This window comes from Cynocephalus volans, chromosome 4 (assembly GCF_027409185.1).
Source record: "Cynocephalus volans isolate mCynVol1 chromosome 4, mCynVol1.pri, whole genome shotgun sequence".
Classification (NCBI taxonomy): domain Eukaryota; kingdom Metazoa; phylum Chordata; class Mammalia; order Dermoptera; family Cynocephalidae; genus Cynocephalus; species Cynocephalus volans.
This window is the reverse complement of record NC_084463.1, coordinates 98,034,944-98,296,196: the sequence shown is the minus strand read 5'-3', so window position 1 is coordinate 98,296,196 and position 261,253 is coordinate 98,034,944. Positions and strand designations below refer to the sequence as shown.

Here is a 261,253-nt window from a genome sequence, read left to right as displayed (position 1 = left end):
TGCAACAGAAATATCAGAACCCTAACAACTGTTAGAAAGTGATAAGAAAAATCCGTTTGGTTGAAAGTAAACTTTAGTAAGTGCCTAGTACTGCAGGTGCAGTTTATGGCAAACTTAGAGAACTTTTTTTTTTTTTTTTAATGTCTTTGGGCTGGCCCTGTGGCTCACTCGGGAGAGTGCGGCGCTGGTAGCCACGAGGCCACGCTTTGGATCCTATATAGGGATAGCCGGTGTGCTCACTGGCTGAACGTGGTGCGGATGACACCAAGCCAAAGGTTGCGATACCCTTACTGGTCAACAACACACAAAAAATTAAAAAACAGCTTTATTGAGGTATTCACATGCCATACAATTTACCCATTTAAAATGTATATTTCAGTGCTTTTTAGTATATTCATAGAGCTGGGCAACCCATTACCATGATCAATTTTAGGACATTTTCACTTACCCAAAAAGAAACCTTATACCCCTACCACCACTAAATCACCACTACCCAGCCCTAGGCGACCTCTATGGATTTGCCTATTCTGGACATTTTATATAAATGGAATTGTACAATATGTGGTCTTTTGTGACTGACTTCTTTCACTTAGCAAAATATTTTCAAGGTTCATCCATGTTGTAGCATGTGTCAGTACTACATTCCTTTTAATGTTCATTCCATCACATAGGTATATCACATTCTGTTTATCCATCAAATGGTGGACATTTACTTTGTTTCCCCTTTTTCCTATTATGAATAATGCTGCTGTGAACATTCATGTACTTGTTTTACATGTTTTCAGTTCTTATGAGTATACACCTAAGAATGGAATTGCTGGGTCATACAGTAACTATGTTTAGTCTTTTGAGGAACTGCCATAATATTTTCCACAGCACCTGCATGTTTTACATTCCCACCAGCAGTATATAAGGGTTCCAATTTCTCTACATCCTTGGCAACATTTGCTATTGTCTTTTTGATTATAGACATCCTAGTGTGTGAAGTGTAAAGCGATATCTCACTGGGGTTCAGATTTACATTTCCCTAATGGCTAATGATGAGCATCATTTCATGTGCATATTGGCCATTCATATTTCTTTGGAGACATATCAATTCAGGCCCTTTGTCCATTTTCAATTATTTTCTTTTTTCAGATTTAAATTGAGAACTTCTGAAGTATAGAAAGTATTACTGCTTTTAGTAGATAAATAATCTGCTCTTTGCTAATTAATTTATCACTCTTAAAATCTTAGCTTAGGTTCTACTTCTTCCTCTCTAATGTAACAAATTGCTTAACATTCTTAAAACTGTATAGCTTTGTAGTTGAAAACTATACTTGCTTAGTTTTCCCATAATACAAAGTGAGTATTTCTTTTTTTAAAAAAAAAAAAAAGATGACCGGTAAAGGGATCTTAACCCTTGACTTGGTGTTGTCAGCACCACGCTCTCCGAAGTGAGCTAACCAGTCATCCCCACATAGGGATCTGAACCCGTGGCCTGGGTGTTTTCAGCAGCATACTCTCCCAAGTGAGCCACAGGCCGGCCCCTCAAAGTGAGCACTTCTAACCTCATGGGATTATTGTCAAAACTAGTTGAAATTGTGTATGTAAAAATGCCAGGCACAGAGTTAGGTGCTGAGTATTTTTTGAGTCCAGTAGTTACATAACTCCCACTCTATAAATAGCTGAGGGCTCAAAGAAGTTAAATGATGTACCCAAACTCACAGAAGAAATGCTAATGGCATGCTGAGCCATGAGTTACTACTTTATCTAGAAGGGAGTGTTTGAACCGCCAAACAGGACTGGCCATTGTAAAGACAGAGGAACTTGGTGTTGGACTATAACATGTCTATTCATCAGCCTTAGGCACCTTCACATAGAGGTGCTCAATTCAGGTTTGTTTTTCTGAGTTCAATTATGTGTCACAAATCCCATATAAGAAGAGGAAGTGGAGTGAAAAAACACCATATAAGCAAGACCTTTCCCAGAAAGGATAGTGAAAAACAGTCTGCTGCCTCTGCTTGCAGGTTTATAAGCTTTTAAGTAAGTGAGACTTGATGACCTATATACTGAAAAAGAATTGAAACACACTTGTACTTGTGAGAAGGCTTGTTCTGCCTTCCCTCTTCCATGCTCACGCAGACTGTAACTGAAAACATACTTGCTTTTTTAAAAATTATTTTAATTTTTTTATACAAGCCTGGGTTTGAATCCTGACAAGCCATGTGATCTTGGACAAGCTCTAAAAGGCTTAAGACAGTAGAGGATGGAATGAGTTATAGAACTACATTATCTGATTCCTTTAAAAAGACTGATAGTGTACTGACTTTTCTTTCTTTTTTTTTTGGCAGGGGGGCGATGGGTGGTGGAGGGTAGGAGAGGTGCTGCTGGCCAATATGGGGATACAAATGATTTTTCCTTGCCACAAATAGTTACTGGGTACTTTTTATGTGCAGACACTGGGGATGCGGTTGTCAGCTAGGGAGGAAAATACTCTAATTGAGCTTTCACCCTAGTAAAGGAGACATGTTAATCAAAGAATTACAACTAATTAAGTAGTAAGAGCTGAAATGGAGAAATACATAGTATGTGATAGCATATAAGTGGAGAGGTTAGTGGGAGTTTAGCTCAGGAAGGAATGCTTGAGCTGTGGTCTGAAAAAAGAGGAGTAATTAGGATTTAACTAGGCAAAGAGGAGTGGGGAAAGCTTTCCAGGCAGATGGGACAACAGATGCAAAGGCCCTGTAGTAGGAGAGTTATAGTGGGAGGGGAGCTTAGACAAGGTCGGTGTGGCTACAGCAGGGACAGCAAGGGCAGCGTGATGGGAGCAGACAGTGGAGATCGAGCTATGTATGAATCTTACAGGTTGTGATAAAGGTGTGTGTCTTTATTCTAAGAACAACGAGAAGTCATTGAAAAGTTTTAAGCCACTGGAGCTGGCAAAATGAATTAATTTACAAAATGTTTGGAGTCATGTTGGTTCATTAGAACAGAAAAATGTATTTCTTTTTTGTTGCCAGTGTCATCTGCTTGCTTATATCCTTTTCTCAAAAAATCTTTAGTGGTTTCCTAATACAGTAGTATGAATCTGGCATTTAAGGCTCTTAGCCAAAGCCTAAACCTACATTTCTAGATTCGTATCCCATTTCATAGCCCCTACCTACTGCCTACCTCCCCTACTGCATATGCACTTTATACTCTGCATTTGGCAGTCTCACTCATTCCTCACAGTAAAGCTTGAATTCCACACACTCCGTCAAGACTGCCTAGATCTCTTCAGTGAGGACTCATCCCACCCCAATGCTGGGTTCCTCTAGCATTTGGGGAGGAAACACATGCTTACTTTGCACTTATCGTTGTACCTACTGCAAATTATTTGCAGTGCATAAGGATCCTCTCTGTGAGTTAGGATTCACGTTTTAGTTTTTAAGTTATCAAATTCCTTATATAATACCTGATAGAAATTCCAGGTGTGCACCATCACACAGTATGAGGATTCCTTTGCGATCCTCCACGATATGCTTCTTAGAGAGTCCTTGAAATGTAATATTCTAGAGAGTCATCCTAAAAAATTCTTTCAGCCTTATGTGATAGGTGCTGAGCTTTCTCAGTTCTTTTTCTCTTGTGTCATTGAATTGAATGTCAGGCTCAATATTCTAGTTTGTTAGAAAAGAGTTTAGTGAAATCATTAATAGTGAGATTTACTCTCATATTCAACTCAATAGCATTCCTATTTAGTCCTCCATGGGATCAACTGCTATTTTCATGTGCGGTGGTATTCACCAGGGTCTGTTCTTAACCCATATCCCTTCTCACTCTGCAGTCTTTGTGAGGCTTTCATCTATGCTATAGCTTTGACTTCTGCCTATATGTAGGTTGATTAATCAAGTCATTGAATATATATTTATTGAGAACTTGTGTTTCAGGCATTGTTCTAGCCACTAGTGATAGAACAGTGAACAAAATAGTAAAAAGTACCTGCCCTATGTAGCTTACATTTCTAAACAGGAAATAAATACAAATAAAAAATGCAAGTGGGGCAAGGGCTAGTATCTTAATGATAACAAGAAAAAACAAATAAATAGAGCAATGAAGGGGAACGTGAAATTCCAAGGCATGTGAATGTGAAAATTTAGATAGGGTAGGCAGGGAAGGCCTCATTGAGGTGACTTGAAAAAACCTGAAAGGAGTGAGAGAGCTAACCAGGCCAATGTCTTCAGGAAGAGTGTTCCAGGTGGAGGCAACAGCAACTGCAGAGGGCCTGAGGTATGTTCCTGGTATGTTCAAAGAACAGGAAGGAGAATAACGAGATAGGATTAGAGTGAGTGGGAAGGGAGGGAGTGGTAGGATGTAAGAGGAGAGACAGAACTGGAAGCTATTCCTAGTTTTCTGTGTTTCCATCATGAAAGAGTGTTGGATTTTGTCAAATGCCCTTTTTGTATCAATTGAGATATCATGTGGGTTTCCACGTTTGTTCTAACCACCTGTATTACATTGATTTTCTTATGTTGAACCACCTTTGGATTCCTGGGATAAATCCCACTTGATGGTGTATAATCTTTTTAATATGCTGTTGGATTCACTTTGCTAGTATTTTGTTGAGGATTTTTGCATCTATATTTATAAGGGATATTTGTCTGTAACTTTCTTTTCTTGTGATTTCTTTATCTGGCTTTGGTATCAGGGTATATTGGCCCCATAGAATGAGGTAGAAAGTATTCCATCTTCTCTTATTTTCTGGAACAGTTTGAGGATTGGTGTTAATTCTTTAAATGTTTGGTAGAACTCGCCAATGAAGCCATCTGGTCCTGGACGTTTCTTCGTTGAAAGGTTTTTGATTACTGATTTAATTTCTTTACTTCTTATAGGTCTATTTCTTCTAGAGTCAGTAGATAATTGATGTGTTTCTAGGAATTTGTCCATTTCATCTATGTAATCTAATTTGTTGGTGTACAATTGTTCATAGTATTCTCATAATCCTTTTTATTTCTGTAAGGTTAGTAGTAATGTCCCTATTTTCATTTCTGATTTTAGTTATTTGTGTCTTTTTTTTGTTTGTCAGTCTAGCTAAATGGCTGTCAATTTTGTTGATCTTTTCAGAGAAATGACTTTTGGTTTCATTGATTGTATTGTTTTCTATTCTGTATTTTATTTATCTCCACTCTATTCTTTATTTCTTTCCTTTTGCTAGCTTTGCATTTAAGTTTTCTTCTTTTTTAGCTCAAGGCATAAAGTTTTATTTTGATTTGAGATATTCTTTTTTTATTTTTATTTTATTTTGGGGGTGACTGGCCAGTTTCTTCTTTTTTAACGTAAGCATTTATAGCTATAAATATCCCTTTGAGCACTGCTTTTGCTTCATTCCATAAATTTTGGTATGCTGTATTTTTTTCATTCATCTCAAGATATTTTCTAGTTTCCCTGTGATTTCTTCTGTGACCCATTGGTTGTTCAATAATGTGTTGTTTAATTTCCACATGTTTGCAAATTTTCCAGTTTTCCTTCTGTTATTGATTTTTGTCTTCTTTCCACTGTGGCCAGAGAAGATACCTTGTATGATCTCAGTCTTTTCAAATTTACTGAGTCTTGTTTTGTGGCCTAACATATAGTCTATCTGGAGAATGCTCCATGTGCATTTCAGAAGAATGTTATTCAATTATTGTAGGGTGGAGTGTTTTGTATATGTTAGGCCTAGTTGATTTATAGTGTTATTTGAATCTTCTATTTCCTAGTTGATCTTTTGCCTAGGTGTTCTATCCCTTATTGAAAATAGTGTATTAAAGTCTCCACAAGTCTCCATTATGGTGGAACTGTCTGTTTCTCCCCTTGATCCTATTAATATTTACCTCATATATTTTGGGCTCTGTTGTTTAGCGCATATGTAATTGTTGTCCTCTTGAGGAATTGACCCTCTCTTGAACAGTTTTTGACTTAAAGTTTATTTTGTCTTATATTAGTATAACCATCCCAGCTCTCTTTTGGTTACCATTTGTGTGGTATATCTTTTTCCATCGTTTCACTTACAATCTGTTTGTATCTTTGGATCTAAAGTGAGTCTTTTGTGGACAGCATATTGGATCTTGGTGTTTTAATCAAGTATGCCAGTCTCTGCTTTTGGATTGGAGAGTTAAGTCCATTTACATTTAATGTATTACTAATAAGGAAAGACTTCTGCAATTTGGTATTTGTTTTCCATATGTCTTTTACCCTTTTTATCCCCCATATTCTCCATTATTGCTTTCTTTTGTGTTTAGTTGATTTTTTGTAGTGAAATGTTTTGATTCTCTTCTTATTTCCTTTGTGTATATTTTTAAGTTATTTCCTTTCTATACCATGGGGATTATTTTGAACATCCTAAACTTATACCAATCCAGTTTGAATTGATTTCAAGTTCACTTTAAGAGCATACAAAAACTCTCCTCCTTATAGCTTTGTCCTCCCCTCTTATGTTGTTGTTCTCAAAATTACATCTTTATACATTATATGCCATAGATTCAAAATTATTTTTTATGCATTCACCTTTTAAATCATGTAAATCATTTTCTTTTAAACCCTCCCTTAAGTTTTTCTGGGGCTTTTCGTTTGGTCAGTTCATTAGTTGGTTCTTGACGGCTGTAGTAGTCCATTTGTCCAGTGACTTTTCCTAATTTTATTCTTTCATTGAAGTCTTTTCGTCTGTGGTCACTAACATCTCTGTTCCTTGACTTTTGTTTTACTAGTATTTTGACAGATTTCCTATGCCAGGAACTAAACAAACAGAAACACTTCTCCCAGTCTTTGCAAATTGTGTCTGTTCTCTGGCCCTCCTTCAACAGTTACCCAGACTTTCACTGAGCCTGGGGACCAACCTGAGGTGAAAATTTGAGCTCTTCTCAAAGGAGGCTTTCAAAATTCCCCCTTACACAGGAGTGTTTTTGAATGCCCTGTTTTCCCAAAGAAACTCTTTCCTTGGGTTTTCCTCCTAGACCCTAGGTGGTCCGTTATATGTCTCAACCAAAAGTTCTTGCCTCAGGTGTCTGCAGGTTTTTTGTCATCTTTACAATGTTTTAAAGTACTGTCTGCCACTTTTCTGCCCTGGGTAAGTTGTGAGTTAAAGTTATACAGAGATGAGTGCCATGCATCAGTCCTTCAAATAGCCCTGAGATAGGTTAGAACAGACCTACAGTAATTTGTGAATGAAGTCTGCTGTGCTTCCAGAACCAGAGACTGGGGTCCCACCATGGAACATGGACTGACATCTTCAAGACTGCTGCCAAGTCATGGAGTGGGGCAAGGGCTAGTAAAAATGCCACAAAGATTTTCTACAAATTTTTTTTCAGTCTCATTTTTTATTTTGTCAAAATATGTGTAACCTAAAATTTACCATATTAATTATTTTTAAGTGCACAGTTCAGTGACATTAAGTACATTTACGTTATTGTGCAACCATCACCACTGTCCATCTCCAGAACTTTTTCATCAACCCAAACTGAAACTCTATACCCATAAAATAATAACTTCCCATTCCCGCCTACCCTAGTCCCTGGTAACCACCCTGTAGTTTTGAAGTTGCCTTTTTTTTTTTTTTTAAATTCAGTGTTCGGTTGTTGCTGTAAACCTTTGGCTGTTTTCCAGAGTTCTGACAATGTTGGTTCTGACAATTTCTGTTTGTTCTTAGATGTTTCTGTGGAGCTGCCTACTCTGCCATTTTGCTGACATCACTCTCAACACCAAGGTTTTTGTCTTGAGCACCTTAGAAGAGTAGAATGGCCATTAACTAAGATGGGAAAGATTGGGAAGATCCAATTTTCGAGGGAGAATATCAAGGGCTCAGTTTCAGATATATTAACTTCAAGATGACTATTAGACATCAAGTGGAAAAGTCAAGTAGACAGGCAGAAGAGGAAAGAGGTCCAAGGGCTGACCCCTGGGACAGTACAGTACATAGGGGTCAGGAAGACAGGCAGAACCAGAAAAGAGACTGAAGATGGGAGGTAAAACTGGAGATTGTGGTGTCTTGGAAACAGGTAAGGAAAGAGTTTTGCTGCTGTGTAAATAAGATGAGGACCCATGGAGTTGGCTACACGGAAGTCATCGGTGACTGGGAAGAGCTGTTTCGGTGGAGTTGGAGTCAGAAACTATAGGAGAATGGGAGGAGAGAAATGGAGACAGAGTACAGATAATTCAGTGAGTCACTGTAAAGAGGAGCAGAGAAATGGAGCAGTTGCTGGAAGGGCAAGTGGAATCAAGAGGTGTTTTCTTCCTAATGTAAGGAATTGGGATTCCTGATGGGATTGATCCAATGCAGAGGAGAAAGTTTATGATGCAGGAGAGAGGAAAATTGCTCTCCTCCGTCCTCAGGAGGGGATGGTATCTAGGAGAGGTGCTGAGTTCATCCATTATGACAGAAGAGGAAGAAGGTATACAAGGACAGAAGCAGGTAGATGGGTGGATGCATTTGCTTCAGTTTTCTGATGATTCTCAAAAATATATATACAATCACTATCTCTTCCTTGAGCCAAAGCCCAGGGATGCCTTAGGACATCCCCAGCTGGATTTCCTAAAAATACTTCAGCCTCAACTTGTCCCAAGCCGCCACCAACTCTTTTCCTTCTAACTCACTCTCTCTGCTTGTTACTACCTGTTCATGGCATCCCATCCATGCTGAGGAAAGAAGGTGTCAGTTTTTTGAGTGGGGTGGAGGACTCAAAATAGGCAGCCCCAGAGCTGAGGCTGGAAGATTAGTAGACATTTACTATATGGGCAGAGTGTGGAAGAATAAAACAGGCACAGCATCCAAAAGTGGGATGGCCTGGTGTATTAGTCCATTTCTATTGCTTATAACAAAATACCTGAAACCAGGTGATTTATAAAAAAAAACAAGATTTATTGCTTACAGTTTCTGAGGCTGGGACGTCCAAAGTCAATCTGGTAGTGGCGACAGTGACCCAGGGGTCTCACTTTATGAGATGTTGGAAGCAGCAGAGAGAGAGGAAGACAGACTCTTCTCTTAAAGCCCTCAGAACCACGCCCCTGATCACTGTTATTAATCCATTCACTACTGCACAGTCCTACAATCCAATCACCTCTTCAAGGTTCCACCTTTCAAATACCATAATAAGATTTCCCACCCCCTTAACAGTCACAGTTAAATACATAAAACTAATACATAAAACTTGGGGAACACAATTCAAGCTTCAATGAGTTTTGGGGTGACATCCACTACACCTGGGCTCCCAAGCTGGGGGTGGGGGCGCTGAGGGCCTCCACACTTCCTGACACCCACATCCAGCCCAGCCACGACTGAGCTGCCACCAGAAGCCCCATGGGCTCCCCTGCCTGAATGAGGGGTGTGCCACAGGCCTCAATCATACCCCCCTCCTCTCTTCCTCATCCTTCCACCCTATCCCCTCCTCCTTCTCTCCCCCTCCACCCCAATTGCTCTGCAACAGCATCTTAGAATGTAAAAATAATAATAATAAATTTTAAAAAACAAAAAAGAAAAACAACAAAAAACAAAATGGGTGGGAAACTGGGCTTGGGTGTGGGTGGCCAAGGAGCAGTGAGGTCACAGCAGTTACCTAGAGGCTGTTACAGTCCCAGATGCCCACAAAGCATTGTCAGGATCTATGGAGTTATCCATAGTTTGTTACATGACCCAAAGAGCTACTTGTCTTGAATTTTTCTGCCATAGCATTAGATTGTTATCCTGCTGGAAGAAGAACTGGACAAGCCCTTCCCCCTCTGGGCCTTGCACAGGCTGTTCCCTCTTCATGCAGTGCACTTATCTTTGATTGTTGACCAGATCCCCTTCTCACCCTTCATTTCCAAGGTCACCTCCTGGGATACTTTCCTAGACTCTTTTCCCCTTAGCCACCTCCTCTATTCTCCTTTATGTGTATTTTCACATGTTGTCCCAATTTTTGCTCTATGAGGGTTTTTCTCTGAGAGTTGGATTCATCTTCCTGTCCTTATAACACGGCCTGGCATGGAGGAGACATCAACAAGTTTATTAATTGACTGTGCAAAAACCCCCCAAACCATCCTGGTCTTAGGTCTCTGCCCACAGGTGCACAAATGCTTACTAACTAAAATGCATAAGCAAATCACAGGAATAACATCCTATTTCAGGTTGTTTTTAGATGAGGATGTTATTGTTGTGAGATGTTTGTGTACCATCCACTCTGGACTCGAGGGACAGTGCCCATCTCTGCTGTCATTTGTTCTGTCACTTCAAAGTGCAGGAAAACCATGGGTGGTGATTTTAGAATCTTATTCAGAACCATCAGGGAGTGAGTCATTCTGCACTGACGACTTTTCCGGATTGCTGCAGTTCAAATAAATTAAGCAATGGGACATTATTGTTGTTGTTAATTTTAACCATTTCAGATGGTAAACTGCAGAAATGTTTTATCATACTTTTCTGAGCATGATTCTACCATCTCTTATTTCTTCACAATCATTATGATGAACGTAGTTATAATTTTCCAGCTCAGCAATGAGAATACACAGCCTTGTTGGAGAAGTAGGAGGAGAGGTAATTCAGCGCTGTCACTTGGGGGGTGGGCTCTGTCCTTCCCTGGAGCAGATTGGGACTAGAGCCCCCATTCTAAGGTGGAGGCAGCTGAGCTGCCCCAGAAACCAAAGGGTCAGTGAGGGAAAGAGGCAGGCCCTGTCCCCAAACAAGGCCAGTGACTCCTAGGCTTCAGTGTGTATTTGGGTCATCTGGGGATCTTGTTAAAAATGCAGATTCTGATCCAGCACCTTCAAATTCAATTCTGGGCTGGGATCTGAGTTCGGCATTTTTAACATGATCCCAGGCGGTGCTGATGCTGCTAGATCACAGATCACACTTTCAGCATCAAGTCTTTGACCTCCCAGAGATTTTCTTGTGATCTTGGGAGGATTTTATTGGGACGTTTATCTTTAGCAAATTTTCTTCTGGGGCATCTTACACATACCAGGTGGTCTCATAGTAGTTCCTCCACATGCACAGTCTTCTAAAGTTTATAAAGTGGTCTCCTATTCCCTGTTTCTCATTTTGTTCCCTGAGTCTTCATTCTCACAATAGTCCTGGGAGGTGAAATAGTACCATTTTACCAACTGGGAAACTGATTCCTGACATCATACAGCTCACAGGGGGGCGGAACCAGGGCTGTGGCTCCACGTTTAGTGCTCTTTTCACTGTTTCTTGCTGCTTCCCAGTGTATCTATGCTGCGTGCCATGGACAGACAGCCTTGTGGGACCTCAGTACTGTGGGAATGCAGTGGGGAAAATGGTTGCGTGTGCACATGTATGTGGCCAGCATTAAAATTAAAGACTAATCACCCATTGCTGAAACACATGGGGCCCATGCGGTCTCACTTGGGACATCCCAAATGAGACTGACATTTCCTCTCTGCTTAAATCTCTACCCTCAGAGGGTGCCCTTACCTCCTATAGAAAAAGTACTGTAATCACAAACTGTGATGACCACCTGCAGCATGTGCTGAGACGCAGTTGGTGCCCTGCCCATCACCCCTTTAAGCTTTTCCATTTCAGGGCAGGCTGGCTAGACTTGTCCTGCCAGCATCTGCTTCTCCGCCTGAGGGCTTTCTCTAGCCACTGGGGTCACTTTGCCCCATGCAAGGTACTAAGTGCTGGGAAATTAATGCCCCTCACTCAACCAAGGACTAATGGAAACTGATGTTAAAATAACCCAGCTCTCATAAGTTGAGTTAACTCTGAAGCATTTTCACCCACATTAAGCCTCACTTAGTTACTCACAGTGGCGACTTGCTTGATAATGTTTCTTTATTTGCTGACTTCTCCTCTCTGTCTTACTTTCCCACTCCCATAGTTGTATTTCCATGGGTCTCTTCCTAAATGAATGACTTACTCTCAACTCCTTGTCTCAGAGTCTGCTGAGGAAACTCAAATTAAGACACTTCTCTGAACCACTATTTCTACTAAGCTACTTAAATCTGAACCCACATACCTGACTTTCCTCTAGTCACAATGAAAAAGTATTCCAGTTCCTTGGTAAGGTTGCACCCTCTGCCAGGGACCTGTATTACATCTTTCCAGACTTCTCAAGGATTTCCCTCCTGAAATTGTCCCCTTTCTCTGTGGCATCATTACTATCCCTCTCCTGATCCTTCTCCCTCTCCCTGTCCCTCTTTCTCCTAGATCATCCCAACCTGCAAACATGCCTCAATATGAAGCTTCGGGCCATAGTCTTCTGATTCTGGCCAATATGGAGTAACTGTGACTGGATTTTCTCTTCTTTTTTTTTTTAAATTTATTTATTTTAATTTTTTTTTTTTTATTTTTATTTTGTCGATATACATTGTGGTTGATTATTGTTGCCCCTTACCCAAACCTCCCTCCCTCCTCCCTCTCCTCCCTCCCCCCCAACAATGTCCTTTCTGTTTGCTTGTCGTATCAGCTTCAAGTAATTGTAGTTGTTATATCTTCTTCTCCCCCCCCGCCCCCGGTTTGTGTGTGTCTGTGTGTGTGTGTGTGTGTGTGAATTTATATATTAATTTTTAGCTCCCACCAATAAGTGAGAACATGTGGTATTTCTCTTTCTGTGCCTGACTTGTTTCACTTAATATAATTCTCTCAAGGTCCATCCATGTTGTTGCAAATGGCAGTATTTCATTCGTTTTTATAGCTGAGTAGTATTCCATTGTGTAGATGTACCACATTTTCCGTATCCACTCATCTGATGATGGACATTTGGGCTGGTTCCTGGATTTTCTCTTCTGCCTAAAACAACAACAATATACGTTGCAGTGGTTTTCAAGGTACTGGACATCAAGCAACAAACACCAGTGATTCTTAAGAGATGAGAAACAAGCAAGGTGAAGCCTATGATTGCCCAGTAGAGGAGAGAGTTTTCAGGCACAAGGAGGAGAACCAGGCAGAGCCTGGTGGACTCTGAAGGGAGAAGACCCAGAGAGACCATGGTAGCTAGAATGTGCAGGGCAAAGTACCATGAAGGAGAGAGCTTCACAGAGAATTCCTGAGATCTGCAGAGGGACTCCTCAAGTATTCAGCAGAGATCCATGGCTGTGTGTGAAGAAACTGCCAAAGGCTAAGGAAAGAATCACCAGAAAGGATTAGAGAAAACAGCAGCTGGCACTCATACAGGGTCAGGAATAGTGCTCTAGTCCTGCCTAACAAATCTTAAAAGAAATACTAAAAGGATCAAACTGTTTCCAAGTAATGCAACTGCATCTCAGAACAAATTTCAAGAATATTTATAGAAATACAAAAATATCCAAGCCTCAAGGTAGTATTCACAATTGCTAGCATAGAACCAAAGCTATCAGGTTTGCAAAGAAGCAGGAAAATACAACCCACAATGAGAAAAAATCAAAACTGACCCAGGATTAAAACACATGTAAAAACTAGCAGATAAGAACATTAAAACAGTTATTATAGCTGTATTATATATGTTTAAAAGTTAAGTGTATATGTATGGGAGTGAACAGAGATTAGGTATTTCAGAAGAAAGACTAGTAAATTTAATGACATAACAATAGAAACTATCTAAAATGAAGTACAGAAAGTAAGAAGAAATTTTTAAATGAACAGAACATCAGTTAATTGTGAGAAAACTTTAAGCAGTTTAATATATGTGTAATTGGGTACCCTGCAGAAATAAAGAATAGGAGTGATACAAAAAAATACCTAGAAATAATAGCCAAAATTTCCCTGAATTTGATGGAAACCATAAACCCATATATCTAAGAGGCTAAATGAACTCCAAGCACAAGAAACATGAAAGAAACTACACCGTGATACTTCTTAATCAAATTGCTCAAAACGAGTGATAAAGAGAATTTTAAAAGCACCAAGGGGGTGGGGGAGACACATTACATACAAAGGAATAAAGATAAAGATAACAAATTTCTTTTCAGAAAAAATTCAAGCAAGGAGATAGTGGAACAACACCTATAAAGTACTGAAAGGAAAGAACAGTCAACCCAGAATTTTATGTCTCCTGAAAATAACTTTCAAAAATGAAGGTGATGATTTTGATAATACACTATGGTTATGCAGAATGTTGTCCTTAAGGGAAGCTAGGTGAGTATCCATGGGAACACAGAAGACATAGATCAAATAGCAAGCTGATAGACTTAAACCTAATCATAAAAGTAATCACATTAAATGTAAACAATTTACTACCAACTAAAAGGCATAAGTCATTAGATTAGATTTTAAAAGCAAGACCCAACTATATGCTGCCTACAAGAAACACACTTTGAAAATAGACACAGATAGGTTAAAAGTAAACTTATTAAAAAATATATACCATGTTATCAATAATACAAAGAAAGTTGGAGTGACTTTATAAATGTCAGGTAGAGTAAATTTCTGAGCAAAGAACATTATCAGAGATAAAGAACATTATTTCAATGAAAAAGGGTCAATTCATCAAGAGGACATTAATTCTAAAAGCATATGTTTCTAGTAACAATTTCAAGCTGTATAGGAAAAAATGATAGAACTGCATTGAGAAATAGTGTATTAGTCCATTTTGTGTTGCTTATAACAAAATACTTGAAACTGGGTGATTTAAAAAGAAAATGACATTTATTGCTTACAGTTTCTGAGGCTGGGAAGTCCAAAGTCCATCTAGTGGTGGTGACAGCGACCCAGGGATCGCACATTGCAAGATGGTGGAAGTAGAGAGAGTGAGAAAGACAGACTCTCCTCTTCTTTTAAAGCCCCCGGAACCACATCCCTGACCACCATTTTTAATCTATTCACTATGGCATGGTCCTGCAATCCAATCACCTCTTCAAGGTTCCACCTTTCAATTACCATAATAGGATTTCCCACCCTCTTAACAGTCACAGTGGGGGCTAAGTTTGTAATACACAAAACTTGGGAGACACAATTCAAGCTTCAGTGAATTTTGGGGGGACATAATTCAATCCACTACAAATAGAAATTGAATTTGTAGTTTATAACCTTCCACGTAGATTACTTCAGGCCCAGATGGATTCACTGGTGAATCCTACCAAACATTTGAAAAAGAAATAATGAAAATTTTATGCAAACTCTTGCAGAAAATGGAAGGAAGTGCTGTCTTCTCATTCTGTGAAGACAGCACTTCCTTGGTATCAAAACTAGACAAAAATACAAGAAAAGAAAACTACAATTTAACATCTTTAATAAACATAGATACAAAACTCTAAACAAACTTTTAGCCAACCAAATCTAACTTTAAATCATGACCAAGTGGAGTTTATCCCAAGAATGCAAGGTTAGCTTAACATTTGAATATCATTTGAATATCAATCAATGCAATTCACACATTACAAGAAAAAACATGATTATCTAAATAGATGCAGAAAAAATTTTTTTGACAAAACTCAACAAGAATTCCCAATAAAAGCTCGGCGCAAACTACAGACAGGAAGATACTTCCTACACCTGATAAGGGGCATCTACAAAAAGCCCACAGCTAGCATACTCAATGGTGAAAGACTGAATGCTTTCTGCTACAATCAGCAACAAATCAAGTATGTTTACTCTTGCCACTTCTACTGAGCATTGAACTGGAGGTTCTAGAAAGTGCAATAAGGCAAGAAAAAGATAAAATACATTCAGATTGAAAAGGAAGAAGTAAAAGTGCATTTATTTGCAAATGACATAACCGTCCATGTAGAAATTCATTGGAAACTACAAAAAAAAAAAAAAAAAAAAGAAAGAACTAATATATGAGTTTATCAAGTTTGCAGGATACAAGATCATTATACAAAAGTCAATTGTTCTTTTTAGCAAATGGTTCTGAGATAACTGGATATCTATATGCAAAAGAATTAATTTGGACTACTACCTCACACCATACACAAAAATTAACTCAAAGTGGATCAAAGACCTATATATGTAAGACAGAACTATAAAACTTTAAAAAGAAAGCATAGGTACAAATCTTTGTGAATTTGAATTAAGCAATGGTTTCTTAGCTATAACACCAAAAAGAAAATTTTTTTAAAATTTGATAAATGGGACTTCATCAAAATTTAAAAACTTTTGTGCATCAAAGGACACTATCAAGAAAGTGAAAAGACAGCCACAGAATGGGAGAAGATATTTGCAAATCATATATCTGATAAAGATATAGTATTCAAAATATATAAATAACTTAGAACTCAACAATAAAACATAACCCAACTTAAAAATGGGCAAAGGGTCTGAATATTTTTTCAGAGATTATTTAGAAATGGCCAATAAGCACATGAAAATATGCTCAACATTATTAGCCATCAGGGAAATGCAACTCAAAACCACAATGATATATAACTTCATACCTGTGAGGATAGCAATCATCATCATCATTATCATCATCATCATCATCATTATGATGTAAACTTGTTGAGGACAAGTTTCTTGTCATGTTCCCTGGGCTGTATTCACCGTTTGTATAACAGTGTCCAGCACGTTTGTTGACTGAAAAAGAGCCATCTAGTACAGAGAGAATTGCCAGAAGTATTCACTGGTGGTAGAAATAGGGCCACTGGGGAGCTAAGCAAAAAGGCTAGCAAGAGTGGGTGGAAGTCACGCCTACGTGACATCAGCATTGCCTCCAGACGCAATGAAGCTGGAAGAAGGAAGAGCTGGGTGTTCTTTTAAAGTCAGCAGGATAAGTGCCTAGAAAAAGGCTAATGAAGTAGTAATAGATGCTTCTACACTCTAATAATTTTTTAAATTTAGAAATTCATGATATATACAGAAGAGTGTATAAAACATACATGTACAGTTTAAAGAATAATTATTAATCAAGCATCCATGTAACCACCACTGAGGTTAAGAAATAAGACATTGACACTGCCCAAGTCTGTGTGACTCTCCTTGGTCACATTCCTCCTGTCTTCTCAAGACAAAACCACTCTCCTGAATTCTGTTATAATCATATTTTTTTTCTTAAGTTTACCATCTACTTGTGCATACCTAAATAATATATTGTTCAGTTTTTAAACTTGATATAAATGGAGTTATACTGAATTTATTCCTCAATGATTTGCTTTTTTTCATTCAACATTATGTTCATAAGATACTTCTGTGTTGATAAATGTGCCAGGTCATTATTTGCTGTTCTATAGCATTCCATTGAATGGGTATACCACAGTTTATTTTCCAGTCTACTGTGGGTGAATTGTTTCTAGTTTTTTACTGTTATAAAAATGATGGTAGAAATATTTTTGTACATGTGCAAATTTCTCCAGGCTCAGAATATGTATGGTCTTGAGAAAGTTCATGGAAAGATTCATATTATCTTTTAATTCTATTTTTCCATGAACTTTTTGAAGTACCTGTTTGTGTGTGTGTGTGTGTATGTGTGTGTATTTGGGTCATCCAGCTTTACTTGGTAATAGCAAATAATTTTCTTAAGTGGTTGATTAATTTACAATTCCACCAGTACTGTATGCTCCCTATGTTGATTAATAATTGATAATTTTACACTACTTATTTTTTGTAATATGAGGGATAATCATATTTTTAAAAAATAAATTTATTTTTAGAATTGTTTTAAATTTAGAGAAAAGTTGCCAAGATGGTACCGAGAAGTCCTGTATACCCTTCAGCCGGTTTCCTCCACTGTGAAGATCTTACATTACCATAGTATGTTTGTCATAACTGAGAAACCATCTTTGGTACATTACTATTACCTAGATTGCACACTTTATTTAGATTTTACTAATTATTCCACTAATGTTCTTTCTTCCGTTCCAGGATCCCATCCAGGATACCACATCCATTCAGTCATCATCCTTAGTCTTCCATTGTCTGTGACAGTTTCTCAGTCTTTCCTAGTTCTTCATGACTTTGACAGGTTTGGGGAGTATTGGTCAGGTATTTTTGAAGATTGTCCCTCAGTTTGGATTGTTTGATGTTTTTCTCATGGTTAGACTTGGATTATGGGTTTGGGGGAAGAATACTATAGAGGCAAAATGCCCTTCTCATCACATCATATGAAGGGTGCATACTCTCAGCATGACTTATTGATGATGGTGTTAATTTTGATCATCTGGCCAAACCTATAAAGTTACTCTCCACCCACTCTATCTGTACCCTGCTCTTTGGAAGAAAATTACTAAGCACACCTCATACTCAAGTTGAGAGAAGATTATGCTCCACCTTCTGGAAGGGGAGAATAAATATCTACACAAAGAATGCGAGGTTAATGCAAGGTTAAGAATACAAAGAAAGCAAGGTTAGCTTAACATTTGAATACCAATCAATGCAATTCACAAATTTAAAAAGAAAAAAAAACATATCATTATCTAAATAGATGCAGAAAAAATTATTTGGAATTCTTTTGTATGGGAGATTTGTCTCTTCTCCCCATTTATTTTTTTACTCAGTCATTTATTTATATCATTATGAATTATAAATATTTATTTTATACTTTGAGTTATAATATGATACTAAATTATTTATTTTGTTACTCAAATTGTTCCAGCTTTGAACACTGGGGACTCTTTCAGATTGGCTCCTATGTCCTTTGGCTTGTCCCTTCCTTTCATTTTTATAACACTGCCTTACTTTCTGGCACTACAAGATTCTCCAGGCTCATCTTGTATTTTTTTTTGCCCAAGCCTAGAACCAGCCATTTTTCCAAGTAGCCCTGGTCTCTTTTTCTGGAGAATGGTATTAGAAACCAAGATCTGAGTGCTGGGTGTGTTCACTGCTACTGGGATGTCACTTCTTGCAGGTTCTCTCAGTGGAAAGAGCTAGGAACATATGTGCATATACTAACCCATGAAAACACACATATCTATAATTATAGTCATGTCACTTAGCAATAGGGACACATTCTGAGAAATGCGTTGTTAGGCAATTTCATCATTGCACAAACAGCATACAGTGTACTTACACAAATCTATACGATATAGCCTATTACACACCTAGGCTATATAATATAGCCTCTTGATACTACATGAGTAATGCACTGTGATATGACATTATGATGGCTATGATGTCATTAGGTGATAGAAAATTTTCAGCCCCATTATGATCTTATGGGGCCACTGTTGTATATGTGGTCTGTCATTGACTGCAACAGTGCATGACTATTTCTGTATATGTCCATCTGTATCTGTATTGTTAATCATATTGATGTCTCTGACTCTAATCCAGTATTACTCTGTTCACTTTAGCCTCCCCCGCTTGCTCATCTGTAACATCTGTCCCCAACAGTGAGAAATCTAGCTCCAATCATCCACCATCCATTTATTTATTTGTTCAACCTCAGTATACATGCTCAGTAGATTCAGAATTGTTAACCCATATCCCTGTGAGAAATATCTTCACCAACTAGAATATAGTGTTTAATTCCTTTTGCCTTTAGTCTTAGTTTCCAGTCAAAACTTAGTTAGTTTTTCAAACTAACTTAGGTCAGCTCCTTTTTTCTCTGCCCTCTTCAAATGTTATTATCATATATTTGTAATACTGTTAGATTCTTTAGTCACAGCCTGAATTCCATCCTAGTGATACAGGAGATGCTCAGTTTCCCTGGGTTCAGGTTTCAGGACATGCCTCTGGGTTTCCAGCTACACCCTGAGGTCTCAGGCTCCCTCCTCTGAGTTCCCTCCTGGAGGAAAGTTATGTTGCCAGTTAGACCTACTTTTAGCACCAACAGGAGGAAAATGAGACCACACAGGGCTTGTTTATGCAAATCCAGTGGCTGCGCATGCTGGACAGAGAGCACAGAACATTCTTGAATATGACTGGTGCATATGATAGGGTCTGACCAATGAACATGCTCCAGGAAGAGACCGACTGAGCAAGTGCAAGACTAAATGTTACATAACTGAGAACCACCCCCTCAACTGAATATTCATCAGATAGAGAAACTATAAAAGTCAAATCCCAGCTGAAGGTGGGGTTGTTGTTTCTTTGTTTCTCACTTTCCTGAAGGCAACCTGAACTTCACTGGCTGATGTGTGTATACTTTTACTTTGTATCCAACTTACTTTCATCAAGTGGCTGCTCATTCTCTTGAGCCAGCCTGCACTTTGTACTGAACTTTAAGTATGTTTTTCTTGCTTTTGTGTTAGACTTGATGTCTGCACTGATCTTACTTTTGTGTTACACTTGGTGTGGGCCCTGCTCAGTCTCTGGAGCTATGCCTCACTCTCTCTGTGGAACCTGTATTTCCTATTATATTAAAATTGTTCTCACTTTCTCCTGTGACTCTGCCCTTGAATTCTTTCCTGTGGTGGAGTTAAGAACCTGGTATGAGGACTGGGTGTGTTGAGGCTGACTCTCAGGCCCCCTGGACCCTACCTCCAACATCACTAGGAACCCTCAAATTTGCATGCATTAAAGTTCACTTTTTGTGCTATAAAATTCTATGGGTTTTGACAATTGCATAGTGTCATGTATGCACCACTCCAGAACAATACAGAATAGTTTAGTCATCCTAAAAATTCCCGTATGTTTCCCCTTTGTAGCTAACTTCCCTCTCCCCAAACCCCTAGCAACCACTGATCTATTTTCCATCCCTATAGTTTTTCTTTTTCCAGAATGCCATACACATAAAAGCATACAATGTGTAGCCTCTTTGGTTTGGCTTCCTTCACTTAGCAAAATGTTTTTGATTCATTCATATTTTTCCACAAATTAATAGCTTGTTCCTTTTTGTTACTGAGTAGTATTTCACTGTACCACAGTGCGACGGTTAATTTTATGTGCCAGCTTGGATAAGCTATGGGCCCAGTTATTTAATCAAACGCTAATTTAGGTGTTGCTGTGAAGATATTTTGTGGATGTGGTTAAAATCTACAATCAGTTGACTTTAAGTAAAGGAGATTACCCTCGATGTGGGTGGCCTCATCTAAGCAGTTGAGTACCTTAAAAGCAAAAACTGAGGTTTCCCAGAGAAGAAGAAATATGGCCTCAAAACTACAGCATCAGCTCCTGGCTGAATGTCCAGCCTGCCAGCCTGCCCTACAGATTTTAAACTTGCCAGCCCCACAATTGTAGGAGCCAATTCCTTTCGATCCCTCTATCTGTATATAGATTAGATAGACAGACAGACAGGCAAACAGATAAGAGTGAGCCAATAGGATATAGATCTCTTTCTCTGGAGAATCCTGTTTGTTTAATTCTTCTATTGAAGGAGGAGAGCATCTTGATTGTGTCCTGTTTGAGGAAATTATTTATAGCTGCTATAAATATTCATGTGCAGAATTTGTGTTTACTTAAGTTTTCAATTCATTTAAATAAATACCTGGGAGTGTGATTGCTGGGTCATATGGTAAATCTATGTTTAACTTTATGAGAAACTGCCAAACTATCTTCCAAAGTAGCTCTACTATTTTGCATTCCCACCAGCAATGAATGAGAGTTCCTGTTCTTCTGTATCCTCATTGGCAATTGGTATTGTCAGGTTTTTGGATTTTAGCCATTCTGAGAGCATATGAGGTCAGGTGCATTCATGCTGGTATGGCCAGAGACAGGATTATAGCCATTCTAATAAGTGGGTGATGGAATCCTGTTGTTTTAATTTGCATTTCCCTAATGACAAATGATTTTGAGGGTAATCATATTTTTAATGATCATTTTTCTGATTATTAAGGTTGAGTTTATTTTCATATATTTATTGGCCATTTGATTTTTCATTTTATGAAGTGCCTGTTCAAGTTTTTGCCCATTTTTCCATTTGGTTTTTATCTTTTTCTTATTGTTTCTTTCTTTCTTTTTTTTTTTTTTTAAGCAAGCAATGCTTTATTAAAGCTAGCACCATCCCCACCCCAAGGAGAGCTGTTCAGGGTCCTTTAAAGGGAAAGGGGCAAGAGGTGCAGGCCAGGGTCATCCTGCACCTCTGGAGGTGGTCCATTCTGTTCTTCCTGGTCGCATCATGGGTGCATGTTCAGTTAGGGCTTTGGTCCTTGCACCTGCTCAGTAGGTCCAAGATGGTGATGTTCTTCGTTATCGTACCCCAGGAGGGTCATGTAGCAGTTACCTTGAAGCTTTGTGCTTGTGCAGGAACTCCTAAAGGTGTCTTAAGGTTAATCTGTAAAAGCTATTTCTAGATATATCCTGTCTTCAGAGGCATAAGCAGAGAGTACCATTTCTCCATAAATGTGGAACTATGAGAAACAGAGGCTCCTGCACCTTGAGTCCCTTGTGCTCACTAGGGAGCCCCCCGGAGGGCACTGTGTCTCTCATGCCATCGTGGCTCTTAATGTGTGCATGCCCCTTCTGAGAATAGAGACAGAGTGGGACATGGTGGCAGATGAAAGAGCTGCTGTCTAGTTGCCGAGGTCCTCGCTCCTTTTTCTTATTGTTTCTTAGAACTTCTTTATGTGTTCTTATAAGTTCTTTTCTGGTGATATGTATTGCAAATGTTTTTCCTTACTTTATGGCTTGCTTTTCACTCTTTATTATGCCTTTCGATGAACAGAAAACCTGTCTCTGAACTAGAGTATTTACTCTATTTAAACTTAATTTAAATACATGCATATTGGATTTATATCTATTTATTTTGTGCTTTCTACTTATTCTATTTTATTTATTTTTCTCCCCTTTATCACCTTCATTTGGATTGATTATTTCATATCATTTGATTTTCCCTTCTACTAGTTTGAAAGATATATACTCCATTTTTACTTCTTAGTGGTTTTATTAGAAATTAAAAGATCATCCTGAACTTACCAAAATTCAATATAGTCAATATCTTAAGCCCCTTCTTGATCTTAGAACACATTTACCTTCCACTCCTGATTTATATGTTATTGTTATAGTATATTTTAATGCTATCTTTTAAAAAAAACCAACAACTTTCTCTTACAGTATAATATACATGCTGAAAACTGCACATAGCAAAAATGTTAACAACGAATTTTCACAAACTGAATATAGTCACGTACTCAGCACTCACATGAAAAAGGGGCGTATTATCAGCCCCCCTGAGAGCCTCCTTGAACTCCTTTCCATCCCCAGCCAGAGAGTAACCACTATCCTGTCTTCTAACAACATACAGTAGTTTTGCCTGCATTTGCACCTTATAAAAAAGGAATCACACAGTAAGTATGTGTCTGTACTTGGCTTCTTTTGCTCAACATTATATCTGTGAGATTCATGCAGATGGTTGCTATCATTGTGATTTTGTTTATTGCCTTGAGCTAAAGTCTATTTTGTCTGATATAATTATGACCACTTTCTTTTGGTTAATGTTTTCTTGGTATATTCTTTGCCATTCTTTTACTTCTAACCTGTCTGTGTCTTTACATTTAAAGTGGGTTTCTTGTAGATGACATGTGGTTAAGTTTTGCTTTTTTATTCAGTCTGTTAATCTCTCTCTTTTAATTGGTGTACACAAATTATCTACATTTAATGTAAGATTATTTCTTAAATTCTATTTTAACTCCACTACTGGCTTATTAGTAATGCCTAGTTTTAAATTTCTTTCAGTGGTTTCCCTAAGGTTTAAAGAATGCATCTTTGGGCTGACCCCGTGGCTCACTCGGGAGAGTGCGGCGCTGGGAGCACAGCGATGCTGGGAGCGCCGAGCCTGCAGGTTCGGATCCTATATAGGGATGGCCGGTGCGCTCACCGGCTGAGTGCGGTGCGGGCAACACCAAGCCAAGGGTTACGACCCCCCTACCGGTCACAAAAAAACCCAAAAACCAAAAAAAACAAACAAACAAACAAAAAAAACCATGCATCTTTAATTTGTTACACTCTATCTTCAAATAATATTATATACCTTCAAATAAGGTATAAAAATTTTACAACAGTATACTTTCAATCTCTCCTGACCATTCTTTGTGTTATTGTTGTCACACATTTTGCCTTTATATATATTGTAAACCCCACAATATTTGTTACTATGTTTGCTTTAGACAGTCAATTATCTTTTAGAGCAATTAAAGTAAGAAAAATTCCTTATATTTACCTTCATTTAAAAATAATAATTTCAGAGCTACTAATGGTTTGTGTATATCTAAATTTTTGTCTGGTATCTTTCTCCCTGAACTTTTCAGATTTCTCGCAGCTCACATTTTCTGGCAATGATGTCTCTCAGCTTTTATTTGTCTCAAAAAGTCTTTATTTTGCATTTACTTTTGGAAGATATTTTTCGCCGGGAATAGAGTTTCGAGTAACAGTCTTCATTGTTGTTGTTGTTGTTTTCTCTTTCATTACTTTGAAGATGTCATGTAATTGTCTTCTGGTTTGCATAGTTACCTACTAGAAGTCTGCTGTAGTTCTTATATTTGTTCCTCCCTGATAAGGATTGAATTGTGTCCCCCAAGTTTTATGTATTAAAAGCTTGATCCCCACTGTGACTGTTGGGAGGGTAGGAAATCCTATTATGGTAATTGAAAGGTGGAGTCATGAAGAGGCAATTGGGTTGTGAGGACTATGTCTAGTGAATGGACTGATCCATTCACTGAGTAATAAGTTAATAGATGAATGGTGGTCATGGGTGTTGTTCTGATGGCTTTCAAAGGAGCCAACTAGAAGTTTAGCTCTCTCTCTGCTCTGCCATTTTCTGCCATGTGAGACCCCTGTGTTACTATAAAGCCACCACCAAAGAAGACCCTCACCAGATATGTTCCCTGGACTTTGGACTTCCCAGCCTCTGAAGTTGTAAGCAATAAATTTCAGTTTTTTACAAATTTCCCAGTTCTGGGTATTTCATTATAAGCAACAGAAACAGATTAATACACTTGCTGAGTAATGTATCTTCTTTTTTTCCTCTGGTGGCCTTCAAGGTTTTCCCTTTATATTTTGTTTCTCAATATTAAATATCTAAGTTTTTTATTTTGTTTTGCTTTTTTATTTATATTTCTTTTTCTTGGGGTTCTCTTAGCTTCTTGGATCTGTGGTTTGGTGTGTGTGTGTGTTTTTCATTATTTTTTGGAAAATTACCAGCCATCATCTCTTTATTTCTTGTGCTGCATTCTTTCTTTCTTCTCCTGGGACTCCATTTATACTTATGTAGACTATTTGATATTGTCCCATAGCTCCTGAATTCTCTGTTGTGTTTTGTTTTTACTCTTGTTTTCTTTGTATTCTAGTTTGGGTAATTTTTACTGACTTATCTGTAAGTCCACTGATTTATTCCTCAGCTGTTTTGAGTCTTTTGACAAGCCACTGATGGAATTCTTTATCTCTGGTACTGTCACTTTGTTTCTGGAATTTCAATCTGACTCAATCTTTTTTCTTTTTCCTTTTCTGGGCTGCTGACCTTGGATGACTCATTCTTATAGTTTCTGTCTCTTCGCTGAAGTCCTTCACCTGTTCTTACATATTGTTCACCTTTTTCACAGATTCTATAACGCATTACACTTAGTTGTTTTAAAGTCCCCTGCTGATAGTACCAATATCTGGAACATCTTTGATGCTGAATTTATTGATTGCCTTGTCCCTGAAAAATGGGTTGTTTGTTTCTTTCTCTTTTGGGTGTGTCTTTTATTTTTGATTGAATGTGAGACATTGTCTGCAGAACAGTAGGCACTGAGATAAATAGTATTTACACCTGGAAATAGGCAAGTCTCCTGTTCTGTCTGACCATTAATATGCGGAGTTGAGTCAATCTCATCAGGAGTTGAGTTGGGTTTGGATTTGGTTGTTACCATGGTTATCTTCAGTGTACCACAGGCTTCAAATTCCTCTAGAATTGCCTTGTGCTTAGGATTGGAAATGGGATACAGGATGGTTTTTTCTCAGAAACCCCCATGCAGGCTTCAGCCATCCCTGCACCAGAGAGGGGCTCCTCCAGTAGTAAACTATGTTGCTTATTACCCAATGCTTGCTAGGCTCATAGTTGGGGCAGGGAGGTATTCTCTTTGTTATGTTTTAGCTTCAGTTTAGGCAGGCCTTGTGTGCCCAGGGGGAGAAAGGGCTTTCTTAGCATTCCTGCCCCCATGCCCATGGAAGCCAATCTCTGCCTTGTATCTGTGGTGAGTCTTATACCAGATAGGATTTCTTGCCTTCCTCCATCAGTAAGAGATCTCTAGTGGTATTAGTTTAAGATTCTGGGCCTGGGCCAGTTTCCTTGTCTTCTATCCTTCCCTATTAGCAATGGGATTTTTCCTGTGCCGTTGGGAACAATAGTATTTGCTACCTCTCCCCAAGTAGCATAAGGTTTTTGTTTTTGTTCCATATGAGAGAAAGGTCTTGGAAGGAGGACAGGGAGACAGGGCTATGTGACTTTCCTAAACCCCTCCTGCACATGTACACTGTCCAAGGTGGTTCTTTATGATCACTCACACTTCTTCCAATCTGTCTCATGAGTACCTGGTAAAGGTCCAACGAAAAGAGCCTGAAAGTATGTTAAAAACGCTCTTTGAATCTGGGGCTCTATACTGTCATAGTGGCCAAAACTTGGCTTTTAGCTGTGTATTAAACTTTTAGCTGTTTTCTTCTTATCTGTTTAATGGTGGCCAGTGCCTCCTCCTCCTGTGCTCTGTCATTGTGCATTGTCATAGCCAACCCCTGGGTCTCAATCTCCTTGGAGGTACCTGTCCCACTTTGGATTCAGGGCACTTTATAGTCCTCTGACCTCCAAAGGGCTTAAGAAAAGTTATGATTTGTAGTCTATCTGGCTTTTTCTTGTTAGGATGAGAGCAATGATCTCTCCAGCTTTCTACATCTTGCGCAGTAGTGAAACCTCCCTCCTGTATTCTTAATGAAGTAAACAGTCTTAATCTCTTTTGCCCATTCCTTCCACTTCTTTATTGCCCTCTGATCTGGTTCCTCTCTGCCCACCCTCCTACTCAATTCTCCATTCTCAAAGTGAAAGATCCTATCTAGCCTTGCAAGACCTTTCATAAAGGGCAAAGATGAGGAAGAAACCGAAGGAAAAAGAGTCTTGCTAGTGGGCAGGAGTTAGGAAAAGCCCCTGAATACTCATATGTTAATAATTTTTGTCCTGTCACACCTTTAAAAATAGTAGCAATTGGGATGAGACACAGGTCTCTGTCAGGATTGTCCTCCCCTAGCCAAACCTATGAGGGAACCTGCAATTTTCTCTCTTTATTTTCCCTACTGCTGGGTGAGAGGCCAAACTGATGCACAAAATAGAGTACTGGCAGTGCAGTGAGAGGAGCAGGGAGAGAAGATGAGAGAGAGTTTAATAGTTTGGGGTTGGAGTTTTTTGGGGAGTTTGAGGAGAGAGGAGCTAAACCAGACATAGGATAGAAGTGGACAGGAGGAGAAAGTAGATTCTAGGAGCATTGCATGGACTGCATATTTAGATTCACTTTTCAGGAGAATCAGGTAAAGAGTGAATTATTTTATTTTATTTTACTTTTTTCAGGGCTAGAATTTTATTTTATTTTATTTTTTGTTTGTTTTTGTTCAGTTTTACTTTATTATTTTTTAAATTTTTTATGTCTTTTAAAAAACTTCTCAATATACATTGTACTTGATTTCCATGTCCCTTTACCTGTTCCTCTTTCCCCCCTCCCTCTCTGCCCTCCCTACCCCACTACATCATATCTGTTCACTTGTCTAAACAAGTTCAAGGAATTGTTGTGATTGTGAATTATTTTAATAGCTTTATCTCTTTAGGTGTGCTTCATAAGTAAATGCCACTCTGAGACTGAACCATGAGTGTCTCTGGCTTCATAAGGGTTACGTTGCAGGCTTCCTCTGTATGTGCCAGAACTGTGCTCAGTACCTTACAGATAAAAACCACTGAGGATCAGAGGTGGTGGATGACTTATAACGAATCATGCAGCTGATAAATGACAGAGCTTGGACAAAAATCCAGCCAGGTCTGACTTTCTGGCCTGAGGTCTTTCAGTTTTGTTGCTCAGACAGCTCTCCTGTGGTCAGCCACTGACCCCTAGCTCATTCCTGCCCCTCTCACGCTTCCCACCCCCCCCCAATACACAGGAGTAGGCCTTGCCTCAAGGCCTGGCTGAGTCTATAACCCATCCAACCCCCTTCCCCCATCAGTAAGAAGGAGAGAAAGTTCTTTGCTTCCTGACACTCCCCAGACAGCTAGGCCTTAGGGCTTGCAGCCAAGCAGAACCCCTCTGGGTGTCCCCCAGCCTGGGCTCTGGGTGTGCTCCTAGTCACAGCCCAGGAATGCGGGTATCTAAGCATCAGCGGCAGACACGCTCGCTGGCTGCCAGCTGAGCTAGGGCCCCTGATAACTGACAGGAGCTGACAGAACCATTAGAGAGGAAGGCTGGGTTGAGGAGGCACATTTCAGGGTCACCTGAGCTGTGCAAAGCAGTGTAAGGCAGCTGGGGCTGGCAGCCTCAGCTAAGCAACTGCCTGACAGGCCTCAGTTTCCCCATCTGCAGAATAAAGATGATATTTCTTGGCCTGCCTGCCTGCTTCACCAGGCAGCTGTGAGAAAATGAATGATTGACTGCACTACCTGATTGTATTGCCTACTCCAGCCCATCTCAAAGAACCACAGGGGAAACTGAGGCTCCAAGAGCTGGTAATAAAGCCAGGACCAGACTCCAGGCCCTCTGCTCCCTCAAGCAGGTCTCTTCTAGCACAGTTTCAGCTGCTTTCTGTGCTGAATCTAGGGAGGGAGGATGGCATTCTGCATGGGTGGCTAGGATGGGGCAGAACTAGCCCAAGGACCCCTGGGTGGACCAGGAGTCCTGGCTTCAAAGCTTAGCACTGTCACTAACTCACTAGGGAAAACCAGGCAGAGGATTTCTCCTCTTAGGGCCTTGTTTTGTTTGTTTTTTGTTTTTATTGTGAAATGGGGAATCTCCAAGAACAATGCTTCTCAACCTTTAATGTGCTTGTGAATCACGGGGGCCTTGGTAATATGCAGGTTCTGATTCAGCAGGTCTGGAGAAAGGCCTGAGAGTCTGCATTTCTTACAAGCTTCCAGGATCTGCTGATGCTGCTGGCCTTGGCATCACATTTTAAGAGTGGGGGCCTGGAGAAGCCCTAAGGGTTTCCAGGTCAGGCATTCAGTAAGTGGCTGGGGCTCCGAGATGCCTCCCTCCCCTCATCCCATCCCCACTGGGCTGTCCTGAGGTTCCCGAAACTGCTCCTTGGGAGCGCTTCCTCCCTCCTCTGGGACTCTCCTCTCCAGCTGCTCCTCCCTGTCCCTGGGACCTGCCTTCCAGAGGGCCTTCCTCCAGCTTTTAGTGGGAGACAGAGCCCCGTCTTCATTGAGGGTGAGGGGAGCTCAGCACACCGCTTCCCAGCTCCACTGAGTGGAGGTTGCAGCAGGGCTCCTAAGAGGCCTTGCTGACTCTGGGGCTGAGGGAGAGGCTTTCCTGCCCCTCCCTCTCTTTATGCCCGCCCCAACATCAGCGGCTGCTAGAGTGAGATTTATGTGTATGCCACTGGGGTTTTGTAAAGAAAAGAGGGTGTGTGTTCATAAGGAAGGAAGAAGCCAACATTTATTAAGGTCCTATTGTGTGGCAGGCACATTCGCAAACATCACTTCCAGCCAGCCCTTGGCCCTGTAGGGTACGCTTGCCTTGAAACATCACTGTGGGAATGAAATGAGATAAAGCACATGAAACTCCTGGGTGACTCAGCAGTCTGAGGAGTGGACAGAAGTTAACCTGGCTTCGGAGCACAGGAAAGAAGAGACTGGGGGTGGGGGGTCCAGCTTGGGTGAGGCCTACAGACCCTGGTGGCTTTTGGCTTCTTTCTGGGAGAGTGAAAGGCTGGTAAAGGGTTAGGTGAATCGGGACCAAATCAGATTCAAATTTGAATTCAGATGCTGGGGACAAACCAGAAGTACAGCATGACTGCTGAGTGGAGATAGGCGGAAGGGTCAGAGGGACCGCCAGTGAAGTCCCTTCCTCCTCTGGGATCTTGAGTTGGACAGGCTGAATGGCAGTCCTCTTATTTGTCTACACCCTAACTATCTCTACAGCACATTCATATCCACTATCTGATTTCCCCTGTCAAGATCCCCAGGAGAGGGGAACACAGGCCTCAGCCTCCCCTTTGGGAGATAAGGTCCAGGGAGCACTCAAGGCTTCCCCAAGACCACCCCGGGATGAGTCACTGGGCCGAGATTGGAACCCAGACTCTCCTAGGCCATGTTGCTGCCAAAACTCTGGGTCCTGGGAGAGAGAAAGGCCGGAAGGCAAGGGCTCAGTCCGGGTCAGTCAGCGTCCATCACCAGGAGCATCACCCGGCTGGCCTGGCTGAAAATAGCTTTCCAGACGCAAGGAAATATTTTATCCCACTCTGTTTTCCCACATAAAAAAATAAACATCCCCAAATCTCTATGGGGCCAGACTCCAAAGAGGAGGGGGAAAGGAACGAGATCATGGCCGGCCGCCCACAGAGCAGTCCAGTCTTGTCCTTTTAGTTCCTTTCTTGGGGTCAAGACTTTGCTTCCTGACATGAGTGTGGAGACTCCCACTGCTTTCCCAGGGGTGACAGGCTTTTTTTTTGGTGTCAGGCTGCCCTTTCTGAAGGGTCACACGCCTCAGACATTGTGATGCTGATGGGACAGCGGCAGGGACACAGCTCTGCCCTCGAGGGGCTTACAAGCCACTGGGAGGCATGGCTGGGCTGCTTCTCTCCCTGAGGAGCTCTCGAAAATGGAGGAGAGCTTAATATTTACTGAGAACGAACTATGCACCTGGCACACACCAGGCTCTTCCACAACCATCATCCCATTTGACCCTGACAACAAGACTTTGAGGTGTCTATTATCACTTCCCATTTTACAGATGGAGAAACTGAGACATGACCTGTTCAAGGTTTCGCAAGCAGTGAATGGTAGACCTAGGACTTGACTTTACATACTTGGCTCCAAGGCCATGCTCGGCATCATGCTGGCTTCGGTAGGGTACACTTGGAGGTGGTGGGTGGATTAAATGAGCCCGAGAGTCACTTGTGCACAGAGCTCCCATTCTTCCCTTGGATTGTGGTAGACCCAGCTCCTGGGACACAAGGACCTGATCAAGAAGGAAGAAATGAGGCTGGTGTTGCAGGGTTGAATTGAGTCCTCACTGAAAGTTATGTTGGAGTCCTAGCCCCCTGGCACCTGTGAATGTGACCTTATTTGGAAATAATATCTTGCAGATGTAATCAAGTTAAAATAAGGTGATTAGGGTGAGCTCTAATCCAATGTGATTGGTGTCCTTATAAAAAGAGGGAAGAATAAATTTTTGTAGGTTTAAGCCACCCAGTTTGTGGTACTTTGTCACTGTAGCCCTAGGAAATCCATACAACTGGGGTCGGCCTCCTCAGGAAGCAACCCAAACTGGAGCTGAGTAGGGAGGGGAACAAGGAGCGGAGCTCAGTTCTCAGCTCTGTGAGGGGACGAACTTTCTCCCAGTCTGAGCAGTCCTCAAGGAGGAACCTGCTGCTGGGGGAGAGAGGGCCACATCGTGGGGTGTGTATGAAGGAGTGGATGGCCACTTGATGGAGGTGGGTTGATTGTCTCCGTCTTCTTGACTTTTGGGAATCCATGAATGTATGTATAGATGTAGATACAGAAAGATGGATTGGCCTACTGGGTCATGAATTTGTTATGTATGTTGCAAATATATTTCCTAGTTTGGGGCTTGTTTTTTGTATTCTTTATGGCATCTTTTGATAAACAGAGGTTCTTCATTTAAATGCTGTCTTTTTTTCCCTGTGCTCTGCACTCTTGTTGCCTGCTTTTAAAAAAAAAAAAATGCTTTTTAATCCCTAGGTCATAAGAGAAGCTCCTATATTTTTATAAAAATTTAAAATACTACCTTTCGCAAACCTCTTTTATTCATCTGGAATTGATTATCATGTAGAATATGAAGTAGGACTCTAGTTTTGATTTCAAGATATAGATAAGCAACTGTTTCATCATCATTTATTGATCAGCTATGCCATCTCTGTCCTGTATGTGTCCCTGCATCAGTACCTCACGGTCTTAATTGCTAGAGTTTTAGTTATTCTACTATACTTAGTTTTAATAAGTCTTAATATCTGGTAGAGCAAAACTCCCCCATCCTCATCTTGTTCTTCTTCTGGAATGTCTTTGCTATATTTTTTGTATCTTTTAATCGTCATTTTAGAAATTCTTAAAACAGTTCACTTACATTAAAGTTGTCTTACAATAATACTATTATCACTATTAATTTTAATAATTTTCTTTAAAATTTGTAAAACAGAGAAAGTGAGAGCTTGGCAATTTGGTATATGTTCTTATAAAAAATTTTAGTATATATACTAACATACAAATACAATGTATTTATGTGTATATTATGATGAAATCATTCTTCATATACCATTTTGACATTTAAGTTTTTCACTTAGAAATAGGTTTTAAACATATTTTCTCGGTGGAAAAATAGAATGCCTCATTAAAAAAAAAAATACCTGAAGAATATCCCATTTTAGAGAACTACTCTAATATAGTCAACCAACTCCTCATTGAGGTTCATTGGTGTCATTTCCAATGGTTCATTTTTAAAATCAATTCTGCTTCCATTAACAAATGTACCCATTTATACTCCCACTAGCACAGTATTTCACTGCCTTTTGGATCACACAGGCACCAATACAGCGTGTTTTTAAGAAAATAACTAAACAGACATTGTAAAGATAGAGCAAAGAACGAGATAGGCATGCATGTCCACCACCTATATTTGCCACATGTTTACTATATCAGCTTTTTGTACATTTGCTTTGGAAATTTAAAGAAGTATTAAGAAAAATTCAAATATACACAAAAGTAGAGTCAATGGTATAATGAACTGCTGTGTACCCATCACCCACCTTCAACAGTTGTCAGTTCATGGCTATGGTCCATCTAGACCCACAGCCCCGAATTATTTTGAAGCAGATGCCAGACATCATATGATTTCATCTATAAATACTTTAGTCTCTCCAAAAGGTAAAGACTCTTTGACACCTTAAACAATTAATGATTTTCTAATGTAATCATATATCCAATATATCAAATTTCCCTGGTTGTCTTTAAAAAAATTTGTGGGACAGGGGAGATGTTGGTCAAAGGTCACAAATTTCAGTTAGATGGGAGGAATAAGTTGAAAAGATCTATTGTACCTCATGGTGACTAGAGTAATTACAGCATATTGCATACCTGTAAATGCTAAAAGAGTAGATTTTGAATTCTCATTGCAAAAAATGATAAGCAGGTGAGGTAATGCCTATGTTAAATAGCTTGTCTTAGCTATTTCACAATGTATATGCATAGATCAAAACATCACGTTGTACACCATAAATATATGCAATTTTTACTTGTCAATTAAAAAATAAAAAATAATTTGTTTGCTTGAATAAGGATCCAAAATAAGATCCAGCACTGCCATTGATTGGGTCTCTTAAATTTTTTAAAAAAAATTTGAAACAATCACAATCCTACAGAAAACTTGCAGGTATATTGCAATGAACTTTCCTTCCCCTGAACCTTTTGAGAGTGAATTGTAAACCTGGTTCCCCATTACCCTCCATATCTTTAACGCTTACTACACGCAAAGATGGTCTCCTCTATAACTACAACACAATCATCAAAACTAGATTAATGTGGACTCTTTTTGCTATCATCCACTCCTCAGACCCCATTCAAGTCTTGCTAATTGCCGCAATGATGTCTTCCAAAGCCAAAGGATCCAGCTTAGATGCCCCCACTGCATTCAGTCGTCATGTGTTTTTTCTCAGTGTATCTCATCAGGCGGTGTGTGATTTTAATTGGTACCATTACTGATGATGATTAAGATGTCTGCCAGTCTCCTCCACTGTGAAGTTACTCTTTTCTCCTTTGTGAGTTTATAAAGAGATACTTTGAAATTATGCTAATATTTCATTCCTCATCAAACTTTCAATTTACTTATTTTTTTATATCAGTATGGATTTATGGTTTAGCATTTCATTCAATAGATTATCATCTCTTATACTACCATTTATTTTGATGCTCAGATTGTCCCCAGTTTGGCCAGTGGGAGTCCCCACAAAGCTGAGTCCTGCCTCCTTTTGAGAAGTCCCCATCATTGTTTGAGCATGTCTTACTTTCTGTCACTACAAGATGTTCCAGGTTCATTTTGCACTTTTCCTGTTCCTCTCTTGTAATCAGGCATTCTCTAAGGAAATGCAAAATGGTGACATTCTAATTCTGTTATCCTTTATTTGTTGGCTAGAATTCCTTTATTTAAAAAAAAACAACTTCCTTTCATCAACTACACTAGTTCATTTCCTTGTGGTGCAGTTCAAATAGCAAGTCAGGATAAATGTCTTTCCCTTTATTTACCAGTTTTCATAATAATGAGTTAGTTTTCTAGTCTTCTCCTAAGGTGATCAGTAAGGCTTTTTTAGTATTTTTATAAACTTATGAATTTTTATGTATGTCAATCTATTTGTTGTTATTCTTGTTGATGTTCAAATTGTCCCATCATTGGCCAGTGGGAGCCTGTTTTGGGCCTTTACTCTTCCACATGAATCTAATCTTGAGGAAACAAACCCACACTGAGGTTTTTCCCAACAAAAAGGTCATTGGGAATTTTGCTTGGGATTGCATTGAATCTACAGGTAGGTCAATTTGGGGAAAACTGACATCTTTGGATAGTGAGCCTTCCTATTCATGAACGTGGTATACATCTCTGTTTATTTAGGTCTCCTTTAATGTCTTTCAATGAAGTTTTACTCAAGATCTTGTACATCTTTTGTTAGAATTATTCCAAGATGTTGTGTATTTTTATTGCTAGTAAAAATTGTATCCTTTTTATTTTTATTTATTTATTTATTTATTTATTTATTGACCGGTAAGGGAATCGCAACCCTCAGCACGGTATCGTCCGCACTTCGCTCAGCCAGTGAGCGCACTGGCCATCCCTAAAAATTGTATCCTTTTTAAAGTACATTTTCTAACTGAGAAAGTGATAATATATAGAAGTGCAGTTGACTTTTATATATTGGTCTTATCTCAGACAAATTGTTAAACTCTCTTAATAATTTGACTGTAGATTATTTTGCTTTTCTATATAGAAAATTACATCATCTATGAAAAATGGCAGGTTTATCTTTTTCTTTTCAATCCTTAGAATTTTATTTATCTCTTAATTTTTTTTTTTTGAGGCTTCTAATAGAATGTTGAATTGAAATGGTAATAGTAGGCATACTCTGCTTATTCCTGATTTAAAAAGGAATACTTTTAAATTTCAGAATTTAGTAAGATATTTGCTATAGAGTTTTGGGGGTTTTGTTTTTGTAGATATCAGCTTTAGAAAATTTCTTTATTTTTTCCCCCCAGGTTGGAGAAATAGAAAGTTTCTTTATATTATTTATTTGCTAAGAGTTTTATTTTTAATCATGAATGGATATTGACTTTTATCAAATGTTTTCTATGTATGTTTTGAAATAATTCTCTGGGTTTTTTTTTCTTTAATCTGTTAATAAAAAGTGATGCATTCATAGATTTTTCTAATGTTGAACTCTGTGGTCAGAGAACATTGTTTGCATGAAATTGAGTCTGGAATTTGTTGAGACTTGCTTTATGCCTAGTCCATTATCAATATGCAAAGGTGATCCATATGTGCTTTAAAATTGTGAATATTCTCCAGTCATAAGGTATGGAGTTCTATATACATACATTAGGTCACATCTTAATGGGGTTGTTAAAACCTTACTGATGATTTTTTGTTTACTTGATCTACCAAATCCTGATAGATCTTCTACTATCTGTCTGTTATTTATATATTTTTTGAAGCTATGCTATTATGTGTGCACAAATTAAATAATTATATTTCTTCCTGGTTAATTGAGTCTTTAATCATTTTGTAATGACCCACTTTGTATAAACATTTATAGTAATGTTTCTGTCTTCAAGTCTGTTTTGTCTAATGTTAATATGACTACACCAGATTTATTTTAGTTAATATTTGCCTAATATGTTTTGTTTCATCCTTTAACTTGCAACTTTTCTGAGCTCCTAGAGCTGAATTTCTCTTTTTTGGCTCACTTTGACAATCTTCATCTTGTTATTGTGATTACTGATGTATTCAATTTATTTCTAGCATATAGCACATAGTAGGCGCTCAGGAAACAAGCCACTGTCAGCCCGAGGCCACATGGAGGCCTGCTGGCAGCGGGGGCCTGGAAAGGGAAGTGAGGCCTCTTCTTGGGAGGGGGTGTATGTCACTATTACCCCCTAGTCTGGGGGACCTGCAGGACATGGTTTTTCCTGAGAAAAGCATGGCGTTTCCAGAAAGACTTGGCTGAGAAAACCCCAACCTAGTCTGAGGCCACATAACTGTTTCCTAGAAACTAGATATGAGTGAAACTCGGCCGGTGCCCGAGTCACAGCTTACATTTCCTGTTTTTCATCCACGAGCTAATAAAGTTATTTCCTTCGTATGCTGTGTGGCTGAGCAGGAAGGCCCCACTGCCTCAAGGCTCCAGGCCAGCTATTATCCACCTGGCAGAGGGAGGAAGTGGCCTGGCCTCCCCTGGGAGGAGCTTCCTCTCGTCATGGGCAGCGCTGTCAACTCTTCTCCCCTCCACATGCTTCTCCCTGGCAGCTGCAGCTGCTCTGGGCCATTGGAACCATTTCTACCCTAACACTTTCCAGGGCTCTGTCCCCCACCTGGAGAACCACTGATCTGGTCCTCTTGGAAATCTCCCTGGAAATCTGACCAGTTCCCCAAGTAGCACAAGTCCCAAGTGGATGTTATCTTGCCTCGCCCATGTTCTTCCCGGTGCTCCTGGTGTCCCCCAGCTTTGTGTGCTATCACCATCCATCCAGCTGTCCATCAGGATCAAGGGCATCATTGCGCTTCCTGGCCAGTCCCTGCGACCATTGCCAGACACCTTGGTCTGGGCCTCTGGTCCCGGCACAGGTTCCAGCAGTGAGGAGAGGGCTCTTGCCTGGCCATGGCTCTGCCTCCCACTTGTTGGGAGCTTCTCCAGGGCAGGGATAGGTCAGATTCATCACTGTGGCCCTAGTGCCCAGCTCAGGTTGTGGCCTGGAAAGACTGCTGGGGAAAATTTGTTGAGAAAACAAATACAGTGAATGAATGAATGAATGAATGAATCCATAGGCTCTCTGGAGTCTTCTTCAGGACAACACCTGTCACTCCAGCTCCCTTAACTACCCGCCCTGGCTATAGTTTCCAGACCCTTCTGCCTCCTGCCCCTTCCTCTGAACCTGCTACAGTTCCCACAATCTTCTCTGCATGTGGAACCCAGCTGCAGACACCGTCCTGGTCCCTCCTCTGAGTTCAGGGCCCTGGCTCAGCCTCTGGGCTAGCATGGTCCTGCAGTGACAGTGTTAGCTCTAGATGCCAGGGATATTTTAGTGAGTCATTCGTTCTCTCTTCACTCAAAAGCTTATGGAGCCTGGAGCATGTGTCCTGCACTGGGAGTACAGCATGACAAATGTGGACAAGGTCCCCCGCCGATGTGCTTACTCACCAGGTTCAGGAGCAGAGAACCCAGCAGCATCCAGTCACTGGTGGCGTCGGGTGGGATGGAGCCCTTGCATATGTGTGTGGCCCTCGGGGTCCGCGAAGGTCACAGATGCTGGGGTCAGGCGGCCCTGACATTGAGGACTGTGTGACCTTGAGAAAGTGAGTCTCTGAGCCCCAGTTTCCTTTGCAGTAGAATGGATGTTAATAACCCTCACCTCACCAGAGAATGAAGTGCATAGACACAAGGGAAGGCATTTAGGAAAGCCCCTGGCACGTATGAGGGGCTCAAGCTGGGTCCAGCTCAAGCTGGGGAGCTCAAAGTCAGCCTTGCAGCAGGGGGATGAGGCCAGCACTGCTGAAAGCCTACTCACCGTCCTCAACTCAGAAGGATCTCAAAGCTAAGACAGAGCTAAGGTGGAGGGGCAGGGAGTTGAATAGGCACAGGGTTAGGAGGAGAGGAGAGAGAAAGATAGAGGTCTGAGTTGGGCACATTATGTACATGAAGTCAGAATCTTCAGAAGTCTGGGGCCTAGCATAGTGTCCCCACTGCCTTACCCTGAGGAAACTGAGGCTGAGAGGAAGTGACGTGCCACAGGTGAGTGGAAGAACTATGTTCAAATCTAGATTTTCAGGACTCCTGTGCTCATGCCCCTCATCTTGCACTGAGGTTGGGGGCTTCAGCCTGGCCCTTCACCTCCTTTCTCATAGTTTTGGCCCCTGGGATTGACTGAGCTAGTCCTCCCTGCTCTGGGCATCTTATTCATCCCTGATCAGTTCATCTTGTGTTTCCAGCCCAGCCCGGAGGCCTGCAGATGTGTGGTGGACCCTATTCTGCCCCTGGCTGGGCCACTGTATGTGCTTGTTTCCCGGATCTGTAGCCAAAAGGAGCTGGAGTGGCCTCCAGCTTAGCTCCTGCAGTGAGGGCCCGGGCTGGCCTCATTCCCGTGTCTCCAGCACTCAACCAGGGCTCAGCCTGGAGCAGGAGCCAGGGAAAGTCTTGCTGAAGAAAAAAGTGGCCGAGGGTGGCCTGGGTTCCAGAATGCCCTGAGAGGGTGACAGTTTCCCCACTACACAGAAGAGGGCAAAGAATATGGAGCATGGTGGCCCAAAGTCCCAGATGTGAGTCCCACCTTGGCCCTGGGTTATTATGTGTGTGTGGCAAAATATATGTAACATAAAACTTACTGCTTCAACCCTTTTAGAGTGTCCAATTCAGTTGCATCAAGTACATTCATATAGTTGTGCAACCGTCACCGCTATCCATCTCTAAACTCTTTCATCACCTCAAACTTTTGGCCATTGTTTTGGCTGTGAGCCCTCAAGTGAATGAACTCTGTTCCTCTGAGCCTCAGTGTCTCATTCCCAACCCAGGGAGAGTGCTCCTGAAGGAGGTGGGCGTGGGCCTTGCTCAGGCTTCCAGGTCAAGGAGGTGCAGCCAGGAGTGGCTCTATTGTTCCCAAGTTGGCACAGGTTAGTCTGTCAAGGACACTTCCTACAGAGCAAGATCGTTTGTAATGATAATGATAATGAGGGGACAGTCATTGAGGAGAGGACCCTAGAAAGTCAGGGAGCCAGGAGACTGGGTCCTACACCTGCTCTGCCACTAAGTAGCTGTGTGGCCTTGGCCAAGTCCCTGCTCCTGTTGGGCCTTAGCTTCTTCCTCATACAAAGAAGTGGGGACTTTCTCAGTGCCCAAAGCCCCTCCTCTCCATTATCAAACTAACTCCTCACCTCTCCTGGGCCAGCAGGCTGGGTCACTGGTTCCTATGAGAGTGGGTGGGGAAGCAGATGTTCCCAAGGCCCTCCACTCCCTGAATACTATTGTGTACTTGTCCCCGGGTCACAAGACTTTGAGGACATGGGTCCTCGCTTTCTCTCATTCATTCATTCACTCACTCATTCATTCATTCATATACTTAATGAAACTTTGTCTGTGCTGGGCCAGGTGTGGGGGCCACAGAGATGCATTGGACCTGCCTACCTTCCAGGGGCTTCCTGTCTGGCAGGAGGTCAGAGCCAGGCCCAGGATCAGCGCTGGGCCCACAGGGGCGAGATGCAGCTCCCATGCCCTCTGCCCTGCACAGGATGGTCTGAGACACACTGCGGCAGATGCCCATCTCCTTCAGGCTCTGTTTGCAGAACAGGGATGAATAATAGCTGCTGACACGTAAGGTTGTTGTGAGGAGCAAATGAACGGGGCAGGTCGCTCAGTGAGCGTGTGCTCTGGTCACGAACACCCCCAGGCTGGTATTTGTGGACCCTGCCAGGAACTGCTGCATTTGTGCGTCCATCCATCCCTCAGCAACTTACTTCCTAGCAGCTGTTGGAACAAAGCAGATCACACACAACAAGCTGCTCAGTTCTGCAAGGGACTTCTTGAGAACCCTTAGAGATGCTTATCTCCCTGTCAGCTGTGGTTCTCAGAAGGGACCTACTGGTGGTTGAGCACAATAAACCCTGGGCCCAGGACACAGAAGCATCAGGCCCAGGCACCTCCCTGCAGATTCTCAGTCTAGGGGACAGAAGACTGGTGTAAAGCTGCGAGCAACCGTCCCATGTGTGGGTGGACAGTGTGGCCCCAGACCATGCCCCCAAGGGGGGGGTGTTAGCAGGGAGATTGACTCCATCTCTTGGATGGAAGTTATGATGGAAACTGTAGCAAAGAACCATGTTGGTCCCCTCTGATATTTATTCTCACACCACAACACACACACATATACACATACACACGCACACACACAGGATCCAGGTGTTCTATCTGTGATTTCCATTTTACAGATGTCGAAGCTGAGGTTTAGAAATGTTATGCCACTTGCCTAAGATCTCACTGCTGGTAGGTGGCAAGGCCGGGATTTGCATCCCTGTGTGTGTGACATCAGGGCTACCACATGACACTCCACTGCCTCAGAGTCTTTCTTTCTCCCTTTCTGAGTACCTGCCCTCCCCTCCTTCCCTCTTCACCATCTTGTCATCTGACCTCCTCTAGATTTCACCTTAAAACCATGGGCCAGAAATCTCCATCCCCTTTCCTGTCCCAAGCCATCAGGCAGGGACTTTCTGATACAATCCCCGGGAAAGAGGTGACTTGGTAATCCCCACGTCTCCCACAGCCACTGCCTGGGAATGGCCGTCCCTGCTCACGTACAGCTCAGGTAAGCCCAGGTGCACAGGCTCCACCTAGGGTGTGGGGCTGGGGACAAAGCCTCTTTGTCCCATTGTCTGTCCCCACCTGACCCCGACTTGGCTGTGCCAACCAAGCATGGGTTTGCTGATGAGGCAGTGGAGTCCGTGTATCCATGGACTTAGTATTCTGGCTTTCATCTCTGTGTGCATGTCAGATTCACCTGGGAGCTTATAAAAAAAAACCCCAGTGCCAGGGTCCCACCCCAGTCCAATTAAACCAGAATCTCTGGGGATGGGCCTGGGCATCGGTGTTTTATGAAAGTTCGTTATGGGATTCTATGTGCAGCCAGGTCCACCTTAATGGAACATAATGCAGTCCTAATGGTCATGGCAGGAGGACTAGCCTAGACGGTAATTTGCATTGGTCCTCAAGTCCTCTCTCCACTCCAACAGGTTTTATATTATCTCATGTTATGGGTTGAATTGTGTCCCCCCAAATTCATATATTGAAATCCTAATCCCCAATATCTCAGAATGTGACCTGATTTAGTGATAGGGTCTTTACAGAGGTAATCAAGTTAAAATGAGGCCATTAGGGTGGGCCTGAATCCAACAAGACAGTGCCCTCATAAGAAGGGGAAATGTGGAAGCAGATACACCAGGGAGAATGCCGTGTGAGGATGAAGGCAGGAATTGGGGTGATGCTTCTGCAAGCCAAGGAGCACCAAAGGTTGCCAGCAAACCACCGAAGCTAAGTCTCTCTCATAGCCTCAGCAGGAGGCCACCCTGTGACATCTTGACCTTGGACTTCCAGCCTCCAGAACTGTGAAACAATACACTTCTGTTGTTTAAGTGCCCCAGCATGTGGTACTTTGTTATAGCAGCCCTAGCAAACTAGCCCATCTCCTTTTTACAGATGAGTAAAACCACGACTGTGAAGTGACTCCCACAGGGGCATAGTGGACCTTGCTGGCTGTGCTTGCCTCACTGCCACTTCCTCACTGTGCTGCCCCCACCACATGTGCTCCGACCTGAGCCCTCAGCTCTCAAGCATCCATCCAAACGTCTGTGAGGCGGGTGGTGTTCTAAGCATAGGTGCCCTGCAAAAAGACAAACAGGCACAGTCCCCCTCGTGGGGAACAGACAAGAAGCAAGGTAAGTGAAATATGGTAAATGGTATGTCCCGTGGTATAAGTGCCATGGAGAAAATGAGGCAGGACAGGGGGATAGGAAGTGCGGAGGGGTGCAGCTGTCAACAGGGCAGTTTGGGAAGGCTCACTGGGGAGGCCACTCTCCTGACCACAGCCCCCTCCCACGCTGCAGCCACCTCCATTGAGACACCCTCCCAGACCCTCCCCAGGCCATGCTCCCTCCGAGCACCTCCTCTTGGATTTACTCTGCCAACCCCAGCTCAGCCTTCCCCCGATGTGCTCAATCACCCTGTGCTTGTCCCAGCAAATGCCACCAATGTCCATCCACGTGACCACTCACATCAGAAAACTGAATGCACACTAGATCTCTCTGGCCCTTGCCTCTACCCCAGCTGTCCCTGGGAGCTGGGGGTGCTCCTTCCACAAGTGCCAAAGACACTGGCTCAACTCCCTTTCAAGCTGGGCTAAGCACCCCCATTTGGGGAGAATGGCTGTTCCAGCAATGGTGGACACAGCACCATTTCAGATCCCCTGAGCAGACCCTGTCCTCCACCATTGGTGGCTTCAACTTCAGAGCTCATGGTTGGGTCCTGAGATTTGCAAATTCCCCTCCTCTTCTGTGCTCACCAAATGCTGTGCCCCTTCTGAGGACCTTCCCTGACTTGTCCCATGAGAGCCAGTGGGAAGCTATGGACAGATTCCCTGGACCAACACCCAGTAGTGACCAGGGAGCCAAACCCCATTCATTTCCGGACCTTGGTCTTCCCGTCTGTACAGTGCAAAAACTCCCTGCCAGGCTAATCTCTTAGGATACCTTGGCTGAGCCAGTGGATGTGAATGGTACTGTTCTGAGTGGTGTGTACGTGTGGACAGGCTGGGGTGAAGGGTGAGCCGGGGTGGGCTGCTGTATAGGTTGAGGTGAACCAGTCAGAAGGCAGAGTCGATGGCCCTGGAAAGGGTCAGAGGGACAAGTGGTCCAACCCAGTCCTCACAAGATGCTTTCTCCACCCTTGGATCCCTTTGCAGACCTCTCTCCTCCTGCTGTCTCCTGCAGGTTCTGGCCCAGGTGCCCCCTGCCTCTAGGGGGACACACTGTGCTATGGCAGATCCCTTCCTTCATCTAAATCACAAGACAGGATCGTTCCACTGATCTCTGTAATCCCAGAGTTTTTGTGGATTTTCCAGGTTGCTGTGGGAATGCCGAGGGGAGACCCAGACACACTCCTTAAACTAGAACATTCTCAAGCCTCACTATTGTCTTGCCTCTGAAACTACCCAGGACAAAGCAGCACAGGGCCTGGGGTGGATGGGAATGGAAGTGTAGTCTCTGGCCATACTGCCACACTTGGGTGTCCGCACAGGGCTCAAAGCACAGGAGGTGCTCAGGACCCAGAAACTATGTATCTGAGCTTTGAGGATGGCCAATGGGACTCTTGTTCTTATGTAATTCTTTTGCCATGTGCCTCAGTTTCTCCGTCTGCTGAATGGAGCTGCCTGCCTAGTCCCTTATTTAGGTTGGGTGGCATCCCCTGCACTGCTGTGAGTGTGTGTGTGTGTGTGTGCATGTGCCCACGTGCATGCAGGGGAGTGGGGAAGAAGAAAGGCTGCATCCTAGGTGGGCCCACCTGGTGTCACCGATTCCTGCCTTTGACAGGGCCAGAAGGAGAAGAGGGCTGTTGCTGCCCACCCACAAGTCCACACACCTCCTGGCTCCCTCACTTCCAGATGAAGGATGGGTGACTGAGGGACTCTCCGTGGCTGGCCATCTGTCACTTGTCAAGCCTGGGAGCCAGGGGGAAGATCGGTGAGTTCAGCAATCCTCTGCAGGGCTGGAGGGTCCTCCTTTGCTCATCTGTGCCCTGGGGCGGGGTGGGCTGCAACATCCTCTCAGTGCTGGGGGATAACCAAACTCCCATCCTGCTGTGTGACTTTCTGCTGGTCACTTGGCTTCTCTGAGCTGGCTCCCTCTTCTACCTAACAGGGATGATGATACCTGCTTCATGGGGTTGTTAAGAGGATTAAGTGATATATGACACTTGGTACCTAGAGCCCTCTTTTTGCCTGTGGGTCACCAGCCCAGGCACTGCCTGGCACTGAGGCTCACCCCTTCACTCCTTCTTGGGAAGCCAGCATGCTCAGATCATCCCTGAGCCTCTGTAACTGTGCTCTCCAATTTAGTAGCCCCTCGTCACATGTAGCTATTGAGCATGTGAAACGTGGCTAGTCTGAATTGAGATGGGCTGTAAAAAAATTGCGATAGGCTGTAAAATACACACCAGAAATCAAGACTTAATATGAAAAAAAAGAATGTAAACTATATCATTAATAATTTTTAATATTGATTACATATTAAAATAATATTTTTGATATATTACATTAAATAAAATATATTATTAAAATTAAGTTCACCTGTTTCTTTTTACTTTCTTAATGTGGCTACTAGAGAAACTGAATTACATATGAGGCTTGCGTTATATTTTATTGCATAACGCTGCTCTAAAACTTGGAAAGGCCATTTCCAGGGCATCTTCCTGGTGGCTCCCAGGAATAGCAGCCTTTGGGATTTCCAGCAACTGCTTAAGAATGTCTGCTCCCAGGCGGCCCTGGGTTGCAGATCCCAGTCATTGTGGCCTTACTCACTGCCCCTCCTTGCCCACACATCGTGCAGCCTCCCAGGAAGCTTATATTTAGCCAAGAGACCCCCCCCCCAGCTATAAGTGTAGCCAACAAAGCCTGCAGGCCCCTCCTCCAAACCCCAGCTTCCCAGCTGGTGAGAACCTCAAAGCTGTGTGGGAATTTCCCCGGCGTCACTTTCTCCCTCCCAGTAGACCCCAGGGAGGCAGCCGCCTTGTCCCAGGCCCTGAGTCAGTGGCAAGGAATCCCCTCTCCTCTCAAGAAGGTTCTGAGGGTGAGAGGCAGGCCCATGTGAGGCTAACTGCAGGGCACTGAGAGCCAGAGAGACCTGAACATGGAGTCAGGCTCTGCCCCACACTAGCCATGTGGCTGGGGTGAGCCCCCCCCACCATGCACCTCAGTTTTCTCATTTATGAAATGGGTATGGTCCCTGTATCTGCCTCACAGAATTGTAGAGGATTAAATGACATCATCAAGGCATGACCCTCAGCACAGCCCTTGGTTTATAGTAAATGGTAGTTGTTAAAGGACCTGAAAGAGTTAGGGATGTGGCTTTTGGCCACAGCTCCACTCAGCCAATCATGGAGAGGAGGCAGGTGCCAAGGGGGCAGGGCCAGGGATAGGAGGGTTGTGGCGGGATCGTAGTTCCCTTTTAGACCTTGGGCTACGTGTCACTCAACATGTAGTTTGGCTGGCCAATTTTCAGATGAGGACATCGAGGCGCACAGAGGTGAAGTGACTCGCCCAAGGCTAGCAGCGGAGGTTGGTTTGGGGGCTGCCTGTCTCCAAAGTCCATGCTCTCTGCCATGCTGTGTCGTGAAGTCTGAGAAGGGTTTCTGGAGGAAGTAGACTCAAGATGGTTTGAGAAGAAACTTGACCTAATTATGGCTCCTTTCTCACTGGTGGTTTTGAGCCTTTGAAAGCCAGTGTCCATAACTCCTGTCCTAAGCTGGGTTCCCCCAAAGCAGATCCTGAGCCAAGGACTTAGGTGCAGGTAGTTCATTCAGGAAGTGATGCCAGCAAACACAGCAAGGAATGGAGAAGTGAGACAGGGCAGGGAGAAAACCTAAGAAGGTGGGCTTTGATGAGTGGGTTACTGCTCTGGGCACCTGAGCTCAGTCCACTGGGCGCCATCCAAGCTGTGCCTAGAACACACATCAGAATTTCAAATGGAGGACCTAGCTCAGTGTTTGTCCAGCTTTCATCCCTCATGACTGAAGATTGTCCGTGGGGGTACTGAGTCCCTGGCACTTCCCTGCACAGGCTGAGCAAGGTCCTATGGTGCTGGAGGAAGCTCTTGGGTAGAGACAGAGAGAAGAGAAGAGAAACAGGTGTTTGTGGCTGGAAGCTGGGCTGGTATGAGCCCCACTCCTGAAGACTTCTCTTGAGAAAAACATTCAAACTACACAATGACATCCATTACAGTTTTTAAAAATATGTATATGGTCAGTTCTCCATATCCGTGGGTCCCCCACCCATGGATTCAACCAACTGTGGATTGAAAATGTTGGGAAAAAAATTGCATCTGTACTGAACATGTAGACTTTTTTTTCCTTGCAATTATTCCCTAAAAATACAGTATAACAACTATTTACATAGTATTTACATTATATTAGGTAGTAAAAGTAACTTTTAGATTATTTAAAGTTTATGGGAGGATATACAAAGCATGCAAATACTCTGCCATTGTACATCAGGGATTGAGCATCTGTGGATTTTGGAATCAGCAGGAGGTCCTGGAACCAACTCCCCTCAGATACCGAGAGATGACTGCATATAATAATGGAAATTTAGAAGTAACATAACTATCCAGGGAGAGTGGATTGTTTGAATAAATTATGGTGTATCAACAAGATAGAATATTCCGCAGCCAAAAACGAAGACTCTATTGCAACATGGGAAAGTGTTTGGGAAGGAATGTTGAGTAAAACATGGTGTGTGCACATAATTTCCATCACGGAACGCGTTGTTGTCTGAATGTTTGTGTCCCCCGCCCCATTCATATGTTGAATCTTAATCTCCAATGTGGTATTAAGAGGTGGGACCCTAGGGAGGTGACTAGGTCATGAGGGTGGAGCCCTTGTGAATAGGATTAATGTGCTCACAGAAGAGACCCCCCAGAGCTTGTTTATCTCTTCCACCATGTGGGGACACAGCAAGAAGGAGTCACCTATGAAGTATCGGCCATCACAAGACACTGAATCTGCTGACCCCATGACCTTGGACTTCCCAGTCTCCAGAACTGTGAGAAATAAATTTCTGTTGTTTATAAACTATCCAGTCTAAAGTATTTTGTTACAGCAGCCCAAATGGACTAAGACAGGAGGCATATCAGTGAGGCTGTACTAGAAGAGAGAATCAGGAAGAAATATACATTAGAGATGTACTGCCAGTAACTGGCTGACACAGTTGCTGGGCTGGCTAGGCAGGTCCCAGATCTATATGGCAGGCCATCAGGAAGGGCAGCTGGGAACTCTGGGTGAGGGCCACAGCTGCTGTTCGCAGGAGGGAATTCTTTGGGGAAGCCTCAGCTCTGCTTTTTAAGCCTTTCACCTGATTGAATCAAGTTCACCCGGGTTATCTAGGATAATATCCTCACTTGAATTAGTAGCTTTGGACTCTACATCTACAAAATACCTTCACAGCAATACCTAGATTAGTGTTGGAATAACTGAGGACTGTGTAGTTTAGCCAAATTGTCAGGGTGCTGGTGACAGGACTCAGCACGGGACCAGAGTCTGGGCTTGTACAATACCATGGAGCTGAGCTTAAGCATCCAGCTGCATCAAGCTGGTACCACTCAAGGCTGAGGATGGAGCCTTCCAGAGCCCCTCCCCCATCAGCAGAAGTCAGGCGGCCAGGGTGAGGGCCACTTTCTCTCCTACAGCCTTGGCCCCAGCGTTCATCACCTTGGGGCACAGTGCCTGGACTGGCACACCCCAGCCCCCTCCCCTTCTTCTCTCCCAGGCCTCCTGGAGCTGGATGGGGAGGGGTGTCAAAGGGTGGAGGTGACAAAGCCCGAACATATGGATCCCATCAGTGACCTCACTCTGACTGGCCATCACTAGACTTTCCCTGGCCTGGCAAAGGTCTGGCTGAGTTCGCATTGTGGGTGTGGGATTTACACAGCCTCCAGCCCCCCAGGACCAACCAAGGCAAAGTAGAAAGTGAGTCAGGCTATAATTGGCTGTGTTACCTTGGGCGAGTCCCTGCCCCTCTCTGGGCTCCCTGGCCTCCACTAACTCTGACATGGGAAATGCTTGATTATGCCAGTTGTTTTAGTCTGTTCGGGCTGCTATAACAAAATAACATAAACTAGGTGGCTTACAAACAACAGAAATTTATATCTCATAGTTTTGGAGACTGAGAAGTCCAAGATCAAGGTTTGAACAGATTTGGTGTCTGGTGAAGGACCATCCTCTGCCTCACAGATGGTGCCTCTAGCTGTGTCCTCACATGGTGGCAGGGGCTAGCTAGCTCTCTGTGATCTCTTTTATAAGCAGGGCTGTGTAGACATTGGGGCTTGGGCCAGTGGCATGAACTGGTGCAGCTTGCCTGGGGCAGGGTCATTTATGCATAGGGTCTGATCTGCCCCCACTGACCCCAGGCCTTGTGCCCCAGTCCTGGAATGAGCCCACCAGACTCAGCAACCCTGTAGGATTCACCTCTGAGGCATCAGTGCCCAGCCCAGTGTCTGGCACAAGGGAGGCACTCGGTGAGTAGGAAAGAAAGAAAGAGAGAGAGGAAAGGAGGGAGAGAGAAAAGAGTAAGACAAAGACAGAAAGACAGAGACATAGGAAGGAAGGAAGGAAGGAAGGAAGGAAGGAAGGAAGGAAGGAAGGAAGGAAGGAAGGAAGGAAATAAAGGAGGGAAGAAAGGAGGGGGGAAGGAGAGGGACTGAAGGAGTGGATGAGTGAATGAAAGCCAGTGAATAAATGACAGGCAGGGGTGGCAGAGGCCATGTTGTGAGCAGTCTCTCTCCTGTGCAGCCCAGTTTTGCTGCTGGCTCAGGATGCACAGCCAGATGGGCCCTCAGTGATCCCCAAGCCCAGCCCTTTCTACACATGAAGAAACTGAGGCTGGGGAGGAGAGAGGGGATGCATGAGATCGCACAGTGAATAGAGTCAGGGAGAGGACCAAGGCTGTCATCTGAGGCTAATGGTCCAGTGCTCTTCCCACCTTCCAAGGCCAGCCTTGGAGAAAGGGTTTCCTAGGGCCAAATGGGGAGGTGACCGGGAGATGGGCCCTGGAGAGCAGGAGACCAGGGGCCCAAAGCCCCTTGACCCAGGAGAAAGGCATGGAGGAGGGGTCTCTGAGCTGGTGTTCAGGGCAGGGGCTGTGCTCTGAGAGGAGGCAGTTGAGGCCTGGGCCAGGCCAGCAGGCAAGAGCTGACCTCTTCTGCTGTGCCCATGGCTGCCCCAGGACTGCAGGCTGTGGTGGGGACCAGCTGGGCCCGGGGCTCCGTCTGCTCCGATACTTCCCACATTCCGCCAGTCTTGCCAGCTCTTGCTGTCCTGGCACTTTCTGAGCCTGTTCTCCCTCCCTTCTGACCCTGTTCCCCCTGCCCCTTCTCTTTTCTCCCTCTCTTTTCCTCCCTTGCTGTCTCTCTGTCCTCTGTTGAGTCTCCTCTTGAGTTTGGTCTCTCTAGCTATCTCTGCCCCTCTCTCTCAGAGTTTCTCAATGCCTGTCTCTCCCTGTCTTGCTCTCTGTTGATGTCACTCAATCTGACATGCCTCCTACTGTCACTCAGCCTCAGTCCCTTCTTGCGTTAACTATCTCACTGTCTTGCTCTGCTCTGTCTTGGTGTCTCCCCCTGTCTCTCTCCATCACCTTAGGTCTCTGGTATTCTCTCTGCCTCTGTCCCACCCTCCCTCTTTTCAAGTCACCAAAGCCTGGCGGGCTGCTCTGGGCAGAGCCCCCACCCATCCCTTCCTCCTCTCCTCCCACCCCTGTCTTGCCCATCTCTGGTAACAATTACTCTGGGCTGGAATGGAATCCTCCAGGACCCAGACAGACCCACTGGTAGCACATGGGGACCAGATGGCAACAGATTCCTCAAGAAACTAACCACTATAAGCAAGGGAGCAGGGACCCCCAGGGAAGGCCAAGCCAGCCCAAGAGCAAAGACCCACAGTCCTGCTGCTGCTCTGGGGCCCTAGAGCCAAAACCCAGCCGGGAGCCTCTTGAGCTGCAGCCAGAGCTGCTCTGCCCGAGGTGAGAGGCATGGGGTGGGGCCAGGCTCTCGGGTCATAGACACCAGGAGTGGCTAAAGGCAGAAGAGAAGGCCATGGAAATCAAGTCATCCTGCCTGACTCTACAGGCTGCAAAACTCCACCATGAGTGATTTTCTCAAGATCACCAGCAGCTGGGCAATAGATCAAAAGGCCTGAGTCCAGGCTCTGCTCCCGAGAATAGGAGCCAAACAGTCTGCGTTCTAGGCCCAGCTCCACCACTTCCTGGCTGCGTGACCTTGGGCAAGTCACTAAACCTCTCAGTGTCTTCTGTAAATCCAATATAGTAGCAGCACCTACCTCAAGGTGTTATGGCAGGATTTATGAGTTAATATGCACAAAGCACAGGGGCTGGCCGGAGGGAGGTAAATAGTAAATAAATACATAAGTAATAGTAAGATAATTATTACTAATCTTCCTGATGCACAGCTCAGCTCAAGCCACTGCCTGCTCAGAAACCTACCATGGCTCCCCACCGTCTACTGAGTAAAGTCCGAGTGAGCTCCGGTGGGCAATTTCCTGTCCTCGTCTTGCTCAGTATGGCCCCGCCGGTGTCTCCCTCTTCGACACGGAGGCGCTTTGTTCACGGCCCCTGGGCCTCTGCCCATTCCAGCAGCAGCAGCTTCCACTCTCCTGCTGCCAACTTCTCATCGTCCTCCCATTTAACGTGGCTGTGCCCCAGGGCTCAGGCCTCGGCCACTTCTCTCCACCCGCCCCCGTCCCTCGCTGCCTCAGGCAGGCTCGCGGCTCCCAGCGTCCTGGGGAGACTGAGACACCCACGTGCAAATCTCCAGCCCGGCCTCTCCTTGGACTCTTCCTTGCCTCCAACTTGTTCTCGCCTTGACTTTCACACTTAACACCTCAAGCAGGGCATGTGGTTTTCTCCCCAAACCTTTTCCTCCCCTGTCTCTCCAACTTCCCACTGCTCAGGCCAAGAACCTGGCAGTCATTCTCAAGTCCTCTCTTCACACCGCACGTCCACAATGTCAGCAATTCCTGTTGGCTTGACCTTCAGAAGTACACCCAGAAGCCGCCCTAAGCCGCTCGCCTCTCACTGGGCTGCTGCAGTGGCCCCTCGCTGCTCCCTGGCTGCCTCACTGCCCGCTCCAGTCCTCTCGACTTTCAAAAGCAAAAATGGTGTTTACATGACTGTGCGCATTTGCCGAAATGCAAAGAACTGTACGCTAGAAAGGGTGTGTTTTACTCTATGTAAACTGCATGTTGATTTTAAAAATGGAACAAAAAAATGAACCAGATCATATCACTCTTCACAAACCACCTATTGGCTCCATCTCACTCTGTCATGCTCTATGAATGTTTTTTGAACTGTGAACCATGACCGCTCAGTAGATTGGGACATCAATTTATTTATTTATTTTATTTTTGTGGCTGGCCAGTACAGGGATCTGAACCCTTGGCCTCGGTGTTATAACACTGTCCTCTAACCAACTGAGCTAACTAGCCAGCCCAGAATATCAATTTAAAGATCATTCCCAGCATTATTTCTTAAAAATGAAATAGAACAAAATAAAATACATAACAGTGAGTACATATAGTTTACTTCAGTTTTATGTTTATATATGAAAGTTCGTACTGGTTTGCAATATAAAACTTATTTCTTACAGTGGGTTGTAATCAATAAAAATTAAAAGCCACTGCTCAGCATGGTCTGCCCCAGCCCCTGTCACCTGTTTGCCTCGTTTCTCACTGTCACTCCCTCACTGTGCTGCAGCCTGACTGACTTCGTCACTGCTCCTGCCTCACTCCTGGCACATGCCTACCTCAGGGCCTTTGCACTGGCGGATTCCTCTGCCTGGAACCCTCCTCCCCCAGGTATCTGTATGACTCCCTCTCTCACTTCCTTTGGGCCCTGGCTCCAGTGTCGACCTTCAGAGAGAGACTTCCCAGACGGGCTTATTTAAAATGGCCCCACACTCCCGGTTTTCCTGTAGTCCCCTGGCCTCGCCTTAGCTTTCTTCATAGTGCTTATGACTATTTGGAATATTCTATATTTGTTTGGTTGTCCTCTTTCCTCCAGTAGAATGTCAGCCCCATGTGGGCAGGATCTGTGTCAATTTTACTCACTGTTGTACCCGGGTGAGTAGAGTAGTGCTTGGTGCATAGTGGACATTTACTGAATAGACCCCATCCTTGCCCTAATGCAATGTATAGTCTGGTTTAGGGAGTCTCTTACAGTTCTCTTTAAAGCTCCTGGAAGCTGCCTCAGCTCTCTACTGAAAGGAGAGAGGAAACACCTGAAAACTCACTGGGAGTCCCTTGGCCTGGTGATGCTTGAACATCCTGTGGAATCTTTGCTGTCCCACTGGAATGCCGTCCAGAATTGTCTTCTCCAAGTTTCAGAGCATCTTTGCTGGGATTTCCTATTTTCTGCTAGGATCCCGGTAGTCTCTGCAGAACCCCTGAGCCTGGGCCCTGCTAAAGTGAATGACATGGAAATGCTGTGGTTGGGGTATTTCATTCCAGTTGACAAGACTTGTGCGCTGAGTGCTCCAGCTAAGACAAACAGAGAAACCTGAGCCAGAAGGATGGCAGCTTCCCCACCGACAGGAGAGGGAGGCCTCCTCACATGGGAGGTGGCCAGCCTTGCCACGGTGTCCCTTTCCACTGGCAGCAGTCAGAGAACCTCCCTCAGAGCCTACACCTGCCTCAGAGGAGACCGACTTTGTGGTAAAGGATGGGGGTGAAGGGAGGAGACCACACCTCTGATAGCTTGAGAGTCGGGTAGGTCAAGTTCCCTCTACCAACATGATCTTATTTCCCTAAATGGTGAATCACAGGCTTAGACCTCTAGGAGATCACAGAGATCATGAAGTACAACTTCTCCATTTCTTGGGCAGGGAAACTGAGGGCCAGATTGGGACGAGATACAGCAAAGTCATATGGCAAGCTGAGGCTACCAGTCTGGGGGTGTTTGAGCCAAGCAGAGGTCGCAAGGTGGGTGAGCCTGGACCAGGGACAGACAGCACCGAGCATGGCCACTCACCCTAAGCCCATAGCATCAGGGCCCCTTCATGGTCAAGGTGACATTCGAATGGACTCCTTACAAACTGGTTAGATTTCAACAGATAAAGGAGGTGCTCCTGGGCAAGGGGGAGGCTGGGAGGAGCATTTCAGATGTGAGAATTTTGTTTGGGAACACGATGTGGAACGGTGTGGCTGGTATCCAGACTGGGTGTGTGAGGGTTGGGAGAAGTGGCAGATGAGGCTCAAGGCCTTATTTTGGCAGTTGGCAATTACCCTTACGCACAATGGAAGAATTTGGGGCCGAGGACTTAATGCTTGGAAGGGGATCAGAGAACACAGAAGTGTGGTACTTGGGAGGTTTCTGTCCAAGCCATCATCCCTCCCCACCCTCCTCTCCCAACTCCCCCACCCTCATCCCAAGCAGCACTGTCCCTTCATACAGGTGCTGTCTCCCTTTGCCAAGTGCTGATGCTATTTTGGGATGCAGAACCTGCCAGTTGATGGGTCCCACCGCCCACAGTGATGCTGAGGGCTGGGAATCAGGAGCAGGGCCTGGGAAAACAGGCCATCAAAGCTGCCTGGGCAATTCCCTTTGGCCATGGAGAGGGGAGGACTGCAGGATCACAGCAGATGGCTAAATATAGGGACACTCGGAGGTGGAAGTGGTTCCTGCCAGCCGCAGGGGGCCATCCATCCAGTTCCTTCTCACAGGGACAGGGATGAGGCTCCTCGGGAACAGTGTGTTTGTGAGACTGAGCTCCAAGTGCTGGGCCCAGTGTGTGGCTGGATCAAGCACTTGGAGGACCTCAGTCTGGATTTGGTGTCAGATCTTCGTCTGTGGCTAGGGTCGTGGCTTGTGTTACTGCCTGTGTTATTCTTTAATTCCAACACTTATGTATTGGGTCTCTACCTTGGGCTAGGACTTAGGCTTGGAGCTCAGGCTCAGAGGTCCCTGCTGTTAGGAGCAAATGCTTCCCTGGGGAGAAAACCTGTAAATGGCCAACCACCTGTGGGTACATGGAATAAGGACTCACCCTAGAACATCAGCATCTGCCCCCCTGGAATGCAAGTTCCCAAAAGGAGGAATTTTTGTCTGATTGGTTGCTATACACCCAGCAGCCCCTAGATCAGTGCCTGGCATATAGTAGGTGCTCCATAAACATTTGTTGAATAGCCAAATAAATAACTCTACCCAGAGAATCAGAGCAGGCTTTATGGGACGGTAGCCCGGGGGTGGCTCCTAAAGAAAAGTTAGAATCTTGAGCCAGGCCACTGGGGATGGTCACATCAGACAAAAATAATTTCACTGTAAAGACACAACAATATGTGATGTACTCACAGATTTATTTGTTATAAAAACAAAATCTTTAAATTATAGAATCTTTTCAGAACTTATTGATAGAAGCAGTGGCCATGAAAATCCTTTATACCAGGCAGAGATTTGCTGGTTACCTCATAGCAAAATATTTAAGAGTCACCATCTTAAAGCTCAGTCTTTTTCTTTTACAAAAAGACAGATGATCCAAATGTGCTGGCTCTTTCTGTGACAAGAAGGGGATGCTGTCCAGCAGATATTAAAATGAAAAATACACAGCATAGGTAAAGGTGTCCTTTTAAAATTGAATAAGAAAGTAACTGCTTTTGGAAACAAACACGCTACAGAGAGAGCACTTTGCAAACTGATATTTTGGGATAGTTTTGTTGCTGAAATTTGATGTGTTTTGAACACATTTGTCGAAAATATTAGAAAGTAACACCTCTGGTTAGTTTCCAGTAACAACAATTAACATCAGTTAAACTAAATGTCAACAAAAAAACCTGTGCCCAGAATTTAAAATCACACCGTGTGATTTAGTAAGCACAACCAGGAATGCGCGTTTTCCATGTGGCACTACAGTTCTTTGTGAGGTACATTTTTCCAACTCTAACAGGTGTTAAACCAAATCAAAAGATAAATGGAATTTAGTACCAGATTCTCAAATGAGGGCTCCACATCATTAAAGCAAGATTGTATTTAAAAATGAAGAATACTTAGTCACAGTTTCTAGTAATAATATATTTAGTCAGAGCAAGAAGCTTTATCATACCATTAAATAAAATGAAAACAAAACTTTAAAAATAATATTATTTACTTAATCTTTTGTTCTTTTTCCAGTCTCTATTTTTGGTATAAATTTTATAATTTATCTAATTATTTGTGTGATGGCATATGCATATAATTTACAAATACATGCATTTACTTGGTTGATTGCATGAATTTTTTTTTTTTTTTTTTTTTTTACCAATAGGAGGATGAGATCCATCCATGGCTGGGAGTGATAGGAAGCTAGGGAGGGGTCCAGGATCCATTTGAGGCCATTTTGGAAACAGGAGGCCCGGAGTCGCGGGGAGGCTGGGCAGAGATCCAGATGGGGCTCAGGAGGGAGCCTGAGCTGGGCCCGGGGCTGAGGGCAGGGGTGGGGGTGGGGGCGCGTCAGAGGATTTTTGGAGAAGGCAGAAGTGCAGGCTGAGCGATGTGTGGGATGAGGGGTTGGGGAGAGCTTCGGTGGCACCCATGCTGCTGTCCGGGACATGGTCCCACGTGTCAGGGAGGTGGTAGTCTTCACTGAGATGGGACACGCGGTGGAGGGGGAGGGGCAGGCTTTGCGGGCAGTTCAGCATTAAGTGCGGTCCTTGTCCACATGGGGTCCCTGCTGGAGAAACTGGAAGAGCAGGGCCCCAGAGAGAGAGGAGCCGAGGACTTGACTTCCTCTCTGCTCTCCCTCCAGGGTTAAAATGTCCCCAAAGGCCCAGACAGGGCCTCTTCCTGCCTTATTCTCCTCTCATAGCCTAGCCGAGCCAGGGAGGCCAGCACGATGCTCAATGCCAGCAGCCAGTGTGGGGTGGCGGGGACCCTGGTCCCAGGCCACTGGGTCTGAGGGTCGCCCTGGTAACAGGCTCTGTTGTGGTGCCTCACAGAGCCAAGTGTTTGTTAGTCACAGCCACGCAGGAAGGGGTCATCACATACCCTCTGGCCCTGGAAGGCCTGGTGAGCCAAATCTGGAAATGCCTGGGAGTGGTCCAAGGACTGATCATTGTTTGGCCTGGCCCTGGCTGCCGGGCTAGGGGAAGAGCAACCAGTCAAAGGCGTGAGCTCGGTCCAGCAGAGACTACCAGCAGGGCTCTGGGTCCCCAAACCAACCTACTGCTCATTAACAAACTGTGGTGGGGACAAAAGGCAAATCAGACCCTACCCTTGGTGGGGAGGAGGGGTTCCTGTCTATCACATGAAATGGGACATCAGGGATGGCACCAACACAGCTGGGGCTCAGCCTTCCAAATGCACCTCACCCTTTGAAGCAGTCCCTTAGGAGGTTCCTGCACTTATGCCAGTGAAGTAGTTGGGGTTCCCACGTTTCAGGACTCCTTGTGGGGATCACTTCACAGCCACAGAGGAAAGGCAACTTCCTTCAGACCTGGGTCAGAATATTCTAGTGTACCCTGGGATAGACAATTACCTTCTTCCAGGGCTTCAGTTTCCCCATTATATGTTAGCAGATTGCCCAGGAGACCTACCCACCTCCCCACTCAGCACTCACCTCCCGCACCACACCCCTGCAGCCCCCACTCCATCCACACTGAGTCTTGCCCATGCCACATGTGCCACACTGCCGCACTTTTGTGCATGCTGTCCTGTCTGCCGAGCACACCCTCTTGCTCAGGGCTGCCGGCCTTATCCTGCTTATCTTTCACAGCCTTGCTCAAACTTCACCTGCAGGCCGACGAGTTCCCTCCTTCTGTCGTGAGAACCGTGACCAAAGGCAGCGAGAGGCTCTGGGCTTAGCTCCCCAAAGACTAGGAGAACCCACTTGATTCATGTCCCCAGGCAGTGGTCCCTTCCCTACTGTGCCCACCCCTACCCCAGCACACACAATTTATGCCCCAGATCCCCCCAGCCAAAGAGGCACAGTCTCAGAACGACTGGCCTGCCACCCGGATGCACAGTTTCAGGGGAGCCACTTCCCCTGCGGGGTCTCAGTTTCCTTATCTGTGGACAGAGGGTAATGCATGACCTCACGGGGAGCCGTACCACGGCAGGGCTAGCTCCCATGCTTCTCATTACATTTAAGGAATTGTTATTTTTATTATTAACGTGGGTGTCTCTTGTTGGCTTTTTTGAGCTGTTTGATGAATAATCCTAGGCGTGGGTTACACCCCACTTCCCTTGACCTTCCTGTGGGTTGGAGGGGCTGGGGGAGGCCCCGCCTCAGGGAACCTGCCCCTTGACATGAATGTCAGGAAGCTCAGTGTCAACAGCAGAGCAGTCCTGAATCACTGGACCCTCCCCATCCCTCGGGACCTCTGAGAATAGATCCAGGAGCCCTTCCAAGAAGCGGCCTGGTACACCAGGAAGGGCAGATGGCCGCAGCGAGAGCTCTGCCTCTCGTGCTCCCGCCTCTGCGCGTGACCAGGAGCAGGTCGCCTGAGCTCCTTGAGTGAAGTCCTCACCCCTACCTTCCTCCTGGTCTTCCCTCCGTGAATTTTACTGTCCCCAATTCCAACCATCTCTGTCAGCCCGGTGGTTTCTCACAGCCATACTCTTGTCGAAGCTGTCCTCTCTATCTGGGTGGCCTTCTCAGTTCTTCTGGGCCCAGCCACGGCCTCTAGGAAGTGTTCGCACGCACCCCACCTGGAAGGGACCTTTTCCTTAGCACCTTGCCGGCGTCACTTTAAGCGTCCCAGATAAAAGCTCCCACGCAGGGCGTGCTGCCGGGCCAGGGGCTGGGCGCTTCGCACACATCACCTCATTTTCCTCTGTTTTACAGATGAGGAAACTGAGGCTCAGAAAAGTTAAATAACTTGCCTTTGATAATTTGCAGAGCTAGGATTCAAAGCAAGGTGACACAGAAGGCCACGCGCTTTTCTACGCCCCATGCGCATTCCTACTTCCACATTCTCCTTGAGTTAAGACAAGTGAAGTTAATGTCCTGAAGGAAAGCTGAGTTTAAAAAAAATTAAAAATTAGCTAAAGTTAGCAGTGACTCTCCCAAGTTCTTTTCTCCACACTACTAGCATTATAAACCTCTTTTTCTGGTAGGAATAGACTTCCTAAAAGAGAACACTTGCAGCGAGCTCTAAGGCCTGGAAGGAATATGGAAGTCAATTGTCTTCTCCTTAGTGACCTTGGATCTGCCTTCTCACTGGGGCCCTTCAGGTCCTCTTGGCAACTCCTGTTGGGCCCAGCTAATAACTCCCCAGCACTAGGACAGTAATAGTAACTGTGTTCACATGGCAACTCCACACCCTGCAGAGGACTAAAGTCTTTGCCTCATTTCATTTTCACAACAACCCAGCAACGTGGGTACCATTATCCTTATATCACCAGGGGGAAAACTGAGGCCTAGAGAGGTTGTCGGTGACCTGGACAGATCTTCCTAACCCTAAGGTTCATGTTCTTAACCTACCAACCGGGGATGTCCCCTCTCTTCCTTTCCCAGGGCAGTCTCTCCCACTGTGGCCAGGGGACCTCTGCCTGGGGGAAGCATTAGGTCTCTTGCCAGGAGACCTGCCTCAGGGACCCTCCCTTGGGCTTCTCCCTCCCCCAGGGGCCACAGAGATTGGTTGACCCTCAACACCTCCTGCTCTGGTCCTGCCCCTATAGTCCCATGCACTGTGGTGCCCCACTAGTGTACTGGAGGTAGCTATTGAGGAAATATTCTGGACTTGGACTCAAGAGCCTAGGGTTGGAGCCTTTGCTCTTTCACTTATTTGCTATGCCATGACCTTGGGTGAGTCACTCATTCCCCAAGGGATCGTCTCCCAGGTAGAATGAGGGCATGGAGGTGACATGAGCAGGAGCATCATGGACCTCACTGGATGTGAGCCAGGTCTGAGATGGGGTGGAGGGGTGGGCAGGAGGAAGCGTGGCCCAGGAGACCAGGCCATTCCAGGTCTGGGTCAGGAAGCCCAGGAAGAAGGAAATGAGAGCAAGGATATGCTCTTCATGCATGGGAAACTTCAGGGAGCATAGCTCCTCTCCTGTGGGTAGAAGGAAGAAGGAGCTTTCCCCTTTGGAATGCACCCCTCCACTTCTCCCATGCCGCAAGACACAGACCTCCAGCATTTGGGCTGAATTAGAACGTCAGACGTCAGCTGCCTCTGAATCACGGGCTGCTATGAGTGGGGGTGCACGTAGGGATCACATCCCAGATGGTGGTTTTCATGCTGTGTCCAGCAGGCTGTGGGGGATTTTGGGGATGTCTAGTTGAAGAGGGCTCTGGGCCCCATCTTGGCCTCTCTCACAGTAGCTCCCTTCATCTGCTTTAGGGGTCTGCTCCAAATAAAGAAATGGAGAAAAACCACCCATGTATCTGATGCTCTCATTTTACAGAGTTCTGGAGAAGTCACAGCCAGACAGTGGGAGGATGGGATTAGAACCCTGTCTACTGGGCTCATTCATACACACATGTGTGCCTTTGTTCACTAATGAATTCAACATGTCTGTATTGAATGCCCTCCCTGTGCCAGGCATGGTGCTGACCAGGAGGATTCGGTGGAAGCCAAAATAGACAGAGTCCCTATCCTCACAATTTAAAGTCTAAGGAATGACACTGATTATTAAGAGCTCACACATTAGCACTTATTACCATGTGCCATACTTTACATATATCAGCTCTCACTTTCCTGTGATGTAAGTAAATTCCTAATTTACAGATGAGGAAATTGAGGCACAGACATGTAAAACAATATACCTAGGTCCAGGCAGTTAGTAAGTGGCAGAGCTGGGACTTGAACCTTGGCTATCTGGCTCCAGAGTGTCTGCTCGTTTCTACACAATTGTATAGATAAATATAGTTTATAACCTATGGTGCTGTCTATGTGTTATGTATATATACAGGGGAACTTGGCTAAACTGAGATCAGGGTGGAGAAGGGTGTCAGCATAGTGATGATTGAGTTAAAATGGAAGGACATTTACAGGCAATGGATTTTCAGCAATGGGGCCAAGACCATTTATTCACAGTGTTTTCAACAAATGGTGCTGGGACAGCTGGATATCTACATGCAAAAGAATAAAGTTGATCCCCTACCTCACATCATATACAAAAAAATTAACTCAAAATGTATGAAAGACCTAAATGTAAGAACTAAAACTATGAAACTCTTGGAGAAAACAGTTGTAAATTTTTGTGACCTTGGATTAAGCAATTTTTTCTTGTATATGACATGAAAAACACAAGCAATAAAAGAAAGATTAGATACATTGGATATCATCAAAATTAAAAACTTTTGTGCTTCAAAGAACACTGTCAAGAGAGTGAAAACAGAACCCACAGAATGGAGGTTTCTTTTCTTTCTTTTTTTTTTTTTGCAAGTTATATATCTGTTAAGGAAGTTGCATCTGGAATATATAAAGAACTCTTACAACTCAATAATAAAAAGATAAATAATCTAATTAAAAATGGGCAAAGGATTTGGGTAGACATTTCTCCGAAGAAAATATACAAGTGACCAAAAAGCACATGAAAAGATGCCTTCAGAGAAATGCAACTCAAACCACAGTGAGCTGCCACTTCACACCCATTACAGTCATCAAAGAGACAGATAATAAAAAGTGTTGATGACAATGTGGAGCAATTGGAACCCTCATACACTGGTGGGAATGTGAAATGTGCCATCACTATGGAAAATAGTCTTGCAGTTCCTCAATAGGTTAAACATAGAGTTACTATATGATCTAGCAATTCCATTCCTAGGTATATACCCAAGAGAAATAAAAACATATGCCCACACAGAAACGTGTACATAAATGTTCATAGCAGCATTATTCATAATGGCTAAGAAATGGAAACAACCCAAATGTCCATCATCTAATGAACAGATAAATAAAATGTGGTATCATCCATGCAATGGAATATTATTTGGCAATAAAAGTAATGAATACATGCTACAACACAGATGAATCTTGAAGACATTATGCTAAGTGAAAGAAGCTAGTTGCAAAAGAAAAGATGTTGCATGATTTCATTTATACAAAATTTCAAGAATAGGCAAATCTATAGAGACAGAAATTAAATTAGTATTTGCCTAATTGGGGTGGGGGCAGGGCGGTACAAATGTTCTGCAATTGATTGTGATGAATACAGTATGTACTAAAAACCATTGAGTTATACACTTTAAATAGGTGACTTGTATAAAGTAGGAATTATATATTAAATAAAGCTCTTATTAAAAAAGACAGAAGGATAAAGAAGCTTTAACTACAGATGTGGAAGGGGCTGGGGTTTGGGGAGTGCTTTCTAAACTAAGGGAACTGGGCATGCAAAGGCCCTGTGGCTGGGAGCCTGGTCTGTTTAAGAAAGCAAAGGAATCCATGTGATGGGATCTCATAAGGCAAAAGGGAAAAGAAGGGAGAGAAGAGCTGGACAGCCAGTGGGGCCAGGCCGTCAGGCCCTGAGGGCCCAGACAGGGCCTCAGGTCACACGGGGGCAGGGTGAGCAGAGTGAGGCTCTCACAAGGTGCAGGTGATGGCTTGTGGCTTGCGATGCTCGGGTTGTGCTGCCCTTACCCTCTTCCTGACCTCACGATTCTGCTTGGTGGATCCCTAGGAGAGGACGCAAGCTCTGGAGGAATTGCAGGGATCTCCTGTCAGAAGTCCCTGTGGAGGACGGACTTTGTGGCAGAGCCGAGGTTTAAGTACCAGCTCTGCACTGCTGTGTGACTTTGGGCACGATTTTCCTCTCTGAGAGCTCTAGTTTCTACTTCTGTACAGCAACACCTCCCCCTGTTCCACCCTCCCCCCAGGGCCTGGCAAGGAGGGTGCATGTGATGGTGTCCAGTGCTTTGTAGGGAAAGTTTAGTAGGTCGTTATCTCTCTGCCGCCAGCTGTCTTCTTTCTGAATTCCGGGGTCTGCGGATGGGCAGGGCTGCTGGGCTTTGCTGTGGAGCTGGCTGTAATCCTGAGATTGGAGGGAGGGCTCCCAGGCCTGTGGGCTGCTCCTCCCCAACTCCTGGGAGCTGGGCGGGGGGCAGGGAGGGTGGGGGTCAGAGAGTGGGAGAGCTGGAAGCAGACAGGCTGTGTCCACATCCTAGGATCTGACTAATTGGATGGCGAGCAGGGCTGAGTGTAGACTCCTTGGAGAGGAGCAAAGTCTGGGGTCTTGACGACTGGAGTCCGTACGCTTGTTCTTTGAGGACTTCTGTGCAACCTGAGCAACCACTTTGGCCTAATACTGGCTCTGGATTAGAAGAGGCAGCTGAAGCCCAGAGTGAGGGAAGCCTTATGTGAGGCCACATAGTCAAGAAGGGGCAGAGGAAAACAAAGAAGGCAGAAAAAATCAGAAAGAGAAGGGGATTGGGGGTGTTCTGGTTTAACCTCTACACCATGCACACAGAACAGAAGCCCACATCTTCCACTGTTATAGCGACAGGCCAGACTGCAGACAGGCGGATGGACAGAGTGACCTGAGATGCCCATGAACGTTCTGTTGTCCCAACCCCCTGAGGCCTCATCTTCAGACCCTTGAGAGGACGATGCCTTGGGCATCTTCCCAAAGTCTCATTCCTTGCCCTAGTCACCCCACCCAAGCCTCCCTTGCAACAGCCCGTCCCACCCTCTCTCCACCCCTGTCCCTCAGTCTGACACCCGACCTGGAGCCTGCATTCTCAGGGTCAGGGCCAAGCCCTGGCTTTTGCTGTCCCTGATCCCAGGCTCCTGCCTCCGTATAACTATGCTTGGTGTGTCCCAAACAGAACATGTTGCCCAGACCCAGTTCTACTGTCCACCCTCTGGTATCCGTCAGTGATGCCCAAGCCAGCTAGACACCTGGGGGTCCCCTGCCTCACCCTCCTTCCCCTGACAGCCACTGGCTTCCCAAGGCCATCCCTTCCTCTCTGAAATAGCCCCTCTCTGTCCACTATGCTCGACCAGGTTCAGGCCTCCTTGTCTCTGGCCTGCACCTCCAGACCTGCACCCCCAGGGCCTTCCAGCCTTCCCCCATCTCTCCCTCTCCAGTCCACCTTCCTCACAGTAGACAGAGACACCTTTTGGACACATGATCTGGTCACACCCCTCCTCTCCTCAAAATCCTTCCTTGGCTCCTCAGCATGCTCAGGGTAAAGCTCGAGTTCCTCAACCTGGTTTTCAAGGCCCTCTTAATATTCCACTGGCTGCTGCTGACCTGCCATGCTATAGTCATTCTCACTGAGTGCTGTTCCCCACACCAGCCAGACTTCTGGGTCCCCATCTCCAGGCCTTTTCCCCCCAGCTCCCTTGGCCCAAGGCTCTTTTCTCCTCCTCTGGTCTGCCTGGCAAACATCTACTTGTTTCTCAAGGATCATGTCCCCCAAAGATTTCTCCCACAAGGTAGCATGACCCCCCCCCCACTCTATGTCCCCCCACCCTGCACTGTCCCCTGTGCAGTCCTTGACTGAGCCCCTGGGATGCTGAACACAGAGCCCCTCCCCAGCCTGGGAGCACCTCAGCCCAGATCCGGGTCTTACTGGGCTCAGGAAAAAAGTGTGGAAGGAAGGAAGGGAGGAAGGGGAAAGAAAGAAATTTATTTTAGGTGCCTGCTGAAGCACCTCCTCCCCCAGGAAGACCTCCAGGCATCTCCTGTCACAGCTACCCAGGCCCTTTGCTTGCATCTCTATGTGACATAGTCGCAAGCTAACTCACATCAGAGTTACTCATGTTCACACAGAATCGAGAATGTTGGAGCTGAAGGCCTCGGAAGACCATTTAGGCCGCACTTCATTTCATGGATGGAGAAAGTGAGGCCCAGAGATGGGCAGATTGGAGCAGAGCTAGGATTGAAGCGTGGGTCTGTCTGACTCCACACTCTGTGCTCTTTCCCCTGCTCCTGATGCCTGATGTTGGCACCTCTGGATACTGGGGGCACATCCTGGGTAGGGCAGCCTGTGTGACATCAGAGACAGAGGTAGCCTCACCTGGACCAATAGGAACCCCAAGCTACAGGCCCCCTGGGCAGGAGAGCAAGTGGGCCCTAGGGGGTGGGCGTGGGGCTCTGGGTAGAGTGGGCAGCAGGGACCAAGCCTTTTGGGGGCACTCACTCTGTGCCCAACCCTTTCCATCCCTTGTTTCTTTAAAGCTCACTCTAGCTCAGCCAGGCAGAGACTATTCTACAACTTGCCACCCCCCACCACATCCCAGCCCTCATAGACTGTCGACAGTGCCTGCCACTCACTTGCTTTGGGAACCTGTGCACGTGTCTTAACTTCCTTATGCCTCAGTTTACCGCTCTGTAAAGTGGAAATATCAATAATGTTACTTTACGGAGTTGTTATGGGAATTAAACGAGTTTCTACATGTAAATCACTCAGAACACTTCCCGGTATGTAGTAAGTGCTCAAAAACAAGCTTATCACCATCATCTTCATCACCATTTTTACTTTTTTGTCCATCTGGCCCACTGGGCAGTGAATTCCAGAGGGCTGTGTTTTCTGGGTCCTGCTTCACCCGGTGCCCAGCACCATGCCTGACCCAGCAAGGGGACTCAATGCACATGTGAGAAGACAAGAGCTCAGTCGGTCGTGTGAGGGGACTCGTTCTAGGTCATGTGGGCCTGCGGGCCATGCCTCTCTCATTCTCCGGCAGGGTGGGCACTGGGCTGTGCTCACACATATTGGCCAATATGACATTAACAGAAGGGGCTCCTTGAGACCCCTCCATATCTGAGTGTGACCTGAAGGGAGGAGAACACATCCCGGGAGTTAGAAAAGAGGACACCGAGGCCTGTGCTCCCATCTCGCCCACTTGCAGGGCTGCAGGGAGGGAAAGGGGATGGCGGGGTGAGGTGGGGGAAGGTCCATCCTGCTGCGCGTCTGCTTAGTGTCTTCCCAGGGCTGGCCCATCACACTCAAGACAGCATGGCAGCAGAGTTTACATTCCCAACTATCCCAGACGACAGTGGCTGATAAGGACGGCTCTGGTCTGGGAGCCCCCTCAGGGACTTTATCTCTCTAGATAGGGCTGGGCTGGCCCTGGCTGGGGGAAGGGAGGACACCCCTCCATTTCTGAAAAGCTTCGGAGTTTGGTGCTCAGGTGTGGCTGAGCCCAGGGTCCTCCTTGGCACAGCTCCTGCCTGCTGGGCCCCCCACCCTCCCACCCCATTCACCCTGACCAGATCCTGCCAGGGCCCACCCAGACCCACTCCTCTTCTTCCCACATCTTGGTCAGTCAATGAGCAACCTGAGGGCAGGTCCTCTTGGACTCCTCTGGGACCTGCACAGAGCTGGGCTCCACACACCTAATGTCCAGTCAGAACTCAGGTCTTTCCAGGCTCCCTGAAAACCCACTCCTCCTCCCCGTCCCTCCCATCAGACTGCACCGACGTCTTTGACCTCTTCCTCTCTCCCATGCCTCACATCCCAGCGTCCACTCACTGCGCACTTACTATAAGCCAGGTACTTTATTAAATCCCTCAAGACTCCTGAAAGATACTATTATAATTCCCATTTGATATAGAGGGGTTTGTCATGGAGGGTTAGTGACCTGCCCAAGGGCACACAACTGGAAGTGACAGAGCTGGGCTTTGAGCTTAGAGGGCACAGTAGTGGGTGGGAGGCCTGACTCTAGGCTCTGCCTGCAGGGTGGGGGTGGGACATGGGGGAGGAGCTTACCCGTACCTTTCTAGGGGTGATGCAGAGGGCTGCGGAGGAAGAGGAGGGCTGTTCCTGTTATCCAGTGCTGTGTCACAAGCCACTCTGAAACTTAGTGGCTTAAAACAATGACATCTATCTTGTTCTCAAATCTGCATCTGGGCAGGGCATAGAGGGGATGGATAGTCCAGCTCTGTTGCATTTGCCATCACCTGGGGTGGTTTGAAGAAGGGGAGCTGGAATCATTGGAAGAGCTGTTAACTCGCATGTCCAGCAGTTGAAGCTGGCTGTTGGCTGAGACTTTAGTTGGGGCTGTTGGCCAGAACACCTAGAGTGGCCACCTCACACAGCTTGGGCTTCCTCACAATATGGTGGCTGGGTCCCAAGGGCAAGCATTCTGAGAAACACAGACAGACAAACAGATAGACAGGCGTAAGCTGTATCACCTTTCAAGATTTAGGCACGGAAGTTATGTAATGTTACTTCTGGCACATTCTGTTCATTGAGGCACTCACAGAAGTGTGCCCAATTTCAAGGAAAGGGGCAATGGACTCCATCTCTTGATGGGGGATGACAAGATCCAGTGTGTAGACCTGGAAATACTCTGCCACAGAGACCTCCTCTGCTGGGCTCTCATTAGTGGTCCCACTTCCCTGACCTGGCAAGACACTTCTGGGGGCTTACAATACTGCCCTTCTGTCCCAAGCTTTGGAAGCTTGGACCTACATCGTGGGAGGGGAGAGACAGTGCATGGCCATCTACTGAGCACGTGCTGCCTGCCAGGCCCAACCCTGGGCACTTGCATGCCTTATTCCGTTGGATCCCCACCATGATCCTACACAATGGGCAATGCTGGCCCCATTTTGTAGGTGAGGAAACAGAGGCTGAGAGAGGTGAGGTGAGTTAACAAGGCCACACAGCATCATCAGTGAGACTGGGATTTGAAGCCCGGTCTGGGTGGCACTGAAGGCCCTGATCCTACCCCTGCACCAGCTGTCCCCAGGCTCTCCATAAGGAAGGCACAATAGGGTGAGGGATTAAGAACACAAGCCTTGGGATCAGAAAAACTTGGGCTCTCACTGAAGCTCCTTCACCTTGGGCAGTTCACTTCATCTCTCTGAGCCTTAGTTTCTTCATCTGTTTAATGGAGTCATAACCTCTACATCACAGACAAAAAAAAAGAGAGAAAGAAAATAATCTCTGTTACAAGCTTGGCACAGCCACTGGCACATAATACACGGGACTGACCACCTCGCCCTCCCTACAGAGTACCTGCTCATCTGTGGGTGCTGAGCAGGTCCACAGCTGCTTGGGGAAAGGGCTTCTGCCATTCACCAAGGGGGAGCCCCTGGGTTCCTGTTGGCTATTTTTAGGCCCGTGTGGGCAACCACAGAACCACATGTGGGGTTTACCACGGCCTGGCCAAGCCCGAAAGAACAAGAAACACGTCTGATGACAGAGGTGGGCATCTGAAGTCAGAATGGGCTCCACTTTCTTCCCAGCATCTCCAGGTGGACATCGGATAAAGTCAAAGAGCCTCTCCGAGTCAGTTTACTCATTTATAAAAAGCAGATAATAGTAAGCATGATAGCCCATATTTTGGGGCTGCTCACCATGTGCCAGATGCTGGTTGAACACCTCATGGGCATCATCTCACATGGTCTGATGTCACTCTTCTGTGAAGGAGGCTCTTCAGCTAGAAGAGGAGGCAGGAACAAGTCCAGGGCTGGCTCTTTTAACCATTCTGCTCCCAGCCTCCCCAAGCAGACCGGAAGGAAGGTCACAAGGGTTAGCTAAGATTATGGACGTGGATCTGTCTTATAAACTATAAACTGGAATGTAAACTGAACAGGCCCAGGGACAACCTAAGCTTGGGACTTAGTACTATGTTGCATGGAGACCCCTCCTGACCCTCCTCAAGCCCAGAGCATCTCCTATTTATTCATGTAGAGGATCCTTGTAAGATTTTATTTTGGCTCCACTATCAAAATAAAAAGGTTTGAAGGCCACTGAAGGGTGGACTAAAGACCAGATGTGGCAGCAACATTCCTCGGGGCACACAGTGGGGACCGTGGCAGATAGGGCCTCAGGGTCCCAGCCCCTATCACCAGCGTGGTCCACAGAGCAGCCCAAGACTCAGGCTCACCCACCTTCCTCACTCACATGGGGCCCTGATGTTCTTAATTTTGGGGTCCAGGAAACCATGCTCCCGGAAGAGCCACCAACCTTGGTTAGGACTCAGAAGCTCTGTAATTCCCCGAGAGGAAAGAAAGAAAAGGGCAACAAGGGTATGTCTGTGTGAGCACGTACACAGACAGCTACCTGCAGCCATGTGCACTCACACACATCACACGTATCCCACACGCACACAGACACACTCACACAAAATACACCTATACACACACACTCATAGATCTCCAGGCACACACGTTCACACAGGGACACAAAAAATACTCGTTCACACACATGTACTATCCACATTCCGGCATTAAGATATGCCTACAGAGTCCATACACACCTTACACAAACATACACACATATCCCATGCACTTAAATGGATTCATATTAATAAAAAAATATGTATCTATGCAAAAAGTACAAACATGCACAAACATACACATATTTACATACAGTAACCATCATACACTTCCATGGCTAGACAGGTACATACAATCAATAAACTCGCATTGTGAAGCACATGCATGCCAGTGTACATTTGTGCTTCATGTACACATATTCATACCCTACGACAATCAACACAGAAATGTAAGCATTTGTATATATATAACACCACCACACGTCACAGCCTTCTGCATGTGCATATACAAGCTCATGTGCATACACCCGCACACACATTGTACCCTTACCTGTAAACGTCCGAGCTCACCAATGCTGCACACCGTGTGCACACACTGCCTTTTCTGGCTCCCTTGTCGCTGAGTGATCCTGCAAAGTGTGGAGACACAAACATCTAGTTCCACTTCACCTGAAAACCCCCAGCCCCTGGGTGTGTGGGAGGGTAAACCAGACGCCCTCCCTGCAGGGGGCACAGTGGAAAGTATGATCTGAGTTGACTTCTGCGATAAGAGCAAAGATGAGGGGTTTTTCCACCCTGTTACCTCACTGCGTCAGGGGTGACCAGAGCCACCATTGCTAATCCACCTGCCATGGGCCCCTCCAACCTTTTAGGACATTCAGGCCCAACAGGAGAATTACAAAGCCTGGTCCCTACTGTGTGCCAGGTCCTGGGCTGAGGGTTAGGGGTGGAGAGATGAATTGGACCTGCGCCCAGCCCATGGAGCTCAAGGTTGGGAGGAGGGGTGGAGGGTGGGATCTGTGGGAGGCACTAGGTCAGGTTCCTAAACATGGATTCATTTGATAACCAACTTGTCAATTGATCAATTTTTCAAATAACTAACTAGCTGAATATATCGAATTTATAAATTTACTATAAATTTTTTCTTTCAACTCAAATGTACACAGTAATTATATTGCATAGACTAGTATCCATTTTCATTTTGTCTTCATAACAGCATTTTAAGGAATGTTCAGATGGTTGAAAGCTAAGGGTCAGGGAGTGGTTTAGTTTAATGAAGGCACTTAATTGTTTGTAACTGGAGGGGGACTTTCTGGGGACATCCACCAGGACCAGGGAATTCTGGGAGAGCTGTAGCATGACAAGCTTTCTGGGATCACCTGACCCCCAGGTGCCATGTGACCTGTACCTGGGTTTTCCTTTGACTTGCCCTGTGACCTTGGCTAGGTCCCTTACCCTCTCTGGGACTCAGTCTCCTCACGTACAAAGAGCTCATCTTTAGGGTCTTGCTGACATCTGATGAGACCCTGGAGCTTCCTGGTACCTCAGTCACCCAGTGAGGCCAGGATCTGAGTACCAGAGTAGATGCTGACTGTGTTGGGGGTGGCCCAGCCCTGCTGGGATGTCAGAGCTGTCATGTTGGTGCCTCTGTCTGAACTAACTGTGACATTTCTGGGCTCTGTCCCAGGCCCAGGCAGACGGGCCTAGCATACTCTGGGGGGGCAGAGGGGCGGGCAGGGCACGGGACTCAGAGGGTGGGGCCCCCTTAACTTTCCTTTCCTGGTAACATACTCGCTAACCTCATTTCCTTTTTCTGAAGGGAAATGCCACTGACATCACACAACTGGATTTTCAGCAAGGTCAGAGGAGAACTCGTGATCCCCTCGCAGGCTAGAAGGATGCACGTATGGGCTGGACGCAAATCTGTCTGCGGGTGGATTTGGAGAACCCCTGATCTGAGGTCCTTACCCCTGCCTTAGAAATGGAGACCCCTAGGTCAAAGAGGGGCAGAAACATACCCCAGGTTCCACAGCCAGATATCAGGGCTAGGGCCCAACCCCACAGCCCTGCCTTCCAGCCTAGGGCTCTAGATGGAGGGGCCCACCCTGCCCCCCCACTCTATCTTAATAATGGCACCAAAATCTGCGAAGTCCCCCAGGCCTGACACTGGGCTTAACCTGGACTCCTACCTCCCCAGCACCCTCCTCCTTGCAGCAACATTTGTAGCTGTCTCCTGCAGTCTAGCTCAGGCCACGCCTCAGCTCGGCCTCCTTGTCTCCCTCCAGGACCCTTGCCCAGGGGATTCCCAGCCTCTGCTCAGGTCTCCCCACACACATCCAGTCTTCTTCCTCTGATCCATACTCTGCCCAGCTTCCTGGGGGACATTGCTAAAGCACAGAGCCCACCATGTCACTCCCCAGCTAAAACCCTCCCAGGGCTGCTTGGCTTGCTCGGCTGGGCATTTGAGATGCTCCACGGCACTCCCACCTTTTTCTCGGCCAGTACCTTGCCGTGCCCCTTTGCTCCCTCGGAGCAGAGATCCCTCGCCATCCCAGATTGTGCAACCTTCTGCATTTGCTCAGGCTCCTCTCTCTACGTGCACATTCCTGCTTCAGTCCACTCCCAGGGAAGGCTCAGCACTGCCGGGTCCCCCCTCCCTGTCCCTCCCCCGTCTTGGAGGGAACAGATCTCTTTGGCCTGTATGTCTAAGTCTTCCTCCCCACCTCCCTGAGGGCAGCAAAGACATTTTATTGTGGAAAATTTCAAGCACACAGGAAAGATAGAATAGTACAAGGAGCCCCGTGTATTCCTCGTGCAGCTTCAGACCTCGCTGACTGAGGGCAACTCCTGCTCCATTTATGTCCCCTGACTCCTCCCCCACTGGGTTAGTTGGAGCAAATCCAAACATCAGTAATTCTATTCATGAATATTGCACTGTGCATTTCTAAAAGATAAAGGCGTGACCAGAATACCATTATCCTACCTAAATTAATAAAACTTTTTTATTTTCATCAAAATCCAGTCGTGTCTAATTTCTGCAGTTCTCTCATCAAAGGTCTTTTAAGGTTGATTTGTTCAAAATCAAGGTCCACGCAAGGTCCGTATGTTGCATTTGGTGGTCGTGTCTCCTAAATCTCTTTCAATCTATAGGTTTCTCCTTCCTCTCATATTTTTTCTTGAACTTATTTGTCGATTAAACCAGGATGCTTGTCCTGTGTATTTTTCAAATTCCAGACTTTTCTGACTGCATCCTCCATGGTGTTGTTCAACATTCTTTAGTCCCCTGCCATTCTTATAAACTGGTAGTTAGATCTAAAGCTTGTTTAGATTCAGAATCAGTTTTGGAAGGAATACTTCACAGAAGGTGTATGTACCTTCCCCAGAAGGCACGTAGTATCCATGTTTGGTTGTTTCTCTCTTGTGCTTTTAGTAATCTTTTTTTTTTTTTTTTTGTCTTTTTCATGACTGGCACTCAGCCAGTGAGTGCACCGGCTATTCCTATATAGGATCCGAACCCGCGGCGGGAGTGTCGCTGCACTCCCAGCACCGCACTCTCCTGAGTGCGCCACGGGCTCGGCCCTCTCTTGTGCTTTTAGACGACGTTGATGATCATTGTCGACATCTACTATTTCATTAGAGATTTGTAAAACAGTGTATTTTAGATGTATCATTTCTTTTTCATTTATTAGCTGGAATGCTTCTATAGAGAGAAACTTTTGTCACGAACTCCTTGGTTTCTCTGAGGTACAGTGTGTTTAGGAAAGATAGGAGTAATGCCTGATGCTTTCCTCTTTATTTATTGGTTTTCAGAATAAAGAGTTGGTTCTCTAACATTCAGAGGTGACTAGCAAGGCTTTTTGGTTTCCTGGTTTTGTTTTTGTTTTTGTATTGTTATCTTATATTTTTTAATGGATTTAATAAGTTTCAATCCATTGCAGTTATTATGCTTGTTATCACTCAAACTGTCCCATCTTTGGCCCATAGGGATCTCTTTAATTGGCTTCTGAGTCCTTTTGACCTGACCCTAGTAAGGTTTCATAACTTCTTGACTTTCTGGTATGATAAAATGTCCAGGTTTTTCTTATGAATTTTCTGCTAAGATGTGGAATCAGCTATTTCTCCAAGAGGCTTCATTCTTTTTAGTGCAAAATGGTAGTTAGAGACCACAAGTCTGGGTGCTAGAGGTGCTCAATGCTATTTGGTCATCATTTCTAGACCTTTTCAGTGTGCAGAACTGGAAAATACTTTTTTCTTATGAAAATGTATATCAAGTGTTCATATTGACATTTTAAATAAGACCTAGGGTTATAGAGCTTTTACTCTCATTCTTTGATTTTATATTTGTATCTCATTTTTTAATGCTGAAATCTTATTTCCTAACAGCATGGACATGATTACTGATTCATCTCTCCTACTTTCTTTCTGTATGTACATATTGTAAAAATTTCAGAATGACAATACCAGTAGTGTTACTAACAATATGATTACTAAAAACACTTGACAATTTTCTTGCAGTTCTATTGTCCTTAGAATATATAATGCATCCTGCTACTCAAGTCACCAGGTTTCTAAGTCACTTGAAATAATTCAACTTTGCATGGTGAAGCCACCAACTAAATACACAGATTCATTTATTTCATCTTGCTTTTGATTTGGGGGGATGCTTCTGACCTTTATTTTGATTTAATTTAGCTTTATTTTTATAAAAAGGATTTACCTTATTGTAAAGTTAATCTATCAAATGAAGTATATTCAGAGAAGTCTAGCTTCTACCTCCATTCCCTTTATCATTTTTGCTCCCTCTTCCAATAGATAACAACTTAAAAAAAATTTTTTTGTTATAACTGATTTTTTAATTAAAGAAAATATGCATGTATTTTTGTTTCCTTTCCCTTTCTTTGATAAATGATATGTACTATGTATATTTTATTCTCTTTTCCCTTTCGCTTAACCCTGCACCCTGGAGATTATGCCATCACAGCATACAGAGCATATTACGATCTTCCTCATTAGAATCGTTCCTTGTGTGGTCAACTAACCCCTATTGATGGGCATTTGAGCGGTTTCTAGTTTTTTCCTATTACAAATGGTGCTGCCATGAATAAATTTATGCATACATTTCTCTTATTTTTGCCAGTGTATTTTTTGGGATAGATTCCTGGAAGTGGGATTGCTGGGTCAAGGGATAAACACGTATGTAATTTTGCTGAAAATTGCCAAATTCCTCTCCATATAGGGCTTGCACCATTTTGTTTTCCCACCAGACAATGTATGAGAGAGGGCCTGTTTTCCCACAGTCTTGCCAACAGAACATGTTCTCAAAATTTTGGGTTTCTGCCAATCTGATACACGAGAAATGGTATCTTGGCTTAGTTTTTTTTATCTTGGCATTTCTCTGATTATGAACAAGGTTAAACTTTTTTTATGTGTTTAGATTCTGATTCACTTTTGGGTCCCTAGGCCTGGCACAGATGAGGCCTTTTGGAGAGATTTCTAAAATGAAGGAAGGAAGGAACAGATGAACAAATAAATGAAGAAATGGAGTCTTGAAGAGAGTGGTGGACTTGCCCAAGGTTATGCATCCAATTTTCACCAGAGTCGGGATTGGAATTAATCTCCTTTTTTCCTCTGTGTCTAACATTTTTTTTCTGACTATAAAATGAATAGAAGTTTGTAGTAGAAAGTCTGGAAAGCACAGAAAAGTATAAACATAAAAAAATTTTTAATCTTTGTACCCCAAGTAAACCATTTTTAGCATTTTAGTATATTTTCTCCCAGACTTTATGCATTTATTTCAGTTATGATCACACTTCATATATAATTTTGTATTCTGTTCTTTTTCACTTGAAATCTTTCCATGTTAATAACAACTCTTTGCAAACATAATTTTAATGGCTGTACAATATTTCACTATCTGAATACATGTCAATGTATTTACCCTTTCTCTTACTGCTAGACTTCAAGATTGCTTCCAGATTTTTGCAATTTTAAATAAATTCTGCCATGTTCATCTTTGTTCACATCCTGGATTTTTTCCCTTTGGGATTGATTCCTGGAAGTGGAGCTCCTGGAATCCCAGCACTGAGCTCCAAGTTTGGGGTTTTTCTTGGCCACACTTGGAGGGGACTGTTTGTTAAGCTTTGCCCCGTGACTTCACAGAGCCCAGGGCCTGGCCTGGTTTTCGGTGTCTGTGATCTTAGTAGAGACATGCTCACACCTAAGTCAGATCAGAGGATGGGCTGAGCTGGGTGGGCTGGAGCCTGCTCAGGATGAGGAGTCAGAATCTCCTACCATTCAGCCCCATGCTCCTTTTCTTCCCGGGGCTATGGACAGGTAACTGGAACCAACAAGAGGAAAGTGCACACAGGCAAGGTTAAACCTGGTGGGAGGTGCAGGGTGGGTAGGCATGCTGGGCAGAGGTGGTCTGTACTTTGTAAGAACTCACAGTGCGGCGGAGAAGATACAAAGGTCAGACCCTCCAACCCTGCGGAGGGCTCCATGATAGACTCAGATATAATGCTTTTCACAGATGGAGGGATCTGGGAAAACTGCCTGGAGGAGGCAACAATTGAGTTTAATAGGAGGAATACAGGTCTTATTTGACAGATGAGGTTGAGCCAATCACATGGGGCCCTCTATGCCAGGTTAAGGATCCTGGATCTTGTCCTCTAGGCAGTAAAGCAGGGAAATGAGAGGCAGATCTGCATTAAGGACAATCACTCTGGCAGCTGTTTGGGGGAAACGATTGCAGATGGGAACTAGAGAAACTGTTAGAATGTGGCCAACACAGTCAAGAGAGCATGACATCTGAATCAGAGCAGTGGCCATAGAGACAGAAAAGGAGGTTGGAGACAAGAGACATTGGGAATATAGTCAATACTCAGAAGAAGAAACATTATGTCAATTTCTGAACTTCTTGTAGTGGGTGGGCAAGAGTCCTGGAACAGGACTCAAGACACTTGGGTTCTAGTCCCAGCTCTGTGTGACCTGGGACAGGTCTCTTGCCTATCTCTGGGTCTCAGTTTTCACTTTTGTACATCAACAAGCTGCACTAGGTCATCTCCAAGGGCTCCTACGTTTTGAATACTCTGTGATTCTAAAGCTGTGAAGTAGACAAGGTCCCTGGAGGGAAGAGGAGGGGAAAAACACTAGAGGCTCGGCAGATGGCACCACCGGGGCTGGGGTCCCGAGGCCCAGGCTCTCCGTCTCCCTGCCCCATCAATCTTTCAGCATTAATGTCATTGGGGCAGCTTGGGTGCAGGCCAGAGGCCAGCTGCTGTGGGGAGGGACGAATTGTCTCTGGCTGGAGGAACAGAGAGTAAAGAATGCAGAGCTTCCAAAAGCCATGAACAAGTCAGCAGCTCTGGCAGGGTCCCCAGGGTTTCGCAACTGTCCTCCTGTGAGCCAACATGGGGGAAGCGAGACTTGTTTGCTCCTCTGCCTTAGAGACTGCAAGATGACAAAGGGCATGAAGGTGACTTTGGCTGCAAGGAAGAGCAAACCCTGCCTCCAAGGGGCTAAATAAAACAGGGAAGCGCATCATCTCGCACTGCCGCAAGTCCAGAGCAGCTCCTGGTGTCATCAAGAATGTGGGGTTTTCTATCCTCCATTGTTCTCAGATCGTTCCCCTTGTGGTTCCATGACAGCTGTCACTCTCCTTGGGTTGAAAGATGGCTGCCAGTGGCGATGGGGCTGCATAGTTGCAGGAGAGAGCAAGAGAGGATTTCTCTCCCAACTTGGGCTGTAAGTCCTTTCCTCTGATCTGAATGGGACAACTTGCATTATGTTTCCAACCAGTAACAGTCTCTAGGAGAAGCCTTTGTGCTGATCGGCTTAGATGAATTGGGGTTTAGGGCTAAACCTGGGAGTGGGGAGACTATTTGAACAGAACTGGGCTCCGTGAAGAAGGAAGAGAGGAATAGATGTTGGGTGAGCAGCCAGCACGCCCACAGGACGCCCCAGCTCATCCCAGCCTCCTGCAGCCTGGCGGCGGCAGAACAGGCACCGTCTCTACATCACCGGGGAGGGCTCTGAAGCTCAGAGAAGTGGAGACACTTGTTTGGGTCACACAGTGGATAAGGGTCAGAGGCTGAATTGAGAAGAATAAGTATATGACAAGCAAACTGAGCAGGCCCCAAGCTGGCAGCTCGAGCTCCTGACTCCGTTCCCACAGGCAGAGGCTGCTGCCTGCTCTGGGCTTCTGCAGCCCACTCTGTCCCAGCGTTCACTGTCAGGTCAGCTGCACGTGCAGCCACTTACTCATTGCACGAGGCTTCCCAAGAGCTGCCAGGGCCTGGCCTGGCAGGATCCAAGCCCAGAGGCATGGGCTCTAATCCTGCTTTGAGCTTCCGTATCCTTCTCTGTGAGAAGGGACCTTGAGCCCTGCCTTCAGTACCTCTTGTCCTAATTGTTGGGGTCAAATGAAATGAGAAGACGGTGCTTTGCTAATTGTAAAGTGCTGTGGGACCATCAGGATTCCCTTCTCCTGGGGGAAAAGGGCTCATCCCATGGGCCTCGTCTGCATTGAGCTCTGAAAGACCACAGGAAACAGGCGGTCAGAGGGACCAATGAGACAACCAGATGTGGATTCATTCAACTGCAAATGCATAGTTTGAATCCATCAATTAACAGATAAGGAGATGTGACCAGAGAGAGGTGGTGACCTGCCCAAGGTCACACAAGACTAGACCCCAGTCCTCTGGTTTCCAGCCCTGTCCTCCTGCACCCAGTCCCATGGGTTGAGTGAGGTCCACCCCCTGGCCTAGGAGGAGTGGGGAAGGCACATCCACAACATAGTCCTTGCCTGCCAGCATGTCCCCAAGTTTCTCAGGGGCCATTCTTCAGGAGTCCACTGAGGCAAAGCCACACTTTCCATCAGGCAGCTTCCTGTTTTAGCCAAACAATGACTCTTGCCAGGACCTGGTGCCAGTTGGCTGTAGCTGTCACCAAGGCCTTGACTTCTTCCATGCAGAGGGGAGAGGTCCTGGTCCCCAGGAATGTGCTACTGCCACCCCACCCCTATCCCAGGCCAGGAATCCCACACTCAGATGTGGCCTTTGGGCTCCACTAAATTCAGTCATTCCTTCATTAACTGACCACACACTTGAGCACCTGCTGTTTGCCAGACTCTGTGGGTACCTAGAACACAAGATACATAAGATGAGGGCCGGCCTGTGGCTCACTCGGGAGAGTGTGGTGCTGACAACACCAAGGCCACGGGTTTGGATCCCATATAGGGATGGCTGGTTCGCTCACTTGGGAGAGCGTGGTGCTGACAACACCAAGTCAAGGGTTAAGATCCCCTTACCGGTCATCTTAAAAAAAAAAAAGGATACATAAGACGAGAGTTTAGCAATTCTACAAGCATTTATTCTGTACCCATGAGGAGAAGGACATTGTGCTAGGTGTAAGTGGTACAGATATGAACAAGATACACCCTCGAAACTCGCTGACTGATTCATCGGTTTATCCTCTAATTACCTGGTAAAGCTCAGAGTTTGTTGCCAATCATTTACATGCTTTTGTGAATTAGTGCAAACAGCTCCCTTTTGAAGGAAACTCTCAGGGCATATGGGGAAGGAATACTAAGGGTATGGGTAAAAATAATAAAAAAGAAATTTTTTATGATGACTTTTTTTAATAAGTGAGGAAATCAAGATTCAGATATGGAAAGAGACTAACCTAAGGTAAGGGATAGAGCCGGGATCGTAACCCAAGTCTTCAGACTCCAAGTCTTGCACACCAGGATGCTTCAAAAACCAGCCAACCTAATTAGAAGCCACACAGAACCGGAGCGGCTGTGGGAGCACCGCGTGTGCACAGGCCGGGGTGCTTGCTGCCGGCTGATGTAGGCAGGGACCGGCCAAGGGTGGGAAGTCCGGAGCTCCCATGTGTTGGGCACGCGGGCAGTGCCGTCACTCCCACTTATAGACAGGGAAGCCAGCTCCAGGGAAGAGCCTTCTCAAGCACCTGTAAGCAGCGCAATGGGACTGTCACTGGGTTCCACGTTGCACTAGGTGTTCTCCTTTCACCCCCAGATGCATTCTGCTCTGTGCCTGGGAAGCTGTCTTCTGTGGCTGCATCACCTTTCTCTTAGATTTGGCCACCGGGTGGCTGTGGCAGGAGATCAGTGAGCAGGGGCTTCTCCCCGTGTGGCCGTGGCCTGGCAGCTGCTGCATTGTGAGCTCACAGCTGCTGTGACACACCACTCCTGCCCTTGCCACTGCAGACCTGGCTGTTGCCAGGCTCTCCCTCACCCCTTGTTGATGCCCTGCACTCTGCCCACACCTCCATGCGCCTCTGCAATCCATCCCGAGTGAGCCCCATTTCCTGTTGCAGTCCTGCCTGATACAGGCACTAGAGCAGGACTCCGGGCTGGACCCTCCCCTGTCTCCCTGTCTTGTTTCCAGTCTGCACTGGATGCCCCCACCCACCCCTTCCACAGCCGCCTGAGACAGGGCAGTGACTTGGCAAAAGCTGCTTCCCTTTGAGCCTCCGGAATTGATTGGGGGCTGGTGCTGCCGTGGAAACAATGACAGGGAGGTTCCCAAGGGCTGGCTCTGGGTCCCCGCCATGTCTCCATCTCCTGGGACAGGCTGTTCCTCATGGGATGGGGTCCTAGGGAATCACAGGGTCCTGCTGGGAGATGGGTTCAGGCTTGTCTGCCCCCGCCCCCACCTCCAAGCTGGGGGTGAGGAAGGTGCTGGAGACCAGGGAGGAAAAGAGGCAGAGGCTCCTATGCTGAGCCATAAGACCCTAGGAGTCACCTGGGCCAACCCTTCTTGGTTCAGCTGCAGGTACAGGCCAGGAGGGAGGGACATGGCCCAGTCACTAAGTGGACACCCCCAAAGTCTGCTTCAAGCCCGACCTCCCTCCTGAGAACCATGCATAGACCTCCACGTGCTCCAGAGACCTTCATAACCATAAGAAGCTGACCCCCAACACGTTCCCTTCCTCCCCTACTCCTTACTCCATGGCCCCTCCCCAGGCTGGCTCTCATCTTCTACACTCAGTTAGGACAACAGCCTCCTCACTGGTCTCCCTGACCCCAGTCTGGCTCCCTCCAATCCATCCTCCATTCGGTAGCCAGGGTGGTCTTGCAGAAATCCAAATCTAAGCATGTCTCTTCTGTACTTAAATGGAGCCCAGACTATGTGATAAGACCCAGGCCTCCTTCCGAACTTTACCTCCAAAGCAAAAGCCTACTTGGTGTTGTTGCATAATCCATCAGCCTTTGCAGGTTTCTGCGTGTACAGCTCCCGGCTGTAGTCCATTTCAGAACAGCCCCCGTGGAAAGAGCACCTTCCCACCATCACCATCACTGTCTTAGTTTGGGTTCCTCCAAAAGCAGATGTGAGACAAGGACTTGGTGCAAGTAGTGACTAGGGAGGTGACCGCAGGAGGCAGGAGTAAGGAACTGGAGAGAGTGGGATAGGGAAGGAAGAAAATCCAGTACTAGGGTGTGTTTTATCATTCTCCCCTGTGGGCGACAGGGCTGCTTTCCACCAGGACTCTGAAGCCTACAGAATGCCTCCCAGAATTGTCCACCTAGAGGACTGGAAACTGGAAACTGATCTGCTAATGCCAGCCCACATTAGGTGAGGCCCCTTAGACTTCCAGGCTACATCACTTGCCCAAGCAAGCTCCTGTGGGGCCAAAGAGCCTGTGGCAGATGTGGAAATTTGCAGCTCAAGCTTGGGGTAGGACGCTGGCCGTGTGAGGTGAGCCTGGGCTGGCAAGGAATTGCCCACCCCAGCTGTGGCTGAAATCAGACACAAGCCAAGGTATGTGATATGGGCTTCCCAGGTGGCTGCACAGAAACAGTCCTCAGTTGGTCAATATGAGTATAGATGGACTGGTGGAGCTCAGCTGCACATGAGATGCCCGGGTTCAAATCCGCTTCTACTGGTACCTGTTGTGGGACTTCGGGCAGCTCACATCACTCTTGAGCCAGTGTCCTCAGCTATAAAATAGGGACAATTATTTCTAGCATATAAGGCATTCATGAGAATCAAATGTACCCCCAGAAATGAATGCAGATGGCAGAGTCTGATGCCAAAAAGTTATGTCAGTTTCTTTCTTCCCTCACAAAGCTGGCTGCCCAGACTCTCCCTCCCTTCACTCCCTCAGCCAGAAGCACTCCCATCTTCTCCATGCACTGCTTTAGCGTATGCCACCCAGCAGCCCTGCCTCCTGTGGGCAGTGCTGGCTTTGCTCTGTCTCAGCTTTTGGGGCAGCTTTTGGGGCAGCATGCCAGTAGTCCCCGCCCCCCACTCTACTGTGCAAAGCAGAAATAGATTTTGTGGAAACACAGAAGAGAGAGAGTTGACATTGCATACCACAGAGCAATTACTTATTTTTTTAACATCCCATTAGTTGTTTCTGCCTTTCCCCCAAATCCCTCTTCTGACCCAGTTGCCTTTCCCACATAGTGAATTTAGCTGAGCCCAGCACATCCAGGGTTACCCTTCACACTCACCCCTGCCCTGGGGGTTCTGGCCTCTACACACCTGTCATGGGTTGAATTTTGTCCCCCCTAACCCTTAGTATCTCAGGATGTGACCTTGTTTGGAAATAGGGCCAGGACAGATGCTGATTAGTCAAGATAAGACTATCCTTGTATAAGTAGGGTGGGCCCCTAATCCAGTATGACTGGTGTCTTTATAAAGAGGGAAAATTTGAACACAGAGATAGATGTGCACACAGGGAGAAGGCCTTGTGAAGACTGGACTTATGCTGCCACAGCCAAGGAAGCATTAGAAACTACAAGAGAGGCCTGGAATAGACAGATTACTCGCAGCTCTGCTGAGACCTTGATGTTGGACTTCCAGCCTCCAGAACTACGAGACATTAAATTCCCATTGTTCTGTCACCCAGTTTGTGGTACTTTGTTACAGTGGCTCTAGCAAACTAATATACCACCTAAAAGGGCAACTTATTTTTCTGCTACAAATATTTTCCTGTCCTTCCGGTCGAGTCCAGCCTTCATTGCGCTGCTTGTGTGTTTGCATTTCTCGACTCCTGATGTACTGTGAACTCCTGGAGGCAGAGCCTGTGCCGTTCTCACTGTTGTACCTTCAGGGCTGGAGCAGAGCCTGGCCCACAGCAGTCGTTCTGGAAAGGTTTGCTGAAGACTTGGGTGAGGCAGCTGTGGAGCTGGCCCTTCAAGGGTGGTCCAGGTGGACAGGCAGCGCTATCAAGGGGAAGGATTCCAGGAAGTGGGCAAAGGCGAAGGGAGGCAGGAAAGGGAGGGCTGGGAGAGTGAGAGCAGCCCGCAGCTGGCTGGGCATCCATGCTGGTAGTGGGAAGAGTAGGGTGGGCCAGAAGGTGAGGAAATGTGATGTCAGGGTGGCAAGGTTTGAGACTGCATTTAATTGGGTGGGCAGTGGGGCAGTGGGGAGCTCTGGAAAGGAGACAGAACAGTAGCAGGAATCTGGGAAGACTACTCAGCTAAAGAATGGCCTGAACACAGGGAGGCCGAGGAGGTCTGTGGCTGGGGCCGTAGCCCAGGTGAGAGATGACGAAGGACTGGATCCTCATGAGTGTGAGGGCGGAGATAAGATGAGAGACATTTAAGAGGAAGAAATGCCAGCCTGAGGACTGACTTTGAGGTATTTTCCCCTTTGAGGTGCTGCCTCCAAGCTCCTCCTCCTTCTGAAGATGCCTCACTGAGAATTTCCATGATGTCTGCAGTGACATATAAATCACCCCACCTCCAGTCCCCTCTCTGACAGCTGACGGTTTTGGTGAGAAAGCAAAGGAACTGCTCTACCCCAAGCTGGTGAGGTTTCTGGTCCACAATTCAAAATGTCAATTCGTGGAAGCAGGTGATTTTTCACCTCTTTTAATACCAATTTTTTATTATCACTCATGAGTATTATGTTAACTGTACAAAAATCCTGAAAATATGTGGCTTTGGATCTTGCTGATATAAGGTGAAAAGTTACATATAGTAAAAAATGACCCTGGAAAACCCCTTAAATAGAATGACCTGGGATGTTAGATTAAAGAGTCATGGCAACCAAATAAAATGCATGATCCTAGACTGGATCCTGGATCAGAAGGGGAAATTGCTATAAAAATGTTATTAGGGCATCTAGCAAAACTTGGATCCGACTTGAGGATTAGATAAATGTTAAATTTCCTGAATTTGATAACAGTTCTGTGGTCATGTAAGAGAATCTATTTTTCTGAAGGAAGTACATGTTGAAATATTTGGGGTAATGATGCATGCAACTTACTCACAAATGGTTCAGGAAAAGAAATGTCTGTATATACAGATAGAAAGTGACAAAGCAAAATGCTAACAATTGCTAACAGTTGGTGAACGTGGGTGAAGGGTATATGGGAGTTCCTTGTACTTTTCTTGCAATTCTTCAGCAAGCTTGAAATTATTTCAAAACTAAAAGTTAAAAAAATTCCAGGCCAATCCAAATCAAAACTTCAGTCTCTGGGAGAAAATGTTTGCAAAAGACTTATCTGATAAAAGACGGTTATCCAAAATGTTTAAAGAACTCTTAAAACTAAACAATGAGAAAATGAACAACCCAATTAAAAAATGGGCAAAAGACCTGGACACCTCACCAAAGAGAATTTGACAAATAACAGCATATATCATTAAGAAGTTGCAAATTAAAACAACAATAAGATACAACTACACACCTAGTAGAATGGCCCAAATCCAAAACACTGACAATGCCAAATGCTGTCGAGGATACGGAGTAACAGAAACTCTCATATGTTGCTGGAGGGAATGCAAAATGGTACAGCCAGTTTGGAAGACGGTTTGGCCGTGTCTTAGGAAGTGAAACATACTCTTCCCATTCAATCCAGTAGTCGTACTCATCGGTATTTACCCAACTGAGTTAAAAACTTATGTCCACACCAAAACCTGTACATGGATATTTAGAGCAGCTTTATTAATAATTGCTGAAATTTGGAAGCAACCAAGGTGTCCTTCAGTAGGCGAATGGATAAATAAACTGTGGTACATCTAGACAATGGAATATTATTCAGCACTAAAAAGACATGAGCTATCAAGCCGTGAAAAGACATGAAGAAAATTGACATACATTTTACTGAGAGAAGCCAGTCTGCAAAGGCTGCATACTGTATGATTCCAACTATATGACATTCTGAGAAAGGCAAAGCCATGGCGACATATACAAGATCGGCGGTTGCCAGGGGCTAGTGGGGAGGGCGGGATGAACGGGCAGAGCACAGAAGATTTTTTGGGCAGTGAAACTACTCTGTTTGATGCTATAATGGTAGAGACATGTCATTCTCCATTTGCCCAATCTGTAGAATGTCCAGCACCGTGGCTGAACCCTCATGTAAACTAGGGACTCTGGGTGGTAATGCTGTGCCAGTGTAGGTTCACTGATTGTAACGAATGCACCCCTCTGGTGGGGGATGTTGATAGTGAAGGAGGCTGTGCCCGTGTGGGGAAAGTGCATATATGGGAACTCTGTACATTCCACTCAGTTTTGCTGTGAACCTAAAACTGCTCTAAGACATAAAGTCTATTTAAAAAACAAAACAAATCTTTAGTCTCCTATATTAAATGTATTAAAGAAAAAAATGACAATACTAAATGTTCGTAAGGATGTGTCTTATACATTGCTAATGGGATTTAAAAATTGAACCATCACTTTGGAGAACAGTTTGGCAGTGTCTTTGAAAGTGAAACAAACACCTGCCATGTGACCCACCATTCCCACTCCTCTGCATTTACCTAAGAGAAATGAAAACATGTGTTCTCACAAAAATCTGTATGTTAATGTTTATAGCAGCTTTATTTATGATTGGCAAAAACTGAAAAAAACCTGAATGGTTAGTCAAACTGTGGAACATCCATTCGATGAAATGCTACTCAGTAATAGGAAAGATCCTCTGTTACTTTAAAAAATATGGATAGTTTCAAATGCATTTTACTAAGTAAAAGAGCTCAGACTCAAAAGGCTACATACTGTGTGATTTCATTGATATGACATTCTGGAAAGGCAAAACTCTAGGAGAAAACAGATCAGTGATTGCTAGGCGCTGGGGAAGGAGAAAGAAGTAGACTCTATAGGGGCACAAAGGAACTTTTTGGGGCGATGGAAATGTTTTATATCTTAACTGTGGGGATAGTTACACAACTTTATGTGCTTGTCAAAACATTACTAAGGGTGAATTTTACCATATGTAAATTGTACCTCACCTAAACAAACTGGAGTTTCTCATTCAATTTAGAGCTCTTTCCTCCTCTATAGCTCTCACCCAGATCCAGTTTCAAGACCTGCAGTGAGGAAAGAGTTTGGTTTGTCTCTCTCTTTTTCTGTCCTACACCTTTGAATCAGGTTCAGGGTCGAGTGGGGATTGAGGCAGGGAGGTAAAGGCAGTGCAAGGTCTACTCTGAATGGAGTCACTATAAACTGGCATTAGACCTCCCTGGGAGGCAGATGCCCAAACTCTGGCCCCTGCTCTCGAGGGACAAACACTCTGTGGGTTGCCTAGAGCCTCTTTCGTGAGTCTCCTCCAGCTGGCTCCTGGGCTTGAGAGCATACTCCCTGGCCCGTCACCTGTCCTGCCCCTCCACTCCTGCTGAGGGGTGCACTCCTTCTGTAGGGGTCCCCTTGCCCTAGAGGGCAGTCTTCTTGGGTAGGGATCTTTCAAGACAGCTCCATGCCCTGCTACTTTGCACTGTGTCCAGTTGGCCTCACAGGAAACATTTCTGCTTTTTGCTGCCAAGCTCTGCAAGCACAGTCTGCTCCCATTGCAGCCCCCACCCCTTGCACAGCCACCAGAGGCAGCTCCCACTGGCCTCTCACCTTTAGACTTTTCCAGGGGAGAGGTGAGCTCAGGCTCTGTGTCCTCCAAACTCCAAGGAAGCCCCGGTTGCTTGGCAGGAGCCATGTGGGGTAAAGTATGGCACTGAGGTGACAGTCCCCACAGAAGGCCTCAGCATCCATCCTCCTCTCCCATGACAGTGCCTGGAGGCGGGTGATGGGTTGGGGGCGTCACAATCTGTCCAAGTCCTGCTGGATTGTGTCTGGTGCTGCTTTTGAGGCTTTGGGATACAGCAGCAATTCTAAGACATGAAAAGTCCCATTTTAAAATTCTATTATGCATAATTAATATGTTATCTTAACAAAACTGGGATCTTACTGCACACTTCATTCTGTAATCTGCTCTTTTTCACTTCATACTATGTTTTCAGCATCCGTGTCAGTAAATAGACCTCTACATTAATATCATTTTAAATGACTGATTAGTGTTCTCTTGTATAAATATACTATGATTTATTATATCAGTCCCCCAATTGTTGGCTTTTTTAGGTTGTTTCTAATTTTAGATTGTTATTAACAATGCTATGACTAGGTGAATTTCCGTGAAGCTGATGAAGGGCCCCTCACTTGCACAGGGCCTTTTCAAGTGCTGGAGAGGGATCCAGCTCTTGTATATTCGTAATTTTGTATTTTTTGTGTTGAAGGGGCTGCTAAATTGTATAAACTTCAGGCTCCACAAAAATTGGATGTGTCCTTGGCTATGCTAAACAACTTCACACTCAATTTTTCTTTTTTTGGCTACATCTTTATTTCCTTAGGATAAACTCCTAGAAACAGAATTGCTGGATTAAAGCAGATGCGCATTTTTAAGATGCTTGGAACATATTGCTAAAGAGCCCTCCAAAAAAGGTGATCTAATTTACACCCCAGCCCTGCCCTGAGTGAGAACACCCAAGATTGGGGTGATTTCCATGGGATCATGTTTCTGTGTTATTGTGGCTCAGTTGTGGCTGCCATTAGCACCTTCTCTGAAAAGGAGAGGTTTTGATCTGAAACCCATGGGACCTGTGGGTAGAATTCTTGGGGTCTGTGAACTTGGTTGAGAAAAAAATTACATCTTTATTTTCATCATTAGCCTTTCAGTGAAATGTAATCATTCTTTCATCTGAAATGTAGGCCACAAATCCCTGTAGTATAAGCAGTACCTGTGACTTCAGCAGTCCTGTAGCCAACAGCAATCACAGGTGTTTTCATGCCTTGTTACAATTGTTGCAGATCTCTCAAAATACCATTCATGCTCATCAGTGCTTTGAAATTATAGTAGCTATTAGAACCACCACTAAATCTTGTTATGTAATGTACTAATAAAAACATGTATTACTAAATTGCAATTTATTTTTTAATATTTTGATAACTGCATTAAATAAAATTGGCTTCCTTTGTGTATTTTTTTTTTTTAATGAATTTAAAAACCTTATTCTGAGAAGGGGTCCCTAGGCTTTACCAGACTGCGAAAATATTCCGGGCATAATAAAGTTCAGAACTCTTATTATATGGATTAACTCACATTTCTTTAAAACTTGTACATGATACTGAAGGAAAGGGATTAGACTTTCATGAGCGCCTGCCTGGAGCAAGGCCCTATGTCAGGGGCTGGGGGTACAGAGGAGACAGAATAATCCCCTGCCCTTGAAGAGCTCACAGTCTAGGTAGAAGGTGCAATTTTACACCTTCTGCCATTCATTTTCCTGGGGACTGAGGGCCTGGTTCTCAGATTTTCTAGGATTTTAAGAAAAATCAGAAATCCAGATTTTTATATGTTCTCATATAAAACAACTCTTTCAATTTTTATACATTGGCAATTAATTGAAAATTTTATAAACCACTGTGTGGCCCAAATAAAGCATGTCTAAAGGCTAAGTCTTGCCCATAGGCCATGGGTTTTCAACATTTGCTCGAGGAGGAGAATGGAATTTCAGTTAGGGTGGAACAAATTCATTCTGTGGAACAAAGCAGCAGGGATTCCAAGCCCCCCCCACAAACACACCTCCACCCTGCTCCTGTAAATCAGAGACAGAAGATTGGATCTTGATCTTGGGAAGAGAGATGAGAAGAGGAGCTTTGCGGTGGGCAACTTGGATGCAGGCTGGGTGAGGAGAGAGATGGCTGGAGGCCAATGCTACTGTGGTGAAAGTGTCAAGAGAGTTGTGGAAACATCAAGGCAATTAAATGATTGTATACCTAGAAAACCCAAGAGCCTCTATCAACACCACGCTCTAAACAAACTGAGCTAACCAAACTGGAGCTAACTTGCTAGCTCCAAGAACCTCTAGCAAGTAAACAAAAACAAAAATAAATGCAAAATGAAAGAGAAAACACTACTTGAATTATTAAGAAAAATTGATAAGGCTATTGGATACTAGATAAATATACGAAACCCAATTGCTTTTCTCATCTTGGACAATAAACACATGGAAACAGAAACAGAAAAAAAAAAACAGTCCATTTAAAGTACTGACAAAAACTACAAAGTACTCAGGAATAAAATCAACAAGAAAGACATAGGGCTTATATGAAGAAAGCTATACAATCTTGTGAAAGGATAGAACAAAAGATCTGAACAAATGAGAGACATACTGCTGTGGATTGAATGTCTCCCCAAAACTTAATCCCCACTGTGACAGTGTTAAGATGGTGGAAAATCCTATTATGGTAACTGAAATGTGGGGCCTTGAAGAGGTGGTTAGATAATGAGGAACATGCTCGCTCAAGTGAACAGATTAATCCACTGATAGTCTAATGGTGGTCACGGCATGGTTCTGAGGGCTCTAAAAGGAGAAGGATTCAGGAATTAGTCTCTCTCTCTGCTTCTACCATTTTGCCATGTGACACACTGTGTCACTGAAGTCATCACCAAAGAAGGCCCTCACCAGATGTGTTCCCTGGACTTTGGATTTTCCAGACTCTGAAACTGACAGCAGTAAATATTGTTTCTTCATAAATTACACAGTTTCAGGAATTTCTGTCAAAAGCAACAGAAACAGACTAATAAACATACCATGCTCTGGGATAAAAAGACTTACTATCATAGAAATATCAAACCTCCCCAAATCAATTTCAAACACAGTGCAATGATCCTGATGTTTATACTGAAGAGAACATCTCTGAGAATAGCCACAAAGGTATGGAAAATAATAACAATGAATTATTATTATTAGGGTATTGGCATAGGAATAGAAGTAGATCAGTGAAACAGTGTAGGAAATCCAGAAATAGATCTTAAATGTATATCAGAATTTAATATTTTACAAAGTGACCTTTTAATTATTTAATAAATGATGTTGGCACAATTACTATCCATCTGGAAACAAGTAAAATTTGATGATTATTCAACTTCATAGTCAGAAATACATTTCAGATATTTAAAGACATATGCAAAAAAGAAAAACAAAAAAATCTTACAAGAAAATTCAGAAGACTATATGAACAGTCTGAGTGAAACTTAATCAAATCAAGAACCTATAAAGGAAGAGTGAGGCCCTGAAAAACATTGTAGTCCAAAAGATATATAAGCAGGGCCAATAAACAAATGATTTGGAAAACATTTGTTATTAAAATTTTAGACAAAGTTTAATATCTATAGTGTACAATGAGGTTTTACAAATTGACAAGGAAAATTTAACTCAATAGAAAAGTGGGCAATTCACAGAAGAGTTGATCCAAGTGGCCAAAAACTAATGAAAAGCTGCTCAAATTCAAAAGAGGGGAAATGCAATTTAAAAAAACAATGAGAGTTCACTTTACACCCATAGCCAAAACCTGCATTTCTGGCAGGGAAGCACAGGAAAAGATCCTCTCATACATTGTTTGGTGGAAATGTGAAACATTACTGTCATTTTGAAAAGTAAGCTTCGTTAAAATTATATCTATTAATATATAATCTATATTAAAATATATAGAATATATATATACACACATTGACATAGAACCTCACTTTTAGGTATTTATTCCACAGAAACACCACCCTTAGAGAGTATAGGAATATGAACAAGGATTTTTTTGCAGTATGTTTATAGCTGCAAGAAAAGATAAAGCTAATGTCCATCAATATTCACACTATATTATGCAATGTGAAAAGTGAATCAGAGCTATATCAGTTTATTTAGGGGGTGTAGTGAATTGAATAATGTCCCCCCAAACTCACTGAAGCTAGAATTGTGCTCCCAAGTTTTACATATTAGAAACATAGCCCCCACTGTGACTGTTAAGAGAGTGGGAAATCCTATGATGGTAATTGAAAGGTGGAGCCTTAAAGCGGTGATTAGATTATAGGACTGTGCAGTAGTGAATGGATTAAAAAGGTGGTCAGGGGCGTGGTTCTGAGGGCTTTAAAAAGAAAGTGTCTCTCTTTCTCTCTGCTCTCTGTTTCCACCATCTTGCAATGTGAGACCCCTGGGTCACTGTTGCCACCACCAGATGGACTTTGGACTTCCCAGCCTCAGAAACTGTAAGCAATAAATGTTTTTCTTTATAAATCACCCAGTTTCAGGTATTTTGTTATAGCAACACAAAAAGAACTAATACAGGGGGGTTTTATTGAAGTACTGTTCAATAAAAAATGCAAGATACAGGGAAGTGTATAGAATATGATCTTGTTTTTATAAAACAATGTTCAAAAATCCCTGAGACATGCATATGTATATTTGCATACAGTTTCACTGTGTCTGTCAATGCTTACTTGATTATAGAGAAAAAACACAGAAGATACAAGAATCTTAATATGGGTCTCTCGGGATAGAAGAGGAGGGGTGGTGCAAGCTGACATGGGTGGTGTGGAAAGAGAGGAGGGAACCAAGTCCATCCTCTGCCAAAAAGCAAATTAAAAAGAAGAGCCCTGTGTAATGGAACTCTCTCATTTTGCAGCCTAGCCAGCCCCTCCCTCACAATGCTTGACTTCTGGGACCCCCGCGCCCTTACCGTAATTCCTACCACCCTATATGTGGCCTTCCATGTTTTCCCCAGGATTCTAGAATGGGGCTGTCAAGACCCTGAGGGAAAGGCCATGGAAGACCAGGAAACCATGAAAACAGACCTCAGGGTCCAGAGTTCAGTCCTCACCCTCCTGGACATCATGACAAATTCATGGGAGTAAAGGAAGAGGGTACGAGGAATATTCATTCACTTGCTCTCTCAACGTAAGTCCTCCTTCAGTCTCAGCTTAGACCATATCCTCAGAGAGGGCTCCTCTGAGTCCTGCCCCATCTCACTTACGACTCCCTGTTGCTTCTTTTCGTAGCACTCATCACACTTCGCCATTGTTTTTATTTGTGTGTGTGTGTGTGTGTGTGTGTGTGTGTGTGTGTGTGTGTGTTTAATGTCTATTTCCTCAGTGAGCTATAAACACCACAAGAGCAGGGACCTTTTATGTGTAGCGCCCAGTATGGAATGTAGCAGGGCTCAAGAAATGTTGGCTGCTTTCGATCATTTACTCGCTCATTTATTGTCTTTTTCTGACCCACTCTTTTATTCATTCCTTTATTCCCTCATACATTCTATAAACATATCAATAGGCCAATGGCTTTTCCTGATCTGGGTCTTCTGATTTCTAGTGGGGCTTTCTGGTGGGAGGTGGGAGAGGGGACATGACGGCAGAATTCCGGGAATGCTTCCACAACTTGGGAGAGCTGAGCTGGGTGAGTTGGAAGCTCTCCAGGGAAGGAGACAAGATTCCAGAGGCTGGAAGTTCCAAGTGAAAGGTGCTGCAAGATCAGAGAGGATAAGGTTGGAAGTGATGGGGTGGAGGCTGGGCATAGGCAGACTTCTCTCCATTCCCAATGCATGTCCAGGGTCTTCCCACTGCCAGGCCTTTGCTCATGCTGTTTGTTCTGCCTGGACGAGCCTCTCCCCATCTCCACATGGTGAAATCCTACCCTTTCTAGCAGGGCCAGCCCAGATGCACTCAAAGTCTCCCCTCATTCCTCCAGCTGGAAGGGCCGCTCCCTGTTGCAAACAAACTCACTGAGCACGAAAGCTGGACCTCCCTCATGGCGCTGACCACTTCCTGGCCTGTGCTGTGCTGTGGCCCCTCTCTCCACCCCTTAGACAGAGGCTCTGTCCAACTGTCCCCATGTATCCCACAGGGCCAAGAGCCTAGCACAGAGTGGATGTTCAAGCCACTCTGGCCTAATGAATGAACTGCACTGTGAGTTGGGGAGAGGGGGGAAGCAGTGACTATGACCCCATTTCACGGATGAGGAAATGGAGGCACAGGCAAGTAGTCTGTCTTGCCCTTGCTCCCCCAGTGAAGGAGTAGCAGGGCCTAGACTCAGCCCTGCATTTCTGGTCCCAGAGGCAGGGCTCTTTCCAGGGCAGCTTGGTAGAAGATGGGAGTGGGGCAGGGGGTGGGGGGAGCTGGGTCCTGAGAACCAGCAGGCTGGGGAGATTTGGAGTTCTGATGGCCAAGTTCAGGGAAAGCACAGCTGGGGAGGAGCCAGGGTATTTATTATGCTTGGTCTCCAGCTCCAAACAGAGCTGATGGATGGAGCCTCTCCAGTTCCTATAAACAGCTCGGGCCTCCCCCCACTCCACCCTTCCCCGTTCTCAGCCACCACAGCCCCAACTGTTTCCAGTGAGATGGGGGTGGCGGTGAGGACAGATAACCAAGGGAGGGAAAGGAGATGAGAGGAGTGGGGGAGGAGGGAGCAGAGGTGCAGGGAGAGGGATGAGGATAAGACAGGGTCCTAGAGGCACGACGAACCTGGAGGGAAACGAAGATTCTTTTCTTGTCTCCCCACTGGCCACTGTTGCCTCTGGGCAGCCCACACCCGATGTCCCCCTCTGTGTCCTCTCTGTGTCCCCTGGGTCTGTCTGAGAAGCCGTATAACACCGTTCTCTGTCTGGGGGCTGGTCTTGATCCCACAAGCTTATAAATCCTGGAGGGATTCATTCATGAAATGTTTTCTTAGCTTGCGGCCATCTGCATAGGCTCCCAGGCCCTGGGACACAGAGAGGGCTTTGGGAGCTCTTGGCCTGGTAGCAGATCAGGCAGACATCCCAATGCTGTGGCTGAGGGCAGCCCAGGGCTGTGGGCAGCTGGAGGAGGCAAATCCGGGCAGTCTCCTCAGAGGAGGTGATGCAGGCAAGGGTTGTAGAAGGAGTAGTTGCAGGGTGGGTCAGGGTGGGTGAGACATTTCAGCTGAGGCGGGAGAGAGCCAGTGATGGGGAGGGTCAGGAGGCAGTGCAGCCTAATGGTTAAGACTGCTGGTTCTGGAGTGGGGCAAACCTGGGTTCAGCTCTGGAGTCCCAGTTTCTCATCCAAAATGAAGATGTCAACAATAGAAATTTCTTCAAAGATTTTTAGGATTAAACATGACAATGTACATTACAGCACGGGGCCACCCTGGAAGGGCTCAATAATTGTCAGTTCTGAGCACATTGCAGGAGGTGGGGAGAAAGCGGGGGCTGGAGGGCAGCAGGGACCCCACCTCCTGGAGCCTTGTGCACTGTCTCAAGGACAGGGGCACAGAAAGCAGATGGTGGATCCCAGATCCCAGGGGACGCGGCCAGCACAGGGGGACTGAGGGGGTGAGGCGGCTGGTGGGGCACCGGTCTGTGCCTGGCAGATGCATAACAGCTCACTGAATTGAGTGGGTGGGTGACCTGGCACCTCAGGCTGTCTGTGGCACAGGGCGGGGAGGGCCTCCCCTCTCCCTGGAACTGGCTGAGAGCTTGGGAAGGCGGATGCTCTGATGACCTAGTTGGCAGCTGTGTTCATGCTGGCTGAAAACAGGAATTTCTGCCTCACTGGGGGTCTTGGCCAGGTGAGCGATCTCCCCTGTTTGCCAGGAAAAGGGGTCAGGGGCCTGGTGTGCAGCCCGCTGCCGCCTTCCCCTCAGGCCTTCACTGAGCTCCCACTATGGGCCAGGGGGCCAAGCCGCTTGCCTTCTCACCCCAGCCCCACCCCATGCAACAGGCCCTGAAAATTTTCCTTTGGAGAGTAGGAGCTGGGAGCAGGAACTGGGAGGTGAGAGGTCACAGAGCAGAGAAGGATTGGGCTGGAGAAACCTCCAGGAGGCAGGGTTGTCAGCGTGGGGGGCTGGGTGGCTGCTTGGCCTGAGGGACGCACCCACGGTGCTGGCGTGGGGAGCAACACTGAGCTGGAGCTGGGGGAGAGGCAGGTCGGGAAGAGGTTGGCACCTACAAAGGTGGCATGTCTGGGTGCGGGCTGCTGAGAAGCGGGGGCCACGAGGGGACAAGCAGGCAATGCTGCAAAATGGGAGACAGGAGGGCCAGAGGGATCACTCCTGCCCTCCGGACTCTGCCCCAGGCCCCTGGCCACCTCTCAGGGCTCACTCTTCACCTCCGTCCCACCCCAGGCGAGTCAGCTCCTGTCCCCTACCTCAGGCCCCCTTCCCTACGCCCCCATCCTCCAACTCCCATCCAGGCACTAGGAATGCTCTTCTTCCAGGTTCAACCTTGATCTGCAGCCCAGCTGCTCACTACATTCTCCAGCACCCGGGAGACCTTTAGCCCTCTAGCTGGGGAGGCCTCTGGTAACAGGGCTGGACACTCAGGAGCAATGGGGCTGGACACAGAGATGTGGGCCTCGCCCTCAGAGCAATGGGGCGGCTGCAGCAATGAGGCCTGGGATGAGTCCTGGTGATCATCACTTAGAGATGCTTGATGAGGGGGAGCACGTGGAGGAGCCAGGGAAGGAGTGGCCTGAGAGGGGAGGCAGCTTCCCATTCGGGGTCAGACGCCAAGGGAGGCCTGGGGGCAGGGGTGTGAGGTCTGAATAGTGTGCTGAGTCTGGTAAAGGACACCCTGGGAGACCTTAGCAAGGGCAGTGAGGGGCTGGGAGGGGCTGGAGGTAGCCTGGGGGGTGGGGTGAGACGGGGAGGGGAAGCTACTTTACCAAGAAGTGTGCCTGTGAAGAGCAGAAGGAAGGGGAAAATGATTTAAGGGTCTTTTTACTATTTTTAGGATGGACAAGACATGAGTCCCACTGAAGTCTGAGAGGAACAGGCGGGTAGAAAGGGAGAGGCTAAAGATAGAGAAGAGCAGGGGAGTGAAGGAGAGAGGAAGGGGTGAGGGTGAGGACCCCCCGGGAGGCAGCACTGCCTCTGAGATGGTGCAGAGAGGGGTGAGACAGAGAAAAGGAGGCGACACGTAGCTGCAGAAGGAAGGAGATGAGTGAAAGCCATGAGTTCCTCAGTGCTGGGGTGGGGAGCATGCTTGTCTGCTGAGTGTGAGGGGACGGAGGTGTGGCAGGAGCTGTGATGGTAGCCAAGGCCCCAAGGTCCAGGGTGGTGATGACACAGAGCCTCAGTGTCTCCCCAGGGGTTTGCCATAGTGATACTGAGGACCGCAGCACAGAAGAGGCCGGCAGGCCACAGTTTCTCCAAAACTATTTAATACATTCATATGGGTTATACAAAGAGCTGGTCCCGAGGCATGTGCTGTGGCCTGTCTCCTGGAAGGTGACAGCAGCATTGTGTAGTGTTTTCAAAGATCAGGCATAGGGGCCACCACCTGGGCCTCCAGGCCTGAGGAAGAGTGTTGTGTGCAGTAGCACCTGTGGTCGTGATCCCCTCCACGACTGGGTCCACCCGGCTGCCCCACGCACCACCAGGGCCTAGCCCCAACTCTGCCCATTGACTCTCTGAGTCCTTAACCCTCTCTGGGACTCAGTTTTCTCATCTGTAAAGTGGGCCAGGTGGAGTGGCATTTTCATTTTCTCACACATTACTGAGCGTTAATCATGAGCCAGACCGTGGGCCAGGACAGGTAAGAGGATGAAGACAACATTGCAGGGCCTTGGGCTGGCCCCAGGGCTTCCTTTCTTCCCAGACAGCTCATGAGTCCATGGTATGAGGGACAGGGGATCATCTGGGTGGGTCTTTCTACCTATTTTTTCTGGAGGAAAAATATACCTCCATGAAGAGGAGCAGAAAGTCTGCAGTCAGCATCATACTGTGACATGATAGCCGAGACACAAAGAAGTCACTCAGGTCCAGCCCCCATTGTCACCCCCACCCCAAATAAGGTCTGAATCTACTTTTTTCACTGACTAGAGCAGCTCTGAGAAAGCCCCATTCCCTTCCTAAGCCTCAGTTTCCCTTTCTGTGCAATGGGGAGGTTGGACTCAATGGTCTCAAACTCCAGGCTAGTCTCAATAGACGGAGAGGGAATGAAAGAATGCAAGAATAAGAAGAGAATATGGAGAACCCATACCAGTCTGCAAAGGAGGGATGAGGGAAACTGAGGCAGAGAAAGAAGAGAGGAGAGTGGGTACGCACAGCACAGGATACTCCAGGCCCTGTTCAAGTGATGTGGGGCCATTCCTGTCCACCCAATAGCCCACAGCCCCTGCAGTAGCAAAGCTTAGGCCCTGGAGACTGAGGATGTGGGTTTGTATCCCCGTTGTGGCATTTCTTAGCTGTGGGGCCCTGGAGGGAGACTTTTAGAACCTTGGTTTCCTTTTTTTGTAAAATGGGGATAAAATACCAACCTCCAAGGATTGTTGCACAAAGGCAGACACAGGCTTGGATTTGCATCTACAGCTGCCAAGCTGTATGCAAAACAGAACCAGATACCTAAGGGTCTAACTCCTGGCTCAGCAGTCAGGGTGGGGGAAGGAGTCAGGCGTTAGGGCAGTACTGGAGTCACTGTATGCAACACGAGAGTGCCAGGTAGGGAGAGTCTGTCCAGAGCAGGAAATGGAATGGTCCAGCACTGGCTGAAGCCCAGGGTGACGACCTCTTAACCAGACTCTGCTGGAGCTGCTGCAGCCTGCCTAATAAATAGCACTGGATCCAAGACATACTCATGTGGCTCCAGTTCTCTCTTCCGGTCACAAGCTCTTCATTTTCCAGAGAAGCTGAAAGTCATTATCAAAAGATGTGACAAACAGTCTGCTTGGAAACGCCTCAGACAAATCCTCCCGGGGTTGGCCCTCGCTTGCCCTGGCATGGCTGGGGCAGGACTCTTCACACTGAACCGGCTGGTGCTGCAGAGCTCTGGAGTCCTGGATTCCGCACCTCGAGCCCTGATCACCCTGTTTGGCCACAGCACAGCTCTGTGGCCACTCTCCTACCAGACTGGGAGATGCTTGAGGGCAGGAATGTGTCTCATTACCAGCATCCCTAGAGCAGGGTATGGCACAAAACAGATGTTCGGTGAAGATTTGTTGATCCAGTGGGTCAACATTACCCTCTGCCAGCCCTGAAACTGCCCAACTTCCGGCTTGCATGGCTGGGCCACATATGCAGCCTGGAAAGTGGGTCACCCACCAATGCAGCAGGATGCAGAGAAAGGAGTCCTGGGCTGGGATTGAGGGACCAGGGTTCTTGGACTCTGGCTCACTGTGTGACCTTGGGTCAGTCCCCACTCTTCTCTGTGGCTCAGGCTCCCCCATTGACCTGGAAGGGTCTCCCAGCTTCTTTAGGCTTTATACTGTTGGCTGAACTTCTGCCGGCGGACACAGCAACAGGTGGCCAGCGTGGTGAGGAGGATGGCAGAGACCAGTGTGAAGGTTAGGATGATGATGAGGTTGACGTTCTTGAGCCCCCCCTTCTCACAGTCCTCAGGACGCACTTGGCTCAGGGACACCTCCTCCTGGGAGCCAAAGCGGCAGATCAGATCCTGGGTGTCGTCCACATCCACACGGCCCTGATGCAGCTGGGCAGCCAGCCAGCCATTGCCACAGCAACTGAGCGGATTCCCCTGCAGGTAGAGGCGCCGGAGGCTGGTCTCAAGGCCGCCCATGGCACTGCCTGGCAAGAGGCTGAAGCTGTTGTTCCGCAGGTCCAGCACCTCCAGCGACACCGCCTGTGTCCAGGCAGGCAGGTGGCTGAGGCGGTTCTCAGCAAGATTGAGTTGCCTGAGGCAGCTGAAGCAGGGCAGGTCCACCTGCAGGACCGCCAGCCCATTGCCCTGCAGTGCCAGGACCTCTAATGAAGCCTCCAGGCCTGCCAAAGCCCCAGTGGCCACATCCAGCCCAGGGTTGGCAGAGAGGTCCAGCTCAGTAAGTGGGGTGTGCAGGAAGGCCCCTGCCCTGAGGGTCTCCATCTCATTATCCACCAGGTTCAGAATGCGGAGGGAGGAGATGCCAGAGAAGGCCACACAGCCTGAGGGTCCATGCTTACCTGGCCCCCCACAAGGGCTGACCCGGTTCCCCTGCAGGTTGAGCCTCTGAAGGCTGGCCAGGCTGGCAAAGGTGTACGGGGGCAGGTCCTGCAGGGCATTGTCCTGTAGGAGCAGTGTCCGCAGGGACCCCAGAGCTCTGGGGCCCAGCTCCAGTGCCTCCAGAGCATTGTGGCTTAAGTCCAGGAGCACCAGGCAGGGCAGTGAGCCAGAGTGCCGGGCCTCAAAGGCCTGCAAGCAGTTCCGGCTGAGGTTTAAGAAGCGCAGGGAGGTCAGGCGCTCAAGAAAGCTGCCAGGGACGAGCTCGATCTCATTGTAGCTCAGATCTACATTCAGGAGCTGGGAGAGGGGGTAGGTGCTGGCATTCCGGCTGGGGTTGGAGAGGGGTAAAGCTGACCAGCCCTCGGAAGGCGCATGGATGCCCTTGCTGCCCTGGGGTGGCCCTGAAGGGAGCCGGATGAGGTTGTTGGACATGTTCAGGTAGATGAGTCTTGGGAATGTGGCCAGGTCAGGGAAATGGAGTAGTTTGTTCTCGTGCAGGTCAAGCCAGGAGAGCTGGTACTCAGCCTGGGCTTCTGGGGCCGTCTGAAAGGCCTCGATGCTGTTGCAGCTCAGGTCAAGCACCCGCAGCTGCTGAAGGCTGAAGTCGGAAATGCAGGTGAGGGAGTTCCTGGAGAGATTGAGGTGGGCCAGGCGGGGCAGGGCTTCAAAAGCACCGTCTTCAATGTCCATCAGCACATTGCTGTGCAGATCAAGTCGCTCCAGCGCAGGCGTGCCCAAGAAGGTATGGCGGGTTAGGCGCGTCAGGCTGTTCTCGGCCAGCGAGAGGGTGCGCAGGCGGGGCGCCTCGCCCAGCAGCCGCTCCACCAGGCCACTGTACAGGCTGTTCCCAGACAGATCCAGGGAGATCAGGTGCGGAAGGGGGCCCAGACCACCGGCACTCAGCGCAGTGCCTGCTGCCAGGCGGTTGTGGGCCAGGTTGAGGTGCTCTAGGTGGGGCAGGGCCTGGAAGACTCCTGGCTGGAGGAAGCTGATCTCATTGGTGCTCAGGTCCAGGTGACGGAGTGCTGTGTAGAAGCCCAGGGGTGAGGCCAGGATACTCCGCAGCTGGTTTCCAGATAGGTCAAGGGCCTCCATATCCAGTGGGAGAACTGAAGGGAACTGGAGCAGGCCAAGGCCCTGGCACAAGACCTCCTTGTCCACCTGGAGGGAGGAGGGTGGAGTGAGTAGCTGGCATTAATGGGTGAGGTAGGGGGTGGAACCAGACACGCTTCTCTAGGTAGGATTACTAGAGCCTGGACAGGCTTGCGTGGGCCTCTCCTCCGGGTTCGACTTTCCTCCACTGCAGCCTAATCATCCCATGTCTGAATGACCCAATCCCCCTCCTTGCCTCTGTCTCTGGCACCCAGTACAGTGTTGGGCATGATGGATGCATGGGAGGGATGCAAGAAAGGTTTGATGGGCAGACAGGTGGAGAGATGATTGACAGACATAAGGACAAGTGAACTAACAAAGAAAAACCCTGCACTGATTGTTAGCCCATTTTACAGGAAACGGAGCCATATGTCACCCAGAGTGACCCAGAGCCAGTGAGCAGCAGGGCCAAGCTGGGACCCAGGGCTCCTGGTTCCACATCCTGGCTCCCTTCTATGGGCCCAGACAGTTAAGTTCCCAGTGTTAGACTGGAAACCACAGTGAGAGAAACATTTCCAGAAGGGCAACTGCAATTTGTACTCCTGTCATCAGCTTTTATTTTGGCCTCCAACGCTCAGCTCTCACACAAGCTCTCATTCTGTGGGGCAGAGCTCTGAGTCCCTGAGCCTGCCATCCTTGCTGACACTCCCCAGATGTGACCTTCTTTCTCCTGCTGCTACCCACCCCCACCCCCATCCCCATCAGTGGCCTCACTTCCCATGGCCTGGTCCAGCATTGGGCCCCTGGAGGTGGGGGTAGGGGAAAAGATGGCCAGGGTACCAACCCACATTCTTTGGTGACAAGACTGATTTTGCTGTGTAACCTCCATCAAATCACATTACCACTCTGGTTTCTTATCCAGAAAATAACTCATCCTTCCCCAGACCCACTTAGCATCTTACATTTTACTTAGCACTTTCAGGCCTGTGGTATCATTGGAACCTCACAACAGCCCGCCTGTCTGATATGATCCCTCCTAGGCTCAGAGAAGATAAGGGAGACTCCAGGATCTCTCAAGCCAGTGAGGAGCAAAGCTGAGATTTGAACCCAGGTGTTTAACAACCAAAGGCCTCATTCTTGCCCTTCCATAGAATGTGCCTTCTGGGGCCAGAATTCTTTCAATGCATAGGTAGGTCTCCCTTTCGAATCTTTCAGGCCCCCAGGAACTCCAGTCTTTCCCAGCAAAGGGTCTGACCTCTACAACCACCCAGCTCAGGCCTGATCCTACTCCCAGCCTCTTGGTCTCCATTGACCCTTTCTGACCCATCCACCTGCCAAACACCTGGCAACTGCTCAAAACCTCCTCTCTGACTATTGCATCTCTACTTAAATCCCTCCAGGGCCCTCAGCAGGGCATTCAAGGCTGTGGCCCCTGCCAACCTGTCCCCTCACCTCCCAACCCACCCCACTCCAGCCCACATGCAGTGGCCACATCTGGTCACCACTCATCATACCCTCCCATGCCCACCAGTGGGCCTCCTCCCTCTGCTACTTATGCCATCCCTGACCAGATCTGCATGATGAGCTCTTCACACTGAGCCCCAGAGTCTCCTCCACCAGGCAGCCTTCCCTGACTATGCTGCCTGTCTTGTAGCTTTGCCCCCTGAATTATGTCTGTCTGTGGAGGGACCAGCTAGACAGTGAGTTCAGAGCAAACAGGGGCTGGTTAGATTGATGTGGATGCCTTGGATCTGACCCACAGAAGTTGCTCAGGAATTTTTTTAATGAATGAGAGTCACGGACATCATCGGTTTAGTAGAGGTCTGAGGCACTGAACCAATCACCTCTCTGAAATCAAAGAAAAGGAAAGATTCATATATTCAGATTAGACTCAAAGACCTTTAGAGCAAAAAGAGTCCAGCCCATCCAACTCTCAGATGGGGAAACTGAGGTCTGAAGGTGGCAGTGAATTGCTCGAGGTCTCAGTGAGCCAGTGGCTGAGCCAGCAGGAAAGGAACACAAGTCTGGACGTTCTTCACCTGTTTCAGCTCTGCTCTTCTTTCCGAGAGCCCCAAGGTGCACAGGGATGAGGAATGGAGCTGCCCAACCTCAAGCATCTGTGTGACTCTTCCTACTCCATGTAGTTCAGTGACTGGCCCTACCACCTCCAGGGGAGGCAGCGTCATCAAGGCCTCAGGAGACCCAGGGAGAGCCTTGCTGTTGGGCATCCAGGTAAACGAGAAGCCTACGCTGGCCACCTTGCCAATCCTTGCCCCTTCCTCCCTCACAACTTCTCTGTGTGGTGGGGCCACTAAGCATAGCCTCCTCGCCACTATCCTCTGCTCCCTGGATCATCCTGTCTTAACGAAGAACCAACAAAACATAGTGACTGCCACTATGTGGCACATCAGCCCTGTGTCAGGCTCCATGCTGAGTGTACAGGTTCCTTGCTTCCTCTAATCCTCCAAGGCATTACTGACCCCGTTCCCATTGTACTCCCTAAGGAAACAGGCTTAGGGATGTGAGCTGTCCAAAATCAAATAGTCAAGAGCTCAAAGCTATCATTGGCAAGTTCTTTCCCTGCTGGTGCAAGCTGAGCTCTGACCCCTGGGCCTCAGCTGGCCAAACACTCAGGTCCTTTGCTCTAGCACAGTAAATAACACCATTTACTGAGCATTTGTGGTATGGGGAGAACCATACCATACTTCACGTGTTACCCTACATGCAAACCCATAACCCATATCATGTCTGGATTGGCAAAGGGTTCCCGGGGCACTAGTCCCCGAGAGTTGGGTCAGAACACAAAGCTAACTAAGCCCAGAGCCTGAGACTTGCTTTTTGCACAGATGCCCAGAACCCCTGCTCTAGGGTTCTCATGGTGGCTACTGGTGGGCAGGGCTGCACTGGGTGCCCAGCTCTCCAGTCTAGTCTTGGAAGGGGCATGAAGCCAGGCAGCTCTCAGAACTCCATTTCTAGGGCCCCACGCCTCCCTCAGCTCTGAGCTCCCAGCACTGACTGGCTTTGGGGGGAGGCATCTTGGGGGAATTGGCCCTTGGCCAGAGTTTAGAGCTTCTACCCACTGTCTCTGAGATATCAGGATGTCACTGCCCAGCTTTCTTCTTAGGAGGGAAGAGGACTTGCCATCCAACTCTATCTTACCACCTGCACATGGGAGGGAGGCAGGGGAGGAAGAGGCACAAGGCCGTGGACAGCATAGAGAAGAGCTGGGTTCAAATCCTGACTCTGTCATTTCCTATCTGTAGGACCCTGGTGGGTCATTGTCCTCACTCTAACTCCCACGTGTATTATCTTCCATGCTAGTTCAGAAAGTGCTCTCCTATATACTTCTCACTTCCCCAGACTCCAAAGCTCACCCAGCTTCCCTCGGCCTGTCAGGTGGCCAAGGAACTTCATCTCTCCAAGCCTCAGTCTCCTCGAGGAAGAAAGTGTGTTTGCATTTGATAATGCCTTCCTGCCTTTTATTCTGGGTTCTGGGAATCTCAGAAGAACTCTGAGGAGTGAGAAGAGTGGTGGCAACAGCAGGACACTGCAAGTGCTGGGGAAGAGCTGCTGGCAGGCGGCTGCCAGTCCTTCCAGCCTCCTGAAGCAGCCCAGGTCCAAGTGGGGCTGCTGGAGGGCTTGTCCTTTCCCCAGTCCAGGCTCCAGCCTTGACCTTGGTGACTGCCTAGCCTTACAGCCTAAGTGGTCTCTTTTCCCTGTATCACACAGGGTCACAGTAACTTTAGGACTAGCTAGTTTCCTGGCTTGGGGCAGGAAAAAAGGACAAAAATGAATCAAACCTGACCCAGCTCTAGAAAAGTTCTTTGTGTGGCAGGTGAGACAGGCTTGGACCCATTCACCAACAACCCTACATGCTTAGTATGCTCAGTATTGAAATAGAGGAAAGCTTGGGGACTGCAGGAGCCCATAAGAGGGAGCAACCAGACCAGGGCAGCCTGGGAGGGTCAGGGGAGGCTTCCTGGAGGAGGCAGCATTTGACTTGAGCAGTCACAAGTGAGAGGCATCCCAGCAGGCAGGCCCAAGTCAAGAAGCCCAGTTAGAGAAGGGAATTTGTCCCTAGGAGGAACCAGTACAGAGGTATCCCTCCTAGCTGGCCCATCTCAAATTCCCACACATAACACACATTCTAGATCCCCCAGCTGGGACCACTGCCCCCTGTGGGGACAGCTTGGGAGAACAGAGTCCAATATCAGCCCCACTGTTCCCAGCTGAATGACCGTGGACAAGTCACCTAACCTCTCCAAGCCTCAGTTTCTTTCTCTGTAAAATGGAAATAATAGTGCTTACCTGTCTGGAGTGCTGGGTAAATAAGGTATTTAAACATTCTAGTAGGAGCTCATTAAATGCAAGGTACATTCTGTTTCCTCTCCTGACTCCTCTAACTTCTGGCTTCTGGGGTTGGGGCAATAGATAACTTAGTGTGGGTGGTGGGGAGGTGGCCTTTACCCTGCCTGGGCAGAGCTTCTTACCATCTTACAGGGCACCTTGTCTTGGTGCTGGGAGGCAGCCAGGCCTATTGTCAGCACGGCCAGGGGCAGCAGGATCTGGTGGCTCATGGCTCTGTGTAGGGCAGGGAGGAAAGGGGAACACTGTAAGACCACTGGCTCCTTCCCACTGCCAGCCCCCACTACTCCCACCCCATCTGTGCCTGCCTCCAGGAAACCCCAGACCAGAGCTGGAATACAGGTGCTGTGAACGGGGCGGGGAGCACTATGGGCAATGGAGCTGCAGCCCATCACAAAAGGCCTCCAGTGCCAGCCCAAGGGGCTGGGCCATCACGCAGGGGAAGCAACAGTTTCACAGCAGTAGATGACTCGGTTAGATCTGGATTTTCAAAAGACCCCACCTGATAGAAGACAGCCTGGAGGGGATGCGAAGGAGGCAGAGGAACCGTAAAGGTTGCCCTGGTCCACGCTCAGGGCTGGGGGTAGAGGGAAGTAGGGAGGTGGGCCTCTGACTCCATTTCCACCCAGGCCACAAGCAGGTCCCCCCATCCCAGCTCCTCAGGCCCTAAATGAAATCCCTTATTCTATGCCTCTCCCACCCGCCACCCACCCCCCCACTTTGATTTTGCTCTTTTTCTTTTGATTTTGAGCCCTTGCCATTGTTCAAGGGCTGGGCCTGGGGCCTTGACAGGAAGCCCTGCCAGGAGGCCTGCCCTGCCCCCAGCACTGTTCCCGTGGACTTCCCCAGGAGAGGGCCGCCAGCCCTATACTTTCACTGAAGCCACCAAACCACCAGTTGCTCAGGGGCACCCAGGCCTGCTGGGCCAGCCCTTCGCTCTACGAACAGCTAGGGTTGGGGTTGAGGGAACCAAGAGGCCCTCAGCAGAGTTGAATACCAGTGCTGCTGGGGGCTCACTCCCTCCCTCACTGAGGAACAGAGCCAAATGCTGGGCAACACAAATCAACCCATCGATTTCATTCATTCATTCATTTATTCGGTCACACCTTTACTGAACGCCTCCTCATGTCTGGCTCTGTGCTGGGAACTGGTCACACAAAAAATGCACAGAAATGACCATAATATGTACACAGAGTATTAACGAGGAAGGACACATAAAACCCTCTAAGAGCACTGGACTCAGAGTACCCCACATCTGACTGCTCCCTCTTGTCTCCTCTACTGACCTGCTGTGTAACCTTTTACAAGTCACTTCACCTCTCTGAGCCTCAGTTTTCTCTTCTGAGGTTAACGAAAGTTTTGCCAAGTTTTGTTGAGGATCAAATGAGATATACAAGGGTACTTCAAAAAGTTTGTGGAAAAACAGAATTAAAAGATAATACAAATCTTTGCATGAACTTTTTGCAGTACCCTTGCACTCTATGGAAGTGCCACTTACACAGCCTTATTATCCAGCAGGCACTCTTCTTGACACTGTAAGTGTTAACTCTTTTAATCCTCACAGTAACTCAACTTCTTGGTTCCATTATTACCAGTCTCATTTTACAAAGGGAAAACTAAGGCTCAGAGAGGTTAAGCCATATGCCCAAGGTCACACCACTAATACAGTCTGGCTCCTGGGTCTGTGCCCTTAACCTTTACACTGTAAGGTCTCCCACAGTGGTGCTCAGTAAATGGGTGCCGAACTGTGACTCTGAAGGGTGCCTTAGGAGAAGTGGCATTTACAGGGCCTTTGAGGGCTGGAACCCACTAGTGGTGAATTTTAAGTGAAGATGGCTGCTCTGAGGGGCCATGGCGGTGTCATGTACACCCCACTCCCTGGTCCCCTCGGGGCCACAGGCCCTGCCCCCACAGCTGCCCTACTCTCACCTGCATTGCAGGCTGCGCCTTCACAGGAAATTTTGTTCTGCTGCTGAAAAAGCAGAACGTCACCACCCATATGAAAGTCAGCATACTCAGAAGTGAGTGAAAACCCCTCGGTGGGGGCTGCAAGGCCCTTGGGGGAGTGTGCCTTATCTGCCAGCTCTTCTCTCCTGCCTCATTTCCCACTGTCCCTTCTCTCAGTGTCCGGAACCCAGACACCTCATATTTCCCTCAGTTCTCTGAGCCCCTCTTCACGACCCCGAACCTTCACTTCCTCCCCTCTCCTCTTCTGCTGAAACCTCCTCATCCTTCGGGTCTCAGCTTAGATGTCACCTCCTCCAAGAAGCATTCTGTGGTTTCCCAAGTCTGGGCTATGTCCTCCGGTCCTCCCAGAGCCCCTGAGCTTCCAGCAAGCACAGCACCAAGCACTCTGAGGTTTGCCCCATCCCCTCCTATGGGGAATGCCCCTAGGGCAGAGGGGGCTCCGATCTCCTCCAATACCCATCTCACAGCACAGGGAAGGCAGGGGTAGCACAGAGAACTGACACCAGGAGTCTCGGTGACATGGTCATGCTGGCAAGAACAGTTCTCCCTGACTCTCCCTTCACCTGACTGCTGCATTCCTTCTACCATCAGTGGGTTCTGACTGCTTTCCCTGAAATACAGACCCCAGCTCTGCCCACCTCCTTCCTCCATCACCGCCACAGACTGAGGCACCAGCATGATCCTGAACCTTGACCACAGCAACAGCCACCCCGCTCGTTTCCTTGTTTCCATCCTGACTCCTTATAATCTGTCCTACACGTGGCCAGCAGTGATATTTTATAATCATATATCAAATCATGAATCCCTAGTGTTTGAAAATCCCCAATAAAACCCCAGCTTTACATCGTCTTGTCTGATTGCAGCTACCATTTTCCCTCCCCTCACCACACACCAAATTCGAGCTTCATCGCTGTCCCTCAGACAAGGCAAGTGCATTCCTGCCTCAGGGCCTTTGCCCTTTTGTGGTTCCCTCTGCCTGGAATGCTCTTCCCCAACTCTTCACATGTTTTATTGTTTTCCTCATATTTATCACTTCCTGATCATTTATTTCTTATTCTGTGGGAACAGAGACCTATGAAGCAGGTGCTCACTAAAGATCTAGTGAACCAACGGCAAAGCGGGGGCAGAGAGTGCAAAGTGAGGACAGGAAGGGGCCAGGTTGGGTTCTGAGCCTGAAGGCAGAGATGCCCAAAGGGGCCCTTATTTCCCCCTACTCTGCCAAACCCCATCCTACCCCTAAGGTGGGCATCTGCACATCCAGAAGGGACTGTCCCTGCAGCACGTGAGAACTCTGCCCTGGCACCTGATGGGAAAGGGCCCCTCAGTGGTGCCCAAGACAAAGTGTGTGGTATTTAAGGACTATTTTCTCTCAAAAGAGAGGAATGGGGTCACTTAGACCCAGGTTTGTATCCAAACTCCACCACTCACCAGTCCTGCTCCCTGGGGCAAGTCCCTTAACTTCTCAGTGCCTCAGCATCCCATCTATAAAGCAGCCTGGTTTCGTTCTGCCACTGGCCACCCCTGACCATTGTGATGATCAGGTGGAGAATGGCTGTGAAGGTGCCCTGGACACTTAGTGTCCTTCCCACCTGGGACAATGAGCATCCCAGGTGAGGTGTACTGAAGAGGAAGGCCCAAGGCCTGCAGACAAGTGGCCCTGGCAAGAGAGGCAGGAGACACCTCAAGATTCTGACTCGGAGAAGTGCCAAAGAATACCTCTGTGTGTGTGTGTATGTGTGTGTGGGTGTTGTATGTGTGTGTGTGTGAGAGAGAGACAAAGAGAGAGACAGAGAAATGGGGATGGGGGGCAATGCCTACAATCATAATAAACCTAGCCCTACTATTTAAGAATGCTAGACACTCTTCTAAGCACTTGGCCTATACATCTCCTTTAATTCTCACAACCACCCAGTGAAGCAATAACTGTAATTCCCATTTTACAGATGAGAAAACTGAGGCTCAGAAACTTACCAGAGTTACCCAGCTCATAAGTGTTTTGGAGCTGGGACTTACTCAGGTCTATGTGACTTGAATGCTGTGTGTTCTTTAGCATGTGCTGAGCCAACTGCTCCCTATTTTGTCCCCATTTTGCCCATGAGGAAAATGAGGCTCAGAGAGGTGACTTACCCAAAGTCACACAGGTAGCAGAGTCAGGATCAGAATCCAATCCGTCTGCCTCCAAAGCAAATGTTCCCACTACACAAGGCCAAGATCTCCCTCCTTAAGCCCTGCAAACGACCCCCACGTAGGCGCAGGAGCATACCAGCTCACAGTGTGGGCTCTGGGTTTCTCTCTCTCCCTCCTCTCAGCCTCCCTCTGACTTACTGGCAGAGTGGGGTCCTGGGAGAGTTGCTGCGACCGTTCATACCGAGCAGTGAATCACTAAGGGCAAGCCCGGTTCTGGAGACATGTGCATCCCACGGGGGAATTAGACCTTAACCCAAAGGAATGTGGCTGTGATGGCGGAATTTCAGGCAGCTCGGAGTGGGGGTGGGGTCGCATGAAGAAGGCTGGCTTCAGGGCCCCTCGGAGAGCCGTGGGTGTCCCCCGCCCCTCAGAGAGATGGGCAGGCTATCAAGTACGATGGGATGGGAAGCCCCACGCCGGGCCTGTATCAGAGGGTGCCGGAGACCTGAATTCAAATCCTGCTCCGCTCTTGACTAGCTGTGTGTTCCTGGGCAAGTCCCGGTCGTTCAGCCATTGTTTTCCCAGCTGTCAAACGGGAAAGCCGGCCTCATCCCCTCGCGGAGAGAGGAGTCTTGGAGACCACTCGGGACGACGGAGGGTCACCCCCAGCTCCACGCGCGAAGTGGGGACGGTGGGAGGGGAGGGGGTATCGAGGGGCGCGGAACGTCGGTCCCCGAGGGGCCGGCCAGCCTCGCCCGCTGGGCAGTCCTACCTGGCTCAGCGCGCCCGCCGCTCCTCTCGCAGGCAGCCTCGGCACATTTTGCGCAAACCTGCCCTCCGGTCCCACCCCGCGCCAGACCCCGGGGCCACGGCCCGAGGAGGCGCACGGCCGCTCCACCACCCCACGGGAGCCGACCCCGCGGGGGGGCGGCTGCGGCTCCCATTTAAATGCCGCTCCCGCCGACCCGCCCCGCCACGCCCCCACCCCGGCGAGGCCGCGGGGTCCTAGCGCCCGGCCCGCGCGCCCCCGCGTGACTCGGTTTATCTGGAATCGGAGGGGGCGGGGCGAAGCATCTTCTTTGCGATAGAACCCCGGCAGGGGCGGGGCCGGGAGCGAAGGGGGCGGGGCGGAAGGGCCGGGCGGGAGGAGGTGGCGAAGGCAGCGCGGTGGGAGAGAGGCCCGGCCCGGGGGCGGCCGCACGTGCAGTCCGCGGCCCCGCGGGTCGGGAGGGGCGGGTGGTTCCAGGAGCCGAAGGTCCTCAGAGGAAATCCGGCCGGGCCGGGTCTCCCAGCTGCTGGCGCCGCCGCACCGAGGCGGGGGCAAACAGGAGAGGTGACGGCGGGGCTGAACGCGGAAGGAAATGACCCTTCACTGGCCCGGGGGCGTCCGCGGAGGGGGTTCCCCGCACCACGGCCATCTCCTCTGGTGCGTCCGGGCAGGTCGCTTCACTTCTCTGGATTTTACTTTAGTTTCCAGACCTGTCCTTCTCGATCATCTCCCGGATCCTTAATCAGCCTGCAAAGAAAGGGCACCTAGTTTTCACATGTAGAAACTGAGGCTAGGGGTGTGGATAGTGAATATAAATAAAAAGCAATTGTCTAAGACTAAAAGGTCCCCATTTATAGTTGGGGAAACTGAGACTCAGAAAGATTAAATAGCATGTTTAAAGTCACACTGCTTGTAAGAGGCATGGATTTGAGCCCAATCTGTCCACAAAGCTAAGTCCGGGGCAGTTTGGCCCGAGATTTTAAGTGCTGTCCGAAAGTGGGGTAGCAGTATTATCTTTCACATCAGGGGTTGAAGCAGATCTATCAGAAAGCTGCCCTCTCTTCTAGATGCGTTGGCTCTGCCCTGCTGGATGTGGTGGACTCCAGGATGGGGGTTCCTGGGGGAGAGTGGTCACAGCTGTCTTCCAGGCCTTGGTTCTAAGGGTAGAAGGTTTTCTTCTGCAATGTTTCTTTTCCCTGATGGTTACCAGCCCTGAGTATGGGGCAGGGTGCTCCATTTTACAGGCACAAAAGTGACCACCCACAGCCTTGTGGCAAATCAGGGAAAAGCTGGGCTTAGAAGCTGGGTGCCCTGAAACTTGGATCTCTGCTGCCTATTTTTCCTTTCATCCAGTCCATTGTGGAGATGGACCTGGGCAGATGCAGTCAATTGGGAGAAGATACACTGTGACAGCGGTTGGCCCAGGGGCCTGACCTAACCTCAGAAGAGAATATCAGGAAAGGCTTCTCTAAGTAGGAGGCCCGAGCTGCAGTGAGGGAATGGGTGGGAGATTGCAGATAGGGAACCCCAACAGGGCCTGGAAAGGGTATCCAAACCTTCCCCTTCCCTCCCAGCCACTCGAGGCCTCAGAACTATGCTCACAGGGGTCCTAGCTGGTCCACTCCTGCCACTTCTCTGGGCTCTCGTGCTCCATCTGGTCAAATGGAACCTCAGTTTCCCTGTCTGTAAAGTGGGAAAGATAGTAGCTGCCTCTTGGGTTTGGTGCCAGAACTAAGTGTAGTGCAGGCTGGGCCTGCATGTAGTAGGTATTAGGGAATTTCTTGCAGTCTTTATTGCTGAGATTGGTGGATACTTCTGCTATAGCCTGCAGGTTTCTTTTTCCAGGTCTTTGTCCAAGGTGCCAAATGTCCAGGAAGATGCTTCACAGGCAGCCTGCAGCGTGAGCAGAGCATGACTAAATCAGATTCAGGCAGTTACTGGGCTCCCCTATCTGATCAGCTACCCCCATCCAGGCCCCGGCTGGCTGAGCACTGCCTCACTCTTCCCTGAGCTGCCACCAAGCAGAAACCACTGGGCGGTCGCAGAGCTTTAGCTAGGGCTGGGGCAGGGTGGAGCTGGGGCTATGGCGAGCTAGGGGTAAGTGGCAACCCAGAGGCTGCGGTTGTGGTTAGTTAGTTTATGGGGTTCCACCTTACTCAGTGCACCAATGGGGCTCCCAAGAGTTGGAGACAGATGAGCAACCAAGCGTGCCTACCCGCTGCAGATGCCTCTTGGGACTGGGGGCTGAAAGCCGGGAACCCCAGCCACTCAGCCCCCTTCCTTCATCTTTTCACCTGCTCAGCAGTCATGTTGTCGTGTGACTTTGGGCAGCTTGTTTGGTCTTTCTGACCTCAGTTTGCTGACTTGCAAAGTGAGACTACTAATAGCACCAAGGTTCTGGCTGGCTGTGAAGATCAAATATAACAATGTGTATGAAGTACCTGGCTGGAGGGGCTGGCCTGTGGGACTTGCTAGGTAAACATGACCTTCCTTCCCTGGTGGGCCCTGGATAGCTGGTGAATAAAAATGTCCAATGCCCACTCTTGTGGAGCTCCCAGACCAGATGGGGGGCAGATGAGAACACAGAGGATGATTGAATCCAGAGGCCTCTATGGCCAAGTCCAGGAGGCTGAGCTTGAGTCTGCAGGAGGAGGGGTGGGTGGGAACCGCGCAGGGCTGGGTTTGCCTGGCAGCCATGTGGAAGATTCTCTCTTTTAAAGGCTTCCAAGGCCACCTTTCCCTCCATTGCTTAGTTCCTGCCCACACACCTCCAGAAATGGGCAGTTCTTCTGGATAACCCATCAATGGACAGCTCAGCCTTCACAGTGTATTTAGGTGAAAATGCTTCCATTTCCTCATGTACCTGTCAGCAAAGATAAGAGACACACCTTTTCCTGTGTCCTTAGGACTACCATTCTGAGATTAGAAAACTGTCAGGCACTGAGTTAGGCTCAAGGCTCCCTGGGAAAGTTTCACCCCGTTGATACCCAAGAGCCCTTAGTGGCCCAGAAAGGCGACGATGTGCACATCCTGTGTGACCTTGGACAAGCCGTTAAACCTCTCTGAGCTCACTGTCCTCATCTGACCATAGCATCAGAGTGGGAAGGACCATGGCACCCTGGACCCTCAATTTAGTTTCCACTGCTCTTTGCTGAACACTCACTGTGGGCCAGTCCTTCATCTCATGTGGCAAATCAGGGTAAAGACAGCCATAGACAGTCTTCCAATTAGGTATCTTTGTTTCAATTACTGACTAGGAAACTAAGGCTCAGATTGGTTAAGTAACTGGCCCAAGTCACACAGCTTTGGAGTCAGGAATTAAGCCCAAGTCTTCTGACTCTCAGGCCAGATCTCAGTGCAAAAGTGTGGCTGTCTTCACTGCGCCTGCCTACCACCCATGTGGGCCTATGGGAGTCAGGGAGTTCCCTCATCATCCCCTATTGGGGACCTGCCTTCTGGGGCAGAACCATGGCTTCCCCAGTTCTTCCCCTGCCCACCCTCCCTTGGTGCCTAGGGCACCGGGGCTCAGACCATACCAGTGATGGGCCGCCTCCAGGAGGGACAGTAGGAAAGGACGACAAATGTTGCTGGATGTAGGCTGTAAGGAGTTTGTGCAACAAAAACCAATTTTGGGTGCTTGAGAAACAAACATTAAGGGACAGCTGTGAGTCTCTTGCTCTGAGGAATAGCTGATGTGTTTAACGAGTCCTGTTTAACCAGGACCGGGACTGGTGCCATGTACTTTACTTGAATTATCCCCGCCCCACAGCCATCAACGAGGGGAGGCCTGTCATTACCCACCTTTTACAGAAGAGGGACTGAGGCTCAGAGGGATTCTGTGACTTGCCCGAGGCTGCACAGTTGACAGGGCAGGGCACTGCAGGCACTCCCATCCAAGTCCTCAGGCTCCAAGGCCCTCGTGTGTGGCCAGAGACTTCCTTGGCTGGTTTTCTGTGCTCAGTGGGGTCACAAGTTACCCTCTCAGTGTGGCACTAAGAGGTGCCAAGGCAGGGGAAGCAGGTGCTGGTGAGGCCCTGTGTGCTCCTAGGCTGCCACATGAGAGGCTCCTGGCTCAGAGTCCCAACAGTGAGAACTGTGGCTGAGGGGTCTGGATGCTCTCAGAGGCCCCACGGGAGGGTGGGGGATGTTAGATGAGAAAATTCGAGACTGGGTGAAGCAGGCGGGGCAGGATCAGCAGTGTCTCCACAGCTTGACTCTGTGCTGAGCCACGGACCATGAAACCGCAGCTTTCTACAGCGCCTAGGCTGCTGGGAACCTGAGGGTTCATCCCTTTGAGCCATGCAACTCCACCCATTTTAACCATCTGAAGGGTAAACCTGATGTTCCCTTTTCTTGATGATCCAGGGTTTATCAGTTATGGCTCGTGCGATCATAAAGTATCAACTCCAAGGTAACAACAGCAGCAACAGAGCCAAGCCCAGGGTAAGGCGGCTGCAGACACGTGAGCCCCTGAAGCCAGCATTAATCAGAGCAGGCACTGGCATGGAGGTGGCCAGGCTGCCTGGGGACAGGGAGCTGGGCCACCTTGGACAAGTCATTCTCCCTCAGTTTTCTCATCTGTATAATGGAGACAGTCATTCTGCCAACTTTAAGGGGGTGTTGAGATGATAATGCTGTGGAAAGCTGAATGGGTTGTGTCAATATGATTATTGACATCATCTCCCTCATGCGAAAGTCTGTGAGTCTGTAGTCGACTGAAGGGACCTGCTGGCACATGGAGCACCCACCAGTGATGGGAGACCATAACCCATGAGTCCTGGGAGGCTCGGTCTGGAAGTGGAGCTGAGTCAAGGAGACCCTAACACAGTGGACTCAGTGGAACCAGGACAGAGATCCCACAGTAGGCATACCCTGCCTCCAACAGTTTCCCAGAGGTCTCTTCCCAACCTCAAGACCGAGATTCCAGGTTCCTCACTGGGCTGAGCTCCTAGTAGGCTGTGGGCTTCTGTCTTCCTCAAAGTGCCCAAAGCCCTGAGGCCTGGCATTGCACCCAGAAACTGGCTCTTCAGTATCCAGGTGATCCCCAGAGATAACAGTCTCACATCCTGAAGTTTCAGAGAATCCTGCCTGCCTCCTCTAATCCCACTTCAACCAGGATGGTAGATTCTAGGCCCAGAGAAGGTGAGGACGTGGCCCGAGGTCACACAGTGGGCTGAGAATACGACTCTGCTCACCCTCCTTTCTTCCACATGCCTCACATGGGGCGTTCCTGGGCTCACACAGCAACCTCTTCAGCGAGCTGGCGCGGTTCTTCTCAAACTTTAGCAAGTATCGGAATCCCTGAGGGCTTGTTGAAATAGATTGCTGGGCCCCACCCCAGAGAGTCTGGTAGAGTAGGTCGGAGGTGGGGCCTGGAATCTGCATCTCTAGCAAACTCCCAGTGGTGCTGATGCTGCCTGTCTGTGGACTGCCCTTTGAGAAGCACTGGTCCAGGGAAGCACCGTGGCCCTGATGGGGAAGGGGCCAGGTGGGCTTTGTGGTGAGGCTCAGTGCAAACTCTGGCCCCCCACTCTTGCAGTGTGCAGCCTTCACCTATGAAATGGAAATAACAACAGCCCCTCACTCACTGAGTTGCTGAAATGAAGGAATGAAATGTAGAGGTTATGGTTACAGGATTATTAATCTTACCTACCATAAGTAATTCCAAATTGGGAAGGGGAGGGGATGGGTCAGGCAGTTTTCTAATGCAGCTTTCATGTCAGGACCCATTTAGTCCTCAGTACACCCAATGAGATAAATATTATTATTATTATTATTATTATTATTATTACTATTATTATGATCTCCATTTTGCAGATGGAGCATAAGGAAACCCAGAGAGGCTGAGTAATTACTCAGCTTGCACAGCCAGTACAGAGGAGTCCAGACAGTGGGGCTTCTGCACCTGCCCACTTAATACACTATTGTGTTGTCACTTGACAGAGCATTAATTAGCTGAAAAAGCAAATCATCTGAAAGCTCTGTGTCTAGAGTTGTATTCCCCCTCCCACCTTAGGTGGAGTGAGGAAGGGACTGAGGAGGGCAGAGCGGAGGAAGAGAAGCAGCCCAGGTTTCAGAAAGAGACCCAATTGGTTCCCATCCTCACTGTGCTGCTCACTGCTGTGTGACTTTGGGATGGTGGCCTCACCTCTCTGAACCCATTCTGTCTCTGTAAAGTGGGGGCAATGATGGACAGCTAGGGCCCTTTGAAGACTTAGCTCATTTGTGTCAAGTGCCCACCCATGGCACTTGCCAGTCAATGGCATAGCTTGTGATGATTCCTGGCCGGGTTATTGTTTGCAGTCTTTTGGCGGCAGCTATTTTCTTTGTGCTTCTTTAGTTTAGGGAGGGAGTGAAGTGGTTCTTGAAGCTTCACTTGTCTGTACTCGGATGTGGGGATGGGACCTGCCTAAGAGGTAGCTGTGGCTGTCCCTCAGGGGCAGTGAGAGTGGGCAGCATGGGGGGGCAGTGCCTCCACTCTGTAGGGCAGCATTCAGGGGCCCCCAGAAGACAGGTGCAGGAGCGAGCTCTTGGCACACCCAGCTCTCACTGAGACCCCTTCTTGTCCTGCTCACATTACCTTCCTCCTCATGACCACAGGGCCTTCCTAGAGGGCTTCAACTACCATCCTTTGGGGGGAAGCTGAGGCTTGAGAGGGGCAGCAACTAGCTAAAGGTCACATGGCCAGCAGGTGACAAAGTGGGGCTGCCCTCTCTGCTGTATTGGGAGGTCACTGCTCCCCCCATGATGTTTCTTCATTTGCTGACTGGAGCCCCAGTCACTCGCCGCAGACACAGTGCACCTGCAAAGGCACACACACATATACCACACCTTCATATGTACCCTCAAAGACACCAAGGACATGCAGGGCCACAACGCAGGCAAATAAGTGTGCATCAACCTCACACAAAGATTTCATGCAGGCACACACACTATCCGCAAACATTTCAGAGATGTTCTTAAAAGTCACAGTCACCATACATAGATACACCCTGCACAAATCTAACTCTAAGATGCACATTGCACAAGCGGAACACTTCACAAACATGCACACTAAACCTATGAGATGTGCACACATGGGGTGTATGTATATATTGCACACAAACACCACAGTCACAAATGCACCGCACACACTGTGCACAATCACAGCTCACATCCCATATATACAGTGAAAACTTAAAATACCCAGGCTCCCCAAAACCAGTGCGCACACAAGACACAGTGCACAGATGAGCTCTACGTGTGTGTGGGCGTCCATATACTCAAACACACGGGCACGTGTGTGCACATGCTCATGGGAACTAAGCTGCCCTCTCTCATTGCTCATGACTCTGATTTTCTCAGAAGCAAACCACGCATGAGTTAAGTGGCTTCCACTAGGGCTGATTTCCTGGGGTATAAGAAGGAAAGGAAGGGAAAGGACAGTTTGGCTTACATATATCAGACAGACTGCCATGACCTCCCAGGAATCCCATGAGAAATGCAGATGGGATGCTGTGAGCTCAGGGCCCCAGGAGCTGGGAGGCTGGGCCAGGGCTCCGGAATGCAGAGGTCTGGATCCTGTCTCCTGGGGCGTGGATGCCAGTCCCTGCCCCAAAGCCAGTCCCTCTCTCTAGGTCTGGAAGCTTGGAGATGAGTTATTTGACCTTCAGAACTGCTGCTCCCTGCCCTCTACTGGACTATGTGATTTCTGCCTGCTTCCTGCTCTCTCCTCTGTGCCACGGGGGCAGGAAACCTGGGTTTGAGGCCTGAACTTGACTCCCCAAACCAACTTGCCCCTGCCTGCGTTAGTGCCCACCTGGCCTCCTGGTAGATGGGCTGTGCTTCTGCTGGCACAGGCTGGGTCCCTCTCCCTGCCTCCTGGGGAACCTTCTGGGCAGCCTCTCTTCCTGCAGCTTCTCCCACCAGCACTACACGCCCCTGTTTCACAAACCCCTGCCGGGCCTGCCAGGTCCCCTCCAGCTGTTGCCCGCCCTCCGGCCCCTCCTAGCCAGACCTGTAAGGGGGCTGCTGCTCTTGCCGTCTCTGTTTCCCTCCACCCTCGTCCAGCCCCTCATTCCAGCAGGCGCCTCCGCAGCCTCCATGGCCAGAACTACTGTGGACTTTCGCTCTTCCACCCCCAGCACCCTTGGTCACTGGCTGCGTTCTTCACGGCTGCCACACCCTCCTTTCCTTGCCCTTGGCACCTGTAACGCCTTCCCCGGTTCTCTTCTCGCCTCTGCAGCATCTCCCTGAGGCTCCTGCTGCAGGCGCCCTTCTCCTCCTCCTCCACCACTGGTCTTTGACTGTGGAAGCTGCTGGTCTCCCTCCCGCTTCACCCTCTCCCCAGGACGGCTTCCTGGCCACGGCCTCCCTTTCCTGTTCACCTGTTCACCCATTCACCCTCCACGTGGCAGCCAGATGGAGTCTCTCCAGAACACGAATTTGACCAGGACACTCCCCTGTTTAAAAGCCTTTAGGGGGTCCAAGCACATGTCATACTCCCCATTTTCCCATCTCTTTCACTGCTCATGGGGGCCAAATTCCATATCACGCACCCACAGACATCCTCCGTCATCTCCTCTCTGCTTTCCTGCTCCCTGCCATCCACGCTCAGTATCTCTGTCACACTCCCTCTCCCACTTCCTTCCCGTCTCTGCCCCTCCACCTCGCCTCATTCAGAGTGGCCAGAGGTAGGGGCTGTAGGAACTACCTTATGGGGTTCTCATGTCAGTACAAAAAGCTGAGCCTGCTGACCAAGGGGGCTCCTCGTGGCTGTGCTCCACAGTCCATGAGGCCAAGACAGGGGCGACTGTGGCTGCGGGAGTGAGAAAGCTGCCCTTCCCTGGCCTGCCCCAGGCAAAGCCTTGAAGACCGCCTGCCCAGTGCTGGTGAAGGCCTGAAGCAGCTCTCTAAAGGGCTCCTGGATGCCAGAGTTAATCCATTTCCCTGCTCTTTCACTCTCCCATGGCCCCACTTACACTGTGGGTTGTGACCCTGACCTCTGGCATCTGCCCCACTCAGCTCCTCCATCAGCCATGCAGACACCTGGCTGTTGGCCTTGGCTTCACATGGGACCCTGGCCTCACCTACCTACTCCTCTGGACTTCATCCTAGAACTCGCCAATTTCCATTCCCTGGGCCCTACTTTGCAGCTGGTGACTATGTCTGTGTCACCTTTTTCCATGTAGTGTGTGGCTGTGTCCTATAAAGTAGCCAAGGTGGTACAAGTGGAGGGAGCTTCAGAGTTCAGGTCCAGTTCTGCCACTGGCTTGCTGAGTGATTTGTACTGAATCTCAGTAGCTTCATCTAAAAAATGGGGAGAATCCCTTGCATGATTGTAGTGAGGATTAAATTGTAGATACTCCATCCATACTCCCTCTTTTCAGTGAAATAAAGACCCACCCATGGGCTGCCCCTAAGGGGAGCCTTGAAGAAACCTTGCCCAGTGTCTGGGAAGACCTGAACCAGCCCTTTAAAAGGGCCTTTGATCAACCCTGTAGTTGCTCTTTGGGTAACCACCAATGGAGCAGGAAGCTGAGACTGGGTCCTGGTGGGCTTAGATCCAACAAAGGGGGTTGGGGACAAGGAGGTGGCGGGAAGAGAATGGGGCAAGGTGAGGTGGCTCCCAGGGAAGGAGCTCTGGGATAACTGTTTAAGGCATTTATGAAGTTTAGCTGCATGATGAGCAATGATATGCCCTCTTCTCTGGCTCCCAGGAAATCTTCAGTGACTCTTGTCATTGGTGCACTGGGAAGTTGGATCTGATTTTAGGGCTATGTCAAAGTAAAGAGTGTGGGCTCAAGGTGGACACCCTCGGGGAGAACAGAGACTGCCCCAGAGCTAGCTCCCCCCAGGCCATGTGTGTAATAAAACTCTGCAAACGTGCTGAGTGGACATTGTGATGCTCCTCAAGCTGGAAGGATTTTGTATCTGGACACAGTGGTGACAGGTGAAGTTGACACAGTCTACCAGGCCTCTGGTAGACTGGTTCCAGGTCTTGGTGGGTTATTATAACTAATAATAGGAATACTTTTTATAATAAAAATCCTCTAGGCTGAAATTGGGGGTTGGAGCAATTTGAGAGGACAAGATGGGCCAACGCGTGGGGGTAGGAAGAGCTGAACATTTGGGAGCCGGTGGGGAGGGCCAGTCGGCAGGAGCTCCTTGGCGAAGGGCCTTGGCTACCACCAGTGGGGCACGTGCCAAGCAGAGAAGTGACATGGCAGGGTTGGTGCTGCAGGCAGACTGGAGGTGAGAATGGGGGCCGGATAGCAGCAAAAAGGCTGGTGCCCTCACTGAGGACTGAGACGGTGAGGGTTGAACAAAGCCAGAGACCATCATGGTGGACTGGCTGGGACCTGGTAATTGATTGTGGGGGTGGGGAAGAGGTATCATGAGGAGGACAGGGAAGAGAGGGTTATCACCCCTTTCTGGGCCAGGCAACCAGGAAGAGCACAGATCAGAGACAATTCTGGGTCAGAAGGAAGGTCTAAGCCAGCAGTAGAAGAGGACTGCCAGCCAGAGCCTCACTCTGCTGTCTTGGATGGGGATATCACACCTGCCTCCCAGGAAAGGACGTGGTGGGCCATACGAGCCAGCGTCTGGGGAAGCTCCTTACAACACTGAGCTTCACCTACGTGTTCGTTAATGGGCGATGTAAATAGCTGGTGGCTGGACAAACCTTTGACACTTGGCAATTTGGGTCAGGCCTTTTGGATGGGGACAGGACACTGAGAATCTGCTGTCCTCTCAAGATCTTTCAGTCCTCAGGAAGATTCCCCAAGCAAGACTCCTGAGTGGAGTAACCGCCCCCACATCACGCTGTGCACCCCCATCCTCCGTCCTCAGGAGTCTACAGAGTTGCTGCAGGGGCTCCTGGCTCTCTCTGGAACAACTTGCCTGCCCCCTAGTGGATTTCTGAATGAGTCTGTCGGATCTGTGGAAACCCTTGGGAGAGAGACTGTGGGGATCCAGTCCAACCCTGTCCACATCCTGATGGGGAGACTGGAGCCTCCAGCAGGAGAGACTTGTGAAAACAAGTCCAGGGCAGAGCTGGGACAAGAGGCAGCGTGGCGGGCCCTGGGGAAGGAGCACCACTCCCTAGGGCTGTGAGGACGGTTCCCTGAAACAGTACACACAACAGGTGCTCAGTACACATGTGGCCCTTCCTTCCTACTCTGTGTCAGTTCACCCCCATCCCCGGTGAGAATGTAGACTCTACTCTGACCTCTTTTGAGCACGTGGAGTTTTATGCATGTGGATTTCCTTAAAGCGAGGTCCACCTCCCACCCCATTAGCCTCCTCCACCTCCCCTACCCCCATTATATTTCTTCACCACTGACCTTTGCTGACCGGACACTGGGGGTCACAAAAAGAGGGCTTATACTCAGACTTCAGGAAGCCCCCAGTCTGCATGGAAAGGTCTACACAGGGCCATATCTAGAGTGCGGTCAGTGCTGAACAGGGTGACCCAGGGGCTGAGGGGCCAGAGGAGGTGCCTCTCCCACAGCATGTGGGTGTGGAAGAGAGGTTTTCAGGGAAGGCTTCCTGGAGGATGGGGCAGAGGAGCAGAGGTTTGGAGAGGAAGGAGTGGTGGGCCAGAAGGGGAGGGAAACAGGGGGGCTGGGAAAGAGCACCCAGGCGGGTGCAGGGGTTGGAGGTGAGAGCGTCCATCTAGGCATGAGGGGGATGGTGAGGAGAGGCAGGGCAAAAGCCGCAGGCAGACATGCAGGATCCCAGCCAAGCATTAGGCCAACCAAGCCCAGATGCAGAGAACAGCAGAGGAGAAACTAGGCAGGCGGCCTTGGGAGCTGGCATTGCAGGAGGGGAGATTGCTCATCCATTAGGAGCTGTTGGCTGATTGGTTCACTAATTTGTTCATTCATCATTGCAGCCTCCAAGTACACGCCTATTCATGGGCAACGAATTAGATAAGGTTCCTGCTGTCAAGTGAAGGACAGACATGGCAACTACTAATCACATGTGGAGGAGGGTTGAGAAAGGGTTTCAGGAGGAGTGGAGTTTTAGGTGGACTTTGAAGGATGTATAGGCATTCATCAGGTGTTGAAAAAGGGACAAGGTCATCTAGGTAGAGAAACCAGCAAGAGCAAAGGTGTGGGAAAGAGAAGGATTGTGTCATGGCCAACGGTGGAGTGTGTAGGGGACAGATGAGGTGGGGCCAACGTGTGAAGGGTGTTAAATGCCAGTCTAAAATGTTTGGGCTTTTCCAAGGAGTTCATTCCAAGTTGTGCCTACCTGAAGAACCAGGAATCAAACAATTTAGATCCCTTGGCCTTTCAAGAACCTTCTGGAAGCCCATGGCCTCGTTGGCAGAGCAAAAACCCCATCCCCTAGAGATTCCAGGAATGTCCCATTGTGGGAACTGGCCCCAAGAGACAGGAGGATGGCCCCAGGCTGATGGGGGGAAGGAAGGGGGACTTCACAGGTACCAGCTGGCACTGATTCATCATGAAAGTCATGACTTGGGGCCCGTCTCCGGGTTCCCGCCCAGGATGTGCGCGGAAGCCCATGCAAATGCCGGGCTGGCTCCTCACGAGAGCCCAGCTCTGAGGGCCTCCTCAGCCTCACCAGGAGGATGCTATTCTAACCCCCGTTCTACAGAAGAAAAAACTGTGTGCCCCCTGCCCTGGGAGCCCTCCAGGGACGGTTGCTATTTCTCTGGGCTTTTGTAGCACTGTCTCTCCACCTTAGATCAGGAGGCAGATGGGCTGGCACAGACAAGGCACTTCACCCCTCCAGGCCTCTGTTTCCTAATCTGTAAAGTGGGCAAATAATTACTATCTGAGAGGGTGAGTGTGGTTGAGATAATGTGCACGAAAGCTCTAGGAGCACACCTGGCCCATAGCAGGCAGCAGGTAAATGGGGAATAAAGGAGCCCCAAAGCCTCCCAGCTTGTAAAAAAACTTGCCCAGCCTTGGGCTGGGGCATGATGTGGGATTCAGCTGGGCACTGGCCTTCCTTCTTTGGCCCCAGCTGATGGGGGAAGGTTTGGGAGAAGTGAGGACCCTGTGTGGGGAGGCTAGAGATGCACAGCATGTCAGCTTTGGAGCCAGAGTTCCCTCCTGGAGCCCCAGTCTGAGAACAGAGCTGCCTTGGCCCCTGTCAGCATGGGCGGCTCGGAAGGTGGGCATAGGAGCAGGTGCTGCTTCCCCATACCACCATTCCAGAGTGCCCAAGAGCAAGCAGACCCAGACACAGCCCTATAGACAACACACACATACAGTACATGTATTTGGACACACACTATATATATGGACACACATTGTATGCACAGAAACACACACAAGATGTACCACTGCTCCCAGACATTGGTGCCCAAACAGACACACTCAGAGACATAACACACACAGCCACATAGGTGCAGACACACTAAGGCCCACATACACACAAAGGCATATACAGAGACACACAGAGACATGTAAATGCACACATCCACAGACAGACGACACACACACACATCCACAGACAAGCACATACATGCAGACACAAATGCAGTGACAACCTACACATGTGCACAGGCACAAGCACACTGTCACTTGCTTGCAAAGGGCCCTTTGAGCTCTGACATCCACATAAATGTACACAAAGCCATACAGGTCTGTTCACGTACATCCACCTGAAGTCACAGCTGCACTGCACTTCTCAGTTGACAGGGTGCCTTCTCACTCACTGCCTCCTTTGACCTAACAGCAGCCCCAAGGAAGGCAGGGCAGGAGTCTGGTCCCTGTTCTGCAGTGAGGAACGGAAGGCCTAGAGATGCCAACTGACTGCCCGGGTCACACGACCCATGGAAGGAGAGCTGAATCCTCGCTGGAATTCTGCTCTCCTGCATCTGTCCCCCATGCCAGGTCTCCACTTACCCACATGTGTGCTCTTGCATGCTCATGGCATGCATACAGCTGTGCACCAGGAGGGGCCTCACTGGTCTCCTGAACCAAACGTTCATTTTAGATGAGAAGAAAATGAGCCCCCAAGAGAAAATCCACAAGCCTAAGGTGGGCCATACAGAGGGTCCATGGAGGAACCAGGGCCACGCTCTGTCCCCAGCCCCTGCCATGGCTGTACTACACACGCAGACATGATCACAATCCATGGCGTATTCCACAGACACACCCATGCAGATCCTCCCTACTCAATATGACTTCAGGTTCGCAGGGCCAGATGTGGTGTTTCCACAGTCCTCTTGGTCAATCCTCACAATGATATGAGAGGTAAAAGTGACCGGCCCCATTTTGCATTTGAGGAAACTAAGGCATGAAAAAGGCCCAAAGTTATGCAATGGCATCTCCCAAAGCCAAGTCTACACACATTATCTGCATCCCTTACATATCTCCTCTCTCTTACACACACACAGAGGCGTCCAGATGGAACATTTTTCCAACCACCCCAGTTCAAAGTTCTAGTGCCAGCTCCCCCGTCCCAAAGGGTCTTTTGAAGAAGGATGAGTTTATTTAGGGTTTAACCTGGCCCCATGGCCCCTGGCCCTCTCCCTTCAGTTGGGGAAATGAATTCCACATGCTCCTGATCTTGCTTGCTTGGAAATCGCCCACAGGGATTTGGTGAGCACTCTTTGATGTTAGAAGTCAGTTTAATGAGCTGGTTGTGGGGTGGGTTTTTTTGTTTCGTTTCTGTAAGACAGAAGTCTCATTTTCCTGAGAACCAAGGAATTCTCTCCCTCCCTCCCCCAGCCTGCGATTCGGAGCCCACGGCCTAGACTCCCAACACGGTGCTCACGGACACGTGCGGGTTCAGGCAGGCTCAGCAGGAGAGGCAGAGAAGGCAGGTGGCGCATTCGGAGCGTCTCCTGTGGGCCAAGCCATATGTCAGGAAGTTTTCAAATCCTCTCAATGCTCATTTTAGAGATGACAAACAGAGGCTCCAAGAAGAGCTGTGACGTGAGTAGGTGGCCCAGCTGAGCCTGGAGCCCTTTCTGCTTGGCTTCAGTTCCTCGTCCCTGTTCTGCTCTGCCTGTGGTGGAGGTGCCACCTGGGGCGAGTGGCCTCCTTCCTCTGGGCCTCAGGCAGCTCAGCTGTACAGTGGAGACAGTGCTCCTTGACATGAGGAATAATGAGCTCTCCTAATAATGAGCTCTCTGCGTCAAAGCGATCTGTCAAGAGCAAAGTGCTATGTGGAAGGAAGGGAACATTTCTATTTTTAATTGTTTTAATGTCAAAAGGCAACTTTACCCCTAGGATTCATTAATCCTAGGAACGCATGTAATTAATATCTTTCCAGGCACTGACTAATGAGTTGGCCACCAGGGAGCTCAGCAAGGAATCCTTTGGAGGCAGTGGAGCAGGGGAGCAGGGGTGTCCAGGCACAGGAGTCCTGGGCTGGTACAGGCCCCTGCCGTGCTCTGTTCTTCTCCTCAGGGCCAGGCCCCAGCTGTGCCTTGGTGGGCTTTGGCAAAAGCTGCCTTGATTTCTTGGATTATGAGGTCCTGCCAGGGGCCGCTGGGGAAAAAGAAGAAACAAGAATCAAAAAACCCCACCTAGAACAACAATCGTGGGCATTTAGAGCCCAACACTGCTGACCAGTAGCTCCTATTCCTTCTATGCTTCTCCTGATACCTGTGGCAGCCCTGCTGTGGGCATACCACCACCCTCTCCACCTATGAACTGAGGCTCAGAGAAGTGAAGTGTTTTTTCCAAGGTTACACAGCTGTCAACTTGTCTGCATGTGTGGATTTGAGTCTAGTGGCCTCCTAGGAGATGGGGAGCTAGCCCCAGCTCTGCCCCCTTACTCAGGACATGTCCTTGGGAGGCCATGAGGCAACAGGGTGAGGGACTCTGCGGTTCTTGGAGTAGGGACCCTGGACTCCCCCGCACACACTTTCATTTTCCCATTTGCTGAGCACAGGTGCCTGGGCAAAGGATAGCCGGTTATTGCCTTTACACAGAGAAGGAAGCAAGGTTCTGAGTGACAGCCAGGGCTTCACAGCAAACTGGCAGGGGACACTTCTGAGCCTGGTCAGTAGGGGCAGAAGGGAGAGAAAAGGCCACTTTGTGGAGTGCCTCTGCTCTGTGTCATGAGGGGTACTTTTCTGGGCATTGCTGTTTGGGTTGGTGACTACACCAAAACATGGTTGGGGGTAGGGGCTTTTGTCTCCTTCCTCTGATCTTCACCAGTCTCCCCAAATATCCCCAAATGGAAAGATAAATATGACTTCTGCACATATGAGATATACTTAAGGTGAGGATGAAAGTGCCTTTAGAAAACTTGGCTTTTTAAAAAAAATCAGGCTGTAATATACTTTTCAAGCAAAATTTTGGTAACTGCCTTGTAAATGCAGCTCCAAGACAAATTCTTATCCAGGAGGTACCCTAAATCCTCCTGCAAAGATTCTGTGTGTCTGTCTGTCTGACAAGCAGAGGGGCACGAGATGTTGTTTCCATGTATGTGTGGGCCTGATGTCCATAACGGATATAATGTGTTTGTGTTTGTGCATGTGTGTGCATGCATATGTGCGTGTGTGCATATGTGCATGTGTGTGCATGTGCATGTGTGTGTGTGTGTACATGTGTGTGTACTTGGCTCCTGTAAGCTCATGTGCAGGGCCTGAGTACAGAGCATCTCCCCTGCCTGCCTGGAGGTCTGGGAGGCTCCCGAGTTGGGTAGCACTCACTGTGACTAATCTCCACTCTACTCCTTCCCGGAGCCAAGAAGATAAAAATGTTTCTGGCACTTTCTAAAGTTTCTGTCCAAGAGTGGAAAAGTCATCAGCTGAGGGAGCTTGAGATGACAAATAGCTGCCAGATCTGCTGATTCCCAGTCCCAGGATGAGGTGGCTGGGGAAGTGCTAGGATCTGGGCTTCCCAGTTGTGGCCACATGGACAGAACCAGCGGGGGACATGGTGGGATGGGGGCTCACATTCCCTGGGTGCCAGGCACCAATGGACGGATATGCAGGCACATTGGCTGCTCAGGAGCCCACGAGGCTTACTCAGATGGGGGAAAGTTCCATAAATGCATCAACAAGAAATATCAGGTAACAGAAAATACTATGGAGACTGCCACACTGGGAAATGGCCTGGGGGGTGACAGCAGGACTCCATTTAGAGTGTGTGACCTGAGCCACCTCCTGATTGAGGCAGTATTTGAACTGAGACCTACATGATAGGAGGGACAGAGCATTGCAGGCACAGGAACAACAAGAAAAAAGGCCCGAGGTGGGAAGAAGCACAGTGTGCTTTAAGGAACAGCCAGGCCCATGAAGAGGGGATGAGCCCCAGGAGGGGGCGGGAGAGGCCAGGACGAGGTACAAGTGCTGCTTGGACCGGACAGGGCCTCAGAGACTGTATGAAAGAGTTTGTTAGCTTGAAAGGGTTAACAGCAGGGAACTTTCATACTGATCATGTTTACATTTTTAAAAGATCAGTCTGGATACTGAATGGAAATGGATTGAGGGAGACTGAACGGATGAGGGGAAACCGGCTAGAAGCTCCTGCAGTGGGCCAGCTGAGAGGTGATGATGGCTTGGGCCAGGGTAGAGATGTGGACATGGAGAAGCCACCTGGAGGGGGCAGGTGATGGAGGCAGAGCAACAGGGCACATGGTGCACACGTGTGTGTGTGCAGGACCTGTGCCCGTGCGCCTAGGTGGGTGCAGGGACTCTCCTCTGCCTGCCTGGAGGTGTGCGAGGCTCCAGACTTGCTGACATTTTAGATGGGGGTGGGTGTTGAGAGACAGAGGAGTCCAGGATGGCGTCCGGCTTTCCGATGAGGATGGTGAGGCCATCATCGAGAAGAGGGCACTAGAGGAGGACCAGGTTTTAAGGACAGGTGGACCTTTGGGGTCTGTGGTATCATGAGAGTTCCAGAAGGAATGACTAAGGGGGACAGCATGAGCCTGGAAATCACTGTGGAGGTGGGCCCGAGGCACAGGTTGGGTGTCGTAAGTGTCTGGGTGGTCAGGGAAGCCCCAGGGAGGGGAGCGCCGAGGAGGAGCCCTGGGGAACCCCAGCATTTCGGGTGGGGAGAGGAGAGGAGCTGGCAGGGCCCTGAGGGGGACGAGCTGGAGAGGTGGCGGGAAGGCTGGAGAAGGCCAGGAAGAGTGTGGTTCCAGGAAGAGGGAGGGCACAAGGGGAGATGCTGCCAGCAGTCACGTTGAGACCTAACACTGCCCACAGATCTAGTGACGGGGATGGAGGTCAGGGTGACCTTCAAAAGAGCCTTTGGACAGGGCTGGGGAGGGTGTGGGAGAAAAGGAAGTGAGGTCAGCGGCAGCCTTCTGGGACACTGAGCTCCCAGGGGAGGCGAGCAGCAGGTGGGCACTGGTGGGGATGCAAGGCCAGAGGAGACGCCAGCAAGGCAGGCAGGGAGGCAGGCAGGAGCAGAGTACCTACTGGGTACGGCGAGAGAACTGGACTCTAAAAGAAGAGCTGAAAGAGCCTTCAGGAGCCAGGCCCAGAGAGGAGAGGGACCTGCCCAAGGTCACACAACCAGTCATTGCCCAGGCTGGGGCTCCCCCTGTGCCCCCAGACCTGAGTCCTATCTTCACAGCATGCTGCCTGCCCCAGGAAGCCATCCACCCAAAGACTGCAAAGCTGAACGGCCCTGGCTGTGTGGAGGCCTTCCACGCACACAAGCTGGTTCTGAACCCAGGAGCCTGGTATGTCCTTGTAAAAAGGGTGCCTCTGTGCATTCTGGACCCCGGAGGCTTCTCCAGGACACTCAGGCTCTGCTCTGCCCCAGGCTCTATGGGGTCCCTGATGACCTTGGACATCCTGACAGTAGCAGTCGAAAGGATATGGCTGCTGTAACTGGCTTCCTGCCAGTAGCCCCTGTCCACATCAGTCCCGTCCTCTTGGAGGATGCTCAGCCTGGGCTACTTCAACCCTGGTTTCTTCCTGGGAAGCTCATGGGTGTCCCACACATTTCTTGTCTTGGAGATATGGGAAGGGGCAGCCTTGGATGGGGAGCCATCCTGGGAGAGCTGGCAAGAGCCAGTCAGAAGTTTTGATGAGGGGGAAATTCTGGGCAGGGAGACAAGAAGGCTGGGCTCTGGGCCAAGCTCTGATGCCCCCATGCCATGGGACCCCAGGTGGGACCCTGCCCATCCCCGGGCTCATCCTCCCTTGGGTGGAATGAGCTTGTGGTCCTCTGTGGTCCCTGGGACCTTCTTGGCAATTGGCCACACCTGTGCCCTCCAGCCCCCTGGACACTGGCCACTGACTGGGTGGAAAGGAGTAAGGAACACCACGTTGGAGTAAAATGTTATCACTCCCTTCCCCACCCCTGCTGGCCTCAGTGAGGGACGTGGGGTCCAAAAGGACCGAGGACAGAAGAGCCAAACTGAACAAGCTCTCTGGGACCTGCTTCATGTGGCCCCTAAAATGTGGGTGCCCTTTCCATCTACAGTTTTTCATTGGCAGAAGTAGTCTGAATAGTGAGAAAGGTGCAGTATTTATCAAATCCTTACCCGAGCCAGGTCAGAAGGGAAAGATTCTACATGCTCAGCAGTAAGAGAAAGGCCGAGCGGTCGTGGGGTGCCCGCACGCTGCAATCCTGATGCGGTCACTACAAGTGTTTATAACGTGCTCCAGCAACACAGGACGGTGCTCGGACAGGGGGCCGAGAGCGCAGACCACAGTGAGGAATGACGAGGCAGCACCAACCTCATGCCCACCAAACGCATCAGAAAAAAATGCTAACAGCGGCTGTCTCCCAGGAGTGGAAAGGTGGTGATTATGGAATATTAGGCAAAGTTTCTATTTTCCAAGTTTTCCGCACTAGGCAAGTTATACTTTTAGAATCAGAAAAATAACAAATATCAAATTTAAAACAAAAGCGTCTGAGCTTTTTGGAAAATCCCTCTGACTCACCCAGGTCTGATGTCCAGAGGTGTGGGGAGGGGTCTGGGGAAGCCTGCCTTCCCCGCCAGCCAGTAGGTCTCCTCTACGCCCTTTCCCTGGAAGAGAGAGGAAAGAGGATTGAAAGGCCGTCCCTGAGCAAACCTCCTTGAGCTGAAGCAATGGCAGAGATATGTGATTCCCACAGCTAGGGGGAGAGCAGCCCAGAGCCTGGAGGTCCGAAGCCTGACTCTGCCACTCACTGGCTGTGTGACTTTGGCCAACTTACTTTACCTCTCTGAGTCTCAGTTTCCTCAGTACAACATAAAGTTGTTGTGAGGATTAAATAAGTAAATATTTTATCTGTTAAAGAAATAAGTAAATAAGGAATCATGAACTCTACGACCAGCAGGTCTGGAATGCTAAGATCCCAGGATTCTGTGATCTGTGATTCCAACATTCATTACTGAAGGACCTGGTGGCCTCCCTTGGGAGAACCTGAGGTTGGTGAGCTGCCCTCCCCACCCCTCTCTGCATCCCTTTCTGCCATCAGAGCCCTCCGTTCCTCAGAACACCCAGTTCCCACTCCCCCAAACAAGACACTCTTACCCTTATCCCAGCTCACTCTCCCATAACCCCAGCCACGCAGAGCGAAGGATTCCACATATTCCTTCATAGGCTGTGTGACCATGGACAAGTCGCTGCCCTTCTCTGAGCTGCACCCTCCTGCTCTGACATCCCACAGTGTAATAAAGTGAGTTCCATGGAGCAGCCAGTATCTGGGGCCCAGTCAGCCATGGGCCTTTAAATTAGGCTCTTCCAGCCTCCCTGCCAAGTCTGGCTCTAGCTGAGGAACTGGAGAAATAAAAGGAGGTGGGATAGGAAGAAAAGTCATTGACAGGAATGCTGTACCATATAACGCCTTTATGAAACATTAACATTAAAAAAGAATGCAGAGGTTTCAGACCTTTTTCTGCCTTTGAGGTGCTCATGGGCAAGTACAACCCAATATCACACTGTAACAGCAGAGGGCTGGTTGTGGGAATGGTGTGTATACAGAGAAGACATGACAGTCACTGTTGGGGGAAAGGAAGGAGGAGGAGGGGTGTTCTTGGTTCAGGGCAAGCTTCAGTGAAAGGTGATGTCTGAGCTGGGGTTCTGAGGGATGAGTAGGAGCCCAGCAGTGCTATGGAGAAGGTATAAGCTTTGGAACTGTCAGACCTGGTTATGAGCTGTGTGACTTTGACGAGTCACTTTGCCTCTCTCATTGAATGTCTTCAGCTATAAAGTGTGGACACTGGTCCTCCTTTCCTTATTGCTATGAGTGATAATGCGTTGAAGGGATTGTGCACCAGCATGCTACACAGGTAGGTCATCGATAGAAGTGACTTCTCTGCCCTGGTCCTTCTTCTCACGAGGAGCCAAATGATTCACTGGAAGAGATGTTTCCTTAGAATGTGGAGAGGACACGTAAATGTGATCAGCTACATCCCCAGCTCCAGGCAGCCACGTCAATCAGATGAGAATCTCTCCTGCTGTCCATAGAAACTGGATTCTTTGGGATCTTTCCCACCAAGACCAGGAAGTTCTCTCACCTTCAGCTCAGTGCGACCTCTGGTGTCAATCTTGTAGCCTTCATCAAGGCTGAGCAGTGTCTGGACAGTGCTTCGGCTGACACGAATTCTGTCTGCTGAGAAGAAAGGTAGTAATCAAGTCAGCACCTGCTGGCAGCATGCAATATTTGGTAAAATCATTAAGAGCCTGCAGCAGCCCCAGTTCCAACCAGTCATACACACGATTGTGATTAATGCAGTATCCTTCTTCTAGCCCTCTTGTTCTTCAGGATAGTTGGTCACTAAAAGAGACCCCAAGGAAAAGCAAATGATACAGATTGAGGTTAAGCAGAACTCAAGATGAAGTCAGAACCCTTAGGAACATAATTTCTACTTGTAGGGAAGTCTATAAAGGCCGAATCAGAGAAGATAAGCAGTTTTAATTTTTCTTTTAAGAGGACTCCTTAAAGGGGCTGCCATATCTGGTTATGCAGGATGTGCACTGAACGACATTAGAGAGCACGTAACCAATACAGCCAGAGGTAGAGACCCCCAGACATCAACATTTTCAGCTACTCTAACAATGCCATCAAAGTAATTCCTGTTGCCAGCAAGGGCCGAAAATGTTGGGGGTGCCTTCATGGTGGTGTCAGGGCTGCCTTGGCACTACAGGAGCTGGCATATGGACAAGGAAAACAAAACAAAACTGGAAAGGGACTTCTACTTGTAAAATGGGGAAACCAAGGCCTAGAGGAAGAGCATTTTATTCAAGGATACGAAGCAAGCCAGTTGCAGAGCCAGGGCTAGGACACAAGTTTCCTTCCTCTTGAGTCATTGTTTTTTTCTGCTAATTCCCTCATGAGATCATCACAAAAACCCTGTGGAAAGTGAAGGGAACCAATGACATACATCATCTCCTTCCAGTTGCTTTATGACAACTAGGGTACGCTGCCACCAGGTGGTGATTTGGTTACTAAGCACTGTTTGAAACTGTGAGGGTCCACAGTTATTAAGGGAGTCCCTTCCCTGGAAAGGATAGAAGTATGAGATACTGACGCAGCCCTGTGGACTCCATCAGGGATGCAGTGTTGACAGGACAGTGTCCCCAAAGAGGCAGTACTGAGATATGGTGAGACCCACGACCCCCGCTACGCAGGGCCCTGAAACCCAAATGTGCCCGGTGAGCTCCAGCAGGTCATGGACCAGAGAGAGGTCCCCATGACAGCCTCACTCACCCCCACTTCCATTCCCCACCACACATCCTGGACTCCAGTTGCAGGGTGAGGATAAAACTATCCGGAGTCTCCCACATTGCCCAGCCAGGAGATGATGCTTGTGCCAGGCTCTGGACTGGGGGTGAGGGGACACAGATAAGTCAGAGCCAGTCCCTGCTCTTGGAGAGCTTCCAACCTGGCAGGGAGAGACAGGTAAACTGTGATCAATGCTGTGAAGGGGGAAGCACCAGCACTGTGCGAGTCCTGAAAAGGACTTCTAACCCAGCCCTGGGGACTTCCTGGAGGAGGTGACGCATGAGCTAGGTCTTGAAGGATGAGAAAAGGTGTGGGCAGGGAATAGCACGTGCAAAAGCACAGAGCAGAGAGCCCGCGGGTCCGGGGAAACTGCAAGCCGCTGAGTACTGATGGAGGGTGTGATGCTTCATCTAGGTGTCAACGACTAGATCAAGGAATACATAGAAACGTGGTAAAGTATTGTTTGGGGTGTGTCTATGAGGGTGTTTCCAGAAGAGATTAGCATGTAAGCCTGAGTAGACTGGGTGGGAAAGACCCGCCCTCAGTATGGGCAGGCACCATCCGATCTGGTGGGGGCCCAGAGAGAAACAAAAACGTAGGAAAAGTTGAATCTCTTGTTCTTTTTCTTCTGGAGCGGTGATAAGTCCTCTCCTGCCTGTGGCCATCTGAACTCGAGACTCTTCAGCCTTTGGATTCCAGGACTTACACCAGCAGCACACCTGGCTCTCAGGCCTTTGGCCTCAGACTATGCGTCACACCATTGGCTTCCCTAGTTTTGAGGCTTCTGGATTTGGACTGAGCCATGCTACCAGCATCCAGTTTGCAGATGGCCTATTGTGGGACACTTCAGCTTTCATAATCACATGAGTCAATTTCCCTATAAAGCCCCTCATATATTTATATACATATCCTATTGGCTCTGTCTCTCTGGAGAACCCTGACTAATACGGAGGGCCAAGAGGGGAGGGGTGGGAGATGAGGTTGGAGACGTTAGCAAAGGACTTGAGGGCTCTGAGGGGGGCAGCGAGTATGGACTTTATCCTGCAGGTGAGGGGAACCATGGAGACAGGAAGGAGTAGGGGCCTGGGAAGGGTGTGTTGTAGACTCTGAGGTCTCTCCCAGACCCATCTCAGCAAACATTTAGTTATTTGCATGACCACATAAGGTTTCTGTCCAGCCTCTTCCATCAGACTATCAGCTCCTCGACAGGGACTCAGACGTCCTTAGAAAATGCTGAGACAAAAACAAACAAACAAAAAATATATTTCGATCTGAGTATCACAGATTCTTTGATTTATAACGTATCAGAACCTTAAAATAACAGAAGGAAAAAAGAAACATAAAATGTTTCTATCATAGAGTTTTAAAATCTCAGAAGTCAGGAAGCATGCCTGGGGGGGTTGAGAGACTGATCTCGCCCATCACCCTCGAGGCCTCCCTCACATACCTGAATGCAGTCCAGCCCTGAGGCAAATGGGCACATAGAGCATGTGCCTCATCCTGAAGTCACTCACAGAGCTGAGGATATCCAGGGCCATGTTGGTCATCTAGGCCATGTGCCAGCTCCCGTGGCCCCGAGGCAGTCCCGAAACCACCGTGTAGGCGTCCCCAATGGTCTCCACCTAGAAACCACAACATTCATGCTCCAGCACAAGAACACATCCACCCTGGCTTGCCCAACAGCCCACCACACAAGGCTGCCTCTCAGGAGTCCCTACCCACCCTGCCTACCCAGCCCTGGCCCACAGTGCCATCTCTGCCTGGCTTCCAGTTCAGGCACTTTAGCAATGATCGGATGTGCACATTTCGGATCACCTTTATCTGTATTGCAGGTAACCTTGCATTTTTTGTCTCTGACCCCAGGCCGTGAACTCCTTGGCAGCAGACTTGGGTACCCCATCTGCACAAGGCCACAGCGGCAGATCAGGGCTTCATCTGGAGAAGAGTGCAGGTATATTGAACAAGTCTTATTTTCCAAACCCATGTCTTTCCCAGGCATACTGTAGAGAATGTAAGCTTTGGAATCAGATGTGGGTTCAAACCCTGGCTCTACTGTTTACTTGGCAGAACACTTCACCTGTGCAAGCCTGTTTCCTCTTATGTGGAGTGAATATTAGAGGTAAAGAATCCAAATAACCAGGCACATCAATCCTAAATAAATGGAGGCTGCTGTCTTCCTCCTCCTCATCGTCATGGTTTTGGAGAAGACAGGCTCCCAGAATCTCTAATTGGAGGAGACTTTGTCACCCACCCTACCTCCCCTAGTCCCAGTGGCTGCTCTCACCTGCTCACATCCCTTCAGAGTTCTTGGGATAATTGCTTTTCTCTTTAGGCAACTCTGATTTTCAAAAGTTGAGTTTAGTTGAAACCTGCCTCTCACCTGCTGGTTCCAGCTCTACTTCCTGAACTTGATCCACAAACTTTCCTAAACACCATCTCTGTTCCTAAGGCCCTGATCTGGGTGCTGAGGACACAGATGTGAATGAAGCGTGGCTTTCTCCCCTGCTGCCAGCCAGGCCAGCCAAGGTGAAGAAGGTGACTATACCCCCTACATCTTTCCCTCTGAACGCTGCAGAGCTCCTGCGCTGCCCCTCCTGCAGCCGGCCTGTGCTGGCTCCACCCAGGCCCGGGGAGCAGCGCCTCCTCTGGCCAGGCACTTCCGCGCTCAGCACCTGGTGGACAGGAATAATCATGATGTTCCCCTGCCCACAGGGGGCGCTGTAATTCAATAACTCTTTCACACATTAGCACGTGGATGTACCCTGCTACCTGTGCTCCCAAATCTCTCCCTCACCCGGTCTGTCCTCTACCCCAGCTCCGGAAAATGATTTGCCCTAATCACATCCCATTCATATATATATATATATACACACATACAAATATATATATATGTATGTATGTATGTATGTATGTATATATGTATTTTTTTAATTTTTAATTTTTTTTAAAGAAAATGTAATTTGATTAATATTATTTCTTACATTCTAGAATGTTGTTGCGGAGCAGTTGGGGAGAGAAGGGGAGAGGGGAAAGGGGAAGGAAATGGGATGGAAGAGGAGGTAGGAGGAGGGGCAGGATTGAGGCCTGTGGCACCCCCCTCATTCCCACAGGGGAGACTGGGGGCTTCCAGTGGTGGCTTGGTCATTGCTGGGCTGGGTGCAGATGTCAGGGGGGTGTGGCAAAAGCCCTCTCCCGACATCATCTCACATGGGCAACCCAGAGCCCTTTTTGCTGTGGCTTGGTGGTCGTCGCTGGGCTGGTTGCACATGTCAGCGGGGCATGACTGAGGCCCAGGTCCATCCTGGGGTGGCTCGGTGGTCATTGCTGGGCTGGCTGTGCTCACATATTTAAGTTTTCTCCCTATAGCTAATGGCTTAAAATTCATACCCCATGGCCTAGCAATCAAAGGCCTCAATGATTTGCAGAATTTCCTGACTTATTTCCTGACAGTTGATCCTGGTCCCCCAAGTCTCAGCTAAACAAAAATCCTTCCCATTCTTTGAAGAGACACATGCACTTCTCACCTTCTTGGCCTGCCCAGATCCTGTCTAAAAAGCTCTCCCCAGCCTCTGTCTGTTGAAATCCAGCACCTCCATCAGCCCAGCTCACATTTGATCTAGTCCATAAAATCTTCCCAGTCACTGGCTGAGAAGATGTTTCCCTTCTCAGGGCTGTGACCTCCGCTCCCTCCTTGCCACCTGCCTGCTATTGTCCACCCCGCATGTGTGGGGTTGGGGGCAGGGCTGCTGTGTACATTTCCACAAAAAAGAGAGACCTTGCTCTCCAATCCTCAGGAGGGAAAAACTTGAGAGATCCCTGGCTTTCCCCTGCCCACCGCCCTTCTTCCCCACAGGAAGAAGAATGCTTTAGCTGACTAGCAAAATTGGAAGAAGGACTAAGTGCTCCCTTAAACACAGGGGCAGCCCTTTTGTGCCAGACACTATTCCAAACCCTTCGCAAACATGAGCTCATTATATCGTCATAAGAATTTGTGAAGTAGGTACTGTTACTGTTCCCGTTTTATAGATAGAAACTGGGCCACAGAGATGAAATTCACCAAACAGCGCAGCTAATACCTGGATGTGAACTCGGTCAGTCCACCTCCAGAGCCTGTACACTATGCTGTCTCCTGATGCACATGGCTTGGGCCCTTTTTTTCTCTCTTGTGGGGAGGCTGTGCCTGCCACTTGGGGTTTCTGCTCTGCTCCCACCCTGCGTGTGATCAGCACATGCGTCAGGGCTGGGGCTTGCCTCTGGGAGGCAGCTCTGGAGACCTGCTGCTCTCTGGCCCCACTCCCAGCTTCCAGGTGTGCAGCTGTGATTCAGGGACAGTATGCCTGCTCTGAGGACCCAGCTCCGCCTCAGATGGGTGCCTCATGCTCCAGACTGGAGGGAAAGAGTAGAAAGCCCCATGGTGGTCACACATTCAGACCACATTCTCTGAGCTGCTAAAGCTGATCTCTAAGCTGCCAGCCTGCCCGATGCTGAGCTGGAAGTGGGTGTGCAGTGTCATTGCTCCTTCAACTTCAGAGACAGAAGGAGGACCGGGCATAGGCCTGCTCTCTAGGTGCTCAGACTTGTAAAGGTGATGCACTCAAAGATGCCTATCGTAGCGGCTGCAAGCAAGGGCCATGGCTCCTTTCATGGATAGGAGAACACAGCCAGAGGAGAGATGAGAGCAAAGCTTTCCATACTAACAAGCACAGGTGTGAATTCTAACTTGACCACACGTTGTGTGAGTCACTTACCCTCTTTGAGCCTAGATCCTCATCTGTACGGTAGGGAAAATAATCCATCCCTCTGAGGGGCACTGAAAGTGTTAAGTGAAATACCCTGTGAGAACCCCTAGGCCAAGCTAGCCCTCTGTAGATGATTAACTAATGCTGGTGCGTCTGTCCTTTTATCCTTTCAGGGGCAGGTCCCAGTACCTGGCAGGTGCTCAACTCATGGTGGTGAATGAGTGAATGATAGCACTTTCTCTCATATTTCTTAATCTGCAGAACAATCCTAAACTATATGCACTTTCATCCCTGTTTTACAAATGGGCAACTTGAGGCTCAGAGAGGCCCAGGGCAGGACTCACACCCCAGGCTGAGTGGCTGGGTAAGTCCTCTCCTCCCCCACAGTGCATAGAGGCTCTGCTCTGGAGTTCTGTCCATAAAAGTGCTCACTCAGCGAGTGCTGGGAGGGAATCGCAGACCCCCACAGAACCAGGAAATGATTGCTTGGCTGCCTCCCAACCCAGACTGGATTAAAGAGCAGTAACCAGATCCTGTTGGGGATGGAGGGGAAACCGAGGCGGAGGGCGCGAGTGATGAGAGATGCGCTCGCACATCATGAGGAACGGGCCTCCTGCTTCCCCACATCTGGAGGGGTGCACGGCCTCATTTCATTTCATTTCACTCTGCCAGAAAGATGCAGACCTCTTGGCCAGAGTTCAGAGAAGATCAGAAGGCGTGATTCAGAGCTGGGAGGGACACGTGTGTGAGAAAAGATTAGCAGAGGAGGAAGAGACAAGGCCGGGGGTGACTCAGGGCACATCAAAGCCACGGGGCTCAGTGAGACGAGATGAGGAATCTTTTCCTGGGGCCCGCGGGGCCAGGGCGGCTCTGGAGGCAAGAGGGAAACTTGGCCAGTATGAGAGACAACGCCTTGGAACCACAGGCAGTAGGCGGGGGGACATGGGGTCCTGAGTGGGGAATGGGAGGGAAGCTGCCTCCTTAGTGGCTCAGGTCTCTGTAGGTCAGTGTTAGGCAATGTGGTGCAGTGGTCAGAGAACATGTGGTGGTGGACATTATGGGTTCCTGTCCTGGCTCTGCCACCTACAGCTGTGTGACCTCAAGCAGGTCATTTCCTCTCTGAGCCTCAGTGTCCTCCTCATTCAGTCAACATATATTTTCTGAGGATTTACTATGTATTGGACAATGCCAGGCATTGGGGACAGAGTAATTTAGGGTGGACCCATAAAGTGCTGTCCAGGAGACAGCATCAGACAGAGAGCATCTAACCATGTCTGGGAGGGTGAGGAAGCTAGCCCAAGACCAGGTTGCCAGGAGGGAAGCAGGTGGAGAGGATGGAGAGCCATGTCCCAGGAGGAGGGGACAGCATGTGCAAAGGCCTGGTGGCCAGAGAGAGCAAAGCATGTGTGAGGAATCTAGAGGTCTGTGGAGGTGGAGAGGCTGGAGAGGCAGAGGGGAGGGAGGCGGGGCCAGCTCCTGGAGGGCCCACGGGCCACTGTGAACCTGTGACTTTATCCTGAGAATGTGTACATCATGGGGATGGTGAGTCCCCCAAAGAGGAGCCTTGGGACCAGAATGGCCAAGTTCAAATCTCAGCTTCACACCCACTGGGAATATGTTATCAGACATGCCACTTAACCTCTACCGCCTCATTTTCCTCATCTGTAAATTAGGGATACCAAGTACCTCATAAATTATTAGGCTGACTTGATAGGTTAATACACATAAAGCACTTAAACACTCAATAAGTGTTGGCAATTATTGTGGTTGGAATATTATAACATTATAAATAATGCTGTCGGAAGACTGCCTGGCACCTCAAAGAGTTAGTTCTGTCCTCTGAAACTTCCTTTCCAGGCATCCTTTTCAATCTGACTTCACCTTCAGGGCCGGGCTCACCCCTGCCCCTGCCTCCTTGGAGGGCTGTGGCTGGAAGGGGGCTGGTGGGTCACAAATGAGGGCTAAGGCCAATACTGCCTGAATGTGGCCTCCCACCCCACCTTCTCCACCACGTCTGAAGCTGCTCCAAGGCCCCAGCTCCTGCATCAGAATTAGGGGCAGGGTTGGAGTGGGGAAGACCCCTGCAGCTGAAGAGTAGCAGGTGGGGGACAACTCACTCTCACAATCTCACAGGTTACACACATATTGGCACAGAGGACAGGATCCTTCCATCATCTGTGAACTTGCCAGGACCTGGGTCATTATTGTTGTTCACCGACAAGGAAACAGAAGCCCAGAGAGAGAAGCCATTTGCCCAAAGCCACACAGAAGCTGATGGCCAGACTGGGACTCAAATACAGGATCTAGAGCTGCACAGGGAGCAGATCACAGAGGATCTTGATGGCTCTGCCAAGGCCCCTGCTGCCCTTTCCAGTGTCCCCTCACCATCTACCCCCACTGCTGGCTCTCTTCCTGTCCAGCCATCACAACCCGTTCAGCGTTCCCATACTCACCAGGCCCTCTCAAGCCTCAAGCTCCAGCACATTATTCCTTCCCTCTTTGCCTGCCTGGAGTGGCCATACCCAGACTGGGCAATGCTGGGAAGACAGCATCTCCTCCAGGAAGCCTTCCCTGTTCTTTACATGTCTACCCCTAGCTGGATTGGAGCCCTCTCAGCCTCCTCTGGCTTCCCTGATCATCACTTTCACAGTGTGTTGTCATCATCTTTTACCTATAGAACTGAGAGCTCCATGAGCATAGAGACAGGTGCTGACCCATCTGTCTGCTCTTGCGCAGCACAGCATCAGGCACAGAGAAATCTGCCAATAAAAATTGTAATGGGCTGGCTGGATGCACAATGGACAAGTGGCCAATTAGATGCAAGATGACCCACACTCCCCACCCCTCTCTGTAGCCACACCCATTGCAATGTGACTCTGAAGTTTCTCCCATTAAGAGGTGGAGTTTATTTTCCTATGTCTTAAATCTGGGCTGGACTTTTGCTTTGACCAATAGAATACATTGAATGTAGCGACATGCCCAATCCCAGTTTAGATCTCAAGAGGCTTGCATCTCTCTCAGAACCCTGCCACACCATGTCAACAATCCCAGACCAGCCTGCTGGAGGATGAGAGACTAAGTGGGCCAGAACTCAGGCTGCAGAGAAGTGAGAGAACCCAGCTAAGATCAGCAGAGCTGCCTACCTCACCCACAGCTTACCACAGATGTATGGCTCACTTCATGTCCAGCCATCACAACCCATTCAGCATCCCCAGAAGAACCTTCCAGGGGATCCATAAGCTTGTGAGCAATAATAAATGCTCATCATGTTACATGACTGGTTTGGGGGTTATCTGTTACACAGCAATAGCTGATACAAACACAGAAATAAATGAATGGAAGTAAGTGTGTGACACAGACATGGCAGTAAAGGGAGGGATAGACTGCTGGCCTCCTGGTATTCTCACCTTATACACGTCATGGCTGCCCAGAACAGCATCAAACAGCGTGTAGAGGTCACTGAGCAAACCTACCACCTCAGTGGATTCACTCAGGGCTGACATGGTGGTGAAACCCACAATGTCACTGAAGTATATGGTAACCTGGTCAAAGCATTCTAGCTCCACACTCACCCTCATTTTCAACAACAACCTTACAGGAAATATGGCATAAGATTTCCTAGGGAGACTTACTAGAACCCCCACTTTCAGAGCTTCAGCCACAGGCCTGAAGGATGGGGAGAGGGCCAGAGATGCAAAGTGGGAGGACCCCTTTTTACAGTTTGGAGGTTTGGGAGGTGTATTGGGGAGGAAATCCTGAGCTGAGCTTCTGCAGTTTTGGGACAGGTTCACTGGTATACTGGCTGCCCTGAAGCAAGTACCTGTCCCTCCCCCGACACTACTTCCTCGGAAGTGAGATGGGGGCATTGTGCCCCTCTCCTTGCTCCCAAGGGTGTGAGAGAGCTGAAATTCAGCACTTGCCTGCCCATTACAGCATCTGGCACATGGTGTGGGTTCTATAAAAATATGTTAGATAAACAGACATGAATGAATGAATTGAATGAATGCATGGAACTCAGATTTACTGAGCACCTGCTATGTTCCAGGTTCCATGCTCAGAGCTGAGGCTAGAGACATAACCTAGTTCTAGGGGTCACTCACAGAGGGGGCATCTGCGAGAGCAGCTTTCTGTCTTCTGTCTCTCCAGCTCCAGCTACTCAGTCCAGTCCTGGATCAGGTCCTCCAGCATCTGGGAGCTTCTCCAGCATTTGAGGCATGGAGTCAGCAACACTTATCTTCTTGCCCTGGTTGATGCTTTTGAACTGAAGATGGAATAAAATCCTAATTCATCCCTTAAGGTCAGTGCATTCAGCCCTCAGCTTGGGAATCTGGAGCCATAGGAATGAACCAGACAAATATATATATATATGTATCATCCACCCATTCATCCATCTGTCTTATCTAATATCTGTCTACGTATCTTTGAGAAAAACAAAGAATGCCTGTTCCACAGTGTTGTGAGAACAAGTGCAATAAATAGGGTTATGTGTTTGGTAACAGTAATACGGTGCTGGATCCAGGCTCCTTTGCAAAGTCCTCCCTGTGCCTGCCCACCCCACACAGAATTAACCCATTTTTCCTCACAGCTGACTGTGCTTGTTCCTTGCCAGAGCCTCTATCCACCTGTCTATTTACATATCTGCTGCCCACAGAGATCTGGCTCTTCCAGGCTGTCACTATGTCCGGTTTATATGTGTGTGTGTGTGTGTGTGTGTGTGTGTGTGTGTGTGTGTGTATTCATTCTGTCTCTATTTCTACTTCTTTATTCCTCTCCTTGTTCCTCCCCCTCTCCAAAATTTTAAGGACTAAGAAAAAGAAAAGCAGTACCATAAAATAAATTAATAAATATATGAGGACATTGGGACCAAAGGAAAGTAAAAGCTAAAAAAAAAAAAAAGAAGGTTAATACAGGAATGAGGTCTGTATGCAAAGTGCATGCTAGAGTTTGTCACCATTTTGGTATGAGCTTCCTAGCAACAAAGCAAAAAGGGAAATACAGATTACACAATCCATGGAGTCCAGGAAACAACGGAGCATTAAACTACTTGCTGAAAAGAAACTCAACTACTACTAGTGCTGATCAAAGAGAAGTATCTCCCTTAGGCCTTTGTACGAGGACACTTATGTGTGGTCATAAACTGCACCTTCGACAACAACCTTACAGGAAATATGGCAGAAGGTTTCCTAGGGAGACTTACTAGAACCTTCTCCAATGTGGTCTGCACCTTCCCAAAGTGCAGTCAGTAGGAAAAGCAAATCACTGATGTGCTCATTGATTCTTGTCTTCATTGTTGTCTACATCCAGCACCTTGATCGTGTGTGTGTGTATGTGTGTGTAGGCATGCACATCCAGCCTCCATGAATGCCACTTCTCTCAGCCAAATGTCTTCAATGTGAGCAGCAGCAGCAGCCCTGGCAGTGCACCTATTTGCATCACCCAATTAAAGCAGAGGCACAAGCTTTAGAGGTCATGAAGCTGACTACAAGGCCATCCCTGCATGGAGGGCCACCATTTCATAAATGGAGAAACAAAGAATCTGAGAGGTGAAATAATTGGCCAAGGAACACAGAGGGGTGGAACTGAGTTTTAACTGGAGTCTTTTATATATTACTTTTTTTTTTTTTTTTTTTTTAAAGATGACCGTTAAGGGGATCTTAACCCTTGACTTGGTGTTGTCAGCACCACACTCAGCCAGTGAGCGAACCGGCCATCCATATATGGGATCCGAACCCGGGGCCTTGGTGTTATCAGCACCGCACTCTCCTGAGTGAGCCACGGGCCAGCCCCTATATATTACTTTTACCACCAGTTACCTCAGTGAATTATTTTCTCATTTGGAATGTTTTCTGCATTGTTCCCTTTGGATAGCCCAGGAAGACAATCACAGGATCTGCAAATAACAATCATTTTCTTTATCTTTCCATATCTATGTTCTTGTCTAATTGCATTGGCTAGTACTCCCAGAACAATGTGAAATGAACATAAACCCAGGTCTTTTGACTTCAAGGTCAGTGCTCTTTCTCCTGTACCTTGCTCACTCTCTCTTTCTTAGAGAACTACTTTTTTTTTCTTTTCTTTTCTTTTTTTTTTTAAATTAGCTTTCCCACTCAGTGGTCACACTTCTCTGGAGAGTTAGGCCAGGGTGAGTTATCTTAGCAGGCAACACATAAGGATGCTGAGGCTCAACAGAGCAATTAACTTGCTCAATGCCAAATAGCAGGTAAGTGGCAGCAGAGGTGAGAATCCAGGTGTTCTGACCCTTAGCCTCCCCCACAGTGTGATGCAATCTCCACCTTCTTCATGCTGAATGTATTGTGGGCCTATCTCAGCCTTCTTTGCCACAGAGGCTCAGGCAGGGGTCTTTTCCCCCAGACTCCCTTCACTCAGGACGAGTGCCTCCTCCCCTGCCTTGCTGGCCATGGCAATCTCTGACCCCCTGGAAAGATTCCAGGCTGGTGACTGAAGAACAGGTTGCTCATCCTAGCTCTGCTCCCACCCTCACCGTGACCACTTAGAGCTCATTCACCCTGAGGTCCAGATTTCTCATCTGTGAAATGGGGCACCTCCCTGATGCCAGAGCTGAGGTGGGGAAGGGATGTGGGACGTATTGCCAAGGACACCTGTGAGCTCCTCATCTGTCTGCCATGCTGCGCCTCGCTCCCTCATCTCCTGTCTGGACCCCCCCTCTCGCTGGCTGAACCTCTCTTTGGCAACTTTCCACTCTGGCTGGGGAGTGGAGGGTGAAGGGGAGGGATGAAGCTGTCTCCTCAGGCTTGATGGGTTGGCCCTGGGGGAGCCATCAGCCAGCTCCGTCAGGCCCAGTGCTCACCACAGCCCTGAAGACTCGTGCAGACTTGCCTCACGCCTCCCTCTGCAGTCCCCAAGGCAGGCCTGGGGGCCCAGGGCCCCTCACGTCTCTCTCTGACTCAGAAAGCAGCGCCATCTCCAGAGCCACAAATGGCCTCTCTTCTCAGGTACCAGGAGGCCTGGTACAAGGAGGGTTCCCAGAGCAGCTCCACAGACAGACACCTGGGTTTGGACTCCAGCCCCACCTCTCACTGTTACCTGGGGCAAGTCCCCTCACCTCTCAGTCTCATTTCTCTACTGCAAAGCCAAGATGATAATGCCTCTTCAGAGGGCTGTCATAGCAGGGCTCGGCACTCAGGAGGGAACTGTACAGACATTCCTGGGACCCGTGGTTCTGAGGAAGCTCTGCTCAGAGGGTGGACTTCAGACGGGATGGTGCTGGCCCGTGCCCCCTTACCACACAGTGTTTCCAGGACCCAGGGCCAGGGTGGGACTGGCCCCGGGATAAGTGAGGTGAACATTTCCTATGAGCACATGGCCCTCGGGAGTGCTGACCTGGGTGTAGACCTGGCTCAGGCTCTGTCTGTCCCCTGGGACCTCCTCCCAGCACTGCTTCATCAGCTGGATGCACTCGGGCGGCCCGTGGCCAAGGGACACCAGCGGCTGGCACAGCAGAGAGGGCGACGCCACCTTCCTGGTGATTTCTGCAATGAACACTGTGTGGGTAGCAGGCCTGAGGTCCCCGGGGGGCTCACGGGAGGGGCTGAGGGCAGGGCAGACCTATGGGGGTGTGAGGATCGGGCCCTGAGGATACTCCTTGACTCCCGTCATCTTTGCCCCAGGGTGTGGCTGGGCAGTGGACACAGAATTGCTGCTTTCCTGGGTCTGCCCCAAGTGTGACCGGGGAAAGGGTCTCAGACTGGGAACCTGTAGAGCTGGGTTTGAATTCTGGATCTGCCATAACCTCTCTATGAGATGGTGGAGAAGACAGTGAGCTCTCTGAGCCTCAGTCTCCCTATCTGTGAAGTGAGCTTAATAAACTGCCTTCTCAAGAGCGGTGCTCAGGGAGATGACAGACTCCTGGCAGGCTCTGTCCCACCCCAAGCCCTGCAACAACTGCTGCTGCCCCGCTGCCAGTGATGCCCACCAGTGCGCTTGAAACCTTGCCACTGTGGCTCCTTCCTCAGTCCTACCACTCGGAGACTGCCGCCGCTCCCCACAAGTGTGAGGCGAGACTACCTGCTTACCGTCATCATCTCATTTCCCCAAGACACCCCTGCCAGGGATCTTCCTGTCCCCAGGCAAAGTGAGGTAAACATTTCCTATGAGCACATGGCTTTCAGGTGAAGACCACTAAATCAAGATCAGATAGACCAGTGTTCTAGTTCAGGCTCTGCCACTTGCCATCATGTTGTGCCTCGGTTTCCCCACCTAACAACTGATGAAAATAATGCTGCCTTGGGAAGCTGTCGGGAGCCTGAGGGAGCCAAGAGATTCTAAAGTAGACTGGAAAGGAGCTGGGCTCCAGGCTCTGGGGTCAGCAGATTTGAATGGGACTTCTAGATTATGTGTTTATATTCTGTACAAGTTATATCTTCTCTCTGAACCTCAGTTTCCTCACATATGAAATGGGCATAATAGTTCAGCAGGATTTTTTTGTTTTATTTTTTGGTATCTGGCCAGCACAGGGATCAAACCCTAGACCTTGGTGTTATCAGCACCTGCTTTAACCAACTGAACTAACCAGCTAAAATGGGCATAATAATAGTACATACCTCATAAGGTTATGAGGCATAACAGGTTAATCTCTGAGGGGGACCCCAGCCCTTGAAGCCAGTGAGAAGAAATCTCTTTCTGGATTTCAGTCCCCTTCCCATCCCTTTCTTGGCCTCCGTCTTGGATGAGTCACTGTTCCATTTACCAACAGGGAAACTGAGGCTCCTGGGGGTGAGGTAGGACACCCATATAGGGCCAGTAAAAAGCAGACACTAGAACCAGGCCTGTTTTCTCCCCAGCCTGCATGATTTCCTCTGCCCAGAGGCTCCCAGCCTGCAGGCATCAGATCCTGGGAGCCTCTGAGTATAGGGTCTGGGAAGCTGTGCTTACAAAGGAGTGTGTGTGTGGATGGGACTAGTAACTCATCACATACACACACGCACAACAGTTTTTCAAAAGTATGTAGATGGCATTGTGATGAAGAAAATACAGACCCATTTCAAAGTGTTGTTGATTTTAGAGCAGATTTTGTCACTGGGTATTTTCTCAGTGTGCAGATATTAAAAGTCAAATAGTATCATGTGAGGCTCCAACCTTTTTTGACACTAAAATGGAGTCCTCATATGCGCACATGCAGGGAACCACTGCCCCAGGCTGGGCTGGTTCAGGTTTCCCTCTGCACCAGGTATGCTGTCCACACCCAATGTGTCACTGTGATTGATCAACCGTGGTGACAGCTGGTGGAGGAAGCTGCACACCCAGCTCTGTGTGGCCTCGCCGGGCTCTGGGTGGATGCTCCATGGATGACAAGAGAGCTTAGGGAAAGAGCACTCAGCTTGGATCAGGGTGCTTCTGCCTGAATCCTAGTCCCACTGCTTCCCCACCAAGAAGTCCCTTCCCCTCACTTAACTCATCTCTGAATAGGGTTGTCCAGTGGAATAATGCATATGAAAGTGCTTTGAAGACTGCAAAAGGCCCTGCGCACTCAGGGTCTTAGAAAGATGTTAGAGTCAGGAGAGAACCTGGGATTCCCCATTAGCGCACCCCTAAAACCACTCAGGCAGATATTTATTGAGTACCTGCTGGGTGCCAGGCACTTTAAAAAGCATCTCAGTGAATCCTCACAGCTGCTCTGGAAGACAGGCATCAGGGTCCCCATTTTACAGATAAAAAAACTGAGGCTTAGAGCTTAAAAGAGATTAACTCAAAGTCATGAGACAACTGGTGTAGAGCTGGGCTTAGGTCTGCATCCCCCCAAGCCTGTGCTGTTAACTCTGTACTCCCTGAGGCCGGGGAAAGCACACTCAGGAAGCAGCAGGCCCTGGACTGCCAGCCCATCTAAGGGTGGCCAGAGAGTTCCAGGCCTGGGTCCCTGCGTGAAAACCTGATGAAGCCTGGCCTGGAGGGCCTTGCACTGGCAGCATGGCTTGCAGACACCATCTGGCTGGTCCTTTGCTCTCTCAGCAGCAGATATGGGGGAGGCAGCTGAGGAGGGTAGAACAAATGGCCTGATGGTCCCCCTCTCCTTCCCACTCCCCCACCTCATAAATTTGGAGCCTGGAATGCTCATCATTTACTGGGCAGTGCTTTGGTAGAGAAAGGAAGCAGGGCCAGGCCTCCTACGAGTTAAAGATTATCCATCAGGAGTGGGAGGGGACGGTGGGCTCCTCTCTGTCACTGCCCTGCACTGCGGGCTGAGGTGCCCGGGTATCTATGAGGACAGGTCCCCAGGACTGGGCAGAGGCAGCAGAGGGACAACTGGAAGGGCAGCCTGGGGTCCAGGGAGCCTGACAGAGAACTTGGAAGGGAAGAAACATTTCTGAAGTTCGGCCCTGGTACTGGGGCCACCAGAGAGAAAATGTCTACAGGCCAGGTGACAAGGGAGAAGGTGGGAGTGATTACCCTGTACACCCAAAAGTATGGGCACAGAGATGCTCTTGAAGGAGCCCCACCCAGTTAGGGAACCAAGCCCTCAAATACTGAGCAGCCTGGCCACATTAATCGGGGACTGGGTGTCCGGCACGTTTTTTATTGGGTACCCATTTTAAAGATAAAAAACCCAATGCTCAGAGAGGTAAGTGATTTGTACAAAGTCACACTGTAGTCGGTGATAAGCTGAGGTAGGAATGAGATCTGTACAGACACAAAGTCTGTGCTGGGCTTGGAGGGGAGGTATGGTTAGGGCATGAGCACCTGCAGACAAGGCAGTGACATTTAGAGGAGGAAGGAAGGGGCCAGGGGCTTCCACCCAGAAGCCAATGTCTCCAGCCCCTGAAGCTGGTCAGCTGCCATCTCTGCAGAGTTGCTGAAGGCTGTCTGGCTTAAGTCGGGGAAACCCAGTTCTCATGGTCAAACTTTAGGTATGTGTGTGTATGTGTTTATTTTCAGGCTCAGATTTCCTGGTGGTCACAGAGCTTCCCAGCTGTTTAAGGACTCCAGCCAGGGACAGGCCAAGGATGGGGAGGAGGATACCGCACTGTCCGCTGACAGCCCTGAGGAGCAGTAGGGTGGGCCTCGAGTCAGCACCCCCTGCAGAATGATGCCGATGCTGAAGATATCCCCAGGACCCCCAGCAGCTCGGGAGCTGTCCACAGCAGCTCTGCAATCACAGGGCAGGGCCACACCGCTGTCACCCACTGACCACCAAGCTGGGCCAGGCGCATCACACCTGGGTGTCTTCAGCCCTCCGTATTCCCTGAGAGGGTGTAGATGTGTCTATTCTCCTTGACTCACAGGTAAAGAGCCTACTTCAGAGAGGCAAAGAGATGATCTCAAGGTCACACCACAGAAAGTGCCAGATGACTGGAGATCTCCCCCCTTGGCCCCTGCCTCCCAGCACCTGGTTTAAACAGAGGCCTCAGAACCTACTGCCAGCCCCTCGCCCACCCCTGAGCTGACCTTGTGGGGCTGGCTGGGGTCAGGGAGCCCACTGAGCATCCAGGAGCTCTGCATAACCACAGTCAGTGACCTTGAGCACAAAGCATCCATGCACCACACAGTTTCGGGACTTGAGGTGGCCATGAGAGAAGTGTCGATGGTGCAGTTACCACATGCCCTGGGGAGGACATAATGGGGGCCATTCAGTCTGGGGTGAATGAAAGGGGCCCCTGGTCCTCTCAGAATTCCCACAGGCCCCAGGGAGCCTTCCTGCCTTCCCTCCCCCTTTGCTACACTGTTCAGATATTTCTGTCAGGAAAGGTGCAAAGAGCCCGGCTGTGGGAAATCCACGCATCTCTTTTCTCCCTGCCCTCCGCATTGTCCCCACAGCTCCAGGCCCAGGGATGGTCCTCACATGGATCAAACAAACCAGCAGGGAGGCCCTGAAGGTCCAATCCAACCACAGGGCCTCATTCCACAGCAGATCCTCCAGGCTGCCCTGGGAGCAGTGCTCCAGCACCAGAGCATTGACCCCAGGGGCCACGAAAAAGCCCAGGCAGGCAGCGACATTCTCATGCCTCAGCTCCCACATCTGCTGGGGCAATGGGCACCTTAGCAGCACCCAGGGGCCCTCTGAGGGCTGGACCAGGCACAGTCCACATCTAGGCTCCCAGTACTTAGCACCCAGCACAGAGAGACATCAGAAATAGATGGATGGATAAACAGTTGGATGAGCAGATAGATAGATGGATGGATGGATGGGTGGTGGGTGGATGGATGGACAGATGGATGAACAGATGGATTGATGAATGGATGGGTGGGTGAAAGAATGAATGAATGAGTGAACACGTGAGTGGAAATACCATGGATGACTAAGTGCATGAGCTGTAGCCAACTCCACAGAATAGGAATCTAGGCCTGTCCTAACCAAGGTGACACCGTGACTTGAAAACCCTATAAATTCTCTCCTCCATGACTAAGGGATTGAAGAGGGAGGAAGGAGCAGAAGGGATCAGGCAGGCATAAGTGGAAAGTAGCCTCCCCAACAGCTGCCCAGCAAGTTAGGAAGCTGGATCCCAACCAGGGACACTAGCATTTGCCAAGGCACGAAAGATGGAACCCATGTCTAGCATAGCCCTCCCCACAAAAACAGTTCAAGGGTCAACTAAGTAGGGGAAACCTGCATACTGTCCTCTCCTAGAGTTTCACAAGTACGTTAGCATATGTGGCAGTTTAAGAATGGCCTCACTGGGAAGGGGACGGGGGAGGGGGGATAGTGAGAGACTGTTAATGGACGCAAAATTACAGCTAGATAGGGAAAATACATTCTAGCCGTGTACAGCAGTGCTAGGCATCTGTAGTTAACGATAATTTAGTGTATGTCCTCAAATGGCCGGAAGAGAGGAGCTCAAATCTTCTCATCACAAAGAAACAAAAAATTTTGGTGATGAATTTGCTAACTACCCCGATTTAATCATTACACATTGTATATATGTATTAAATATAACTCCATACACCATAAATATGTACAAACAATACATTTCAATTAAAAAATAAATAAATTTCTTATTTTTTTTCAAAAAGAATGGCCCCAAATCTTTTGCACTCTTGCATCAGGATGTGGGACTCTGTCCCTCCCCCTGAATCTGAACAGCCTCTGTGACTACTGTGATCAATAGAATACAGTGGAAATGGTCTTGTACATTTCTGGAAGCTTCCAACTCCTGTCTCTTAGGATGTTCTCTGCTGGAGTCCTGAATTGCCAGGTAAGAAGTCCTGCTCTGAGTCACGGTGCTGGAGAGTCCATGTGGAGAGACCCTGAGGCTACATAGACAGGAAATTGGGCGCAGCTCAGCCCAGTCTTCCACTGTTGCTCCAGGGCACGGAGCATGTGAGAGAAGCCACGTTAGGCCCTCTGGACCAAGAATCAGGAAACTTTTCTATAAGGTCCAGATAGTAAATATTTTAGGCTTTGCGGGCCACATGGTCTTGGTCACAACTCGTCCCCTCTGCCACTGTAGCTCAAAAGCAGCCATAGACAATACAGAAAGGAACAAGCATGGCCGTGTTCTGATAAAACATTATTTACAAAAGCAGGTAGTGGGCCTGATCTGGCCTGCGGGCCATTTGCCCACCTCTGACAGCCCATTTACCTGCTGAATACCACTGAGTGATCCCCCAGCAATGCAAAGCAGAAAGGAAGAATTGCCCAGTTGAGTCCTGCACAAGTTTTTTACCCATAATATTGTAAGATATTATCAAGTAGTTGTTGTATCAAGCCACTACATTTTGGGATAAGTTGTTACACAGTGATAGATAAACGGAACAGCATATTAAAGTTTCTGAGAAGTCCTATGGCTAACCCAAGCAATTTCCAAACTTACGTGACCCCATATAGGACCTTTTCTTTTAAGAAACATCTACTCACATCAGTTGCAAGATTCCTACTGGGAAATACTTAACTTAACCTCCAGTCACTTAATCTCTCCAAACTTTATTTCAGATAGTGGTGATGTTGGAAATAATAAATTTCACCACTTATCAAAGGCATACTGCTTGCCAATAACAGTTCTAAGCTATTTCATATACTCCCTCCAATACTCATAAGTCCCCTGGAGGTGGATATCATTGGCTCTGTCTTACAGGAAAGCTAAGTGTTCCAAGGAGGCAGGATTCCACTGGGGTCTTCCCAACTCAAACCCTGTGCTCTGTCCTCCATCCCACAGTGCCTGTCTGGCTGGTGACGATCTTGGGGACGAGTGTGCTTATGTGGTTAGTGGTGACAAGTGACTAGAAGCTCCTGAGGGAAGGAACCCTGTCTCTCTTCACCACTGTGTATTCCCAAAGCCCAGAACACTGCCTGGCACATAAGTGATGCCCAATAAATAGTGAATAAATGGATGGATGGATGGGTGGAGGGAGGGTGCAGGATGAGGTCCCCTCATGGTTTTGAGTGTGCCATGTGATGGCACTGATTGAGGGGACTGTGTCCTGGTGGTTATGATGATGAGCATATTGGGTGTGCAATGTGACAGTGATGGTGTCACTGTGATTGAGGTGCTGACAATGGGGTGGCAATCACGATGACAGGAATGACCTCCTCTCTGGGGCCAGAAGCTTCCACATTGAGTAGGGACCAATCCAGACCAGTAAGGTCTCTGTTGCTTTGCCTTACATGGGATGATAGAGATGCAAAGATTACTCAAAGCCCATTTCCTCTGAGCAGTGAGACACCCCAAAGGGGTTAATTTCCTGGAACCCTCAAGAGAGAGGCATTCCTTCCTTGGGAAATTAACTACGAACTGCGGTTCTCTCCCCGTATTTATTCTCCAGACCAGGAAGTTACAGAAAAGGAACATAGGTGGAGTTATGGCTAAGTATAGTTTAACAATAGAAGCTGGTAACAGCAGTGAAATAACAAAGTGACATTCCATAATGCAATTTGCAAAAGGTTAAGTCCATACACCAACAAAAACTTGTTCTTAGCAAATACTGTCTTTTCCTACAGCAATTTCCTTAGTATGTTTACATAACAATCAAGTAACTTGTCTGTCCTTGAGCCAGCAACTTTGCTGTGTTACAATTCTATATCTGCATCAGAGACTTTAGCCTGGGGAAAGTTTTCTGTCTTTTGCAAGGTTAACATTCCTATATGTAATTTTAAAAGGTTAGGCTAAACGTGAAACTACAGAGCTTTGGAGAGTAGGCCCTGTGAAATATATTTGCTTTATACATGTTAGTATACTCCACAGGTCTCCTGAGCAGCACCTGTCCCCCACCCACTCTCCACGCCCACTCTCCATGCCCTACCTTTCTCAGGAGGCTGTGCCTGCCTCAAACTTCTTCAGCCACACCCAGTCTCCCTGTTCAAGGAAAGACAACAAGAGTTTACCTGCTGCTGTTCCCCCACTGTGAGACCTGGGGAAAATCCCACCACCTCTCTTGGCCTCAGTGTCTTCCCCATAAATGTGTTCCTTCTGTGTGTTCCAAGCCGGGCACAGCCTCGTCAGCGCAAGCAGCACATGGACTTTTACTGTGACCCAGGCAGAGCCAGAGGCCAAGATTTGGCTGAGGTACCCAAGTACCAGTCCTAATTCCAGAACTTTCTAGCTCTGTGACCTGGGTGGGGGGAGGGGGGATCACTTCAGTTCTCTGAGACTCATCTTCCAAATCTGCAAAGTGAGGATGAGAACACCCACTTGTAGCTCAAGGGCTAGTGACATGGTGGATACAAAGCATGTCAGTGCCCCATCTACACATGTTAGTTCCAGGTCACCTATGCTCTGCAGGCCTGAGGCAAGTCGACACCCCCAACCCTGTGAAGTGTGGGGAAGGGTGTTCTGTGACCCAGGGGCTCTAGGGAAGGAGAGAGGGGAGGGTGAGAAAGGAGGAGGCCTCAGGTTGTGGCCCTGGCCTGGCCTGGACCAGGGCTACCTGTAACCTTAGCCCCCGCTCCCCTCCTAGCCTCACCTGCAGCCTGTCAGCTAGCTCAGAGTAGCAGACAAAACATGCTTTGTACATCATTAAAAAGCCTCCTTTCGGCAGAAAAGAGAAAAGGTGGAATTCCCCAGAGGACCAGGTAGAAAAGGAGGAGCAAGAGTCTCACGGCGCTTCCTGCAGAAGCAGTTACCCTGGCTCATCGGCTGTGCGAGTAGCAGAATATGAGAATCGTAGCATCAGTGAAGTGTTGACTTTGAGAAGCGGCAGTGTCCTCAGCAGCCTTAGAAGCTGGCTGGTCTAACCCCTGCCTTTCCAGCCTCCCTGTCAGCGGGTGGCCCAGCCTCTGCCTGCAGGCTATCTCGGGCTGGGTGCTGCCCCCACACCCCAGGGCCTCGTTGGCCCGGGATCTCACCTTGCCTAAGCACACAGAGGACGGCCTGGGCTGGCGCTTGTACTGAGAGAGGCCCTGGGGTGGATCATGCTGGCAGTACCCCGGGCCGAGAAGCCGGGAACTGGTTGTTTCCCAAGGTTGGATCTTGAACCATGCTGGGCCGGGAGTCGGGAGTCCTGCTTCCCACTCCCAGCCCTGCCACTGACTTGCCGAGTGACCCAGGAAAGTCACTGCTCCTATACAGGCCTCAGTGTCCCATTTTATAACAGGAGTGGGGCATGGAGAGGTCCAAGAGGCCATGGGCTCCTTCAACTTCTTCCAAACTGACTACAGCTCCTAAGCCTGGGCATGGGGGTGACAGGGGCCCTCACCTGGTACAGGGCCATGTTAGTGGGTTCCTGGGGGACTAGCAGGCTCCTTGCTGATCCCTGAGCCACTGACCTCAGGTTCCCACTATCCGCCATACTTCTTGATTCACTTGTACTGTCCACATGCAGCCTCTGGAGGGGGCCGGTGTGGTCAAGAGCCTAGACGGGACCTCAGCCCACTGCCTGCCCACCCAGCCCAGCACTGGCCCACCCACCTGTGTGCTCAGGGGCCGATGGATAAAGGTGAGCTCTGGGCTGTCAGCAGGATCTGGTGGGGGCCCGGCACTAGCTGCAGCTTCTGAAAGTAAGAGAAAGCACAGGTTGGTATGGGTGGTGTAAACATTGCCCCCCACCTTGGTCTGGCCCTTTGGGCCTGCCTCTGGCTCCGAGCCCTCCCCTATTCTCTCCATTTTTAGTTCTGTCTCTCCACCAGTCCCAGCTAAGCTGGGAGGGTTCTGAGCATTGTACGGCCCCTCAGCCTCAGACTCCGGTCTGGAAGACCCCAGGGCCTGAGGTGCCTGTTGTTTCCCATCAGTGTCCCAAGTTGCCTGGAGGCCTCAAGGGGCAGCCAGAACCAGGGGTGAGGGCTGGGGGTGGAAGGGTGCTCCCCTTCTACATGTGCCCGAGGTTCAGGGATGGTTTGGATTCAGGAACACAGATGAATTTAGACCCAGGGAGGATGATTTTCAAAGCTGAAGGGCTTGGGGGGACCATGCTGGCCAACTCCCTCACCGTACAGGTGAGCCTGAAGCTCAGGAACAGTCTTGTCCAAGTCACAGGTTTCTTCCTCAAGTCTCAAACGGACCTTCTCAGGATGCAGCCAGGGCCTTGTCAAGCCCTGAACGAGGCTCTAGGTTGGGCAGGAGTGCTGGGGGCCCTGAGGCCGTGTGGACAGGGGGCACAGAGGAGCAGAGCCAGGCCAGGTGCAGACAGTCTCACCTGACAAGGCAAGCGAGGGCCACACCGGCCAGCACTGGGACACAGGCCAGCACCAAAGCGAGAAGGCTGCCAAGGGGATGGGCATCTGTGGGGCAGTGGAGGTAGACGGGGTCACTACAGTGAGGACAGCACGGGACAGCCCCTTCACTGCACTCCTGCACTCACTCCCTTGGTTCCTCCCCTAGGAGATGGGGACCCAAACCCCTTCCAGCCTTCTCCCCATGGTTGAAGCTCAGCATAGACCCTGGCTGGGAAAGTGCAACCTGTGCAGGGGTCATCACACACAGACATCGATTCCCAGCATCACTGTCTGTGTTCTCACCTTGGGCTTCCTGCTTTGGGACCCACGGATCCTTCTAGGCCCCACTGTGGTCTTTTGTCTGTCCTCATGTCAGGCCCCCTCCCACTAGCCCAGGAGCAGCTGGACACAGGGCCTGTGTCTTACTCCTCTTGGTGACCCTGGCACCTAACACAGGCCTGGGCAGGACAGGTGCTGGACAACTATTGTGAAATACATCCCTGTCAGTTTTTATCCTGCTTCTTGCATGCCTCCCAAGACAGGCCACTCACTACCTGCTCTGGCAGCCTGTTTCACTGTGGGTGGGCTCTGACTGTTCCACTGAATCGAACTCTAGCCCTTGTGTCAGCAGCTGGATGCAGAGAGGCTGTTTAGGACCACCAGGCTGAGCACAGTGCCTGGGGCAGTAGGTCCTCAATCAATATTGTGGAAGAAAAGAGCAGCAAATAAACAGTTGGGTGAGGCTTCCTCAAGGTACTCCCTCTCCAAAGAGATTTCTCAGAGCTCACATCTAGCCTGGGAGACAGACGGTACTGGTCCTCCCCAGCACAGGACATGCGCTCTAGGACCATGATGTGGATGGGTGTGCCCAGGGGGAGGAGGGGCCCCACCTTAACTTGGGGCAAAGCTGGTCTTGAAGGACAAATAGGATTTAGCCAGGCATGGTCGGGAGGAGCGGGGAAGGAGGGAAGAGGGGGAGGAAGATGCCGAGTCAAGGGAGGCCTGAAGGGGCGGCGTATGTTTGGGGAAATGCAGGGAGTCGGTCTTGTCCTGGAGTAGTGCTGGGAGAGCCGACAGATCCTAGGTCAGGAGGAGGGTGGGGGGCACAGAAGGTCTGGGGCAGGGCAGGGACATAAGCAAGCCTGGCCGAGCCTGAGTTTCCCACCAACAGCAGTAACCATGACTTGGCATCAGGGAATGGGGGTGCCCTTGTTTATACACATACGAGGGGTCTTCAAAGAGTTGTGGAAGATAATACTAATCTTCCCATGAACTTTTTGAAGACCCCTCATACTAGTGTGCTCATCTCTCTGTGTACCTGTGTCCATGTGTGTCAGTGTGATCGCATCAGGGATGGTACTCTGGATGGATGAGTGACAGGAATCAGAACGGCGTGGCCCTCTTGGTCTCACACTCCCCAGTGGTCATGAGGAAAAGGAGCCCTGCACTTGGAGTCAGCAGACTTGGGGCATGAGATTAGCCACTGCCTCCCTGTGTGACCGTGGGCAAGTCACCACACCTTTTTGAGCTTCAGTTCTCCGGTGGTGGCCACGGAGGATAACGGCCTAGTCACAAGGCTGTGGTGCAGTGCAGGAGACCCGAGAGATGGGAACGTGCTCTGAAATCACTTTGGTCCTGCTCCTCTGAAAGGAGGCCTTGCTAGTCTTCCTGTGCTTCACAACTGTTGGTTCTGTCTTCTCAATGCAGGGGCAAGTCCCCTCTTTATACCTGCTCCTGCTCCTCCCATAAGACTGTCCACATGGACAGCTGTAATGAGAGATGGATGGACAGATGGATGGATGGGTGGTGGATGGATGGATGAGTGGTGGGTGGATGATGAATTACCTCTCATGCATAGCATATTGGGGTCAAATCAGCAGCTGAAGTCACAGGCTGGTGGGTCCCCTCCTGGAAAGTGTATGGCTCTTCCCAGGGGCTGCACTTGCCATGTGCCCGTATCCAGGATGTGTTTGAGGACCAGTTGGCTTCCTTGACCGTCTGTGTCCAGGACAACGTACTGGGCCAGCCTCCTGCCCTTCTCATCTGTCTGGATGCTCTGGCTAAAGCCAGCCACATCCAGAGCCCCTGTGTGGTCCCCTAAGTGAGACCCTGAGAGCCCTGCCCCATGGCTGTCAGGGTGGCTCAAGGCATAGGCCAGCAGGACAACAGCATCACAGATGGTCCCAAAATGCGGGGACACCTGTGGAAGCGAAAGCCTCTGTAACCCTATGGCACAGGCTCCCAGACATCTCTGAGTCCTGACCTTCCTGCCAGCAGCCGTTGTTTGGGTTATCACTCCCTCCCCCCAACACAGTCCTCTCTTTTTTCCCACCAGTACCCCAGTCCTCACTCAGCACCCTCACGGTCTCCCTGTCCACCACTATCGTGGCCACCACCAACTCTAATGTCTCGCAGGCATCTTAAACCATCCTGATATGTCCAAAACAGAACTCATGGTTCTAGCAGGCTCTACCTGGTTCTGCCACAACGAACCCCACTTCTTCCCCATTTTTCCCCAGTTAGGAAGTGAAACTACCACCTGTCTGGTTTCTTAAGCTGAAAGCAGAGGCTTGACCCCAACTCCTTTCTTTTTCTCTTCCAGTTCTTCATCAAGTCCTTTTGGCTTTATTTCAGAATTTATCCCCAACCCACGTGACCTCTCAGCACCTCTACTGCTGGGTCTGAGTCCCTTCCAGGGCTCACCTGCCCGCACAGGAGCCTCCTAAGGCCTCCTCGCTTCATCTGCCCTCTTCACGCTGTTCCCCATAATGCAGCCAAAGTGATTTCTTTAGAAAACACAAATCAAATCATTTCTTACTTAAAACCCACTGATGGTTTCTCATTTTACTTACAAGAAGTTCAGATCCTTATCCTGGCCTACAATGCCTCACATGCTCAGGCCCCAGGCTCCTCTCCATGCCTCTCCTCATCACCCGGCAGTGCAGCCACTGCACCCTCCCTCCTGCCCGGTCCTGCAGCAGCAGAGCTCACTCTGCCCCGGGCCCTTTGTACCTACTTCCCCGACCTGGCTGCTCTTCATCTAGATCCTCCTCTGGCTGCTTCCTTATCATTCAGAGCTCAGCTTGAGTGCCACCTCCTCAGAGTGGGCTTCCCTGCCCATCCTAGCTCTTGGTGCCCCCTACTCCATATCGACCACTCTCTATCACTTTATCCTATTCTATTTTCTCAGTGGCATCATCACCATTTGAATTTGGTTATATGGTTACTTGGTTGTTGTCTGTCTCCTACTAACAGACTGGAAGCTCCTTAAAGGCCAGGTCTGTCTTGTTCATCACCATGTCCCTGACACCTGGCATGGTGATACATGAGAGGGGTTCAATCCACATTTGTCAGATGATTGGCTGATTGCACAACCCTCTGTCAGCATCTGCATCCCTGTCACCACCTCCAGACTGTCTTTTTATCACCAAGAAGCAGACATCCCAAGGGAATCTCAAGTTCCTCTGAGTTCTATAAGCCAAAACCAAGCCAGCAGCCACGGGACCACCAGGAACACTCCAGATCCGCAGCAGTGACCTCAGAACACCAGCCCCCTGCCCCACTCTCCCACTCTCCCAACACTTTCTCCTTCCGATCTCCACAATTTGCTAGAGATGCGGAGCCAGGAGAGGAAGAAGTTCTGCAGGAGAAAGAGCCGCTGGAGCAGAAATGAGAATTACAGGAATTGAGAGAACTAAAGATAGAAAACTGGAACCAAAAGAGACGCAAGAGGAGAACTGACAGATCAGGCCGAAAGGGTGAGTAATGCGAGAAAAAAGAGACACAGAGAGATACATATGCAAGGGTAGCAAGGGTACTTCAAAAAGTTCATGGAAAAATACAGTTAAAAGATAACATGGATCTTTCCGTGAACTTTTTGTATCATTGTACACATACATATACATATATGTGTACATACACACACACACATATAAGAGAGAGAGAGAGAGATTGACTGTGCCCAGGAACTGGACAGAGAGATATCGTCAGAAAGGAACAGGTTAAATGTCCGCAGTGGAGGTGGGGCTGGCTGTCCAGGTGGGTCTGGAGTTGGTGAGGAGCACACGCATACCTGCCCATGGCCTGGGACATGTGGGCGTCTGCACAGACCTACCTGCTCTGGCTCCAGGCGGCAGGCACCTCTCCACCTGCCCCAGTAGCAGCAAAGGCCGTGTCTATGGGGCCAGACTCCAAACTGATAGTGAGCACTGTTTCATAGACCTCCTGCAGGGGTCTACGGTGGCCCAGGGCCGGGTAGGAGCAGTTGTGGTAGGGCAGGGTGAAGAGCAGCGTGTCATAAGGCAGGAAGACCAACCTCCCCATCCACCAGGCCCTCGGCCCAAGCACAGCTCAGCAGGGCAGTCTGCTCCAAGCCCCCTAGCAGTGCCGAGTGCATTCACATTACCACGACTGGGGGCAGAGACGGCAGGGTCACCTTCTGAGGCCCAGTCTGACTGTGGCCTTCCCTGAAGCCCAGAATTCTGTGGCCCTGGAGAACCGCTCAGAACTCCCAGGCCCTGCTCTATTTCCTCTCCCCTTCCCCACCCCTCCCCATTGGTGGAATTTCCCCTTAAGCTGCTCCCCTTGTAACCACAACAGCCAAGGCCACCAAGTCTGTGTTCAATCTGGTGAAATAAATCTCCTTAATGGAGGACAGATTTGTGTTAATATGGCCCTCTTAGCCTGCCCACCTAGTAATTTTGATCAGCCTGCCACCCGACCCCACCCCATTGGCCTTGACAATTGCTAACATTTATTGACAGCTTTCTGTTTTCCTAAGGTACTTTTCCAAATGTTTAGTTGTTCAATATTACAACAGCACTAAGAAGTGTGTTTATCATTATCTCTCCTTTTCCAGATGAGGAAACCGAGGCACAGAAAGGTTAGGGAGTTGCCCCAGGATACCTAACCACTACGGTGGTGGAACTAGGATTTGAACACAGGCAGGCTGGCTCCCAGCTTGTAATTTCTTTTTTTTTTTTAATCTTTTTTAAAGATTTTTTTTTTTAATTGAGGTAATTTACATATACCCTTTTAAGTGTACAATTCAGTGGTTTTAGTATATTCCCACAAACTTGCTCAATCATCACCATATAATTCTAGAACATTTTCATCACCCACAAAAGAAACCTGCCCCCATTAGCAGTCACTCCCTGCTGTGGATTGATTGAATTGTGTCCCCAAAGTTCATATATTAAAAGCTTAACCCCCACTGTAACTGTTGAGGGTGGGAAATCCTAACATGGTACTTAAAAGGTGGTGCCTTGTGGAGGTGATTACATTGCAGGCCTGAGCCGTGCCGTGGTGAATGGGTTGACAACGGTGGTCAGGGGCGTTGCTCTGAGGGCTTTGAAAGAAGAGCACACGAGAGGTTAGTCTCTTTCTTCTCTGCTATTTTCTGCCACGTGAGACCCCTGGTCACTGTTGCCACCACCAGGACCTTCACCAAATGTGTTCCCTGGACTTTGGACTTCCCAGCCTCTGAAACTATAAGCAATAAATTTTGTTTTCTTGTAAATTACCTAGTTCCAGGTATTTTATTATAAGCAACAGAAATGGACTTATACACTTCCCATTCCTCTCTCCCCTTAACCCCAGGCAACCACTAATCTACTTTCTGTCTCTATGGATTTGCCTATTCTGGACATTTCATAGAAGTGGACTCAAATGTGGTCCTTTGTGTTTGGCTTCTTGTACTTAGTGTGATGTTTTCCAGGTTGATCCCTGTTGTAACATGTGTCAGTACTTCATTCTTTTTTGTGCCTGCATAATATTCCACTCTGTTATAGACCACTTTTTGCTTATACACTTCATCATCAGCTTGTAGTCTTAACTGGAGCCCTGGGGGACATCCTCAAGATTAAGCCGACATGAACATATTTTCCTTTGACTTGTTAAAATAATAATAACCCTTGGTAATAAGGTGGTCAGTTGTATCCACAGGCACCAGGACAGAAGGAAGCCCTGCCCAAGGTAAGGGTCCACACTGGCCTTTCTCTCCATCTTTTCACTCTTCCCCTCTTGGCTTCCCAAACACAGGCTACAATTACAGCCAAAAAAAGGCCACCCCTTGCTTTGGATGTGGCCCTAGTTCCTACTGAAATCCCTTTCTCCATAAAACCCAGAAAAATGGAGCTGGGGGATCTGCTCGCTGGGGGCTGAGGACCCCTCATTACATGAAGGCCAAAGCCTGGAGCCCTGGCCTTGCCTGAGCCCCGGTGGCCATGCTGTGTGGGCCATGAGCCACAGGCCACCCGCTGCCTCTGAGAGAGACCCAGCAGAAGGGGTGGAAACAGAACCAGGGCCTATGTCGCATCTGTTCAGGCTTCCTGCCAAAACGCCCCTTTGTCTTGGGAGTTGAAAGCGCTGTTTTGCATTTGGCCACAAGGAGGAGCCGGTCTACACAACTGGGGTGGAAGCTGCTTAACGGGAAAAACCAGCATGGATTTCAAACTGTGTTCATTACATGCAGGACACTGTCCTAAGCCTTTTATCTGCAGTAGTCCATCTCATCTTCACAGCCCTATGAAGAAGGGGCTTTGATTAGCCTCACGTCATTTATGAAGAAACTATAGCACAGAGAGGTTTGGTGACTTGCCTGAGGTTACACAGCCAGAGGGGCTGGCAGTGGGCAATCTGACTCCAGAGAAGGTGCCCTCACCACTCTGCCTCCTGATTCCTGAGTGCCAGCACTGTGGCTGGAACTCACTCGCCTGCAGCAGGAGTGGGGAAGGAATGTGATGGTTCCCCGCCACCTGCTGCCACCATGCTCCGGCCACGTAGAACTGAACTGTTCACCATCCTCCTCATCCCGTTAACATGCTACCTCCACTCCTCTGCACCAGCTGGCCCCTCTGCCTGGAATGCCTTTCCCCCTCATCTGCATTTGGCAATCAACTTTTCATTTCCAGGCCCTTCCCTAACATCACCTCCTTTGTGAAGGCCTCCTCACCCCCTCACAGATCAGCTCCCCAGCCTCTGGGCTCCTCTGCATCCTGTATACACATCTGCCTCCCACCAGACTCAGGCTCCTCCCAACTGAGGCCCAGGCAGTTCCTCCCCAAGTCCCCAGAACCCAGCCAGGGTCAGGCAGACTGTGCCCCACAGTAAGAAATACATTTTACCTTGGAATACTCACAAAACTCAGTATGTGTATGAAACTTGAGTAAAACAAAAGGGAGTTTCACAGACCCACACTCACCCTTGCTACCTGCAATGCACTGCCAGATCTACTAATTTTATTCCATTCTATTTTATTTTATGCTACTCAATTCTGTTCTTCTCTGTCTTTTTTCTCTTCCACTGTTTTTTGTTTGTTTCTTTGTTTGTTTTTTACAATGCTAGTCTTGACGGAGTCACTAAATTGATTTGCCACCCAAATGGGCCACAACCCACCATTTGAAAAAAAAAACCCAGTCTAGATTACTCTAAGATCCTTCCTGCCCTCCAGCTGCCACCTCTCCTCTACCCCACACCACCTTACCTTTCCCTGGCTAACTACTTCCTTAAGGACTGGTCAGTGTCACCTCCTCCAGGAAGTCTCCTCAGATTGCCCAGGGGTCAGCCCCATGCCTCCTCTGGCTCTTCAGGCCTCTGCTCCCTGGGATGGCCCTGACCTCTGTGTCAGAACCACCTGCTTACACGCCTGTCTCATCACACAGTCATCCCCTGGAGACCAGCCACCATGTCTGCCCTGCTTGCCACTGCAACCCAGCATTCAGCACAACAGAGGTTGATAAATGCAGGAAGTAATCGATTAATCAACAAATGCATGAAAGTTATGACTAACTCCACAGAACTAAGAATGGCTCTGACTCCTTCCAGGGGCTCAGGCACTGCTATTCTCTTATTTCCTTCATCTTACCAGACAACAACCAAGAATGACCTTTGCTCCCAATCCACAACCAGCATTTGAATCAGAGCTCAAAATCCAACTGCACTCCTTGCCAGCTGTGTAACTTGGGCAAGTTACTTACCTTCTCTAAGCTGCAAAATGGAGACTTCAGCAGGATTGGCTCACAGGGCTGCTATGAGGTTAAATGCAGGGCCATTGTCAAGTGCTCGCGCCAGTGTCTGACACTGAGGAAGCTCCCCATCAGTGGCCATATAAGTTCTAGGCTGCCCACAGGAGGAAGGTGCCTGTACTTACTTTTCAGGCTGCCCATGCTGCAGAGCTGCTTCAGGACCTCTTTGGTGCCCTGCTCCTCGGGTCCCAGAGAGGTCACCAGCCCACTGGCAGCCCATGTATCCTGAAAGTTTTGGCCAGCTGCTGGGCTGTGGCCTCCCAGATGTCCTGGTGGGAGGACATGATGGCCGAACGAGCCCAGCCAAAGTGTCTCATGATGGACAGCAGCATGTGGGCAGCAGAAGGCAAGGTGGGCACCAATTCACTTCCTCCCTCTGGAGCCTGGCACACACAGGAGAAGAGGGTCTTGCCCCAGCTCTGGGACAGCAGGGCTGCCGCTGGGCAGTAAGCAGGATTGACAGGGCCCACAAAAGCAGCAATGGTGTTCTTGTGGGCCAGAAATGTGGCCAGGGCATGTGGGGCGTCACAGCCTGTAGGGAGGACCACAGAAGCCAGCCGTGAGCTTGGCAGCAGCAAAGAGTCCTAGTTGGCTTGGCCCACAGCCAGCTGGGCAGCCACACTGGGGAGGGCTTGGGCAAAGATGGAGTCACAGTTCCAGGGGCCCAGCACCCCCAGGGTGAACGCCTCTGTGCCACAGGCCAGATGGGGAAGGAGCCAGCCCATAGGAGGGCACCCCAAAGCCCACAAAGAGAAGTGGCAGGGAAGGGGCTTTCCATGGACGACAGAACATGGACCCCCAGGGGCTCTGGCAGTGCAGGCAGGTGTCTTCCTGAATGGCAGTGTCCAGTAGCACTCTTCAGGGTACAAGGCCCCCTGCAGACCTGGGAAAGGGGGATAAAGGTGGGGTTTTCTTTCTAGAATTTTCTGCCAGCACTTTCTGTGTGATTGTGAGGCAGACATCCCCTCACAGAACCTCTGTCTCCTCACTGGTAAAATGAGGGACTTGGGCCCATCGTGTCCAAGAACCACCCCTAGCTTTGGGGGCCTACCATCCGCCCCAGAGCTGGCTCACGGCCCTGTGAAGCCTGCAAAGTCCCGGCCGGAGCTTAGTCTCTCAGTGTGCGGGCTACAGAGTCAGAGCTGGCCAGACCCGACTTGCTGTGTCCTGCAAGTGACCCTGCAGCAACCTCTGAAGCATTCTGAGCCTCCTTCTCCTCCTCTGTAAAATGTGGACAGTAAAACCTCCTCTTTAGAGTTATTGTGATGATTGAATGGCATCACACGAAGCATTTCACACAGTTACTTAGGTGTTCAATAAATCCTAACTTTTTCAACCTATTACTATTATTTTCTCCTTTACTCATCCCCCAAGGTAGGCCAAGTTCTCCTGGTGCCCTCCAAGCCTCCCTGGCCTCCTCTCTCCAAGCCCAGCATCATTCCACAGCACTTGACTCTACTGGACTCTATGGGCCCTAGTGGCATAAGCACAAACCAGGTAAGGGTAGCTCCACCATTGTGTGTACTTGTGGGGAGCTGTGGCTAAAGGGTTTACAATGCATGACCCATCTCTGATCTCCCTCACAGATGTGCTCAGACAAAGAGGCCTTTCTATCCCCATTGCACACATGAGGAAACTAAGGGGACAGAGCATGGAGTTAGTAGAAAGATAGGATTTGACTCGTGTCTGTTCAGCTCACCCCCTACCCTGCACATGACCTCCTTGACCAGGACATCTGGACTGTGACATTCCCGACTTCATCTCATCCTTCATGTGCATCCGGAGGCCCTGGAACTCCTGCTTGGCCTCTGCCTGCATCCTTTCTGTGCCCGTTCTCCACCCACAGGACTCAGCCATCTTTCTCCCACACCGTGTATGCAGCCAGTGGTCTACCACTGTGGGTGCCCCAGGAAGGAATAACATCCAATCTTGCCCTTAAGAAACTGGAAGGCTGCTGGGGAGGCAGGTCCCAACCAAGAAAAAAGCTGGCCACCAGTGCAGACAGTAGGCAAAAGGACCAGTGGGGAGGCCCTGTTGGCTGAGGAGGGGCTCATGGTGGGCTTCCCAGAGGAGGCAGCGCTGGGACCAACCTGGCACCTGGAAGTGTAGTTCAGGAGAGTAAAAGGATGCCGTCTAAATGTTAGCAGCAAAGGTCTGTGTAGAGTAGCTCCTTACAAATTACATCAATAGAAGGGCCTTGTAATCACATAAAGAAATAAATCCCAAATTTATCTCTCACTGGCCTCAATTTCCTCCTCTGTAAAATGGAGATAAGAGTAGCTACCTGATAGAGTTGTGAAAACAAAAACACGTAGAGTACGATGGGGGTTGAGTAAGTAGGCACTTACTAAATGGAACAGACATCATCGTTGCCACCACCACCACTGTCATCACCATCTTTAGATCTTTGAGGGAGGCAGGTGCACTGTGGTGTAAAGACAGCCGGACAGGGAGGTGGGAGGCCTGAATTTTAGCCCCAGTCCTGCCCCTGCCCCACTCTAGGCCTCAGCCTCCCCATCTATAAAAGTATTTAGTTTGCAGTCCCTGCTGACCTTCTCCCAGCTCATGATTCGGTGACTTGGATAGAGCTGCTCTTCTGCCAGCCCCTGAGGCCCCCCTCCCCGTTTTCTGCTGTGGTGCTCAAAGTGGTCTCCTGGCAGCCAGGATGAGTTCCATCCCACCCCTTGAGATGAATACCGCAGAGCAGCTGGGCAAATCCTGCGCTTGCAAAGAGACGATCATCTCCAGGCGGGAACGTAGTCACATGCTGCTGCTAACAATGACTGCCACCTCTCCTCTCAGTTTGTACTTCCAAAGGACCTGTGATCTGATGCTTTGCCTGGTCCTTCCAGAGGCCCTGAGACTTTTTATCCCCCTTCTCAGAGGAGGAAACTGTGACTCTGGGTTGGACAGCAATTTGTCCAATGTCTCACCAAAAGTTAGGACTGAATTAAGACCAGAGCTTGGCTTCCTGCTCCCTAGCCATCTCTGTTTATTGACACATGGAACATCAGAGCTAAAGGATCCTTGGAGATATAAGCATCTAAACCAACTCCTCTGTGTACAGATGGGAAAACTGAGGCACAGAAAGGGGTCTGGCTTCCCTTGGTCCGACAAAGCAGCAGCAGACCCCCTAGCCTGAGGCCCTGCTGGTCACTCTCAGTGCCCCAAGAATTCTGCAGCTAACAACCTGCAGGCACCCATGGAGAGCTCCAGCCCTTAGTGGGCCAGTGTTGGGCCCAGGCAGGAGCCAGCTTTCAGCTCTAGCTCTGCCACTGATTTGTGGGACAAAGTCCTCACACTATTCTGTGCCTCAGTTTTCCCAACTGTATAGGGAGAGCTTGGTTTAGATGTTTAGGTCTCCAAAGATCCTTCAGCTCTGATGCTCTGTGTGTCAATAAAAATCAGGAAACAGATGATTTTTGTCACACAGCTGGCCACGTCCCCTCTCCCAACCTTTCCCCCAAGAGTATGCGAGCCTCCAGTGCCTCCAACTCTGGGCACAACAGATTCATGTGCGACCCTCCTTGGGGGAGACTATTTGTATTTTTAGACTCAGGGAGGTGGGCCTTGAGAAGTAGCCACAGATTGCTTGGCTCATAGAGCCAAACTCATGGAGTTAGTCAACCCCCTAATACCATAACCCAAAAAGATGAAGATGACTTTAGCTGTATTACCAGAAGAATGACAGAATAGAGAAGGTGATAGGAGCCCAGAAAAGGGGGATGGGGGATTCCTGTCCTAGTCAGGGCCCCTTCAGCACCTGCAGTCACAGGCCACCCTCCTGAGCCCCACCCTGGTCCTCTTGCTTTCCTTCAGGGCAAGCTCCCCGCAGACTTCCCTGCCACGCTGCTCGATTGGAGCTGACTCACTGCCTCCTCACAGATCCTACACTTCCTGTGCCAAGTCCTCAGATGTCAAGCTCTCAGAGCGGTCTCTGGCCTGGGGGCTCCCATTCCCGCCGCAGCCTGCACCAGCACCGTTCCTGCTGTCTGTCAGCCTCTGAAACACCTGCCTGGGGAGTGCCTCATATATGGCTCATTCCTCTCTGACCTCCTTGGGGACCTGGAGAAGCCACTTGGGAAATTAGATCTGTTCAGACCTCAGGGCTCTGGGGAGCCACATGCAGAAAGGAAGGAGGGAATGAGGAGAGAGGAACTGACAGAGGGAGAGAGAGGATGTCTTCAGCACTACGGACAGCTCCGACCTGGCTGGGGCTCCCAGGAGGAAGGAAGGATGGGCAAGCTCTAAAGACACCAGCATCACTGAGCACCCACCATGTGCCAATCCCTGCGCTGGGCACTACTCACACAAGCTACTGAGACAGGTATTATCATTATTCTCACTTTATAGATAAAGGAACTATGGCCCAGAGAGGTTGGGTAATTAGACCAAAGGCAAGGAGCTAGTAAGCGGCAGGGCTGCTGAAGGTCCAGGCTTCTGCTGATCAAGCCACGCTGAGCCTCTGAGAATCAAAATGGCGATTTTTCTATCTTCCCTTTTGGGGTGGATGCTTATGTGGACATAGAGACCTCAGTCCAGTGGACATGCAGCCCTCCCTCCTCCACCTGCTCTCTCCTAGGTGAAACTGATGTTTACTAAGTGTATTAAGTATCCACTCTGTGCTAGGGATCATACATACCCCATCTCATTTCACCTTTACAACAACCTTGTCAAGTGGGTGCTGTGTTTTGCTTTTTTCACATCACATTATTTATTCAAAGAACATTTACTGAGCACCGGCTTCATGGTCCTGATGAAGGGTGAGCCAGAGCTGCCTCCTTTCCTTCCCTCCACCCCTCATCCCCCACCCTGATTCCTGCCATCTACCCCCAATCCCTTCCATGTTTCAGGCACTGGTCTAGACACTTGAGCCACAGCAACAAATGAAAAAGAAAAAGAAGGGAGGTGTGAGTCAACAAACAATAAGCATGATAAGCAAGTAGATTCATTTTTAATGTTAGAAAGTGATAGGTGCTATAAAAAAAGAAAAGAAGGGTAAATGCCATATTATATTATATTGCTGCACAATATTTATAATTATAATTTCAGTGGTAAAGGAACACATTGAGTGGATGCAATAATTACCTTTGGTTGGATATTTTTCTTTAGCTCTAATCTTGTTCTGGAAAGACTTTAGGGCCCCTGTTGATGTGCTAGACGTGTGCCTGTCTGCTCTCAGATCCATTCCCTGACCTTCCCAGACTGACCTGCCTCCCAGGGGCTGACCCTGAAAACTTCACTTCCCAGCATGCCTTGCCACTGGCTTCGGCTGGATTCATTCATTAGGAGGACTCACAGGAGATAGGAGGACAGGAGAAAGGGGAAAGCCAGAGAATTTCTCTCCTTTTCTCTGTGTTTTGTGTCCGAAAAGACAGACATTGTCCCAGCAATGGCTGTGTCTCCTCTCTGGTTCTGGCTTCTTCAGATTTCCCTCCCTATGTGGCCCTAATTTCTAGGCTCTGGTGCCACCACCTCCTTCGTTCCTCCTTTGTCCCTCCACCCTAGGATGGCAGAGGCTTCCTGCTGTTGCCAATCCCTGAACTGCTTCATATCCCAACACCTTTGGAATCAGTGCCCCACTCTAATTCCCCACAACTGGATACTGGCCAGGCCTCTGTCTTCCAGAGCACACCCCGACCAATGCACTATATATCTGTGTTGTTTGCAGCTTTTCCCTGTTATGAATAAGTCTATAATGAATATCATGTTTTTGTCATCTTTTGATTTTTTTTTTCTTATACTAAACCCTCAGAAATAATCATACTGGTTCAAAGAGTATGAACATTTTTAAGGCTCTTGTTACATATTGCTTTATAATACAAGGCCCCAAAATGTATTAAGGTCAAGATATTCTTTAAGTAATTGGAGACATTTGAATATGGACTGAACATTAGCTGATACAAGATTATTCTTAATTTTATTGGGTGTGATAATGGCAACGTAGTCATGTATGAAATTGACCATTTTAAAAAATGTGTGTACTGAAATATGTAGGGGGAAATGACGTGATGTCTGGGGTTTGTTTTGAAATTATACCAAAAAAAGGGAGGGAAAAATGAAGAATGGAAAAATCTAAATATTTGACTCTAGGCCATGAGTGTACTTGGGTTCAATATACTACTCTTCCTATTTTTGTGTATACTTGAAAACTTTCATAATTAAAAAAAAAAGTAATGGTATGCTTTAGTTTAAAAAGTAATGCTAATTAACATTGTGGGTATATAAATATCACCATATCCTCCTCAGCATTCAGTATTCTAATTTTTTCTAAACTACTCAGCATTTTTAAAGATCATGTATTGTATTAGTTTTCTGTGTTATGTAACAAATCACCACAAACTTAGCAACGTAAAAAAAGACCACACCTTTATTATCTTACAGTTTCTGTAGGTCACAGTCTGGGCATGGCTCAGCTGGGACCTCTGCAGAAGATCTCACAGGCTGCAACCAACATGTCAGCCAGGGCTGGGCTCTCATCTGGAGACTCAACTAGGGAAGGATCTGGTTCCAAATGCCCCCAGATTGCCGGCTGCAGGATCTATGGCAGTTCTTCAAAGCCAGCAACAGAGAGAGTCTGCTAGCAAGACCGGGTCTTATATAACATAAAGCCACCTAATACAACATCATCACTTTTGCCATATTCTAGTAGTTAAGATCAAGTGACAAGTCCCACTCCCACTCAAGGGGAGCATGAATACCAGGAGTCAGGAGATGTGGGGGCCACCTTAAAGTCTGTCCACCAGGTGCATATGACAGTAGAAGAAATTGACAGCCAGGAGAAGTTCAAAGATTTGAGTAATGTTCTGCTGGGAACTGGATCAGGGCTGGCACCCTACACACTTCATCACCACTTCATGGTTCTGCCAAGGAGCAAACCAGAGCCACCTCCTTTCTGTCCCTCCACCTAATTCCTGTCATCTCTCTCCTACTCCCCTCCACACTCTGAGCAGGACCCTGCTCTCTAATCTAAAGCCCTCTTTTGGAGAGGTCACACGGACTCCATCCTCACGCTAAAGGACTGATGATGGATAAAGACTCTCCGGGATTCCTGGCCCAGGACACCTGCCATGTATCAAAGACGACAAGATGGAATGAGCCTTTACTCTTAGATCCTTGAGGCCATACCATAAATGATCACTGGGACAGTCTTTGGATGGAAGGAGCCATCAGTCATTATCATAGAGCAGTTAAACCCATGTTGGCACAGCAACCAGACTTGGGTTAAAATTCTCAGCCTGTAATTCATCTCCGAGTGACCTTGGGTAAGTCACTCAGCCTCTCTGAGTGTCGGTTTCCTTGTCTATAAACAGAGATACTATTATACATATCTACCTCCCAGGTTAGTTGTGGGTGCACGTTAAAGCATTTGGTAAATAATGAACACTGAATCATCACCATCATCCCCATTACTGAGCACTTACTAGAAGCAAACACAGATCACATGATTCAAAAGAGAAAGTGCTCAGTGCCCTTGACTCTACAGAAAAGGGGAATATTTAAAGACAGATTGTACCAGTCAGGATCCCAGTAAGAAGCAGATGGCACAGGTACATTAGGATCATTTATTTAGAAAGGAACTATTTTAAAAAGACTAATAGGATGTGAAGACAGTGCTATAACCTGGGGTTAGAAGTAGCAGAGCTGTCATTACCCCTAGGCCCAAAGGGATGAGGGGAGGGAGCAGTTACTAGAACCTGGAAGGATAAAGTCATGAGAGAGGGCTGCCTTGACCCGGGCAGTGACCTTCAGCTCAGAGTTACAGCCAGCCCTAGACAACCCCGCATGGAGGCAGCATTGTAAACTCATACCCTGGCCTCACTGCCCTCTCCCTTTGACCTGACAGGGCTCTCCTTGGCCAAACCCAACCAGACCCCAACGGGCACAGAGGTCTGTTGATGTTTCCACACAAGCCAGCCTCCCAGCTCAGGGAGCCCAGTGGGGAGAGGCGGAAAGATCATCTGGCAGGCAAAGGCAAGATTCCTGGCACAGACCACACTTTGCCTCTCAGCATTCACTCTTGTCCTTCACCCAGTGAAAACTTTTGACATGTAAAGTGATGTCAGTTCACCTTACAACCACTCAAAACCTAAAACATCAGCCACTACTGATATTCTTTATATAAGAAAGTGGGTACAGAAGAGACAATTAATATAACATGTGGCTGCTATGGTCCCCTTCTCTGTGGCTGACTGCTAACCTAAATTGGTAATCAGAGCTGCCCCTGTCACCATGCATTCTATGTTCCCCTTACCCTCTCACAGCCCCTCAGGGGGGCGGGCTTCTCTACCTGGCAGGGTGATCCACACCTTCATTCCTGAAAGATCTGAGTCCTCAGTGGGCTGGTCTTTACTGGGTTCCCCCATTACCATTGACCAGGACTGTTGGGCAAGGGAGCACTAAGGGACTCCCCAGCTGATGTACTGGGTTTTAGTCATAGTCCTCCCTGCTCCCTTTGTGAGGCAACAACCAAACTTCCTCTGACAATCAGAATCTGTCACTTGGTTGTATGTGGTGATTCCCTTCTCTGCCTACTGATTCAGGGTCATGAGGAGCCTGAAATGGCCAAGGGGTAGTTTCAGCTCCCAATTCATTAGAAGAGTTACTACATTCTCTGGAGGAACTCTTCCTCCCCTGGGAACTATGTGCTCCAAACCATGGAGTCCAAGATCACAGACACAGGCAGCAAACGTTCTTCCAGTGACTTTGTGGGGTAGTGAAAGAGACCGCTCTTATCTTTATTCCTTGGTTCCCAGCTTCTGCATTGTGACTGTGGGAAGATGGCACACTCGGCCACTAGTAGAAGGCACGTACTGCCTCCTGTAAGTACAGGATGTTGTCCCCCAGCTCGGTCTGTAACAGAGACGTCAGCAGGCCTTTCCACAGTTCTAGCAAGCCAGACGTTTCTGGGTGATGGGAGATGAGGGAAAACCAGTGAGCCCACTGCTTCAGTTCCTTTGTGATTAAATACTTCCCCAGGTCAGAGGCGATGTTGTGCAGGACTCCATAGTAACAGATAGGGCACTCTTGTATGACTTTGAACGATGGTGCCGGCAAAAATACTGTGGACAAGAAAAGCAAATCTATATGCAGTTATATTTCTATCTCTGTGAGGAGAGAAAGGTGTTGGCTTCTCTATGAGGTGACAGGTCTGATATAATTAACCGGTCACCAGGTAGCTGGCTGATCTCTCAGGAAAGTGGTGCCAGTTTGTGGGCTCAGCAGTGGCCTCTGCTTTTGAAGATTGGACATTCAGCTGTGGCAGTTGTCAGATGAGCTTTGGTGAGTGGAAGTCCATGTTGTCAAACCCATGCACGGCCTACATTCTGGCTGCCATGGCCACTTTGTCCCACTGAACAAGCACTGGGGTGTCCGGGGGAAGAAGCTGACTGATAGTCACAGGTGATCTTGTCCACCTAAGTACGAGGGCATCCTCTGTCATAGACATCCTCTGAAGGGGCATGTATGTGGGACACTTATTCTTCACACCCTGTGATTATTCTAAGCGGTCCATCCACACATCTCAATGACACTGATTTTGTTTAGACCAAGGCGATGGCCATTCAGACAGCCCACTATCAACTGCCCATGAGCCAAAGTAAAGACATGCCTCAGGCCATCTCTTCTTCTGCACAAAGTGGACAGTCAGATGTATCCCTTGAAGTTCTGCCCACTGGGAAGATTACCCTTCAGGATCAGCCTCTACTGGAGTTGCAATGCAGCTGTCATCCATTTCTGGCTGGTGCCAGAATACTGTGATATCCAGCCCTGAAGCAGGCTCACTTCTTCCTCCTCTGCTAGCTGGTCCTGGAACGCCCCATGAGATCATGGGTGTGGGTTGAGGGAAAAGTGGCAAAAAATAGGAGTAGGTACCATAGGAGTCTGAGTCATCTGCTTGGTCTCATATTTGCCACTTCCATTTTCTTAAGGAACAATTCTGCACATGTCTAATCCTGTGATTAGGTGGATCAGATAACAGACAGTTCCACCGTCAATTCTGGTAGCACAGTAATGTGGTGTTCATAGTCAAACATTCAATCTCTACCAGAACTAGAAGCAAGTCAGAAGCTGCTTTTCAAATAGATCAAAGTTGTCCATAGAAAATAATATGGCTTTACTGGGGGTGTCCTGTGTTGTGATTCTCCTGTTGGAACTTGTAAGAGACTCTGTGTGGCATTCCTGCCCACCACAAACACCACTGGGCCTACTGGGCCACAAAGCTCAGGGCCAGGGCAGCTTGCATGAATCTGCTACACAGCCCTTTCTTACTCTGGGCTCTACTCAGAACTGGCATCGGGGTCGGCCCATGGCTCACTCGGAAGAGTGCGGTGCTGATAACACCAAGGCCACGGGTTCGGATCCTATATAGGGATGGCCGGTTCGCTCACTGACTGGGCGTGGTGCTGACAACACCAAGCCAAGGGTTGAGATCCCCTTACCAGTCATCTTTTAAAAAACAAACAAACAAACGAACAAAAAAAAAACTGGCAGCTCTATAGACGATCTGATTAGTGGGTCAGGATAACACACCCAAATGTGGTGCACATTGCCTCTAACATCCAGACAGGCTCACCAAGCCCTACGCCCCTTTCTATGTGATGGGTGGTACCAGGTGCCACGACTTGCCTCTCACATTAGAAAGGATACACAGCTCTAAGCCAGCTGAACCCCTAGGAACTTTACCAGTGTGACACCCTTGATTTTTGCAGGGTTTATGTCCCTTTCTCCAGTGTGTTTCACTAAGACATCTTGGGTGCTGGCTTCCTCCTCAACACCAGGTCCAGTTAGCAAGATGACATCAACGTAAAGGATCAGCATGGTATTCTGTGGGATTCAAGCTGATCCAAGGTCACTTTGAGCTCTTTTACGACAGAGAACAGGAGAAGTAACATAGCTCAGGGGATAAATCAATAAAGGCACACTGTTGTCCTGCAAACCACTTTTGATTTTCGTTACTGATAGTAATGGAAAAGAAAATATTTGCCAGGCCAATGGCCACATAGCAGACGTCAGGGGCTGTGTGGACTTGATCCAGTAAAGATAGCTGGAATGCAGCCTCCCTTGGTGTCACCCTCTGATGAAGTTTGTGATAATCTATAATTATCCTCCAGGACCCATCCAGCTTTTGCACCAGTCAAAATGTAAGTTAAATGGGGATGTGACAGAAATTACTATCCCTGCCTCTCTCAAGTCTTTGATGCGGGCATGAATTTCTGCAATTCCCTGGGGGTCATAGTATTGCTTTTGTTGTACTCTCTGGGCAGGGGAAAGATGGGTGGGGAACAGTTTCAGGGCTTCTACTTGACAGTTTCTCCCACATAACTCAGTCCACAGGCCAGGGAACCAATGTGGGGATTCTGCTTGTTGCTGCGTATTTGTTCTCCCATCATTCATTCTGGAATTGGGAAAATACCACGGGGTGGGTGCCTGATTCCACCAGGCCAACATTGCATTTATTGTCTGACCTTCGTACTCTTTACCAGTGGCCCTTGGGGCACTTGTGTTCTTCAGGGATCAGTGATAGTCAGAGCCAGTGTCTGGTAACTTCCCAGATGATCTGGGTACTTTCCTTTCCCCAGAGAACAGTCGTCCTGGTAAATGTAAAGCTTGGAGGAAGATTCATAGCATAGCCTTTCCTCAAAGGGACCCAGAATCTCCCTCAGTCAAGGGCTCTGAGCCTGTGAACTGCTCAGTCTGGGAACTGGGTGGGAAGCAACACATCCACGCTATGATGACTCCAGATAGGTTTCTACCCAGCAGACCTAGACTTTTTCTTTCTATATATGTCAAACAGGACCTTAGAAGCTGCCATCTATTTTTTCCCCCAGGGACCATGTGATTATCTAACAATCCCCACGGATCCCTGAACCACTTCAGACACCACTCCATACCTGTGGCTTATTATAGTAATTGCGCCCACCTCGTTTCTGATGGTTAAGTGCTGCCATCTCTCTGCCCCCCACCCACCCACACTGAGATCAGGGAACTTCCATTAGAACACCCCCCATGGCCACATCTGGCCTACAGGGAGTGATCGCCATAGAGTTCTTCCCATGGTGAGGTCCACCCACCTCACAAATGCTCTCCTTACTGCTTTGGTGAAGGGACTGTCCTGCTTCTCCTAGGATGTGAGCAGGCTACATAGAGTGTAACTACTGCATCGTGTCCACTTCCCTGAGCCTTCAGGCTCTTTCCCACATGGCTCCGGCATGTCATCTTCATTCACTGAGGCCATCATTGTGTCCAAACTTCAATTAGTCAACTAGCAGCTGACTTAAACCACTCCTGAGTGATCAAGTCAAAATATTAAATCCCAAATCCTGGGCTAGGGAACCCATGTCAGTGAATTTGTCCCGATCAAGTCTTATAATTCTTCCTCTTGATCTAAGCCCCTTGGAATCCACTCCTACAGGCTCCTGCTGATATAAATTGACAGGGTCTTGTAAGTCTTTTACTGTGTAGACCATCTTCTCATGGTACAGACCCCGTACGTCACCTCCAGGCTGGGCTGGGATTGCACTCTGGCTGTAGTCTGGAGACCCTGAGGAATGACGACAGTGTGTTCTGAGGAGCACAGGTATCAGCTTGTGAACAACTGCTCCAGGGGCCACAACTGCAAGGATCTTATGCAGAGGAGGGAGTGCATTCAGACAGGTCAGGAGGGGCTGTCTCTGCTGAAAAGAGGGCTCAAGGGAATTTGCAGATTCAAAATTCTCAGTCTTACCCATGTCTTCCCAAATGTCTCCACCCCGTGTCTCAGGTCCCTCCTCTAATGCAAGAGGCCATGAGGAGGGGGGTGCTGCAACCCTGCAACTTTTACCCTCAGATCCTGGATATGGTCCTCAGTTATACCTTCCCCAGACCCACGGGACAGGAGGGACTCCTTCATGCTGTCTTGGAGGCCTTCTGTTGTTCACACGCTGTCAGTTATATGGTCATAATTTTAAATTTCTTATTTCATACATGTATGTGTGCACTCTCTGGGCTGCAAGAAGCAGCCAGGCACCTCCACTGTCTTTATAGTCAGTTACTGCCACAGGAGCTAAGAGCCACAGCCACGTGATACCCCACAGTCTGGCCTCCCCACCTGCACGCCACCCTGTGCTACCTCCAGTGATAATGTGCTTGTATCCTATTTCCCCCAGGAGGGGATTATCCCTGTATTGCACAAGCAGAGAACCAACCCAACTCCAGAATCCTGTTTGGAGTGTCTATTTCCTAGGGCCACTCCTGGTACTCGTCAGGGTCCCAGCAGAAACTGAGGGCACACTGAAATTAAGATAATCTAGGTAGGCTTGTTCACAAGAGCGTCTTATAAAGGTGGGGGTGGTGGACATAAGGATATCACAGCAACTCGAGGCTAATGGCAGCACAACTGTTGCCTCCCCAGACCCAAAGGGCTAGGAGTTTTCAGGAGCCCAGAAGAAGAGAGTTGGCTGCCTTGAAAGTAGCAGTGTCCTTTGGTGAAAGGACACAACCAGACTGCAGTGTCCCTGCCAGGAGGAGCTCAGGGAAATAGAAACCCCGCCTCAAGTCCTGCCACCCTCTCATCTGCTGGGCTTCTCACTGGCCAAACCCTTCCAGAATCCAGGGGCCAGAGACAAATTGATACTGTCTGTGCAGGTCGGCTCCTGGGGTCCCAAAAGGGTGGGTAAGGGTGGAGAGTGGTCTGGATGGGCAAATGGAAGACATTGGCACAGCCACTATTCCCAGAGAGAGTCAAAGGGCAGGGCAGCACTTAGTCCACCCAGGCCTGGGAGAAGGAATGGTTTTTCCCAGGAGCAGATGGAAGGAGGGCATCTGAGCAGGAAGTAGAAACATCAGCAACATGCAGAGACCGGAGTGTGTGAGGTCCATGCAGGTGCTGGTGGCTTGCCTAGAAAAGGCTGGTGCCAACACACAGCTGACAGGCAGGCCTGAGCTCAAACCCTGTGCCCAAATCCCCATTAATCTGGAAGACACACTATTTCGGGAGGCCGGAGGCACCGGAGCATGGAGAATGCTCAGAGAACGAATGCCAGGTCTCCTGTGGCTGCAGACATGGCAGGGAATGAGGGGAGAGGTTTGCAGGAACCAAATGAACAAAAACCTTAAATAGCAGACTCCCAAGTTTAGAGTTTACCCTAAAGACAAGGGGAAGGTATGCGGCTCAGTCTGCGTTTTCAAGATGTTACTATTGCTGTCCCCATTTTACAGATGAGGAAACTGAGACTCAGAAAAGGTAAGTAACTTGTACAAGGTGACACAGCCTATGCAAGGCACATGCCATTCACTCTAGAATCATATTATCTCTCTGAATTCTTGAGGAGACAAGCAGAGTTTGGTGTTATGCTCTAGTTATCTAATGAGGGAAACCACCTCAAACTTAAAGGTTCTGTACAACATTTACTTTGCTGATGAATCTGCAATCTGAGCAGTGCTGGGCAGGGCAGGTTGTCTCTATGCCATCGAGCATCAGCCTGGCCGGCTTGCCTGAGGCAAGTTGGGGGGGTGCATTATAGGACGAGGAGGCAATTCCCAGGAAGGGTGGTCAGTCCAGCCACTGGTCTCCTGGGACCTGCAGAGACTGAGTTACAAGCACGGGGCAATTGCCTGTCATCATTGTTGAGACCAGGAGGGGGCAGCAGACGCTCTGGTGAGTGTCACCAGGAGGCAGTACTGTCCTGGCTGTCTCCTCTCCATCTTGGAGGCCTCCAGGAGTGTTAAAGTCCATTCCATCTGTTCCACAGAAAAATGGAGGCCCTTAGCCGAGGAGGGAGCTGTAAGTGACCTCTGTGCCACACCTTAGACAGGCAGAAACTCCCTGTGGCATCTCCGCCCGTGCTTGCACACCTCCACTGCCGAGCCACTCCCTGCTCCCTGTCGCAGAGCCACTCGGCTGTTAACGATTCTGTCCTGCTCAGTTGTGGCACCTGCCTCACTCTAACCTCAACATCTGGCCCCTATTCTACACTGTGCCCATAGGGCAAGCCTGCCCCCTCTCCCCTCATCAGCTCCAGGTAGTCAAGGAGCAGCAATAAACATCAAGAACAAGGAGATAACACCCACAGAGCCCTCGTGCACACAGTGCACATCACATTTTAGGACTGTTTGGGGTGCTTGGTGTGAAATGACTCATTTAATCCTCACACTTCTATGAGATAAAACAAGACTTCCCTGTCTTGTTCATTGCTGGGTTCCCAAGACCCTGCCTAGCACACATTAGATACACAGTGAGTATATGCTGAATTATTATCTCCATTTTGCTGATCAGAAAACCGAAGCTCAGAGAGGTTATACTTGCTGAAGATCACACAGCTCTGAAGTGGCAGAGCTGGGATTTAGAACCAGAATGTCCAGCTCCAATGTTCATGCACTCAACCCCAAAATGTGCTGTTTTCTTTTTTGAACATAATGTCAACCATTTCCTCATCTTTTCTTTTCCCAGGAAAGCATCTCCAAGTCCTTTCATGTTCCTTATATAGGTAATAATGATGACATGATATAAGCGTCACTTACATGGCACTGTGATATCGTTTCTTCTCACGTAAGCCTCATGACAACCTCCACAGTGTAAGGTTTGGAAGAACAGTGGCCTTTCCTGCCCTGTTCAATGCTGTACCAACAAAGCCATGCCAGCAGAAGGTATATACACAATAAATGTATGCTGAATTGATTAACTTAACATATGAGGAGCTGAAGTTCGGAGAGCTTAAGAAATTTCCCAGGGTGGCAGAATTAGGAAATGACAGAGCACTAATTTGAAACAAGCTCTCTGTCCCCAAAGACTCTTTCTACTGCACCATGCTGTTTGGCCTCTCTGGGTTTCAGTCTCCTCATCAGTTAAATGGGGATCCTAAGGCTCCTTAGAGTTGTGGGGACAAAGGATGTAATGAATGTGAAGATGCTCTGCAAACAGGAAAAGGGCACACAGATGTAGGACTTCTCTGAGTCACTGAGGCAGGGCCTGGTGCAGAGGAGGAACTGGGGGTGCTGCAATGAGGGGACCGCTGAATGAGGGTGCTGCCTGCAGGACGTGAGTGAAACTAGGATGCATGGATGGATGAGTGGATGGATGGGTGGGTGGGTGGGGGGATAGATGGATGATGGATGGACGGATCAATGGATGGATGAGCAGATGAGTGGACAGATGGATGGATGGTGTCTTAGTCCATTTTGTACCGCTGTAACAGAATACCACAGATTGGGTAACTTAAAATGAACAGAAACTTATTTGCCTCACTGTTCTGGAGGCTGGGAGGTCCAAGCTTGAGTAGCTGGCATCTGGTGAGGGCCTTCCTGCTGCGTCATAACTTGGTGGGAGGCATCATATGGAGAGAGAGGCCAAAGGGGGCCAAATTCATCCTTTTATAAGGAATTCACTCCCGCAATAACAAACCGATGGCCACGATAATTGTATTAATGCATTCATGAGGGTGGAGCTCCCATGACCTAAACACCTCTTAAAGTTCCCACCTCCCCACACATTCCCATTAGGGATCAAGTTTCCAACACATGAACTTTGGGAGACACATTCAAACCACAGCAGACAGACAGTTAGATGGATAGACAGACGGATGAATGGTAGATGGATGCATAGGTGGATGGGTGAATGGAGGGGTGGATGATGACAGATAATAAATGTCCTTTTGAAAAAGACGTTATTTTACCAGTGTGGTCTCAAGCTGGTATTTTAATCTTTATCCAGCAGAGGGCACCAGGGCTCCAATAATTGGCCTGTCCTAGAGTTTCTTGGCAGTAAAAGCTTCCCACAGGAGGGCACACCTGTAACCGGAACTGGGCCCAGCCTGTGGCTTGTTGGAAGCTCTGGCAGGTGAAAGGCTCATGACACAGAGGACCAGGTCAGAACTTACGGGGTGCAAGAGCAAGATGTGAAAAACACAGGCTTAGAGACAGCCCCACGCCTGCCTCTTGTAATGGGGGTCTCAGAGAGAGTACTTCACACCCCAAGCCCAGTTCCAATTGTAAGCTAGGAAACTAAGTGTACTTCCTGGGCTTGTGGTGAGGATTGAATGAGATACACTATAGAGAGTGCTTGGCGTTCTGGGGCTCCTCAACACTTGCAGGACAGGCATTCAACAGAGAGGCATATGTGACTTACCCTAGGCCACCCAACAAGTATGAATGAAGTGGGAAATAAAGACAGCTCTGATCCTAATGAAATTTCTATGAGAAAAGAGAAAGTTCTACTCGAATGAAAGTGGTTCCTGGGGAATGAAGACAGCTGCTCTGGGGAAGATGGTTGGAGATGTGGGAGGCTGAGTTAGGTGAGCCCATCCTGCCACCTGGGCGGATACTACCTACACACTTCCCAGCCTGACCAGGAGCTCCAGCGAGTCGGTAAAGTGGGAAATGACCATGACAATGTGGAAGTTGACTTGCACCTGCCCCGCGGCTGGGTGTGAACTTGCCATCTTAATGGGGTGTTTCAGGAGGCTGGGTTTTTCCCTTGGCATTTGTATGTGTTGCTGCCACTCCTGATCCCTGCCAGTGAGTTATCGCAGGGGCAAGGCCTGGCTTGAATTGCCTCAGAATGAGCTTGTCAGCAGGCAGCACCCTGCAGAAAGCCAAGTCCAGTTCTACACAACTTCAAAAAACTGTGAGAGCACCAGCCTGGAGTTTCCCTGAAGCAAGTGGCTGTGCTGAGCTGAGGGAGTTTCCTGCCCAGAACACAAAACAGCCATCAGGCTTTGGATGGTGAGCCGGTCCCCTGGCTTGCAGAGGGCAGGCTTGGAGACTGGGAGAGGGACCCAAATGCGGGGGAGGGGCAGTATTCTGTTTGCTCTTTTTCTTCTCATAAGTCAGTGTCCAGAACCTGCTGAGGGGCTGCAGGCCAGTGCAGAGTTGAGCAGACCATAGCCGCCCTGGTCTAAATCTACTGCTACTAGGGCTGCAGCTCGAGACCACCTTCATGTTTCAATAGCCCCTGTAGTAGCTCACCCAGAGTGGGCTAATACCCTCTGCCACCTGGACGGTCTGCCTCTGCACCTGCAGCACATGGCCACAGCTCCCCATCCTGGGCTCAAACGCCATCTTTGCATTCACCCGATAGAGTTCTTCTGGGCGCATTCTGTTCATTAGTCCAGCTTGTTGAGATTCACATATTCATGAATCTGTGGATTCAACATTTTCGGGTCTCCCACTCTGTGCCCCTCAGTTTTTGATGCTGCTGAGATAGGAGTGACTGCTATAACCTGGTGGGAAGGCAGAGGATGGCAACGTGGTAGAAGGTAAGGCGCAACAGGAGGCCACAACAACTGGCTTTGGACAGGGACCTGTGGTCTGGTGGATCCGGCCCCTGCATCCTCATGCATGTGCTGGCTAAGGAGCCTGCCTACTGCTACTTTGTCCCAATCTCTAGCTAAATGATGAAGCTGGAAAGAAGCAAGTGAGGGCAGGCGCTGCTGATAAAGAGCCGGCAACAAGTAGCAAGGATGAGACAGGAGAATCCAGAACCTGGGAGCAGCAGTGTGATGAGAAAGGGGGCCATGTTTATCATCTGGGCTCCTGACCGTACCCTGGAGGTCACGGGGCTGAGAGTTTGCAGCCTGAAGCACCATCAAATTATTCTCCATGGCCTGGTGCCCAAGCAGGGCAGGCCTGGCACAGTGCTTGCAGAGTTCACCATGGCTGAAGCAAGCCTGAATGCACAGAGCTCACACCAGGGTGTGAGGGCCAGAGGAGCCTACAGTGACCTAATGCTCAAGGGGCCGTGGGCAGTGAGCAGGGGTGAGCAGGGATGGAGGCAGTTCCTCCTCTGTGCTGGTAAACCACCCACTGGGCACCTCCAAACAGGCAGGCTTATCTTGTCTCACTCTGGTTTCTGGGGCCCCCTTTGGGGACTTCTTGCTTCCTGTAAGGCTGTGTTAACCGGGCCTGCTCATGCCACCCCCCACCAGCCCTGACTCTAAATGGTCATTCCTGCCACATTCCCTCACCCCGAAAATGCCAGTCCGTAAGCCTTTGGTCAGAACTCTGGCTCTAACCTGCCACCTATTGGGATAGCAGGTCTGACATGCTTTATTTCTATTGTGCCTTTTCCAGGACTAGGACCAGCTGTCACCAGTCTGCTTCTGTGGGCTCTATCAGCTTCTTTTTCTACTGTCAAATCTTCAACACTGGGTTGTCATAGTGCACATAGGACAATATGAGCAGGTCAGGTTTGTGCTGGCCTGAAAATTCTGCCTCTGACTGGCCTGAGGCCTTGAGAACCTAAGTCTCCTCGCCTGTGCAGTGGAGGACAATTGCACCTGCCTCCCAGGGTGGCTGTGAGGCTTGTGGGGTGACAGCTGCACTGGCACTGGCAGATGCCCAGTAAATGTCTGTTAGATCTAGATTCTGGAGAGCCTGGAGGCCAGACTGCAAGGTGCAGAATTTAGGGCTTAATGGGGATTAAACCAGCTCCTCACCTGTGGATGGATTAGAATTCTCTCTCCTACTGAGTCTTGATCCTTGTCCACGTGGAGAACCCTCCAAGGGCCAGGCTGGGGCTGGAGGCTTGCAATCAAGGCTGGAGCAGACTCCAAAGAGAGGAAGCAATCTTTAGGCAAACCAAGCACCAGCAGCAGTTCCCTATGAGCGCTGACTGCCAGGCTTGTGCCTCAGTTCTGTGCATGTGTGTGCACACATGTGTATGACATATGCATGTACACGTGCCCACGCATGGGGTTGGGGCTGCTTGTGGAGCTGATGCCCACTCTCTGGGTTTGGGCTGTGGTGGAATTTTCACCATCTGAATGCTCCATCTGACTTTCTGAGACTTCTTCAAAACAGAGGCAGCCAGATGGGCCCAATGTGATTCCTGGGGTGAGCCTCATAGTTGCTGTTTCCATTACAGGGAGGAGCTTGGCTGTGGCAGGGCCACGTGGCACCAGCTCCCAGCTCCCAGTCCTAGGCCAGAGCACGATTGGGAAGGAGGATTCTGAACATGGATAGGGAAGTGCAGGGAGCACCTAGAAACTTTGGTATCAGGAATAGACAGAGAGCAGAGTCAGGTGGGGAGTTGGGGAACAGTTATCAAGGGCTAATGGGATGAGAAAGAAAAACAGAATTCAGAACAAATTTGTCATAAACAGGGAAGAGGTAGAAAGCCAGAGAGAAGGGCAGAGAGAGAGAGACAGGCACGATAGAATCAGAAACCATTGAAACAGAAAAGGAAAGAGAGAGAAAGAAACAGATTCAGAGAAAGGAAAATTATAGCAGGAGGTAGATGTTTAGAAAGGGAAATAAAGTCATAGACAGAAAGAGGAAGGAGGGAGAGAGACTCCAAGAGAATCAGAGGCAGAGAGGAAAGAATACACGATAAACAGATGAGGAGCAAAAAGAGAGGTGATAGATAGAGGCTATGTGCCAGGGATGGGAAGTGGGAGAGGGCAGAGCCACGAGGGGCCTGAGAATCCACCACATTCAACCCTCTTCCTATTTTCCAGATGAGAAAACTGAGACCCAGCAAATCATTGGCAGACCCAGGCTTAGAATACAGGTGACAAAGGTAGTGAAAGGAGAAAGAAACCTGGAGGAAAGAGCCAGAAAGAAAGAGAAACAGGAAGAGAGACACATGGGGGAGAGGAGATCCTGGCTGGCTGTGGCAGGGAGACCTGGACACCCAGAGCAGTGAACACCTGACCTCTGCATATGCTGGGGGTCTGGCAGTGGCCAACAGACTCCAGGGCCTCCTGCCTGACCTGACCCAGCTCGCAACTACAGGCAGAGAAACAGAAGGTCAGAAAGAGCAGCACGTGGCTGGGTGTAGGGAGGGCATGCTCACTGACAGGGTGTCGTGTGAACAAATACTACCACGGGGATTTCCATTCCCACACATTCCTATCGGGCCGGTGATTTGGTTCCTCAGACCTCTTGGGATTAGAAACAGTACATCAGAAAGATGGGGCCGGCCCCGTGGCGCACTCGGGAGAGTGCAGCGCTTGGGAGCGCAGTGGCGCTCTCGCCGCGGGTTCGGATCCTATATAGGAAAGGCCAGTGCACTCACTGGCTGAGCGCGGTTCGGGCGACACCAAGCCAAGGGTTGTGATCCCCTTACCAGTCACAAAAAGACTAAAAAAATAAAATAAAATAAAATAAAATAATTTAAAAAAAGAAAGATGAACACTGGAGGGGGGCATACTGGCAGGCCTCAGAAATGTCAGCCATGGAAATCCACAGAATGAACCACAGATACCAGAAGTCACTGCGTTCCTCAACCTGGGACCACACAGTGGAGGGCATCAGCTTTGAGACTGTGAGTGTGCCCAATAACAACCTACAGTAAGCAAGAGCGCTCAACTACCCTTAGCAAACTCTGCTTACGAAGTTGCGTGCATTTTAGAAAAAGGCTGAATCAGGAGTCTTCAATGTATTCTTGAGCTTCCAAGATTTCAATGATGATTTTTAAATTATGTTTTCTTTTAGTTGACAATATTTTAAAAAATTACTTCCCACTTACGGAAGCAAATGGTTTCCTTTTCCATGACAATTCAAAATTAAAAGACATTTTTATAGAATAAGACTTAAATTTCTAAAGTCAGGATTACATAAGCAAGACTGAGCGTGGACCGGATCGGTTCAACAAATGCCAACCTTCATTTACTTCCCCTGTGCCAGGTCCTGGGACCACATGGGAGGTAGGGTCCCGCATGGGGTGTCAGAGCAAAGGTGGGGTGAGGAGGGTATCCACGTGGAGGGGAAATCAGTTATATATGATCAAATAAGTAAATATATTAAAGATAATGGGAGCTAGTTTTCTTGCTGTTAGAGGAAGAGTTACAAGTATGGAAAGAGAGAAAAGTAGAATTAACCCTGCGGTGTTGGGTTGGAATTGGAGGTAGTGATGTGAACTCAGGGTTTTCCAGATAGATACACTTTCTACCTCTCTCCATTGAGAAGATCTGGGAGCAAGACCCCAATAGCAACGAACACCTAAATCTTGGCTTCTCAAAGGAGCTAAGGCCTTACATTTTTATATACTAGCAACATACAGTTCAAAAATGTAATTTTTAAAAAGGTGCATTTACAATAACAACAAAAATTAAAATGTACCTTGGAACAAATTTAGCAAAAGATATGCAAGCCCTTTTATGGAGAAAGATTTTAAACTTTATTGAAAAACATTAAAGAAGACCTTTAAAAATGGGGAAATATTTAGATTCATGGATGAAAAATTATCACTTAATATCAAATCACTGATTTATAGATTCCGTATTATTCCAATCAAAATTCCAGCAGTTCTGCCAGGGAATTTCACAAGTTGATTCTAACTTTTTTTAATAAATGAGCAAAGGCCAAGACGCTTACAAAAATAAATAAATAAATAAATAGGGGGAGGGGTCCTGCCCAATCAGCTATTCAGATTTAATATAAAACCATGGAAATCAAGAAAGTGTGGTAGTTGAAAGAGGTGGAAAACAAATAGAGCTACAGAACAGAATAGAGACCCCAGAAATAGGCCCCCGAATGTAAGGACACTTGATAAATGACAGCTGCGTTGCAGATGAAGAAAGAACTATTCACTAAATGGAGCTGACACTTCTGGTTATTCTTATGGAAAAAAATGAAATGTGATCTGCATCTTATATTATACACAAAAATCAATTCCAGATGGATTAAGGACTTCACATGGGAGAGCCAACTATTTTTGTTAATTTTAGGGAAAATATAAGTGCATTCCTTTATGAACTTAAGCTAGGGAAGGACTTCTCAAACAAAACATAAGAGAATGCAAACATAAGGAGAAAAGTGCAATAAATTTGACTACTGTAAAGTATAGAAATTCTGTTTATCAAAAGATACCACAAAAGGGACTGGCTGGTTAGCTCAGGTAATTAGAGCACGGTGCTGATAACACCAAGGTCAAGGGTTCAGATCCCCGTACCAGCCAGCCGCCAAAAAAAAAAAAAAAAAAAAAGTCAAAAGACACCACAAACAAAGTGAAAACACAAGCCGCAAAGTGGGTGACACAAATCGTATTTTGCAAAGATGGCTGCAACGACAACCCCCAGCCCACACACTCTTTTAGAACCTTGCCACCCCCCAGCAAGAGGTAGACTTTACGTCCCCTCCTCTTGACGCTGGGCAGGTGCTTGCAACTGCCTTGAGCAACAAGGCACAGCCAAAGCGATGCAGCGTGACTTCCGAGGCTAGGTCATAAAAATGCCATACACTTCAGCTTCCGTCCCTGCTTCCGGCCTTGTCCTCCCTCCACTCCACCTGCACTAAGCAGATGACACAGAGCTGTTTTCTGGCTCAGACTCTGGCTTCACCACATCTGATATGATAATGTTTGCTTGGGTTTGGTTTCCTCCAGCTTTGTCAGCAAAACCCTCCTCCAGGTTCACCTGGCCTGGACACCTGCCTTGGCCCTACCTGGTGGCAGACACTTTCACAGTCCCCAGCCAGAAAGGTGGGGAAAGGCACAGAACACAGAAATTAAAGGCGTATCCAACATCTGTTCATGCTGAGGAGTCAGGCAGAGAGGGGTGGCCCGGGGCAAACTGACACGAGTACACTTGGAGTGCAGAGCCGTGTGTGCACAGCTGGTGCTGTCCTCCAAACTCATGCCCAGGAAGGGTGGGAAGGGTTTGGACTTGAAGAGTTGAGTCCTTGCTCTGCTTCTGATGTGCTGTGTGACTCTGAGTGTGTCACTTTGCCTCTCTGGGCTTCAGTTTCCTCATTATCAGGGTTCCCGTGTTTGTCATCTTCATACACCTCGTGCCTGATACGTGGAGCAGGTGCTCCATGAACGGAACTGAAGGAGGGTGCTCGTCTCCCACCCCACTGTGCCTACCCGGCCGGCAAACTTCTGCTCTTTCGTCAAGACCCATCTTGTATGTCACCTCCTCTAGGAAGTCTCCCTTGACTCAAGTCATCTGGGGACCTCCATGCTTCTTTCCATTACAGCACTGAACTTTACCCCCCATCTCTGCCACCACTGACTGTGAGCCCTCTGAGAGCAGAAATGATGCCTAAACCATGTCTGTGTCCCAGGTCCCAGGCCAGGGCCTGTCACAAAGCAGACCCCAGGAAATGGCTGCTGAACTAATTATTTAATCAGTACATAATGAAACTTTTTCCTTCACGAGGACCCAGGAAGTTCTGCTCTGGCTGAAGGCCATGCAGCATGTTACCAGCCACACTGGAAACTGAGTTCCCAGCTTCTTTCAGAGTCCCGGGGGCAAGTCACAGGGCTGTGGGGAAAGTCACGGGCATCCAGACAGCTGCTTTCTCAGCTGGTCTCATGACACACACGAGATTCTCATTTATTCATTTATTTTCCAATATTGGCAATATTCCATTAGTGGCATTTTTTTTTTCTGGTAAGATCTGCAGACATGTGAGGACTTTAATTGGCATCAATGCTGACATCTTCATACTTTTCATACCTTAGTCAACAGGCACAATGATCTGCTTGTGGACTGTCCATGGCCAGTGTGGACTCCCAGGTGGCTTCCCTGGGCCTCCTGGGCCACCTCCTGCTCTCATTTAAAGCTAAGGTTAAGGGCCGGCCCGTGGCTCATTCGGGAGAGTGTGGTGCTGATAACACCAAGGCCACGGGTTCGAATCCTATATAGTGATAGCTGGTTCGCTCACTGGCTGAGCGTGGTGCTGACAACACCAGGCCAAAGGTTAAGTTCCCCTTACCGGTCATCTTTAAAAAAAAAAAAAAAAAAAAAAGCTAAGGTTAAAGTAAACAAAATAAAATCAGATATCCTGAGGTCTGCTCACACACCTGTGTCCTGTTCCAACCCAGTCCTGCTCAGTCCAGCTCAGCTTGGGGGTGAACCCAGACACAAGGCAGCCTGTGGACCAAGCTTCAGCGCCTCATTGAGCCCCACTGTGGGAGCCGCTCTGCCCCTCTGCCCCCTGCCCCTCTGCCTCTCTGCCTCTCTGCCTGTGTCCTCATTTTCCCACCAGTGCAGCCTGGGCCACTGTGTCTCAGAAACACCCCCACAGCTGCAGGGTGGAGATGGGCAGGAAAGGGAGAGACTCAGGCAGGAGATCAGTGTCACAGATGCTATGCTGTCCTAAGACCACCAAAGCTGCAGGAAATGGCTCCTCTCTCTGTTTCTCTGCCCAAGAAGAGAAGGGCTTTCACACAAGCCTGCTTGCCCTACAGATACCTCAGGCGTTCCTCCACATACTCTAATGTATCTTCTCATTCTCCACTGTCTGATTTGCTCCTAGGGTTACCCCCCCAAATAAACTATGGAACCCAAGTCTTTGTCTCAGGGTCTGCTTTGGGGGAACCCACATGAAGACAGCCATGGAGGAGGCAGATGCAACAGCACAGAGGAGAAATGATAAGGGCCTGAACCAAGAGAGGGGCTGTGAGGGTGGAGAGAACCGGTGGATCCCAGAGATGTTTCAAAAGCAGAATGGGTGGGACCTGGCACCTGATTAGATATGGGGGATGGGGTGAGAAAGAGAGAGGAGGCAGGCATGACACCCAGATTTTTCATTTGAGCAACACGTTTACTGAGATAAGAAAGGATGGAGAAGTAAATTTCTCAAAGAAAATGTGACTTCAGGTTTTAATGAATTACAACTTCAAATTATTCATCTATTACAGTTAATCCTTATAACAACCTTGTAAGGTATTCATAGATATACTGATTTCCCAACATGTCAAAAAAGAAAAAAAGGATTTAAGGTGGCATATAAGATTTCATAAAAATACAAAATGGGGTATATACAGGATTGCATATTTAATTAATAGAATATTAAAGGCAGTTATGAAAACTATGATGTAGAAGAATACTTAATGACATGTGTATTAGTCCGTTTCTATTGCCTGTAACAAAATATCTGGAACTGGGTAATTTATAAAGAAATGAAAATTGTTACTTACAATTTCAGAGGCTGGGAGGTCCTAAGTCCAGGGAACACATCAGGTGAGGGTCTTCCTTGGTGGTGGCTTCAGTGACACAGGGTATCACATTGCAAGATGGCAGAAGCAGAGAGAGAGTAACCTCATGCACTCTCCTTTTAAAGCCACCAGCACTGTTCTCATTATTCCAAGGATGGATCGATGCATTCACGAGGATACAGTCCTCACAATCTAATCACCTCTTTGAGGCCTCACCTTTCAATCACCCTAATAGGATTTCCCACCTCAACAGTTACAGTGGGGATTAAGCTTCAATGATTGGGGGCAAAAGGGCATTCAATCTACAGCAGCATGGAAAGATGTTTACAGCATTATGCTAAGTTTAAAAAAAAATGGCCTACAAAGTAGTATTTACAGATGAGAGCTCCTTTTGGGAGTGTGCATGTACATGAGTATATGTCATGAATTTCAATTATAGAGCACTCATATGTGCAAAAAAAGTGATAGTTTCATTTTTCTAACTAGATTTAATTTCTATTATGAACCACCATTCCGTGAATTGAAAACTTAATCTCAGTCATTTCTGGGTCCCCCCCACCCACATCTCCTTTCCCCTGTTCCTATAAGTAGGTCCTCAAGTGTCACCTGTCTGCAATGGTGCATGCTGAGACAACCCATCGGCTTATCTGAACCCTGGCTGTGAGTCCTCGCTAGCCATTGCCTGGTCCAGCCTTGTGTTCAACCTCATGGCCCTTCAGTTCCAGGCAGCTTTCTTGGCTACTGCAAGGTCCCTGTGGTAGGCAGAAAAAATGCCCCAAATGCCCCCCTTTCCCAAGATATGTTCACTTCCTCATCCTCAGAACCTGTGAGCATTACCTTATGTGGCAAAAGATGAATATTGGCACATACATGAAAAGATGAACATGGCAAAACATGGGATTAAAACAAGAATCTTGAGAGGCGGAGTTTATGGTGGATTATCTGAATAGGTTCTAAATGCAACCCCATGTGTCCTTATAAGACCGAGGCGGGGGAAGTTTAGACAGACACTCAGATTAGGCCATGAGAGGATAGAACAGAGAAAGGTGCAGCCACAAGCTAATGAACACCAACAGCCACCAGAAACTGGAAGAGGCAAGAAACAGATTCTCCCCTAAAGCCTCCCAAGGTAACCTGGCCCTGAAAACATGCTGATTTCAATGAAACTGATTTCAGATTTCTGGACTCAGAACTGGGAGAGGATAAATTTCTGTTGTTTTAAGGCACCTAGTTTGTGGTAATTTGTTACAGCAGCCACAGGAAACTGATACAGCTGCACATAAGGTTCGCTGTGTGTAAACCAAGAGGAACCTGGGCAGCTCTTCAGGGCTCTCCATCACTTCCCACAACCCCTAAGGGCCCAGGACCTCCCTCTCCTGCCCCCGAGCCCCTCCAGGGCTGTGGGGCATCCTGCCTGGACTCCTCTCAGACATCCTCTGCCCTACTAGCCGGGACCTCAGCAGGATGCAAGGAACTCAAGTGCCCAGCCCTACTCAGGCTCTGCCGAAAGAGAGGGCACACTGGTCCTCCCTGCTCTTGGAGTCCCATAGCACCCCTCTGCCTCATTGTGGCTGGTCCCCACACACCCTGTTCCTGGGACACAGCTGGCAGAGACAAATGACGCAGGGCCCTTCTTGACGCCCACAATTCCTCATCTCCTCCAACTCTGTCTCTTCTGTCCATCAGAATATTCCGTGTCTGCTCTGGAATCTGGGTAACCTGACTTCATCAATTCTTCCAAATGTGTTGCTCACACTCAAACCTTAAAAGCCAAGTGTTTGCCGCCTTTGCAAGTACTGTCTGTGTTTCACTGTGGCATGAAGGTGCAATCCCAGGTAGCCTGGGCAAGGGCAACGGCAAGATCAAAGGAACTATTTAAGAAGGGGAAAATATGTTTAACGCCCCAATTTTCTTCTGGCTACACACACACACACACACACACACACACACACGATTGAAAAGAAATGCTACAAAAAAGATTAAAAGTGATGATTGAATTACATATATTTTCTTCACGGTTCTTTTCATGTACATTTCCGAAAATATCTAACATTAACATATATTATTTTGGTAATTGATGAAAAATTATTTTAAAGGAATTTTTAAAAAGGAATTGTTTAAAGGGCATAACATTTAAAACAAGCTTTTTAAGTAGGTGTGAAGGAAACAGGCGCAGGAACAAGGCTGGGACGGCCTGAAGACAGACGCATGCGCTGTGGGTAGCGCGCGCTGCGCTCCGGGTTTCCCAGCAGCCGGTAGGCGTGAGAAACGCAGCCAGTGTTGGTGAGATCGCAGCAGACCAGCCGCTCAGGACTGCTATTCTTAGTCCTAAAAGCAGACAGGTTTTCTGCCAAGGATCTGTTAGACACATATTATTAATCTACTTTTTTACAAGTGAAGCTGAGTGGCGAAATTGCTTACCCAGTAACACCCCTACAAAGAGGCGGAGCTGGGATTTGAACCCATAGAATCACCCTGAGGAGTGATCCTTTTTTTTTTTTTTTTTAAGGAGTGATTCTTTTAAAATGTAAATCAAATCATGTCACTTCTCTGCTCAAACCTCCAATGGCTCCTTAAGTCATGCAGAGCAGAAGCCAAAATCCTTTCAATGGCCTATAAGGCCCTGGTGAATTGGCCCAGTAACAAACGCCCTGACCTCACACCCTAACGCTCTCCTCTTCCTTCCTCCACCACAACAGGCCAGACAGGCCCCACCTGACAGCCTTTGCCCTAGCTGTTCCTTGGCCAAGAACACGCTCCCACAGACATCTGAATGGCAAACTCCCTTACCCTCTTCAAGCCTTGGTTCAAACGCCCTTTTCTAAGGATGCTTACACTGACCACCCGATTTAAAATTGTAGCCCACCCCCTTGTCCCTATGCTCCCCCTGGCACTGCTCTATTTTTATCGGCTTTCTGCTATTTGTCATCTGCTCCCTCTGCTAGAAGACAAGCTTCATGGGGCCAGCCCGTGGCTCACTCGGGAGATCATGGTGCTGACAACACCAAGCCAAGGGTTAAGATCCCCTTACCGGTCATCTTAAAAAAAAAAAAAAGAAGAAGATAAGCTTCATGAGGACAGGCTTTGTGACTTTTGTTCACTGATGTCACCTAAGTACCATAGACGGAACCTGACACACATAGTAGATGCTCACTGAGTATTTGTTGAGCAATTGAATGATGCACAGAGAACACTCCCCACACTGCCTGGCACATGGTGAGGCTCAGAGAATGTGGCTCTATTTATCTCGTGAAGGTCAGGGCTGGGGCCTCTCCCCTCTGCAGGTGCTGTGATGGGCCAGGGCCTGTGTGAGGCCCTGGTGATGGGAATAACCTAGTTCTCAAGGACTTCCCACTCTGGTGGGGAATACATGCCAATAAGGCAGAAAGCAAGACATTTTTTATGGGAGAAAGAAAGTGTCAGGATAAGGAGAGAATTTATGTGACAAATTCATGCTGACACTTTCCTATAAGTTTTCTCAATAAATTTTCATAGGACCCACAGGTAGGTAGGAACAGCACCATTTACAAGCAAGTAAACTGAGGCTTATTGAGTCAGGCAACCTGCCCAAGGTCAGTTAATGAGTGAGTCATTAACCTTGGGAGATCTTGGGGGATTGCAGGTGAGCTGAAGGCTGGACTGCACATCCCAGGTGGTGGGGAGAGCGGGAGCCACAGCACAGATGTGGCAGCATGTGGGATGTGTTCAAGGGCGGCCAGAATCAGGAAAGAGCAGGTCCATCCGGCACGCCACCTTGGCCTATGCTCACGTGGGATAGGAGTCTGGTTGCCAGCCTTGGGATAGGGTGTGCCCAGGCTCACTGCTGAGATGTGGGCAGGGGAGCCTGTGGTCATGGAAACAGCCTCCACCCAGGCCTAAGGCAGAACTAGCAGGACTGGCCTTCTGACACTGGCCACCTCAGGCCTGCTCCAGGCTGCAGCTTCCCTGGGTTTGGCTCTGTGGCTCCTCAGTAGCCACTCTGGCCACTTAGTTAAGAACTTGCAGAAATAATTTCCTAGATTCATCTGCTGTGGGCCTGGGGTCCACTGAAAAGCAAGCCAGGTCCTTTTTCCATGTACATCAGCAGTTTGGGCTTACATGGGGCAACTGTCCCAGCATTTTGTATAAGGATTGATCCTAAGATCCTGAATTTTTTATTTTAATTTTTGCACTATGATTACGATAATTTGTATAAGGGTTAATATTTATTGAGCACTGACTATGCACTTTCACATTCCTTATTTAATTTCATCCTCCTGACAACCGTGCAGAAAATCTGTTTTACTGAGGACCCATGATGTATACAAGGCCACAGCTGATGAGTGGCTGAAATTCAGCCATTCACCCCCTCATCCCTTCATTTATTTACTCTCCAGTCCTTTCTGAGCATCTCTCTTTGCCAGCCCCAAAAGGCATAGATGGGATTTGAACTCAGGTCCTCTAACTCCTAGCTTATTCCTTTGTCATGTATTCAGATTCCATCTCAAGTAACATTTATTGTGAGCCTTCAGGATTGAAGATTTTATCCATGTCTTAGCATTCAATTCTCATAACAGTGCACCAGGAGGGAATCCATTGTCCCATTTTACAGGAAAGAAAACAGAGCCTCAGAAAGGGGAAGTAGTTTGCCTAAGGCTACCCTACCCCACTGGCAAGGGACAGAGCCCAGGATCCAACCAGGCTGAATCTTACATGTTTGAGCCCCCACCTCAGGTTTGACATTCCATTCTCACCTTCTCTGCTTTACCATCTCATGCCTGGGTTCTCTTTCATCCCTGTGCTGGGTCCTGGGGGCTAATTCCTCTCAACTGTGGCAGCTGAGAAATCTAATAGCCCAGCTCCCAGCAGGCTCTGTGGGAGGGAGGCAGCCCCCTCGAGGAGCCTGTGAGTACAGCCCTTGTTTTAGGGGTTGCTTCCTAGCCAGGGGGGCACTGGAGCAGTCAGGGACAGAGAGGGGGTCAGGCTGCTTCACGCAGGGTGGGGGTGGGACAACACCAGGCCAGAAAAGGCCCAGATGACTTGGCCATAGGTCACGGCCACTCATTCCTCCCCCCCAGGAAGCCAGCACACTCCCCCCGACTGTCCTGGAGCACCCACTCCACAGAGGGGAGGGGGAGGATGGGTGGAGACGAGATTCAGGCTTGTCAGGGCCAGGCCAGGCCTGAGTCAGGAGCCAGGGAGGGGCTTTGGAGAAACTGAGAGCACCCCTCAGCCAGGACGGGGAGGGCAAGGCCTTCGGAGGGGAGAGGGCTGCTGGGGTCAGATGGGAGTCTGGAGAGAGGAAAGAGGAGAGAAGCACACAGAAAAACAAAGGCAAGGAGAGGGGCAGAGAGGGCAACACAGACACAGACACAAGTAGAGAGAGACAGAAAAAAGACGACAAAGCAGGAGACAGGGACCCACAGAGAGGAGGGAGAGGGGGACACAGAGTCAGAGGGGCAGATGACATCTGGAGAAAGAGAGGCTGAGACGGGGAGAGAGGGATTTCCCCAGGTCTGGGAAAGGCCCGGGGGCAGCTCCTCAGCTGGGGCTCGGCTGTCTGCCCGCTGGACTCCGGGAAGGAGGCAGTGACCACACCCATGTGGTCAGGGTCTCTCAAGGATAAGGGCATGAGGAGGCAGCCAGACATGAGCCACATCTAGAGAGAGGAAGCAGCAGGACTTTACAAAGGCCTGAGCAGGCAGAGAGGGCAGGGAGGTGGCAACGGGGTTCTCTGGCCTGGAATTTCTCAGTGAAGAGAAAGAATAGTCTAGAGTCTTGTGCTCTGCAGGGAAGGACTGGGCTGGGTGGGGTTGTCAGATAGAAGGCCACCTCCCCCACCCCCACATCTTTACAGATGAAAAACAGAGGCCCAGGGTGGAAAGATGACTGGCCAAGGTCACACAGTTTCCAGGTCCTCTATAAATGCAGCCCTCTCACTCATGCCTTCACTGTTGCACTCATTTATTCCACACACTAGCTGAACACCTGCCAGGAGCTAAGCACTGTGCAAGACGCTGAGGGGACACAGATGAATATTGGATGGTCTCTGCCCCCGGAGCTCACAGTCTGACGGGGGAGGCAGGCACAACAAGACAGTGCACTACGTGCCACAGAAAAGGGAAGCGCAGAGGTGTGGAAATCAGTCTGGGGGTTCAAGGGCAGCTCCCTGAGGAGGGACAGCAGGGCTTAATTGAAAGATGGTAGGAACCAAGCAGAGGAGAGGGGAGGGAGAGCATGCCAGGCACGGGACTCTGAATGAACAAAGCGTGTTGCAGTGGTCACAAAATTCAGTTCACTGTGCTTTCCAGTGCACAAGGGAGCTGTACTTGTTTTGTTTGTTACTAATCTGACTTTCCTTCCAAACTCCCAAACTCCGCCCGTCCCCCACTGCCATCCCCCTCCCGCCCTTGGTTAGTGGGAAAAAAATACGTAATGTCATCTCATTTGGTTTACAGCTGGGTCTGATCTGTTCATTTAAACAGTCTAGGTAATTTTTAGTCTGTCTTCTATAAAAATGCTCTATCGTCAGGCACTTCTGCCTCCCAGCTGTGTGGGGTGCTGGAGGGCAGGTGGGGGGGGTGGGGTGAGCAACCAGGCATGTAGAGGATTGCCCTGAAGAGGCAGATGAAGTCAATGCCATCTGCCTCTCCAGGGCAATCCTGTACCTGCCCGGTTGCTGGCCTCCTCACATGGGGTCTCCAGCTAGTGAACTTCGGGTCTTCTTTTAACCCAGGCCATGCCTCCACTGGTAACTCTGGCTGATCTGGCAGCACCTGGGCTCCTGGTGCCTGCAGAATCACAGACTCTGCCCTGTTCCCCAACTAGGCCCCTGCCTGGTGGTCTCCCCTCAGCCTCTGCTGCCTGGGTCCTTTACGCTTCCAGAGCCTATTAATTCACTGGCCTTCAATTCAGCCTCCAGGTCACTTGCAAGTAGGACAGCCCAGGGGAGCAAATGCTCAGGCCTTCCTCTCTTGGGCCACACTATAAATTCAATTTTACTGGGCTACGTTGCCCTGTTGCTGCATGGAATCCTGTGGTATAAATGTATTGGAGTTTTTAACCACCCCCAATTCTTGAACATTTTCCTCTCGTTTTTTACTATTATGAACAATGCTGAAATAAACATCTTTGTACTTTCCTCTTTATGCACATACGTAGGTATTTCTCTGGGGTAGACACCAAAAGGTGAATCGCTGTTTCAAGTACACAAAGGTATGTGGGTTTTAAATTCTGATAGTCTGTCAGTGGCCTCCAAAAAGGCGACACTGACTTACATAGCCAGCAACTCTTATCAATATTAGTTATCATCAATATTTTTCAAAATCAGTCAATTAGGCAAAAACTAATTTCCCCATCAATGTTCATTTTAAACTTTAATTTCCCTGATGAGTAGCAAAGGAGGGCACCTTTGCATGTGTAAATCTTTTCTATTTCTTTTGTGACTTTCCTCTTGAAATGCTTTGCTCAGTTGTCTGGTGGGTTGTTTGCCTTTTCTTGTTGATTTATAGGAGTTCTTCCTATTTTCCCGACATCGATCTCTTCTTACATTGTGGCAAATATTTCTCTTGATCTGTCATTTGTGTTTTAACATTATTCTGTTTCTTATTACAAAGAAGTTCCAATTGATATGTGGTCAAATGTAGCAAAATTATTCTTTAGGGCTGTTGTCTTCTATTTTTTCTAAATTGATATGAAAATTTGCTCATATCTCCAATCTGGTCTCTCTCCCTTGAGTACAGACCCTTTGTCCTCCACACAGTGAGGAAGGGTCTTAGTCTAACCTGCTCAGCCAGTGAACCAGCACCTGTGCCCAAACAACACTTGTCACCATCACTCTGACCTGCCACCCACAGCACTGCATGGAAATGTGGCCCTCCGCGATCTGGCGGGGGAAGCAGGGCCCTCTGCCAGGCCACTGTGGTCCTCAGAGGGGTCACCCACCACCTTCGTGCCAAGCTCAGATAAGGGTGCACAACACCTGGGCTCCTTGCCTGGCAGCTCTCCCTGCTTGGCCCCTGGCCATGGGCAGTCCTGGTGGGGCAGAGGTTGGCACCTCCTCTCATAGATAAGGCTTCTTTCCTCTTTTCTCCTCTGGGCCAGCTCAGGGATCTGGCAGCTTTTCCTTTTCAGCCCACAAAACACTCTAATTAAACTCCCTTGCCCTAACCACACTGCTGTCCCCACCCAGGGATGGCTTTTCTCCATGCCTCCCTACCCACACCTTTCAAAGGGTGGCTGTGTTTCCCACGAGTTGAGCAGAAGAATAATCCTCCAACATGAGCCTCGCTTCCTCCCAGCCCCTTGCACCCCAACAACCTGAGCCCATGATGTTGCAGCAACTAGGGGTCCCCTTTCTCAGTTTTCATTCCCAGGCGAACACAGAGCCCAGGATTCAGGTTGTTTCCAGTGTCTTGCCGGCTCGAGAACCCTGACTCACCAGCCCCTTCCCTAGGACAGCAGGGACCTCCCCTATGGCAACATTTTAAAGAAGGTCACATTCAGGGATACCAAGGTCATTTTCTGCTTATAACTTCTCTCATATAAACAAAATATACTTTAATTACTTATAGGGCTCTCCTTCTGATAGGGTATCCACTGCCTGTCTGAATCCTAGGGTGACCACTAAGTTGCATACGGACGTTCAAAGTAGCACCCACCATAAGAAGGATGGTGCTTTCTAAGGAGCCACTATGTCTAAAATGCCACCATATGTATACCCCATTCCATTGTGTAAAATGTTGCCTTCTGGGGGCTCTTCCATCAAAATGAAGACATACTCAGCTCTTTATGCTTTAGTGTGAATTAGCTTATCATTGGGTTCCCTTGGAACCTGCCTGTAGAATTGTAAGAAATATTTTTTTCTTTATAAATTACCCAATTTCAGATATTCTGTTATAAGCAACAGGAAAGGGACTAATACAATATGGTTTAATTTTTTAATGCTTTATTGACTCTTAACCTGTCCCAGGCTGTGAGCTTGTGCTGGGGATACAAGAACAAAGACACTGCCCCTTCAAGATGGAACAAAGAGCCATGAGGGGTGGGGGTAGAGGGACAGGTGGGCACAACCAGACCCAGTAGAAGACCAAATGCTGGAACTGAGGTTTGAACCAAACACTAGAGAGCCAGCTGAGGAGGGTAACTATCTACCTGAGGAGCTGGCAAAGTCCTGAAGGATCTCTGGGTGCAGCCAGAATGGAATCAACTGACAAGGGCATTCCAGGCAGATGGAACAGCCATGCAAAAGCCCAGAAACTAGAGACAGCATCTGGCTTTCAGGGAATGGCAAATACCTTAGTAATGTGAGGTCCAGAGAAGAGGAGTTTGACAGCAGGAGGAAGGCAGCAAGGCAGGGACAAGGTCATAAAGGGCCTTGCATTCACCATTCTAGAAAGGAACTTGTGGGTTTTATCTTGAGTACAATCAAGAGCCCATGAAGGATTTCATTTATTTATTTATTTTGACTTTTTACTGAAGTAGAAAACACATACAAGGGTACTTTAAAAAGTTTGTGGAAAAATAGAATTAAAAGATAATACAAATCTTTCCATAAACTTTCTTAAGTACCCGCATACACACAGAATTATTCACATATCATAAATATACATCTATGAATTTTCACAAGGAATGCACCTCTCTTAGTCCATTTTCTGTTGCTTATAACAGAATACCTGAAACTAGGTAACTTATAGAGAAATGAAATTTATTTCTTACAATTCTGGAGGCTAGGAAGTCCAAGGTCAAGGGCACATTGGTGATGACTTTCTTGGTGGGAACTCTGTGGAGTCCTGAAGCAATGCTGGGTATCACGTGGGGCGGGGAGGAAGCTGAGCATGCTAGAACAGGTCTTCCTCCTCTTATAAAGCCAGTAGTCCCACTCCCATGATAATCCATTAATCCATTGACTCATTAATCCATGAGCCCTCGTGATCCAATCACCTCATAAAGGCCCCACCTTTCAAATGCCAAAGTCTGCTTTTCTACCCTCTTAACACTGCTGCAATGGGGATTAAGTTGCAACATAAATTTTGAAGGGGACAAACATTCAAACCATAGCAACACCCATGTAACCAGCATGCAGATAAAAATATGGAATATGTCCAGTACCTAAAAGCACCCCCAGGTCCTTGCCAGTCACTCCATACCCCCAACGTTGACCACTATCCTGTCTTCTAGCACCATAGATTTGTTTTGTCTGTTCTTTTTTTAAAATTTGTATGAGTAGAATGGTACGGTATGAACACTGTTGTGTCTTTTTGCTGTTCTGCAGTGTGTCTGTGAGATTCCTTGATGTTGTTGCTATAGCAGTAGCTTGTAGTGCTCCATTGTGTGAATCCACTGTCTATTTATTCTACTCTTGGTGGGCATTTGGGTAGTCTCAGTTCTTGCTGTTATGCATAATGTAATGAACATTCCTGTATTTATCTTTTGGTGCATGTGTGTACACATCTCTGTTGGGTATATTCCTAAGAGTAGACTTGCTAGGTCAGAGTGTGCACACATTAAGTTTGGATATATGATGCCAAATTATCTTCCAAAGTGTTTGTAGATGGAGAGTTTTGAGCAAGGAGGGGGCAGGAACAGGCCTGGGTTTTGACAGTCCCTCTCTGGACAGACTGAGTGTGAGGGTCATAGGGACATCCCAGCAGAGCTGTCCTGAGGCTAGCGGACAGTGGGTCTGGAGCTGGGAAGATTGTCAGTGAGGATGGAGGACGGAGGGGATGGAAAGGTGCAGCCTACAGAAGAGGTTCTGAGGGGAGCACGTAAAGGAGGAGGGAAGGCCTCGTGCACCAGAGGCACTGAGAGGGCCACCCAGTCACGACCGAGCAAGAAGTATCCACTGAATTTGACAAGAGGGGCACTTGAGGAAGACAGCACGGTCAGTGGGATTGATGTGTATGTCAGACCACAACAGGATGAGGCAGGAGAGAGGTGAGGGGTGAGCTATAAATTCAGCACTGCATCTGTACACATGATATTGGTGCTACTGAAGTCATCCCACCTGGAGGCTGGAACCCACTTCTTGCAAGAAGCAGGTACAGTTCATTTGTCCCTCTGTCCTCCCCAGCACTCTCCCATCTCCCAGGTTCAACAGGAGCTGTTCTGCTGTTCCAACTAATAAGGTCTCCCACGGCCCATAGGTTGTGGAGGAAGGGAGTGGAAAGTGGAGATTCAAAGTCTAAAGGGCTGGGCAGTTCTCTCAACTCCTGTTTACCTGAAGCTTAAATGTTACTATAGGGTGTGGAAATGGGAATAGCTTCGTGAGATAAGAATGAGAACAAAGAACTCCCCATGCATTGTTCCTGATGCAAAGCAACTTTGGCTACCGTCCAGGTCCTCTCCTTCCTGGGCACACCCTGCTCGCCACCCTGGCTGTGACACTCATAGCATGGAGACCTACATCCTAACACAAAGGATGATAGCCACAGATAGAGGCAGACCCTGTACTGAATGCTTCCCACACAGCATCTCATTTAATTCTCATGACAATCTGATGAAGGCAGCAGAGAGTATCATTATCCCCATTTTACAGCTGAGAATACTGAGACACAAGATCACCCCAGACAGCAGGCTACAGACCCTGACTCCAAAGCATGTGTACCTCTAACCCCCATCAAGGCAAGACCCAGGCTCTTAGAATCTTGGAGTTAGAATGTGGCCACTTGCTGTACACTTTGGGAAAGCCCAAATCTACCCCTCCTCTTCACTTCCCAATGAAATGATGTTTCTGCTGTTGACGGGACTGGCGCCATTTTAAGAAAATCCCTCCATTTTGTAAAAACTCAGGTGGGAAAAACCCGGGTGGGAAAATGTAGGAGGGGCTGGGAGGAGCCATGCTAACCGCAAAATTAGCTTATGTACTGTTGGCTTGCTTGCATTGGCTAATAACTCCTAGAGCGGTGATCAGGCGACCAAGTTGCCGCGCTTGCAGCTTTAAAAACCAAAAGTAAAAACGGCTCCGGGCCGCACTCTGAATTGGCTGGTACGGTCCCAGCTGCTGGCAATAAAGTTTAATTTTTTTCCATATCAGTCTCCGAGGGTGATTTCTTTTTTTGTTGTTTTTGTTCTGTTTTTATTTCACTATTTTATTTTATTTTATTTTATTTTTTATTTTGTCGATATACAATGTGGTTGATTATTGTGGCCCATTACCGAAACCTCCCTCCCTTCTCCCTCACCCCCTCCCTCCCAACAATGTCCTTTCTGTTTGCTTGTCCTATCAACTTCAAGGAATTGCAATTGTTATGTCTTCTTCCCCCCCCCGCCCGGTTTTGTGTGTGTGTGTGTCTATGTGTGTGTGTGTGTGTGAATTTATTTATTAATTTTTAGCTCCCACCAATAAGTGAGAACATGTGATATTTCTCTTTCTGTGCCTGACTCGTTTCACTTAATATAATTATCTCTAGGTCCATCCATGTTGTTGCAAATGGCAGTATTTCATTCCTTTTAATAGCTGAGTAGTATTCCATTGTGTAGATATACCACATTTTCCGTATCCACTCATCCGGTGATAGACATCTGGGCTGGTTCCAACTCTTGGCTATTGTAGAGTGCTGCGATGAACATTGGGGAACAGGTATACCTTTGACTTGATGATTTCCATTATTCTGGGTATATTCCCAGCAGTGGGATAGCTGGGTCATATGGTAGATCTATCTGCAATTGTTTGAGGAACCTCCATACCATTTTCCATAGAGGCTGCACAATTTGACAGCCCCACCAACAATATATGAGGGTTCCTTTTTCTCCGCAACCTCGCCAGCATTTATCGTTCAGAGTCTTTTGGATTTTAGCCATCCTAACTGGGGTTAGATGGTATCTCAGTGTTGTTTTGATTTGCATTTCCCGGATGCTGAGTGATGTTGAGCATTTTTTCATATGTCTGTTGGCCATTTGTATATCTTCCTTAGAGAAATGCCTGTTTAGCTCTTTTGCCCATTTTTTAATTGGGTTGCTTGTTTTTTTCTTGTAAAGTTGTTTGAGTTCCTTGTCTATTCTGGATATTAATCCTTTGTCAGATGTATATTTTGCAAATATTTTCTCCCACTCTGTTGGTTGTCTTTTAACTCTGTTAATTGTTTCTTTTGCTGTGCAGAAGCTTTTTAGTTTGATATAATCCCATTTGTTTATTTTTCCTTTGGTGGCCTGTGCTTTTGGGGTCATATTCATTAAGTCTGTGTCCAGTCCTATTTCCTGAAGTGTTTCTCCTATGTTTTCTTTAAGAAGTTTTATTGTTTCAGGGTGTATATTTAAATCCTTAATCCATTTTGAGTTGACTTTAGTGTATGGTGAAAGGTATGGGTCTAGTTTCATTCTCCTGCATATTGATATCCAGTTTTCCCAGCACCATTTGCTGAAGAGGCAGTCTCTTCCCCAGTGTATAGGCTTGGTGTCATTGTCAAAGATCAGATGGCTGTAGGTGTGTCGGTTGATTTCTGGATTCTCTATTCTATTCCATTGATCAGTGTGTCTGTTTTTATGCCAGTACCATACTGTTTTGGTTATTATAGTTTTGTAGTATAGTTTAAAGTCAGGTAGTGTTATGCCTCCAGCTTCATTTTTTTTTTCTCAGCATTACTTTGGCTGTGCATGGTCTTTTGTTGTTCCATATAAATATCTGGATAGTTCTTTCCATTTCTGAGAAAAATGTCATTGGAATTTTGATGGGGATTGCATTGAATTTGTATATCACTTTGGGTAGTATGGACATTTTCACTATGTTAATTCTTCCCATCTAAGAGCATGGGATATCTTTCCATCTTCTTGTATCCTCTCTAATTTCTCTCAGCAGTGGTTTGTAGTTCTCATTATAGAGATTTTTCACATCCTTAGTTAACTCAATTCCTAAGTACTTTATTTTTTCGGTGGCTATTGTAAATGGGCAAGCTTTCTTGATTTCCCTTTCTGCATGTTCACTATTGGAGAATAGAAATGCTACTGATTTTTGTGTGTTGATTTTGTATCCTGCTACTTTGCTGAAATCATTTATCAACTCCAAAAGGATTTTTGTAGAGGTTTTAGGCTGTTCGATATATAGGATCATGTCATCTGCAAATAGGGACAGTTTGACTTCATCTTTTCCAATCTGGATGCCCTTTATTTCCTTCTCTTCTCTGATTGCTCTGGCTAGTACTTCCAACACTATGTTGAATAGGAGTGGTGAGAGTGGGCATCCTTGCCTAGTTCCTGTTCTTAAAGGAAAAGCTTTCAGCTTTTCCCCATTCAGGATGATATTGGCAGTGGGTTTATCATATATGGCTTTAATTATGTTGAGATACTTTCCCTCTATACCTAACTTATAGAGGGTCTTTGTCATGAATGATTGTTGAATTTTATCAAATGCTTTTTCAGCATCTATAGAGATGATCATATGGTCCTTGTGTCTGATTTTATTAATATGGTGTATCACATTTATTGATTTGCATATGTTGAACCAACCTTGCATCCCTGGGATGAATCCCACTTGATCGTGGTGAATAAGTTTACGTATGTGTTGCTGTATTCTGTTTGCTAGTATTTTAGTGAGGATTTTTGCATCTATATTCATCAAGGATATCAGCCTGTAGTTTTCTTTTTGGTTATATCTTTACCCGGTTTTAGTATCAGGATGATGTTTGCTTCATAGAATGAATTTGGGAGATTTGCATCTGTTTCAATCTTTTGGAATAGTTTGTAAAGAATCGGTGTCAATTCCTCTTCAAATGTTTGGTAAAATTCTGCTGTGAATCCATCTAGTCCTGGGCTTTTCTTTGTTGGGAGCCTTCTGATAACAGCTTCAATCTCCTTTATTGTTATTGGTCTCTTCAGATTTTTTATGTCTTCATGGCTCAGTTTTGGGAGCTTGTGTGTGTCCAGAAATTTATCCATTTCCTCCAGATTTTCAAATTTGTTGGCATATAGTTGTTTATAGTAGTCTCGAATGATTCCTTGTATTTCAGATGAATCAGTTGTAATATCACCTTTTTCATTTCTAATTTTTGTTATTTGAATCTTCTCTCTTCTTTTTTTTTTTTTTTTTGTTAGCCATGCTAATGGTTTGTCAATTTTATTTATCTTTTCAAAAAACCAACTTTTTGATTCATTAATCTTTTGTATTGTTTTTTGGGTTTCAATTTCATTAAGTTCTGCTCTGATCGTAATGATTTCTTTCCGTCTGCTAACTTTAGGTGTGCATTGTTCTTGTTTTTTCAGTTCTTTTTTTTTTTTTTTTTTTTAAAGATGACCAGTAAGGGGATCTTAACCCTTGACTTGGTGTTGTCAGCACCACGCTCAGCCATTGAGCAAACTGGCCATCCCTATATGGGATCCGAACCTGGGGCCTTGGTGTTATCAGCACAGCACTCTCCCGAGTGAGCCACGGGGCTGGTCCGTTTTTCTAGTTCTTTAAAGTGAAGTGTTAGGTTGTTCACTTGCCATCTTTCCATTCTTCTGAAGTGAGCATTTAATGCAATAAATTTCCCCCTTAGTACTGCTTTTGCAGTATCTCACAGGTTTTGGTATGATGTATCATTATTTTCATTAGTTTCAATAAATTTTTTGGTTTCCTGCTTGATTTCTTCTTGGACCCATATGTCATTAAGTAGAATGCTGTTTAATTTCCATGTGTTTGTATAGTTTCCAGAATTTCGTTTGTTATTGATTTCTAATTTTAATCCATTGTGGTCTGAGAAAGTACATGGGATAATTCCAATTTTTTTGAATTTGCTGAGACTTGATTTGTGACCTAATATGTGATCTATCCTGGAGAATGATCCATGTGCTGATGAGAAGAATGAATATTCTGAGGTTGTTGGATGGAATGTTCTGTAGATATCTGCCAAGTCCAATTGGTCTAGAGTATTGTTTAGATCTTGTGTTTCTCTGCTGATTCTTTGCCTAGATGATCTGTCCAATATTGACACTGGAGTGTTCAAGTCCCCTGCTATTATGGTATTAGTGTCTATTTCCTTCTTTAGGTCTAATAGAGTTTGTTTTATAAATCTGGCTGCTCCAACATTGGGTGCATATATATTTATGATTGTTATGTCTTCTTGATGGATCAATCCTTTTATCATTAAGTAGTGTCCCTCATTGTTTCTTTTTATGGTTTTTAATTTAAAATCTATTTTATCAGATATAAGAATAGCTACTCCAGCTCATTTTTCTTTTCTGTTTGCATGGTAAATCTTTTTCCATCCTTTCACTCTTAGTCTATGTGAATCTTTATGGGTGAGGTAGGTCTCTTGAAGGCAGCATATAGTTGGGTCCTCCTTTTTAATCCAGTCAGCCAGTCTGTGTCTTTTGATTGGGGAATTTAAGGCTTTTACATTAAGAGTTGTTATTGAAAGGTGTTGATTTATTCCTAGCATTTTATTGATTATTGTTTGGTTGTCTTAGGTGTCTTTTGTTCCTAGCTTTCTGATTTACTGTTTGTTTTCTGTATTTGTTGGTTCCTTGGGTTGTAGATAGCCTTTTTGTTTGTTTGTTTTCTCTTCATGAATGCCATTTTTATTATACTAGTGGGTATTGATTTTTCTTGTGTTTTTATGGCAGTGGTAGTTATTTTTCAGGAAGCAAACCCAGTACTCCCTTGAGAATTTCTTGTACGGGTGGTCGTGTGGTGGTGAACTCCCTCAACTTTTTTGTTTGTCTGAGAAATATACTATTTGCCCTTCCTTTCGGAAGGATAGCCTTGCAGGGTAGAGTATTCTTGGCTGACAATCTCTGTCTTTTAGTATTTTGAATATATCATCCCATTCCTTTCTGGCTTTTAGGGTTTGCGATGAAAAGTCTGATGTTGGTCTGATTTGGGCTCCCTTATAGGTCATATGATGCTTCTCTCTTGCAGCTTTTAAGATTCTCTCTTTGTCTTTGAGTTTTGCCCATTTGACTATAACATGTCTTGGAGAAGACCTTTTTGGGTTGAATACGTTTGGGGATCTTTGAGCTCCCTGGATCTGAAGATCTGTGATTTTTCCTATACCTGGGAAGTTTTCTGCCACTATTTTGTTGAATATGTTTTCAATGCAATCTCCTTTTCCTGCCCTTCTGGAATACCCATGACTTGGATATTTGAGCACTTAACTTTGTCTGATATCACTCTCAGGTTTTCTTCAATGCCTTTGATTCTTTTTTCTTTCTTTCTTTCTTTTCTTTTCTTTTCTTTTTCTTTTCTTTCTTTTTTTTTTTTTTTTTTTTTTTGTCTGCCTGTGTTATTTTATTTTATTTTATTTTATTTTTTTATTTTATTTTATTTTTTTTAAAGATGACCGGTAAGGGGATCTTAACCCTTGACTTGGTGTGGTCAGCACCACGCTCACCCAGTGAGCGAACCAGCCATCCGTATATGGGATCCGAACCCGGGGCCTTGGTGTTATTAGCACCGCACTCTCCCGAGTGAGCCACGGGCCGGCCCCCAGCCTGTGTTATTTTAAACAGCCCATCTTCAAGTTCAGAGGTTCTCTCTTCAACTTCTGCAAGCCTGGTGGTTAAACTCTCCATTGTGTTTTTTATTTTGCTGAATAAATTCTTCAGTCTGGCAAGCTCTGCTACATTTTTTTTTTTTTTTTTTTTTTTTAGGGCATTGATTTCATTGTACATTTCTTCTTTCAGGTCCTGTATACTTTTCCTCATTTCATTATGTTATCTAGCTGAGTTTTCTTGTACCTCATTCAGTTTCTTTAGAATTATCACTCTAAATTCCTTGTCAGACATTTCAAGGGCTTCTTGTTCTATAGGATCTAGAGCTTGAGAGTTATTACCCTTTGGTGGTGTACTTTCTTGATTTTTCATATTTCTGGTATCTTTTCTTTGATGTTTTATTCATTGTGGCAGGGGGTTTCACAGTCCACAGGTTTGACACTACTGTCTGACTAAGATGTTGCTGGGGTTGCCAATTTGGTATGGCTACCTCAGTGACTGCTCAGTTGGCCACTAGTGCCTTGTGTGTGTGGTTGCCTTGGGTCTTGGGCCTCTCTGGGAAGCCAACTCTCTGGTCAGCTTGGACTCAGCTGGGCTCCTGGGTCATGGGGGGTGGTGGTACCACAGGGTGTGTGGTCTCTGCTGAGCTTCCACCTCCCCTGATGGATGTCTCCCTGTTCCACATGCACTGGGCTGGGCTGCTGGGATGCACGGAGGCACCACAGAGTGTGTGGTCTCTGCATAGCTTCCCCTTCCCCTGCTGGACGTCTCCCTGCTCCGTGTGCACTGGGCCAGGCTTGGGATGGAGCCGGGTGGTGGCAGTGAAGCCTACCTGCTGCTGGATCGTGTGGCGGCAGCCCCCCCACAGGGTGTATGGTCTCTACGGAGTTTCCGCCTCCCCTGCTGGACGTCTCTCTGCTCCGTAAATGAGGGTGATTTCTCCCAAAGCCTATAACACCAAAAGCAGGGCTCCATTGTACATTAGAGAACAGTGGGACCGCCATGATAAGGTGGAGTTTTCCACTGGCTGCATGACCTTGGGGAAGTCATTCACCCTCTCAGAGCCTCTGTTTTCTCCTCTGTAAAATGGAGATAATAATCTAAACTCCCAAGGCAGTGGTGGAGGTTAACTGAGCTGTGCGTTAAGGACTGAATGCAAGGTGTGTCAGAGGAAATGATCCATTCACGTGAGTTCTGTTCTTTCTGTCCTCCTGTAGCTTGGTCCTCCCCTCTTCCTTTCCCACCTGAGGCCTGGTCCTCTGCATGGTCAGATCCAGTGATGGTCTTTGCTCTGAGATCTGAGCAAAGGCTCATGTTTTCTTAGGGTGACCAAGAAGATCTCCCCAGCCACTGATGGCCTTCCCCTAACCCCAAGACATGAACTGAACCTGCAACAGAACAGGACCAGGAGTCTCTTGGCTCAGAGCTGCTGAACCAGTTCACCAACAGGCTAACTGTTGGGGTCTGTGTATGAAACACATACTTTGACTCAGAGGCTGATGGGCCTGTAGCCATTGATGGGTCTTCATTCACTCTTATCTGATTTAATTCAATGAAATTCCTTGTGTAGGCACACATGTCACACATTTTCACATGCAAGCCCTGCTCACACTTATGCTCATAGCCAAGCCCACAGTCACATATATGCATAGCCAAGAATATACAATCCAAGGAGTAACCTGCTATCAATTCAGTTGGGGGTGCGGTGGCAGTGGGTGGGCAGGATACAGAACTCTGTTAGGTGGGAAATGTCATAGTCCTGCCCAAAAGGGGTTCTGTTTTCAGCTCCCACTCCAAAAAGGAGTGATGCTTCCAGCCAGAAGTTTTGCTGCTCCTCCCATCACAGCAGAATGGCAGGTGCTCAGCACAAAGGCCCATGCCACAGGTTCGGGCTGGAGAGAGGGCTAGGCTGTGTCATGCAGCCACACTTGTAGGTGCAGAAGTGTAACCTTAATGCTTAACTTCTGCTCCTCAACTCTGGCCAGGTCAGGGTTCTCTCAGACAAGTCAGGGCTATTCTCCACCCCTTCTACATGGGGTGCATCTAAGTTCTGGAGGTAGGCAAAGGTTCAGAGTGCCAGGCATTGTCCTGGGTCACCTTCAGTCCATAGTGGCACCCCTGGTACCCCTCATTCCCACCAGTTGCTCGGTCACCAGCATCTCTCCCCATTGGCATTTGTTGGAGGACCCCATGTCCATTTGATCAGAGCCACTCCTAGATCTGGGCCTAGGGGCCTGGGCTTTGAGATGTAAAGGCTCATGCATAGCACAAAAACCGGAATACAAATATATAGATATATACAGTCTTATAAGAAGTTATTTTGAAAGTCTATTACTCGAGCAAACAAAAATTACTAGAAATGGAAGTAAGAGGCAAATTTCTCCCATCCCTGCCAGGCTGAGGTATCCAGGGCTGAGAATACATCACTGCATGAGCATCACGCATTTGTGTGTCAGACACGCTGAAGTATCAGGAGGGGAAGGAACCTTGGAGGTGCGGACCCCCATGCTCTCACACATCCAGATGGGCTCTCAGCTGCCCCCACCATGTCTGAACCCCTCAGATCAGTGCTGCCAGTACCATTAACCTCACAGCACATTTGCACACCCAGGAGGTAATGGGTTCAGATGGGCTTTGGTGCAGTAATTTAATCAGGGTCAAGGAGAGTGGGTTGTAATTAGGTGCAGGGAAGTGAGGGAGCAACTTCAAGGTCCTGAAAAAAAATGGAAGCACAGAGGGACTATGCTTGACGTAGGGCTTGGCTAATGCTCTGGGGATAGCACAGGTGTAAGGGACAGGAGCCCCCAGCTGTGGCCTTTTCCCAGACTCACCAAACTTCAGAGGCTGAGGTTCTAGCAGCCCCTGTGCAGCTGGGGAGGCAAGGCCCAGGGCAGGGGATCCTTTAAGGGCAAACAGCTGAGCTGGAATTGAAGCCAGGTCTTTTGATAAATAGACTGTCCACCTCCCCATACACCTGAGGAGCCCTGGACATTCTAGGGCTGTGACTTGCTCCCCAATGGCTGGGGCTTTGTTTCTTCATCATAAAATAATGCTTTCCCATTAAAATGAGACCAAGTCATTGAGTCCCACTTTGGCCCCGAGCAGGACCATTCATTCCCATGACTACAACTTTCATCACCAAAAGACAAATATAATCTTAAGAATAATTGGTCAAATTAGTAAATTCAACTAATAGATTTTCTGCTGGTTGAACTGCTTTTATTTTATCTCATCTGACACCCCCCTACCCCCACCCTGACCCACACAAGGAAGCAGGAGCCCAGATCACATCTCAGGACAATCAGCTGGTGGCTTATGTGTAATTCAAAGACAGAAGCTCGGTCCTACTCCTCCCTGGGCCACAATACCCAGTGCAGAGCTTCTCACAGAGGAGACCTCAAGGGTGCTGGATGAATGAATGAATGAACCATGTCTATTTTGCCTGGAATACTATCCCCATAACAATAGCAGAGCTTGACACAGCAACAATGTCATAAGATGTGTAGGGTGGACAGACAGTGTGCGGGGTAGATGGATGGTGTGCAGGATGTCTTCCCTTCGCCCCTCCAGATCTGCTCTCCATCCTTCCCCACCCTGCCCTGTGCCTGGAGGCTGACCTAATGGGACAGCATCAATGGGCTCCACTACCCTTTGGCTTCTGGTTGGGTCAAGCCAAAGGGAAGCCCAGCAGGAGATGGGAGGAAGGAAGGGAGGGAGAAAGGGAGGCAGGGGTACTTATTTTTGGGCTCTCTCTCTGCACAGTGCCTCAGACTAGCCACACCCCTTGACAAAGGGCACTGTTGCTCTTGGCGGCCCTCTCCACATGGCTGTCTCTCCCTTCGCCCCATCAGGCTCCGGGTGATATCAGCCTTGGTGTTCCTAACTCTAGGGTACTGGCAGGATCCTGTGTGGTTTCCCTTCATACCAGCCTCGTCCTCATCTTTATAAATAGTCCCTTTATTAAGCCCACCTTGAACTATCCTAAATTAAATATGAATCTGTTTTCTCCTGGCATCCTGTCTGCTATGCTGGGTAACTCCGGCTCAGTGGCTGGAAGGAACTAGTATAATGTTAAGAGCCCAAGTTTTATAGCCTGGATTTGCATCCTAGCTCGACCACTTATCAGATGTAGAAACTTGGACAAGTTTGGTAATGTCTCTAAGATTTCGTTTTCTCAGCTATAAAATGGGAATAAAAATAACTTACTGACAGGGCTGTTGTGAGAATGAGATGTGATAATAAATGCAGAGCTGAGCATCTTGCTTGGCACACAGTAAGCGCTCAGTAAATGGTCTCCACTGCATTTATTGGTCAAGCGGAATGGTAGGATGAAGGCCCACAGTATCTGCCTCTGCTTGAGCCACCTGAGGTTCATTAAGGAGGAGGTCAGCCCAGTCTCTGGCAAAATATCTCTGCGTTCCTTCCCTGGGGGCCGTCAGACTTGTGCTCTGTCGCCGGGCCTGGCTGTGGAAAGCTGGCTTTGTGCTCATTCCTCCCCTCTGAGCCGGGGTGCGTGGGTACCTGAGGGGAGCAGACAGGAGCATCTATCTGTCTCCTGCTGGGGGTGCCCATGGTCTTGGCCTTCTCGTCCTAGAGTGGGCATGTGGGGAGCAAGTCTGAGGACCTGCTGATGTAAGACGCCATGGCAGTCCAGGGAAGTCCTTTGGACACTGCAGTCCCCTAGCAGGCTGCCAACTCTGACCTTTCAGGAGTCTTAGGAGAAAAAAGCCAAGAGGCCACAGGCCTTTCTCTTGAGAGGCGTTCCAGGCCATGAGCCCTCAGTGAGGCTGGAGAGGGGCCCTCAGCTATTCCCTTTAGAGGCCTGTACAAAGCCCGGGCAGAGAGGACTTGCCCTGTCACTGGGAGGGCAGCCTCCCACCACACTGAGGAGCAGCCCTGAGCTTCCTGCCCACATGCTGGGTGCCCTTGTGCTGCCCCCACCCCCAGCCCACCACACATGCCCCACCTCCCCCACAGCCTAGGAAGTTTCTATGAGGCCCCCTTAGAGCCAAGGGCCAGCCCAGGCCCCGGGAGCACAGATGAGGCAGAAGCAGCCCCAGCCTTCCATGAACCTATCACATGTCCAGAGATAGTCACAGCAGGAAGATGGTTGAGTTCAGCCCCTCACTTTACATGTGTGGACAGTGAGGCCCAGAGAGGGGAGTGACCTGCCCAAGGCTGCCTAGCGCTATAGACACATCCTGTTCCAGCCCAGGTTTCCCAACCAACAGGCCAGTGTCTTCCCACCTGCTGAGTCAGCATGAGTTGCAGGAAAGAACACAACAAATTTAAACAAGTTAATAAAGAGATTAAAGTGAGTGGTGGCTTGAGGCCAGGAAACTGAGGGCTTTGGAAACTAACATGAGTTCAAGGTCTGACCCCACTACTGACTTGCTGGGATTGCATTTGGCAATTGGCAAGTCACCTGATCTCTCTTAGCCTCAATTTCCTTGGTTTTGAAATCAGAATAATAACTTTTTCCTTGCATAGTACTTATAAGAGTATAGAGAATATCTCGCATTGTGTCTGGCATGTAGCAGGCCTGAATAACATGTAGTAGGTTGAACCATAAGGATCTGTCTGTTTTTCAAATAGGTCCACGTAATAATTATTTTCTTATTAGTATTAGAATAATCATCATCACCTGTGTGCTCTTGTACATATTACTTTATCTCGTCTCCTCATCAAAAAAATAAAATAAAAATAAACATGGAAATTATATGCAAAGCAACCTGTGTTAAGACCTGGCACATAGTAGGTATAGTAGGTGCTCACTAAGGCCCGGTCTCTGGCTTCTCCTTCCACTCCTTATACAGTCACTTCTTCCATGGGTGGCCACGGGGGAACCTGTCTTCTTTTCTGGTAGCCACAGGCCTATGGGCATGAAGATGAAATTGTGACAGAGGTGGGAGAGGAGTAAGGAGCTGGCTTCTAAAGCCAGTTTCTCAGAGAAGTTTAAAAAGTTAAAAGAAAAACAAACAGGTTGTGTTTTTAAAAACCTGACACAATGCAACACCATCAGGTCACACTCAAAACTTCTGGTGGGTTCTGGGACAGGAGACCAGAGCACTACAGATGGGCCTCTCTCTCCTTCACTCTCCCCATGCCAACACTCTCCCAGACTTCCTAAGCAGTATTTTTTTTTTTTAAGATGAGCAGAAGGGGATCTTAACCCTTGACTTGTTGTTGTCAGCACCACATTCTCCCAAGTGAGCCACGGGCCAGCCCCGCTAAGCAGTATTAAGCAAGAAACTCAGTTCTGTGTGTTCTGGGTCACAGCTGAGCAAACAGCCAGAATGTCCTCTGTGCAGCTGGATGCCACTTGAAGCCATAATGGAACAGAAGATTCCAGATCTGGGAAGGCCCCGCAGTCTCTGAGTCCAGCCTCCTGCCTCTACATGGGTGGCTGTCACACGCAACAGGGCAAAGGCTGGTGCTCTCCAGGGATGGACTGCCACCCATCCCTAACTCCCCCTGCAGGGTTCTCTCTATAGGGAAGGTGAAGGAAAGTGGTCAGGGCCCCTCAGAAGTTCAGAATCTTGCCAAGCATTTGATATAAATGTGCACATGCACCCAGGTATTCCTTGATTATTGTCTAATGTAATTACGCATGTGCACTCAGGTGTCCTGGGTTACAACTTAAGTATAAAGGACGAGTGGCTCTGATCCACGGCGCCTCCCACCCCCGGGATGCCCCAGGGAGGCCACTACTGCTGCTGGAGGCTGTTGCTGCCAGGGCCCCCAGGACCCTCGGAGAGGCCGCCACTACCTCCAGACCTGTAACCTGCTGGACCTGTGAGCTACTTCTACTGCTGAGGACTGAGCTTGTGTCATCTGCCAGTGGCTCCCGGGATCTTTCCCAATTACCTACCATGGACCTGTGTGTGAGGGTTCTGGTGACCCAGCCTGGCATGTGAGGGGTCTCGACCCGGTCTGTACAATGGGTTTGAAGGGTCTGAGCCCTAACCCGACAATTGGTGTAGTTGTGTAGCTTTACACTCTCCCATGCCAGTCAGGGAGCCCTACATTTTGTCCAGCCTCAGCCCTTCCTTCATTTATTGATTTATCAAGTAGCCCCTTGCAGCACCTCTGTGCTGGCCTCACGTGCGCTGGCAAAGGAGTCACATGGAGATGGACAGAACAGCCCCAGTCTGTCTCACTGGGCCTAGTTAGCACCCAGCTCCTACACCAGCCTGGACTCTGGTGAGGTTGGACCCAGATGGCACAGGGCACATGGGAGGCACTCTGTTAATAGTTGTTTGATGTTAAATGAATGGATGAACAAATGAATGAACAGCCAGGCTCCACAGGACCACTGTAACAGGCTCCACTGATTTGAAGGTAGCCCACTTCCCTAAAGGGAACTAGTAGAGGTGGTGGGCTCAAGCTGAGGCGGACATAGCTGGCCTCAAATCTCCTTCTGATACTGGGGAGGTGCCATCCAGTGGTGATGCCACTGCTACCCAGAACCTTCCCATACATACCTGGGCTCCAGACCAGAAGCCGAGGGATCCCTGGACCTGGAAATCCCCACTGGGCCTGTCCCGTTCTACCCACCTCCCCCACAAGGCTGGTCATTCTCAGCACCATTTCTTGGAAGGAGAAGTTGGCTCCTGATTAGAAGTTCTGGAATTCACTACAGGAAGTGGCTGACTGAGCAAGGAGAAAGGACTCTGATTAAAGAGCCAAGAATTCTGGGTTCTGATTCCCACTCCAGCAATCACGGGCACGGAATGCAGGGTCGGATGAACCTGTGTTCAACTCCAACTCTGCTATTAAGGAGCTGTCTGGTTTCTGGCAAGTGATTTACCTCACTGAGCCCTGGTTTCCTCTTTTTGAGAAGGGATTATAATGTCTGCCTCAACAGGTTCTTCTGACAATAATGAAAGGAACCAGCAGGGCCGATATTCAGCTGGCATGCAAATTCTAACTTACTGCTTGGTAAATGGCTGTTACTCAGAGCCCCTTGAGTGCCCCTCCTACCCAGCCCAGCCCCTCTTCCCCTGGATTCAGCAACTGAAGGGTTAACATCTAGCCCAGCAGGACCTCGGTGACCATTCTGGTTGGTTGGTGCCCATATTAAATTAAATGGATGAGTGAATGCTCTGTAAACTGCAAAGTGCTGGTGAACCCCAGAGCCACACCTCCAGCTCTGATGTATCCCCTGAACATGGGTACCCACCCCTGCCTCCTGGACTCTCCACCTGGATCTCATGGCCATGGCACTCTCATCACTCCCAAACTGAACTGAGTTTTTCCTGTTAGACTCATCCCAGGGATTGGCTCTGTCTCTGCCCAGCTGCTCCACACAGGAGCCTGGGAGTCTCCCGAGACCCCTTCCATACCCACTCTCTCCCCTGTTTGGCAATTCTGCTTCCTTGAAGTCCCCCAGACTCGCCCCTCCTTCCTGCCCACACATACATCGTGACCTCATCGTTTCTCTGCCAGATTGAAACAACCACCTCCTCACTGGCCTCTGGGCTCCAATGTATCCTTCTATTTTATTATCACACTGTGGACAGAGCCACCTTCCAAAAGCAGGGCCTCTCATTGCCCACTAATGAAATGTGTCAAAACATTGACATCCTCAATGTTGGCTATCTCAAGTTGGGTTCCTGGAGAAGGAGGCTCTGAGATGAAGATCTGCTGGCAGGAGGTTCATTGGGAGCACTCTCAAGATCAACACTTAGGGGGAGTGATCGAAGGAGGACTGGGCAGAGGGACAAGTTGGGCTGCAATGCAGACCCCTTGTAGGCCTCAGACAGTCCCTTGGGGAGCTCAAGCTGGAATGACTCTTCCCAGTTGTCCCAAATTGGGGCAAGGGGCATGGGGCTTTATACCCCCACAGGAAGCAGAGGCTGGATGCAGGCTGGTCCTGGGAAGAGGCATGCAATTGGGTGAGGAGGCAACAGAAGGGAAGGCAGTCTCAAGGGCAAGCTGCCTGCCACCAGCACTCCCCACTGCTGAGGAAGGAATGCTCCAGTCTAGGGAGTGGGGGTCGGGGACACAGGCATCTGGGCAGCACAACACAGGTGCTTTGGGTCGAGTAGATCCTCAGGAATGTTTGTTGCATGATGAAAAGAATAACTCCCCATTGCCTCCAAGATAAATTTTGAGTGTCTGATTTAGCACGCAGGCTCTTCATGACCTGCCGCAGACACCCTTTCCATTCCACTCTCTTTTCTGCCTTCTCTGCACGTGATCTCACTCTGACCATATTGCGCTTCTTGCAGCTTCCCAAGCTCAACGTGCTATTTCACACCTCTCTGCTTTTGCACGTTATTTCATCTGCCTGGAATGCCTTTAAATGGAAAAAACAACTCCTATTCTCTTCTAGCCAATTCCTACTCCTACATCAAGACTCCAGCTAAGCTCTGCCTCCCCTGAGAAACCTTCTGTTAATTCCTCCAAAGCTGGTGCTCCCATCGCACCCAGGGCACAGCTGTTGGATGCTGATCTGCCCTTGGGTGCAGGCGGGGGACCTCAGCCAGGCTGGGATCCACAGGGCCTGCTTACTCAGTTACTCAGAATGTGGTTGTGCGGAGTAGCAAGCCTTGGGCAGCCGCAGCCAGGGAGAGTAGCAGCCTGGGTGCAGCCTGGAAGCATGACGGTACCCCGTGTGCTGGGGGAAGGCTGAGCAGTGTCCCCTGCTGTCCAGCACAGTTGTTGGCATCATCCTTCTCCCCCTCATGGCCATCACTACCATAATCATCTGCCATCATCAGCACTGTCATCAAGGCCACACTTCTTGAGTGCTAATCACATATCAGGTTCTGCGCCAAGTGTTCTATAGGCACACTTCCACTTAATCTTTATTTTATTCTCATTATTAATAACCCCCAAAATAGGTCTTATTATTATCACTATTTTACAGATATGGAAACTGAAGTTCAGGATGGTGAAGAGCTCTGTCCAAGGCCACACAGCTGGTTGATGACTCGTCTGACCCAAGGACACTCTCCGTTCGCCATACCAGCAGGCAGCTGGGTCATACTGATCTCATTCCTTCCTTGAGCCCCTCCCACCCCATCACCGTCTACAGGAACTCTTTTCCTAAATCAAAGGACATCATGCTGAGAAGATGTAGGGTGGGCCCAGCTGGAGCAGCCAAGAGACCTAGGAGGGGCCTGGGAGGGGGTGAGGGAGGACATTCAGAACCACATTTGCCCTTCCAGAGCTGACCAAAACAGTTTGACTCAGCTACAGTTGCCATGTGTGGCTTAGAGACCTCATCTCCACCTCATGTGTGCACATAGGGAATCTGAAGTCCCAAAGGGGAAGAGTCCCATCCAAGGTCACAGCCTGTCAGGTGTCAGCTAGCCTGGACTCTAGGCTCCCAGACCAGGACCCTGCCCACTGCCAGGCTAACTGCTGCAAAGGCCACTTTTAAGGGGTAATTTGAGGGTGCTGGGAAGACCTCCTTCTTCACCCACACAAGAGTACATCTCCAAGGTTGCTGATGATGCTTGGAATCCGTCCCCAGGACACAGGTCCCAAGGTCATGCAGCTGGTTAATGATTTGCTGTAACTCTGGGCACAGGCCCACAGACCCCATCCTAACTGGAAGCCTCCCAGCCTGGCTCCCTGGCCTTAGCAAATGCACAAGCAGCCAGGGCCCGGTTCTGAGGAGGCTCTGGGAGGGGGCTGACCCTAAGCCTGGCCATGACAGGGACAGATGGACAGACTAGAGGCAGCATAGCCGAGTGAGGGGCTTTTAGCCAGATTGGTTTCAATCAGGCTCTAAGCATACTAACCATGTGAACTTTGGGAAGATATCTGATTGCTCTGGGCCTCAGTTTTCTCACCTAAAAAGTGGGGATAAGAATTACTATCTGGCGGGGTTGTTGTGGGGATTCAATGGGACAAATATTGAAGGTATTCAGAAGGAGCTATAGATGGCAGCTGGGATTATTATAGATTCTGGACTTGGACAGAGCTAGTGGATTTGTCCATGTCTCTCTAGTCCTTTCTGGACACCAGTGGTTCCTCCATGTCCCTGAAGTCCAGCACAAGGCCTGACTAGGTTGTCCAGTGCCTATGGTCTATTGAATTGTAAGGAGTTCTGCAGGCTCTGTAGGTAGAACTGACTACAGTGGCTGGGTGATGCAGAAAGAAAGGTACAGTGTAAGGAAGATCCTTTCTGTATAAAACTCTCCAAGGTAGTAGGAAGCTGATTGAGATGTGGTGAGTTCCCTGGAAGCAGTCAAGCTAAAACTGGTGAATAATGGGCAGTGGTGTGATCACCAATTGGACCCATGAAATCTGTGAGCCTGGGGAGAATGTCTAAGTTGGAAAGCCCCTCAGAGGCCCTGAGGTCCAACCTCCTCAACTACAGATAGGGAGACTGAGGCCCAAAAAGGGAATGGACTTGCCCAGGGTGAGCCGAGGCCAAATCCAGAATGAGAAGGTGGTCTCCTGTCTCTTCAGAGAGAGGACTGGTAGTGTTATAACCTTTTTACAAAACAGGAGATTGAGGCCCAGAGGGAGGCAGAAACTTGCTGAGGTCACCAAGGGAGTCTATGACAGGCCAGAATCTCCCTCTGGCTGCAGGGTTCCCCCACGGCCACCTGGGCTGAAGTGCATCTGGCTGAAGGAGTAGTACCAAAATCCTGATCCCCACTGCAGCAGCACTGGAATGAATCCTCCCCAGGGTCCATCTTGGGGCCACTGGGCAGCATCTTAGGCTACCAACTACCACGTGCTGTCCTGACTCTGCTTCACCCACCAAACAGGCCCTGATGACCCATCTACTGTGAGTCTGAGGTCCTACAGCCACACTGGCCTGGCTGGGCCCTGACCCCAAGCCCGGACTCTCTCAGAGAGGAACAAAGACAGAGAGAGGCCGAGACAGAGACAGCAGCTTAGAAGGGAGACTGTACTCACTGGGCAAAGTCGGGGTGGTAGGCAGAAAATATCTGCAACCACTTGGCAAACAGCAGGCAGCCCTAGTTCTCAATAGGCAGGAAGCTTTTGAGAACTGGGAGAAGAAACAGACCAGATTTGCCGTGTTCCCATCAGACCCCCACTGTCCCTTCAGGGGCCCCCTTGCCCCCCAGCATCCATCCTCCCAGTGGCGTCTGCTGCTGCACTCATAGACAGCAGCAGACGCCTCTAACTCCACCTGACCTCTCACGCCTTCATGCCTTGGCACAGGCTGTTCTCTCTGCCTGGAAGGCTGTCCCCTCCCTTGTCCTTCTAACTCTTACTCATCTTTTACTTCTCAGCTGAGAAGCTTCCCAGGCTCTCCCATCCGGCCCCTCCTAATCCCCAAAGCGAATCAGATGCCACCTGGTCTGGCTTCCCTAGCCCAGGTGCCTCCCTCCCTCTGTCACAGCACAGGGGTGCAGGTCACACCAGCAGTCACTGTCTGTGTGTGTGTCTGCCTCCTGCACCAGACTGGAAGCCTCTAGAAAGTAGGGTTGGGCTCCGACTTAAGATAGTATCTCCAAATGCACCAAAGGGCTGACCACAAAGGATCCACAACCAACCTCTTTCTTTCCTTCCCTCCCTCCCTCCCTCCGTCCCTCCCTCCTTCCTTCCTTCCTTCCTTCCTTCTCTCCCTCCACAAATGCTGACTGGACAGCTGCTACGTGCCAGGCACCGTTCTAGGTACAGGAGACAGAGCAGTGAACAGCACAAAAAAAGTCCCTGCTATATGATTGTCATTCTAGGAGTTGGGGGCTGGGGGAGTGGAGGAGACAGTGAAAATATAATAATCCAGATGAGTTTGGGTGGTGATAGGTACTATAAAGAAAGTAAAAGTAAAACAGGGTTTATTGAACTGAGAACTGCAGACAGGGAGAACAGGGTTTCAGACAGGTACAGCGGGCTCTGGGGGGTAAATTCCAGCCCCTCCTGCCCCTCTGTTACCTTCTTTCTCAAGGGCTTCCAGGCACTGGGGGAGGCAGGCATATGGGAAGAAAGCCTTGGGGCCGCCTGGAAGTGCCAGACGTCTCTGCCACCCACAGGCACACTTCCTGGCTCTTCAGGAATTCGATTCAGCAACAGTTACTGAGAAGTTAGTTATAAAACAGTCACAATAGCTGCCATTTATTGAGAGCCTTGAGTTCCAGGGGTGGAGATGGCCTCACTATCCCAAGCCTCTTGACAGCCTTGTGAGTTGGGCATGCTTAGCCCCACTGAAGGAGGGCCCGGGGTCACACAGCGTTCCCTGACCCAACTGGGATTTGAATGTAGGCGTGGTGACTCCTGGGCCCCCGTGCTTCCCACCACACCCTGCAGCCTCCCAAAGGCTTGGAAAGCAATCAAGTGTTCTGGTGGTGGAAAGAGCCAGGGCCTGGGTCTGGATACCAAGGTCTGAATCCCAGCATGGGTTTGCTGAGTAGGAGTCCCTTAACTCCTCTGGGCCTCAGTTTCTCTCTGTGTCAAGAGGAGCCCATTAGCCCAGCCCAGCTGAGAAGCTGCTGTAAACATCGTATGAAATACAAGTATTGTAGTAAATACCCCAACACAGCAGTCAGACCCCCAACCCCAAGACCCCCTAGTCTACTCTTCTGTGGATTTTTCTCCCTACCCCTCCAACCCTCCCTGGTGTCCCTGCCTATGCCAAGCTGGCCAATCATTGCTGGCAGGTTTTCTGCTGAGCTTCGGCATAGGCGATAGGGGCTGTGAACCCTGCTCACCCCACAGCCTGGCAGACAGAAAGGCCACTTTGAGGCCAGATGCAGGGCTATGGGCATGATTGCCAGTCTGGGGAAAGATGAGGGTGGGGTCAAGGGTCAGACGTCCTGGGTTCATGCTGGGGCAGGATGACTCAGTAACATCCACACTCCCCTGCCCTGAGAGAGCCAGCTGCGGTCCCATGCGTGCAGAGGGGGCACAGCCGGCACCTGCTGAGGGCCTACTCGGCGCTCTGTGCTTTCTCAGGCATTATCTCATTTATTATCTCCTATGTGAAGCACAGAGGGTTGAAGTAACTAGTTCTGTGCTCCATGAGTGTATTCGTGTGTTAGGGCTGCCATAACAAAGTACCACAGACTGGGTGGCTTAAACAACAGGAACTTATCATCACATAGTTCTGGAAACTAAAAGTCTGAAATCAAGATGTCAGCTTGTAACCTCACACCTTGGCCTGTAGATGGCTGTCTTCATGTACACAGGGCGTTTTCCCTTTATATTCATCTGTGTCCAAATTTCTTCTTCTTATAAGGACACTAGTCATAATGAATTAGGGCCCATCCTAATGACCTCATTTAACTTAATTACCTCTGTAAAGACCCTATCTCCAAATACAGTCACATTCTGAGATACTGAAGTTTAGGACTTCGACAGGTAAATTTGGGAGGAGGGGGACACAATTCAGCTCATGTCAGTGAGTAAGTGGCAGAGCCAGACTTTGAGCTTGAGTCTTTCTGTCTCAAAAATCTACCCTCTTTCTGAGTGTAGAAAGACTCCATCCCAGGTGCTTTGCCCCCATTACTTCATTTAATACAACAACCTTGTGAGACGGGCATTCTGAAGACACTGAAGGGAAGTGGTCCAAGGACACACAGGGAGTCAGTGGCCATGGCAGGACATGAATCCAAGTGTGTCTGAGCCTGTGCCCCCACTGCCACACTGCTTCTCCTGCTGAGGTGATGTCCACTTTACTTGACCAGTCTAAAGTGGCACAGCATTATGGTGGCATGGCCAAATGGACATGGAACTCCTGGCTGGGGTAGAAGGCTGCCAGGCATTAACTATTTAAGTACTGGAGTACCATGGCAGAATGGGAAGCACTGGGGGAAGTTAAGGAAAGTGACTATTGTCCAACCAATATAGAAGTACATCAATGTTTTCACAACATGTAAAGCAATTCCAGTGCATACTGTCTTTACAACAGCCCTCACTCCTTTGGGGGTTTGGACCATTGTAGAAAGCCAGAATTAGCTGGTGGAAATGTATAAACTCAGGAACTTCTCCCGACCTAGAAGGTGCTTGACAAGAAAGAGTTTCCTTCCTTTGAAAAGAGAATCAATGTCTAAAGAGTTAGAGCAGAGGGTACAGGGCTGGAAGGAGCCTGGGAAGTCACACTGTCCAAGCCCCTCACTGCACATTTAGGGAGACTCAGTCCCAGGGGCCAATGATTTGCCCAGGTTTGTGCAGAGAGCTGGGCCACAGCCAGGGCTGGAACCCCAGGCTCGAGCTTCCGTGACTATACCTGCCCCAGTGTCCTGACCTCACCAGAACAACCGTTCCGTGCCTGTCCATTGCCTCACCCAGTGAGTGTTACATGTGATTTCAACAGGCTCTTGATCTGCTGGTTTTTCCTAGAGATAAGGAAGCCCAGAACGGGGCATCAGGGTTCCCCAGAGTGCACCTGACCTCACCTGAGCCGGACTGAGTGAGGCTGGTAGCTGTCCCTGGGAGCAGATGCCTTGGCCCCCCACCTGTCCAGGGCCAGCCAGCCAACTGTGCTGTCTACTACAGGGCCTAGATGAGCCCCTACCCATGAGTGACAGGGCAGGGACCACACCACACCACTGGTGCACCCTGCACCCTGAGCCCCATGTAAGGGAAAGGGTTAACAGCACAAACTCTGAAATCACATTTGAGCCTGGGCCCTAATCTTAGCTGCACTACTCACTAGCTCTGTGAATTGAGAAGGTTATTCAATGTCTGTATGCCTCAGTTTCCCTCTCTGTAAAATGAGGGTGATAACAGTGGTGGCTTCCACATAGAATTATGAGTATTCAGTGGGTTAAGACAAGAACTGTATCTTGCCTATTGTGAGCTTTGCCTAAGTTGTTAGCTTTTGATTTATTGACTGGGGCCACTGTCATAGGCACCAACAGCACAAAAACTAATTCACGTCCCAGCTCTGTGGCCCTGGACAGCCACTTCCCATCTCTGAGCTCTAGTCCATACAATGTGGGCATGAGCTTCACCTCCCAGGATCACTGTGAGCATCACATGCTACCCCAGCATGAACACTGGGACACGCTCTAAGAATGTTTTGTTCCTTGACAACCATAGAAATAAAAATGAAATTACAATGGCAGACAAGTATCCCTTTTCCACTTTGTGCAGGGCCTGTCCTGCAGCTCCCAGAGCAGAATTTAGAGTTGGCTGGGGTGGGAGGGGAGACTCCGCCTCGGCATGAGCAGTTCACTGACCCCAGCTGGTCACTGTAGGCTGAAGGGTCGCTCCCTTGTGAAATTGTTCCTGGGATATCTGTTTGATAGCACAAATCCCGTGGCTGATGAACTTTCTTCACCCAACTGGCAGGGCAACTGGGTTCTGTCACACAGTAGCCTTGAGCACACCCCCTTACGCAACTGTGTACCAGCCCTGCCCTGCCCTTTCACCCTGTCCTCTCCCTTCGTCCCCAGCCTCCCTCCTCCTCCACCACCCATGCTCTGCTTCCTGCCTCTCCAAACTTAGAACATCCCACTTTCTCCTCTCCCAAGGCCCTGGCTTTGAGGACAAACCTTGACCTCCCAACTCCTAGGTCTTTAACTGAAGACACCCAGGATTTCAATCTTTGGGGACAAGAGGAGAGGGCTCTCTGAGTAGTGGAAACAGTCAGAAAAAAGGCTTAGAGGAAGCACTGCATTGTGGGGGCCTGTCATCTAGTAGGGGTGACCACTGGCTGTGCCTGAGAGTGGGCAGATGTGTGGTGGGACATGAGGCTAGATGGGCAGGTGGGACCTCACCTTGTAGTCCTTAAGAACATGAGGAGCAGAGGCTGGCAGAGGCGATGGGGCAAAGCCCTGATGGTGAGTGTGGGACCAGGGCCCACTGGGAGGGTCTGGTGTGTGTTCTCAGCCCAGAGTCTGATGTAATGTCTCTTCCCGTCTCTTCATCTTACACAGAAAGTAGTGACTGCAGAGCCACTAGGCTGGAGGAGGTATTCATTTGTTCTTTTGCCTCGTTTTGTTTTGTTTTAACATAAGAGAGACTAAAACAGAGGTTTTCAAAGTTCGTATTGTAACCTGTAAGAGGGATGTGAAATCAATTTACAGGATGATGACCACCACTGTTATTCTTAATGGAGTAGAATAGGATAGAAAATAAAATATCAGAGTGTATTATATGTGGTAAGAGTAGTATTGTCTGTCAAACTTTTGTTTCAGGAGTGTGCATGCGTGTGCGTGTGTGTGTGTGTGTTTCTGTGTGTGTGTGTCTCTGTGTGTGTGTGTCTTCCCAGTCGTGTGATAAAATGCATTTCTTACTATGGGCTGTAATCAAAAACAATATAATGGAACTTGTTTGCTTATGGCTAGGACTGATTTTAATGTTCTCAGACAGTAACCTTCCATGGGAGTATCATTCTGGAGTTCTGTTTGTCCTGGGACAGAGGCTATAAATTGATCCCACAGCCTTTTGCACACAATTATATAACAACACAACACAACCAAGCATGATAACAAAGTTTCGGAGTTCATTGGGCCTCAAGAACTCAACCTAGTCAGGCAGTTTCCTGGGCCCTTGTATCTGGGCCCTGGTGTAGACAACACAACTTCCCCTATAAAGTGAGGAGCCAATGAGACTGGGTCAGAAGAGCTTTGTCAGCTGGAAATCACTCTGCAAATATGTTATTAATGAACTGTTCTTGCCAGGGTCAGTTGGCAGTAAAGCCAGGACTGGAATCCCGTGTTGGAGGCTCTGTGCCTGCAGAGTGTGGTGGCAGGACATGATCTGGTCCTTGTTAGGGAGACAGGACAAGGAGGAAGCAGGGGAGGGCCCAGGTAACTGACAACTACTGATATGCTAAAAAAAGAGAGAGAGATGGACAGAGGACAGACAGACAGCAGAGGGCAGGAGTGTGTGCATGGTGGGGGGTGGGGGCGGTGTAAACAAGAGAGAGTTGTCAGGCCTCAGGGAGGACACCAGCAGGTAACAGGATGGGAGCCTTCCCGACACTGGAACTCTCTCAGATGAACACCTGACCATGTAGAGACCATCTGCAGCTCCCATGCTTGTGGCACCTAGGCCTGTCACCTCAGCCTTCCCACTGGGCTCTCTGTCCCATGATTTGCTCTCCTCCTCTCGCACCCGTCCCTTGCTGGGCCCCTCATTCCTGTACCGCAGCTACACTGAGCCACTTGTTGCTCCACACTGTCCCCTCCAGCCTTCGGTTGTGCTGCTCCTGCTGCCTGGAATGCCCTTAACATCTTCACTAAGCCCATAATCCCCTCTATGCCCAATAGGACTCTCTCAGCCATGCCCTCCCTAATGACATCTTTCCTGACTGCTCTGGCTAGAGCCTGGCCCCTCACTGTTCTGTGTACTCTGCACAGATACGTAGCAGGCATCCAAAACTCGTTAGGACCTAAGATATGTCTGTCAGTATGCCCACCCCCATCTATAAGCTCCTGGGGCCCTGCACAAGATCTGAAATGTGTTAGAGGCTCAGCAGATAAACATTTGTTGGATGGATGAAAGCATGGATGGATGGATGGACGGACAGAGAGTAAACACAGAAGGACAGATGTATGGAAGGATGGGATGGATGAAGGGGAATATGTAGTTACAGTGGCAATGTAGTGAGGTAAAAAGAGTTCTTCACTGGGAGGCTAGAAGCCTTCCTGCTTACTAGCTCTGTGACCCTGGACAAGTCACTCCCCCTCACTGGACCTCAGTCTCCCACCTGTAAAATTAGGGAGGCAATGAGGTGGGATGCTTGACATCTGATCCTCAAGGCCATCCAGCCCCCATGCTGACTCCATGGTGACAGGAACATCACATCCTATCTGAACATGAAGGTCAGCCTAGCTCCTGGATGCAGGGATGGGAGCACAGGTTCCAGGGTCAGAGGAATTTTGAAAGCCTAGGTAGGGAAGGGCAGCTCTTCAGGTGTGGGCCTGGCCTCTTGGAAGGAGACCAGCTCTGGCAGTGGGTCAGGAGACAAATTGTTCCTGACCTCCTACCACCACAACCAAAGTGGGAAATTTGGAGGCTGAGGCCTTGATAGATTAGACTTAACAACCTACTGCTTCTTTACAAGCCAGAGTCTCCTAACCAGAAAGCTGACCAGACCAATGGCTCTAGCTGAGGGAGTCTCCCTCTCTATTCAGTGCCCTCCCCCAACCAAAGGGCCAAGTCACCTTCCATTTTTTTCTCTTTGGGCCTTCCAAGCCTCCCACAACCCACACCATGTTCTTCTGGGCCCTGCAAAAAGGCTCCTGCCTCATTTTCCCTGTTCAGTTTTTTTGTTGTTGTTCAATTTTTTTATTGTCATAAATAAAATACACATAACATAAAATTTAGCATCTTAACTATTTTTCAGTGTACAGTTCAGTGGTATTAAATGCATTCATAATGTTGTGCAACCATCACCACCGTCCATCTCCAGAACTCTCTTCATCTTGTAAAACTGAAACTATATACCCATTAGGTGTATGTCTATTAGATCTGGTTCGTTTATTCTGTTGCTCAAGTCCTCTGTTTCCTTACTTATCTTCTGTCTGGTTCTATTCATTAGGGATAGTGGGGCATTGAAATCTCCAACTATTATTATATGACTGTCTATTTCTCCCTTCAATTCTGTCAGTTTTTGCTTCATATATTTTGATGATCTATTATGAGGTGTGTAAATGTTTATAATTGTTGTATCTTCTTATTGTATTAAAACTTTATTAATATATAATGTCCTTCTTTGTCTCTTATAAAATTTTTGTATTTAAAGTTTATTTTGTCTTGTGTTAGTACAGCCACCTCTGCTCTCTTTTGGCTACTATTTGCATGGAATATCTTTTTCCATCCTTTCACTCTCAGTCTATTTGTGTCTTTGGATCTAAAGTGAGTCTCTTAGAGAGCCTATAGTTGGATTATGTATTTTTGTTCATTCTGCCAATCTGGGTCTTGATTGGAGAGTTTAATCCAATTACATTTAAAATAATTGCTTATAAGGAGGGATTTATTTTTGTCATTTTACTATTTGTTTTCTGTATGCCTCATAGCACTCTTGTTTCTCATTTCCTGCATTACCATCTTCTTTTGTGTTTAGTTGACTTTTTTTTTTTTTGTAGTGAAATATTTAAGTTCCTTTCCCATTTCCTTTTGTATATATTCTATAGCTATTTTCTTTGTGGTTACCATAGGAATTACATTTAACATCCTAAAGTTGGAATATTCCAATTTGAATTTATACCAGCTTAACCTCAACAACATACATAAACTCTGTCTCCTTAACAGCTCTGCCCACCCCTTTTGGTTGTTAATGTCACAGAAGTACATCTTTATTTATTGTGTGACCAAAATATAAACTAAGAGTCCTTTTAAATGATTAGTCTCTTAAATTGTGTAGAAAACAAAAGGTGGTGTTATAAACCATTGTTACAACAATACAGTATTAGCTTTCATAACTGTCCATGTATTTACATTTATTGAGATCTTTATTTCTTCATACAACTTTGAGTTATTGCCTAGTGTTCTTTAATTTCACCCTGAAGCACTCTCTTGAGCATTTCTTGCAAGGCAGGTCTAGTGGTAATAAGCTCCCTCAGCTTTTGTTTATCTGGCAATATCTTAATTTCTCCTTCACTTTTGAAGGACAGTTTTGCCAGATATAGGATCATTGGTTGACAGGCTTTTTTTTTTTTTTTCTTTCTTTTAGTGCTTTGACTGTATCAGCCCACTGCCTTCTGGCCTTCAAACTTTCTGATGAGAAATTTGATGATAATCTTACTTGTATATGACAAGTTGCTTCTCTCTTGCTGCTTTTAAGATTCTATGTTTTTGGCTTTTGACAGTTTGATTATAACATGTCTCACAGTGGATCTATTTGAGTTCATCTTACTTGAAGTTCATTGAGCCCCTTGGATGTTTACATTTATTTCTTTTATCAAATTTGGGAAGTTTTCATCCATTATTTCTTCAGATATTCTCTCTGTCCCTTTCTCTCTCTTCTTCTAACACTCCCATAATGCATATGTTGGTCCATTTGATGGTATCCCACACGTCCCTTAGGTTCTGGTGATGTTTCTTCAGTCTTTTTTTCTTTCTGTTCCCTAGAATAGATAGGACCATTTTCATTGTTCTGTCTTTACGTTTACTGATTACTTCTTTTGCCTGCTTAAATCTGCCATTGAATTTTTCATTTTAGTTATTGTACTTTCCAGCTCCAGAATTTCTTTTTGGTTTCTTTTTAGGTTTTCTATCTCTTTATTGATATTTCCATTTTGTTAATACATCATCATACATCATTTTCTTGACTTTCTCCACATCTTCCATTAGTTCTTCGAGCATCTTTATCAGAGCCATTTTGAAGTTTTTGTCTAGTAGATCTGCCATCATGTCTTTTTCAGAAACAGTTTCTGTTGATTATTTTTTTCCTTTGAATGGACCATACCTTCCTGTTTCTTTGTGTGCCTTGTGATATTTTGGTGAAAACTGACATTCAAATCTAATAATGTGGTAGCTCTGGAAATCAGATTCTCTCCTTTCCCCAGGGTTCACTATTTTTTGTTATTTTGTTGTTGTTGTAGACTGTCTCTGTGCCAAGAATCAGCCTGAGATATAAACTTAAGGTCTTCTCAGGTCTTTTCTGAGCCTGCAACTTATCCTGGGAATATGTGGTCACTTTGTAATTTTCCCTGTACATGAAGTTGCTTTTGAATGTCCTAGTCTATAATGTCTGGTTCCCAGAGGGAAAAAAAGAAAAATAAAGGGAAGAAAAGGCATGGACCCTTTAAGTCCTCTGGAAGTAGAGGAGGAGGGTCTTGCAGCCATGCAGGAGGTGCATCAACAATGGCTGCCTGCTTCTTTGTTTGCACCTTTTTGAACAGAAGCAGCAGTCAGTTACCAGAGTTCAGATCCCCAAAATTTAGTACAGGGTCCTTTTTGCCCACCCTGGCTCTCACAAGCTGTGTGTAAGTTGCTCTAGGAACATATCCACAGCTGTCAGCCACAGGGCTGGAGTGTGGGTAGCTGCTACTGTGTTAAGGGCTGAAATTAACCACAACTTACTGTGCAAGCCTTCCCCTGGAAGTTTGAAACCTTCAATAGACTCCAGAGTTCCAAAACAGTTACATTAGACGGACTCAGCCAATGCACTTGTTGTCTAAGTGGGGAGACAGATTTCTGATGCTTCCTACTCTGCTGTCTTCTCAGAATTCTCTTCCCTATGCAGTTTACAAGTGTTTTTCCTCTGTTGCAGAATGAATTAATAAATCATAAAAGTAGTAGCCAACATTCATCAAGTGTTTACTGTATTCCAGACACTGTCCCACACATTCTACATGGATTAATTTATTTAATCCTTACAACAACCTTCAAGATAGAGACTACTGTTTTCCTCTATTCACAGATAAGAAAAGTAAGGTGGAGAGAAGTTTAAGAGTTTGCTCACTCTTTTTTTTTTTTTTTTAAAAAAAAAGATGACCGGTAAGGGGATCTTAACCCTTGACTTGGTGTGGTCAGCACCACGCTCACCCAGTGAGCGAACCAGCCATCCGTATATGGGATCCGAACCCGGGGCCTTGGTGTTATCAGCACCGCACTCTCCCGAGTGAGCCACGGGCCGGCCCGAGTTTGCTCACTCTTAAGGTGGGATTCAAACATGAGAAGTTTGGCTCCAAAGTCTGAACTTTGCCATAATGAATGAATGAATGAATGAACAGTCTTGTTCATTAAAAGAGGTATCCTCAGTATACCATGGCAGCACAGAGGAAGGACTCCCAATGTTAGAGTTAGGGATTGGGGAGGTTAAGGGAGGCGTCCTGGAAGAGGTGATACTTGAGCTAAATTTTGAATGATAAGTAAGAGATGGGTCAGGGCAAGGAGTACTTCTGTAGGAAGCAAAGAGGATCAAAGACCAGGAGGCAGCAAGGAACTGGCAGAATGTGCAGAGAACCCCAACAGCGGGGGATGCTGAAACTTCAAATTGAGGCAGGAGGCAGAAGAGGCGGCTGTCCTGAGGCACAATCCAGGTGCTTCCAGGCTGAAAGGAAGATAAACTGTAGGAAATGGTACTTGTCTTTGTGAAGGAGATGGCAGAGCTTGGAAGACAGTGAGCACTACAGCTGGTAGATTGGGCTGAGAAAGGCATTCCAAGCAGGGGAAAAAGAATGGAGGTGTGAGAGTGGGAGAGAAATATTTAGGGAAGCATTTGATTTTGTAGGAGAGGAGGAGTATTCATCATTCAGTGACTGCTGAGATAACCAGCAAAGCCTGTGCACAGAATTCTGCCCTGCAGAGGAATGGTTTTCAGTAAGCTAGTTTTGAGTTCCAGCTGTGTGACCCTGGATGAGTCACTTCTGAGTCTCAGTTTCCACATCTGTAAAATGGAGGTGACAATTGACTATCCAAGAAGTTTGCTCAGAGGTTTAAAAATGAGAACATGTGTGGAAGGACTCTGCCAACCCTAAGGCATTCTGCCATGTCCCCCAGTCCTCATACTGATGTCAGAATCATAAAGGAGCTTCTAAAAAACACAACATGCCACATGCCAACTCAGGTCTATAGATTCAGAAAGGTGGCTGGAGATACATTATTTTTCTTCTAGCTCTTCTTTTCTATTATTTCTTCACATGGTCCTGATGCTCTATTAACTTTAGACCTGCCAGCTTCTGACTTCTGTAAAGAAGAAAATGCAGAAGAGAAGGGGGAGGTGGGCGTGGGAGGGGTGGTCAGTGGATACAAAACATTCGAGAGACAGGAAGAATGGGATCTAGTGTTCGATAGCAATATAGGGAGACTACAGTTAACAAAGTACCGTGTATCTTTGAATAGCTGGAGGAGATGATGTTTAACGAATGTTCTTAACACAAAGAAGTGACAAATGTTTGAGGTGATGGATATACTAAGCACCCTGATATGATAATCGCACATTTATGAAGGTATCCAAATATCATATTGTACTCAATAAATATATACAATTATCAGGAGTCAATTAAGAAAAATGAATTAAAAAGAAAGAAAAAGAGAAAGAGAAAGTAGGATAGTGGTTACCAGAGGTTGGGAAAGGGTGGGGGGTGGGGGGCAGGGAAAGGTTGGTAGATTGGTACAAAGTTACAAAGTTACAGTTGGATAGGAAGAATAAGTTCTGGTGCCCTAAGGTGACAATAGCTAGTAATGTCGTATTGTATATTTTAAGATAGCCAGAAAAGAGGATCGTGAATGTTACGACCATAAAGAAATGGTGAGTGTTTAGGTGATAGATATGCTAACTATTCTGATTAGATCATTATACAATATATGCATGTATTGAAACAACAAATTGTACCCCACAAACACGTACAATGAAAAAAGTAAATTTTAAAAAATGAAAAACATTTAACATGATGGTATTTAGACGGCCTTTAAGGGGTGATTAGGTCATGAGGGCTTCCTCCCTCATGAATGGGATTAAGGCCCTCATAAAAGAGACCTCTTGCCTTTCTGCTTTCTGCCACATGAAGACAGAGTGTCTCCTCTCTGGAGAATGCAGACACAAGGTGCCATTTTGGAAGCAGAGAGCAGCCCTCACCAGACAACTGAACCTGCCAGTGCCTTGATCTTGGATATCCCAGCCTCCAGAACTGTGAGAAAATAAACTTCTGTTCTTTATAAATTAAAAGAAAAGAAAATGTGGCAAGTAAAATAAAAGATCCTGGAGGATAATGGAGATATGTTGGATTTGGAGGGTTTTCTGCGGTCAGGCTTGACAGCTATGATAACGGAGAGAAAAGAAGGACCTTTCTCAAAGTGTGGGAAATGAGCAAAGTAGACAAAGGGACTAATAGTGCTTTTTGACCTCCATTTGAGAGTTCTGCGAGAAAAGAGATCCTTAACCGGTCACCCTCAGCCACGGTACATATGACTGGTCAGGTAACTCTATTAAAAGCATACAGCACCCTACAGCTTACAACACATTTGCATCTGCATTCATTCATTTGATCTTCCTAATAGCCCTGTGAGGTAGGGCTCCATATTTATCCCCATTTTACATGTAAGGAAACTAAGCCTTGGAGGAGCGAGTGACTTGCCCAAGGTCCACAGCTAGCCGGGGATAGAGCGATGATTTACACACGGGACCCTTAGGTTCAAGGACTTTCTGCCATACCACACTTCTTGCGGAGATTATGAGGTAGTAGAAAGAGCCCTAGAGCCCTAGCTGTTGTTCTAGCTCTGCAGAGAATATGCTGTGTAACCCGACAGATCTCTTGCCCTTTCTGGGTCTCACCACAATCAATCTAGGGTGGTTATTGCTGGGATTAAATGATGTAATGACCCTAAGAATATCCAGCATAGTCCCCAGCATGCCACAGTGGCCAGGATGACCACAAAGAGGGTGGAGAGAATGGTGAAAATGACAGTGCTTATGTACAAAGGGTATGGCAACATCATAGAAGGAGGGACCAAATTTGCCAGACAGAGGGCCTCCTGGGGAAGGGGGCATTAAACAGAGACTTGAAGAATGCAGAAGCGCTACCCTCTCTCATCTCCTTCCCCCTTATTTCCATGTGACTAGAGGATTAGAGCTTGGGATGTATAAGAGGGGGAGGCAAGAACTGATACTGAAGAGGTGAGGGTGAGGAGGGCATATCACACGGGCCTTAAATGACAAGCCAAGGAGTTTGGCTTTTGCCATTGTGAAAGTTGTCAATACAAATATGGAGTCACTTATGTCAAAACCAAACAAACTGGAACCGGGAGGCCATGAAGAAGGGGCACTCACATTATGCCTATACCAAAAATACCACAGAAATTTTTTTCAAACCACAACTTGCTACATGAGTCACACAAGGACAGCTAGCCTCACAAGGACAGCTAGCCACTCGCACAAGAACACTCGCATGACACACTAACTTCACTAATGAACTGACATCAATTCCTGCAATAAGCCCCTGTAACCAATGTTGTCTTTGTTGCAGAACAACTTACCAGTACTTCTCCTTTTGTCTTTAAAAGCTCCTCCTTACCCCAGCTTCCTAGTTGTGCCTATAATCCCCCCTGCTATTCCCAAATAAACTGTCTTAGAAAGTCTCTCTGTCATTTACTTTAGGTTGACACCATTAAAAGGTTTTAAGCAGGCAAGGGTCACGATCTATTTTGCAGATGTGCAGTTTAGAAAGGTCATTCTTGGTGCAGTGTGGACAGGAGACAGGAGGGGGAAGCTTAGAGGCAGAAAGACTGTCAACAAGAGGCACAGTGATGGGGATGGGGGAAGGTGGGTAACGCTGATGGAGATTCCTCAGCTGAGGCTCCTGGAGGCCACTGCCCAGTTAGGGAAGATCAAGGGAAATGATGAATGTGGCAGTGCTCAGAAATTGCCACCCAGCCAAGGGGCGAAGCGTTGTTTATCACGTTTATGTTAAGTGGAGCCTCCAGTCCAGTTGGCTAGACCCTGCATACTAAGGGCAGTGGCAGCTAGCAACCTTGGCTTCCTGAAAAGTTGAGTACTTTTCTCTCCATTTCTGGATGATGAGCTTGAGACTCACTCCACAACTCCACCCGATGACAGTCATTACGCCAGAAGAAGAGGAGGTACCTTCAAAAGAACCTTCTATGGGAGAGGAGCAGGCAGTAGGCACATAGGCTAGACAAGCCAGAGTCAGGTCCCTTGTCTCCTCTCCTCCCAAGCCTGGTGGACTTTCCAGCCTCTACCCCAATCTCCGACGGGAAACATCCTAGCAACAACAACCACCCAATGGAGCTTTCTGTGAGCCAGACTAATGCTTTACCCGCTACCTTGTTTACTCCTTACGGCAGAGTTGAATCTCAGCAGCCCCTTTACTAAGCCCAACTGTGAGGAGGACACTGGATATCAAGGGGCCTATAGTACCATTTCAAAGACTGCTTGATGAGGAGTCTGAGCTGGAAGGTCCTAAAGACCACCCAGTTCTGGAAGCTGGGATTCTAACTGGGGGAGGACAATGGGCAGAGAGGAGAGAGGGGAGCTCTCCCTCCTCCCACACAGATAAGACCAGGCTCCCAGCCTTCTCCTTGCACCTCCCGAACTGGCAGGGTCCACAGGTCTCAGCCCTCAGCCGGGGTGAGTCCCCACGACCACACAATGACTTTGAATGCAGAGGAAGGACTTGGAAGACCACTTTGTGCTCTGGGCAGCACATTTGATTTTGCTGCCCTGAGGCTTGGGGTAGTGGCCTCTACTCCTCCCTCACCACCTCCCTACTTGCTGGCCTTCTTCCCCAGGCAGGCAGGCATATGCGCGCCTGTGCGACACACACACACACACACACACACACACACACACACACACACACACACACACACACACACACACACACACACACACACACACACACACACACACACACACACACACACACACACACACACACACACACACACACACACACACACACACACACACACACACACACACACACACGACTTTTTGTTTGTTTTTTAAAAAGTAAGGAAAGAAGGAGCAAAAACCTGGATACAACATGTCTGGGCCACTGCAGGGTGAATATTGCCTGATCTCTGCACCCAAGGGCCCTCTCCAAAGTTGGGGGAGCCGGTGGAGTTCCTGGGAGGTCCAGGGCTCAAAACCAAAGCTCTTTCAATCCCCTCACCAGATGTCTCTCAGGTGCCTTAGAACTGCAGCCTTCCCAATGTAGGAACTGGCTGGGTACTGTAGACTGGGAGCGCCACACACCCAACTCTCCTCTTCTAGGGAATGTATCCACCCACCGAGTAATTCCTCCCCCAACCCCCCCCACCCCACTTAAAAAAGTTCTATGGATGCTTTCCTGCCCTTTTTAGCACAAAGAGGGGCGAGAGAGGGCTATCCAGGGAGGAATAGACAAACTGCTGCCTGGTCTCTCACACACACACACGCACACGCACATGCACACTTTCTCTTCTAGGAAATCCAACCAGAAGTCGATGGCTCCCCCAGAAAAGAAAAAATAAGCCTATTGGCTTTCTCTCTCTCTTCTGCCAGTTTTTCTGCCTAAGCCCAGCTCTCTCCTCTCCATGGGTTCGTCTTTCATCCAGCTTTTCTCTGCTTCAGATTGTTGGCCTCTCCCTAACATCTCTGGAACTCTTTCATTCTTTTTTTTTAAGGGGGGAGGGGCTGAGGGGAGGTGAACTCGAGAAGAGGAAACCCTCGCCCACCCAATCTCTTTCTCACCAACAAGTACTTTCTCTCTTTCTCTCCCTCCTCTCTCTCTCTCTCTCTCTCTCTCTCTCTCCCCCCCTCCCCTCCTCCTCCTCCCCCCAGCGACCTCCAGATGTTCCCGACCGCGCGGCCATCTGCTGGGATTGCTCGGGCGCGCAGGGGGAGGAGGCAGGGATCCGGGACGCAGGAAGCTGGGAGCGAGGCAGAGTAGAGTGGGCGGGAGCTGCGCACTTTTGAGACGCTCCCTCGGCTGGAACCCCAGCTCGGCGCGGCTCCACCAGCGGGCTGGGGGCGGGGAGTGAGCCCGGAAAAGCCGGCACTTCGGCGACACTCCCTGGGCCGTGCGGCTGAGACCGATCCGCCACTGGGCGCCGGGCAGGGGGTAGCCCGGCGGCAGGCGGGGGCCGGGGGGCGGGCCGCGCCGCGCTGAGAAAAGCGCCGGCCGGAGGGCCAGCGGCCGGGCCGCCCGGGTGAGCGTGCCAAGGCGGCTGCGGCGTAGGCTTCCAGGTGGGTGTGTGTCCCCGGCGGAGCGGGAGTCGGTGTTGCAGGCGAAGGTCCCGAGCTCCCGAACCCCCGACCCCAACCTCGCCGCCCCATCCGGAGGGCGGGCGGCGCCGGGCGCGGGGGCGGGGCTGGGTCCTGCCGAGGCCCCTCAACTTTTCTCGGACCCAGGGCGACGGCAGCGGAAATGGGGAACCCAGACCAAGGGGAGAGGGCTTCCAGGAGACAAAGGCTCTGCCCCGGGGCCGTGGGCGTGGGCCGGCGCCTCTGGGGTCTTTGTGCGGACACGTGCATCTCACATTTGTGGGTCTTTGTGGATTCTGCTCAGGGGACGTGCATCTGTCTGTGCCTGTGTCCGTGGCTTTGCGTGGCTGTTTCGCGCCGGTGTCCACGTTTCATGGGCCCTTGTTTGGTTGTGGGTGTCGTAGGCGCATCGTTGTGTGTCCGCGTACGTGGTCTGTGCCTGTCGACGTGTCTGGGCTGGATGTCCGTGGAGTGTGTGCGTGCCAAGAGCCAGACGCCGCCCCAACTCCTCGCTCCGCTGCTGTCCACCGGGCCCCTTACTTGGCTTCAAACTTTTCTCCCGGTTTCTCGGCAACAGCCGCGTCCTCCCCTCGGTAGCCCGGCTGGGAGGCGCTGGCAGCCCTCCCCTCTTTCACCTCCTGACGTCTTTAGGGCCCCGAGGGAATGGGATAGGACGGTGGGGGGAGGGATCAGCAGCGCGTGGGGACTGGTCGGGGACAGGGCTGGGGGGAGCGCGCAGAACACTCCTGCAGAACCCGGCTGGAAGGTAAGCGGCCGATCTTGGGCCGATCCTGGGCGGGGGATGGAGAGAGGAGAGGAGAGGGCGCTGTCGTTGCCAACCCGGCGCTTCTCGGACAGTCTGTGTGTGTCACCGAGAGAGACGTGTCTGCTTGGCGGAGAGAACGGCCCCAGCCCCCGGCTCCGCTTGGAGATCCGCTCTCCATTTGCTTCCCGCCCTCGGGGTGGGGGCCAGCTCTCGGATCCGGTAGGTGTGAAGGCGACGGATTGTCCACATCTGGACCTGCCCGCGGCGCCGGCTCCTTGGAGCTCGAGCTGGGCTACAGGGAAGAGGGAACTTTGCACACACTGGTTTCGAATGGGACGTCCACTAGCCCGCTGTAGTGCATTTGGCAAGTTGCTTATCCTTGCTGAGTCGCGGTCACCCTGTAGGGATGGGCTGAGAACTCTCTTGCCGCGTGGAGCCTGCGGTCGGGATAACCAGTGCTGCAAGAGCTGGGCTGAGAGAGGCTCCCGCCCACACTTGGCCAGGCGAGGAGGTGACTCAGGAACTTCTCCGAACCTTCCTCACTGAGAGCTGTGCCCTTAGGATAAGTCTAGACTTGCAGAGCCCAGGACTGACTGAGAGAGGGCTCAGGGCGGCAGGAGATTCCTGGGCTTTTAATCCTGGGATGCAGAGATATAACCCTAGCACCTCTTCTCCTACTCCCAGTCCTTAGCCTAGAATCGCTGCAGACAAGAGGGTGGGGCACAGGCCACTAACCTGGGAAAGAAGCAACTGTGGGCACTTTCCTTTTCCTCTCTGGGCCTCAGTTTCCATTGTGGAAGGGAAGATGTTGACAGCCTCTCTCCTCCCTTCCTCTCCTGGCTGACTGCTTGAGATCCCAGAACCTGAAAACACTCTGATGTTCTGACTTGACCAATTCCCAGGAATAATTTGCTTCGCTGGAAGCAGGGCTGAGATGCAATAATGTAGGGAAGCCCCGAGTTCACAGAGTTTCTACCCAGCCTGCCTCCACCACCAGTTGAAAGGCAAAAGCTGATGAGTGAGTCAGAAATGGAGGGAAGAGAGGGGGTTGACTGTATTTCTCCCTTATCTTTTAAAGGACAAGTTGTGGGTGGGTAGAGTCTAGGTCAATGTTCTTCCTAATCATAACTTCTGGTTCGAAGCAGAGGATGCACTTAAAACTTCACTCACACTTTATCAGGGCAAGCCTGGGCTGAGCTCTGATGATACTTCGTAAAGAGTGCAAAGGCCCACCCTGGAAGCCCCCTAGCCAAAGCAAGTTTTAAGAGAGGTTCCATGGGAATAACCTGGGGGAGGGGCCTGACACAGGAGGCTACTCCTGCTCAGGGTTTTGTTTTTTTGTTTTTTTGCTCTAAAATTTTTATTTTTATTTTTTATTTTTTTTTTAAATTTTATTTTGTCGATATACATTGTAGCTGATTATTGCTCCCCATCACCAAGACCTCCCTCCCTTCTCCCTCCTCCCCTGCCCCCCAACAATGTCCTTTCTGTTTGCTTGTCCTATCAACTTCAAATAATTGTGGTTGTTATATCTTCTTCCCTCACCCCCGGTTTTTTTTTGTGTGTGTGTGTGTGTGTGTGTGTGTGTGTGTGTGTGAATTTATATATTAATTTTTAGCTCCCACCAATAAGTGAGAACATGTGGTATTTCTCTTTCTGTTCCTGACTTGTTTCACTTAATATAATTCTCTCAAGGTCCGTCCATGTTGTTGCAAATGGCAGTATTTCATTCGTTTTTATAGCTGAGTAGTATTCCATTGTGTAGATGTACCACATTTTCCGTATCCACTCATCTGATGATGGGCATTTGGGCTGGTTCCAACTCTTGGCTATTGTAAAGAGTGCTGCGATAAACATTGGGGAACAGGTATACCTTCGACTTGATGATTTCCATTCCTCTGGGTATATTCCCAACAGTGGGATAGCTGGGTCGTATGGTAGATCTATCTGCAATTGTTTGAGGAACCTCCATACCCTTTTCCATAGAGGCTGCACCATTTTGCAGTCCCACCAACAATGTATGAGAGTTCCTTTTTCTCCGCAGCCTCGCCAGCATTTATCGTTCAGTCTTTTGGATTTTAGCCATCCTAACTGGGGTTAGATGGTATCTCAATGTGGTTTTGATTTGCATTTCCCGGATGCTGAGTGATGTTGCTGCTCAGGGTTTTGAAGTCAGTGAATTCATAGGGGAGGGATGAAGTGTCTCCCTACCAAGGGAACAGCATGTGCAGCACTCCATGTGTTCAGTAAACAACACAGGTGATCAGATGCAAGATCCTGGGGGTAGGGAATTGGAATTGAACTTGAGGCAGAGAGGGAAGGCAGGGCTGAATCACCAAGGATCACTAGGAGCTGGGATTTGAAGCTGGCAGTGGAGAATTTGCTGGAGGGTTTAAACAGGCACAGCAGGGTGGGAATGGTAATTCTAAGAAACCTTCCTCTGGCTTGTAGGTGTTGCTGTAGGCTGGGAGACCAATCTGGAGGCCAAGTGCTCCAGCCTCTTAGAGTCAGAAGGACCTGGATTTTATTCCCACTGCATTGCTTCCCAGCTCTGGGACCTGAGACGAGTAATTTTATCTGTCTGATTCTCAGTCTCCTTATCCTTCAAATGAGGATACTAATTCCTGCTCCACTGATCTGCTGTGAATGTTAAATAAGATAATGAATTACACATGCTAATAAAATAAGAAGTGGTTTACAGTATGTATTACATTGGGCAGACATTTTTTGAATTTCATTGACAAGAGAAGGCAGAAACAGAGTCTGCTCTGGTCCTAAACCTGATTTCACCACCTGGCAAAGCGTAAGTATCCTGTAAGTTTCCTCAAGCAGAAGGACGTTTTCTGACCATGATATGTCATTCATCTGGTTCATCCCCCTTCACACAGCCAGGACCCATGCAAGTGAGGAGCTGGGTACAGATTTGTAGATGGCCACAGACCACGAAGTGAGCTGGTACCTCGACAGAGGCTATCCAGGGCCGTGGGATCCCAGAGGGAGGGTGACCTGGACGAGGGGCAGGTTAGACTGGGAAGGCCTCATGAGGAGCTGGCTTTTCAATCAAGTCAGTGAGAGTTTGGGTGGTAGACAAAGAAAAAAGGGTGTCTTTGTCATTCTCGTCAGAGGGACCAGCCTGTGCAAAGGCAGGGAACTCCAGGAGAGTGATGGGCCTCTGGATGGAAAAGCTCTTTCTGGGGGATGGATTTTAAACAGGGAGCAGGCAGGGTCCTAGTCTTCTATTGGGAAGTACACTCTGGTGCCCAGTCCGAGGCTGTTGCAGCAGGCCTCCTGGGCCCCACCTGGACAGGAAGAGGTGACTGCCTGGCCTTAGGATGAGGGAGTGGGAAGACAGTGACCCATCTGTCCAGGGGTACTACTGATTTGACACCAAGTCCTCATTCTGTCACAAGCAACACAACTGCTTCAGCCTGCTTTGGCCTCTGGGACCTTCCCAGCTTCCACTTATCAATTCCCTGGGAGAGCCTGGTCAGCATCTGTAGCCCCAGCAGAGCCCTGGATGGGGTGCTGAGAGACAATCCAAGTCCTCGGGAAATGCATTTTGGATTCTTCTCCAACCTCTGCTCCTGCCTTTCCTTAGGATCTGCTGGTGTCCCAACTCCCTTTTCTTCTGTGGTCCCTGAAATCACCCATTGGGGGCAGGAACCAAAAGGCAATGTGCACCAATGTGTGCCAGGCCTGGACTGAGTCTTCACTTTACCTCATGTAATGATCACAATGAAGTGTTGGGAGCAATACTAGGATTATCACCAGCTTACAGACTCAGACGCAGAGGAGTGAGGGCACACACAAGCCTCACAGCAGGTAAGGCACTGTATGGTTGCAGCCCAGTCTGCCTGGCTGCAAAACCCTTTCCACTACCCCATACAGCCTCCCCATGTGTCCACACATGCTGCCTCTGATGGATAGGAACTTGAAAGTCTAAAGAAAGATGACATGTTGGAAGGAGAAGATAGTATTGGGGGTCTTGCCCCTCTCCCTGTAGATTATCCTCCTTGGGTTAATCTGCTGAGCTTCTAGGCCCCACCTGCAACAGGGATGATGTCATGGAGAGGCCAGGCACTAGGGGTCAGAATACCTGGGTCCTGAGTCTAGTCCCTGTCCTCACTGGCTGTGTGACTCTGGACAGGTCAGTGAACCTCTCTGGGCCTGTTTACACAGCTGCGAAACAGGTATGATGCTTTCCAACCTGCTGATTTTGCAGGGTGACTGAACAGACAAGATAATAGTTGAAGAAGCAGGGGAAAGTTTGAGAGGTGTCCTTTGATGAGGTGGCGGTATTCTAAATACCTGGCGTATCTTCATATAGTACCTGTTCTGTACCAGGCCCAGTGCTCAGCTCCAAAGACATAAAAATTAATCTAACTCCCTCCCTGCCCACAGGAGGACAGACAGGTAAACATGTAACTGTGGCCCACCGCTACCAACTCTTAAGCTGTCATCTACACGTGTCCATTTGTAAGTTGAGGCAGAGTGGAGCCAAGACCTCTGCGGTTGGGTCCTATACTACCCAGCTGAGTAATGTCCGTTTATTTGTCTGCAAAATAAGGCCAGTAATCCCCACGGTCAAGGATTGTGGTGAGGCAGAAATGAGATACTGGTGGAGAGTACATGGTGAGCTGACGTGTTTGTACAGATGTGCGGCATTAGCGATTCTGCTGGAAGAGCCGGTCCTCAATGCTTCGGGAATTTGGCCCTGAAATTCTTTCTGCCTTGTGTTTCCAGAGCTGACTAAGTGGTTGGAGGGCAGGACATTTATGATATTTCCACCTGGGGATTTCGTTGGCGTCAGTTTGAATGAGCTCATGATCAAGGGGCATGGGGATGGGAGGCAGCTCAGAGTTGAGGAGCAGCTGGTTGAGGCAAAGGCCTGTTCAGGTGCATGCTGGGACCCTGGGCCAGGCTGTGACTCGGCCCCCTGCCCATCTGGTTTCTGTGCCAGGGGCTCTCTGTTAAAGTTGTTGAGGGGAGCTGGAAAATTCTATGGGCAAGAGATGATGTGGTACAGCATCAAGGGCAGGCAACTGAGGCCATGCTGGGACCCCTACCCCCAAAGAGGCATCCTCAGAGGAAGAGATTGGGGCCTCACCAACAGACACCAGCAGAGTGACTGCAGGATGTTAGCACAAGCAGTCACGGACCCGCCGGGTGCCTGGCACTGCACTGGGAACTTGGGTGAGAGGAACACAAAGAAGAACAAAACAGTCATTGCCTTCAGGAAGTTGAATAAATCATCACCATCATTGTCTACCATGCATCGGGCACATAACATGTGGCACTCAGTGAGCTGATTTGCTTCCCATTCTGTGATTTAGTGCTCTCAACAGCCCTGCGTTCTTATCCCTGTTGAGGACACTGGGGCTCAAAATGTTCAGACTTGCCAGAGGCTAGTAGGTACAGAGCTGGATTCACACCCGGGTCTGAGTCCAGTGGTTGACCACTCGTTAGCTGCTGGGCGCTGCGTTCATCCCACACGCTCGTGCCTGCCCGGCCTGGCTCTGCCCCAGGGGGGAAGGGATGGAGGATGCACCGGCGAGGAAGGCAGGGCACTGCCCCAGCTGCTTATGCTGCAAGTCAGGGAAGGGGCAGGGGCAGGTAAAGAAGGTAAACAACAGCAGACAATTTACTTGGTAGTGTCTGAAGGAGGCAGACCCGTAGCCTGTGGTGTGAGAGGCCAGGAGGGAGGGGTGGCCCAGGGGCCTGAGTGGACAGAACAGGCTTTGTTCCACCAGCGGGGTCAGGGCAGGCCGGGTGGATGCGTGCAGTGCCAGCAGCAGCGCAAGGCGTCGGGTCCCAGGTCCTGGGCCTGCTCCACCATTCCTTGCCGTGACTGCCCCTCTCTGGGCCCCGAGGGGCCTTCCAACTCCCAAGCCTTGTAATTCTCTGAATTTGGGGAAGTGTGAGCAGAGGGTTGTTCAGAGGCTGTCAAGGTGAAGGCTGTTCCCACTCTGGCCACAAAGGAGGGAGGAAGTTGCACCAACTTGCAAATGCCTCCATGCCTGGGGGAGTTTGACTTCTGTAGGTAAAAGCAGAATCCCACTGGTTTTTGATAAGCAGAGAGATGTGGCCAAAGCTGTGTTAGAGGGTATCTCATAGCAGGGTCTGGGATGTCACCTGGGGAGATCTGACTGGAGCCTGTTAGGGCCATACCATTTACTTTTTTGTCCTCTCAGGCCGTCAGTAAACTTTGTTAGAGTCCCTGTGGACCTGGTCCTGTGGGTCCAACAATGATAACTCATGGCCCCTGCCTTGGAGGACCTTACATTATGTCCCACAAACCAGGGGTGGATGCAATTTCTAAACCCTTATCCTCCTGTCCTTGTGTTCCATAAGCTGGTTGATGACTGGATGTCTTTATGTGCAGGTCGGGATTTGGAAAAAAGTGATGAATCTTGGCCCAAAGATCATTTTCTCTTTTTTCCCTGAGCCTTCTTTGGTGCCACCTGTCTGCCTCTCTCTTTCTCCTGAGGGTAGTGCATGGGTTCCAGAGGGAGGCAATATTAATACTTTTATACAGATAAGAAAACCAAAGGTCAAAGACATAAAGAAAACTGCAAAGGTCACACAGATAGCAGCAGGCCTGAGACTAGAGTCCCACTCTCCTGGGTCCAAGGCTGGTGTTAGTGATCTTTTATGAGTTGGTCTTCTGTCCCCATTGCTGGTCTGGAAGCCCCACGAGGACAGGGGTCTGGTATCCATCCCCTCTGCACACACCCAGCCCCCCCCCCCATGGCCTAGCCCAGTGCTTTGTACTTAGTAGAGATTTAGAAAATGCTTTTGTTAGATTTTAAAGTCCTGAAACTCTGATGTTAGATTATCTAGACTAAACCCCTTGTGAAGCTGGAGAAACTGAGTCTCAGAGAGGGGAGGGGACTTGTCTGAAGATGGGGACCATCCCTGACAGAGCAGGGACTAAGACCTAGGGTCCTGATTGTCCTCAGGATTTATCCCATCACCATACCCAGTTGCCCTGTCACGTCCCTGTCAGCACCCTGGAGTGTGGTGAAGGAGGTGGGGTGGTCCTTGGGTTCCCTCTCAGGGAGAATCCATCTGGCATGTGGCCTGGGAGAGACACAGGTACTCATGGATGGTGCATCTGTCAGTGTCTGGCGCTGTGCTGGGCATTCTTCATTGTGATCTCTTACCCTCACAGCAGCTCCTGAGGAAGGGATTGTAATCTCCACTTTATCTCACCTAAAACTTCCCAAAGTTGCACAGTTTAGCAAGTCACTCTTGCTAAAGGTGGTTCTTCTCCCCCCTTTTTTTTTTGGTTTCCTCTGCTTTAACATGGGGGTGAGACTGTTGGCCTCATGGAGTGACTGTGAGGACTGGATGAGAGAACGAGTGTCCAGCACTAGCCTATAGAGAAGACTCTTCTCTGTCACTGTTGACAGTTCCCACCACGCAGGGCTGGGCAAGTACCTGGTTCAGCACCCTGGAGCATTTACTAGCCAAGTTATCCAGGCGAGCCTCCATCTGCACTCCAGCCCCCGCGATGTCAGCTGTTAGTACTGCTGCCTCAGTTCCAAATCTGCAGGTGGCCTGGTCATGACCGCCCTGCGTATGCACAGCTCTTCACAGTTCGTCAGTTTGCAGTGCATCTCGGTGAGGGTGGACAACTTAGGTGAGAAGGGCAGGGCAGAAATTGCTGCCCTGTGGTGCAGAGGACAAGGCTGAGGCCCCCACTCTGGAGGGGCAGCATTTGGGCTGTGTTCGGGCTGCTGGTTACATAAGCAGGCGCTCACGAGAGGCCATTTGGCATTTCATGGGAACCAAGGGGTAATCTCAGGGCCCTTTGTGGTGTTTGTTTAAACCCCAGGAAGGGTGGGTAAGGAGCAGATCGGCTTAGCAGAGGAGGTGGGGCTTTTGTTGGTAATGAACCCTGTGGTGAGGAGCTCACCCAGAGGAACAAAGAAGGCCTGAAGCAACTTAATATTTTCCTTTTAGTTCCAGACATTGGAACACTCTGTCCTGCCTCAGCTGGGACCAAGCCCAGGATGCACCTGGGCCCGGGTTTAATCCTCAAATTGGCTTCTACAAAAGAAAGGGGCAGGAGAGGAGGGGCCCACATGGGGGAGCAGGGGAGAAGAGCCCCACTTCTCCTGCCCCCGGGCAGAGCTAGAGTGCAGATCAAGTGACTACCCCTTGAAAGTTTCATGTAGGGTGGTAATGCTATCCTGCAGCTCCCTCCCCACCCACCCCCTTCCCTGAAGGCCAGAAAGAAGGATGAATGGGAGGGAGACAGGGCAGGGGGCATAGGGCAGGGCCACCCAGATGAAGAGCTTAGCGCCGTCTTCTCTCTTCCAGGCTTGAGTGGCCTCCGTGCGGGGGAGGGGTAGCCACAGACTGTCCAAATTGTCCAGTTAGAAAATCTCACTCCTCAACCCTCTCATCCTCATGCTAGCACCACTGACCACCACCATCCCAGGAGCACAGTGGGCGTGAACACAGGCTTTAATCCGGCAGATGTGGGTGGGGATGAACATTAGATGTGACAACATATACATAATGCCTAGCATCTGTGACAGCTCCTGTTGTAGTTGTATAGAAAGGCAAACGAGGTCCGGGGAGAGGAAGTGGCTTGCATCATATCACAACAGTGGGAAAAGCCCCTCCTGGACCCTGCCTCTCCACCAGCCATCCTGCCAGGCCTGCTGATGTGAATAGAGGAATTGGAACTGAGCAGGCCTGGGTTCTAATCCTGCCCTGCTTTTTACTAGTCTGGGGTTAGGCCCTTTACCTCTCTGAGCCTCTGTTTCTTCATCTGTATAATGGGGGAACCAGCCCAGCTGCCTGCCCAAAGGGCCAAAGAGGTATAATAGCTCTATCAGCTGGGGGCCAGAGGGCAGGGCAAGGGGGAAAGGGACTTGGAAAATGTGTCCCCAAAACCCATCTGGGAGTTCAGACACAGGGTCCCCAACTGGAAGGGAGGATCCTGCTTCTGGAGGACAGGCCGAGGAGGTGGGAGTGAGATGGCTGCAGTCATTGCAGGCCCCACTGCAGGGAGAGAGCCCTGGTCTAGAAGACCCGAGTGTGGGTCTCACACCTAGCGCAGCCACTGCCAAACTGCAACAGCAGACCATGCTTTCTCTGCCTGTACCCCACCTAGTACCACTCCACTTAATGCTGTGGCTGTGGTAAGTTCCGTAACCTCTCCAAGGCTCAGTTCCCTCTTGATGAAAAGGAGACAGAAATTTCTGCCTCACAGAAATTTGTGAGGGTAATTGTGAGGGTTAAATGAGACAGTGCCGTGAGGCAGCTAGCACAGCACCCCACCCAGCACCTAGCACAGCACCTAGCATGTAGCGCATGCACAGTAGGGGTGAGTGGAGCACGCTAACCCTGACCGCTTTACTGTGAGCCCCTCCCAGTGGGGTCTAGAACAGCCCATGGACCCTAAACCATCAGAGCTGCAGATGCCAGCCCAAAAAACCATCTAGTCCTGTGGGTTTCAAACTGGGCTCCTTAACACCCTACAGCGGGGCTGGGGGAACAGGCATGGAAGGCTCCGGGCCCCAGTCACTCAGCCAGAGCAGGCACACTTTCATCTGTGGATCTTATTTAAGAAAGGGTCTGGGCCGAGCCCGTGGCGCACTCGTGAGAGTGCGGCGCTGGGAGCGCAGCGACGCTCCCGCCGCAGGTTAGGATCCTATATATGACTGGCCGGTGCACTCACTGGCTGAGTGCCGGTCACGAAAAGACACACAAAAAAGAAAGGGTCTGCTCCTTCCAGTTTAAAACCCACCAATCTGGCCTAACCCCTTTTACCATACTGATGGGGAGACTGAGGCCAGAGAGGAGTGGGGACTAGGAATTAGGAGGAGTATTCCAGGAGGAAGGGGACTGGTGGCAACTTGCAGCTGTGTCTAGACACTTTAGCTCTTGCTTATAGGGTGGGGTTAGAGCCATCTGGGATGTTCAAGCCTCACCTGTGGCTCTCTTTCTAGCCCCCACCATGCCGTGGCCCCTGCTGCTGGCCCTGCTGCTATTGCTGGCCGTGAGTGGAGCCCAGACAACTCGGCCATGCTTCCCTGGCTGCCAGTGTGAGGTGGAGACCTTTGGCCTCTTCGACAGCTTCAGCCTGACTCAAGTGGATTGCAGCGGCCTGGGGCCCCACATCATGCCTGTGCCCATCCCTCTGGACACAGCCCACCTGGACCTGTCCTCCAACAGGCTGGAGACAGTGAACGAGTCGGTGTTGGCAGGGCCTGGCTATACTACGCTGGCTGGTCTGGATCTCAGCCACAACCTGCTCACCAGCATCTCGCCCACCGCCTTCTCCCGCCTTCGCTACCTGGAGTCACTCGACCTCAGCCACAATGGCCTGGCAGCCCTGCCGGCAGAGAGTTTCACCAGCTCACCCCTGAGTGACGTGAACCTCAGCCACAACCGGCTCCGAGAAGTCTCCGTGTCCACCTTCAGTACCCACAGCCAGGGCCGGGCACTGCACGTGGACCTCTCCCACAACCTCATCCACCGCCTCGTGCCGCACCCAGCACGGGCCAGCCTGCCCCCACCCGCCATTCAGAGCCTGAACCTGGCCTGGAACCGGCTCCGCGCAGTGCCCAACCTCCAAGACTTGCCCCTGCGCTATCTGAGCCTTGACGGGAACCCTCTGGCTGCCATCGGCCCAGGTTCCTTCACAGGGCTGGCGGGCCTCACACACCTGTCACTGGCCAGCCTGCGCAGTATCCCCCAGCTGGCGCATAATGGCTTCAGTGAGCTACCAGGCCTGCAGGTCCTAGACCTGTCAGGCAACCCCAAGCTCAAGTGGGCAGGAGCTGAGGTGTTCTCAGGCCTGGGCTCCCTGCAGGAGCTGGACTTATCAGGCACAGGATTGGTGGCCCTGCCTGAGATCCTGCTCCTCCACCTCCCAGCACTACAGAGCGTCAGCGTGGGCCAGGATGTGCACTGCCGGCGCCTGGTACGGGAGGGGGCCTACCCCCGGCAGCCTGGCTCCAGCCCCAAGGTGGCTCTGCACTGCATAGACACCCGAGAATCTGCTGCCAGGGGCCCTGACATCTTGTGACGAATGGTATGGCCTGGGGCCACTTAACAGACTGCTGCCCTGGGCTTACTCAGGTCCCAAGTAACTTATATTTTAATGTGCCAATGCCAGTGGGGAATCTGCCGGCCTGTGCAGCAGCATCACTGTAGGGGCTGTGGACCTAGGAGAGGCTTTGGAGCTGGGACCAACACCCAGGAGCAAAGTCTTGCCTCTTTGTCTGTGTTGCCACCCTGAAGCATGAGCGGAAGGACTTCAATGCCAACCAGACTCTGCTCCTTTCCTGCTGCCCTTCCCCACTTGTACCCTAAGTGCCTTCCCTCATGCCTGGGCTGACCTGAGCCATGACAGGAGGAGGGTGGGCAGGAGCTACTGCTGCAGGGCAGAGTTCAGGTCCACTGGGCTGAGTGTCTCCTGGGCCCATGGTCCAGTCACTCAGGGGCATGAGTTCCTTTACAACATAGCCCCTTGTATGCTCTGGGCCCACTTCATCTTCATGGGCCCATTTCACCCTTTTCTCTTTCCCTGGAACCCTGGGGAGAACCCTAGTTATAGAGGCAACTGGAAAGAAAAATTGTCTACCCTTCTCATGTGACAGATGGAAAAATGAGGCCTAGAGAAGGAAAAATGCTAATCTGAGGCCCTACAGGGGTGGGGACATGGCTGGAACACAGACTCCTGCCTCCCAGCCTGGGCCCTTTGCACTTTCCAGCCTTCTCTGAGGCATCCCCTCCCTTTCCCCTTCCTGGGCTCCCTCTTGCTGTTTGCACCTTTTCCATCCCCAGGGCCAGCAGCAGCAGGACAGCCAGGGGCCTCGGAGGTGGAACCCTGGGCCAGTGACCAGCTGTGTGGCATAAGCTAAATCAGTTCACCTTTCAGAGTCTCTGGAAGCTCAGGGCACACTAATCCCAGCCCTGCCAGTTTCTCACTCTGGGGTGAGGTCCCATAGCATCAAGACTGGAAATGTTCCCACTTCCCCTCAGACACTGCCTCTAGATGCTTCCCAAGGAGTTGATGTGGTTCTGAAGCCCCATCTGGCCATGAGCTCCAAGGGGCCTCCTGGATTCAGTCCCCAGTGGGCCTGAGCACTCCCAGAAATGCAGCGGAAGGAGGCAGAGTCTTCCCAACCCATGTTGGGCTCTGCCCCCAGGGTGGCATCTCAGCTTCCCAGCCCTGGGCTCTTTCCTTAGTCTTCATTTTATAAAAGTTGCCTTTTTAATGGACTGTCACTTTCAATCCCCACCCCCACCCCTGCTGGCAGGGGATGGAAACATGTCATTTATAAAAGAAGATAAAAGTTGCCTTTGTTCACTTTTGTAATATTGTGTCCTGGGCGTGTGCTGGGGGTGTTGGGCAGAAGCCAGCCGTCAGTGCCTATGTGGACATGAGGGGCTGGTTCCAGAGACGCCCACCGGGCAATGAGAGTTCTGGCTTCCCCCCACCAGCCCAACCCAGCACCTGACTGGGCCTTGTTTTAATAAACACTAGAAAGAGGTCTTCCTTCCATCATTCAACCAGCATTCACTGACAATCCCTGGGCTGGGCTCTGGGGTCACAAGGATGAATCTGGGTTAGCCCTGCCCTGGGCAGAATGTTCTTCCTGAAAAGCCCAGAATCTCCCAGGATTTGAGGAGTAAGTTGACATGGGGGAGGGAGTTGGACCTTTCTCTGCACCCTGTCCACCTTCCTCATCTGCCCGCTCCCTGCCACCTCAGCTCCACCCACCAGCATCCAGCTATAGCCATAAGCTCACTAGGCCCTTGCAGGCTTCTGCCTTTGCTCAGCTGTTGCTGGGAGACCTTGCCCTTACCCCATCTCTGCCTCTCAACCTCCTTCCCATCCTGTAGAACCAGTTCCTGCGTTGCCCTCTGAGAAGGTTTCCCTGAGGTCCCCCTCCATCTCCCTCCATGACCCTTCCCAAGTGCCAGCCCCTTGGTCCAGGTCCACTTGTCCGACAACAATGTGTTGTTCGTCCTTCCTTCTTTGCATTTCAGCTGCTGTGGTACTCCTCAAACTCCTGTTTGCACACTTCCAGTGAGCTCACTTCCAGCTCATCTGAGTGCTTTTACTGTCAGCAAGTTTCTCTAACTGGCCAATGCCTGCAGGAATATCCATCACCCTCATCACCAACAATGACATGCTTTTCCTGGTATCCTCTGTGCCAGGCCCTGCGCTGGGCAAGAAGATGAGTCCACCCCAGTCTCTGCCCTAGGGGAGACTCACATTCCTGGCTGGGAAGGGGAAGGACACACAGGTGACACCTGACTGTAATAGCAGCACAGGAGCTGTGACAGCCCTGTGTAGGCCTCAGGAAGGCATCCACACAGCTGAGGACAGTGGACCTGGACAAAGGGGCTGGCACTGGGGAGGGATGATTGGTGAACAATGGCACTATACCTGTACCCAGAACATTTAGGCCATGGGCACTGATGGAGAGCTTGCCCATCTTGTCAATCAGGCCTCCCCAGAGAGAAGTACCAACCAGAGTCCTTGAGCCCAAGGCTGGTGCCCACTGGTCAATGCAGGAAAGAGCTGAGGTATTAGGAGGTGGTGTCAGAGTGAGACACCAGCCCCCAGAGTCCTCTGATGTGTTCTGCACCCCCCTCCCCCATATTCTCTGGGACAAGAGAGGCTTCAAATACTGGGTGGGGTAGGGATCACAGGTGTTTTCACTCAGTGGGTCTGGGTCCTGCCAAAGCCCCACTTGCAGAAGGAGGCCCCCAGGGGGAAGCCATGGAACACAGGGGACTTAAAGATAAGGACAAAGCCTAAAGAAGCCTGGGAAGAGGAGGCAGGGGCTTCTGCAGGAGTGGGCTCTGGGAAAGGCCACCTCTGTCCTGAACTGCAGCATCCTCATCAGCAAAATGGGCGGGGGGTGAAGCTGCAGTGGGAGGATGAATGCAGATGCCATCACACTGTGTGAGCTCAGCCTTCCTGGCGGCGCATAACCCTGTATCCCCCAGCCCCAGCCTCCTGCGTGCCTTAGGGAGAGCTGAAGCTCCGCAGAACAGCGGGCCTCGCCGAACTGGGAGTGTACGTGGCCCCCTCCGCCCGGTGCGGAGGCTCCCAGCCCGCAGCGCCACCTCGTGGTCACGCAAGGCCAGACACCCCGGGTCCGAGCTGGCGCCCAGAGCAAGGCCCAGGGCTGGGAGGTTGGAGGCCAGCCCGGACCTGCGCAGTTTGCGGAAGCAGTCCATCCTCCCAGCCAGCCAGGCCAAGCTCCTCCCTCTACACTATGGGAGTACGGGGACCTAGAATGAGGGCGCTAGGGTCTCACAGAATCACGAGATTAGTGCAGAGATTCCGCTTTGGAATTCACAGAATCTCCTGGTTCCATCGCAAACCAATTGTGTGACTTTGGCCAAGTCAATTTACTACTCTGAGCCTGGAAAATGGGGACGAAAATATCTCTCTCCCTGGGACTGTATAAAGAGGAAATGAAGTAACATTTATTAAGAAACAAGTACTGTGCCTGGCACAAAACAGATACACACCAAATAAATGCTCTTTCCCTCCCTCATTCAACCACAGAATTATGAAGTAGATTACAGAACCATGTGGTCTCAGAGTCATATTGTTGGAGTAAGCAGGACTGAGCCACGTTGGGACCTAAAACGTCATGGGCTCTAAAAGATTTTAAAAGGACACGTTATTTTATTTATTTATTTTTTTCTTGGCGTGCATTTCTCTGAGTTCTCTTTTTTCTCATGGTTATTTGATATTTTGAACCTTGGTTACGGGGCAAGATGACATTATTTTCATGAATGTAAAGTTGTTTTCCAGTCAGCCTGGAGCTGCAGACTAGCACATACTCTCCAGACCCTGGGAAACCAAGGAAGACATCAGTAAAGCTATGCTGATCTATGACATCGCCCACCCCACCCCCCGCCCCTAGCAGGACCCTAAGATAACAGCGAGGACAGGAGCAGAAAATAGATGGAGCCTTGGCAAGACCTTGCACCTGGCTCCTTGCACGGAGCTCCCACAGCGCACGTCCCCCTCCCTCCTGCTTTTCATTTCCCACATTTCAGCCCCCTCTTTAAAAACTCCTCAGTACATCTGAGTCTTTGAGGTGGCTTTAGCCTGTCCACTCTCTTTCAAGTTCACCAGAGAGATGGGTTAGCCTAACAGCTCTCCTCAGGTCACCAGTATTCCTGAATAAAAGCTGACTTCCATTTTCACCAACATTTGACTTTTGAGTGGTTTGCTTTTGAAAGGGGGCAGAGAACCAGACTTGGACCCAGTAACAATATTTTGATAACTTACTCAGAACTAAAGAATTTTGCAAAGTTTTAGGCTCATACAATTGCAGACCAATACTGTTTAACCCACAGGATCTTGGCCCTTATGTGCCTACCATGGAATGGGCATTGATCCATGTTAGCTGAGTTTTAGAGATGGGGAAACAACTGAGGCACAGCTTGCCAACACAGTCAGACAGGGTTACGAGCATTTTCTTGAATTTCATTAATAATGCAGCTGCCATTTACTGGGCATAGGTTGCTCATGCTTTCTGTACATGCTGTTATTTTCTCCTCACAACTACATCAGGTATTTTTGTCACCATGCAGATAAGGAACCAGTCTGGGCCTGGCTTCATCTGCCAGATGTCAATTCCCGTTCTTGCCTATTCTATCTCAGGGCAGGGCCAGCTGTGCAGATCCCATGAATCAAAGAGGGTAGAGGTACTCAAAGAAACCAAAATGTACTGGGATCCCATTTATTTTTCTGTTACAGATAAACTGGGGAAGTTATTCATCTCTAAATATTTCCAATCAAACCATTGATTCTAGTTCCTAGAGCATAAAAAGCTAAAGGTCAAAGTCAAAGTCTTTCCCCTCCTGGCCCCTTTTCACAGACAGGGAGATCGAGGCTTAGAAAAGAGCAGTCCAAGGTCCCATGGCAGGTGGCCAGGATTCTGTTACATAATTTGTGAGACCCAGTGTAAAATGAAAATGTGAAACTCTTTATTCAAAAACTATTAGAATTTCAAGATGGCAAGAACAGAGTATTAAATCAAGCACAGGGTCCTTCTAGGATCTCAGTGTCCATGAAGCCAGCCCTGCTGTGCTTTCATCATCCCATTTATAGAGAAGGTAGGGGCAAATGCACAGACAGTGGTGGTCAGAATGGCAGAAGAGAGTCTGTGGGTTTGTGTGTAAGCCAATCCCCCCGTAGTTCTGGGAGCCGATTTGACTTTTCCAAATGCAGGAATTTCCCTCTATCGGTTTTACCCTCTGATGTCCCCAAATTGCCACAGCCACAGGGCTCTCAGAGGGAAAAGGTAGATGGTGGGGCAGGTGCTGCCACCCAACTGCCACTCAATCAGTTAATAAGGTGTTTCTCTGGACAAGACCACCAGGGATGTGGGGGGGAGAGGCCTCCTCTCTGCTCACTTTATGTGCTTACAGAATTAAAAGTCCACCAGTGCTAAAGTCCACTCATGCCTAATGTCCACCAAGGGCACTGTCTATGACAATAGAGGTCATCATAGGCTAAGATGGCCTTGCCTATCAATGTTCAATGTTCCTTATTGGCTAATGCTCACCAGAGTGCAAATGTTCATTGATATCTAATATTTATCATATAAATGACAGCCTCTACCAATGGCCAATGGCCACAAAGGGAACATGTCCTGTGGTGGCAATGTCCATTGTATACCAATGTCCAGTGTTCACAGGTAGCTAATTGCAATTATAATTGCTCTTTACACCAGTCCCTGATGTCAATCCATAGCTCAACTTCTAGCAACAGCAAATATCCACTCAGATAAGTCACATGCCCTGTGTTTATTCTTCTTTTGTTTATTTATTTATTATCTTTTATTTATTTAAGTACTAGTGATTGTATTTGTGAGGATTATTATTTTTGTTAAGCTTGGAGGGAAATTCTTCTCGTGTTTATTCTCTAATTCTCAAAGCAATTTATTACTTTATTTTGCAGACCCATTAGATAGTCAAAATGTTTTGAATTGGGAATAAAACATACATTTGTTTCTTGATATACACATATGCATGTAACATGTATACATAATTAATATATGTACAGTACAGGAAGACAGAGAAAAAGAGAAACTGGTTTGAGAACAGAAGTATCAACCCAGGAACGATTTTCTAACTAGATGATTCTTAGAAACAGCAACTTTTCCAAAGTTAAGTGATGAATCAAGGCATTAACCCTCCTGCAGGGGCAAAGGACAAACAGCCCTACTTTGGGCTGAAAAAAGCCAGGTTCCCCAATCAGGTTAAGGCACTGATGCAGGGGCTCCTTAAGGCTGAGTAGCTAGTGGTTAAGGCACAGGCTGCAAAGGGAGGCTGCCTGTGCTCAAAGCCCAGCTGTGCCAGTTACAGCTGAGTGTCCTGGGGTAAACCAGTTGACCTCTCTTAAGCCTCAGTGGCACATCTGCAAAACGGAGATATGGTAGCTTCCTCACAGAACTGGTGTAGGGAAAAAGTCAGCCAATGTATGTAAAACACTTAGAACAGTGCCTGGCATATAATAAGTGCTGTATTCGTGAAACAGTATTTACCTTTATTTTGAAAATCCTTTCTTTTGTCAAACTTATAAACCTGCTATGGCTCAAATTATTCTCAGACAGGGCTTCTTCAGTGGCCATCAGCTCCCAGCAGGTGATATTATGGAAGCTGTTATACTCAGAATTTGTCTGGAAAGAGGATCTGCCCTCTGCCCCAGTACATTTCAAAACCACCCGGCCACACAGCTTCCTTCTGGCCCACAGTGCTTAGGAAATGTCTTCATACCCCTTACCTGAGGTATGTTTGCCACCATCTGCCCCAGGCCTGGTGAAGGATCCATGATGGAATGGCTGACCTGTTGTGATTTCGGAGACGGAGGGAAAACCTACTCTTCTTAGTCTCCCTGATGGGCTCCCTCTCTGCCTGGAATCCCACCATTACTCTTTGGCTTATGCTATGATTGTTGTCTGACGTCCCTCCTAGATAGGCAAGGATGCAGGATACCAAGAGTGTGGTTGGGGAACGGAGAAAAGATGTTTGGGTTGGGTGTGGGAGTATGGCATTTACCAGCTAATGGGGAGCAAAGGGTACCTAAGCATGTTTTCAAACATATGTTACACCCTAAAACGTGTTTTGAAGGTAGTATGTTGATATAACAGTTGTTAAGACTGTGACGCTAGAGACAAGATTGTGAGACCCACAAAGAAGTTAATTGAAGGATAGTGTCTCTTATATATGCAGCTTCCTCTACCAACTGATGGGATATCCTTTTACATTAGCGGCTGCAACAAACCATGCTGCCTAGTATTCACACCCTCGTATTCACACTCCTCTTGAATCCAGGCTGAGCCTGGGACTTTATGCAGTACAAAGTACTTTAGTCAATACCATGCACGAAGAATGTCAATACTACCCAAAGCAATCTACAGATTGAATGCAATCCCCATCAAAATACCAATGACATTCCTCACAGAAATAGAAAAAACAACCCTAACACTCATATGGAACAAAAGACCCCAAATAGCCAAAGCAATCCTGAGCAAAAATAAATAAACCCAGAGGCATAACACTACCTGACTTCAAATTATACCACAAAGCTATAGTAACCAAAACAGCATAGTACTAGCATAAAAACAGACACTCGGACCCATGCAACAGAATAGAGAACCCAGAAATCAACCTACATACTTACAACCTTTGTCTTTGATCTTTGACAAAGGTGCCAAGAACAAACATTGGGGAAAAGACTGCCTCTTCAATAAATGGTGCTGTGAAAACTGGACATCCATATGTAGAAGAATGACACTAGACCTGTACCTTTCACCATATACCAAAATCAGCTGAAAATGGATTAAAAACAAATGTAAGACTTGAAACTATACAACTACAAAAAGAAAATAGGGGAAACACTTCAAGAAGTAGGACTAGGCAAAGATTTTATGAATAAGACTCCAAAAACAGAGGCAACAAAAGAAAAAATAAACAAATGGAATATATCAAACTAAAAAGCTTCTGTACAGCAAAACTGAGTGAAAAGACAACCTATACAATATGAGAAAATATTTGCAAACTATGCATTCAACAAGGGATTAATATCCAGAATGTACAAGGAACTCAAACAATTTAACAGTAAAAGAACAGCTAACCTGATTTAAAAATGGGCAAAGGAGCTAAATAGGAATTTCTCAAAGGAAGGCATACAAATGGCCAACAGACTCATGAAAAAATGTTCAACATCACTAAGCATCAGGGAAATACAAACTACATTGAGATATCATCTCATGCCAGACTGGCCATTACCAAAAAGACAGAGAATAACAAATGCTGGCGATGATGTGGAGAAAGGGAAACTCTTCTACACTGTTGGTAGGACTATAAATTAGCACAGCCATTATGGAAAACAGTATGGAGGTTCCTCAAACAAGTACATATAGAACTGTCATATGATCAGCAACCCCACTGCTGGGTGTATACCCAAAGGAATGGAAATCATCATATCCAAGGAATACCTGCACTCCCATGTTTATTGAAGCTCTATTTGCAATAGCTAAGAGTTGGAATCAACTTAAATGTCCATTGATGGATGGCTGGATAAGGAAAATGTAGTATATACACACAATGGAATACTACTCTGCCATAAAAAAGAGTTAAATTCTACCATTTGCAGCAACACGGATTAATTTACAGAAAATTATATTAAGTGAAATAAGCTAAACACAGAGAGATACCATATGTCCTCACACATAAGTGGGAACTAAAAAATTAAAGAAAGAAAGATACAAGAATCTCAATAATTCCTTGAACTTTCTAAAGGACAGAATGGAACTGAGACCACCAGAGGTGGGGAAGGGGGAGTGGTTAGTGAAAAATTGGTAAAGGGCCACAAAAAATGATTACGTTGTGTAGTGATAAATACAGTAATTATCCTGATTTGAGCATCACATATTGCACACGGGTATTAATAGCCAATGCTGTACCCCACAGATATGTACAATCAGTTATGTTTCAATTTTAAAAGAAAGAGAGAGAGAAAATACCATGCAGAAGTGGCTCTGTGCAGGCTCCAGACCTAAGTCTTAAGAAGGCCTGGCAGCTTTTGCTGTTTCAATCTTGGGAGCCCTGAGCAGCCACATACGAAGTCTGGTGACACTATGTGGAGAGGCGCCAAGACTGTATGAAGAGAAAGAAAAGCTCAACCATCCAGTATCCCAGCAGATCTCAGACTCTGCTGACCCACCAGCTTAACGCATACAAATGACCACCACAAAACCAGCCGAACCAACCGGCTGATCCCAGCCCTGATTGCAGAGTCATGAGCCAATGAAATGGTGGTGGTTCTAAGCCTCCACGCTTTGGAGTGGTTTCTTACATGACAATAGGTAACGAAAGCTCCCATCCCTCGTGCCCCGTTGCCCCGCTCCTCCTCTCTTGCTGACATCGCCTGGGGACGTGGGCAGCTGAAGATGCGAAGAAGATGCCAAACGAAAAAGCCGAGGAGGCGGGTCTTCCGTCCGCGCGGACGGCTCGTGGAAGCGGCTGGAAGGAAGCGCACGCGGGCGGCGTTTTCAGGTCGGGGCGGCCGCCCTGCCCGGGAGCTCCTCCCTCACGTCTTTGTCCCCCAACCACCCAGCAGCCTGCGCCCCTCCCCGCAGCCTCGCAGGCTCCCCCAGGCCACACAAGCGACCTGCGGGGCCCCTGACAGACCCACTTCTCGCCCTTGGACCTTCCCTTGGCCTCTACTCCCCACCCCCGCAGGGAGCTGGAAGAAGAAAGGCTTTGTCAACCCAGTGTCCTGCTCAGGTGTCCTCCGCGTCTGTGCGAGTGAGCCGAGGCTGCGGCGGGCCCTGCGCGGCGGGCGGGGACCGAGCGGCGCTCCCCGCAGACCGTGCGCAGTCATACTTAGCGCATCTTTAAATACGCCCCCCACACACCGACGCGGACGCTGTGATCCCCTCGACCTGCCGCACCCGCCGGTAACATCCGACCTCCTGCGCAGACACGTGACGCCGGGGACGAGCGTGGCGGGCGGGCTCAGTCCGGCTGCTCAGCAGACCTCCCGGGAGTGACTCGACACGGAGCTTCCACGTGTTCTAACGGCAGGTGGCCCTTGAAGGAGTGGAGTGGGGCGAAATGCATGATTTCCTGTCCTGGCACCCACCAGCCTGACTAGCTCCCACTTACCCTTCCTGTCTCAGTGTCCGTGCCACTTCTTCTGGGAAGCCTGCCCTGACCTCCTCCCCCAACCTACCCCGGGCAAGGTTAGATGCCCCTCATCTGTGCCAGCCCAGTATCTAGTCTTCCCTTCAGAGTGACCCTCATCACGTTTATCTTGTGTTTATTTTCCCAGTTTCCACTCTACGCTGAGGGCAGGAACTGTGCCTGCCTTGCTCTAGAGGGTCCCTAGCAACCTGGCTGGTGCCTGACACATAGTTGGTTGTCAATATGTATCTGTTGAATTAATAAATGGGTCTGTTACGTCCATTTTACTGATGGTTAAATGGAGATCCAGAGAGGTTAAGTGGCTTTCCCAAGGCTGCACAGCAAGCTCATAGCAGAACCCAGATCTCAAGACATCCAGTGTTAGTTCCAGTTCCTCTACAGTGGACGCTCCCTTCCCTGCTCCCTCCTCTTTCCCTCCCTGGGGCAGGCAGCAGGTGTGTGTATACACCAACAGTCCAGAAGCTGGGATGGGACAGGAGTCCTCTGTAAGGTTCTACTTCTGTTTCTCCAGCTCCTTGGCCAGGACTCACCTCTGCTCTGACTTCCTTCTGGTGACTAAGTCTATGCCCGGCCACACCCTCCCCAACTGCAGCCCCATTGGCTGTGGAGGAGCAAGTCCCACCTCTCTGCGCCTGCATCCTTCCCCAGTTGTAACATGAGTCAGCCTAGGAGATCCAGAGGCTCCTTCCAACTCTGAGGGCCTGTGACCCCCTATGAAAAAGACAGGCCAGCTCCGTGCTGCCTGCAGCGTGGCAGAAAGCACAAGTCTTCACCAAGAACCAGAAAGGCCCAGAAATCTTTTTTTTTCCCCAAATGTTCCAGAAGTTTACTTCATTGTTATGTAATTTTTTAACTTTCATATGTGGGAGAAGGGGATTGGTAGTTTTCAGGTTTTAAAAACAAGCAAATCCAGATGATTCCACTGCATAACTATGTCAGGACAACACTAAAGTTTACACAGATCTAACATTTCACACCCATACCTCATTTGCTCTTCCCAACATTCTTGAGAGGAAAGCAGGGCAGGGCTTACCACTAGCCCATTTCACAGATAGGGAAAAAGCTGCCCAGAGAGTAGGGGAAGAACGTGGGACTTGCATGCAGAGGCCCATTGCAAATTCTGTCCTCTGTCCACTCTCCATCGAGTGATTAGGGTTGAAATGACAAAAGAAAAAAGAAAAAGAAAGGATGAATATAATTACTTGGCTGGTAGATCTGCCAGACAAGCTTGCTTAGCCCTGGCAGAGAGCTAAATCACTTGATGAGAAGCCCTTTCTCTAGGGGATGGGGTGAGAGATGACAAGAATAATAAAACTCTGGGACAAAGGCTACAGGGTGCTGAAAGAGTGACTAAAAGGATTAGGGCAGCCCAAGGGGTAGGCGCCAGGTCTCAGTGCACAGGATCCAGGATCTGTCCCCCCACACACTTCAAAGCCATGTGTTTGGCAGAGACATCACAGTCCTAGCCTCAGGGCATCCAGAGATGGACCAAGCCCAGCCCTGGCTCTGGTGGCTCCCTGTCCCTTGGGGGAGCCAGATGACTGAAATACAAGGTGGCAAGTGACTGCATAGGCAGAACCTGAACTTGAGTTCCTATCTGAGAAGAGGGACAAACTAGGGGAAAACTTGCAAGAATCCAGTTGCAGGCACAGCCTGGACAAGGAATCCAGGCCTCTGACTTGTCATGGAGCTTGTGCCCACCAGAGGGCGCTGCGTTCTCACCGGCCCATTTGCTCCTTTTCTTCCCGCCCCGCTTCTGGAGTTGACTCTGTAGACCCAGGCCTGGGGCCAGAGGGGATCCCCACAAGAAGTGAGCAGAGGGCAAACTCAGAAGCACAAGTCAGAATGAGCAGTGGCTTTTAGCAGTCACCAAGGACTCTGTTGCCTTCACACCTTTCCCTCTGACAAAATAACTTTCCACCTTTGTGTTTATGGAATTTTTAAACTAATGTTTATTCAGGGTTTTTGTTGTTTTTTTTTTTTTTTACTTTGATTAACAGTTTTGAGTATCTTGTATGTCCAGACGCAGGGACAGGTACTGTGGAAAGAGCAGTGGCTGCAGACAAGGTCCCCGCGGTCATGGAGGTGGCCGTCTAGTAGGGGGTGAGGGCCAATGGTAAGCCAGTGGTTGGGTGTGTAAGTAAGTGAGGTGGTGGCAAATGCTATGAGGAGGGCAGAATGGAGCAGAGTGACAGTGCTGGTGTGCCAGCGAAGGTGATGCAGGTACATGCTACCCTCACGCTTGAGCTGAGACCCGAATGAACGGAAGAAGCCAACCCTGAAGGGACCCAAGGGAGCATTTGCAGGAGAGGGGATCTCAAGTGCAAAGACTTTGAGGGGTGACAGGGTTTGCCTTGTTCAAGCGTTTTGTCCAAAAGGCTGACTGGCCGTGGTGAAGAGAGCAAGGGGTTTGGGGGAGAATTGAGGTTGGAGAGGCTGGCCTGATAGGCCACTGTAAGGGGCGTGGATTTTACTCCAGGTGCAGTGAGAGGCCAGTCAGAGGCCTTTAAGCAGAGGAGCAACAGGCTTTAGTGGAATTTCACAAAGATCACCAAGGCTGTGAGTACCAGAGGGGAAGCAAAGAGGTCAGTTAGGAAGTCGTTGTCATAGACGAGGAGAGAGATGATGGTGACTTGGTGGTAGCAGTGGGGAAAGAAAGAAATGTAGGAATTTGGATCCACTTTGGAGTAAAACAAACAAAAACAAAAAAAACTTGCTGATGAAATGAAAGTTTATTAAGTGCCAGGCACTGAGATGTACATACTGTATCATGTATTGACTTAATCATTCTCCACTTTATTATAAAGATGTTTACAGATGAGAAAACTGGAGGCTCAGAGAGGGTTAAATAATTTGCCCCAGGCCCCACAGCTGATAAGTGACAGATTCTGGATTTTAATAGCAAGTCTGATTCCAGAGCCCATAAATAAACTGCTATGAGTAAATGCATAGAATGGAAAGTAGGATGTTAACTTATAGAATCAGAAACAGGCAATACTAGCATGTTAGCCTGTTTGGCTCTTAAACTCAGAGAAACCAAGATTTGGGTTTGGCGGGGACCGTGGAAGGGACTCAAGGTCCTATAGGCCAGCCATTCAACTGCTTTCATCTGGGCTTCAGCCAAGTCCCGCTGACCTGTGACAGGGTCAGTGGGGAGCAGCTACTAGTCACAGCTGCTTGTTTGTTCTGGCCAAGGGCAGCTGCTCTAGGATCCTCAGTGAAAGCTCCTGAGAGCCCAAGTCTTCATTCTTCTCCTCCTTGGAACACCTGCTCATGGTAAGCAAGCCGGGATTTAAGCCTGGGTCCTCTGGCTTTCCTCTCCAGGCCCCCTTCCATTCTCTTCACTTGTGCCACTTTCTTGCTGCATCACTCCAGCCGAGCCATTTATCCTCTGAGCTCCAGTTTCTTCACCGGAAGTGGGAACATTAACACTGTCAATTAACACAAGCCCAGGGCCTGCTTTAAAGAAGTGCCAGGATAATCAGGTAGAGCTCCCATCACAGGGCCTGGCACACTGAAGGGCTCCTTCCTCCACTCCCCAAGTTGAGCTTCAGGGAGCATTTCCCAGGGCAGAGCCCCGGGTTGGTTCTGACTGGTCGGTACTGTTGCCACTCCAGTATTTAAATCCTTTGACTCTCTCCTCTGCTGCCCCCTACACATTGGGTTTAATCTGGACCCTAGCCAGGATTGGGTGGTTATTCCATTGGCACTCAGCAGGGGGCGCTGATAAAAGAAAGTAAACGAATGCACAGTGTAGCCAGAAATGGAGGAAAAGGAACTAAATATAACAATATAATTACTAATGTTTGTCTACCATCTGAGCAGCATGTAATGCCTCAAAGCAATTGCATGTCCGTGATATGTTTTGATCTTCACAAAAACCTTATGGAAAAGCTGCATTGTTAGCTCTCTTTACAAATGAGGAAACCGAGGGTTGGAGAGGATGTGTATGGTTTGTCCAGGGCACACATCCAGTGAGAGAGAGGAGAGTAGAACTCTGCTCCCTGACTCCTGACCCCTGGAGAGAGCAGGTAGGTGGGAAGACAGCAGGAAGGAGTAAAGCAGATGGGAACACAGAAGGGCACTGTCCCCCAGGGCTGTCCCCACACTTGCCCTTAGTAATCAAAGAAATACAAATGTAAACACCATCGAGATCCCATTTGCAGTGTTTTTATTTTTAGAAGGTGGTCCCTAGATTGGAGGAAGGAGTGGAAAAGTAGGCTGTTTCGTATCCAGCTCTAGAGAAAGAACATTGGCAGAAACTTTGCTGAAGAGAGCTCTGCAATATGTACCCAATGCCCTAAAAATTGCCACAGTAATTACACTTCTTTTTTTTTTTTTTTTTTTTTTTTTTTTTTTTTTTAGTAATTACACTTCTAAAATACTCTTCTTAGGAAACAAGCATGAATAAGTAAAAGGTTTAGCTACAAGAATATTCATTACTGTTATTTATAATAGCAAAAGTATTGAAAACAATCTAAAGACACATCAATAGTGTGACTGTGTAAGTAGCTTGTGGTATACCTGAGGGTAGAATATTGGCCAACCATTAAAAATTAAGCTGCACGTAGGCCAAAACAAAAAAGCAAAACAAAACAAAACAAAGAAACTCTTGACCCAAACCTCATACCTTATACAAAAATTAACTTGAAATGGATCACGGACTTAAATGTAAAACACAAAACTACGCAACTTTTAGGAAAAAACTCAGGAGAAAATCTTTAAGATTAAGGGTTAGACTTTATATCAAAAGTACAATCCACAAAAGATAAAATGATAAATTAGACCCATTAAAATTTAAAATTTTGCTTTTTGAAAGAACCTGTGAGGGCCGGCCTGTGGCTCACTCAGGAGAGTGTGGTGCTGATAACACCAAGGCCACAGGTTCGGATCCCATATAGGGATGGCCGGTTAGCTCACTGGGTGAGCGTGGTGCTGACAACAACAGGTCAAGGGTTAAGATCCCCTTAATGGTCATCTTTTAAAAAAAAAAAAGAAAGAAAGAAAGAACCTGTGAAAAGGATGAAAACATAATGTACAGACTGGGATAAAGTAATTGCAAACCACATATCCAACAATGACACATCTAGTACGCATCTACTACAGTCCTGAGTTGCTTAATGAGGGGATATGTTCTGAGAAATGTGTCCTTTGGTGATTTCATTGTTGTGCAAACATCAAAGTGTACTTACACAAACCTAGTTAGTATAGCACACTACATGCCTCAGCTACATTATGATCTTATGAGACTAGAACCGTATATGCAGTCCATCATTGACCAAAAGGTCATTATGTGGCACATGACTGCATATATAAAGAATTCTCAAAAAAACAGGCAAAAAACCCCCCAAAAAACCATGAACAGATATTTTGCTAAAGAAGATAAACGAATGACAAATAAGCACATGAAAAGGTATTTAACATCATTGGCCATCAGTGAAATGCAAATTAAAACCACAATGAGATACTACTACATACCTGTAAGAATAACTAAAATAGAGAACGGTAGCAACACCGAAAACTGGTGAGAATGTGGAGAAACTGGATCACTCATGCATTGCTGGTGGGAGTACAAAAGAGGACAGCCACTCTAGGAAACAGTTTGTTATAAAAACTAAAAAATACACTCACCATATGACCCATCAATCACATCCTTAGTCATTTATCTAAGAGAAATGAAAACTTATATTCACACAAAACCCTACACAAATATCCATAATAGTCAAAAAGTGGACACAACGCTAATGTTCCCCAACAGGTGAATGGTTATACAAACGGGGGTGTCTCCAACCATGGAATACTACACAGCAACAAAAAAGAACAAATTATTGATACTCAGATGGGTTTCAAGGGAATTACAAAATTCATCCAATCCCAAAATGTTACATACTGATTCCATTTATAATATTCTTGAAATAACAAAATTATAGAGCTGGAGAATGGATTAGTGGTTGCCAAGAGTTAGGGGTGTATTAGTCCATTTTCTGTCACATAACAGAATACTTGAAAGTGGGTAATGTGTAAGAAAATGAAATTTATTTCTTACAGTTATGGAGGCTGGGAAGTCCAAGGTCCAGGGAACACATCTGGTGAGGGTCTTCTGGGTGGGAACTCTCTACAGGGGCCCCTTGAGATGTGGGCGATCATGTGGTAAGAACAGCAAGAGTGTGTTAATGTGCTCACTCTCCTTATAAAGCCATGAGTGCCACTCCTGTGACAACCCAATAAACCATTAACCTATCAATCCATAAATGGATTAATCCATTCACAAGGCCATAGTCCTCAAGATCCAATCACCTCTTAAAGGGCCCGCCTTTCAACACTGCTGTAGTCTGATTTTCCAGCCTCTTAACTCTGTTACAATGGGAATCAAGCTTCAATGAGTTTTGGGAGGATATTCAATCCACAGCAGAGGTGGAGGAGGGCGTAGTTATACAGGGCAGCAGGAGGGAGCCTTACGGTAATGGAACAATTATGCATCTGATTGTAGTTGTGGCTATATGAATCTATACAGGTGGAAACATTGTATAGAAGCATAAACACACACGCACGCACAAATGAGTACATATAAAACTAGTGGACTCTGGATGCGCTCAGAAGATGACACCAATGTCCATTTCCTGGTTTTGATATTGAACTAAATTTATACAAAATTTTACAATTAGAGGAAACTGAATGAAGAATACCCAGGACTTTTCCATACATTTTTTCCAACTTCCTATGAATCTATAATTATTTCAAAATAAAAAATTCAAACAAAATAAATGAAGCTGCAGTCCTTTGGGGGTGGGTAGTGTCTGCGAGTGGATATCAGGACGCCTTCTCAGGAGAGCGGGTAATACTCTGATCTGTTGACTGGGTGCTGGTTACACAGATGAGTTCAGTTGTGAAAAATCAATGAGCTGTACACTCATGATACATATGCTTTTCTCTATCTATAGTATGCTTCAATAAAAACGTTTTTTAAAAAGGTTAAACCTGCAAGAGAATATTTAAGGATGTGAGAAAATGTTCATCTGTATATATCTTAAGTGGAAAGAAAAGCAGGTTGCAAAAAGTGCACATCACTTGACACAATATTTGCTTTAAAATTGTACATGTGCATTAACAAAGTGAATAAAGGATGATGTACAAAAATGTTAACAATGGCTCTCTCTGGGTGGTGAAATAATGGATAATTTCAAATTTTCTTCTTTGGTCTTACCTGTATTTTCCATATTGGCTGTGATAAATGTGTATCACTTTTTGGGGGGAAGCCCACCAAAAAAGTTGTTTTAAATGCAAATCGTTGATATTTGTATGGTATTTCCTCTCTTACAAGAATTTTTAACCACTTTATTAGTCTGTTTTTGTTGCTTATAACAAAATACCTGAGACTGGGTGATTTATAAAGACAATGACATGTATTGCTTACACTTTCTGAGACTGGGAAGTCCAAAGTCCATCTGGTGGTGGCAACAGTGACCCAGGGGTCTCACATTGCAAGATGGTGGAAGCAGAGAGAGCAAAGAGAGAGACAGACTCTCCTCTTCTTTTAAAGTCCTCAGAACCACACCCCTGACCACCATTTTTAATCCATTCATTATTGTAGGGTCCTACAACCAAATCACCTCTTCAAGGCCCCACCTTACAATTACCATAATAGAAGTTCCCACCCTGTTAACAGTCACAGTGGGGGCTCAGTTTCTAATACATAAAACTTGGGAGATACAATTCAAGCTTCATTGTGTTTGGGGGGGATGTAATTCAATCCACTACAACCATGTTCTCAGAAATATCACAGGACAGAGGTTATCATTCCAATTTTACTTATCAGGAAACTGTAGACCAGAGAGAGAGAGGGTCACTTATCTAAAGTCTAACAGCAGTTACATATCTGGGAGAGGACTAGCACTGGGTCTCCCAACTACATTCCTGAGCTGTTGCAATAATTACCCTGCTACCATGGGCAAAACACCATGCTGGGCACAAACGGGACT

The 261,253-nt window shown here is 48.3% G+C and overlaps 2 protein-coding genes and 1 pseudogene across 3 annotated transcripts; 1 reads left to right on the top strand and 2 right to left on the bottom strand.

The window, feature by feature from the left end:
• Positions 1-93,518: 93,518 nt before the first annotated feature.
• LRRC32 (leucine rich repeat containing 32) lies at positions 93,519-106,710 on the bottom strand. Of its 2 annotated transcripts, none has more exons than XM_063093939.1 (3): positions 106,598-106,710; positions 101,856-101,946; positions 93,519-97,434 (listed from the first exon to the last, which is right to left on the bottom strand). In XM_063093939.1, exons 2-3 carry the CDS (start codon positions 101,940-101,942, stop codon positions 95,530-95,532), a joined length of 1,992 nt encoding a protein of 663 aa, XP_062950009.1. In that variant the 5' UTR covers positions 101,943-101,946; positions 106,598-106,710; the 3' UTR covers positions 93,519-95,529. The 2 variants fall into 2 exon arrangements, with proteins under 2 accessions (XP_062950009.1, XP_062950010.1); XM_063093940.1 differs by lacking the exon at positions 106,598-106,710 and adding an exon at positions 105,826-105,893.
• A 15,254-nt stretch (positions 106,711-121,964) lies between these two features.
• Positions 121,965-237,327, bottom strand: LOC134376271 (guanylate cyclase 2D-like; annotated as a pseudogene).
• Positions 237,328-242,028: 4,701 nt separating this feature from the next.
• TSKU (tsukushi, small leucine rich proteoglycan) lies at positions 242,029-244,540 on the top strand. The gene has a single exon (XM_063095341.1). The coding sequence runs from the start codon at positions 242,029-242,031 to the stop codon at positions 243,100-243,102; it is 1,074 nt and encodes a 357-aa protein (XP_062951411.1). The 3' UTR covers positions 243,103-244,540.
• Positions 244,541-261,253: the final 16,713 nt, after the last annotated feature.

Bases quoted from the DNA above. Each gene is read 5' to 3' on its own strand.
- LRRC32 (XM_063093939.1), bottom strand. From the start codon at position 101,942: ATGAGCCACCAGATCCTGCTGCCCCTGGCCGTGCTGACAATAGGCCTG. The intron at 97,435-101,855 runs GTAAGAAGCTCT...TCCTCCCTCCAG, and splicing joins ACAAGGTGCCCTGTAAGATG to GTGGACAAGGAGGTCTTGTG.
- TSKU (XM_063095341.1), top strand. From the start codon at position 242,029: ATGCCGTGGCCCCTGCTGCTGGCCCTGCTGCTATTGCTGGCCGTGAGT.